Source organism: Mugil cephalus, chromosome 20 (assembly GCF_022458985.1).
Source record: "Mugil cephalus isolate CIBA_MC_2020 chromosome 20, CIBA_Mcephalus_1.1, whole genome shotgun sequence".
In the NCBI taxonomy this organism is placed as follows: domain Eukaryota; kingdom Metazoa; phylum Chordata; class Actinopteri; order Mugiliformes; family Mugilidae; genus Mugil; species Mugil cephalus.
Genome location: NC_061789.1, coordinates 14820259 through 15026347, shown reverse-complemented (window position 1 = coordinate 15026347; position 206089 = coordinate 14820259). Strand labels below are relative to the sequence as shown.

Genomic DNA, 206089 nt, shown 5'->3' with positions numbered 1-206089 from the left:
GAGTCCGGGTGCATGAGGATGCAGCAGCCTCAGATGACATTTAAATCAGAGGGTAAATCTGCAGCACTCTCGGGGCAAGGATGTGACGAGACGCCTCCCTTTAATTTTAAGAACTTAATCTGCGCAAGTTGGAAGACGCTTGATGAACTGTTTACAGAGCTACAGCTCTGCTGTCTATGTGCTGCCTCAAAGTGACAACTGCTCTCTCGAATGGAAGAAGACAGGTTAATAAATCAGGTCTCCGTTTGCTACTTTCCTGTGAATTTGCTTACTATTAACTCAACAGATGTTCTCCATAATAATAACTAGTTTTTGAACAATCACAGTGAGTGGCAAATAACAATCATCTGTCACCGTTTCCGAGGTTGGCTATGTCAAAGAAACTAAATTGTGGTTGTGTTCACTTGAAAAAAATAAATGCGAAAACTCTGAAGGAACTTCGGATTTATTATTTTTGACATGCCTCTATAGTCTGATTTAAAATTCCTTCTGATCAGGCCCATCTGTTCTGATTGAGGTGGTTACATTTACATTTTTCTTCTGATTAGCAGAGAATACTAGTGTCCATGTAAACCCATCCGTAGCAAATAATTTTTTTTTCTACTCAGAGCACCTTCACAGAGAGCCAAAGTTTCTTTTTCTTTCTCAAGAACTTCAGTTGTTCTGCTGTCACTTACTGCAACCGTAGAGGCAGCAGCTGTATGGCATCAAAGGCAGAGTAACTCGTCTCATTTGAATTCACTGCAGTCAGTGTGAATCTCACTGAAGCAGCTTTCCCCCACGTAATCGAATGAAATACTCGACTGACTGTCCATCCAGCTCTGCGTAATCTCCTACTGCTTGAATTTGACCACGGATAATCTTCTCAGATATCACAGTTTCCAACTTTGTATTGGCAAAAACTGCTTACTGTTCTTTTAGATTGTTTGTATTAGATTCCATTACCTCCAGATAATAACCTCATGATGAACCGATGTTCCTCCGTTTGAACGAGCATAAAGATGCAGCACATGCTCGGCTCTTTCAACCGAACCACTCTGTTTGTTGAGGCTCTGCATCATCAGCCGACGGATGTTCCCAAATTGCTGCTCTGACTTCATTATTCATCAGGTGCAGATCTACACTCCTCTTCATTGTCTTGAGTCACAGCGACTGGGATGTAAATGAGCTTCTGATGGCGTTTCTCACAGGCTTTCACTGCCATGCATACTGATGCTAGTACAAGTGCAAGAGCAATCTCACCATAAGGATCAAACTAATATTTAATTTGTCAGCCAACTGGAGACTTTGCCAGTCAATAAAGTAAATTCATACCAAAATTATCTTTTTTTTTTTTAACTGAGACACATCTGTGCTCATAAATTAAAACGGGTGAAGAAGAAGAGAGTGGGGAACTCACTGTCATGTTAATAAAAGTGCTTTGCTTTGTGGCATGGAGCATTATCCTGCTGAAAGCAGCCATTAGAAGATGGCCATAAGGACTGTGGCATTCACACCTTGATCAATTGGTACTGAGAAAAAAGTCTTGATGAAAACATTCCCCACATCGTCAGAGCAGCAGAACGTTGCCATCTGATACCTCAGCAGACGCATAGATAGAGATTCATCAGACCATGCTACCGTTTTTTTCATCTTCAGCTGTCCTGGGTTGGTGAGCCAGGTGTTGTATGTTTAATGTAGCCTTAGATTTTTTGTTCTGGGCTGATTGCAGTGGAACTTGTAGTGGTCGTCTGCTGTTCAACTCACCTCAAGTTCGGTGTTGTGAGTCTGAGCCTCCGTGGCCTTTCTAGGTGATGTCGTATCCAGTGCAATCACATGATTGTCTGGAGCACTTACAAGTGCTTCTTAAAAATGTGCTGATTGAGCGCAGAGATAGCTTATAACATCAAAACGACTGACACAAGACATCCGAGGTGGTAATGATACTTCTGATCAGGAACAATAACCCACACATCCTAAGCCTCTGGTGCCCCTGCAGACAGCACGAGCATGGCAAAACGCTGCGTTAATTCAGCAGACCCGAAAGTGATTAAATGTTGAGCAGGACCCTGATTTAAACTGCTTCACATGGGTTTTATTTATTATTCACAAAGTTTTAGGGCACACGTGTCCTAATGGAATTTGATTGTAATAATGAAAATTTGCAAAAAGATTTGTTTGATTAAACAGTGGAACACTGTAATAACAGCAAGCTTTATTAAACCTAACAATGCAATAAATGAGATGAATTTCATCTAATATTGGCTGGAAACAGCCAGAAATACTGAACAAGAAAGAACTAAATGTTTTTCATACATAGATTTTACAAAAGATCTATAACCATTTAATAATCTTATGTTTTCATAATTTATAAATTGGGCATTTTAGGTCATCATCTGTCATGGGATATGACTAAGAATGTCCAGTGAGAATATACTGACTAACACTCTTTACACACAACTTAGATGTAAATGCACATCCATGCATCACCATGGTAATGTGTCGATGTTTAGCCAGCTAATCACTGTTTAGCATTTTAAAACGGACAGTACAGGCAAGGCTGATGGGAATGAATGTCTGCACAAGATTTAGATTGTGTCAAAGAGTGAAGATGTTTCTTTCTGGGTCAGGCTGCTCCTCCATAAACAGCACCCCCTAGTGGCATAATTACAAAGGGAGCAAGGCAGGATGTCCGGTGGGGAGGTGCACAGTTTTTGAGAGGAGCTAACAGACGATGGATGGGTCAACAAAACATTGGAGTCGGTTTAGTTTTTTAACTTTCAACTTCAAGTTACAAAAAACTATTATATATTTATTATATTTAATATGTATAACACATGTGACCGCGTTGAATACTTGTGCGTTTTCCCGGATTGAGTGACGTTCAGGAGTCAGGGTAAAAACTCTAGACTCCGTAAAAGAAGAGGTTCTGACTGGATGAAACACGACTTAACTGCATCACTACTTTTTTCTTTACCTTAACTGGGTTGCCAAGGCAGCATATAACTTTTGGGAAGCAGAGCCTGACCGGGAGATTATTCCATTACGTTACGTTGTAAGTACTGAGATGTCTGCAGTCAGGTTCTGTCATGTTAGCATTTGTCTGTTAGCTCCGTAATTCACTATTTGTCTATTGGTAATGGTAAATATCTATTGGTGCTCAAAGCGCTATTACAGTCACAGACACATGTACCCATTCGCTCACACAAGCGCACATACACATTTGCACACCAGTGCCACTCAATGGGAGCAACAGGATGTTCAGTGTCTTACTCAAGGACACCTCGGCATGTGGCACATTCTGGGAATCGAACCGCTACTGCTCTACCTACTGAGCCACAGTCACCCCTGTTGTGACCCACAAGCACCAAATCATCATCACAGTCATGTTCTGTCCCTTAAAGTCAGCCTAAATCCCCCCTATTAAGTGCACTTAATGCAAAACATCAATCAATACCGCATATACATCCATAATTATTATGATGGGTAATTAAAGAATATTTATTTTTACACGTGCATATCCTAAATTAGAAGTGTGACTAAAAAAAAAATAATAATAAAAAACCTATTTTGAATTTTATTAAATGCTGGATGGTTTGTACACCCCTAATAGATAGATACTTTATTTATTTATTCATTTATTTATTTATCATACCTTTAATTTACATGTACTTTATGCAAACAGCTGATTTTACAAACATTTCCTCCGTTTGTAGTGTAGAGATTTGTTGAGAGCTGGTGTTGTTTCAGTGGCAGATCTGCAACACTGTTCTCTAATTTGAAACACTTTCAATTGTGCAGTTTTCTCAGCTCCCAAACGGTCTCTCTCTTTTGTTATTTTCCAATAACAGTGCAGCCGTTCAGACCACCACACTCTCTCTCTCTCAATCTTTTATTTTCTTCCTCTTCCTAACTCATGCAAACAAACCGAGGCAAGGGAAAGCTGAAATGAGGCAGCCAAAGTAATCCCTCCTCCATCTCCCTGTCATGGCTTCTAATCCAAGTCCCAGATGCCTCAAGCTCCTCAGCCAACTGTGCATGCGTGCGTATGTGCGTGGGTGTGTGTGCGTGGGCGAGGTCGCTGCAGCCCAACACACTCGACAGAGGGATCTTGTTTGGAAACAAAGCAGGAAACAGCTGGAATCGGGGAGCATCGTGTTAATTTGCTCGGAGTTTCCGCCGACTTTTGGATGAGAGTCCCCAGCAGCAGAAGGTGTTGCAGCACATCACACCAGCTAATGGCTCACTTTCATGTTAAACTGGTAAACGAGTTGGCTCGCTGTCGGGTGAAATGAATCACGGAGTCATGGACGAAAGAAAACAGACAAACCGCGGTGTAATTGATGTTTTGGTGCAGTATGTGGCTCAGTTCATCCGGAGAGCTGCTGGGAAAAAAAGCTGAGACTTCTTCTAATTTACTTTCAGCGGAGAGACCGCAGAGAATTGCAGAATAAATACATCGAGTTCAATAAAATACTCATGATCTGCTGTCAGTCACCAGAGCTTTTGTTCGTGTAACTCACACGATTCAGGCTGTGATGCAAAATCTGACGGAACAATGTTCATCCCCAAGGGTCACCATACAAGGCTGTAAATAAAATAAGGCCAGCGATGACCACTTGAGGCTGGCTCCATAGAGTTCCATATTAAAATGTATGACAATTGTTCAAGGCAAATATAACGCGGGTGTCCTCAGGGGTTGTTGTCATTCTCTCAGTCTTTTTGAATTAACTGAGAGTTAGGGGGCATCAAGCATTGCCAAGATGAAGACAAAAACCACACTGAGCAGAAGTGCTTTCCAGGAAAGTGGTGGACTAGTATCTATCTACTGGTGGACTAGAGTGCTTATAGTGTTGCAAGATGAAGGTCATTTGCAAATTCTGACATTGTTTTAAGGCATATTAAAGCCTCTCTAGGATCTTCACATGTGAGTCTCCACATGTGTAACTTGTAGTCCTAATGTTCTAAAAGCATTTGTGGTTGATCGTTAGGCTATTGAGTGGTATAAGGTGTATAACACTTCTTTTCTTTTGATTTGCACTAAATGACTCGAACTGCAGGTGTGAAAGAGGCCTGTGGCAAAGAGGGACTCACCTGCGTAAAACCTAAGAGAAGGTTCCCCCAGATGTCTACGTTTTGGCATATTTTGCAAATATAAACCTTTTAATCTAAGCCTGTACACAGTAGGCCCCGCCCCTATCGCTGCTGAGCCAATCACGAGGCTGCATATTCCACGCTGACTCTGTCAGGTTCCCTGCAATTGGCCGAGAGCCTCTTCAGTCACCAGGTGAAATCGCAGAAGCGATGCAATATTAGCAGCAGAGAAGCGAACAGTGCATGATATACATATGTATATATATATATATATATATATATATATAGGTATGGCAGTTGCGTGGCCACCCTACTGTAAATGTTTATGTATTTGTATTTCAATATCTTAATATTGAATGCAAAATGGTAATAATGTATTTTAATAAATAGTACTAGGCCGAGTTTCATGTAGAACACATATAGTAGGTAGAGGGCCTCTACTTAATCTCTCCATCAGTTTGGGCTATTTGGTCTGAAAAACATTGAGGACCCCTGATCTACCCTATGATAGATTTCTCTAGTTTGGACTTGTGGGATAGCACACATACTGCACATCAATGTTTGCCTAGGTCTAAACTGGGATCTCCTCAAATGACAAGAAGAAATACACAAAACTCTTGAGTGTACAGGGAAAAACTTCAAGAACGTAGAGGCCCCCCTCCTCTCTTTGAACTGTATCTGCAGCAGGACAAACTCAGGGTTAAAGTCTGACCTTTGATTTACAGAATGAATGGATGCTTGACGGTTTCACACTCTCTCACACACAGAACGTGCTCATGTCGAATAATAAATCTGCTTCTTGAGAAGGGTTAAAGGATCCCCCGTGCTCTCGTTGTCCCCCGAAGCATTTCTTGAAACGACAGGCCCGGTTTTTAAATGCTGAGAACACATGACACCTTCCACAGGACACTCCGGAGAAATGTCAGACGACAGAGGTGAAAGCCAAAAGCACACAGCAGGCTCTTTTCATCAACAGACACCCGCAAATGTTAGCCAAAGAGAAAAAAAAAGAAAGAAAAGAAAAGGCGTATGTAATGCGTTTCCCATCGGGATATTTGGCCCTTGACGGCTCCGCTGACATTTACAGGAGCCCCGACGACAGCAGGTCGCTGGCTGTCTCTCAGCAGGACGTCGTATCGGTTGCAGGAAATCTGGAAGGCGGCGGCGTGCGGGATGTAAGGGGGCTCTCTTCGGAAGCCAAATTGGCCGCGCAGACACATTGTTTAGCGTGGTTAGGATTCTCAGACGATGGCAGCTCCATTTTTCCTCGCAGAGGCAGTTTGATTACAGACACTTTGATAAACAAGTAGGTGACACGTGGAGCGGAAAATTTGCCTTGTCAGTTTTATTCTCTCATCTCCGTTTCCCGCACACACACACACACACACACACACAAACACTTACGCGCGCACACACACGCGCTTGTCATCGCTATCTAATAATGCCTTAACTGGGGTCGTGATGGAAACCGTTCTGCCGTGACTGCACCATAATAACCTCATCCACCTTTACCTGCCTGCCACAGACCATCTGTGGTGTAGCTGAAGGTAGCTCAGTGAAACCATTTTTGGTTGATTCGTTATATTTAAAAGCGCAAAACCAACAAACACAAGGCATCATTGCACACAGGAGGGAACATACGACCAAAACCATGATCCATGATCCATCCTTTCCAGTATTTGTCGAGAATCTTTGACACTCTTTTGACTCCATCGCCGGGTCACATTGAGATCTGCAAAACTCAAACGTGTAAACTAGAGAATAAACACTGACCTCATAACAGCTAGGAAACAGAATATGGGAGGGGTCCTGTAAAATCCTGTGAGTCGATTTCACAGTCTGCTGATTAAATAAGGCAGTAAGGAGTCTGACTATGCTGCTCAGTGATTTTTGACCGGACCCTTGTTCAGCAGGCGGCTTCCGTTGTGCAAAGAAATCGAGTGAAACCGGCAAGCAAAGGAAAATTCAACGCTGACTGCTGTCGTCAGTTCTGCTCTAAAAATTGGTTCTGTTTTTGTAACATAACCTGTTGCAGTAAAAAGTAGAAAGAAAATGAACATTGCTCACGCCGAGGAGAAATCAATAGCACACTGGAAAAATTGTGTGTGTTTAATACCACCGCATTGTCTTACTTCAGTTTAGAGCCTTCATTTGACAACATATGACCAGCTTCTAAAAAGTTAATACACATGATGCAACCGACTGCAAATAACTTTCTGTAGCCGACTCATTTTGGTTCATTCTCTTCATCTTTCTCTTTGTTTTTGCACATGTAAAACTGGTGTCTTCTTTTTAGTAACACACTATTAAAGTACAAAGCCGCCTCTAGGACCATCTTTAATTCCATAGGATTTAATTCATAAATAAATACGAATTCACTCCTGAAGGTTAGAAGGATTTTTTAGCTTTACGCATTACTACAACAGTGATAATACTCAAATATCACATAAAAGACATTACAAGACATTTAATTTATTTTATTCAGTGGTGTTACTAACGTTTTCTTCTTCATCGTAATGTATTAGCGAAGCTGCACTGAGTCTGTGATGTCAACTGTCAGCGCAGACGTTGCATTGTGATTTACTCTGTGTTTAAATTTGAGCACACAAGGACAGACAGTAATTGACCTGCCAGGGATTCACTGTCTTTGATTTAAGGCAGGGCCGACACGCGGCACGTATTCCTCTGCTGGGATACAGAGGTGAAAGTAAATAACGCTGCTGCTGGTGGAGGAAAGAAAACCCAGCATTATAAATATATTAAACAGCTCAATAACATGTTTTTTTGTTGTTGATGTTTTTTCATTTTTTTTGGAAGGCTGCAGATAATGAATTTGCTGTTTCATGCTTGTTGGCCCGACTTCTTCAAAGGAGTGTATAGTTAGTTTGGCCAACAGACATTAATGGGAATAAACTGAAGTCGCCCTTTAAGACTGATTAACGGTTTTAGAGTTTTTAATTTCTTGTCCATAAGCTCTGAAATCTGAAAAATTAACGTCATTGATGGATGAAATAAGCAAGACTATCGAACAGTTTTGACTCATGTGTCGACGACTTCTCAAAGCACCGACTTTAATTGTGCAGAAGTCATTATCCCCATTCACAATTCATGCGGCACCGGAGAGCTACAAATCTGTGGGCGCGTTTTAAGAGAGCAGGATCACAGATGTCTCAGTCTGTGATCTCGTCAGATTTGTTTGGAGCCTCTCCGCAAGGCCCGATTTATCCCCGTCCAGTCAGTCCTCTGTCAAATTGGGTGCACTGGGAGCGACACAAATCCCAGTCTGAGATCAATAAAACTCGTTTCAGTCAACCACAGACAGACATTTGATTAAACATACGCGGCGGCGTACTTCTTTTTGCAGTTTTCCCACCAAATAATAATAATAAAAAAATCTAATTGGATGAAAGTCTTCAGCACGTCTTTGAAATAATGGTTTAATATCGATTTTGGTTTCCGCTGCATGGCTGAATGTGCTTATTTGAACCATTACAGAATTTTATTTTATTTATCGTTTTTTTTCATAATTGACATGAGGTATAGAATCATGAATCCTGATATTCTTCTTACTGAATAAAGCTGATTCTGGTCACTGGCAGCAGTTCAAGACAAATTATATAGCCAAGAGTTGATGGAGGCTGTAAAAGTCTTTAGTCGGCCTAGAAGCAGACGCCACTTTTGTAATAAAACTGCCATAACTTTGAATTTCATGTGTCTGTGATTATTGATTAATGTGCTGATTGATTTGAGTTACAGCAACCATGCAGAACATCATGACCGAATATTGTGTAGGTCTGCCTTGTGCCTCCAAAACAGTTGTGACTCATCAGAGAATGGACATGATCCTTCTGAGGGCGTCCTGTGGTGTCTGCTAACACAATGTTGTTAGTTAATACCAGCTCAATGTTATTTACTTCTAATGTCAGGGGTTTTAATGTTGTGGCTGATCGGTGTACTTCGAATATGGTGAGAAAAGACTGGACAATGAATGCTGTAATGAAAAGGTAAGGACAAAAAAACTAAATACACTTACTGTGGAACAAATAGAGAGGATAATAATTAACGCGGATGTAAAAACCGTGGTTATGCAAAGCTTGAGAAAAATTGGGTCCCCGCTGGCTCCGTGAGGAAATGTGTCAAAACGTGGAACACACACTGCTGAGGATGCTGTTGTGAGTGATGGACAGGTGTGATCTTCCAGACAAAACCCAACAGGTGTTTTAATAAAGGACCTCCACAGGGCGAGGGCTTTGATGAGATCACTCACACACACACACACACACACACACACGGGCACAAACACAGTGTCATTCATTTCATCTATAAAAGGATACTTAAAGAGTGCCAGGTGGTCGGTGTCACACTCCACCACCTGTGTCATCGTCGAGACCAGATGCTTCCCGCCGCAAGTGGGACTCTAAGTATGTGTGTGTGTGTGTGCGCAAATATGTGTTTGGGCGAGACAGCAGGAACTCTGGAAATCATCTCCTTTTATTACAGACCCTTGAGTCTGGGCGTTGGTGTGTGCGGCGTGTCTCCTCTCCAGACAGTAGGAGGTGTTTCATTACAGAAGATCGACCGACGCACCACGCAGAGTCCGAGGAGCATGGCGACGGCAACCTGGCGATCCCCGGCTTTACACCTAAGAGTGGAAAAGTCGAGAGGTTTATGTATTCTGTTCTCCCTGCAGCAGCTGTCGGTTTTCCCCCAAACAGCTCAAGGACGTGCAGGTCACATGACCCACGGACTAAGTTTGACAGACAAAGACAGAAACCGTCCAGGAACTCCCGGCTGGTTTGTAAAATCAAAAATGTTTATCAGCAAGAGGCTCTCAAACAAAGTGTGACAAACCAGTGCAGCATTAGCCGAATTAGCAGATTAACGTAAATCTGTACACATGTACACAACTTGTACAGCAATCTTTAAATATGAAATTCATATTTTTGTCTCCAGGGGGAGAATAAGATTCAGTCCTCACAGCTTAATACCTCTGCCTATGAATATTAGAAAAACAAAAAAAAGGGATTATAAGAGAAATGTGGGGTTTCATTTGGAGGATATTATGAAATCTGGATCTTTTGTTGAAGGAGAGACCTGCTTCAGATGTACACTCACATGCCAATTTATTAGGTACACCTGTTCAATTTCTTGTTAACACAAATAGCTAATCAGCCAATCACATGGCTGCAATTCAATGTATTTAGGCATGTAGAGGTGATCAAGACAACTTGTTGATGTTCAAACTGAGCATCAGAATGAGAAAAAAAGGGGATTTAAGTGACTTTGGACGTGGTATGGTTGTTGGTGCCAGACGGGCTGGTCTGAGTATTTCAGAAACTGCTGATCTACTAGGATTTTGCATGGATCCATCCTGCTTTGTATCAACGGTTCAGGCTGGTGGTAGTGTAATGGTGTGGGTCATATATTCTTGGCACACTTTGGGCCCCTTAGTACAAACTGAGCATGGTTAAAATGTCACAGCCTACCTGAGTATACCTGTGGTGGAACGGGAGATTCTCATCACAGATGTGCAGCCGACAAATCTGCAGCAACTGCGAGATGCTATCATGTCAATATGGACCAAAACCTCTGAGGAATGTTCCCAGTACCTCGTTGAAAGTATGCCACAAAGAATTAAGGCAGTTCTAATGGCAGCAAGGTGTACCTAATAAAGTGGCAGGTGAGTGTATGTGATCATGACAGAGCTGCCAGTCTGCTACAAACAACACACGAATGCAACTTCTATGTGCCCTGATGCGTTAAAAAAAATATGCACATCGGTTACACTCAGTGACAGAAGATGCTCCATGTTGGATCTGCAGAATAAATATCTAAATGATCAAGATCAGGATGTGTTTCTTATCTCGCTCTCTGCTGCATCATAAGCCTCAACCTCAGCTGTGTGTTGGCATACTTTTTACGTACGAGGTGTACTTTTTCTTCCTCTTGTCACCAGAAAAAAATAACTTTAGAAAAAAAAGGAAACAGAAAAACAACAACAGTCAGCAGCCGTTGCACAGTGCAAATATAAAAATATGATCTATCTATAGGCTGCAACAGCATATTTCACTACAGCTTGATGTAAACACAATCACCTGTAAGATCGAGAGTAATCAGACGTGACAGTACCAGCGTGAATGGTAACCTTATGGAAATCAGACCCCCATCAGCTGGTTTCTGCGATGAAGGCGTCTCCATGCAAATGAGCTGTGCCGTGGTGAGGGAATCCCTCGTTGACGTCAGGGAGGCTGTGATTCGCGTCACTCATGCACTCTTCCGTGGAGGGTCTCGACCTTTCCCTGCCGCGGGCCCCAGCTGGGCCCCGGCACCCCGCTGTCCCGCCCCTTCTGAAGTCAGACATCTCACCTCCTGCCGCTGTGCTCCCCGCAGACTGTGTCATTATTCGGTGACTGTAATGTGAACAAGAATCATGTCAGGGCGCCTTATTATACACTTCAGCGACAGTGAACATCAACCAGACGCTTAAAACAAAGAAACTGCGGCACTACTGAACAGACTGTCGCAAACATTTAGTGTGAATAAGCAGGAGACACAGTAGATCCTAGTGATGTTTGTGATCTCTGAAATACAAAATTTGAAGGCCAGATGAGTAGGATCACATTCCTGCTCTGCAGTTGTGGGGAGACAAGTCAACACACACAAACAAACGATCAGCGCCTCAGATCACTCACTCTGTCCTCAGTGATTTTCCTTCTTCACGCTAATTACTCTCCATAAATCAAGGCTGTCCTATTTTTTTTATTTTGCCTCTTCTCTGAATTCGGATTTCTTTTCCTGGTTGTAAAACCAAGTAATTTATTTATCATATTCTGGGACATTTTGCGGATGAATGATTGTGTATTTAATAGTAAGGGAGGTATTATTACGACTGCTTCTGGACATGCGGGAGTGGGCAGATTAAAACAGATTTGTGTTCGCTTTTCATGTTCATGTTTAAAGCGGCTATGCATTAAATGATAACAAACCCAATATGAGAGTGTGAAAGAGGCCGGTCGCCGTGATAAATCTGCTTTCTAGGGAGACCCCGTCCACGGTAAGTCGGGTAACTTGGCACAACTTTCCTTCTCAACTAGGAAAGGGAAGAAGATTTATACTTGCTGGTGGCTCGTTGGGTTTACGGCTGTTTTTGTGGCTGAGCCATAACTCCAAGATGCTGGAGCGCCTGCTGCAAACAGCTTTTTTAAATGTAGTTAGATTAATGTAGGCGCAGTCTCAGTTTCAGGCCACTGCTTAGCTTTCGGGCTACAAATTAAGCTGGTTACAGAGGAGAAGCTGCAGCAGACAGACGCAGCTAGAGACAAGCTGATGGAGGCAGTGAAGCATTTAGAGCACGGGTCTTCAACAGGGGGTCCGTGACCCCTAGGGGGTGCGCGGAGTTGCTGCAGGGTGGTCGCAAAATCTTTGGTTGATTAGACATTTTGTATACATATTTTTTAAATCTTCCCTCACAAACACCCTACTGATGCATGTTTCAAATAAAAAAAAAGAATATTTGAACCTGTGTTTTATTGGAACAGGTTAATATTGAATGCAAAATGATAATGTATATTTATAAATAGCATTAACCCGAGTTTAATATGGAACACATATAGAAGGTGGGGGTCCCTTTTTAATCTCTCCATCAGTTTGACGTCCTTGACCTGAAAAACATTGAAAAAAAAAAGAAGATATGTCCGTCGAAGGGGAACACAAACAGGTCCGATACTTGTGCTTGCTGACAGCACCAGACATCCCACTGTTTGGAGTAAATAAAACTGAAAGATAACGAGCAGCAGGCAAATCTGACATCTCGTGAAAAACAGCCTGTTGCTTTTCCCTTCAGTCCAGCTTCAGGTGGTTGGGCTAATGATCAGAGTGCAGTGTGATTTAATTTAGAAGGAGAGGGAAGAGGAGGTGTGCATGCGTGTGTGTGTGTGTGTATGTGTGTGTGTGCACTGCATGCGAGCAGTAAGCATATTTGTGTGTGTGACGATAAAGTGGAGGTCACTGGTCCGTCGGACATCTCAGCAGTAATTTAATTAATTTTGCCCCCGTGGCTTCTCAGAGTCTAATCCAAATGAGGTGAAATGGGAGGTTTAAGGACACACGCTCAGGATCTTGAAGGACACCTAACGTCAAGTACGGGAGTATGGAAGTGTGTTTTTGTGCTTACATTCTCCAAGGTTAACAAAGCCTGTTTATTTGTCACAGTAAAAAAAAGGACAAGGGTGGGGTGTGGGGGATGAATCAGTCTGAGAGTACAATGGAGAAATCATTCTTCAGATTCGCAGCACCTTCAAATCTGAGACTTTCTAATATTCTAAAAGTTCACAAATGTTTTTACTTTAACCCATAAGTCTTCAATGTTTTTCAGGCCAAGGACTCCCAAACTGATGTAGAGATTTAGTAGGGACTCCCTGCCTACTATATACTGCTAATATTGCAGCGTGCTTCAGGGATTTCACCTGACAACTTGCAGGGATCATGATTGGCTGAGCAGCGATAGGGGCGGGGCCTACTGTGTGCTTGACTGTGTGATTGTCAGGTCTCTGCTAGTGTGACACTGTGTGAAACGGTGTGCTGTTAAGACAGCTCCTGTATCACTATGAATTAAAAAATACATAACAAATGCTTAATCAACCAGATGGCCCCCCCTGCAGTACCTCCCCGGATCCCCTAGGAGTCGCGGACCCCTGTTGAAGACCTATGCTTTAACCTATAAAATGTATGTTAAGAATCCAGAAGACAGGGGATGTACAGTGTAACTGCTACAGATGTGTGTTGCAGGCTGCGATGCTCATTTGCATCACTTTCCTAGGTTTCAAATTTGGCCTGAACATTTGAAAAAGCACAACATGTAACACAGCACACTAGGACAAGGCTTTCAGTGAGTTCATATAATTTCTCTGGTTCATTTCCTCAGGTCTGCAGCACTGTGAGGATCCCTCAAACACATCTATGCGCTCCATCTCTGTCTGTGTTCAAAAAAAGTCAATCTCTCCCCAGCCGGCTCTGTAATCAATAGGCAGCCAGATATTACTGTGGGCTGGTGTTGAGTTATTCCTCCGAGCTGAAGCTGGAGGCTGATGGAGGAGAGTCCCGGGCAGCGGGAGGATGAGTCTGAGCAGTGGACCGTTGGCTCTGAGCTGGATCTGAGGGGAGATTGGCTCAAAGATATCACAGGGGAAAGAAACACACGTTGGTGAACACGCAAGTCGATCTGTTTTTCAGTGAATGTACAGCACTGCGTTAAAGCTTCGTCCACATTGTTATCAGTCACTTTATGCTGCCAATGGGTGCAAACGATTCCTGTCACAAATTCATTCAGGAATGGGACAACGGCAACGAGTAATGAAGAGGAAGGAGGAACAAGCAGTTCGGCAACTAGTCTGAACCCCACAGCTCTTGTTCTCATGGAGTCAGTCTGGATTTAAATGTGGAGTTTAAATAATCTCAAAACCGTGCACAAATCCAGCACAGAAAAAGATCCAAGGCTGGCAGGAAAAAATCTAAAACCAAACCAGTGTAAACTTACGTCCAAATAAATATCAAAACCACCACAATGTTACTAGCATCCTTGAGCTGCCTAGTAGTATTCCTAGGCCACTTACTATTAAATATAATTAGATTTTATTTCTGGAAGAACTGTCTAGCCTCAGTGTCATCAGACCTAAATTGCCTTTCACAAAGCTTAATTTAATTTAATAATGACCATTAATTCAGACACATTTAAAGCTTCAGTTATATAGTGACAGATCTGCATTGCTTTTGTTTAAGAATACTTAATTCTGAACAGAACAAATAATGGATGATTTGCAACAATAAAATTTGATTCTGTCGTGAGGTGCGGTGAGGAGGTAGGACTCGAATGCAGAAGGCAAGAGCAGGAAACAAAGGAACTTTAATGAAAACTTGCTAATGAGGATCAAAAAGCGCTGCAGGGCAGGCAGGGTAATCCAAAAAACACACAAAAAAAAAACAAAAAACAAAATCACAACAAAAACTCAGGAAAACAGGGAGGCACAGGGAGCTGAACCGAAACAAGAGGACAAGTAAACAGACTTCAACAGACTTAACTCAAAAGGGGTTAAATCCACAGACGACTTGACAAGGGACAAAGGAAAAGGCAGAAACCAGCAAGGCAGAAACTTTCAGAGCAGAAACAGGACACGCAAAGAAGATTAAACAGGATCACAGGAGAACTGAGGCAACACAACATCATGACAGATTCTTGGTCTTGGGAATAAGTAAGTGAATAATCTTTAAAAGAACAATGAGGAGAACTATTAAAACTTTTACATACTGCATGGTGGTATTTTGTGTTGTTCTGGAGAGCAAAGACAAACTCAGCGAGTTCCACAGAAAGCTCCAGATGTTGCATCATCCACCTCGCTCAGAGTGACTAGCATGCACGAAACTTTTAAAACCGTTGTTGCCTTACCTCCACACCTCTCCTCTCTCTGCTGCCCATCTCATCAAGATGAGATAAGATGTCCCTCTGTCTTCCTCTCAGAGTGCAGACGCTGCTCCGGTGGAGGCATGAGCTCCTAAGTCACAGGAGCTTTTTGTCAGACACAAACGATCTTGTTCTCTTCATAAGGAAGCAGCTGGCAGCGGAGGGGGAGGACAGATACGCTGTAAAGCAGACACCAGATTAAGCTCAGGATTAGCTATTGATCCTTCATGCAAACACACATTCGTCTTTGGTCACATTTGATCCGAGCTGGTTCTGCCACTGCTGCCGGCCTGTTTTACACCGAAAAAGGAAAAATCTGAGAGAAAGGCGGCTAGTAAGTGAGGACTGTTACCCTTCGGTAAATGAAGCTGTCTGATCAGCAGCAAAGATCTGGCCCTCTGAAGCCTGATAAGGTGGGAAGGCCATAATTGAAATTGACCAATTGGATATCTCTTCAGATTAGACAGAGCCATTATGTAGCAGAGCCGAGGCTTCCCTGGCTATTGAAGGAGATGGATATTTACAATAGCCCATGAAGAGGAAAAAGTCTGTGTGTCTGTTATTTCTGCATTGAGATGGTTTTAAGACATCAAGTTTATTTCAACACATACCTGGGTGGAGTTAAACGTCGAGACAAACACACCAAAACCCATTTCGTTAGCCTGATAGTTTTCTAAGTCATATTTGAACTTTTTCAGAAAACAAGAAAAAACACAATTTTCACGCACATTGATATTTTTTTTAATGATACTGTAGCAGTGAGTCAGAAATGACTCAGGCAATTATGCTATTAGGCTAACAATTTGACATCATTGTGTCTTCACGGAAAGACCAATATCGTTCCACTGTGCAGTTGAATCCATGTGATCGTCCGAAGCCTTAGCTGCTAATTGAAGCTGCAGATTTCATCATCTGTTTGCTCGGCAGTGACATCCTGAAGCTACGTCTGCTGTTGGTGACGCACTTAGAGAAATGTAAAGCTGCATGCTGAAATGTTTCTTGCTGAAAAGCACCTTGGGAGCGATGCCGGACTGCAAGGCCGCATCCGCTCTTTATTAGTTATAGATTTAGTAATTAAAGTGCAACGTCAAACATGATTGCGTCATGTTGACGGACACCTGTGTGAACATTTCAGTTTTAGCCAGTTTGTTCCTCGAGAGGAAAAGAGCTGCATAAAGAAAGAAAGAAAGAAAGAAAGAAAGAAAGAAAGAAAGCAAATCAGCAAATCTTTACATTTTGAAAGACTGGTATAATAGATAATATAATATATATAATTGGTGCTTAAAAGATGAATATTGCTAGTTAACATTCTGCTCATCATCCGATTCACTAAACAACTACAGCTCGAGCATGCACTTTGTTTTCTGGGGAATAAGTGAAACTGAGACTTACAATGGGGGTCGACAACAAAACTTTGCCCCGAGGCCCTTCGAGAAGTTTATACGGCCATGCTTCGAGTTGTTAACTTCTGAGCTTATGGCTTATTGGTCTGCGTGCTTGAACTTTTTCATCAACGAGTGAGATTTTCATCCTGAGCTTTTTACTCAAGTTTCAAGAGTGCCATATCCATCACTAGAGTCCTTTATGCAGAAAACAATTCAACTTTTACTTCTGGAATAAGAGTGGCGTGATGGAATGAGCAGAGATTTCAGATGAAGGCAGAAAAATGGACTGTCTGTCATCCTTTACCTGCCAGCTGAAGGCCCGTCAAACCCCAGAGAGGCGAACACAAGCCGAGTGAACAGACGCCGTGAATAAAACATCGGCTCACCAAGCAGCCGGACCAGCACAGACATGTATACACTCCGCCCCGTGCTCTAAAGGTGAGGATTTATGGTGCATTTCCTCCTTTTCACATCCTGCTGACACTTTCATTACAAAGTAAAATATCACGGAAATTGAACATTTCACTCTCTGGAGATCGGGCAGTCGGGCGTAGGAGAGAGTGAGGCGAGCTTTTCAATAACAAGGTCCACCTGAACGCCTGACTAATCCTGACGTGTGACAGACGGGCCCTCAGAAAAGAAGGATGGCCTCGGTTCATCCTGGGGTCCCTTGCTGGTGGGGGGATTCTGAATTGGACGAGGTAATGGTCCCTGGGAATCAAGGCTCAAGGGATTAGGAATGAGCTGAAACTTCTCCACTGAGGTTTCTCGCGAACGCTACAGAGACTCACAGCAACATCTGATGCTCTGCTTTCAACATTTCTTCTTCTGCCTTATTTTGCACAAACCACCTTACAGTCTCTGCCACTATTTGGCAATTTTATGGAGATTTAGCTATAGAAAATACACTTGATATATTTTAAGAATAATGTTTTAATATTACACGTTATAACATCTGTAGAATGTTCAGTTATGTATTTCAGATAAGAAATATATCCTACAACCATATGATAGTAAATTTTATCTTCACAAAGTATTTTTATTCATGCTTTCAGTCTTTTTCTTGAACCTCTTTGCTCCTTTTTTGCATAACATCAGAAGAATTCTAAAACTGATCGTCCCCAGTGTGCAATGCGGTGCATTAATCCCAATATTTATCATGTTTTCTTGTTACTTTTCTAGTTTGAAAGTACACTTTATTTTTAAAATGCCTAGTGTTGCCTCAGCACCGAACACAAAACTTGGTCTGAGGCTCTGAAGTAAAATGAGAACGTTCATCATTGACTTTCATTCAAAGTTTCACGTAAATGTTCTCAGGGTTTGATATTTTTTAAATCTGTCCCAGTGTGATATGGATAGATATGGTGCAAATCTGAACGAGCTGAGCTGTTCATTCATTCTCAAATTATATGTTTCTTCCAAAATACGTTTATTTATGCATCACAGCCTAAGACTAAATCAACTCTTTACATAGGGATTACCTGAGGAGTTTAAAATCACAGGTGTGTGCAAGAATAATGCCGCAGCACAGTTAGGGAGAGATGTGGAAGCAAAGAAGCCCATTAAAGCTCAAGGACATGTTGATTTTAGGTAGTTTTAAAGGAAAAAAAAAAAAAAAAACTCCACAGGCTGTTTGAATGTCTACGTCAGCAACATCCAGAAATACTTCTGAGAGGAGCCGGCACCTATCCATTAGCATGTTCAGATCACTGATGTGGTTGCAGTGTTAAAGGTGAAGAAATGCGCTGCAGAGACCGAAATGACACCTTATCCGTCTTCCGTTGTCTGTCCCCCATCTGTCACTTTTCCCCTGTCCCTCTCTCCAGAGCTGCAGCAATACATCACACCGGCCTCTACTGTAAAGGCTGACTGTCTGTGAGCACCAAGAGGAGACGGCAGATTTACAACTTTAGCCTTGTCTTGTTTGAGCTTCACACTCTCTCACTCTCTCTCTCTTTATCTCACACACACTCATAAGTTGTGCCAGGCGGTGGCATTGAAATAAAGAAAAAAAAAAACAAAAAAAAAAAAACAAAGATAGAAAAACGTGCAAAGTAAAAAGCTTCTTTAAATCTCCATTCATTTGGTGGAAGGCCGGTGCATTGTGAAAACATTGTGGCCTCGCTGTGGCAATGAATAATAATAATAAATAAATAAATAAATAAATAAATAAAAACGTCACTGGCTTCTGTTCAAAGTTCTGTTCTGGATTAGGAATGTTTGGACTGTAGTCAAATACAGCTGGGAAGGATGTAGCACCAGCACTGGGAGAGGATGCATTTGATGTGCTAACAGCCAGCTAGCTTCTGCAGCACAATTACAGAGACTACCTGGAGAACAGAACATAGTGTAACATTCAGCATTTAAAGACCAGATATCTTCCTCAGGAGTTCCCGGAGAACAAATACAGACCTGAAAGCATTAAATTCATCCAGCGACTCCATGACAGCTAAAAATTAAAAAAGATTTTATACACAGCCTGACCAAAAAAAAAAAAGTTCGGGATTTCACCAAGCAAATAGGGACGTGGCTCCTGTTTGGTAATTACTGTATGGGTGATTATCTTTCTGCTGGTAACAAGTTATTTAACCCCAACTGATGTAATGAGTAGCTTCTCATTTCTTAAACAATCATGGTGAAATTGACTTAGTAAGTCTGTTTGTGAACGGTCAAATGAAGTCAGATGAAGTGATGCACCCATCACTCTGTAGTGTCTATGTATAAGCTTGTGGGGCCAGTGTTATGATCTGGGGCTGCTGCAGTTGCTCAGGTCTACCTGAATATACCGAATGACCAATGAATATTTTCTTCTCTGATGGGAGGGGAATATCCCAAGATGACAACGCCAGGATTCATCAGAGTCAGACTGTGGAAAAGTGGTTCAGTGGTTCAGGGAGCATGAGACATCATTTTCACACATGGATTGGCCAACACAGAGTCCAGATACTATTCGGGATGTGCTGGAGAAGACTTTGGGGAGCGGTCAGACTCTCCCATCATCAATAACAAGATCTTGGTGAAATGCAACACTGGATGACAGACAGACAAGTGTAAAAAATATATATTTTTTTTCTCCTTACGCTTGCTTTCTTCAGTTGTTGCAAGATCCCAACTGGTGGTAAAACATGGGTCCCAGTTTTCCTCTTGAGAAGATAAATGCAAAGATTTGGAGTGAGTTGAGAAAACACGGCATGTGCCGACACTGATCGGGTTCCCATTCCACCTGAGAGACAGCTCGTCTGCAGCCCGTGAAAGTGGCAGCAGGTGTGAAATTAAATCACGAATTCGATGAAGTACAAGCACGGGCCTGTTGTGCTGCTCCGCTCTGTGAAAGTAGTCAACGGGGCCGACGTGACTGCTGGTGTTACACTGACACCGCGGCACTGGTGTTTCTGTACAAGCGGGTTAAGCTGTCGATGTCTGTACAAAGAGCCCTGAGGCGGGAATGACTTAACATTTTTAACTCCTTTACTGATAAAACAAAAACCGTAGTGCAGTGCAGATAATGGACAGGTCTAACACAGAGACAAACAACCATTCGTGCACACCTAAGGTCAATTAGCCTGAGAAACTGGAGAAAACCCACGCAGACACAGGGAGAACATGCCAACTGGGAAGCATCAGCGCTAACCACCCGCTCTTTCAACATCATGTTATTAATTGGCAGTAAAAAAAACAATTTTTGCCATGTGGGAAAACAGACACACGTGTGTGTTTAAATTTTATGTTCAATAGATGGGAACACACAATGTTACGCCACCATTTGTTGCCAGTACGTTATGTAAATTTCGCCCCAGCAGAGAGAGAAAAATAAATCAGTCGATCTTTCGCTCTCTTTTGATACGTGATGATATGGATCATTTTTAAATCAGAGGTTTTAGCGACGGTGTGAATCAATGGGGGCTGGGAGTGGGTGGAGCTTATCTGCGCATATGGATTTCTGCACATTCTGGGAGACTGACTCTGCCTCAAATTATTCAAAAGCCTGTTATTTTTGTGTGTTTTTTTTTTTTTTTTTCGCGAGTGACTCACATAAGCTTGAGACAGCAAAAAGAATCGAGTTTCCCATCACTGCTGTGTATCTAAAATAATGGTGACTGGAACTGATGCTGAAGATGATGAATGCTGAACAACAGTTGCGTTTACTGGAATTACCGCAACAGAGAAAAGTCATCTGAGTGGATAGTGCGGTGGAGGCGGGAGGAGAGTAGGTTTTCACGCAGGAACGTGTACGGCGCTGGGGAGGTGAATACCTGGCCACACAGGTACGATCCATCCAGAGGCAGGAATCTGTCTGTGGTTAAAGTGCTTAAAGTTCATCTGACTTCAACCACACCCACCGCTAATCCCGTGACGTACAGACACAGAAGTTCAACCCCCGGAAACGAGATGTTTAGGTGCAATTCAAAGCTGAACGTAAACACTGTTCTTCTTTATCAGGAGAATTCATTTCTAGTAGGTCCCTGTTCTTCTCACATTGAGTTTGAGCACACTGATTGCCAGAGTTACTGAACTTTTCCCCAACCTGCCAGCATCAAAAAACAGATTAGCCTTTGCTTCACACAAGGTCAGTTATTGTTATATTTTTATTATTTTTATTTGTACAGAAACATTTTAAAGTATGAAAATTATTTATTTTCGAAGAAACTTTGTGTTAGTGTATAATTTCCGTGGCGCGTGCATGTGGGTGAGTGCATCTGAGCTGCGGTGGCTGCCGCTGCCTCCATTATGCACAAAAGCAGCCTTGAAAATTATTTCAGTCGTGGCCTTTCAGTAGACTGCTCCCCTAGAAGGTAATTGGGAATGAATTTACTGCTGTTGGCAAGTTCATCTATGTCATAATAAACACAGACGCTAAGACCCTGAATTATGCCCCAGCAACTACATACTATTAAAAGTGCATTTAAAGCATTTCCAACATGTGTGTAACTTCTTATAACTTTTATAACTGGACCGATTGAAAGCTTCCTCACCGTCAGCTTTCTCTCAACATGTGTTCGATATAGTTTGTTCATGCCACACTGTGCAATTTCACTTCCTCTCCACCCCAGTTACTCCCAAGTCACACTGATAAATGGGTTTATTTTTAAACTTATTATAGTTTTTAATTCCAATTCTGTGTGTTATCCCACTTCGGCAACAATAAAAGTTCTCACATTCGACATATTTGTAATTCGGCGGGACTTCTCGCGTAAAATCAGCTGAAGATAGTGGCTTAAGATAATAACAATGCTGGCAGTGGCCTTCAGGAAGTCATTTTGGTAGAACCCTGATATGGATGGCTGCCAGAGACTGATAGACACACCGAAAGTCCCATTAGATTAGGAAGGAGAGAGGCACGAAGAGGAGGTTCAGCCGAGGGTATAATGAGCTGCAGGTCAGCACGCAGCCACAGCTCTTTACCGAAGGGAAATCAGGAAGAAGTGGGGATGAGCCGGGGTGTTGACTGCAAACACATTCGGACAGACAGATGGACTGATATTCATTCATACACACAGCTCGTCGGTGACTTAAAGAAGCCAGTGACTGGTCACAGAGAGGAGTAACCTGGATGTTAATGCTCTGTGTCTTTATTTAGATCTTATTCTCTTACAAAGCATTCAGATTTCCCATCTCCTCTGACAGCAAACCTTTTAACCACAACCCTTACTAACCTTAAAGCTAAATTCTTTAAGATTTAAGCCACTAGAGGGCAGAAAAAAATCCACAAACAGCTGACGTTTATATTTTTTAGAATTTAGATAAATTTTTTTATCATGGAACCTCTGGAGCTGAAAAGCAAAGACGATGTAAGATAAAATTGCAGTTCCTTGGATGTCCACTGGAGGCTCCAAAGGCAAGTTAGCCCCTATAAACCTCCATGTTGAAATGTCCAATTTTACAGCAGAAATAAACATGTTTATAGTCCAATACATCTAAACACTCACATAACTAGGGTCTGTTAAACACCAATCAGAGGAAAATTGCTTCATTTAGACCTTTGGGCCTTCCTTTCCTGGGGCGTTTCGTCTCAGAAACAGAAGACGCTTTCTCGAATGTTTTGGACTGAAAGACCCTTCACTTCTTAAAATAACGATGAGCTGTTGTTTCTCGTCTTACCATAATATGGATTACGGCAGTAATAAATGGGGCTGTTTGTTGTGTGCCAGCGCCACATCAACAGAGCACAACTGATGGTCCCGTTAAGGAGGGAGACATTCCATCATTTCACCTCGGATCAGGCTTACGTGTTGACTGGTAACCACTCGAATTGATGACCTCGTTAAGCTACTTAAGAGACAATGTGCAGAGCTGTCATAAAGACAAACAGACGACACGCCGAGGATTCAGAAACGGATTGTTGCCCATCAAGCTGCAGATGCAACGAGATGTTCATTGCTGTGTTGACGTTTCACCTGTTTAAGAATCTGATCTTTTGCAATTCGTAGATAAAGGAAAGTATAGTACAAGCTCCGGGTTAAAGGTCACTAGTGCCGGGAAAACAGCTCCAGTGTCATGCGGGATTCAGGCGGCAGCTGCTGTGTCACATAATCCTGCTGATGATTGTTAATATATCTCCTCAATCCACCGTGAGGGAATTTGCATAAATGTAATTTACCAGCCAAAATAAACTCCCTCGCCCTCCCGCACTCCCGTGCTCCCATCCAGACATTATAATTGGAAAAACACAACCAGCCGAAATCTGCTGAGCGTGGAGTAGATCTGTAGGTTTTCCCTGCAAACTGCTGCCCTAGTTTTTGAGAAGCCAACAAGGTTAGTGACTGAAACAAATATTAAATGCGGGCGCGAAAAAGGAGCTGCTCCTTCATTATTTCCTGTCGTTATGTGTAAGGCCTGATCAGTCGGTTCTCCAGTAGTTCATTTTCTTGCTATTCAGACGTATTCAGGAGGGATCCCTGATTGCTCCTGATTTGTGTGTTTATAAATGTCATAATTTCAACTCTAGCTGAAATGGTCCTGACTACGTATAAAGGCACATATCAGCATTTTGTGAATTACAGGATGTCACCGTCAGGTCTGTTGATAATAGAAAATGTTCTCAGATGATGAAACGCTACGGTCACGTCTTAATGTTTTTCTGTTATTAACTTTAAATTTGATCAGTCACAACACTGCAGCAAATGCACTCAATTCAAATTAAATAACTGAAGTCGCGATTTTAGTCAATAATAAGCATCGTATTCTCAACAGTGAGTAACATCTGCACTCAAAAATTAAATTAATGAAGTTTTCCAATTTTAACATTTTAGTTTGGATATTAGCACAGGTCAGCATAAGAATGGAAAGATTTACATATTTTTTTTACATTAATAATATTTTAAATTTTAAAGTCAATTCTGTTAATCTAATTTAGCCTATACATTTCCCTAGAATTAAAAAGGTGTAAGATGCCAAAAGCCCTTAACATGAAGTGTTTTTTTTTTAATATTCTGAGTGTCAATATAGGCATGTAAACATTTCCTGTAACTGTTTAAGCATCATGCCGACTAGTTACTGATGACTGGCTACAATTAAACACTTAATTAAGTGCAAAAATATTTACGTAGCTCATGAACTTTACTCAGGTAAAGAATACAGATTTAATTTTTGCAAAGCATTTCTTTCTACTGGGATTTTATCAGTGATGCCATCAGCGATTAGTCAGCGTTGACTTGGTTATCATCACATAACAGCTGATTTCTTCTGAAGTCGTCCAACCCCTAGTCTACATTAAAGGAAAATAAGAGGAAAACTACTTTTCATCCAAAAGGCGGGATGGGACGGAACTGGGATCAGTGTACAAACATTTTCCGAGCTCAAATATCTCAACTTTGCGTGTTTAGTTCAGACAGCGACCATCTTTATTTATGAACCTGGAGAAAGTTTTTTGGAGTCTGGAGGCTGTCAGGTGATAAAAAGAATCTCTCTCTTCTGCTTTAGTGACTTTGTGGCATTTGGAATTTATCAAGAATATGGCTGATTTTTTTGTTTCGGACTAAAAACCCTGAGATTTGAAGAAGGGTTCTCCGAGGATAAAAGTTGTAAACTCTAAAATGGGGAGGGAGATGTTTGCTCCACAACGAAGAAAAGAAAGGAAGCACAGATGATCCATCAGACATTTTGGCTTGTTGCTCACGTGCAGCGCACTCTGAAATTCACAACTAATGACGTTTGTTTGATTTGAGACAGAGTCACTGAACTGATCCATTCATTTGCTCAACATCCTCTTTAGATCAGAGTCGGCAGTCAGTTCCATCCAAAGGTGTTTTCACGCGTCGTTCTACTCACAGTGAAAGGTGGAAATGCGACACCTGAGGAGAAACAGTGAGGGTGTTTCCTCGCCTCTGACACCTCCAGCTGGGAGTCCAGATGTTTACCCCTTCCTGGTGGAGGTGTTAATCTCAGCTAAGGACAACTATTTGATGACATACACACTTCCTCTGAGCCCATGCACCTTGCCTTTTCCTCACACCAAATGCAGTAACCAGACTTTCACACTCAGAACGGTAAAGTGAAATGTTTTAAACTGGAGTCTTTTTCTCGTCTCGTGAGTCTATATCAATACACGCTGAGGAACAGGTGCAGGGATTTCTCTCTATAGCTCCTCTTAGACTTGGATAACGGCTGAGTTTGTCAAACAAAGATGCGTCATTCAGACACAAAGCTTATGTTAACGTTCCTTAGATGATTTGATTCAGATACGCCAAAACTGTTAAAAGCACTACTGTACAGACACAGAATGTTTGACATCTGCACTCACAGACTAGACGGTACAGAACTTTACAAATAACCTATGAGGCTGTTTTGTTCCTGTTACATTGTTATTATTACTCTATTGTATATGTTGTACATGATTCTCTGACCACGCTTATGATACCCCATGTAGTCATTTTATGCCCCTGTGCTCTTTTTTATTCTTATGAACAACTTTATGAGCATGATCACCACCTAAGATTTTTCTACTGGACACTTGTTGACTTTGTCCGTACATTAATTCACCATGAATCCCCCATGTAACATGCATCACCCAGTCTACGTGTTCATGTTTGTATGACGCATTTTTGCTTCATCCGGGTGCATGTATGAATTTATTTACTTGCTTCTGCTGCTCTTTAGTGCTTGGTCTAACCCAGGGGCATCAGACACATTTTTGTTCAGGGGCTACATACAGCCCAATTTGACTTACTTCTACAAAACATTTTTACTAACAACCCGATATTTCTCAAGCAAATCCATTTAACTGAATCAATGTGAAATATTTCTAGCTATCCTTGCGTTTAAAAAAACAAACAAAAGCAATTCTTTCTTGCATGTCTGGGACTGACCACGATTTTAAGCACCTAACCTTTCTCGATTCTAACGTGAATCCTAAAACCAAATCTGACCCTTCAGATTGTCCTTTGAATGGCCGAGCAAAATGTCCCAAATTTCCCTAAATTAAATCTTAAACTCAAATTGAGAACGTAAGTAAAACAGGAGCCAGCATTGACCTACACATTGACCTACTCAGCAAGCATAATCCGTTCCTTGCTAGTGCAAAATGATCCCATGTGTATGCAGTTTTGGGAAACTGCAAGTAAAAAACAAAAAAGCAAAAGACGACAATTTGGTCACTTAATTGCAGGAAACAAAAATCCATGAGATACGCGACACAACAGAAAATTCCTCGAGTCCGCAAACTGAAAAAATGGACTATCGGAGAGCAGGTTTTAGTGGAACTGTTCTGTAAATGTTACACGGGAGCTGCTGCGAAGGCCACGTTTGTGCTCATGGTGCAGCTGGGATGATTTCGTCAGGTTGAAAACAGCACAGGTGGTCCGGAGGAACAGGGACAAAAAACAGTTTGGAGTTCCTGGTATTTAACCTCCCGAGTAGGCACACGGAGATAAGTTCGGAGTAGTGTGTGTGTGTTTGTGTGTAGTAGTGATGTGTTGTTGCCGGTGTTGTTGTTGTTGTTGCCGCCTGGGGTGTATCGCGTTTCCCCGCTGCTGCAGTGAGCTGTGTTAACTCGGGTGTCGTGATCTACTGGCTGGTGCTGGATTTAATTCAAACGGCAAACAAAAGTGGAGTGAACCCACAGATGGTCCCATATATCCAGTGGGAAATCTTGTCGGGGGCATCCATCCAACAACACTGCAAAATACATGTGCGTGTGTGTGTGTGTGTGTGTGAGAGAGAGAGAGAGGGAGAGAGGGGGGTGCAGGTGTGCATTTTCAAGCCAAGAGGGGGATTCAGTCGTCACACGTATAATGATTCACAGCTCTATTTTGGGAGCTTAACACAAACCAAATGATATGTAAAAACAAAACCAAAAGCAAATATCCTTCTCACTGTAATGGAGGCATTAAATGTTTTACACACATTTAGCTGAGAGCTGATGCTGTGATGCAGTTTCCTTCACTATGAGTGTGAAGACAGGTCAAAATACAGGTTATGACCCGTAAGGTGAAGCGTTGCATTATGAGCAGAAGGAGATGGATGCTGGCTCATTGCCACCAGAATAAGAACTGAGCAGCATTCGCAATTCACAGTGGGAAAATAAAATCAACATATGCCTGAGTAAGTGTGCAGCAGAAGTATTTGTCACGTCCCAGATTTAACTCCAGGACCGGAGTGTGAAACTAAATTGAAATTAGTTTACAAAGAGTTTTGTGTAGAGTTAGAGGAGCCAAGCAAAGAAAGATATTTCCATCTCATCAGGCATGGTCAGAAAACACGAACAAACACATCACAAACGGTCAGTTTCTATGTGCAGCTGACGCCCTCTTTGGACAAGACTGGTTCGAACTGATTTTGCTTCTAATTAATATTTTACAGTTTTAATCATTCCACCCATAATTTATTGATTTGTTCAGATTTCAATTTAGAATTAAAAAAGTTAATATAGTTCTTTCTGAGTGTGTGGTCTGTCTCTGTGATTTGTACAATTTAAGAGTCTTATTATGTGAGGAGGTTTGATATATAAAATGTCTTTGGATGTTTTCTATATCTTCTTCATTCCGTAGAAATAAGATCCAGTATAGCAGAACTTACCTTTACATTTAAACTAACCTTGCTATAACATTTAGCAGCAGAATACATACACAGCAAAAGTTTTCTGTGTGTGTCAGTACCCACCAGTAAACACCACGCTCCTAAAGTTCGATTTGTGTCTGAAATACGCCATGAAACCAGGATTATTTCTTTCAACTCATGTAACTAGCTGACGTTTTCATGCGTTTGAACTGGCGTTGCTCAGCCAAAACAAAGAGATCGTCTCGAGTGGGTGTTAATATTTTAAGTGTTCGGAGTCCGACTGCAGATAAATCAACGCGCTTATCACACATTTATCAACGCACCGTTTTCTGCTCTGTTTATCGACTCTCCCGAGGTGCTTTGTCAGTCTGAATCAAGCCGAGCTTCCATACATCACATATACAGCGTACACTCTCTCACACACATACGCACACAGTCACTCACATGCAGGCTGTATTGATTGGGAGGTGGGAGCCATAAATTGACCGGTGATGGATCGGTGCGGGGGGTGGAGGGGCGGCGCGGCCTTGTCGCTGGTGATTTTCATGCCTGGATATGTGAGCTCTGTGGGCTGGCTGATCGATAGAGGGCCGGTCATTTTCTACATATTCATCGAGCTCTTCACACCTGCAAAAACAAATAACAGTGGTGCGTTCCTTGAACATCGATCAGGCATAACATTATGACCACCTACCTGATACTGTGTGGGTCTCCCTTGTGGCTCCAAAAAAAGTTGCAACTCATTAGAAAATGGACCTTCCGAGGGTGTCCTGTGGTGCCTGGAAACAGGATGTTGTTGGGTCCCCATTGGGAGGGTAGAGGCCAGCACAAATATATGTACAATATATATATAAAATTGCAGAACACTGAATGGTCACAAGACGATCAATGTTGTTTACTCCAATGGATACACACCTGTTGTGGCTTTACACTTCAGATTTTGACTTTGATTGATTGATTTTGACTCTTTTTCTCTGTCTGATATGACATCTTAAACAAGCAAAAAATAACATTTAAAAATCCTGTGTTATCATCAATATCATTATTATGATTAATCAATAGAGATGAAATGTTTAGAAACAACAAAACAATATCTTCCATGACCGCTCTCATAAAAAAAAAAGTAGGTCGTCTGTGCAAGCAGCTCACAAACCATATTGATGTGACAACATACGAAAGTAGAACGAGGTAGTCAAGTGGCACATGGTGAGGATGGATGGGTTGATAAAAAATTGGGCACAGAATCTATACGTGCTGATAACTGGGATGTTTGTTATTTTCAAGAGGCAGTCTGAGTGGAACAAGAATGTCTGAACTAAATATTGTAACAACCCAAGGGAAATTATGGGTTTTTAAGTCCATTAGTCCTGCTAATTAATGCTGGTAGTGGAGCTTTCCATTGTATTTGTTATATTATATATCTTATCTTAGCTCTAAAATAAAGTGGATATTTGGGGGTTTGAATAATATATATGAAAATGTCAATAAAAATCGGTTATCAAGAACGTGTAGGCATGGTGGAGGTGTGAGCCTTCTGGGTGTCCTTTTATACAGAAGAGTCCTGTCACGCTGATGACGCACGAGAGAGAGTGAGAGAGAGATAGAGAGAGAGAGGAGGAGGAGGAGGAAGATGCTGCGCTCTCGGCATCACGTCTCCACATTGAGCGTCCTGCTCTCAGACGCTGGGACAGTCCTGTGTTTTCACGGCGAAGCTGGAAAGTGTCAGATGTGATGGTGGAGTAGATGGAACAAGATATTTATGATTTAAGGCTTTCTGACCTCTCTTGGAGATTCTGGACCACCTGTCACTTCCCCTCGAAGGACAAGCTGGCAGAAAGAGGAGAAAAGAGGCAGAGGAGACGCGCGTAAATCCTCCGTGCGTCTTCACCGCGCCATGCCTCCACTCTTCGTCCTCTGACCGCCTCTCTCTTTCCCTTTCTTGGATGAACTTTCTCGACGCCTTTGGGGACGCGGCCGCTCGCTTCGAGATCATGAAGACGACGCGGAAATGTCGCGCACTCATGTCCGTGGGTCTGAACCTGGTGGCCCTGTTCTTCTCCACCACCGCCTTCATCACCACGTACTGGTGCGAGGGCACCCAGCGCGTCCCCAAGCCCAACTGCAGCAAGCAGCGGCACCACAACTGCATCGATTACGGCGTGAACGAGACCGATCAGAGCAAAGTGCACTACAGCTGGGAGACAGGAGACGACCGCTTCCTCTTCCGCCGTTTCCACACGGGCATCTGGTACTCATGCGAGGAGAACATCCACGGGGCAGGTGGGTAAATCGACCCAGGAGACAGTTTAACGAGACTTAGGCTCGATCCTTTTTCCAGCAGGAAAAATAAGACAAAAAAATCACATAAAGTTGTTCCAAAAGGGTGAATGTTTGGCACCAAAAATACTATAATGTCTAACGTAAAATTCATCACATTGTACGTAGAAGTTTAGCCTTCTTTAGCTGGAAAGCAATAACAGTTACTGCTTTCGTTTTTACGCACGAACCACAGGAAAAATACGTGTGCGTAAAGCGTGCAGGCCTATCGTTTCAATTTGTATTTGATTTCTTATTTGTCTTAACATTAATATTTTTGAAATAAGCTGACTGCAAACGCAAGCTCTCAGGTGCTTGTCTTTACGGGGGTAAAGGACATTCGGGCAAATTTGGAAACATTTTTTCTTTTTCTTCCAGCTGTCAAAACTAGGATTTTGATGTGTTTCCTTGCTCTACACTAATCTGGATATTGATAATATTTGTTAATTCCAGTCACTTCTTGTCCCTCTTACCCAGTTGTCAAAGAATATGACTGTTTTTTAATAACCAACAAAAATATCCAAACCAACAGTGTCTCCGTTATATGACTGTCACACTCTATATTTCTCAGCTGATCAACTCCTGCTCAGGACAGAGTTTGATTTTGGAAATTGGGGATATTCTTTTTTCTGTATGTTTCTCTGGGACCATTTACATCAGCGGATTCTTTTTGGTGCCGTAAAGTCTCTGGTGATCTCTTAAGTGTTTCTTTTATTTTACACATCTGAGGGGATGAGTTTGAGCATTTATCTGCTAGCGGCAAGTAAACAAACAAACAAACAAACCAGATCTGCTGCTTCTGTTCTGCACGGAGAGACAGACAAAGTAGTGCTTCCCAAACTGTGTGTGTTCAGATGCATTTTGGCACTGCCCGTGGGAGAGTAAATGAACGGCTTAGGGAGGCAGAAAGAGGCTGAGAGAAAAGTGCGTGCGTTTAACCGATGTCAGAATCAGTAATAAATGAATCCTGATATTCAACTCTTGTGCTTTGGGTCCCACATTTATGCTACAAATGGAATCAGTGAAAAGGCAGCGCTGGGCGGTGAAGGGATAGTCATGGCTAAAGCTGCAGGATCGCGTGATGAACAAGAAGTTTTCCAATATGCAAAAATTGGAAGAAAAAAAAAAGTCATAATTTGGATGAGAATTTTATTACTCTTGATCTTTGGGGTTAGAGAGCTTATGTTCGGTTTGAGCAGAGAAACTGAAGCATCTGTCTGCAGGAAGGCCGATTTAAATGTGTGTGAGTTAACATGTCACACAAGATTCATTAAAATCACAGTGTCTCCAGCTTTGAAGGCTAAAAGTGCTAACAGGCTATAGCTCCTAGGGGCACCAAAGGTCTGAGGGTAGGCTGTTTGAGATCCTGTATCTATGTGTTAAAAAATCAGTCATTATAACACACGTCATCTTTTGGTTCTCAGCAAAACTATTAGGTTACTCGGTAGGCACAGCTGTTTGACCCATCAACCTTTCCGACACAGCTCTCAATCAGTTTCGTCAGGTCAGTTAGCACGCAAGCTTAACCCGACTTACCCTCATTTCCCTTCAGGATTACTAAAAAAAATAAATGAAACAACATCTCAGATGATGTGGAGGCCACGTCAGTACCTTAACTTTGGATTTGTTGAAATGTTTTTGTGACAGTTTTGGATCAGATTTAAAAATAAATACCATCGATAGAACCAAAATGGCGGCTACAAGGAGAAAGGAGACACAAACAGGCTTCTGACAGGAACTATTTAGATTAGAGGAAGAACTGAACCAGGGAGATCTCATCCTGAACAGTTTGGGCCGATAAGGCCTTTTAAGCCTTTTAAGTGTGTCGAGATCATCTTATCCTGCTGCTTGTTCCTCAAATGGGATGTGTACACGGAGATAAATACCCAGACGCGAGCTTTTTGTGGCGCGCCACAGTTTAGTTTTTTTGAAGAAAAAGTGCCATTGAAAATGAAATAAAATTACAAACGTCAGAAACTTTCAGGGCAGAGTGCGAAAACTGGATCAACAGCTTAGGATTCTTTTTAAGAAGTTTCCACCGCCTGTCATTCCCGCTGCCGCTGGTAGGTGAGCTCAGCTTGAATCAAACAGCATAAACAACCCCGGAAAAATAAAGAGATATTATGTATGGATGAAAAGTGTCTCTGAGAGCACTTATGAAAACATCTCCACCGCCTGCCGTTTGATCATCAGCTGATAAAGATTCAACGTCACACCTTCCCCCTCACGTACCCTCTGCACTGCTCTAACAAGCTAAAGAGATCGCAGCCACCGTTCCCCCTAATTCCCACAATTCAGTCTCCAGTTTGAGTGAACTCTGCAGGAAAACCCAGCAAAGAGAATTTATGCCAGATTTCCTTCCTGAATCCATGTTTTATTCAGTTTGTTAGTTTGGAAATATTTGATGTACGTCTGTCTGGACTGTGATAAAAGACGTATACATAGTTTATTTGTTTACTTTTTGAATGGCACATCACTGCCAGATTATGAATGTCTGAGTACAGACTGGATGCGGAGGCTCATGATAACAGGGCAATATCTATCATATATTAAAATGGGGTTTTCATATTCTATCTTATGTTTTGGGTTAGGGTGCAATAACCAGGAAGTAGACGGATTATTTACATCCTGAGGCGCCGATTGGTTTCTTTTGACAGAAGAAGTCGGTTTGCCACAACTTGGATTCTCGTGAGATCACGACATCACGCAGGAATGTCTGTCCTCCAGGTTTCAAGATACGTACTTGTAGCAGAACAACAGAGGTCGAAGAACTGTAAGCGGGGTTTGGTTTAGACCGTTCAAATGCAACTTTTACGCTCAGATTTCAGATTCATTCTTCTTGTGAGCTTTCCTGCCTCTCGATATGGTCCATTGAGCTCAACGGTTGATGGGCAGATGGTTCGTCTAATCACGTAGCAAGTTTTGAAAGTGCCTGCCCTTTACCAAACAGGGAATAACATCCCAGGTGGTGTGCAACAGGGGGGAAAGAATGAGAATGACCTGCTCACACGATATACTTCATAACCCACAAATATGTCTTCCTCACAGTGCAAAATAATAATAGAAGCTAAAAGTACAAGTAGGCACGCAGGCAATAATCAGAGCACAGAGAGGAGACTAAACCACTGCAAAGATGTGACACTCAACTCAAAGACAAACTATGAGAGGGTGAACCGGGGCTATAAATGGTGGAGCAGCTGATTGGAGAGGTGGACGCAGGTGAGTGGAGAGAGGCAGGGGGTGGAAAGACATCCCACCGCAAGTTATATTTCGCATAGCGATCAGTTTTCCCTTGAACACAATTGAACGTGCTCTGAGCGATACAAGCAGTACAGCTCGCGCCTGGCCCTTCAGGACAGGAGAGAGCTCTGACATCACTGAGAGGAGAGCTGCGATCATTAGCATTTCACAGAGAGACTCCTCACGCTCTCTGGTTCTTCTCTGCCTTCCTACTTCTGCTCTGTGGGTGAAAAAAAATAAAATAAAGATTTTACTATAAATGCATCACCTCTAGGCTCACTGAGAAGTGGGGGGGGGGGATTTTAATGAAGAAAAGAATATTATTACTTTTACAGTAATTATTAGGTATTTTTGGCCTCCCAGAAAATATTTAAGCCTTGGTGAACTTTATTATTTGACTATAAATAAAAGCAGTGGTGCTGTTTGACAATAAAATAGATATTTTTTTTGTTTTTTCACAGCGGAAAGTTCAGATGACATAACTTGTAGCATAAATCCTATAACTAAATCTAAATGTTGTTGGATTATTGTTCATATACTGACAAAATGTAAAGGTACTTTTAAATTGACAATCAAATAAACTCTTCTTTATTTTTCATGAAACCAAACTTGAAATAACGAAAAGCACACGGAGCAGAGACGTCCCAATTCATGTGATGAATATGGGGAGACAGGGCTTTTGTTGTGACCTTTGCTGTAACCGGCCGGCGAGGGGTGATGGAGATATTTTGGCTTCGCGTCTGGGTATCTGTCACGTCGTCCATCTTTATAGACATTCTGCCGCGAAGCTCTCAGTGTGAAGTGAAGTAGCTGGTGTGGCAGCTTTGTTTACAACCTGCCATTCATCAGGTTCAATCTCTTTTGCCAGAACTTGTTACTCTACAGAGACGCGACAGAAAACAACAGATGTTGTACATTTTACTGAGTGCAGACGATGAGCCAGAGCTTGAAAGTAAACATACGATGTAGTTTTCTTTTATAGGGTGTCTGCTGAGGCTTCAGTCAGACTATATAAGATGGAGGATCTTTTTAGGTCTGTGAACTCAAATCCTGGGACAAAAAATTATACTTCAAGAACATTTTCAGGATTATACTTTCAATTAAGTAACATTTACAGCTGAAATCTTTCATTTGGATTCATTCGCCACTATTTCTTTGTGGTCTTGGATCACTTTCTGCAATTAATGAACACTTGCAAACACATATTTTGCTTTTAGAGACCATTTTTTTTAGTTTTGGCTTCCAATAAACATCATCATCCAAAGAATAGATGGCTGGTGTTCCAGATATTTCTGATTTTATACATGGAAAGTTCTTTTGCTTGCCTGAAAAATGTGAACGCTGCACAGTAATTATTCATTAGCCGGCTCTCTTGGCAAGGTCGATTTTGGAGAGGTGCACTCAGGTTTTGTGAAAAACAAAAAAATCACATGTTTTCTCCACAGATTACTTAAGAAAGCCTCACCTTAAACCACGAAACGTTATAAAGCTGCCGGCCAAAATATATTTCAACGAATGGTTCTTCTTCTAAAAAACTATCAGCGACTTTTCTTGGTGTCCCAACGTTATTGAAGCCTGATTGGGATGATCAGTGTATAACTTTCCTGCTTCTATTAATCAGTGTCTCCTCATCATGCCTTGTTCTCCTGTTCTGTGAGCACTATAATGTGAAAATGATTATATATTTGTCTTTCTTGAAGAATTTATAACATTAACTCATGTCAGACCTCATGCGGAGAGGTCTGTGTTTGCCCATGTCCTTTTTCACCTTCGACCTAGTTTGATATCTGTACACTGCTGTCACTGCTGTAACCCGGCGGGCACGAGACCACCTGGGCAATTAAAGGTTAAATGAAAAAAAAAACTTCAGTGAGGCTTACTCACTTTATTACATCACTACAATCTGGCACGACCGGCAAAGGGACTCGTAAGGAGCTCAACTCGATACTGTTTTAATGGCAGTAATGAGAACAGAGTGTGTTTCTCCAAGACGACGGTTTAATTTGTTCACTTTTACACTGAAATGACCTTTCTGTAAACTGCTCCTCAAACTCATCCTTCATCGGGTTCATTTCGTGAGTTTTTAAAGGTTGTAATTGAATTAATTATTTTATTCTTTCCTTCATTAAACTTTGTGGTAAATGTTTTGTGAAGATTCTCAGCCACCCAGGTCACGGTATAACCCAAAAACATTTAAGAAAGGCAACTGGACTTGTCAAGATTTTCAAGAAGACGTTTCGCCACTCATCCGAGCAGCTTCAGAGTTCTAAGCAGCGTTGATCATTTTACTTTTTGTTGAAATGTCATTTTACTACAAGTAATTAGTTATAGTTACTCGTTACTTCTCCAAAGTAACTGAATTACTCCACTATAAAGTAATTATTAAGTAATTATTGCAGTTAACTTTAAAAATGTGGTTCCACAGGGTTCAATTTTAGGGCCTCTGTTTTTCCCCTGTATCTGCTCCCTCTGGGTTCTGTCTTGGGGGGAACTTGATATCTCCTTCCATTGCTATGCTGATGACAGGTATAAATGCCGTTGAATAAGACGGATGCCTTCTCAGTTAAGCAACTCCTGTCATGTCTTGAGGATGTTAAAACCTGGGTGGTCCTGAACTTTTTATATTTTAATGAAAAGTAAAACAGAGGTGGCCTCTTGGCATTTTGTGCAAAGCCGGTAGTCTCGAACCTGGGCTTTAAGATGGACAGTGATTTTAAATTGGATTGTCAAATTGGTACAGTGGATAAGTCCAGCTTTTTTCACCTAAGGCGACTGGCAAAGGTGAAGCCTTTTCTTGCGCATCAGCACTTTGAGACAGTTATCCATTTTTAGACAAAAAGTATATGGTTTTTAGGAGGTGGGGGACAGAGAAGAGTATGTTGCAACTTATATGTCACTATTTTAAGTAACTTCAGAAGCCAATGGCCAACAAAGTTTAGTGCTACCAGCAACCATGTACCAGCATCGTGTACATGTAATTTGCCACATTAAAAGTTGGAAAACATTTCTGTCTCTCTGTGTGAAGTTCTAGTTTAAATATTGGCCTGCTGTCAGATTTTATCTGAAGTTGTGCTGTAGGTGGAGGTAGTATTGTAAAATAGATTTTTATTAAATCCTCTAATCTCGCGTTATTTCATTTGGTGGCTTGATGAAAACGATGCTATGTTTTGATTGGAGAGAGGCCAATGAGTTGCTGGCTTCCCTTGACACAGTCCTGGCCAGTCACAGGTGAGCAGTGTCATGACATTAGCCTCACCTGACTGGTTCATCATTCTTCTTGGTTTCACGAAGGGACGCCACTCTGGGCCTAAAAAACTAAAATAAAAAATAAACATGTAAGTTATGTGGTGAATATGTACCAAGAGTTTAGGTTTCTTTAACATTTCTGCATTAACATTGATCCTTTTTGGTACTTACTACTTTTATTTATTTCAAGAAAGTAAGCTGTAAGTTAGTTGAATGTGACTGAATAATTCAGACATGGCTGTAGGGGTAATGGCACGTTAGCTGTTGTTTCACGATACTATTAATATTCATTACAGCTGCAATTAACCCCAGAATGACTTCGGATCACTGATTAAACAGACTGCAGGGCTGCAGGGAGGGAGGATAATGAAAGACTGGTGCGGGAGTCAAAGAGTGTCGGGACTGCAAACTAAAAATACAAGAAGCGACATTTGAAAGGACCTGAAGCCTCTTTAAAATGAACCAGTTCCATTTCATCCTGATAGAGTGGAAGCTTGATCATTTTTTTTTTTTTTTTTGGATAATGGGCAATTTAGAGGAACGCAGTCTTCTTGTTCAGCTCCCAGCAGGAAAGTGCGGGAATACTGATTGTGCTGTTAGCTCTGTCGGCATGTCACAGACAAGCCTGCTCACTATTTAATTACATTTTAGATTCACGTCCTAATCAGACGCGGTGCTCGTCACCTTTCAGCTGTGCCACATTTTCGCTGCAGCTCAACCGAGTCGTGGACACATTCATTGGTTTCTTTCTGCTCTTTTTTAACCTTGGAGATAAGGAAGTGTAGCAATCCTGGATGAGCTTCTCTTCATTTTCATTCTGTGTTTGTAAAAGGAACGACGCAGATCAACCCCTTCAAAACTCTGATTCAAGTATCGACACCCGAGACTTGACTTCTCTTCTTGAGACAAACAGAGTGCGTCTTCATCTGCAGTGTGAGGTGGTGGGTTGGGGCTCCAGTGAGTACAGCGGTGTGAGGGCGTCGGTGCTCAGGCAGGTTATGGATGGGCCCGCCTGCAGCCCGTGACACCACAGAGGCTGAGTTATGGCTCGTGTTGTGGCTGCTGATCTGTGACCTGCGGGGTCCCACTGAGCTCTGATGAACTCCGTGCAGTCGGACTTTGCAGCAGCGGAATGCGATGAAGCCAAGAGGATAAGGCTCTGTGATTTACGACTGATCTGCTGAATGACAGCTTTGATCAGAAAATTTAGCATCCGTTCTGCTTTCGAAAAAAAAAAAAAAAAAACATGCATGAATCAGAAGAAAATAACTGAGTAAGAAAAATATATGGCAGATAAAAAAGCTTTCTGTCTACAGTTCAAATCAGGATGTGATTAGCTTAGCTTAGCATAAACAGTTGAAACACCTAACCTAGTTCTTATTTTTAGAGCTGTTGCAATGTGTATCCTTTTTGCTTTTCTCTTTCCTTATCATACAAGCGCGCTACATAATTAATACAGATTAATTGTCAAGAAGAAAGGACTTAAACATTACTAATTCTGCTGAACACAAGCTCCATTATCATGTAACGCCAGCGAGTGTGACACTGATGAACTCCCTGTTGGCAGGAAAGCATTATCTCCAAAGGAAGTAATGAAATAACAGCTGAGTGACATTCAGGAGTTGCAGTGTCATTGTTTGCAGGCCTGACACATTATTAGCTCGTATCAGCTGGATGTCCCGACGCTCACTTTATCTTTTTTTTCTCTCCACCTTGTGCATTAAATTTCATCCCTGCATCCTTCTCACTAATGGCTTCATCTGTACCCTTTTTTTTTTTTTTTACCCCCACCCCTCATCCTCTTGTCTCATTCCCCGTCTCTCCTTCATTCCCAGCTCGTTTCACCTTCCTTTCACTGCCTCCCCCATCCCTTTCCCTCCGTACATCCCTCTCTTCCCCACCTCCCCCCACCCCCTCCTTCATTTCCCTCCTCTCCACACTCTCTCCTCTCAGGTGAAAAGTGTCGGAGCTTCATTGATCTGGCCCCAGCGTCGGAAAGAGGTGAGTAATGATGGTCGTTAGGAATCTGCGCCACTCCCTGCCGCTTCCCACCTGTTCATCAGGCCAAGGGAAAACCACGGGGAAAAAGAAAAAAAAAAGCCCCGAATATAAATGCATATATACACACACACACACACATCTCTTTTCTGGTTTGTGTTTTTTTTTTAGCAGTTTGCAGACACATGGTGTTTGTCTTGGCTGTTGACCTGGCCTCCAAAAATCACTAGAACCCAAACTGATCCACAGGACCCAAAGGTCCACCACTAACAACATTCAGCTACATCACATGACGCCCTCAGAAGGCCCATGTCCATTCTCTGATGAGTCACGACTGTGTGGATCCCTTAAAACATCACTCACGGTCGAGATTTATTGACAAAGTGGTTTTGCTCACTGTGGAACATTGAATCTGCAGCAAACATAATCAACTTTATGGACAAAAACGAATTCATTCAATAGAAGAAGATGACCGAGGTGGAGCCATGTTTTCGCCGTTGCTGTCGTCATGGATTCCTGTTGGCTGTTCCGCCACCTCCATATTTCTGTCCCTCTAAGATACTCGTTGCACATTTAACCCCACTTGAGTCAAACAAGTCAAAGGAATGGATTTATTCCAGCCAGAGAGAAATGACTTCATGTGAGAGCTGTCCATTTTAAAACACAGCACTTATATCAGATGTTGAGGACACACTGAAACTGAAACAGATATGTGAAGAAGGGGAAACCCAGATTGAAAAAGTTCAAACCCTGCCTCTTCAAACTTCTCCAGACACTGAGCCTGAAACAAACCTCATATTCTCCAGGCATCGGGAAGGTCTCGGATGCTCTCAGACGATCCTTAAAGGTGCTTCATTTGAAGCATCCTGAGGCCGTCATTGTTATTATATTGACAAAGGAGGGAGTAGAGGGAAAGTGACACATATTAATTGATATGAAACAAGCTCAGCTTTTCTTCCAGTGCTTTGTCAGTTTTGATTTATGGAAGTTATTGGAGCCTGTAGCCTAACAAAGATGAGGATGAGGCCTCATGCTCACATGAAAGTTTAAGCAGGTTGTTAAGCAAATTTTCCAATGTTGGCCCAAAAAACTCACTGTATGTTTCCATCAATAACATACCAAGCAGAACAGAAAAAAATGATGACACTCCTAAATAACATTAAAAAAAAAAAAAAATACAGATTTTTTTTATGAGTATAAGGATGCAGAATAAGAAGCACCTTCTCAGTTTTCCTCCTAAGAATATTTGGTGCATGTGGGCGTCACCTCTAGTTCACAGTTTCTTGCAGAGCAGGCTGTTAATAATGGAAGTTCTCTGATGGTTTCATCCTCTAATGCCATCTGGAAGAAGAGCAGGAGTGATGCACGGAGCAATTGATGATACGATGTATTGAGCATGGCGGGTGACCTTGCCACTCGCACAAATATCCGATCTGTTAATCTGCCTGCCATTGGGCCCAACATGGTCGCTGCTGTGTTTTATGACATGCACTTACTCTTCGGTCAGATCCGAGCAAGATCCTAATGAAAACTGTAAAAAAAAAAAAAAAAAGAAGAAGAAAAAGAAAGAAACTATTAATTTGATTATGTAGATGGATCACTGTGAAAAAATGCAGACTGCTGTCATCAGTACAAGGGTAGAATTAGACCCACTTGAGAAATGCTTGCATCTAACAATCAAACTGTCCTCCAAACGATTTTCATTATCTAAAAGTTGACCTACATCAGCAAGGCCATGGTGTTGAATATTGTGTTGTGGAGGTTTCTAATGCGGTTAGAAAAATGTATTTCTGTTATATGATTCGTCTAAAACATTCACATTAACATGACCAAGATTACTCTTTAAAAACTCAACAAGCTGTAGAAAGTAAACTCCTCATTATCTTGAAAAACATGTGCATGACTTAATCCACAAGACATTCTTCTCCTTTAGTGTTTCTTCTAGCAAAACTTCATTTTCAGAATTAAAACTACCACAAACAAGACAGAACATAAATACTGTCCAAATTCAAGGATAACATGTGATCAGTTTGTTACAAAAGCTTTCCTATATTTTACTTGTAATTAGTTTCTCCACTTTAAAACTAACGTTATGCCCTAATTGAAGTAAAAAATAACCTCAGAAAGTTTTGATTGACGTTTTTTTAATTTCATTTAAAGTCAGCGACTGCAGCTTTAACATTTTCATTTCTAATTTTTGAAAGTAAGTAATTTGAGGAGTTTTAGCTGGAGCGTTTAAAAGTTTTTTCCTTTATTTTTTTTAAGAATTTTTCCTAGAAATAATTTAAGTGTATTTGTCATGACTCATTAGTTTCAGTCCCGATAATTCATTTGGACTGATTACCTCAGTCTGTGAAAACGACTCCTCTGATTCAATTTTAAGTCTAAATCCAGTCGTAAATTAATAAAAGAATAATTTCTTAATGAGCTTCCCCGTGGGGTTAAATCTCATTAAATATGCATTCTGGAAATGTTTTGAGAAAACACGAAAATTTGGTGTCAAAGGTGTAACGCACGCCGAATTTAACGACAGTTCGTTGAATCGCACGCGCGCACGCACAGGCACAGTAATTACAGATGTAATTACTTCTATTTGTGATTAGAGTGTTCCTTCCTGTCGGCACTTAGTCCCTCACAACACGTTTTTCAGTCTGCCGTCGGTTTAATGAAGTCTGCTCAGTCTACTGATACATATTCAATAAGACAGAAACAGGGGAGAAAAATGTTTTTGGTCAATATCAGTGCTGTAATTTCCCTTACAGTCATTTCGCAGCCCGCGGTTCGTTTCTATCGACAGGCTTGAAATTAGAGGCACAGCTAATGAGAAACCAGAGAGAGTTTGGAGTTAAAGACGTCATGCATATGAGCTGCAGGATCTCGGTTTCTAACCTGGAACAGTATCTTTGTTGAATGTCATCTTTTCTATTTTTAATCAAACTAAAGTTGAAATTAGCTTAACTGGCACTGAAAATAAATGGTTTTATCCACAGCGTCATCACAGCTATAGGAAAGGGAATGAAACGGCCCATACATTTTCCAGCTTCCTGTTTATTTCTGTCTCCCCTCAACCTAGTTGCCAATCCAGCCACTGTAAACTGTAAACAGTTTGTCGATCGACTGTAGCATGGCTGCTGCTGAACTCTGTCAAAACGGACGCAGGGATGAACAAATCTGTTTCAAATCTGGACTTTGTTTTTAGATCAGCAGTGTTCTTTTAAGCTCCCGTGTTGGCTGCTCAAGCGACTGAATTCACGTCAGAGTCGTCTTGTTCCTTGTTGAAATGAACCTTGGGAGCTGTAAATGACTTCCCAAAACATGTCATGCTGGCAAAGCCGTTGCTTTAACCTTTTCATAAAGCCGCTCCTGTGACTGATGTTTAACTGGGGGAGCTTCGCGGCGATCTTTTGTCACATGCGTTGCGGAGCTTTTGACAAAAGAATAGTTTTTCATTGGTGGAAGAGGAACCCAGAGAAGGGAGGGAGGTGGTGAGGGCGGCACATGTCACATGTCTGGATGCTCCTTGGATCCCCTGGTTCCTGTAACGAAAGGTGGAAGATGAAGAAAAGAAAAGAGAGGGAGTGTAGAACTGAGACAAACAGAGGGGGAGAGGGATAAGTCATAATAGGTAAGGTCGGGAAATAGAATAACATGGAGGTCTTGTTCCAGAAATTAAGTTAAAATAACTTTAGTTTTGTTAGGTGCTCAAAGTCGATCTGCTGGCTTCTGCAGAAAATAACCTTTCAAAACAGTGCTACAAGAGCTCTATTTCCTCATGTGCATGCATGAGTGGAAAAGGTGCAACTTTCCGACATTCTATCTTGGCATTACTATTACTTTAATAGAAGACTCTAAAAAATACAACAATTTTATTTCATCCCATTCATACTGTATGTGCCTTAATCCACAGTAAGTCAACCGGCTCAGTCTGAAAAGCTTGCTTATCTTCATCTACAAAGGCATTGGTTAGCAAAGGATCTCATTAATGTGTTCGTATTCAAATCATCTGTAGGGGTTGTTGTTGCTGTTCCCTGCCTTTAAGAGAGAGACAGACAGAGACAGAGAGAGAGCGCCTCGTCCTGTCGCTCCATAAAGCTTCACGGAGGAGTGTGTATTGAAATTAATGACTTAGCACACACAGCACACAGAGGGAAGTCATTGAAGTTTGTCTGCAAGAAACAAGTCAACGAGTCTGGAGCCGGAGGGGGAACAGTCCCCAGTAGGACACAACAAGACAGACATTAATGACGGCTGTGTGCTGATAGGTGGTGGGATTTTTCGATTGTTATCCAGAGGAGGACGGGGATTCTGACATATTTTTTGTAACTCTGCAGCAAACTTCCAGAGGATCTGAAATCTGCCTCAAGTACTACGGTTTGCTTTTAATTAATTTCTTTGGCTCTGCTTTTTTTTTTTTTTTTTCTGCCTTTTTGAAATCTGACATTGTATTCCATTGCTTCCCCCTAAAGCCTAATGTAAAACAGGTTGCCTCTCCTTGCCTAGAGACAGTGATCCTGTGGCTCCCCCGAACTCACCGAGGTTCAAATTGAAAACTGAGCCCGGAGGTCGCTCTTCGACCTCATCTGCAAGCCCGACAAAGCGGAACAGATAATCCTGTTTAATTCTTTGTCGTGAGGCTCAAGGATTCAAGAGGATCTTCTGCCTTTGAGACATAATAAATGTGGAGAGCAGTCCTGCTGGAGAGAGTGGATGCCAAAGGCAGCCTCAGCTATAACGCGTCAACTCCTTTCTGCTTTCGAAAGGGTCCAAGGCCGGAAGAAATACAGTAGCGTTGTAATACTTGTTCATCATCCTGTGTGATGTCTCCCTCAGCTCCGGTGAGAATCTTTTTTATTTTTTTTTTTGTGTACGACTCTGTACCACCAGAAGGTTGGGATATCCAGCACGTCCTCCTCCTAATCCTGTGGGAGGGTCACAAACACATATCTCACCTTGATTTGAGCTCTAAGTGTCATGTCCCGTCTGCAGAGGAGACGCGGTGTCATTCTCCGAAGATTCATCAGAGTTTCGTGAGCAGTTTGTGCGTTATTGGACACCAGATGAAGGAAGGAAGGAACAAAGGAAGGAAGGAAGGCAGCAGAATAAACTGAAGGACGAGCAAATGTTCCTGCCCTCTGCTCACGCCCAGAAGACTCAAACATGAGAAGTCTAATATTCACATATCTGAGTCTAATGAGTGGCGTGAGGAGGCATTTTATCACCATCACTCCAACATAAGAGAGGGCACATAACCCCCAGTTCTGGCCTTTCTCCACTTTAGGGTCCATTTTAAGGTTCTTTTATTTGCTTTTAAATCTTTGAATGGTCTCACCCCGCCTTACCTCTCTGAGCTTCTCCATGTCTCCAGGTCCAAGCGGAAGCTCAGAGGAGGCAGAGCTTTTTCTGTTGCTTCTCCTGAACTGTGGAACCATCTGCACATCAGACAAGTCCATTTTTTCTCACTGTCCATTTTTAAAACCCATTTTTATTCCTTGGCGTTCAATCCAGCATGAGAGTCTGCCCTTGTTTGGTGCTTTTAGTGCTCTCTATTATTATTATTTTCGATAGTTTTTATTGTTTTATTGCTTTTAACTGTTTTATGTCTTACGTTCTTATTTTACCCATGTACAGCACTTTGTCTCGGCTGTAGCCTAAAGTGCTATATAAATAATAAAGTTGAGTCAAAAAACATTTACAAAAGAAAACTATCCATCTTAATCTGCTAACAATATTTTTTTTTACAACAAATTTAATATGAGCTCAGGTATGTGGTAACAGGTGTTTAGTTCTACTTCACATAATTGAACTGTTTGGTTAAATCAAAGGCTTCAGTCCAAAATCCAGATTGAACCTCACGTTCCTCACGTACAAGGTTCAGGTGTTCAACAAGTCAAAATCTTGAATCCAGGAACTCTTTCAGCACAGCTGTGTGCCTCTTTTTCGTGAACTCCCACATCAGTGTGCATGTCTGAGAAAGCAGACTTTCAGGGAGAATAAGATTACTGCTATCCCCCCGGTCGAGGCCACGTTCGACTTTCTTATCTGGCATCGGCCCTAGACGTTACGTGTCGTCTGAAAGACAATCGACTGAGAACTTTTAAAACGGGATGATGGTGATTTAAACCGCGTCTGTACTGTCTGTTTCCATGTTTTCTGAAAATACGGGGTCCAGGGAGAAAGACAAGCTGAGCAAAACATCTAAAATGAAAGAAAAAAGAGGAAATTGCCAACGTGTCATTGATCTTATTTATGCTTTAAAACAGAGGTCTTCAACAGAGGGTCTGCCACCCCTAGGGGCCCTCGATGGCACTGCAGGGGGGGAGGGTTGTAAAATCTTTGGTTGATCAGACATTTGTTATACATTTTTTAATTTTCCCCAACAAATTACAATTTCTTTAAATACATATTAACACAAATCCAGCATATTTTAGTAAAGGGATAAGGGATAGCTTAATACTGAATGCAAAATGATAATAATAAAGACCTAAAGACATTGAAAATCTAAGATAAGCTTGCAACGCTTTGTGTTCCTACAATAAAAATGGTACAGGTCATGTTAGTAAGTGGTAAAGCACATTTAGAATTAAATACTTTCTGAGAAAACAACTTTAAAAACTGAGGAAACAATCGTGCAGTCTATCTTTGCAGCTTTGTGTCTTTATTTATTTGTGTTTCTGTGTTTGTAGGCGTGCTGTGGTTGTCGGTGGTGTCCGAGGTGCTCTACATTCTCCTGCTGGTGGTCGGCTTCAGCCTCATGTGTCTGGAGCTCTTCCACTCAAGCAACGTCATCGACGGGCTCAAACTCAACGCCTTTGCCGCCGTCTTCACCGTGCTGTCCGGTAAGTCGGAGGCCTGACATCTGGCCCCAGAAACTCCTTCTTTCTTTCTCCATTCTCTCCACGTCCATATGTTTTTCTAATCCGTGCAATCAGAAATGGTAATGATCAATAATCAGAGCAGCAGTGTCAATCTGGAGCCACCTTTCAAGCCGCTTCATAATCCTGTGAGGCACTTTCACATTCTGAAATGCTCTGGGAATTACTGATGCAGATTTGTGAGAGGTCACCCAGGTTCAGAGGTTATCCCATGGAAGCCTTCGCTGTGTCTGTGCCAAGGATTTTTCTCCCAACTCATGGTAAACCTCTTACACAAGACGTTGGCCCGGCGTCCGTCGACACATAGCTCGTCTCAATCTCAAGCTGACCTGAGGACAACGGGACAGTGATTCCATACCATGCAGGCTGTAATCTGCTAACATCGGAAGCTGGGAGCACAGTTCCTGCTCTTTGTCCTTAAGAAGAGAAAGATCAGATCTTAACCGCTTTTAGACATCTGAATAGTCCTCGCAAGGAAAATGTGATGTGCTTTACGGTGGGATCCAAACATGTAGGAAACATCTGCTCATGAGGACACGGAAGGGTGGATTAATGTGGAGTCATCAGACCAAACTACAGATTTAATGCCCATTCCTTATGTTTCTTGGCTCAACCAGTTCTTCTTCTTCTTCTTCTTCTTCTTCTTCTTCTTCTTCTTCTTCTTCTTCTTCTTCTTCTTCTCTGTGAGGCATCAAAAATCTGATGAGATACATGTGACAGATTGGTGATTATTTCCTCCAAATATTGTCAATTTCCCAACTACCTTTTTGAGGCCTTGGCCTATACAGTAAATATGTTATAAATAATATTAATTATAATATGAATAATAAGGATCCTTTTACGTTATCATGAGTTTATTTGTGCTATGGCAACAACAAATGTATCTAACAGTCGCAGCCAACAAGGCACTACAGTGCGTTTCTTATATTTTCAGAAGCTGAGAATTTATTAAATGGCATTCGATCAACATTACAGGTTATTTTCTTATCTTGAGAAACCAAAGTTTATTTTCTTAATGTGTAATTAATTGGGGGGTTGTTTGAGACTACAAAGTGAATTTATTTGGGGAGGTGGCTTCATTTATCTTGAGGAAACAAAGGCCGATTTATCGTGATATCGATATCATTTATCCCAAGATTATTTATCACAAAGTCTGTTATCTGGAGAAAACAAAAGCTAAGAAAACAAGCTCCTGAGACAATGAAATAATTCACCCTTTATCTCCACAAAAGCAAGTTTGAGATTGAGGCAAAGTTGTCAAAGTTGTTTTTAAAATATTAGAAATGAGATAGGTTGATTCGGATGCATAATCTTAGGCCTATAACTCTGCCGAGATGGTTACAGTGGAGAAGACATCACTGTGCTATTACCGACGTTTGACCTGTAGTCAAAGGAAAGTCTGTGTGGTCATGGAGTCAATAAAGAGGAGAGATGTTGCTCTCCTCGGTCCCAGTTGAGTTGCAGCTCATGTTCTTTACAGTGAGGAACACACTCCCCACACATGTCCTCAGTGACGTTACCGACACACACTAACTAGCACCGCTGTCTGCTGTTGATTACGTGGTTGTGATGTATAATAGCACATTAATAGCACACTGAATCATTTACACTGTGGCTTTTTTTTTGATTTATTGTACATGTATGAGTGATTGCGTCCCTGTATCTAACTGACTTCATGTCCCAAAACCGGCCCACTAAATCAATTGATACGATACAATAACTAATTATGGTAATTACACGTGTTCTGATTTATTGTGTGCGGAGCTGTGGCTCACAAATGATTTACCGATGTTTCGTTTATGGTAATTATCGTGGCATATCACCTTGTGCTGAGCGTTAGTGTCGTTATGTAAGAACGGGACGAGACATTATTGGTTTGACTGTACTTGGTGTTGAGTTGCATTGAGAGGAAACGAAACGTCATGGAATCATTAAGGGGTTCAGTGCAGTCATGCGATTCAATAAAAGTACATTTTATTTTGCTCTATCTTGCTTACACAGCGTGGTTTAAATAAAAATAAATTATTTAAGTTAAATCTTCCCACAGGAAGTTTTTACAGTATAATTTAGTCCCACGAGTGTTTTTCTGTGAAACTTTACTACGTAAGATATTTTATGCAAATAGAATCAGTTGAAGGACCAGGTGTTACAACTTTCTGGTACGTTTTTTTTCTGTTGTTGTTGTTTTAATACTGTTTTTCTCAGGCATGTGCTGTAACAGATGTTTGTCTGTGCTGCAGGTCTTCTGGGAATGGTGGCCCACATGATGTACACTCAGGTGTTCCAGATCACAGTCAGTCTGGGTCCCGAAGACTGGAGGCCTCACAGCTGGGACTACGGCTGGTCCTTCTGGTTAGTTGGGTTCACCCAGTCAATTTTTTACTATGAATGTTGCTGGAGGTGTGCCGCAGTCTGGCAGCACTCAGCGGGTGGAGGCTTGTTGTTTCTTGGATAATTATCCAGGTGAGACCTTCTCCGCTCTCTGCTCAAAGCTGCCGTATGAGTTCAAACTAATCATTTGTAGTTCAAAGGCAGAGAAGAAGTGTGCCTGTGTTCTAATAAAAACAGACTCCATACATCATTTTAGGAAGCAATATTACGTCCCAGAATTACATTTTATTGTTAGGCAAACTCTAGCTGAAGATAATACCTGTTTTGGAGCTTATGTTCATTTGATCTTCCTCGGCAGATATCATGCAGCACTTGCCTTATCAGAAAAGAAACGATAGTTATTTGGTGAAGTTTAATGATGTAATATGTGAGCAATTTTATTTTACTTATATGAAATTTTCTAACTATTGTTTTATTTAACTAAACTTTCTAAACTATTTTTCGTGCTTCCTCTGTGAGACAATCATGGAAGAATTATGAATATTGAAATAAAAGTGAGCGAATAAGTGACATTAAACTGCGTATTATCAAATCATACCACCGAATTAATTCTGCTATGGAGACTGATGGATCAGTCATTTCTTCAGGCGTTTTTTGGTGTTTCTCTTTATAGTTTTCTTACTCAGCATATTTAGAGACCTTAGCTTGGTGTTTTCTTGGCGTCCAGCGTTTAGCTCTGCACATTGAATCTGTCTGCGTCCCTATTAACTACCTAATGTCAGATTTATTCCTCCACAGCCTCCAATCTCTCTCAATTAGCAGCCCATCAGTAATGAGTCCGCTAACATTAACTGGAGCGCAGGTTGAGGTTGAGGAGCCCGACGTATTTGCCCGATCGCCGCAGATGTTCCTCTGAGTGCTTCAAGTCCCAGAGGAAACTCTAATTTCTCCATCTGCCCAATCACATCTTGCTATCGGAGTACCTCCCAGTTTATGCCAGAACAAGGACGGTGATCTTTCTATCATCTGTCAGTTGATACCTTTGGGTTAATTCGGTAGCTTGGAAGTCAGCGTTGATATTTGCAATGCCTTATCATTTTCAGTTAACGTCAAAACTACGGAAGCAATTGCTCGCAGTAATGAACTTGTTTTCATGCCAGCCAAAGAATTATGAACCCAAAAACTGCCGCTCTGCACAGGATCGATGGATATGAGCACAGATCATTCAAGAGTCAAGAATCGTTTATTGTCATTATGTGAAGACATAACGAAATTTTGGGCGGTAGCTCCTGGCTAAGTAGTGCAAATGAAAAAAAAAATAGAATAAGCACTATAAAAATAACAATAAAGCAAATAAAAATGGAGACACCATTAAAGAGCGGAGCATATAAAAGTTACATGATGTTTTAAAGCTCATATGCAACTTAGTATCACCACTAGTGTGTGTGAAGGGTCTCTAAATGGAGCTTTTTTGAGCTATTGTCACCACCATTGTGCTTTAACACTGCTATATGCAGACATCACAGTTCACTGTGTCTCCTTATTTTCTGTTTCTCTCTAACCAGCATGGCGTGGGGTTCCTTCACCTGCTGCATGGCTGCCTCCGTCACCACCCTCAACTCCTACACCAAGACGGTGATTGAGTTCAGACATAAGCGTAAGCTGTTCGAGCAGGGCCTGCGCGAGGAGCAGAACTTCCTGGACCAAGAAGCTTTCCACTATTTCCGGGACCAGTCCCTCCAGTCCATCTCCAGCACTGTGGATGTCTACCCTGGCCACAGTGGAGCTAGAGCTGGGCTCGTCGTTGGGGGGCCAGGTCCCGGACCTGGACCTGGTCCGGGTCCTGGTCCAGGACGTGGGAAGATGAGAGCTGCGTCAGCCTCCATAGACCTGGGGGAGAACACAGACTCGCTGGGGGAGGAGCAGTGCTGAGTCACCCATGGGAATGAGGAGGGTTATGTGTGGTGGTGGTGGTGGTGGTGGTGTGGCCACATGAGGAGGGATGTCTGCACCTGGCCGCTAGCTTTGGTCATCCAAAAATGAAAGCACAGCTGCCATTATTTTGTCTTTGGAGAGGATAATTGACAGGCTTCAGGAAACATATAAGATCTGATGGATGTGTTCTCTGTATATGAATTGAAAATCTATATAGGATGTGCAAAACAGATGAAAAGTAGATGTTCCAGCATATTGTTGAGGCGCTATGTGTGGTATTTTAAAATCAACGCATCATCAAAGAAAGTGGCAGAGAAGCAATATCTAATGTTAGCTAACATGATCCAGCTACTTATACAGACAGCTAAGGATGCTGGTCAGACAGCTATAGTAGCAGCAAAACCTGAGTTTGACCAGGTCCCAATTTTGTGCAGTCTTGGGTCAATAAATGAGTGGATCTGAATGATCAAAGCATCTCCTTTAATTTAAAGTGTCTCACATTTCTTGTGCAGACGGTGGAAATAAGACTTTTTTTTTAGTTTTTACTTGTTTACATTCACTTTACATTCAGCTCTTTTGTCAAATTCATTAATGGGGCATCATGCTGCTGCCAGTGCTCTCTGTTCTCTCTCTCTCTGCTTGGGTCTGCTAGAGTCGACAGCATTATGGATTATGGATCAGATCTAATTACCCTCTGCTCTGTTGGGGTTTGGTTTGTCTGCGCTCAGTTCCCCTTGAATCGGGTCTGTTATTTTTTCTTTGTAAATTTATGTACGCATACCAAGGCAGACCATGGAGTTGCTCAGACCTCAAATTTGAAAAAGTTTTCTTCATAAATAGTGTCTCACAGGCTGGTTTCAGCTGGGAGAACAAGGACAGTCTGCCCCAGGAGCAGGAAGCAAAAGAGATGCTTGTCATAAAATACTGCACATAGCGCTTAAAGATGATGAATGTGAAATCTAGTGTTAAAACTACATGTCTGTTCATGTTTAAGCTGTGTTGATGCCGTTGGTGAAACTGGAATATAGTGACAAAACATCTGATCGCGGACTGTGTGTCTTCAGCAGCTTTGTGGTGGTTTTCACATTTTACTTTTGACTTTGGAGCAAGTTTGGTACAAGAGCAAAACAGCAAAATACTGAAATGATGTAGCACAGAGGTCTTCAACAGGGGGCCCGCGACCCCCAGGGGGTCAGCATAGGTGCTGCAGAGGGGTCGCAAAGTCTTTGGTTGAATAGACATTTTCTTTATACATTTTTTAAATTTTCCCCCTCAAATTTAAATTTCTTTAAATACACATTAACATGAATCCAACATATTTTAGTAAAGGGATAAGGGACAACTTAATATTGAATGCAGAATGATAAATATTATGTATATTTATAAATAGCACTGGGCTGGATTTAATATTAGAACACATACAATAAGTACGAGGGGGTCTCTACCTAATCTCTCCATCACTTTGGAGCCTGAAAAATGTCGAAGACCCCTGATCTAGCATGAAGTCCAGGTCAACCACTCTCTCTGTTTATTTAAATAAGAGGAGGAGGTGTCCATACTGACACCATGAAAATGTAAAATAAATTATTAGATGAAAGGCTTTCACTCTTGTACCAAACTTGAAAGCAACAAACCTATTCATTGCAGATATTTCTTGGAAGGTGTCTCTGCTCTGCGGGCCACGAATGTGTGGAAGGACATGACGGACAGCCCTCATCGCCCAGTGGTCACAGGGTCAGTCCTCTCAGAAAGTGAATGTGCTCTGCGTCTCTGTGTCCCCGGAGTCGCTGAACCTCTGGCTGCTGTAGGGGACCATTCACTTTTGACCTCTCTGGAAATTAGCTGCATAAATGTACCATATGTGAGTCTCACGGGGGACATACGAGGGTAATAAATCCCAGGAATAACTAACCGCTCGGGGTTTCAAAAAGAAAAGGAAGACGCGGAGGGCGGTGAATCATCGGCCTGACGTGGAGCGGATTGTGTGCACTGATTGATTTGGCGATTCAAGAAATACTGCATCCATTAGTATCAGTATGTAGTGGGATGCTTTTTATGCATTTTACTTATGGATTGGAAAGGGTTGACTGGATGTCAGGCCCACTTAATGCATGCTCATCTGATATCTTTCTTTTGACCTTAAATTGACCAAATCTGGGAAATCCAGGTTCAGTTAAAACTGTATTTTTTTAACCACATTAACAGATGAGCTATGAACACAACGACATGACATTAAGGAGAGCAGCAGCAAAATTCAACGTCAAAATTAGAAGCTGAAACCCACTAAAAAGCTCTTTGAACGAACTGCTGCTGAGGACTGTACAGTGTCTCCAGGATGCTAACAGTGTGGCTCCGCCTGAGGACACTCTATGTGTTATGTAAGGCGCGGCGGATTGTAAACCACAGGGATTAAATTGTCTGGGAGTCGTAGAAGTAAAGGGGAGGTTTTGGGGTCAAAGTAATCCAGACACAAGTTGTAAAGCCTCGTGCTGGTCATGGAATCACTGTGCACTGACGTTGAAATGCCGGTGACAGCTGAGATAAAAGGATTGTGCTTGAATGTATTTACATATATTTATCTATGTATAACACTTCCTGTTTCCTGTCTTCTTTCCTGGATTTAATTCAGCTCGTTGAGCACATTGTCCTATAAAACCACACACATGTGAATTTGTACACTTATAGTATAAATGAGAGATTTTATGTTGTGTTATTGCTACTTTATAGTATGGCTTAGTCTGATCTAAGTTTCACAAGCAGCTAAGCAATGTATGCCCAAGTCACACACTGAACATGTTTAATATGTGGACTGACATATGCAGATATCTGGATTTTGCTGTTAGACCCAAGAGTGTTTTACTTCCCTTTAAACAGATTTTGTGGAATAACAGTCTCAGTAATTTGTCAAATTATTAATTGAAGGGAACAAATTAAATAACGTGAGGATTACAAATCTAATTGTAACTTCTAAGCATGAATTATAAAAATCAATTACTCCTCCGAGATCTTATTTGATTCGCAGAGACCCTGCGAGATTAATATAATTCCGTGCTGACCTGCAGTTATGGATTCCTTTCCCTCTCATACCTTACAGAAGTGTCAACTAGACTCACTTTGATCCATAATATCTGCACAGATAGACGTGATGGATGGACCCAGTGGGCCGTAATGGCCGGCAGATATGCAGAGGGGGGAGATTAGAGGAGCAGTTAAAGCTCCTGTTTCAATGCATCGCTGGATGCTGTAAATGGAGGAGGACAATTTATAACACATGTACGTGCGTGCAGACACGTGGTGATCCTCAAGGAAGCGCGTGAGGAAACTCGCTCCGGAGGACGCATTTGTTAAACGTGACATTCACGGTGGTTTGTAATTTGTACAATCAAAAATACTCACGTACAAAAATAGTACCAAAATAGCATTAAGAGTTACTCTAAAACAGCAAATGAATCCCTTATTTTCTAAAATTTATTCTTTGCAGGAGCCAACCAGACATTTTTAAATCGGTTTTGAAGAGTAAATTCATTTTTGGTTCAGTCTACCGCATCACAGTTAAAGAGACAGTTAGAGTAAAAGGCGAAATGCCAGTTCGTGTATGAACACACTCATTGATTTTTACATCTGGTAGTGGCCCACTTTGTAAAGTTCATCTTTTCAGATTTTTAAATTAAGTGATGAACTGTAGCACTGGCATTTGGGAACTCTGTTACAGTGAATGATAAATGTGGGACATTCAAATCTCCGTGAACTGCCATGTTTTATCATTGGTGGTTCGACAGAGAGCCGGTGCTGTCAGTGACAAGAGACATGGGTTCAAACTTTGATCCTGATGCCTTTGATCACTTTATTATTAGTTATTGTGATATTAAATATTAAATAAAATCAGAGCACCAGTACGGTAATGAGCTGCCAACAACAATACTACCATGTTGATTTGTAGCAGGTTTAACACTAATCATATTCATCGCGTAGTGCTACCCCACATTTAAGCCTTAATTAAAGTTTTATCCTTTTGAGAGCTGGCTCAGATTTGGAGCAGGCTTTTATTGGTCATTAGAAGAATCACTTTTTTCTGCAATTCCATACTGGCTTCACTTTACAGCACTGAGATTTGCTCCTTGATAAAAAGCTGTACATTTCCATATCCAATAGATACCATCATTTGTCAACTGTACGTCCGCCAGATGAACCTTTTCTCGTAGCTCTGATTTGGTCTCCACCCGTTTTTGACATAAAGTAATTAACTAGCACTGCTTCAGCTTTCAAAAATCCCAAATGTTTGCATGTTTTAGGAGTTGTGGGTCACTCCACAGCACCTCCGCATGGCATAAATCTCTTGTTTGGCACTAAATGAGGTCCCACAAAGTCTCAGTCCTTGGAGAAGACATTACATGCATATTTCCTTGCTGCCCCTGGACCTAATGGGGCTTGATGATAGTAATGCGTCATCTCAAGGTGGACCTTCATTTTTCAGGCAGTACAAACAAGCTGGCTGCGTGACCTTCGCTTTTAATGACTACACAATATTAAACAAGAGCTTTTATATACTTCGCCGAGGCTATATACATCAGTGGCGATTGTTTACGGTGTGCTTGGCATAAACAGTGCAAATAAATTGACCCCACAAGGTGTAAATGGAGGAAGGAAGTTACATTTACATCAGAAACAATGTGACACAATAAATGTCCGATGAGACATGCCCCACTGATCAATGCTCTTTATTGTCATGAACTTAACTACTCATCCTTAGCCTGGGGTCACCTTTTCTCTGGGATTTCCAGAGAGTGATCAATGCATGGTTGATATTTAATTTATAGGGGCTATTAAAGTGCGTGCAAGGTCAGTGGATCTGTGTGTTTCAACCTGAAGCTGTTGGATTCAGGTTCCTCCTTTATAGCAAGGCATGAAACTCATGATCTTATTGGATTTTGAAACTCACCTAACCCTCTCTTCAAGTGTGCGAAAGGGAGTCAACGACTGACTGACAGGGGTAACTCATCGCCCGTGTGTCACAAAGGTCCTCAGGGAAATAAAATGTCTGATTTATTTAATTAATTAGTTAAGGTTTTCTTCTCATCCGAATGAAGCACTGGTATAAAATAACAAAACACATGTGCACATAAATAAAGGGTGATGTTGTTGCTGTGTTATCCGAAATTAAAAATTCATTTTGGGGGACAATTTATGTGTATTCTACAATCTAGAAATAAAAATCAACCCAGGCACAAACACAAAGACAGTGCAGATAATACAAACAAACATAAACCATTGATTCAGCGCTTTTGCCGAAAATACAATTCCACCCAAACACTTTGCTTTGACAAGATAATGAGGAAATATAAAACAATATGCAAAGAAGTTTGTAGAAGCAACTTTACTCGCAGGGCTGCTGTAGCTGTCCCCAATACTTAACACACCATTACAGAGGCATTACATTGCTTGTGTTTCCTCTACTGCTCCCCTTTGTGTTATAACAAAAAATACAAAAGAAGGACAATAGTCTCCTACAGCAACTAAAACATGGTTAATACTTATACTTTCAGCAGAAACAGAGAATTCTGAATTGTGATCGTTTCCTTTGCTTTGTCCCAAAATCCTCTTTTTTGTAGCTCAGTTTTTGGTCTCCACCAGGTTCTGAATGGAAACACGAGGCTCTCTAGGTTCTGAATTCTCCAGTGTTCAGCTCCTCTCTATATTTGCTGCAAAAGACTTTAACAAAGCACTCAGCGGTGGGCATTATTCTTTAGTTTCAACTACTTGGCTTTCAAATTATGCAATGTATTAAATCTAGCAGCGGCTGAGATAAATAGTCTGTGAGGAAATTATTTTAGCAGTGGAAATGATTTGTTCGGGCTGAAGTGCTTGTTGCCAAAGCCACTTCTGGTGGCTCTCAAGCCAAGAAACTAAAGGAAGAAAAACATCATTAAAGATGTGTGTTTATCAGCAGTAAAACGTTTTACTGCCTGCCGTAGCCCTGCGTGGGAACAGTCGGGCTGCTCAGACGTCCCAGAGGGAGAAGAGCGGCGAAGCAGTTTAACACAGCTTTGAGACGGTTCTGGTGAATCCCAAAAGACGTCTGAAAGTCAGAGAGCAGCCGGGGAGCTTGTTCATTAAAAGTGGGAGTTTTTATAAGACTGCTCCTGGTACTTATCAGCTGTAAAACATCCCGCTGGGTGCGTAACTTTTATTGGAGGGGAGACAGTTGTATATCACCACTTTAAACTCAAACTCAGGGACGTGCCTTTGGAAAGCGTAGGTGTCGCTGTGATTTGTGTACCTCTGCCGAGGTCCTTTGTTCTCGTGCTACACGACAGGTTGTCACAGACACTGGAGACACATCCATAAATATCATCAGTGCTCTTCTTCTCCTGGGCAAATGAAGCACTTCAGTGGATTGGCGTATGGGGTTGTGTGTTCATATTATGTTGCAAAACAGCTTGTTACAACTGTGTAGATATTCTGAGCATGGATCTATAACATATACAGTACATTTACATTGAAAACACTTCAGGAAAACTTTTATTGCATGACCCCATCTGCTCATCAAGCCACCCCAGGTTGCCTGTGGATTATTACTGAGGGCTTGCATCAGGTAGTGACCCTTTGATGCTCTGAGAGTTTTAATTTTTAACAAGAGACAAGCATAAAATGTCACAGCAAATAACGGGGAACTGAAGCTACTTATGTTCATAATTAATGTTCATAAAGATTAAAATATTTTCCACAAAACAACAGATACCTTTATCAGAGCTAGTGAACCACAATTAGATTGTAATGTGCCACGAAACCAAAGCCAAGAGCTAAAAGAAACCAAATCCCTGTCTGCAGTGTTTGTGATTATTCTGTAGAAATCAGTGCGAGGCCACAAATATGTATTTGGATGCGTTTAACATCTACTCTTAATCTGTGAGTGGAATGGAGAGAAAAGGCAGTTTCTTAATCTCCTCTGTCTGGGATATTAAACTAATAACACGCCACACCGAGGCAGATTAATCCATCCAACTCACGCCAAGGGAGACTGATTGTTAGTGTGTGTCTTCTTGTCTTTTCACCAAGCACAGCTGTTTTCGCTGAGCTGCTCAGATGGCCGTCTGAACGCTGGCGACTGTATGCCAGAGTCTTCGTAATGAAAAACAAGTGACTGTGTTTTATGTGAGCATCAGCTGGAAGGGCAGCTGCCTCACTGTGATATTAAGAGCGATGCCCGTCAGACCAGTGCACGCACGCGCTCCCACGCACACCAGCCACAATCCACATCCACAATTACAGCTCCGCCCTGAATTCTAGCTTGATTACGAATCACTCAATACACGCAAACTCAAAAATATGTTTTTGTGTACTCATCTATCGAGGTTCAAACTTGTTGCATCATAAGCTGAGCAGTTTTCTCTGTAAGAATCCAACACACCATATATCATCAAACCTTTCGTTTTTTTTCCTAACTACACACTTAGGGAGAGTGTAATGTTTAAGAGTACATATATAAATACAAGTTTAAAAGAAACCTAAAGCGGAAGTGCATTGCAAGAAAGAAATTGACTTATTTTAGTTCAATTTAAGTTAGGCTTCAAATCCCCAGACTAACTTATAGCTAAGACTTCTGTTTCCATGGTAACTCTCAGTGACACAGGCCGATAAAAGTGTCTAACTAAGATGACTCATAATTTGTTGTATGCTGATATATTTTGAAGCAGTGCGAAGGGAAAGAATTTTGGTTTATTTGTTTTCAATACTAAATGTCTCCAATAAAATATTCAGTAAGGGAGCGACAGAAACATGGTGGTAATAAACTAACTAGTTGTTCAAACAAGTGTCAGATGAACAAAAATGGGATCGATGTGGACAGGAACATTGCATTTTTTTTTTCAAAAGAAGAAAGAAAGAAGTTCGAAAAATCTTCATCTTCTGTTATATTCCCAGCAGATTCAATGCTCCACACTAGGCAAAATCACTTGCTTGTTAGCTGTTTAAAATAAAAAAATTATAATGCAATAATATTTATTAAAAATCAAGTTAGAACATTGGTCCTACATCATACCAGCATTAAATCTCAACCTCTCAAATGTGAAGAAAACATTATTCAGCCATAAAAAAAGACAAATCATATTCAAAGAAATATATTTGGAATTTGAAATAATTATATGAACAATCACGTATCTTTTAAAGCACATGTCCATTTCAATCTGACAGAAGAAGTTGTACTTTCAGAGACATGTTGCCAGCATTGTGCCGTTGGACGTTCAGTTCATCAGCTCACTGTCTGAGGATCTCCCGAGGCTCTGCATGAAATGTCAGTTAAATATCTGGGATATCAATTCTCAGTGATCATAATACTCCCTCTGAGTTCTGTCTCTCATATGAGCAGTGATGAAGTGCAGCAAACTTAGCGAGCAACAGCTGGCAGACAGATATTACAGCGATCTGTTTCCACCCCTGAGATGAGAGACTGCTGGGCTGAGATATGAGACAGAAACACCGCGGACAGCTTCTGGATTTTATGCTGAAATATTTGACTGTGGTAGAAAATAATCAAGTACATGCATACACACACATATGGCTATCTCAGTGAGGACATTTATTTACATAATACATTCCTTAACCCGGAGGTCTTCTTTTTCAGGCCAACTCCCAAACTGATGGAAAGATTAAGTAAAGACTTACTATATTTGTTCTATATTAAACTCCTAGTGCTAGTGCTATAGTGCTATATATATATATATATTATTATTATCATTTTGCATTCAATATTAAGCTGTTCAAATAATACACTGGTTCAAATAGTCATTTAAAAAAAAAAATCAAACATGTGCAGCAGTAGGGTGGCCAAATGCTGTAAACATAAACATACCTGATATAAACAGCGTACATCTGGGGTTTCACCTGGGGACTGAATTGGCTCTCAGCCAATTGTGGGGAACCTGACAGAGTCAACGTGTAATATGTGGCCTTGTGATTGGCTCAGCAGTGATGAGCAGTGAGGACGGGTCCTACTGTGTACAAGAGACTCAGATTGACAGGCCTAGTGTGGCACTATGTGTGAAACTGCGGTGTTGAGACAGCTGCCTCAATGAAAGATAACATCTTCTGCCTCCATTGATCCCTTTACTGAAATAAGTTGGATCTGCGTTAATGTGTTTTTACAGAAATTTTAATTTGTAGGGGAAAATAAAGAAAGAAAATATATTTTAAAAAAACGTATAACCAACCAAAAAATTTGCAACCCCCCTGCAGTATCTCCGTAGACCCTCAGTTGAAGGCCCATGCCCTAACCCTACCCTAACCCTAACCATCTTAATTAAGTGCCTAACCCTAACTCTTACTATAACCATAACCTTTACATTAAAACCAAGTCTTAAAAAAGTGAGGACTGGCCAAACTGTCCTCACTTGGCACAAATGTCCTCATTTTGACAAAATGTCCTCACTCTGAGTACACAAGAGTACACACACATGCATATGTTTTCATCGTTGTGAGGACATGCATTGGCATAATGAATCACATAACACACTAACACACTAACCATCTCAGTTAAGTGACTAACCCTAACCCTAATCCTGACCCTAATCCTAACCATAACCTAATTCTAGCCTTTACCCTAAAACCCCCCTTCATGTAAAGAAGTGAGGACCGGCCAAAATGTCCTCACTTTGCACAAATGTCCTCACTTAACCGTTGTACAACAGCACGTACACACAGACACACACTTGAAGTGTGTCTCAAGTCAAATGAACTTTTACTGACCTCTTATGGAGAAGTGTCATCATTACCACAACCTGTAATTTAATCGGCGTTTTATTCACTGCAAACGTGTCAGCGTTTCAATGTATTAGAAATATTTAAGATATCAAAGCAGAAAAAATGGAGTGTGAGTCTCTGGAGACTCTGCTGCACTTTCACTGACGTCAATGCAAGTTAACTTTGCTACTTTTGCTAAAAATTTCAAACTGTCTGTTATGTTTAGTTAATTGTTATTCTTATAATAAATATTTTAATGGTGATGAGGATGAGAAAACCATGAATCAGACGGACCCAGAGGAATTGTTGTTTGAATACTTCATTAAAGACAGCACGGAAGACACAGCACACAGTCGTCCACCTGTGTCTCTTTCTTCTTCTCCTGGTGGACAGTCTAACTCAATGTCTGCCACAGACCACTCGTGGTCTGGTTCTACTCTGGTTCTACTACTCCTACTACACCGTATATTAGCTTCAGATTTGACAAAAATGTCCGTTCTTTTCTCTACCATCAAACATTTGTTGCTATCCAGTATTTCTTTAAATCACAGTGTAATTTCTAAGTACTATCTGATGGAGATAGAACTGAAAGGCCTTTTTGGACCTTTACTGAGATGGAGATAAGATGGGAAAAGGTGTCTGCTGCTCCCCGGTTGTTCACTGAAAACTTTTTTTGGTCCACATCCCACTACCTTCGTCGTGCACCTCCAGCTTCTGTCTCTGCTGTTTGGCCAAGAGTTGACACCAACGCTCAGCTGGTGCAAAATGGCCATGGATGGTCTCCAGGCAGCTTTGAGCACCAGCCACATTGGATGTCTGCTCCAGCTGGCTTTACACCTTCCGGCTCTGGTGTACCTTCATTGGTGTCAAAGTGAGTTAGTTTAAATGAAGTCTCTTTAATGAGCAACACAGCGCAGACAGAAAGGATGAACCTATCTATCTATTTTTCTCTCTAATTTTGTCAATATTTTGTAGGAGGAGAAAGCAATGAATGAGATATATTTTTGAAGCACCTCAGAGGGAGAGGCTGCTTTCATTTTTGTGTATAAAATATAAAATGGATATATTTGTTGACTATAGTTTCGTGTAGTCAACTCTGTTTTGTTGTACTCTCAGTTTGTCATGCCATTAACTTGTATTTCGAATTATTTGCCAAATGGTACATGGCATCAAAACATTAAAGAAGCACTTTGAAAATACATCAGCTCTCAGTGTGAAGAAAAAAAATCATACTGGTTATCTTAGCTGATATGGACTGGGCAATGTGTTAGGAAGGCAAGGACGCCAGATTGTTTGATGGAAATAAAAGTTATCAACATACAGAGGGCTGATTTCAGAGGCAGCCAAAAATCAAAGTGAAAAAATGATGCAGCAGGCTAGTACATTTTGCTGAAATTCCACTGCATATAAAGAACATCATTATTAATTATTTCCTCACATTATCAGAACAGAATAGGTATAAAATTGTGAGTTAATTAACAATCTTAATTTACATTAAGCTCAAAGTGGCAGTAATTGTGTCTTCCTTAAAACCAGAGAGGGCCATGTGAAGAACTGCAGCAGCACCGTTTCCTGTATGAAGCTCACTTTGTGACTTTATTGAACGAAACCTGAAGAATACAAGAAGTGAACACAAATACAATGCAAGCATTTGACCAGCTGGTGTCACTGTTGAGACTGTCACAACACTGAAGACGTGAAGTACAAACATCCTCTGACATCTACTCTTAAAATTCACATATTTAAAAAGAGCAGCAACATGAAAAAAGGCAAAAAAAAAACTAAAAAAACTAAAAAACAAATGTCGTTTCTGAATTTTGGACCATTTGCTCATCCAGATTTTTTTATAAAAGCACAAATGTTGATTATGTTCGTCATTTAATTTCTCCCCTGTTAATTTAAAACGATCATGGTGCTGTGAAGTTGGTTAAATCCGATCCAGAGAAATGGTCCCCCAAACATCTTGTTTAATTAAAACGTGTTAAAGGGCTGAGCTGGGATTCACGGCTGTATTCCATGCCAAACATTTATTTATTTATTTTTAAAATCTCTTCTTAATCCATCATGCTGTCATCTTGACACAACACTGTGAATGTATGGCCACTTAGCTGAGTTAAAGTAACAAATCGAGCATTTGTGAGCAGCACTATGGCTTCATGCCGAGAAAAACAACTACAGATTCAATATTTGCCTCAAGAATGCTGATGGAGAAGTACAGAGAAGGGCAGAAGAAGAGCTGCATTGTGTCTTTTAGATCTAGAGAATGCATGACAGGATACTAAGAGAGGAGCTGTGGTATTGTTTGAGGAAGTCTGCTAGAGTGGTGCAGGCCACTATAACATAAAACATGCCACATGTGAAACTAGCCTTATCACAGATAGCACTGAAGGACACTGTTGATACTCTAAGTATATTTGGGGTGGAGGCTCACTTTAAAGCCACTTAAAGGTGAATTACACACATAATGAGGGTTTGAGAGGTTAAAGAAACGTTATGGACAACAGGCTTCTGTTTGCTCTGCCTGCTTTGAAAACTTTAACCAAATTAGCTAAAGTCAACAGTCAGCAGGGCCCTTCTTATCCTATTATGGTTGGATCTTCTCCACTGGACATTTGGAATTTGAATATCCATGCAGGCTTCACTTCAAGTTATGTAATGCTATGATACCGTGGCTCCAGATGGCACCAGCAACAGATCATCTTTTTTTTTTGTTTGTTTTTTTTGTTTTGTACATAAAAGCTCTTAATGTGACAACATTAAACATGAAGGTTGAAATTCGTGATTTAAATTTAAAACCTGTGGTTGACTTACAACAGACCTAATATAGTTGTATGACTGCTTTGCTTTTACATGTAGGTTTAATAAAAGCAGCCATTGTGTTGGTGTCTCTTTGGGCTATGTGATGGCGTCTTGCACCAGTAGTCAATCAGAAATAGACCTAATTCTCTTTAATCCACCTCAGCCATCAGTCTAATGATATAAAAAAGGGGACAGCGGATGTTTTTCTGCATTTTGCATGTATTTTTAATGCTAATATTTTGAATGTAGAACTTTCAATCGTAGTGTTTGACAGTGAGTATGAGACCCTTGGTTTAGCAAAATAAACAGAAGTTTTACTGTGAAAATGTGTGAAAATAACCCAACACATAAAAAACAGTCTTTTCAGCCCTTAACTTTTATTTGAATTACTAGTCAGTTAAAGCGTGTGTAGAGTTTAGTATTTTCATCACTCTATCTTAGTCTCCATGTTAATAGTAAACAGGCCAATAAAGTATTAACAGTCATGCTGGTTTATTTTGATCCTACTGCAGCTCTTTAACCAGCTCTTTGTCCATCTCTAATTCTGAAGCTTCTTCTCGTTTCAACATTTTGCCTCCGTCGACCTCCACCTTCGGTTTAAAGGCCACAGAAAGCAGCTCCTTCTGGATCCTCTGCTCCCTCTGCCTCCTCAGCAGAGCCAGGATCTCCTTCCTCTGGTCGGCCATGGTCACATACCGCTGCCTCTCCTCCTGCCTCTGTCGGAGAGAGGGTACACTCGGAGGCTCCGGGGCGAAGGGTTTGCTGCCGGGAACAGCGGCGGTGCTGCTGCGCTGAGGCCGGGACACGGGCAGCCTCTGGTGGATATCCGCCGAGACCAGGCGGGACTCCAGCGGCGGCAGCAGAGACAGGGAGCTCCACAGACGCCTGGCATGAGACACGTCCTCCGGAGAAGAGCCGTCAAATACGGTGAAGAACTCCTCAAACTCCTCCCGCTCCACAGGCTCTTCTCGGACGGACATGTAACTTGACAAAATACTGGAAAACACTGGAAAATATTACCAAGTTAGGCGAAACGAGACTCGTAAGGTGTTGTTTGTGGTGGTTACCATGGAAACTACGGCAAGCCAGAGAGAGACAGGGTGGCGTATTCGCGCAAACTTATCAACTTTAAGTTTAGGCTAGCTAGGCTAATGGGGTAAATGGGATGAATATGGAAGGTGTAAACTCGGAATAAGACTTAGTATTTACTCAAACTATAAGGAAGTGCAGTTGTAAGTGTAATAAAACAAACAAACAAAAACAGTGTAACTGTACCAAAGTTTCAGATAGAAAGTCCTTGTATTAGCAGGCTTATTATGAGGTAAACTAACTTAAATCGTGTAGCCTAGCAAATTAGCCTAGGCTTTGCCGGCTTTGAGGTTACCTGGAGATTTTAAAATTAACATAACAAGTTTTGTCACTACTTTAATGACATTTAGTTTCTATCATCAGCTCTATATTTAAAATAGATTTTAATTCTAATCTGCCCACATAGCAGTCTGGTAATTAAATAAGTAATATAATTATTATAATGTAATCAGAGCATAGAAGCTAAATCATCAGCAAACTGTACTTTAAATTAAAGCTCTTTTGTTATATTGTGTGGAAAAAATAATAATATGGAGGAACATCAAATTTTAACATATTTAAAATAGTAATTTCCTTTTCAGGATCTACTTCATACAACTCAAATAAATAAAGAGCGGTGAACATTTGGCATTTTTCAAAATGTGTAAAATAAAACTATTTCAAGAAAATTGCATATATATATATATCAGATATTCATATACAATGTAACTACATTTGTTCGGTTAATGGAGTGAAAAGTATATCTCCAAGTATAATTTTCCACCATGACAACGCAAGCCTCTTGATTTGACGTCCGACTGGCTAAAGTTCATTGGACTTGATAGATGGAGATCTGCAGGAAACTTTGGAGAGAGGCGGGTTTGCTCCACCCCCAGGTGCAGCAGGCTGGTTTAAATAGTGTGGAGAGGAGGAAGGACAGCATCATCATCATCACAACCACTTCATTTACCTGGCATGATAGTCACACTTTCCTGGAGTTCAACCTGCACCCTGCACTGAGGACCGAAGCTCTGAGCTGTGAGTATGAACACTTTCATTTGCCTCTTACAGTTACAATGAACTGCGGTTGCTTTAATTCAGGAGGCAGGGAGCTATTACTGTTTCCAGGCAGGAGACTCTGTCCTAATTGCAGAGTCAGGTAATGTCATCTATACATGCACATGTTAAAGAAAAACTAAAAAAAGTTGTTTGTTAAAATCTTTGGTTCATATGGAGCCAACTTGTTCTCATCGAGATGAATAAAGTTGAAGGAATAGCTTTTTCAAAAACAGTAGTCAAGAACTGATGTCATACTTTGTCAATCTTTGCTATTGTTGACTGACTTACATTTCAAAGATTGCATATCTGCCGTAAACCTTTCGTTAGAAAAGCTGAATATTGATTTGTGCCCGCACACACCTGCTCTGTTTTGCCTGTGTGCGGGTGCCACACATGGATGCGCCCTGTGACATGTCACCATTTTGGTGTAAACGGTAAGCTTGGCTGGACACATGAGCTGCACCTTATAAGGTAGTCTGCCTGCTAAGTCCCTAGCATCCCTCTTTGGGCTACCAAGCTACCAGGAGCAAAGGGTTAGCCAAACATGGGCATTCCAGCATGGCAGCACACTTGTTTGATTACATGGGTTATCTGTGTGCTGCTTTTCATGTTTTATTGTCTGCTGCTCAAATGGAGGTCAAAGCAGCCTTGTGACCTGCACAAAGAGGAACAGAGGATAAGTGAGTAAGTAGCTCGATGCAAAGCCAGGGAAATGTCCCGGAGCCGTTATCAGCAATAATCTGGAGGTCGGTTCTCGAAATGATCTGAGTGGAGGCGAGAGGGAAAAGAACCTGAGCTAATGTGATTGTTATATCGATGCTCATTTGTTTGCATCACTTTTCAGTGTTCTTTGTGAAAAGGTTTGAATGGAAAGCCGTAATATCTACACTGGAGAAGGTTTTAAAATGTTATTATGCCATCCTCATCCCATATTGTTTATTATTATTATTATTATTATTATTATTATTATTATTATTATTATTATTATTATTTTAATCACTATTTTAAATCTTTCAGGGACTCTAAAAGTTTTGCTCATTCAAGCATTTGCCATCAGGAGGAGTTAGGGGTTCAGTGTCTTGCAAACTACCAACTCAGGACACTGAGATTTCCCACATGTGTGAAATCAGCTCTTTTAATTAGCATTTTGATTCCAGATGAGACACGATGTGTTACTTCACGTACACAAATTTGGATATTCTTTTCATCACGTCTTATTTTGAGAGCTTTCTAAATGGACATAGCGATGTCCCCAGGCTTACCTCAGCTTGGGCACAGATTACTGAAAGTCTGCATTACAAATTAAAAGTGTGCGCAAGGCGAGGGAAGTTTACTGAAAGCTGGATTTCGAATTCATGGAAGTGCAACAAGGAATCGCTGGAAAGCCCCTTTAAAATCATGAGGCTGCGTTAATTCACCGTTTGACGTTAGTAGGTCGCTTATACAGAGTGTCGGTACGAACTAGGTTGTTCCTTATTCTGTTATTCAGAATAATAGGGCATGTTCCGCAGTTTAAGACAAATGAGCATTCACTGCACTTGCTGTAAAAAAAATAAATAAATCTAAAGTAACTTTTTTAGCAAATGAGAAGGGTTTAACTGCAGGTTCCACTAACAAAAACTCCTGTAGCAAAAGTCAAGAAAATTTTCCTCTAAAGTAATTTCTTTAGTCGTGATGTTTTACCTGCATATGTCCCATGCTTATGGGAAATAGAGCTCATTTAAAGTGAGCTACAGCACCAGGTGTTGAGAAAGACTGTAAGTTTAGTTTTTGGAATAGTTTAAAATGTCCGTGGGATTTTGATGTCTGCTTTCTTCAGTGCTGACACTGAAAGTGAGGGGAGAAAGTTGTATACGCTCACAAATATATGAATCGTTTTGTGCAATGTCAACAGGCCGCAGGCGAAACCGAGGTCAGAGGTCAACTCAACTCCTGTCACCGCACCAGAGTCTGAACCGGCCACCAACGACGAATCAGACGTCACCTTTGAACCTCCAGTGTTAGACTCCTCTGCTGCTCCTGACCCCTGCGTCCCACGGGCTGATCCAACTTCCAACATGGCCGACCCGGCAGCTGATGACAGCAAGTACCTCTTCCTGGAAAATGACTTCCATAACAGCGGGGTGGTGGCCCAAGCCGACTGGGCGGCAAAAAAGATGGTGTGGATTCCGTCAGAGAGGGAGGGCTTCGAAGCGGCGAGCATCAAGGAGGAGAAGGGTGATCAGGTACTGAAGATGTCCCCGGGAGCAAATGTCACTTTATTCGTGTAAATGTGTGCAGAAACACATTTACACCATTATAGATTATTATTTATCCAGGTATAATAAGGAGGAGGTCAGGGAACGACTGAATTAATTTCTTCAAAACATTTTTAATTACCTTTTTAATCCACGTGTAAATTATTCAGAAGGTGGTTGATCTTTAGACCCCAGCACAGACCCACAGGCAGTTAAACCCCTGCTGCTGTGTTGCAGGTGCTCGTGGAGCTTTCCAACGGTCAGAAGATGACGGTGAACAAAGACGACATCCAGAAGATGAACCCGCCCAAGTTCAGCAAGGTGGAGGACATGGCCGCCCTCACCTTCCTCAACGAAGCCTCTGTCCTGCAGAACCTGCGCGAGAGATACTTCTCCAGCCTCATCTACGTGAGACGCCCCGTCTTTATATTTACTTAGCCCTATGCAATGTATTTTCCAGACGCTCAACATTTATTTTTAGTGCGTCTTTCCAAAAAAGTGCCGAGTTATCAATGTGAGTGTGAACGTAGCTTGTAGATTTCTGATTTTGTACTCTCCCAATTCTCTTCTCTGTGAGGAGAATGTAAAATAATAAATAAAATTCTCATGCACACTGGTCGATAAAACAGAAATTAAAGGAACACTGAGCTTAACTCTGAAGCTTTTATCTTGGAGAAATAAATGAACTAAATCTGCACACACTGCAAGGCTTAGTATAAAGGTCCTCTTATAATGATGTTTGAGTTTAATGACACTGTGCTCCGGATTCAGGATGGACAGCTCATGTTTTTATTTTCACAGAGTCTAATAAGGTACGGGATGTAAAAATAAATTAAAACCCAAGCGCATGCATTAAATATAGACTGCCTTGAAGATCAGTGGAAGTTAAGAAGTCGAGTCCCTCCAGCCCTTATATGAACACACAGAGCCAAAAACATCTCCTAAAGACGAGCTGTGACCTGGAGGACCATGCAGAGTTCAGTAATTGACCATAAATCTACGTTTTAAATAGCTTCAGGGCTAACCTTCCGCAATAATGAGATGCTTTATGTTACGGTTTGAAGAGATGTCCGTAAAAGCTAATGTTGAAGTCTGAAATGTACATTTCTGATATAAGTGAAGAGAGGCTAAAGTTTCGTCTGGTCTCTTCATATAACAGAAACATGTACCACATTAACCACTTCATTATTGATTCGATTAATTACTATGAATATGTTGACAACTAATTTCATCTGCTGATCAGTTTATTCATCATTTAGTTTTTTTTTTCTTAAAAAAGAAAGAAGAAAAGTCACCAAACAGATCAAAACTAAACGGATTAACCTTAATGTTCAATGACAACCAAGAAGAGGAAAATCAAATAGCAATTAGGAAGAAGTCTCAATAAAAGTCTAAATAAAATGACTTAAATTATCAACCAAAGAAAATGTATTTATTGTTGATCCCAGTGTTCTAAACTTCTGCTTTTGTCATCTACTAAAAAGACACTTGTTTCTTTACAACATATTGGAAAATGGTAAATGTGTTCATTTCAAAACCTGTGGACTAGCAAAGCTAGACTCAGAGAATGTGAATGTGATGCGCTCGCGCACGCTGACGGCGGTGCCTCCCTCTCCACAGACGTACTCGGGCCTGTTCTGTGTGGTGGTGAACCCCTACAAGATGCTGCCCATCTACTCCGAAAAGATCATCGAGATGTACAAGGGCAAGAAGCGCCACGAGGTGCCGCCGCACATCTACTCCATCACAGACAACGCCTACAGGAACATGTTGCAGGGTAACAGCTTGTGTCAACGTGTTGCTAATACGTTTGTTGTTTTTTGTTGAAACAAGAAGTCGTTGCATATTCTTCTGTGTTATTTAGCTCAATAAACCAGTACCAACAGCAAGACACTAGAAGTCACTAAAAAGTATTAAATCTGTATTTTTTATAATATACATATAAATGTAATAGCAGCTAAAGGCAAACAGGAATGAATTCAGTGAAATGACACCAGCAGATCATCGATTATGATCCTAATATTGTGTGGATCTCCAAAACACTCATCAGAAAATGGACAAGGGCCATGATGGATAATGAATAGATTTAAATTAAAGAGATAAACAAATTAGTTGATTATGTTACAGACATCAGAACTAAAGTAAGAGCGCACAGCAGTGGTAGATTTTTTTCTAAAACTCTGCCAGACTATTAGGAAAAAGCAAACACACGCATCACTAAATGAAAGCCATCAAATGAGAGGCGAGCCCCCGCGTGCCGTCTGGCCCCCGGACTCCGTGCAACCCCGTTCTTTCCATTCGGCTCCAGAATGGCCATACATGGAGCAGCGAGACGAGATTACAGCGACGGATCCCTGCATCCACCTGCTATTTTTAGACGATATGAGTGATGGAGGCTAATCTCCCTCTGAACGAGATCTCAGAGCCGTCCGCTCCCGTGTCCGAGGGAAGCGGCGCTGCCTCAGAGTTCATGTTTGGCCCGTCCGTTCAGCTTGGCCTCGGCCAACGCGCTCAGCTCAGTCAACATCTCATGTCTCTCTCTCTGTCTGTCTCTCCACAGACCGTGAGGATCAGTCCATTCTCTGCACGTGAGTCAAAACATACAACACTTGACCTTTTTCCATCACGCTCTACTACGTATTTGAGCACACACACAAAGATCACTTAAGGGAGACTTTCCCTGGAGACTATCCCAGACCTAACCTTGTGAAGCAACTTGTCCTACTTCTTATTCCCTTGATTACTGATGCTCTGGTCCAAAAATTTTATACTGTTTTTTTTTTTGTTTTTTTTTCCCCACAGAGGCGAGTCCGGGGCAGGGAAGACAGAAAACACCAAGAAGGTGATTCAGTACCTGGCCGTCGTCGCCTCCTCGCACAAGGGCAAGAGGGACGTGAACCCTGTGAGTAGAAATTGCTAGAGCTTTTCAGAAATTTCATCGACATGTTTGAACAGACTTGAAGTAGACGTTGGTCATGAAAACTGCACCCCCACAGCGGCCGAACGATGAGCTTAAAACAAAGAAGCAGATTCGTAGTTGAAATGGACAATGTACAAATGACAATGACATTTAATTGCATCTGCCTCAAAATAATAAAGCGCCAAATCTGTTGTACATGACAGGATTCAGTTGCTGCAGCCGTGGCCAAGGTGAGGACAGATGATTGTTGCCTGTGCTTCTGCTGGTGCTGCTTCTGACTGTTTCATTGAACTGGGTGAAAATTGAGAGAGATGGTTAATTACAGGGATTAGATTCCTCAAGTCTTCCTTCAGTTTTTCGCGCCACTATTTCCAAGTTGCATTTATTCCAGTGACCAGCTGGATACGTGGCTTATTTAGTCGTTTTGATTGACGCTTGACCCCTGTTGCTCTGCTGCTTGAAGCCGTCATGTTCGTAGCAAAGGGACGCTGGGGGAAATCAGTAGCCTCGTACTATTTCTAATCAGTTTGCTCTCCCGACTCTTCCTGCAGCAGCAGCAGGGAGGATCTCTGGCCTACGTGAGTACAACAGCTAATCCAAATTTGACAGAAAAGCTTTGCTACATCTGTACATTTGGTGAATAGCTAAACACAAGCAGTATTACTGTGCAGAGGTTGATGTGTGACCTGTTTTTTTTGGGGGGGCTGCAGGGGGAGCTGGAAAAGCAGCTGCTGCAGGCTAATCCCATCCTGGAGGCCTTCGGCAACGCCAAAACCATCAAGAACGACAACTCCTCGCGTTTCGTAAGAATTTTAATCAGCGTGCAACTCAAAGAACATGTAAAAACAAACTACGTGTCACATAGCTGCTGTCTTCCTTTCTGTCTCCAGGGCAAATTCATCAAACTCAACTTTGATGTGACCGGCTTTATCGTCGGGGCGAATATTGACACCTGTATCCTTTTTTTTTTTCTGTTTTAAAGTATGTTGGGTGTGTTAAATGGCGAATGCACAGTGAAAGACATTAAGTTAAACAGCTGGTTGTCTTCTTAACCAGTTTCCTGCTCTGATCAGACCTGCTGGAGAAGTCCCGTTGCATTCGCCAGGCCAACACAGAGAGAGCCTTTCACATCTTCTACTACATGGTGGCAGGTGCCAAAGGCAAGATGAGGGGTGAGCAGCTCATACATCATTTCTGACATCATCCACTTTTAGTGGAGACTAGGAGAAACTTGGAGAATTGACTTCTATTTTGTGGACTGAAAGCCAGATAAGAAATGAATGACAATGACTCTATTTGTGTGTGTGTAGAGGAGCTGCTGTTGGAGGACTTCAGCAGCTATCGCTTCCTGGTGGCGGGTCACGTGGAGATCCCCGGCCAGGAGGACCACGAGTTGTTTGAGGAGACCCTGGAGGCCATGGAGATCATGGGCTTCAATGAGGATGAGAGATTCGGTACTGAGAGCCCAGAAAGTTCTTATAGCCACTCTTATTTTCGACACCTTAGAGCTTCTGAGTTTTAGTCCAGATTCTGCAGAAAGTTGAGGTACAGAGAAAAAAAAATACTTTTTTTTAATATATTGCCCTTCAATAATATATTGAAGGGCAGGAAATGATTGGGCATGAAATGATCATATATAAAATCCAGAACCGTAAAAAGTTTCATCATTTTCAGAAGGATTTTACGTGATTTGCATGCGGAAAAGGCAACCATTTGTCAAAAACCAGGGAGCATAAATGTGAAGTAGTTGTAGAGTTATATGTGCAGGAATATGTCCCCCGTCTAGAGGGAAAGAAAAGAGAAAATAAGTATCTCAAATTTGTATTTAAATGTAAATGATCAGGAGTCTCTATTAGGAGGTGTTGGTGAAAAAAGACTGATCTTCAGGTCTTCCGTGTCCTTCCTCGTCCTCTCTGCAGGCATGTTGAAGGTGGTGTCCACTGTGCTCCAGCTGGGAAACATCACGTTTGAGAAGGAGAGGAACAGCGAGCAGGCGACCATGCCTGACAACACCGGTAACCATTTAAAGACGCAGCACCTCTTCCGTGCGTCTTAACTCCTCTGACCTCTTCTCTGTCTCACCTCACCCAGCTGCCCAGAAGGTGTGCCACCTGCAGGGCATCAACGTGACGGACTTCACCCGCGCCATCCTCACGCCCAGGATCAAAGTGGGCAGGGAGGTGGTGCAAAAGGCTCAGACGAAGCAGCAGGTACTCCACAAGGAAACCTCATTGAATAAACACAGAAACAAGGAGTCCGTTGGCTTTCTTCCTTTTTTAGTATTTAAAAGTAATGCAGAGCTGTGCCATCATCCCAAAATGAATCATTCCCATCACCTCCATCTTCCTCTTCCTCCTCTTCTTTCTTCAGGCTGACTTTGCGGTGGAGGCTCTTGCGAAGGCCATGTATGACCGTCTGTTCCGCTGGATCCTGGCCAGAGTCAACAAGACGCTGGACAAGAGTAAGAGACAGTCTTCGACCTTCCTGGGAATCCTTGACATCGCTGGCTTTGAGATTTTCGAGGTGAACTCTTCCGGAAAGCAGACTTTTAAATAAAAGAAAACGTTGGTTCGACTGCATTTCTAATCACCCGCCTCTCGACCCCAGGACAACTCGTTCGAGCAGCTCTGCATCAACTACACCAACGAGCGGCTGCAGCAGCTCTTCAACCACACCATGTTCATCCTGGAGCAGGAGGAGTACAAGAGGGAGGGCATCGAGTGGAACTTCATCGACTTCGGCCTCGACCTGCAGCCCTGCATAGAGCTCATCGAGAGGCCGGTCAGTCACACAGGCACCTCTGATGTTGACCTTAATGACAAGTTTAAAAAAGATCTTCAGTGAGAGTTAATAGTTAATTCTGCAGGTCAGTGAGTTAGATCACATGCTTTAAAATACTCTTACAGTTTATGTTTTATGCAAAAACAAATTGGAATTACAGACAATAAAGATGCATAGAAAGTGATCTGTAAGTAAGTGACAGATGTCTTTGATCCCCTTAAAGAAGTTCCAAGCAATCATATTCCCAAAGTATCCCAAAACACGTACGTCTCGGTGGACTTCTTGAACATTTTCACGATAAAACTTACTTACTCCCACTCCCCGCATCAAAACCTGAAGCGCTCCAGAAACAACTGCAGCATCAATCACGTGTAAAAAATATTCTCGTATCCTTCGCCGACCTGCAGAACAACCCTCCGGGCATCCTGGCCCTGCTGGACGAGGAGTGCTGGTTCCCCAAAGCCACGGATATGACGTTCGTGGACAAGCTGCTGAACACGCACACCGGCCATGTCAAATTCTCCAAACCTAAACAACACAAAGACAAGCTGATGTTCTCCGTGCTGCACTATGCTGGAAAGGTGAGTAAAGACAGAAAACGGTCACAGTCTCCCTGTTTGAATAACCACCTAATACAGTATTTGTTTGCTGCCATCGTGCGAAACATGGCGTCCGTTTTCGTTTTCCAGGTTGATTATAACGCAGCCAGTTGGTTGACAAAGAACATGGACCCTCTGAATGACAATGTAACCGCTCTGCTCAACAACTCCTCCAGCACTTTCATCCAGGACCTGTGGAAAGACGGTGGGTCCTCATCACATAAGACATGCAGACGTTGTTAAAACACCACGTGAAATGATTATTATTATTCTCCGCATCAGTGGATCGAGTCGTCGGTCTGGACACCATGACCAAGATGTCGGAGAGCTCGGTGCCCAGCAGCACCAAATCCAAGAAGGGCATGTTTCGCACCGTGGGTCAGCTGTACAAAGAGTCTCTGGGGAGGCTGATGACCACGCTGCACAACACACAGCCCAACTTCGTGCGCTGCATCATTCCCAACCACGAGAAGAGGGTAAGAGGTTTTTTTTATCGGTCTGCAGAGGTGATACGGAGCACCGTTAAAAAACATTCGCTGCTTCCACTGCAGGCCGGTAAGATGGACGCCGCCCTGGTGCTGGAGCAGCTGAGGTGTAACGGGGTGCTGGAGGGCATTCGGATCTGCAGGCAGGGATTTCCAAACCGCATCGTGTTCCAGGAGTTCAGGCAGAGGTGGGAGAGCTGTTCTGTACACTCACCAGTTATAACTCTCATATTAACAGAGTCTGAATTGAATTCTTTCTTCTGTTTTAACATGTTTGCAGGTATGAGATCTTGGCTGCTAATGCCATACCTAAAGGCTTCATGGATGGGAAACAGGCCTGCAGTCTGATGGTGAACTTGGTTTTTATTTCATTTTAATGTGACCTATAACTTTAAAGAAATTGAATTCACTGTTTTCTAAAAACCGACGATTATAAAAGCAGACTCCTCTCCTCATCTGCAGGTAAAGCACCTGGACCTGGACCCTAACCTGTACCGGATAGGTCAGAGCAAGATGTTCTTCAGGACGGGTGTTTTGGCCCAGCTGGAGGAAGAGAGAGACCTCAAACTGACCGTCGTCATCATCGCCTTCCAGGGACAAGCAAGAGGCTTCCTGGGCCGCAAGTAAGAGAAACAACTTTTATTTTTTATTGCAGCATCCTGTGACCTGTTGCTCTGATGGTTTTTCTTCTCTGTGTGCGTCCTCAGGGCTTTCAGTAAACGTCAGCAGCAACTGACTGCCATGAAGGTCATCCAGAGGAACTGCGCCTGTTACCTCAAACTTAAGAACTGGCAGTGGTGGAGGCTTTTTACTAAGGTTAACTTTTAGTTTAGCCACGTACCAACATTTTTCTCTTTACTTTTCAGATTTGTAGTGTGCAATAGTTACCTGTATGACCCGAGGAAATGTCATCTGTCCGTGTTTCAGGTGAAGCCCCTGCTGCAGGTGACCAGGCAAGAGGAGGAGATGGGTCAGAAGGATGAGGAGCTGAAGGCCGTCAAAGAGGTGGCGGCTAAGGCTGAGGCCGAACTGAAGGAAGTCAGCCAGAAACACGGCCAGGTGAAACGAACGCAGGTGTTTAGCTTCTTTCGTTGTCTTAAAAAGTTCAGCAGATGATTCAGGTGGTTGGTGGGTTGGTGGGCTTCTGTTCGTAGCTGATAGAGGAGCGGGCGCAGCTGGAGTTGAAGCTTCAGGCGGAGACGGAGTTGTACGCCGAGGCGGAGGAGATGAGGGTGCGGCTGGAGGCCAAGAAGCAGGAGCTGGAGGAGGTGCTGCACGAGATGGAGGCCCGGCTGGAGGAGGAGGAGGATCGAAGCAACTCCCTGCAGCAGGAGAAGAAGGAAATGGAGCAGCAGCTACAGGTTTTTACAAATCCACTATTGTGTCCTTTCATTCTGTGTTCAGTATGCAGTCTGGAAAGAAGATGATTGTCAACATTTTTAAAATTATTATTAAATGTAAAGTTGTGCCAGAAGGTGGTTTATTCCTGTGGCTGGTGAATTTATTGTGGCAGTAATAATTTGAAAAAGAAAAAGAACCGTAAAACAAGCTTGTAACTTTTTACATCACTCTTGATGCAGCTCATGGAGGCTCACATCTCAATGGAGGAAGACGCCAAGCAGAAGCTGCAGCTGGAGAAGGGAGCTGTGGAGGGCAAGGTGAAGAAACTGGAGGAGGACATTCTGCAGATGGAGGACCAAAACAACAAACTGCAGAAGGTGTGTAAAGAGGCAGCTCTGTGCGTGTAGCTCTTGCATCAGTAGTTCATACAAACTCCACTCATATGCTGCATGTGTCCGTTCGTAGGAGCGAAAGCTTCTGGAGGAGAGAATGGCCGACATGAGCTCCAATCTGGCCGAGGAGGAGGAGAAGTCCAAGAATCTGACCAAGCTCAAGAGCAAACACGAGTCCATGATCTCTGAGCTCGAGGGTAAGTCACATATTTGTTGTCATCCATTCAGATTTACTCACCTTTTTCAGGTACACACAAGGATGCAGGTACTAGTTTCTAAGTGTCAAAGTTAAATTTAAGGGTTTCATAAGGTATAGGAAAAGCTGACATCTTTATCTTCGTAAAATCTATTTTATTCCTGTTTCCACTTGATTTACTGTGTTGTAAATATGACTAGTGACATAAATTCGCAGGACTATGTAGGACCCTGGAATTCTAAATGCCAAAATGATGCTGAGTTTTTTTTTTTTTAACATTTTTTGTTTTCGTTTTTTTCGTCCGGTGTGTCCAGTGCGTTTTAAGAAGGAGGAGAAGGCTCGTCAGGACATGGAGAAGGCAAAGCGGAAGGTGGAGGCGGAGCTGGCTGACCTGCAGGAGCAGCGTGCCGACCTGCAGGCACAGCTAGCCGAGCTCAGAGCCCAGCTAGCCGCTAAGGAGGAGGAGCTCCAGGCCACGCAGGCTCGGTGAGAGGGGTGACCTTGCACTAGCCAATGAAAAGAGTTCTTTCACACTTTCACAGTAAATAGTCTATAACAGGGGTCTTCAAAGTTTTTCAGGCCAAGGACCCCCAAACTGATATAGAAATTAAGTAGGGACCCCCTACTTACTATATGTGTTCTATATTAATATAATGTTGAATGATGAATAACATAATTAACAATGGAAGAATTGCCACCTCATCAGTCTGAATAAGGTTTCCTTGCAAGTATCAGCACTTTTCTTGCTAATTTGGACGATGTCTGCGGAGATTTTACGCTCTGAGTCAAACTGATGAATTAATCTGACAGTACCATACTTGGTCCGCAGCTTGGAAGAAGAGAGCAGTCAGCGTGGCGCGGTGGTGAAGCGGGTTCGGGAGCTGGAGGCTCTCCTCTCAGACCTGCAGGAGGACCTGGAGGCAGAGAGGACGGCGAGGGGCAAGACAGAGGCAGCTCGGCGAGACCTCGGGGAAGAACTGAATGCTCTACGCAGTGAGCTGGAGGACAGTTTGGATACGACTGCCGCCCAGCAGGAGTTGAGGTAAGCATGATGAAACGGGGCCCATAAGCACATCCTTTGATGTGTAATGTTTCGATGATCATATTGGGCAGCCTAAATCTGGACTTTGGTCATGCTGTGGTGATGTGATGTGTTTGTGATTGGCAGGGCAAAGCGTGAGCAGGAGGTGGCCATGCTGAAGAGGACCATGGAGGAGGAGGGGCGTAGTCGCGAGGCTCAAATCCAGGACTTGAGACAGAAACACAGCCAGGCTGTGGAGGAGCTCAGCGAGCAGCTGGAGCAGGCCAAGCGGGTGAGCTCATCCAAATTATAAAAAAACTTCTGGAGAACTTCTCTAATTTTAAAAACATTCAACAGAGGTGGATTCTCACTCACTGAGCTTCACTCCTCTCTGTCCAGGTGAGGGCTGGTCTGGAGAAATCCAAGCAGGCTCTGGAGAAAGAAACGGCAGACCTGAGCGCCGACCTGCGCTCCCTTGCCAGCGCCAAACAGGACGTGGAGCACAAGAAGAAGAAGGTGGAGGGTCAGCTGAACGAGCTGCACTCCCGCTTCAACGAAAGCGAGCGGCAGAGGAACGAGCTGGGAGAACGAGTCTCAAAGATGACTGTGAGTGAACAAGGAGACAAGGCCTGGAGTGATTGTTGGATCCGGATCCCCATTCCTTCAGTCTTTGAACAGTTTCTTTTTCTTCTTCTCTGCCAGTTGGAGCTGGATAGTATGACAGGTCTGCTGAACGAAACCGAGGGAAAGAATATCAAGCTGAGTAAAGATGTCTCCAGTCTGTCCTCTCAGCTCCATGACGCACAGGTACGCCTCCATACTCACACTTATAGTCATATTCTTAAACTTCCCAAACTCTGTCTGGACCTCCGTTTTCTTCCTACTCCAACAGGAGCTGCTGTCTGAGGAGACTCGTCAGAAGCTGAATGTGTCTGGACGTCTCCGCCAGATGGAGGAGGACAGGAACAGCCTGATGGAGCAGCTGGAGGAGGAGACTGAGAGCAAGCGTGCAGTGGAGAGGCAGGTGTCCAGCCTCAACACGCAGGTCAGTAACTCAGCCAGGAGAGGAAATCTGATCAGCTGGAGGGAGATGTTAAAAATAATAAAATAAAAAGTGATTTGCAAACAATCTTTTGCCTCCTGTCAGCTGTCTGACACCAAGAAGAAGCTGGACGAGATGTCCGGGACGGTGGAGCTGCTGGAGGAGGGGAAGAAGCGTCTGCAGCGTGAACTGGAGGCGGTGAACGGCGAGTATGAGGAGAAGGCTTCAGCCTACGACAAGCTGGAGAAGAGCCGCGGCCGACTGCAGCAGGAGCTGGAGGACGTCCTCGTGGAACTGGACGGCCAGCGGCAGCTGGTCTCCAACCTGGAGAAGAAGCAGAAGAAGTTTGATCAGGTCTGGCTGTTAATGTAGAGTCCTGTTCTCTTCCATGACATATGTGTAAAACTGCTCTCTCCGTGCGTGTTGTTGCCCCTTCACTTCTGATCAAGTGTCCTCGTGTCCATTAGATGTTGGCAGAGGAGCGAGCCGTGTCCTCTAAGTTTGCAGAGGAGCGGGACCGCGCAGAGGCAGAGGCGAGGGAGAAGGACACGAAGGTGCTAGCTTTGACCCGGGCGCTGGATGAGAACCAGCAAGCTCTGGAGGAGACGGAGAGGACCATGAAGGCGCTTCGAGCTGAGATGGAGGACCTCATCAGTTCCAAGGATGACGTGGGAAAGAGCGTAAGAGGCATCGGCATGTAAAAGTCAATAAAAGAGATTCTCTGAGTTCATTAGAGAAGGGTAGACCTTGTTTTTGCTGTTTCGTCAGGTCCACGATTTGGACAAGGCAAAGCGTGGCCTGGAGGCCATCGTGGAGGAGATGAGGATACAGATGGAGGAGCTGGAGGACGAGCTGCAGGTGGCTGAGGACGCCAAGCTGCGTCTGGAGGTCAACGGTCAGGCTCTCAAAGCTCAGCATGAGAGGGAGCTGCTGGCCCGTGATGAGATGGGCGAGGAGAAGAGGAAGCAGCTCCTCAAACAGGTGGAGATCAGTCTACTGTAGCTGTTCTTTCAATTGAAGCCTACTCAGGCTAAAAGAGCACAGTTTGATCTCCTCCGCTCTGCATCAGGTGCGTGAGCTGGAGTCTGAGCTGGAGGAGGAGAGGAAGCAGCGAGGTCAGGCGTCGGCCGGGAAGAAGAAACTTGAGGGCGAGCTGAAGGACATGGAGGACCAGCTGGATGCCACCAGCAGGGGGCGTGATGAGGCTCTCAAGCAGCTCCGCAAATTCCAGGTCAGAACATACATTTTTATTATATATGTTTTTTTTAAACTGATAAAAATCAGTAGTCTAAAGCAACTATCTATCTACATCTTTATGGTGGTTACAGGGCCAAGTGAAGGATCTCCAGAGGGAGCTGGAGGACTCTCGTGTAACCCAGAAGGAGGTCCTCTCCTCAGCCAGAGAGTCTGAGCGCAGATCCAAGGCCATGGAGGCCGACATCATGCAGCTGCAAGAGGTGAGTTTGGTGTAACCATCACTACCAGGGGCACTATTTCATAAAACATGACAGTAAATGATGTGTTTAGTTAGAACAACTTCATACAATGAGATTCTGTCCGTCCAGATGTTAACAGCAGCTGAGAGAGCTCGGAAGCAGGCAGAGACGGAGAGAGACGAGCTGTCGGAGGAAATGGCCAACAACTCTTCTTCAAAGTAGGTTTCGTGCTATGATTACAACGAGAAAACTTTTGAAAACTGAACTTCCTGACTCCTCCGTGCTCCTCCTGCTCAGGTTACTGATGTCTGATGACAAGCGTCGTCTGGAGACAAAGATTGGCCAACTGGAGGAGGAGCTGGAGGAGGAGCAGGCCAATGCGGAGAGCCTCAATGAACGTCTGAGGAAGAGCCAGCAGCTGGTAGATGCAGGGTTTATCATTATTATCAGCCTTTTGTACTATTTTGACTCAACAGAGCTTAAAAACTGCAAAGAAGACACAAAACAATGGAGATCACCAACAATCAATACAGAGTCTCATGAATAAGAAAAAATCAGGCATTGCTCAGAGAGGCCTAACCTGAGCTGAAATGACTCCTTTTATCTCTTCCACTTACCTTCATCTTCGTGTAGGTGGAGCAGCTGGGAGCGGAGCTGGCATCAGAGAAGTTTTCCTCTCAGAGCAGGGAAGGATCCAGGCAGCAGCTGGAGAGACAGAACCGAGAGCTGAAGGCCAAACTGCAGGAGATGGAGGGCCAGGGCCGATCCAAGCTCAAGTCCTCCATTGCTCTTCTGGAAGTCAAGCTGAGAGAGGCTGAGGAGCAGCTTGAGGTTGAGAGCAGGTAAACGCACCATCACCTGCTGGGAAACAAGAGTTAAAATCCACAAGCGAACTCATTAACTGAGTGACAAGAAACTCCACTGATGTTGTGCTATCATGTTAGAGAGCGACAGGCCAACGCCAAGAACCTGCGTCAGAAAGAGAGGAGACTGAAGGATTTAAGCATCCATGTGGAGGACGAGAGGAAGCAGGCGCAACAGTTCAAAGACCAGGTAATTCTCGACGGCGATGTTAGAAGTGGAAGGCAGCAATTCACTGTGATTCATCTCACTCTCCGTCATTTATGGTGTCTCTCTTCAGGCTGAGAAGGGCAACATGCGGGTGAAGCAGCTGAAGCATCAGCTTGAGGAGATGGAGGAGGAGGCGCAGCGCATCGCGGCGGCTCGCAGGAAACTGCAGAGGGAGCTGGACGAGGCGACTGAGGCCAACGACACTCTGAACAGGGAGGTGTCCTCACTCAGGAGCAAACTCAGGTAACTGAGTGGACGTCTGTAAGTTTTTGTAAAATCTCATCTTTCCCTAAAAACAAACTATACAAATTAAATTCTGCTTCTCGCCTGCTGTGAGGTTTTATTAAGAATGATTCCTTAGCTTTGTGTGTACATTTCACCTCTAGCCCAAACCTTTCATGAGGACCACGTCTGTTTCTACGCAGACGACTCCCACGTCTACTTTTCTTTTCATTTCATTGACACAACGCATACTCTGAGTAGGTTGGATGTCTTACAGATGTCAAAGACAGGCATCCCCAAAATGTTCTTAAGTTTTGAAGTTATAATTAGATTTTGGCTCTGTGTGTTTGTGTAAAAACGTGTCTTATCATCCTCAAATTGTAACAGTGAATGGTCTTTAAACCACTTCATCAGTTATTGACTGGTCATCGTATAAACAAGTTACCCTGAAAGGTACCACACAGAGCTTAGATAGTTTTAGATTTCACTTTATCATCCTGTTGAATCTATCCATATATTCGAAATTTAAATTAGATCTCTGAAATGTCCTCTAAAAGAAAAAAAAAAGGCCGGTTGGGATGATGAAAGTCAAAAGTAATTTAAGTGAAATAATTCGTCCTGCTGACAAACATCAATAGTAATCTGTGTTAATTTGGAGTGAAATAAAGTATTGGACCATCGCACTGAGCCAATCACATACATGGTGTACATTGTTAATCTCTGTAATGAGTGATCACTTGTGATTTTAAATTTCATTTTCCTCCTTTCACGTCTGGCTGCTCCTGTTTTCTTCAGACACTACTGATCTGCAAAATCTCCTTAAAGCTTCCTGGGAAATTCTCCTCTTCCTTCATTTTATTTCTTCATCTTTGTCCTCGCTCCTCTGGTTCACTGCTTCAAGATTTCAGGGGCTTTAACTTTTTGAAAAAAAGCTTTGCAAAAAGTCTCTTTTTTTCTCTCTTCTGTCCCTTCATCTCCTTCTGACCCTGCTCTTCCTCCTCTTCTCCCTTCCTTCTGATGTGTCGGGTGTTCCCAGACGTGGCGGCGGTGAGGCGGCGTTTGGCAGCTCCACTCCTCGGAGCAGCGTCGGCGGAGGCGGCAGCGTCAGGAGCTTTGGGCTGGGGGGGAACATCAACCGGAGGAGCACCATCAAAGAGAACTCGGTGGAGCTGCAGGAGGAAGAGCCTCCTTCCCCCCCTGCCTGCACCCCCCCTCTGGATCCCCGCAGGGACTTCTACACCCCCTCCCCGGACGAGTAGACATTTTGTTATGATTGGAATACCACAGACGTGAAAGCATCAAAGCAGAGATATTTTTAGGCTTTTAATTTGAAAGTTTCACCCGTTTTATGATAACCTGAATGTTCATGAATCACAGAGAGACAGTGAGTGCTAGAGATTTCAACAATATTGTGGATAAATATGAAAACTATTTTTGGTTTGTAAGTAGTTACAAACTATTTGGAAAGTTTGAAATTACTACTCCCAACACACAGTACACAAGATAACATTAGCATAATGGTTTGCTATAAATAAAACTACAATAACAATCATACAAATTTCTAACATATCATTAATTGTACATTTTATTTTATATTTATTCAACATTCTTGGAAAACCAATTTTGGAAAGCATTCTTAATAAGTCTGCAAAATGCCAAACCACTAGTTTTTATCACTTAATCAAGAAAGTAATTCTGCAGCCATGAAATACATATTTATTTCCTTTGTCTGTGCCTCCTGAAACATTGGGTCGTTAAATTAAATGTGCACTTTCCTCTTCGATGATTAGTTTAGTTCAAAATGCTTCAAATGTTCACCAAGGTTTCTTTGTTCTGTCTGAGACGTCTTGTGCTTATGTTGAAAACAGAAATAGCAGTAAAACATCTGAATGTATTAAGAAAAAAATCTGGTTTAACTTAAGTCATCTTAACTATTTAATAAAGTAATAATTATGCAGTGATAGATTTGGATTTTTTTTTTCATTCTAAAAAAATATATATTTTCAACATTTGGCAATTACTATAATTTATGTGAACCCACTATATCTAGATTCAAAAGACTTTACTAAGTCCAATATACACAGTCACTGAATAGTTTGATTTGCTTCTCAGGCGTCATCATTACATTAAGATCAATCAGTCTGAACCAACCCTCTAGACATTTTGGGACCAATTCATACAACAAAGATTTATTTAACACTTAATTATTGACAAATCACTGATGACTGTTAGAGCTGCATTGGTATGTTGCAGGCTTAAGGTAACTGTAGGTGTCAGCACTGTAGGTGCTGACATCCACACAGCAGGGGGAGCTACAGAGTAAAGTTGGCACAGTACAGCTGCAACTAGTGAACAACTATGCAGCAGAATCATTTCTCATCATTGACATTCTCAACATCTTTGACCTGAACGTAATGATCACGCCTTAAATGCTCTACTTTAATTTATCTTTATCTTTTATTTCTGTTTGACTGTGAAAGTATATTTGAACCCTAACTGAGATTTTGTGATTTTAAACCTCACAAATACACAGGATATGATTACACTCAAAGCGACGTGTGCAACAGCTCCTGTGATGCAGGACGTTCTGCTTCATGAACCGAAGATGTTCTATTAAACCGATACCAAACTCTCACAACTGTTCTCCACTTCCTGTGAAATACAGAATCAGTCTTTTATTTTTTTCCATTTCAAGTTTTATTACTTTTTCAGAAGCATCATTCGCAGCACAGAAGGTAAAAACAACAAAAGGGCAGTACATGTTTTTATACTCACTTTACAGCCACATAAGGCAACAGAAAACTCCACTACACCTCTGGCCTCACAGGAAACACTCGCCCTGACTGGACCACAGCCTACGTTAGTGAGCCTACAGTAGATAACACTACAACCTATTACATACTCTTTTTTATTTTTTTTAACATAAAACACAAGTAGCCTTCACTGAAGTATTCGTATCTCCTGGTTAACAGAAGACGTTTGCCATTTCACTCCTGGAGAGACAGAAGTCGAGGTCTGCAGAGGTTTGTTTGAAACTCTGATGGCGCAATCGTGAAACAAGTCTCCACCCGTCGTGTTCTTTTACCGACATAGCATCTAAATATGGGACGGAACAAACAACATGCATCCTAATCTAGTATTAAACTGATGTTTCTGGTTACAAACGGAAAACTTTGGTCTGCGAGAAAGTGAGAAGGTCTGTGCAGGACTGGTATGTTACAATGCATTTGTTCTCACTGGTGTACCTAATGAACGGGCAGCTGTTCACACAGTGAGCGTACAGTGAATTGCTATTTGTTTACATGGACAATAGTATTCCATTAGTATCCAGAATATAAATATTTCTACCAAAACAGACTGGTCTGATGTTAAGGAATTTCTAAAAACTTTGATAACCTAAAAAAAAAAAACGTTTCTCTTCTTTAAGCGCATATTTGCCCCACCCAGGGTAACATGAGGTTTCCAAGAGGGGACAGAAGGCGAAAAGAATCAGAATCAGTGTTGTCAATTAAGCTGGAGAGAAAGTTTCTCGTTCTGTTGCTGTTTTACTGCCAGATTGGATGGTTGAAGGAATACTGTCCATGTAAACGTAGCCGTCATTGAGCCGTACGTCCAACACTAAAGCTAAAAAGCTACATAAAGCTGCAGAGATGGTGTCGAGTCTCTTCCTTATTAGAAGCAAAACTTCGCACTTGACTTGTTATTATAAAAGGTAATTATTAAGGCAGCTTTAAGATGCACAAACCCTGATGGCCACTAGGTGTCACTCATGGTAACATGTGAAATAGTGATAAAAATCTTTTATTTTTTTAAGGCTCACTGAGACTCTTCTCAGGTCAGCTCCACCCGCACCATCGCTTATTAGAGCGCAGTAGTGTCACAACTAGCAGAAGAAAAAAACTAATTCAACACAAAAACAACTCAGCCCTTCAGTCATGTACAGATGAACACATATATTCCCTGTTTATCTATGAAAAACATTTGCTGGGCTACACAATCTATTATTATTTTAATTCTTTAAAATTAGAGGCACTTTGTTGTTGCTGTAGTTTTATTATCAATTTTGAATTAGACCTAAGCTGACAGAGCGTCAGATGACAGGACAAGACTGACTGTAAGAAGACGTTTCCACTCATGTGGATAAAAGTGCTCATCCAGTGTTCAGCCCCCGGGCGCCCTTCAGTTGTGTTCTGAAAATTTCACCTTCCTTGCGCAGGTAAAAATGTAACAGATGTTTACTTTGTGTAGAAAGCTGTGGATATATATTCTTTTAGCATATGCTTGCTTTTAATTTCTGGACCTGCAACTGCCAAGATTTTGTTGTCCTGTAAAGTTTTCTTTGTTTCGAGCTTGAACACACTTTTAGAGAGACTGAGAAAGAAAAACAATCCAAACAAAACGAGGTGACGTTGTGACATGCGACACGAGTCCAGTACATTAGTTCAAACCAAGTGCGAGTGCTGACGATAAGTCCTATTAACAAACAAACAAAAACCCTTGACTGTGTAGCTCTGAGCTGGAACAGACTTCCCCGAGTATCCACGGCGACGCATCCGCAGCTTCTTGTGAGCGGTCCGCGTCCTGAAGCGCCCGTACGATGAGTGACTCACCATAACCGGCACACGTGGGACACCCAGGCTGGACGGAAGGAGGAAAGGCCAAGCAGCTCAAGATTAAAGGTGTTTTTTTTCGGGTCACAGCAGCAGCTTGGATCCGGCTCCAAAGTCTAACCTCTTGACCAGCCTGTGAAACACAAAGAAAAAGAGCAATGATAGGAGGAAATGGCATCCATGCACAAAAATATACACGATGACCGGCAAACATCCACACATATTTTCTACTAGGACAGAGGAGCTCACCCCTTGTTGTAGAGGCCGTTGGTCGGGTGGTTTTCTGAGGAGCTGCTCTGGCCCGCTGCCACCCCCTGTCCACCAGCGTGGACGGGGGGTCTGCGACTAGACGTCTGTTCGTGCACGTACTCCCGACATGAAGCAAGCTTTGACTCCAGGTTCTACAAACAGCGAAGAAAAAAAAAACCCATAATGTTCAAAATGGTTGGTTAATCTGCTACAACAACAACAAAAAAAAAAAGGAAAACAGACCAGCAGACCAAGAGCCACACTAGAAGATCTGCCTTTGACAGTTAAACAGTTAAATGCATCAGAAATGTGTTATGTACATTTTGAACTGAGCTTTTAGAAAAACCCCACAAAGACAGTGAATCTGATATATTCTATCATAAACTGTCACAAATGTGAACCTCATGATAGCCGTAGAAGAACAAGTGATTCGGCTCCACCCTTGGGGAGCGTGAATGAATGCAAAGTATTCATGGTAATCCATCCAGCAGCTGCTGAGATGAATGTGTCTGATCCATGACACATGGCAGTTAAGAGAATAACAAGCTTCAATCAGTAAGCGTTGAACTAAAGAGCGAACCTCTGAGACCTTAAACGGCGATGTAAAAGCGTTTCCGTGCTTGAAAAACGTCACAGTCTGAGCCCAACCCTATCAGGTTAGCACACTATCAGGCCTACACAGCTCAAGCCTTACCCCGACTTTCCTCAGCAGCTCTCCAACGATGTTCAGAGCGGAGATTCTGGCTGAGGTGGTGAGCGGCGTCCCCGTCAGGCTTTCACCTGGGAAACAAAGCAGATGGTGACGACATGCAAAACCTCAGAGCAGCGACTGATGCGTGCGACGGTTCATTTCGACGGACATGAACTGACCTCTGCCGACAGAGGGCGGAGGGGCTGTTGAGGACTCGGCCGAGGCTGGAGGTCTGGACGGCGTGGTGGCGGAAGGAAGAGGGTGGTTAGGGGGCGAAGATGTGCTTTTTTCGTCCGTTCTCTTGTCTGGCGGCGTGAGCGGCGGGGTGGGAAAGCCGGCCGAGGGGGCCGTCGAAGGCTCCTTTACTGAACCGCTGAGAGACGGCTTCCTGTCCTGAACCTGCTGCTTCTGCTGCACCGCAAGCTCCTGCCTCAGGTCTGAGAACAGCACATGACAGAGATTTGTTTCAACTATTTGGGCAAGTTGCAAAATGGGAAATCAATAAAGATGGGAAATTTATACAGCCAATGGCCATCAACGGCCACAGACAGAGCTGGCCTGTCCTGAATCATGCTGGTCAGCTGGTCTACAGCTGATTCGTTCTAAGGTCGCTCTACCTCTGGCCTCGTCCTTCAGCCTCTGAACAGACTCCAAGAGATTCTCCTTCTCGTCCAGCTCGCTCTCAAGGAAGGCGTTCCTCTCTATAACCTGGTTCATCCTCTGCTCAAAGTCCTCCAGAGACATGATGGTCGCCCTGGAGACACAGGGAACAAGAACAAACACAGGGTGAAGCGACTGCCACGACGCCAGCGTGTTTTATTCGTCCCCTCTTCTTTTTTTTTTGTTTGTCTGCTGACCTCTTGGCCCTCTCCAGGTCGTCGTTGGCCTGCTCCAGCTCTCTGATGTATTTGTGAAGCTGGTCCCTGACGGCCGTGGTCTCGGCCAGGTCTCCCTCCAGGCTGGAGATCTGCCGGCAGGCCTCAGAGTGCTGCGACTCATACTTATCCTGGCAGGGGGCGAGAGAATAAAGAAACAAGGAGAAAGTCACCAACTCAACCAAAAAACGTCCAAAACACCGACGCTGCGCGCGAGAAGGGCCTGAGTAGACTGGAACCTTCTCAGGAAGCTCAGGTCTTTCAAAGTGTGTGAGTCTTTCTACCAGTCTGTTGTAGCGAGCGTCCTGTGCTTTGCTGTGGTTTGTTGGGGGAGTAGTACCAGCAAAAAAGACATCGGTAGGATCAACAAATTGATCCGAAAGGACATGTGATTGTTTGATTCAGTGAGGGACATGGGGACACCGGATAAACTGCTCTCCATTATGGACAATCCATCCCATCCACTACACCAAACATTACGGGGGCAGAGGAGCTCATTCTCCAGCAGAATGATTCACAGTGACCGCTACAGAACTTCTCTTATTCTTTACTCTATCCAGCTGTATAACAGCTCATCTTTTTATAACAATTAAGCCACTATGACCAAGCAACTCCCCTTGATTATTCAAGTCTGTCCAAGTCTAAGACGTCCTAAACCGCAGGAATTTAAAAGGAAATATGTGTTCCACGAACTTTCTGTCAGATAAAGCCTTTGCAATGCTTTGACCACATCTCTCCCTCCCATGACTTCTAAATTCAAGCAGAAACTACCATTAACACAACATCAATAGGAGCTTGTTTCACCTGCGCCTCTGTCTGCCTCGCTCTCCGATTCAACACGAAACATATTCCTTTGGTCTGCGTGTAGGACAACTGTTTACTCTAGCTGGCTGAGGCTAAAGTGAAGAAAGAGCTTCTTTGCATTAAGCAACGGCTGTAACATTTAGGTTTGTTTAAACTTTGATAACACAACCCGCAGAGGTCATGTGAACTAATAAAATCTTCATTTACTTGCAGCATTCTCTCCTGAAATTAAAGCGTGTAAAAGGTCACAAAAACTGGAAGGGGTGCAAAAAAGACAAGCCGTGAGAACAGTGTGGTAAAAACATGTGCAGAGCAGTGACGTCACTGTCACTCTGCACAGCCTGGAACTGGTGACAAAGCACAAAACACCGACAAGAATGCGCGTACGAAATGCGTTGTAAATACTTCTTCTAACAAACGTTGTGTTCACATTTTTGTCTTTACACTCTGTTAAGGTTGAAAGCAAAACTTATTCTGAAGACATTCAGCAGCTGTCCTTGAAATGCTCACTACAGATCCCAGCGATGTTCTCAGCCGAAGGATTAAGCGATGGCATTTTTTTTTTTTTTTTTTTTTAAAGGGAAGAAATTGATGGTGAGTAAACTGTGACGGGAATGGATCTTATGGGAAGTACTGCCATCCCCTCCAGACACTGGGAGTCATCAGCTGCCTTTCTCTGTCCTGAATCAATCCTCTGTGAAACTGTGTGTGCGCTCAGACCAGTGGAATCTGTCCGCAGCAGGCAAACTCGGGCTATAAAACAAGACTTCTTATCAGCTGATAAATACGGAAATACCCAGTCAAATCCACTTTAACGGTCGGTTGAATGCAAATAAATAATAAAAATAAAAAAAAAAACGAGTGTAATTTTAATAACCGGACGTTCAACATGCTTCAGTTTTATGACCCGGTGCAGGTCGTAAAACAATGTTGGGACAATCAATGCTAAACTGTCTTCGACGTGACACTTCTATCCATATCTAATGAATGTTATGTCATGTACCTTGTAGTTTTCCAATTCCATGCGCAGGCGGTTATTGGAAGCAAGAAGCTCGCGGTTTCGCGCCTCACACTGCTTCAGCTCCGTCTCCAGCTCCACCTCATAGTCCCGACTCATCTGCTGAAACTCCTGCAGCTCCTCCTGGGCTTCCTCCGCACTAAACACACACGCACACAGCATAAACCATATGTTTGTTACCTTTGGACACAGCCTCATCAAGTCAGCTTGGCTCATTTATTTGGATTCAACCTGGAAAATAATCACACTCTGGTTTGGAGAAAAACAATCCGATCAGATGACCGGGTTGAAAGTTTAAACATAGCAGAAATTGATGCTCAGAAATGAAGTACTAACATTTATATAACTAGAGCGGAGTGAAAACTTTAGTTTTTGTGCCTGGAAGGTAAAAAAAAACAAGATACTTAAAATGTGCAGATTTATGTTAAGAATGAGTTAAGAAAAAGCTGACAACTGGAAGAAAAAGCACAATTAAATGATGATATGGAAGAAGTTGATTATGTGCACACAGTTTATGTTTAGGACGTCTTTTCAGAAGATGGACTGTGCAGACTTTGGTTAATTAAAATGAGATAAAGTGGGGGGCGGGGACACACCTCTGTTGGTGCTTGGCAGCCTGTTCCTTCCAGTACTCCACCGCTTCCTCCAGGGACCCAAACTCTGGAGGCTCCGGATCCCCCATCTCCAGCCCAGTACGCAGCCGGCCCTTGCAACCAACACTAACCTGTGGTCAATTAAAACAAAGCATTTAGGCAAGTTCCGACTTCCGTTTCGAAATCGGTCAATTTATGTTCAACAACACCTGCACGTGAAAAAACTCCGACCTTACCACAAAAAGTTAATGAAAGCGATCCAACAGACGTTTGACGTTAATTCGGCCACTTAATGAAAAAACAAATATCGTGTGTCTGATCGACAGTTTAACTTTATTGGTCGCTACATCGATCCGCCACCTGTGCGTGAAATTACCAATAACGGGAAAATACGGCTCACCCTAAACACTGAATACATGCCGAATCGGACAATATAATCACCCGATTCCAATGACGTTTTAAAGTTAGACGAACTCAACAACTGTACCTCAGGCTACCTCAAAAACTAATTTGTCATTAAATTTAAACGGAGTCTTGTCGTAACAAGCTGGGATGGTAAAAACGGGAAGTTGAAGCCGACGATACCCAAGATAACGGAAACCTTAACCAATAAGTTGTTGGGTTAAAATCACATTTTTATAAAAACCGTGAATGGTTAGCATTAACACCACAACACTTGAGCACGACAAAGTTAGATTCATACATAAAAGTTAACGCTAGCTAGTTGGGCTAACGGGGTTTAACCATTTAAATCCCAGCCGAGATAAACATATCACTGCCACAATTTACGATCAACAGTTGGCTTCGTTTGACGCAAACTTGACTCGTTTCGCTATCGTCTAACTCTTCTCCGTGTCTTTCTGACACTAACGCCAGACTTCGTCGGTTAAATCTGACGCCGGGTGGTGAAAATAAAACTATTTAAGGACTCGCCTTGACTTGTTGGAATCCACGAAGTCGCCACCGCTTTGGGAGTCCGTCGAACAATACTTGTTGCCATTCATATTGTGGGGACCGGTTCACCAATCACAGGTTAGACGGCGGAATCGTTGAGCTTTCCTATTGGTTGATTTGACTTGTCAATCAAATATAAGTGGGCGGGATTACGATGGTTTTCCTATTAGAGTACTGATACCAGTGTTAGAGGAGGATCTGCATAATTTCACAGTCTAGACATTTTGATGGATTACCAGAGGGTGGTGCTGCCTTCAGGAACTGTTGTAAATGCAATTTTATTTATTTATTTATAGTTTATTTGGCCACTTGACCACCACTAACTGACTTTAGTAAAATACTGGAATAAGGCACTACAGATATAGATCTACTCACATAATTGTGCCTTTCTCTGCAGATTTGTTCGGTGACAAAGACAACTTTTCTCATTTTTAAAAGCAGCACAAAGCATACATTGCTCGTTTATAATGTGTGTAAAATTCTAGGAATAAAGGTTACTTTAAATCCAGTGATCAAAGTAATAAACGTGTTTTCTTTTCTACTGACAAATAAAATCCAATAAGGTTTGATAAAACATTCATAATAAATGCCTAGCTTTAGTGAGTTCATTGTCTTTCAGACCATTTCTGCTCCTAGACTCTGATTGGGGAATTTCACTTCCTGTTGGTAGGGGTCAGAGGTCAAACCGGGTCAACTCTGTCCTTTTCGGAAGGATTAAGCGGGCCTATCTGATCCTGGTTAATCCATGCGCACCATCACTGGAGCATAAAGCTGCAGCGCACGCACACACATGCATACACATGCATAGGTACTCCAATACACTTCGTCCTTGCCTCATATCTGGGCTGCACGTTTTCAGTCTATCTTGTGTAAGCTGACAGCAGATTACAAACGTGAATCTGTGTCCTTTGCTGACATTACAGGGAATTTAGTTAAAAGGGATAGTTTTGCATTAAGAGAAGAAATATGCTCTTTTGATTCATTCAGAGCTGCAATATACAGAAACATAAGGAAATCTTGATTTAGTAAAAAAGAAGTGTTTACTGCAAGGACTATTTTTCCAAGTCCACTGTATTATATATGGCTGCTGAGCACCATTTCTGCCTATAATTCTCTCTAAAGTAGACTAGTTGATACACAACCTTTTACACATTTAGGTTTACACATTTGATTGAAATGTTTAACTGCTGAATGGATGTAACTAGACATTAATCTTCCACTCGGGATGAACGGTGAAACTTTCTCTCCATCCAGTGCTCAATAACACCTCCAAAACTGACAACATTCCCATCACTTCCCAACAGTAGTTTATGTCTGCTAATCTGCTAATTATCACATAACAATCTTAAAGTGCCGCAGTTTCGTTGATCTGGGATTAACTCAAGCGCAATTTCCCCCATCAAATCTCTTTCAAATCTGCGGTCGTGACACGATCCAATCCACTCAACAGAATAGAGCCGTTTGACCAGTTTATTGGTATCAAGTTTACTGTCACACAACAAAGAAGCGTCCTACTTCAGAAAATATCAAAGTACAAGTACGGCAGAATAGCTGAGGTTCTCACAGTTGGCTGTAAACCAGCGATCATAATGCCATAAAAAGGATTTTCATTCTATGAAGTTTAACGTTTGTTTTACACATTCAAAAACACACTGTTATACAATTTACATTTTTCTATTTATAGGATTTATATCAAGTCGTGTACGGTGCAGCCTAGGTTTTCAGTAAGTCAGAATCTACATCATTACATCTCAAGTGTTTGAGCTCTGCTAAATCTAAAGGAGTGATTTAAGAGTCTGGCTCGGGTGAGTGACATGTTACATGATAAGGTACCTGGGCTGATGGCATCCTAGTAGTTGGTTCAAGTAAGACGACAGGATTAAGATACTGAATATTTCAAACTAGGAGAATGGGGGACAGTTAATAATCCATAATTGTTCTCTGGCTTAAAGGAAGGATTTTTCTTTTAAATAGAGAGTTAAATAAAATTTGTTCTCTAATATTAAACCACAGTCCGTGGGCTGGTGACTTAGGCTAGAAGAATAACCAAATCTGCTACCAGTTCTTTCGCCTGCTGGCTTCAGCTTCACATTTTGTGCTCACTTAACTTGAAGAAAACTTAACCTCTTCCTCTGACATCCTTATGTCCAACTCAGACTTGCATAACATACCCGAAACTGCTGAAAACCTTCACCCACCCCAGAGGGCGTTTCCAAATTTGATTATTGATTATTACTATTGACTGCCACCAGTCAGCCAAACTTCGTGAGCTCACAGACCTGCAGTCAGGGACAGTCTTGTCACCAGGAAAAGGCACGACTGGTGTAAAGCAGAAATATTAAGCTCTGTGCGCTCAGGTCAAACCAGTGTCTCCAGCACAACAACCAACCAACTTCATTGCAACTGAACTGCCCTTTAACCTCAATCCTCCACAGACCCAGTCTCAACATCATCCTATGCACATCAGTAAAGATGTAAACGCTGTGTCATGCTTCATCACTTGGACCATTTTAGAGTTATGTTGCTTTGGTTCAGAGCAAAATATCTCAACCTTTACTTGTTAGATTATAAAACCCTGGTTGTGTGCTCCTGCTCCCTGAGGATGAATCTGGTGACATCTAGCAGCTTCACTAGGGCCAAACAATCATTATTAGTCAAGAAAAATCCACATCTAATGAGTTAATTGACCTTCAAGCTCCCCTGAGCACGAACCTATTCAGTTTTAACAACCACCATGCCTTTTCTGCTACACCACACTCAAGACAAAGTAGACCCAGCTTCTTTGTGGCTTCAGACTGTCTTATTATCACGCACTATGATGTCTTCTTTGGTCTATTTAGCTGCCTGACATCAAGTGTTTTTGAAACCATTTACTGGATCTTTCATCAGACTACCTGCCAGGTAAATGCCCACATTTGCCAAAGCTCGTGTTACCATAATTACACCGGCCTTCAGTCTCTGTAACAGTCAAACTCTTGTGTGCGTATGTGACAGGTAATGAGATGACTCATCGAGACGACATTCGCTTTCCAGCTGTTCAGCTCTCCGTGCTGCTTTTAGTTTTCCCTCTGGGTCCTTTGCTTCTTCCGGGCCAGGCGAGCCTGACGCATGTCTTCCAGGGTTTTACGGGGGTCCATGACGAACGCCAAAGCCACGCCGGCGGTGCCGTCACCGCTCTGCCGCGAGAAGCACAGGAACGTGGCCCAGAGGAAGGCGCAGCAGCCCATGAAGGCCGTTCTCATGTACAGCGGCATAAGGACGAAGTTGAGAAACTGCGAAGAGGCACCAAAACCAGGCTCAGACGAAATCACATGATGACACTGACCAATATGTTTTGTTTCAGTGTAGTACACATACATACATTTTAATTTCAAAATTCTTATTAGAGTCATGTAAAATTTACAATTATATTGTTTATATAAATTATATTGTGACCTCCAACATGAAAGGAAACCTCCCAGTTTGCTCTGTTTTATTGTAGTGACACTGTTTAATATTTGAAAATAACCACTGTTGTTTTTAGGTTTGTTTTCTTCTTATCATAAAAACTTGGCACCATTTAATCAGTATGGAATCTTCCTGTCTCTTATCTAAATGAATTTCTGTTTCCGTCTTAGACAATTATACAAACTCCAAACAGTAAACAGAGTCCAGGTTTACCTGCATGAATGGCCAGTACATGAGTCCAGTCTGAAAATGAGAACAAGACACATTAAGTGTTATCTTAGAGGACAATCCCCTTCCAATAAAATATCATTGCCTTGACTGATCATTTGTAGAATTGGACAATATATTGTGTGCTCTACTTGCTTGATGTTGAACTTCCAGGAGCCCAGCTGTCACCCAACTGAACTTAGAAATATTAATTTAATAGCAGAAAAAAAGAAAATGGAAATTGGATGTAGGTATACTGACATTTTTATTTTATCTGTAATTACAGATAAAAAAATAAACAGAATTTTACAAGCAAATCCTTAATTCAGAAACAGGGTGCTTTTGTGCCATGGCCAGTTAACGGGATCGTTGCACTTGCAACAGCATGAAACTCGTTGACTTTTTTATCTCCCGGCTGTGGTCACGACTGAATTACCTCGCTTGCTCCCGGGCGTCGAGCCCACTGCGCAAAAGCAGCAGTGACTCAATCTAGGTTAATCTGGTCGTGAGCTGGCAGCGGCAGTGTGTGAAGAGAAGGTGACTTTCCTCAGCTTGATGCCGCGGGGGCCTTTCTTACCTTCCAGGTGTTGAAGAACTTCTCCCTCCAGTCTTCAAAGATGTCCTCCTTAGCCTCCAAAAAGCTCACCCCTGCAAGCCAGTTAACACGTTTAGACCGTGTTTGGAACGACACGGATTTGTGCGCAATTACGCACAATGTATAACCGTGCGTAATGACTCCTCACCTTGGCCAATCTGATGTTTGATTTACAGACAACCTTTATAAGATGCCACTTCCCACAGCTTTCAGTGCATACATTCCCATTACCAAAGCACGCGTCTCATTGTTTTTGCCTCCTGGAGATTTGTGTGGGACTGAGGCGTGTAACAAATGTGTCCTGGAGTTATGTTGTGTTGCAGAATGCATTTTACATATTTTAACTAAATACCTTAACAAAGATATTTTGGTTCAGCTGACCTTTTAGAGTGTCAAATAAGTTTTGACCAACAAGTTCTTACCTGTGTAGAAGACACTGGTCGCCAATGGTGACGCGAAGCTTTGGTCCAGCAGAAGTTTCCGGAAAACCATCCCGGCGGACTTCCCGGGGAAACGGCTCTCCAGGGCTCGTAGCCAAAAGTAATTAAAGTTTCCATGGAAACTGATTGCCACGATGGCAACATTGCGAGTGTGTTTCCAGTCCATGCGCTCCTTCTGGGCGATGAGCTGGTGGACTAGGTCACCGCCGGCGAATAAGCACCCGTACAAAGTGACATTGGCCAGCCAGGGAAATCGCTTGGCGGCTTCTTTGAGTACAGCTCTCCTCATTTTGGCACGGACGATAGAGTGGAGAAGACGTCCTGCCCCAAATTGCTTGTGTTCAGCGATCAAGACGCGAGCATAGCGGTAAAATTCGGTCGATAAGGCCCCGATGTTACCCGGACGGCCGACAGGACACAATCCATCTGTGCGCGGTAATCAGGGAGGGATTATAGGTTTCCACCGACAGCAGGAATATCACACATTATCAGATCTCAGATGACTAATGAGAAATGCACACTCCGCCAAAAATGCCTCCCAAAGAATCGAACAGACATCTGCGTAAAACCCGCCATGGCTCCACTTTGGTCACTTAGACAAGCCTTCTCCATGCGTAAAATAAACTACATGCGACTATGAGTCCAATCACGACATAGCAGACGCACTTGTGACAACGTTCCTCCGGAATATGAATGGAAATCTAGATCATTCTGTCTGCTCTTACTCGGCGTGTCACTACCGGTGAATTGGATACCTTTCCAACAACAAATCCTGCAGGTCAAGTGCTAATCTGAGGGATTGTTCTCGTCTGCTCAGACGTGAATTCCCGCATAGCTGCATCTCTGACACCAACGGCAACGGTTTGCTGCGCACAGCTCGATCCGAGATGCATTCAGGCTGCCCGTGCACCAAATCAGCGGTGCGCAAATCAGCGACCGGACGCGTGTGTTCTTCATTCAAACCATTTCATGAAGTTAAAATGTGCTCACTGAGCGCAGAGAAAGCTTAATAATTGAAGAAGGAAAAACTGCAGCGTTTGTCTGGGCTTTCATACCACAGAAACATAAAAACTATTGATCTCAGCATTTTCTTGCAGACAGTTAAATATACGGTATTTTGAAGGAGATAATTGCAAGTGTATTTCACAAAGTGAGTCGTGCCAGTACAGTGTAATAAAGATTAATCACATTAATCTGAGTGAAGGAGGCAGTGCAGACTACCTGTGAAATAAAAGGCTATGTGCACCGCAAACCACTAGATGGCAACCTCACATTAATATCTCAACTGCGAAAGGATGAGCAAAATTATTTAATTCATTGCACTATGCAATGTAAATATGTGCTTGTTTTATTTTCATTTTTGTATTTTTTAGCTTATGTATATAATATAATAATATATAATAATTGCATTATCATTTTTTGACACTGCGCTTTGTAGTGTTTAGATTTTGTTTGTGTGTGGTTTGGCAGAAGCAGTATTGCATAACATATTTTCTTTTCTGTAGGGTTAGGGTGGTTTGAGTTACACCATACACTATTGTGTTCATGTAAAAGGTCTTTGTTTGGATTTTTGTTTTAACCACTGGGAAATAATCCTGGTTAAAGAACACCAGTGCTCACTGGTTTGCTGTGTGGGGCACTTGGCAAAAATGTCTTTTGCTTTAACTTGAACTTCAAGGAATAATTCTTAGATTTTTTTTAATCTACTTTCTGCCTTTTTATTTGCAGCAAAACGCTTCATTGGTTTGCACGGAGGACCAGTTATTTAAATAATTATAGTGGAGAATTGATCTCAAAATAACTTCATCAGATCCACTTTGATTTGCGGATAGTCTAATTAGGTTGGGACAAAGGGCATACCCTCATGCCATTGGCTAACACTCCCGTCCATCAAAATCATCTCGTCTATGATTGGCTCTAGTCCTTAAAGTCTAGGAAATGTCATTTTTTTTGGACTTGAGCAAAACTTGAGCGATCATCGAGCGGCGGTGGCTTCGACCTGATTCACAACTTTCCGAAGTAAATGGCCACCAGAAAGCAGTAAAACAGGTACGCCCGAGGACTTTTCTCCGCGCACGAAAGGAGACTTTTGATTTTTATCGATTACGTGTTGCTTTCCGTGGTAGTGAATGGGTGTGTTGTTTTTGCTTCTCCAAGCATGTTGCGAGTCTCATTGTCTTTTGACCACAACACGCTAGCCCCAACTTTCCCTCCGCCTTGTAATGCAAGTTTGAGAGGTTGTCGCAAAAGTCCACTGACAGGAGGCAATGTTATCATGCCAGCTAGCCAACAGTGCATTTCTGCAATCTCCTCTTCCTCTGCAATCTCCTCTTCTTTACCTAATACAGTCTCATTTGCATCCACAACTTTTCGCTAGTTCGTCTGGTCTTCTCATCATCTCCCTCCACCAGAAATACACAGCAATAACCACAATTTTACCTCGCTATTTCGTGGATAAAGTCTAGTGAATATCTTAGATGCCGAATTGTTTTGAACATATTTCTCATTTGAAAAAACGCTAATATCTTTTCTTGTGTGGCGTCCGAATCGGCTGACAGCAGCGCGAATTTAAAAACGTCAGATTTTATAATGGAGTTCGGGTGGGGTTCTCCCCGCACAGCATATAAATTGAGATGATCGGGGGCAGCGTACCTGACTATTAACGACATACGAGCTTGCAAAATGTAATTATACCTTTTAACACATCGTTTAAGAAGATCGTGGCAGCCGCTACAGCTGGTGTGCGTAAAGATACTGGAAAGAAAATTACGGAAGCTGTCGTGAGCGTGTTTAGACATGTCCGATGTCTCCTGTTGTCTCCTTCAGTCAGTGGTTTGCTCTAATAATAATAATGTGGGTTTGAACTTGAGTGCCTGTCATAACTTTGCTGTTAGTCAGAGCATGTGCAGCGTGCTGGGCCCACATTCGTTTCACTTATTTCTGTTTATATTCACTGAAAGATGAATTAATGTCAAAAAACCCACTGTGAAGTTAAGTGCAGTCTGTGTTATTATAATTGTTAAGAGGACGTGGTTTGTTTCCACTGGTGCCGCATGCTCACATCGTGGGGATTTCCTTTGAAGACGTGCAGGTTGTGTGTCTGCATTTTAAGACGACACATTTTTTTTCTGAGAGTGTAAACAGCCTGTCAGACCTGAGAAAGCAGGACAGTAGGCCATCAGGTTGACCTAAATACTGTAAATACTCTGCCGACTGCACGTTTACGCCGAGATCGTGGCTAGAATAAAGGCAGGAACGAGAGGGAGACTTTTCTGCTCATTTGTTTCTCTCTGCAGCCGGGTGTCATATAAACAGACAGGAGATTTTTCACCGTCAGGCCGACGTTTGCTTGGCGGAGAGCCCAGCGTTCAGTCTTGAGCTGGTTTTGGAGAGAAAGAGGAGGGGATTATGTACCACGGGATTACAGAGATGGAGCACAGCACTGTTTTTTTCTGTTTTTTTTTTTAATGGATGTAAAGCACAGTGTGGGCAGCTGTTGGGAGGCTGCAGTTCTGGAGGAATTTCGTCGGGAGAAAGAAAATAAGTGTGAGAGCCCCGAGGACCATTGTCAGCAGTGGGTGTTGTTTATGTCAAAGTGAGCGAGCAAGTGCATGCCTGCATAATTGTGCAGCTCGAACATTTGCATTCACGTGTGCATAAACCCAAACACTGGAGTTTATTTGTTGTGTGTGATCCGGTCAGAACGCTTTGGGTCAATTAAAGTACTATTTTAATAATTCATTTATTGTTTTAAGTAATTGAAAAGCCAAAGAATATTTTTTTGAAGATGTTTTCTCCAAGTAGATTCTCTAAAGGACTCGTGAGGGGTTTTTATGAGGAACATCTGTTGGCGTTGTACATTGAAAACTTACATGACTATGTTCTGTTATCCCCGCAATACTTGTTGAATTTCATGGTGGTGTCTTGTGTGTTTTTTTTCTCCCTCTCCAATGAATGGTACTCTAATGACCTATTAATGTTCAGAAACTCCAGATTCAAGCTTGAGCGGGGATGAAACCTTTTGGGAGGAGACGTTAAGACCGGGTTGTGAGCTCATGGTGGCTTCTTTGACTCCTCTTTCAAACCACGTGTCCTCTTAAATGATCAGTTATCCATTAATGGAAAGTGTTTCTGTTGCTATAGGGAAATAGGAAAAAACTGCTAAAAATAGATCACAGTGGCTCCTGGTTAATTGATCTACCAGAAGAATAAATGGTGGAAGGAGACATTCGGTTTTGGCAGCAGTTAGCTGTTAGGCTCTGCCTCCAGTGTTTGTGTTGTGACACACGGAGATGAAACAGATATTCTTACCAGACGAGGGCTGAAACAATTCAAAACAAGTTCATTGGATGGCCGAGAGAAAACCATTCAAGTCGGCTCTGTTTGTTGTGGCATCAGACATATTACTCAGCGGCATCAAGGACAGGACGCCGAAACTACTGATGTTTTTTCACAGGTCGTCAACTAGTTTGGCTTTTAAAAGCTGATAATAACTGTTCAGATTATAAAAGGGTTACGTCCTTTAATTACTTGGCATTACCATAGTACAATGTAAGATGCCGCTCTGGGCCGCGTGTGATACTGTATGTGGGAGAAACATTAGACCTGTCAGCGACTACTTCCTCTTCAGATGCTCTAAAGGAAGCGTGGCCGACCACAGCCAGGTAGTGTAAATGGTTTCATCTGTTAAGGAAGACGAAGCTGAGCGAAAGAGACTCATTTGATACGACGCCTACACAAACCTGTATCCCATAGTGCTGACTTTTCATCAAACCTTTTTTAGTAAAAGCTACCTGGATTAGGTTTCATTAATTCCTGACCACATAAGATGAATCTGCTACGTACTAGAAGAATACATCCAATCCAGTCCAATCCACTTTATTTACATAGCACGATTTGAACAAACACAAGGTTTCCAAAGTGCTGTACAATAAGATAAAAAACACAATAAATAGCTCAACAGAAAACAGTGAATCTTTTGTAAACCAAGTAAGTGTTCGATATTATATGTACCAAAACCTCGGAAGTGATGATTTAGATTCTGGCCTGAGAAAGGCGTATTATTATGTCACCTTAACCTTCTGGTAAATATGCAGATAAAATAAATTGACTGTGAAAATCTCCAGTTGAAGCTAAAGGCCTGCTTGATTTTTTTTTTTTTTTTTTTTTTTTTTACAGGAAGACATCCAGGTTAGCTTCAAAGGAAACTGATCTCATTTTAGTTTCACTTTGCTTATAGAGAGTTCCTTCAGCTCGTTATCATCCGTTTTGAATTTTAAACCTTTTTCAGGACGTGTAAGCGGTCAAAAGCAACTACTCCGGTTTTCAAATATGCTCTCAGAAAGCTGCTCTTAAACGTTGAGCAGCAGTCTAATGCAGTTGTATGTGTGGCTGCAGTGACTTGAGGTCAGAGCAGATAGAGCTGCTGTTTTTAAAACTAGATGAACTCTTTGTTCCACGCTATCAGCTCTCCCATACAGTCAGTCCACACTTTGACATTAACACGCGGCCAAAGTAACCAAATCCAGCCAACTCAGCAGCAGCATTATTATTTCACTGATTTGTTTAATTAAGAAACGCTAAGGTCACAGGAAGAAGCTGATTAAACAGTAATAAATGTTAAGTGTCGGTGTGTTGTGGGGTCAGTGCAGCATGTCATGTACATTGTACATAAAGGTCATCTTCCATCAGAAATAAGAAGTTGTGCATAAACTGGTGGGTGGTTGGCAGCCTGATATAAGTAGGAAGTGGTTTTCTTGTTGCCACATATCCTCTATCAGTCAGAATGCTCTGCATGTGGTGTGTGTTGCTTTTCTAGTAGAGGACGCAGGTTGTACAGCTGTGAGCCTCCATTTTTTGATTTTCTCAAGGTTTCTTTCTTTCACTCCTCACCGCAGCAGTGTCTGCCGAGACCTGAATGATACCATGAATCTGAAATAATTTTATTTTCAGTTAGTCTGGTGATTGTTTTCTTTCAATCAATCAGTGTCTCGTTAATTGTTTTTTGTTTTTTTTTGTTTTTTTAAGAACAGTGACTCGAAAAAAGTTCCAGATTTTTATATTTGTCAGAAAACTAAATCAGCACATCCCAAAGATTCTCAGTGGGGTTCCATGTGTGAAAATGATGTCTCGTGTTCCCCGAGCCACTCTCTTTCTCATCAGGCTCAATTTGAGCCTGAACAGGGTAAATCTGGACTCCTCCGACCACGTCACCTTCTTCCATTGCTCCAGAGTCCAATCTGTATGCTCCCTTGCTCTCTTCATTGAAGCCATTTTTTCCTGGTTAGCCTCACTGATTAGTGGTTTTCTTAAGACTACACAGCTGTTCAGTCCACGTCCCCTCACACTGTACGTGTGGAAATGATCTTACTTTCACTTTTAAACATAGCCCTAAGTTCTACTGTTGTTTTTTTTTTTTTTGAGGGGGGGGGGGTTGACTGAACGTTTAAATTAATTTTAATAATGCGTTGGACAGTTCTTAACCCAGTTTTAGTAGTTTATGCTTCAGTGTCCTTGGATGTTTTTTCTGCTTGACAATGATCTGACCCTTAACACATTTTCCACGACCATGAGATGTGTCTTTCCACATGGTTGTTTAAGAAATGAGAAGCTGCTCATTGCATCAGTTGGGGTTAAATAACCTGTTCCCAGCTGAGTCACCCATGCACTAATTATCCAATAGGAGGCTCATACCAATTTGCTTAGTTAAATCTTTTTTTTTTTTTTGGCTGGGCAGGGTATTTGGGATTTTCAGATTTCTGTCTCACAGAGGTCTGTCATAGATTTCGAATAAATTTTAGATGGTGTTATGATGTGTTGTGACACTTGGTCTGAGTCTCGGTCTGAGTTGTGTAAATACTCCTCTCTCGTGTGTCAGGAGGCGGGAGGATGTCTGTGGAGGTGGACGTGTTGCTGCAGGAGGCGAAAGAAAGCATCGAGGCGGCCCAGAACTACCGCAGTGAACTCCAGCAGCGCCTGCATGGCCTCAACCAAGCTCGCAAACAGGTACCGCAGCCCGTTCCCATTGTCGCTTCCTTAAAATCCACTAAACAGCTGTTTGTAAAGCACTCGGGCTCACGTTGCTCCTGCCTGCGTTGGCCTCTTCTTGACAGACGATGCATTTAATCCCCCCGAGTGCAGTCTTTGTCTGCTACACCTCTCTCAATTGAACCAGGCCAAGGGATTGTGAACTGTGTCAGCCGCCGACCCGACAGAATCCCAGGACACTCTCTTCTCCCCCTCTCGCTGCTATCTCTTCCTTCCCCCTGCTGTCTAGATTTCCCCCGTCCAGCCGCTCACAGTAAACAATGCTGCTATTTCCTGTTGCTACGAGCGACATTAAGCCTCAGACAAGGGGAGATTTTTGTTCAAGAGCAGTCATCTCTTTCACCTTTTAACATGTTGGCCTTACTGTACGAGGTTCAGTGTGTCAGCGCATTGATCTGAGAGAGAAACATTTTGACATGTTGACTGGACTCGCCATTGAAGAAATACAGTTTCACAAAGTCCAGCTGGAGGGCCACACATGATTTACCCTCCCCTCGGCTGAGTTTGGCCCATACAGCTGTAGTTACAACTGCAGCATAGACTACAGCGAACAGCAAGCTAGCACATAGAGTATGCTCAAAATATCTGTCTGTACCAGCACCAGCAGGTGGCAGTAGTCTGTATTTGTACAGTGAACCCTCGCTGAGCAGTAGACCTTTAAAAAAATGTGTTTTTTGCGTGTTTTTTTTTTTTCGGGCCGTCCCATTCATTTTCAATGGAAAAATCAATGGGACTTGTGTCACGAAAAATTCGTATTTCGGAAAGAAAAGTAATAGCATACCAATCCCGATCTAACCCCACGTTTTGATATATAACTCGTCAGTGACGGGACGAAAAAAGGGAGGAAGATGAAAAATAAAAATAATAAGAAGAAACACGTGGGATAACAATAGAAAAAAAAAATAAAGCTGACTACTTCACAGATTTCGCCTATCGCGGGTTCTTTTTGGAACGTAACCCCCGCGATAAACGAGGGTTCACTGTACTTTGATTTTGGAGTGTGGATATGAGCTGGCCTCATATTGACTATCTATCATATTGAGCTCAGGATCTTCGTGTTTTTGTGGTGGTCATGGTCTGAACTTCAAATCAGAGACTCCATCATTATTCGACACGGTCACTTAGTCGAAAAGCCGCTGAAAGGGCTCTGATTATGTGGACGGCGCAAGATACACAGCAAAAACTCTGTCACAGACAGCCTGACACCGGCTGACGTCGACCAACCATGACTTCGATGTGTCACGACCCTTGTGACCAGTGATGAAGGTAGTAGCTACATGTGATGCGTCTGGTCTGAGATATCCTAAAACGACATCTGGGGTTCAGGATAAACTGAAATCTGCTTATTTTGATCTGCTCTGGTTATACACAGCGAACACATAAAACACAACTGACATCATCCAAAGGGAAAACGCCGTCATCCTCTCTCACTCCCAGACGCATTCACTGCCGAGTCAAGATCAGCTGAATCACACTCCTGCTCGCAGAATGTGAACCTTAGCTTTCAACATATTAATTGTCGGACGACTCTGAGTTCACTCTTCTGTTCTCCTGCCGTGAGTTATTATGGAAACTTTTCTTATAAAGACCCACAAATCTACAGCTCTACAGCTATCGAGCCACGATAAATACTATGTAAATCAGTAAAACGTGTGTGACAGATACTGACAATCTCACGCCGACAATGAAGTCTGTGTGTGCATTTACACCTCGTATTAAAATACCTACTCGTTATCTTAAATATTCCCTCAGTTTGAACCAAATTTGTCAGATGAGGTTGGCCCACATACAGTATTTTTGCGGGGATGTCGTTTTATTGGTTGTGTGTTGCTTCCCTAGCTAATTTAACATTACTATCGCTACCTGCGGCTTCAGTCATGTGACCCTTTAACTCACTGAACCCGCTAAACCACCTCCATATGTGGTCAAACTGAGCCAGCTACATTCCAATCTCAATGAATTTACACACGCGGATCACATATTAATGCGTAAATGAGATATCGTGTTTGTTTAGCTGAGACTGCCTCCACCCAATCCCAGCTGTTCCCTCGTACATTATCTTGGATCGAGTGTGCGATGAGTTTTTTTTTTCTTTTTTCGTGTTTTTTCCCATGACCCCCATCTTTCCCACAGATGAGATGGCTCACCACCAGATATCAGGAATCCAGGAAACGCACACACACACACAACCGCAGTGACAATAAGAAAGGAGACAATACTATCGCTGCAGCATCTTAAAAGGAGGAGCCCAAACATTCGCTGAAACTTTATTTCTGCTCTTCCTGATGTCAAATCATCCAAATGTGTTTCACAACGCCCGCTTGTATTTTTAGTCCCTGCTGTTATTGTGCAAACTCCAAAATATTGATCGTCCGTCGTCTGTGTCACAATGATAACACCAGGAAGTGATGCGTCCCGTGGAAGAACTCAGCATGTATTTTGGCAAAAGCCTGTTGTGTTTCCACTCTATAGTCACGGTGCCGCTGCTTTATCAGCGCTGCAGTTGTCAATCAGTCTTCCGTTTCCTGCCGTCTCTCTGTATAATTATTGTGAAATCTTTGGGTCTAAGTGTGTGTTGCAAAGAGGAACTGAAACATGATCTCTGCTGCAGCAAGCTTCCTGACAGGCTATGTGCTACTGTGAATGTGTCCTCGTATTCGTTGTGGTGGTACAGTAATGGCAATATATTGTATAATATATATTATACAGGCAAATATATATTGCCTGTGTAAAGGCAGCTTTCTGGTAAATAAAGAGCCAGCATGGACATGTTCCGTCCTCTGAGGAGCATAAATTTGCTAGAGGAATGTGGGTGGCACTTGGGGAATTTAGATATGGGCCACGACAACCGAGGAGGTTGAGAGTCACAGTAGAAGAAAAAGTATTTGAAAATGCTGTACACACACACACAGTAGAAGCAATGTAACTAAACTGCAGTTTAATTGCATAGATCTTCAACAGGGGGTCTGCGACCCCTAGGGGGTTGACAGAGGTACTGCAGGGGGGGTCGCAAAATCTTTGGTTGATTAGGCATTTTCTATATATTTTTTACAATGTTCCCCTGCAAATTTACATTTCTTTAAATACACGTTAACATGAATCCAACATATTTTAGTAAAGGGATAAATGGAGGCAGAAGATGTTATCTTTCCATCAGCACTTCACTCATTCAGCAATGCAAAGTTGTGCTAACGGTGCATCATTTCACACAGAAGGACACACTAGCCAAGACCTGTCAATCAAAGCCTCCTGTACACAGTAGGCCCCGCCCCTAACGCTGCTGAGCCAATCACACGGCCGCATATTACACACTGACTCTGTCACGGACCCCTGCAATTGGCCGAGAGCCTTTTCAGTCCCCAGGTGCACTCTGCAGGATTAGCACAAGAGAAGCTAACAGTGCATGTTTGAAATAAAATAATAATAATAATAATAATAATAATTGAATAGCTTAATATTGAATGCAAAATGATAATAATAATGTATATTTATCACTAGAACACATATAATAGGTAGGGGGTCCCTACTTAATCTCTCCATCAGTTTGGGGTCCTTGGGCTGAAAAACGTTTAAGATCCCTGGTTTTAGCAGAATTGCAAAAAAACGAACAATTGTAATATTTACCAAAAGATGTACTCAAAAATACACAAGTGGTGTCTATTAATAATCCTAGTGTATATAGTCAAGGTTGCCTACACGTGGAAAGAGTAGAGGATACCCAAAATCAGTTCACACCGTATACATTAGTTATAACTAGTGTTGGGGGTAACGAGTTACAAAGTAACGAATTACTGTAACGATATTGGAGACAGTGGATGTGGAACGCACTTTCCTGCGTTACCCAAGCTGCGTTTGCCTGTGTGTAGAGTTCTGATTCGTTTAAGTGGTGCAAACGTGTGCGTGCTGCCTGCCTGCGGGCTACTTGCGTGAGCACGTTGCCATAGAGATCGTTTTGAGTCGAGTGATGTTGCTGCTGGTGCGAACAGGAGAGAGGGAAATGGAGACGGGGGTTTTGGCCAGTGGCGATATTGTCATTACTTTCAGTTTATAGCTCAAAAGGACCAAAATATTCGAACGAAATGCACTCTCTGCCCAGGCAACACGTTTCTTTCAAGTGCTGCGAAGTCAATGAGCAACCTGTCCAAGCATTTGTCAGCCAACGCCGCCTAAACAGGCAAAGCTTTATTTCAAGTGTTGGGGCACAGAAGCAGGTAACACAGAAAGACATTAACCGGCTGGTTGCTGGGTTCATTGTAGAGGACGTGCTTCCCCTGTCGACTACCGAATCACCCAGGTTTCAAAAAATACTAGATAAAGTACCGCGTCCATGGGAAATGGGAAAGTAATGGGAAAGTAAAGTAGTAAGTAGTGAAGTTACTTTTCAAACGCAGTAACTAGTAAAGCAATCCCATCACAATTTACAGAACTTACTAATAATAAGTAACTAGTTACGTTTTCTGAGTAACATCCCCAACACTGGTCAGAACCTATTGTAGCAGGAGTAGTTGGAGTTACAAAGGTGGTGTTGTAGAAGAAGTAGATCTAATATGTGTCACGTTTGCTCTGTGTGTAGCACAGCGGACGAGGAGAAACGGCATTTCACACCTTTAAGGTTTTTCATTTACGTATTGTGTAAGTGAGAATAGACATTTTGTTGTAGTTACCAAGAGCTGCCATTTGATAATCGTTGTGTGCTGTGCAGGAAGTTGTGGAAATGAAGCGTGAGTGTGTCACATTTCTGCCTCAGCGCGTCATGCATGTCAACAGGAGCCCGGTCTAAAGCAACATAGCAGACAAGACGCTCATGGGTTGTGGTCAAAATCTCTATAATTAATATTTTTGATCTAAGCTTTTTGTTCCAAGGCAACAACTGTTGCACTAATATTAAGAAAATCAGAATGTTAAACACAGTCATGATGCATGTCATTCAGTGAAGAAACCTGTCACCTTGTTTGGGCATCTGAAACTAACAGTCCTCTGTAGGCGCACATCCTCACCTAGTTCTTCCTCTTTCTTCGCCTCCTCAGGTTCGAGGCAGCTCGAGTCAGGCCCGCGATGCCCTCCGGAGGCACTTCGGGGAGCTGCAGGCGGCGGCGAGCCGGCTGCTGACGGAGCGACTCACCGTCCTGCTGGCCGAGGTGGACGCCATCGAGGCCGACAGCATCAAGCCGCTGGACGACTGTCAGAGCCTCATCGAGCACGGGGTGGGCCAGGCCGATGAGCTGCTGAGAGAGGGTGAGTTCAGTGGATTAAAAAAGGGAGGACGGGAATGTTTCAGCTTTTACGGATGCTGCTCCGACATCTTTTTGAGCTAAACAGTTATTAATACCAAGTACTCATTGTGCTGCGGTGTTCCTACCTTTTGTTTAGATGAAATAAAGTGGTTTAATCCGTGTGCACAGGAGAAGCAGCGCTGCGTTGTGGTCTCGGAGAGAAGGAGGACAAGCTGGGCAGCTTTACAAAGAAGGCCATGCACATCCAACTGGACAGGTAGGAGCGTTTCCATTCACTGGGCGAAAACAAACCAACTTCTGTGTGTGACAGTTTTCCATGACTGTGTAGTTATTTCTGTCTAAATCCGTCCTGTTTCGTTGCGCGTTTTTCCAGCCTACCAGAGGTACCGGCGCTGGTGGACGTTCCGTGCGTTTCAGCCCAGGTGGACGACTCCCTGCTGGGTCTGCTGAGGGACCGGGTGTCCCGCCACGGAGCCGTCTCCTCCCACCCACCTGTCCAGATAGACGAGCTGCAGGAGAGACCGGGCAGCATCCTGGTCCGCTGGTGTAAGGTCAGCAATGGAAAAGGGAAACAAAACATGTCATGTGTGTTTTGGTTGTTGCAAACACTAAGCAAACTTGTCTGGTAACAAATCAGTAGTAGTCTCAAAGCCACTAAATGTCCATGTAAAAATAAACTGAAGTCTGGACATCGTTGTCAGCCTAGAACCTAATTTATAAGCTGGTAGAAATGTTTTTGATTGAGAATAGAATTAAAGGTTCTCATTCCTCAAAGAAAGTCCTACCTGTGGATGTGCACCTAAATTGAAATGAATTTGGAAAAGTGTGTGAACGTGATCATTTGTGCGTCAGGTGGACGAGGACTTCGCAGCAGCAGACTACCGGCTGCAGTACCGGCGGTCTGGCAGCGGGGGGAACCAGTACGAGGACGCCTACATCGGTCGGGAATGCGAGTTCCTGATTCTCCACCTGGACCCTCACACCGATTACCTGTTCAGGGTGTGCGCCCGCGGGGAGGGCCGCACCGAGTGGAGCCCCTGGAGCATCCCCCAGACGGGATACACCACGCTGGCACCGCACGGTACCTAACACTCATGCAGATATTGTCCATAGTTTACTCACAGCGCCATCGAATCAAAGACCCAGGGCTAACTTTCTTAACAAACCGTGTGTTTATTTCCTCACCGTGCAGAGTGGCGTTCAGGGACCGATGGCTACATCCTAAGCAGCAGGAAAAACATCGCGATGCGCAATGACTCCTGCCAGTCTCGCTGCCCGGTCCTCTACTCCAACGCGCCCACGTACTTCTGCGGCCAGACACTGACCTTCAAGTACGCTCGGCAACAGACGCACACGCCCTCGTCGTTTTTTGTGCTTACCTCCTCATCGAAATGTTTTGGAAATTCGCAGTCACATACTTATTGTTATTCGTGTTTGATGTGCCTGTATAGGATCACTGCGGCGGGACAGATGGATCGGAGGGACAGTCTGGGCGTGTGCATTGACAGCGAGAGGGGGGAGGAGTCTCTTCAGAGAGACCAGGCTGTCTGCATTTCCACCAATGGTAAGATGACACTAACAGGTTCATTCTCATTGGTTCCTACTGAAGATGGTTGGTTATTTCATCCACACAGGATGGAGTCATTTACACAAAGATTAAATCCTTAAATAATTCAATTATACCTCAGTATTAGTGAATCCTTTTGATCTCTTTGTGATTTTAAGCCTCTCTGGATCAGATCCAGATTCTAAAATGAGGAGCCCATGAGTGTCGGTAACGGTTGTGTCTCAACGCTTCCCGTCTCAGGTGCCGTATTCGTCAACGGCAAGGAGATGACCAACAAGCTGCCCGACATCACGGTCGGCTCTGCCGTGACCTTCGACATGGAGGTGGTGAACCTGTTCCCCATCAGCAACAACAACCTGAGCGAGGGCTGCAACTTCAAGCTGAGGGTGACGATCGGCTCGGGGAACCGGGAGGTGGTGTTCGACTGGCTGGTGGACCAGGCGGTGGACTGCCTCTTCTTCGGCTGCTCCTTCGTCCACTCCGGCTGGAAAGTGCTGGCGTTTTAAGCGCCCCCTGGATCCTCCGGTCGGCTGGGAGCTCAGACCTCCGTCACCTTGAGTTCAAACATTTCTCCTCGACTCCTTTTCCCCTCTCTTTCGTGAGACTCTTCGCGGGGAGGCTGCAAAAAAGTCTGGAAAAAATCTGCCATTTCTCTCCGGGGTTGAGTCACCGCGACAGCCGACTGAGTGACGTCCTTCCTGTCAGCGGCGGCACACAACGTTTGTCAGTGTTTGCAGCTTCAACAACCTGTCACTGGACTTTCCAGACACGGAAAATTCCTGCGACACCGGGACGTTATTGATCTGGAAAACTGTCAGCTGACGTTGAGCAGGTTAACGGTTGTGATTGCGCTTGTTTGTTCGTTTGGTTCAAGCGGCGCAGATTCAGTGTGTTTACATGCACTCGAGTTAGTGAGTTTGCCATCTGTCGTCAGAGTATGGCTGCGTCTTGTCCTCTGGAGAAAATGTGATTGATCCGATTGAGTCTAGACTCTCTGTCCTGCTCCTCCTCGGTCTTTAGGGAGCTGTGTTGTCGGAGGAGTGATGTTTGTATTCATGACAGCTTGTTGCCTCTTAGTTTGTGACGTTTTAGGCCTTTTTACAAGGTTGATTTTTGTTTACAGCTTTGTTTTTTTTTGTTTTTTTATTTAGCCAAGAGTTTTGATCGACTTTTTATCTATGCATCGTCTTAATTTAACTAGCCACAGTAGCAGGAGAAGACACACACTGCAAAGGCACGTTACAATCTGCTGTCGAACCGTTTTCATTTTTGATCTTAAGACGAACCATCACTGTGAAAGTCGCACTCGCCCTTTCTTGACTTTTCAGCGCAGTAGTTTTTAAGGCACAGCTCATCAAAGACACACGTGTCCTCTGTCTGTCTGTCTGTCTGTCTGTCTGTCTGTCTGTCTGTCTGTCTGTCTGCAGTTCTGGAGTGAATCCACTGAAGACCTTCTGTAAACTAAACTGAAAAGTAACATGTCTGCAGATGCGGTGTCAAAACCCCACAGGCTGCTCAGCTTTTTATTTATAGTTCCTTTGACTTCCCGCCTTTTTGACTTTCACCGTTCCCCTTTTGTCGTTATTTCTACATAAAAAAAGTGTTTCGGCGTGATGATTATTTATTTTAATTCAGGTATAACGTCATAATCATCATCGCGCGTCGTCTGTGCGTCCGCTGGAGCTCCGTGCTGGAGAAATGAGCTTTGTTTTTGGTCAGACTGTAGCTTTAACTCAATTAAGCTGTTTTGTTTTTTTTTGTTTTTTTTAAGCTTCCTGCAGTGACAATCTTAACAGTATTCACAACGACTGTAGTATTAGTAGGAGGAGGAGAGGTTGAACTTTAATAGCAAACATATGAGAAATGATTATCGATAAATGTAATAGGAGACATTTACTGTGGCAGCCTCTAAACCTTGGTCAGGATGATAGAATGATCGATTAAGAAGAGAATTAAAGTTACAGCAGTTAATCCCAGCTCGTCCTTTGGCCCATTTGTGTTTTTTAACGTCTGGATGAGCAATAGGTCCATAATTTCTATTTAATTATTATTTTTTTCCTTTTTTCATGTTGCTGTTCTTTTTAAATATGTGAATCTTAAGAATAGATGTCAGTGGATGTTTGTACGTCACATACACAGTTGACTTTAGACTTTTAGGGGATTCATCACTATCACCCACTCACTCGTTTTGTTTTCTTTATTGAAACACGTCTGGGCCCATTTCACCCGCCCAGCATCCTCTCCTATCAGTTCATCGTTCTGAGTCAGCATTTTCCTGTTTCTTGTTTTTCTGCCGAACTGAAGTCAGTGTGTGGTCCCCGTTCAGGACGGCGGGACCCCGGATTTGGGTCGAGCTGACGGTACAAATGTCCTGAAAGCAGCGAACGCAACCTCAACATACCTGCTCCTCCAGTGAGAGAGGGAGACTGGCGACTGAAGCCGCAGCACGTGTTTCAGCTTCTCGACGGTCTCAACGGTGACACCCGCTGGTCAAATAAATGTTTGCATTGTATTCGTGTTCACTGCTGGCATCCTTCATGTTTCGTTCAATAAAGTCACAAAGTGAGCCTCGTGGAGGAAATGGTGCTGCTGCAGTTCTTCACATGACCCTCTCTGGTTTTAAGGAAGACACATTTAAAGACACTTTGAGCTTAATGTAAATTTAGATATTTAGATTCTTAATTAAGTCAGTATTGGAATCCAACATTTCCAATGGCATTTCAGAAAATAATGAATTAATAATGCTTATATATAATATCAAAACAAGACACAGCTTCTTAAAGTACTGTCTTGAAAATGTGGTACTCGTGGTGCACAATTTGCACATTCCATACCTGGTGGAATGTGCAATTTGTCCGTTTCACATGACCTACAGTAACACTCACTTACCATCAACATCAGGTAGAATCATCCTCCTCTGTCTCTTCCTGTTCTTCCCCTTTACCAAAACTAGCAAAGTTAACTTACACTGACACCAGTAAAGGTGGGGCAGAGTCTTCGGTCAGGCCTGAGTGCATGGCATCGAGGAGGAGGACACCGGAGGCCGACAGCCCACCAGGGGGAGAAGGAAGAGATGCAGCTGGAAGATAATCTCCTGCGTCTTCGATGACGGGCCAGAGAGGGATCAACCACTCTTCTACGTTTTCCTTCATGGTGTCCACAACTGCGTTACTGAACATATTTATTGTCACGACAGTGAAGTTGGTAGAGAATTAACACGACAGTTTAACATTTTACCAACACTAGCGAGATGAACTTGTGAAGGTGCTGCAGAGTCTGGAGGTGACTGTGTGGAGCTGCTCTGTTTTTAACACGTTGCTCAGCAAAAGTGACGAGGGGAGAAAAAGGTGGTGATGCAGGTGGAGGGTAGTTGAATACGTCCCCCAACAAATCTTCAGTCCTCGATTTGATAAAGCCACACCACTCTTTCATCTTTCTGAAATTTCGCTGATGTTATTGACAATTACAAAGACTGAATCAGTAATATCAATATAACTAAACACACACACACACACACACACACACACTTGAAACGTTTTGTCTCTATCATTGAGGGGAGTGTTCAAATCAGAATGTGACTTGAAGGAAGTCTGAGATTTTATCAAGTTCTTTCATTTTCTGTCAGTGAAGCCAGAAAGTGGCAGAACATGAAATGTTTAGTTAAGAATCTTCAGTAAATTTTGGAGGAAAATGCTTTGGATTTGGTAGATCTTGTTGATGAGCTGGTTGTATACTATAGTCATATCTATACTAGAAATCCCAGCAAAACTAAACACACTCCTACACACATTTGCAACATTCATTTATTTTTTTATTATTAGTCATACTACCTCTGCAATAACATGTAAATATACAATCCCTGTAATTCCCGATTACATTTGCACTGTAGTAACTTTATTCATAGTCGCGTTTTACACCCATCCACCCGACGGTTCGAGAAGTTTAAGCAAATACGGCATCGTTAATTTGCATATATTTTGTTTTGTTCTATATTTAGTCTTTTGTTCCTTGTTCCTGATTTAACGTAGGTACTTGTATTTAAACGAGGAAATTCAGTACTTACGTATTTTACTGACTGCTTAAATAGAAATGCAAACTAGCTATGCTAGCTATATTGCAGACGCTAAATGTAAAGTATTGTCGCACACAAGTGACGTACAATTTTCATTAATTAAAAAGATTTACAAATGGAGGGCTTCCCCAACACAAAGTTGTTTTTTTCAACTTTAGATTTTTATTTTATTTTATTTTTTAAATATATTAAACTAAAATATACATATAAACTTTATAATTTTCACGTTATATCTCCCACCCATATGTCTTACTTTTTTTTTTAAAATCCATTTAAATTTCCTATTTTTGTTTTATGAAGATAACCAGGCTGGAGTTCATAAAAGTTCATAAAAGAGGTTTTGTCCACTGGGGACTATTAATGTGTACATAAAATATAAGGAAATCCATAGTTTAAATTATATTTCAGTTTAGACCTGTTGCGTTGAGTATTAGCAAAATCAACGGACATGGCAGCATACTTCATAACTCATAACTCAAATTTCAAGTTCTTGTAGAAATACTGTGACCACCGTCTCAAAGACTTTCAGAATATGTAAAGAAATTTTAATCTTCCTGTAAAGAATCAAAAAAATAATGCAGGTTATAGATAATGCAAATGTGTGTGACTTCTGATGTTGGATTGTGATCTGGTTCAAATGTGCTCCAACTGTGTTTTGCACATGTTAACAGATGAATTCACATCCACGGAAACACACCATGACATCGGCAGTATTACAAAATTGTTCTTTTTAATAGAAAACCATTGTGACTCGCTTCCAGCGTTCATATTGTCAAGCTGGTTTTTACATTATTGTTGAAGAAAAGTCCTGTTTTCTTGACATGGCTCCTCCCATCTTGTGCAAAATGCTGCTGGTCTTGTGACTGAATAAAAACAACAACAACAACAACAACAACAACCCTTAATATCTTCAGTGGGCTCTACTGAAACCAAAAAAGTGCTCTGACTGAACACAAAATGGCTCTGAAATCCTGCAGTCGAGCACATTCCTGCAGGCTGGATGCGTCGCCGTCAAGGCTTCTGTAAAGCTTTTTAAAAAAGAGCGATGTCTCCGTCGGTGCCGGTCCCAACAGCTGGGCCGCGCCCGGAGGCTCATCCTGCGTACAGTCTGGAGCGGTGAAAGCTAAACCGTAAGGCGGCATCAGCCTTTCTTTACAGCAGACACTAAAACGAGTGTGAATGAATCCCCTTTGGTCTGTAAACTAAGAAACTAACAAACCCTCTTGGGTGGCGTTCAGGTTTCCAGAGATAATGTTTTTACAGCGGGCGCCGTCACTCCCCGCGGGCTTATGTACATAACAGGGTGAGTTGGCACTGCAACGACACCGGGAAACAGAAACCAAAAAACATAAAACAAGAGGGCAGCACCTTGTTTGGAGACACTTTTCGAGCTACTCTATCGGTCTTCTTTTGTTGTCCTAAGGGTCAGCGGAGTGGATAAGAAAAAAGCACCGTAGGAAAGGTCTCGTGTTCGCGTGTTGTGGCAGTGAATAGGTATAAAAAGTGACCGCTGAGTGTTTGTGAGGAATAAAAACGTCCAGCACCAGGAGTAGGAACACTGTTCAGAAGAGTGTGCGCGGCACAGTCACGTTCTCAGGTCGCGATACTCGAGAAAAAAAACAAAAAAAAAGTTGCAGCAGAGCTCAGGTGGAAAGAAAAACTGTTGAGGTAAAGAGCAGGAAACGTTTGTGTGAACAAAAGAAAGACCTGGAAGCTTGATTGGACAGAAAGAAAGATAAAAAAAGAAAGAAAGGCAGAAAGCTTTGGTGGAGCCAAATAATCCTAGAGCTTCACACTGAGGAAGTTTGTTGAGTGAACTATGGTGTAAATGAACTACATGGAGACACGTTGGTAGTTTGGGACTTTTCTTGGTATCAACAAGAAAAAAAAAGTTTAAATCCACAGAATCCGCCCCCACGCGTCCAGACTGAAGATGGGATTTGGTGGCAGAAACAATGGAGCCTGAAGCAGCTACAGACTCAGAGCGCACGTCGTGGAGGAATTCAAAAGTGTCCAACTTTAACGCTTTATGACATTCTAAAAGTTATACGAGTAAAAGTCCGCCTTTCTTCTGGTGTAATCTGCCTTAGAAAACTTTATCCCTGCAGTAACCTCGGTATGTGTGTGTATGTGTGTGTGTGTGTGTGTGTGTGTGTGTGTGTGTGTGTGTGTTTAAAACCTGTTTGTGACTTATTATTTTTTTTTTCCTTATACAGTTTTTCCATTTCAAGCCATGTTGTGGGTTCTTCGTGGATCTCTGACCGAGCTGTCGTCTTCAAACCAAGCCACATCCGGATAGTTTCTGCTTGGTGTGCAGCTGTTCCGTCACAGCCCCTCCTGCTGGTTCGCGTTCTCCGAGCAGCCGTTGATATTCTCGTCGCTGCAGGCCTTGTACTCGGAGGGGTCGGGGTCCGGGTCCGGGTCCGGCTCCGGCTGGGACTCCACGGCCGTCTCCCAGTCCTCCTCCTCCTCCTCCTCTTCCTCCTCCTCCTCCTCCCTGTCCGTGTCCCTCTGCGCGGCCTGCCTCTGGAGGAGGCGCAGTCCGGCCATGGCCTGGTCGATGGTCAGCGTGCTGATCAGGTTGTAGTCGTGCATGCTGATCAGGTGCAGCAGGAAGTTGCGGCACAGGTTGTGTTTGACGATGAAGGCGCCGTGCTGCTCGGCGAAGACCAGGCAGGCGTCGTTCATCTGGTTGTCCGCTATGAAGCTGGAGGGAGGACAGGAGGATCAACATGACAACTTCCGCATACCAGAGAGGGGGGGGGGTCAACATTTCATTAATACTCACCCGTGCTTCATGACGTGCAGGTTCCACAGCTTCATGATCTCCTTTTCCCCCTCGTTGACGTCGGTGAAGTCGTCGATTTGCTGCAGCGAGAGCAGACGAGTCAGTTTAGACGGGATCTGGGTTTAGTTTGTCTGAAAACAGTGGGGATCCCGTGTTCGCTGAGCTACAGGTCACCTTAGTAGTCTTCTCTTTGAGCCAGTCGGGGTCTCGCTCATCCTCGCTGTCCACCTCCATCTCCTGGGGCCTCAGCGGCACGCAGCAGTCGCTGTGGAAGTAAAGGCGGTTGTGTCCGCTGATTTGCGTCCTCTGCTGCTCCCGATCGCCGTCCTCCGACTCCAGAAACTCGGACAGGCTCGGTTTCGTCCTCTTTGGCCTGGAAAAGGGGACGTTCGGTTCACCTCCGCCAATTTTGTGGTACAATTCTTGGGCATGAACAACTAGGGAGGGAAAAGTCGGGGGTACCTGCAGACGAGGAGGTGGGTGACGGCGGTTCTCTTGACGGGGCCGTTCCTGCTGAAGGCGAAGCCCGGCTGGTTATGGATGTCCTGAGGGTTTCCCGCGTACGAGCCATCGTAACACTCGTTGATGGAGACCTCGATTTTCGCTCCTTTAGGGTGGGGCTGTACATAAAGACATAGCGTTAGACAAAAACTACACTTTGAGAGAACTTAGTATGGCATCTTGGTACGTGAGCACGTCGGTCTCACCACGTAGTTGAAGATGAAGCGGGAGTGGGACAGCTTGAGGTGTTTGACCAGACTGTACAGCTTCCTGCAGTTGAGAGTGCACCAGGGACAGTGGAGGTCGTCCCTGGCCTCGGTCTGCTGCCGTGTGTTGTTGTTGTACTGGAACTGGACACAGAGACGGCGAACGTGAGAGCTGAAAACGTTTTCCTTCAACGCAACGTGTCGTCAACCGGTTCGGTTTGAGCGCGATCAGAGCTTTAAACTGAGAAAGGATCACGGTGGATCCGGGAAAGCTCTCGCGCTGGCACGACGTGACGACGGCATCCGAGATGTTAAGACGCCAGAATGTTCTGACCTCTGTTTTGACTGGACGATTTGATTGATAAGCCTGTGATAGAGTCACAGAGGCATGCAGAGCAGATAACAGACGAGACTGACCTGGTAGAAGATTCGAAGTTTCTGCCGCGGCTCTGCTAAGATTAGTTCTCTTCTGGTTTGCGCGTCCGAATTCAGTGATTCTTTAACGGCTGCAAAAAAAAAAAGAAAAAAAAAAAAAAGAAAAGTGTCACTGATGTTTAATAAAGCTGGTCGTTTTGTGTACTTTAAAAACGTGCAGTTTGCTGCTCACCCAGTGTGTGTGAGGCTCTCAGGGTGCTGGGTCTGGGGTCCTGGTTGGTCTCAGAGTTGCGGGTGGCCAGGGGTTTAGCCACCGGTGCAGTGGAGTGGTCGGAGGAGTCGCTGGTCCAGTGCAGGGTGAACTGCAGGGTTGGACCCTGAGAGAAACTCTCAAATGGAGGCAAACGCTGCAGAACAACACGTTTGAAATTATCTTCACAGTTGGATCAAGCATAAACACTGTGAGTTTGATTATTATTTTAGTCCTTAACAAAGATACTAAGATTTTGATGCATGAATGGAAAGACTACTCTTTATGGCCGTTACATTTATTTGACTGTTGAGATTCCACTCATCGAATGCTCACACTTCATCTCAACATTTCCCTCAGTTGCATCATGCACGGTTTGTCCTTCATGCTAATTTACACGCACTGTAGATACATATAATTTATAACTCTACACTAGCTTAGTTCTCAGTCCCAAACACACACCTTTCCATCCAGGATGGTCTCCCAGGTCGCCCGCTTCTTATTAACGGGACACTCCTCCATCTCTTGCATGGACACCTCATACTCTCCATCTAACAGCTGCAGGCGTCTGCGTACACACGCGTGACAACAACGTTCTCACTTCTGCTGCGCCAAGACTTCAAAAAAAAAAAAAAGAGCTTCTCGCATTCGTAATTGACACTTGCTGCATGTGAGTGTGTTTCACCTGTTTTTATCAAAGACCGTCATCTGAGCCACATATGTGGTTTCTCCCTCCTCCCTGAGAGAGGAGCTCCTCCTCTTCCTGCTCACGACTTCCTCTGAGAAATCTGAAACGGGCAAAGCAACGTCAACTACTTCTTCTTCAAAATCTCGTCAGCGCTTCCCTGGTCGGGAAAGAGTCATCGACATTGTGGGAAACATTCAGAGCAAGAAAGAAAGGACAATCAGAGGAAGTGTCATAGGAAGGTTACAACACTATGATTCAAGACAGAATTTAGGATCAGAACTATGAATATGAAATAACTCCTTAATCTTTAAACAACATGTTTTGCGTTTCCGGCGTTCTGCTTTTTCTCACCTCTGCTGTGGTGATTCTCTCCATTGGTCAGGCCGTTGATCTGCGTTCGAGGACACCCGGCCCTCGTCACTCTGAAGAGCAGAGAGTAAGACTTGACCATGTGAGAGTTGCTGGGTTCAAATTCGCTGCTGGGAACCAGCAGGCAGGGGAAGGAGCCCGTCTTTGCCTGGACTCCGGGGCTTGTGTCCGGGTTCAAAGGAACCTGCTTCTTCCCCGTTGGGACCTGCTTCACCGGACAGCTGACATCCTAGACACAAGCATTTTTCATTTACACGCGAACATACAGAACACACAGAGTGTCGTCTAAAACGTCGGCGCTGCACACACCTTCCTCTTCTTGTGGCAGACTTTGACCAGCAGCACCTCCAGAGAGACGGAGTTCTGCTCGTTCTCGCTGTCCTGAGAGGGTTTTCCTGAACAATCGGTGAAGAGTCAGTGGAGAGACTAAACCATATCTGACAAAGGCCAAAGAAAGGCTGCAATGAAGGGCGAACCTACCAGCTTTATGAAAGAAGCCAGTGAACGTAAGCTGCAGATTAGAAGACAGGCTGTGGAAGACAAAACAAAAACAGAAGAGTTCTGAAATATTTCCTTCTGCAGGCACGTTTGATCAAACGCGCACGCACTGTAAAGACACGGGCAGCAGCTACAAACGGCGGGGTCGATTTTGAACTCGACTGCAGACTCGCGCGCTGAATGCTGACCTGTGCGTCTCCTGCTCGCCCCTCATCTTTTCCACTTTGAACAGCAGATTGTCGACCTTGGAGCTTTTCCTGCACGCACACAGACAAACAGCGACAGTTAGCAATAAGGCTAACTGAATAGGTTTCACAGCTTAATCACACCCGCTTTAAAAATAATTCATGGGCACCATTTCCTAAAACGAGCAGCGTAGGTCCTGTTACCTTTGCCCGAGGTGCTTTGAATACGACACACCAGACAGTAAAGTTTGAAACCAATGGCAAAAACCATTAGTGATAAGTGAGTAAATAATTACTCTGTTTGTTTGGTTGATTTCAGCTCAACCGGTTTAACAGCTTTTTTTTAGTATTTCTCTTTTCCTCGTGAACATTTTCTACATAAAACTGCTTGAAACAAAGCGTCAGCGGCTCAGAAAGCTTGGTAAAACGCGGCGCCTGCTCCACAGGACTCCTCAGGTGTGATGTTTAAATAACATGAGTCAGATGGATCACGTAATAGAGATGGAGCACGGTTCCCATTTGCGTTACACGTGTGCCGTTTGCGCGCTGAGCCGAAATCTAAATGAAATTCTCGGCCGCCTGGCTCGAATCTCGGCGCGTTCGTCGGATTTCGGAGCGCGCACACACACCGGCGCGCGGAGCCTGGTGACCTCATATAAATCTCTCCAGCTCCAACCTGAGCAGGACTCTAATGAGCCGAAGTAACTGAAAACACCTGTGAGGCTCCGAGGACAGCTTTTGCTTTTTTTTTTAGGCTGTATTCAGACGGACATTTTTGAAATCTTCTCCAGAGGAAAACAATTGATTCTGCATGTGCTGCTGACTGGAACCCTTTTTTTTCGACGTTAATTTGCTTACAGGCACAGACATTCAAATCAAAAACACGAGCGCCTCTGCAATCATTCTGAAAATAGGACTTTGTAAGAGGTAACACTGGAGAGAAGCTGCTCAGACATTTTGATTGCAGAACACATTTAGGTCACAGAGACTGAAAAAATTGGCTGGACACACACTCCATAACCAGCTCTCAACAGAAAGCCCTGCAGGAACAGTAGTTGAGAGCAGCAGCAGCAGCATTTGAACACATCTATCAAATCCAATTCTTTTCAGTTTCTATAATTTATGCTTACGCTTTGTGCATAGTTAATAACTTGGGAGGCCCTGTGCCCATCATCTCGAATCACAAGCAGCCTTTCATGTGACTGAAGCGCGCACGGGTGCAACACAAACTGAAACGAGCCGTGCAGCCGAGGACACGTCACCTGGCTCGCAAACCTCCACTTCACTGCACATGATTTAACGGCCGCCATTTTTAGTCCCCAGCTCAGTCCAGAGCAGTGAGCGAGAATTACTGTACATCAGAGATGAAGAGTAATAAAGGTCTGCTAAAAATAGCACCAGGGAGAAAAAAAAAAAACTACTTGACACATTTTAATAGGGACTGTAACAATGATACTTTCACTTTAACTATTCTTTGAAGTTTAAAAATTGACATGAAAATTTCTGCTGTAATGAAACCTGCAGTTCAATAAACTTCTCTTTTTTCTTTTCCAGGTAAATACATTCATAGTTTGGTGCCATTTATGAACTTTCAAATCAAGACAATAGCTATCAATGCACGCTCTAAAAGCATTTTCTTTTTTTTCCTGCCAAACAGTGACTTGGTTGGCCACCATGTTTAAACACGAATGCTTGTTTTAACACAGAATTAAGTGCAGAGGCTGCTACATTTGATCCATGCGTTTCACCTCCTGTATTTTAACACACCCCTTTCGGTTCACACTGAACCGCAGGCGGCCCCACGTGTATCTGTAGGATCTTTTTCTTCTTCTTCTTCTTCTTTTTTTTTTTTCCCCTTTTGTCGCAGCGCCTGTATGCAAAGCAGCTTAACTGAAAGTGCGTCTCCTCTATCAGCTTCAACTGATCTAGCTGCTCCACACCTACAGCAGCCGGCATGTCGGTTAACTTTCACTCAGACAACAGTTGACCTGCTTTCCAAGAGAAAGACAGACCTAAACGTAAAGGCACACTTTCCTTTTATCCTTAAGAGTATTGTAAAGGCTGTATTTTTTTTTTTTTTTTTTTTTAAATTCACAAAACTTGCGACAATAGAGCATGATAAAGTGTTTTACCTCTTGATGTTATTCCTTGAGTTTCTGTGGGACATGTAGGTGAGCGTCCTGTGCAAGAATATGGGCTGAAAAAATAATAAGCGACACTGTTACAGTTTGACCCCCGACAGGCACGGATATGTTTGCTCTCATCTCAAGTGGGAGAATGAATCTTTTGAAAGTAAGGCAAGACTCACAGCAATCAAGTTTCTTGTGCGGAGGAACCTGTAGATTTGGGTCGGTTCTGCAAATCACATCATCAGGACATCATTAGCATTATTATTCGTGTCTATTTGTCTGCGTTGTTTACTCTCCGACTGCTACCAAATGTTTTAAACTACCGTTTTGTGGATGGACAACTTTAAAATCTAAAGCTGCATGTCTGCAGTGTTAGAGAAACTTTCAAACACATGGCTGAACAAGCATTTGACCTTAACCTTGACTGAAACCACCACTACAGTAACTTATATGATCAATATAACATATGAGGGCCCTGCAAAAACGTGTAGTTTAAGTAAATGGACAACAAACGTGGCCTAAATCAAAGTATACGGAGCTGACATGACATGACGTTAATGTTGTGTGGTTCATCTTCTGTAAAATGACCTGTTCCTCTTCTCATCTTTCACGTTGCTACTTACGGCTTCCTGCGGCCTTAAATTAAACTGTGATATATTTTAAATGTGCCACTCGATGACAGCAGGAACTCACTCTCGAAGGCCTGCAGGAACAACTCGTGGTCGGCTTGTATAAGTTGCATGTTGGGCTTCTTGGCTGCAGCCATCGCAGCGGAGGAGGAGGACTGGTAGGACCCGTTGGTTTTTCCTCCAGAACCAAACCCCACCGGGTGGCTCCCTCCTGATGAGCTATGCTTATGCGGAGCCATTGACAAAACTTAAATCAAAAAGGGGGAAGTGAACTTGTCCCACCAGAAAATGTGGAGGTGGTGTAAAAAAAAAAAAAAAAAAAAAAAAAGAAAGAAAAAAAAGAAAGAAAGAAATTCAGGTCCTCTTCCTTTGTCAAAACAAAAGAGCGGCGCCGGCAGAAACCCGCTTAGGAGAAACACTAAAGAGTCCTCATTTTTAAAACCGGATCGTGGAAGTTTCGCTCTTCCGTCTTAAACATTGGCAAAACGGTGATCCAACCTCGCCATTTGGGGATCGGTTTAGCAGTTACTGGGGTCGGTGAACAGGCTTGAAATGCGCGAAACAAGAGAACAGCCTCCGGCAAGCTGACGCGAATAGCTAGCTAACTTCCTTAGCCAGCTAGCTGCAACTCCGGGCTAACCGGCTAGCATTGTCCGCAGTTTGACTTCACCAATAAAGAATTCGAAAGCTATTCCCAAACGACAACCGATCACACACTGAAATTACGAGCTTTTGGTAACTTAGCTGCCATCTCCTCGCCGAGACATTATTATTACTCGCCTAGCGCCTGTTCATAAGTTAGGTTACTGGTGCTGGAAAGCGTCACAAAATAAAACGGACCATATCCGGTCGGTATTTTCTATATATACACACATCACGAGTAACATTTTACATGGTTAAAACGAGCGCTTGCTTTTGTGTTTATGTGATACGTATACCAATACTTAAAATAAAAATACGCTACAATAGAATTACGGTTTATTAAACAAATTCCTTCTAAAATAAATTAAAATGTTGTGTTGAGTACCTTTATTTTGAAGGAAAAGTTCTAAATTAGTTCTTCCTTTTTTGACCTAACTTCGAGGACTTGACAAAATGTACGTTGCGGCTCCCACTATGATTTGTGTTGAAAGATCCCGCCTTCTGACTCCTCTACCCAATCACCGAGCTTGTTGGTGAAACTCTGCGCTCTTATTGGTTAGAATATTGTCTGGTCTCTTTCTATGAATTGGAAGTAGGAGGACGCACATTTGCCGCCTGCCGTCTGGCCAGATAAAACCCCGCAATATACATTATGAAATGCGATACATACATGTGTACTGTTACTAAACATTTAAATTGAAATTCATTATCATTCGATTGAAATATATTACATTAAATGCATATTCGTGTATAATAATATAGAATTTGTTTTGGTTATTTGTCATTATGACATAAATAACCGTGGCGCACATTTTCTTTCATAAATTACGGGATGAATTCATTTATTGCCCCCATTCTCACAAATGAAACTTTAGAATTTTTTATAGTATACAGATTCCTAAAAATATTGCTGACGATAATATGTGGAGTCCCGGTAGGGTTAAGTGAGGTGTAACCTGGCAATCGTGTGCAGTACTGCTGGGAGATGACTAAACTACTGACCCAAAAACATAATGAGGACCAAAATAGCTCCTGAGCACACAGCACTTTGATATTATCTGTTTTACTATCTGCAACAGTCAACAGAGTTAAGTGAAGAAGATGCATGAGGTTTGATGTGGAATCTGATACAAACTTGATTTATGTGGCAAAACCTGTGTCTAAATTAACTGACCTTATCTTCTAATATATATATAGACCTTATATAGTGTCTTCTACTTGTATGTATTTGTATTCAAATTTTCTGTCTCCATTTTAAGACTTTGTACAGAACACTCTCAATTCTTGCAATTTTATCCTAAAAAAAATCATACAAAGTAACATACAAAATATGTAGACTTTAAAAGCCTCATTAATCATGTCGCTGAATTACAAAAGAAAAAAAGGAAAGTTTGAACTGGAATTAGGGTTATTATCCAAACATATTCCCTTTAATAGTAGCCATAGTTTGCAGAGTTAAAACATACAGTAGTGTGTACAGTACACAGGTAGTGAGACCCAGAGTGATGAGGTACAGTAGTGGAAAATCAACTCTAAACACATGATACAGACTGGAAATGTATTAATGAAAATGTAAACTTGGACAAAGCACACACACACTCTGACTTTTTGTGAAATGCAAAAGAAAATCATAAATAATTCTCTGCTTTGATTCTAATCTTAACCTATATAGTGCAAAAAGGGATGGCCAGAAGTAAAGTCTGAGATGTGATGAATGCCAGTGTGACCACAGCTGTACATCCCATTAAACAACACGAGGCTGTAAACCAGTGTCCAATTTTAACCAGAGGAACAACATTGCTTTGGGCAAAAAGACAATTTAGAGACTGCCGGATAAAGTCTGAGATGGAAATTCAGACTTAACGGCAAAACGTAATCATTATAGTCTGTTATGAAGAAGAAGAATGGAAACACATAGAGCACATAAATTTAGTGAAATCAAATCACAAAGATTTAACGATGTTTGTAATTAAGTCATGAAGATGGTGATATGAGATGCTTTGACAAGAGAAATAAATCATTTTGTCAGTTAATGGTCTTGATCAATACGTTCTAGGACAGACATATAGCATGATGAAATTATAATTTTGAGGTAATATGTTATGATCTGTTAAAAAAAAAATCGGCTGCTTGAACAAATCAAATGTTTTCAAATCTAAATTATTCACTGAAAACAAAACAAAAAGCTGTAACTAACAGTCACCAACAGTAATTAAACCTTTAAGTCCGTAATCACACATTGATAGGACGTTTAAATAAACGGCATCATTTCGGGGTTGACTCGCGAAGCTTTAGTGATTTAAATGCAGAAATCTGTACGTTTCCCTTCCCTCACCTCATCTGGGACATCTTGATTGTTCCTCTGATTGTTCATCAGAGTGGAAGCTACCGCGAAGACATCCCACGACAGAACAACATCCCGTGCTTGGTCTTGACTGGAGAAGCAAGCAAGGTTTCAGTGTTTTCTCCATAGTATGTACAGAATGAGCAAGATGAGGCCCGCCGACAGGGCTACAATCACAAACTCGTGGATGAAGAGGACCTTCTCCAGTGTATGGATCCTCTCCTCCATGGCACTGGTGTGGAAGTAGTCGTAGACGCCTGCTCCGATGCTCCACAGAGCCCACACAGCGTCCACCACCAGCGGCATGGTGAAGCAGGCAGGGAGGCTCAGACAGGCCTTGTCAAAGACTGGACATAAGGACATAAGACACAGCGAAACTGCAAATTAACACTAGCACTGCTAAATAAAGACAGACGTGCTGAATGTTTAGATGTGAGCTCATTTATCCTGATCTTAAGAATCAAGCCCTGAAAAAAATAGCCATATGAAAACTGAAACAGAAAAGGTATTTAGTTTTTTTGTATTATGGTGGAGTCAGATTTCTTGCCAGCTCACAAATTCACTGGTGTTTCTCTCTGTGAAAGGACTTTCCATCGACATAATGTTGTCCCTAGACCCTTACCCTTATGTGATATCTATATATATACAAAATCATTGTGTAATGACTAGTTTTAGCAAAAACAAGTTTGACAACATAAGGTAAATGTGATTTTTTTTTAGAAACCATTGCTGCCAGATAAGCTATATAAAATTCATAATAACATTTTAATATGCGTATAATACATAAGTGACAATAAACGTTTTTTTTTTTTTTTTTTTTTATGAAATACAGCCAGACATATTCTATTGGTACATACGCCATAGTAATCTCTGCCTTATGCTCAGGATCTATTATGGACTTCTAAAATGATTTAAAACAGTGTTTAAAACGGACTATGCAGTAAATGGATAAATCTTGCCCATGACATCTTCTGCTAGCAAGCTAACTCCTTAGCTACAGGCTAGCACCCAATAGCGACCTCAGGTTTTTCAGGGAACTGTCTTTACTTACAGCATTAGCTGCCTCTGAAATACACATTGACCGGAAAATATCTCCACGTCAGTCCAAGACAGATACAATCACACCATCTCGTGACATCTGCTTTATATCAGGAAGAGATTGACATCCCATCTGCTGTGAGCCGCACCATCTTTTTTCCGGGTGTGCTCCCTGCTTAGATTTCCCCCCTCTCGCCTCTGACAAGATACTCCAAACTTGATTCTAATAGGCGATTGATTTGAGATGCATTCAAAACATGTATGTAATAAAACATTACCTCGGATATATCTCACTAATTAGTGCCATCTGCAAAGACAATCAGCGGAACACACGGATTGTGTCTTTTAAAGTTTTTGAAGCTGATCCCATAAGATTATGTAGGCATATAGATAAATGGATTCCATTCATAGAAAATACAACAGACGTTTTTAAACGGTGAACTTTTAGATTTACTTTAGTTACTCAATTAATAGTGCAGTGGGCTGAAATTCAGAATGATTTGGAAACTGTGTAAACCTGCATTATTCCGTTTGCGTCGGGTTAAGTTAAATTGGTGTTTTTTTGAATGCAGTCTGGAATCATGCCTACTTATTAATTATTCTAAGCATTGCCAAGTGAAATCGCGCATTCGTATACGTAGTAAAGATGCGTATTTCAAGAAACGTCAAAACGGACGAGTCACATTACCAGGCGCGGTGGCCAAGTGGTAAGGCGTCGGTCTCGTAAACCGAAGATCGCGGGTTCGAACCCCGTCCGTGCCTGCGAATTGGGAAAATGTGAGCAATTTTTACACACTTTTCAAGGTGACACACTTATCAAAGTGGAGATACCCTCACCCATATTTTAAATGTGTTTTATCACGGTTATTTTTGAAGATTAAAGTCGCAAAAACCAGAAAAACATACCAAGGTCAACAAGTTAGACCTCCACAAGAGGGAGCTAAAACAACACAGTAATATTTTGATGGGACTCTTCAGCTTTTCACAGCTGGCCCTGCACATAGTGTGTGCTGTTTTTCATCTGAATTTCATTCATATGAAGCATTTTGTATGAGATCTGAAAGGAATTCCATTAAACTATTCAAAAACATGGATACAAGTAGATGACGAAAAGTGATATTTTGGGATCATATGGTGTTTGGTAATGAATTCTATGTTGTTCCATTTGTATATGTATTCTGTATATTATTATACGGTATTTCATCATTAAAAAGTCCTGCTGTAGAAAATGCTTTTTTTCCAGATATTTCAGGGTTGTGAAGGCATGTTATGGAAAACACAATGCAATATGGTTAAAAAGCAGTTAATGTCACCTCCTTGATTGATGTCCGCTTTTATTGAACAAGAAAAAACACAGTGTAACTTATTGTTATTTCCTGTGAATGTGCAATAACGCTACAGCTCCTGACTGACAACTTCTACATCCCCGTTAATTTTAAGCTCTGTGGTCTCCCAATCAAAAACATTCCCCCTTTCTACTCTCTTCCCAGAGGCCAGGTCTTCAATGGACCTGTCTGTCAGAACGAAGTCCCACATGTTTACGTCGTAGATCTCGCCGACAAAACTCTGTTTGGCGTCAAAATCACCCAGGAAAGAGTCGGGGTCTTGTCCCAGGATGACCTTGCCCCCCGCACGGACAGCGAAACCCTTCCTGTAGATTTTGGTCAAGCTCCTCTTCCCGTCCATGAAGACGGCGGCTGCACCTGATTTGGAATCCCAGGTGAAGCACAGGTGAGTCTCCAGGGCGCCAAGCTCAGGGACTTTGAAAAAAACACCGTCTCCGCTCAAGTAGAAGGACAATCTAAACACACATTTGAGAATGATGCATTAAAATGTGCCATGGTAGCAGTTGTAGATGGATAGATAGATAGATAGATAGATAGATAGATAGATAGATAGATAGATAGATAGATAGATAGATAGATAGATAGATAGATAGATAGATAGATAGATGTGATTGTATATACAGTATCCACATTGTTAGGAGCCGTCATTGATGTACCTTCCGTCCAGCTCACGCCACACATTCAGCTCATCAAAGTCTTGGGTGCGGTAGGCGAAGAGAATGACCTCTCGCTCGCCGCTGAGCTCCGTGGCCACACGCATGCACAGAGTGAATGATGTCAGAGTCAATGGCTTCAAAGGAACCATCTCAACGTAGCTGGTGCTCGTCTCGCTGGGGAATACCAGCGACTTCATGGTAAAGCTCCCTGAGAGACAATGAATGACAGAAGACTTTCAAAGGGTATTCAGCAGTTTCCAAATCTCTGACAACCTTAACGTACATGTAAGGAGCCCATGGTGACCCATGCATACACTGACATGTACATGTGTCACATGTTTTTTTTTGTTGTTGTTTTTTTTACATATATATCTTTTAATTTTAAAAACTGACTTTAATTATTTTTTGTTAAAATTGAAAGTAACCAAAAGTTCTGTACACTGTAACAGGTGACAAAGAAACAAGAAATATTTTTAATGAATACAAAATTCCCGTTCAACAATTCACCAGTCATTTGACTAATCACAACCTTTTATTCGGCTACAAATATGGACACAACAGCCAATCACGCACAAATAGACAGAATGGAAAAGTAGCACAATTACCGGCCATCGCCGTGAATGAGAGGAGGAGGAGAATGGCTGAAAGGTGCATGTTTTCTGAATGAACCTGCAGAAAATTAGACTTTTTAGCCAGACAGTACATTTTTTTGTGCAATTTTAATTTATGCAACATGAATAGTTTTTAAATGGTTGTATAATGATATATAGCATACATACCGTGCAGGAAGGTCCTGCTGAAAACTATCAACGGGGGCTTTATAGCCTGACATGAGTGCCTAGCCCCATTACAACATACATATGTACAGCTCGTCCTTGTTTAGACAAGACAAGTCAGAGTTCAGAGGGCAGACAAATAGTACTGGACTTTAATGTCAACAATGACTCGCGAATTCCCGAAACCTGCTCGAGATTAAAGCTCATAGGCAGCCAAGGGTTGTCCAACAAATTAACTCCTGTGGCTCAAATTGGTTAAAAAAAAAAAAAGAAAAAAAAAAGGTGTTACTGATAAATAAAGCATCTGAGCACACATGCAGACCAGTCAGGGTGTCCACAGTGGCACCTGACCACTGCTGTTCCAATACTCAAAACAGGGCCAGTGGAAAAAGGTGGTGATATTTTATCTTACATCACCTGGGTGGCGGGATGGGTCCAGGTGGACGTTGGAACATTGGAAGTTGCATAGTTCACACCGTGCCCACTCTCTCGGGTGCTGGACATCTTCTCTTTAGTAATACTTTCAAATGTGTGTACGCAGTCCTCATTTGTGTGCTTACTGTATATTTAGGAACTTTTGTTTTATATTATATCTCCAAACACAAAGTAGGAGTCATCAGAACCCTCCAGCACCGAGCACAGACTGTCCCCACTAGACAGGAGGGCAAGGACAAGGAGGGAACACACATTAAGCAAACCCTCAAGACATGTGGATATCCCAACTGGGCCTTCGTCAAAGGCTCAAAAAGATATTCCAGGAAGGACAGGGAAGAGGAGCACAACAAAAGGAAGAACATCACCATCCCCTACATAGCTGGTGTATCAGAGAAACTGAGGAGAATTTTTGGTAAACACCGCATCCCAGTTTATTTCAAACCTGGAAACACACTAAGACAGAAACTGGTCCACCCCAAAGACAAAACACCTAGACATAAACAGAGCAATGTAGTGTACGCGGTTCAGTGTAGCGAGGAATGTACAGACTTGTACATTTGGGAAACAAAACAACCTATCCACAAGCGCATGGCCCAACACTGGAGCGCCAGCTCATCAGGAAACGACTCAGCAGTCCACCTCCACCTGAAGGACAAAGGACACTCCTTTGAGGATAACAACGTTAAAGTCCTGGCCAGAGAGGACAGATGGTTTGAGAGAGGAGTTAAGGAAGCCATCTATGTCAAAGTAGAGAAACCTGTAAACAGAGGAGGTGGACTGAGATTTAATTTACCAACTATTTATAATTGAGTTTTGACTTCTGTCCCCAAGAAGTTTCAACAACATTCACACATTGAGCCTCCAGGCTCCCATGGACAATAGCCTCGTTAGAGCTCTAGTCATAGGATAAGTTAGCCTAGGCTCACAGTTCCCCCCATTCAAGGACAGGTAAGTACCAGCCATTATGGTAATTAGTGACCCCAGTTTCTGGTCAAGCAAGTTCCTGGTGGGTGTTACCCACAGAGTTTATTCCTATTTAAACCTCAATTTCCCACTAGTTTATCAGAACTGAAGAAGCTACTCGGATGAGTGGCGAAACGTCTTCAAGAAATCCTACAAGTCCAGCTGACCTTATTCAACGCTTTTATGGCTTACCATGACCTGGATGACTGAGAACCTTCACAGACATATCTCCAAATGTGCAGACTAATGATAAGAGTCACGCACAAATAGACAGAATAGAAAAGTTGCACAATTATCGGCCATCGCCGTGAATGAGAGGAGGAGGAGAATGACTGAAAGGTGCATGTTTTCTGAATGAACCTGCAGAAAATTAGACTTTTTAACCAGACAGTACATTTTTTTGTGCAATTTTAATTTATGCAACATGAATAGTTTTTAAATGGTTATATAATGATATATAGCATACATACTGTGCAGGAAGGTCCTGCTGAAAACTATCAACGGGGGGTTTTATAGCCTGACAAGAGTGCCTAGCCCCGTTACAACATACTGATATGTACAGCTCCTCCTTCATGCTCATCCATATGATCCATATGATGGTCATGGGTTACATCATGTTAGCTGTTTAGACAAGACAAGTCAGAGTTCAGAGGGCAGACAAATAGTACTGGACTTTAATGTCAATAATGACTCGCGAATTCCCGAAACCTGCTCGAGATTAAAGCTCACGGGCAGCCGAGGGTTGTCCAACAAATTAACTCCTGTGGCTCAAATTGGTTAAAAAAAAGAAAAAAAAAAAGGTGTTACTGATAAATAAAGCATCTGAGCAAATATGCAGACCAGTCAGGGTGTCCACAGTGGCACCTGACCACTGCTGTTCCAATACTCAAAACAGGGCCAGTGGAAAAAGGTGGTGATATTTTATCTTACATCACCTGGGTGGCGGGATGGTTCCAGGTGGACGTTGGAACATTGGAAGTTGCATAGTTCACACCGTGCCCACTCTCTCGGGTGCTGGACATCTTCTCTTTAGTAATACTTTCAAATCTGTGTACGCAGTCCTCATTTGTGTGCTTACTGTATGTTTAGGAACTTTTGTCTTTGTTTATGTCACATTTTAAATTATATCTCCAAATGTGCAGACTAACGATAAGAGTATTGTTGTGCAGACTTGGGCATTTTTTGTTGTTAAATCATGCTGATATAAATTCTACATTTCTATATGTATTGAGTCGTGTGACTTTCATTTTCAAAGTTGGAAAAGAACACAATCCATTACCTCGACGTCCCTCGATGTTCTTTAGCGCCCTCTGTCCAGAAAAAGACCATGTAAAACACACAAAGGTCAACAAGTTAGACCTCCACAAGAGGGAGCTAAAACAACACAGTAATATTTTGATGGGACTCTTCAGCTTTTCACAGCTGGCCCTGCACATAGTGTGTGCTGTTTTTCATCTGAATTTCATTCATATGAAGCATTTTGTATGCGATCTGAAAGGAATTCCATTAAACTATTCAAAAACATGGATACAAGTAGATGACGAAAAGTGATATTTTGGGATCATATGGTGTTTGGTAATGAATTCTATGTTGTTCCATATATGTATTCTGTATATTATTATTATTATTATTATTATTATTATTATTATTATTATTATTATTATTATTATTATTATTATTATTATGCTCACGCCACACATTCAGCTCATCAAAGTCTTGGGTCCGGTAGGCGAAGAGAATGACCTCTCGCTCGCCGCTGAGCTCCGTGGCCACACGCATGCACAGAGTGAATGATGTCAGAGTCAATGGCTTCAAAGGAACCATCTCAACGTAGCTGCTGCTCGTCTCACTGGGGAATACCAGTGTCCTCATGGTAAAGCTCCCTTAGAGACAATGAATGACAGGAGACTTTCAAAGAGTATTCAGCAGTTTCCAAATCTCTGACAACCTTAACGTACATGTAAGGAGCCCATGGTGACCCATGCATACACTGACATGTACAAGTGTCACATGTTTTGTTGTTTTTTTACATATATATCTTTTAATTTTAAAAACTGACTTTAATTATTTTTTGTTAAAATTGAAAGTAACCAAAAGTTCTGTACACTGTAACAGGTGACAAAGAAACAAGAAATATTTGTAATGAATACAAAATTCCCGTTCAACAATTCACCAGTCATTTGACTAATCACAACCTTTTATTCGGCTACAAATATGGACACAACAGCCAATCACACACAAATAGACAGAATGGAAAAGTTGCACAATTACCGGCCATCGCCGTGAATGAGAGGAGGAGGAGAATGGCTGAAAGATGCATGTTTTCTGAATGAACCTGCAGAAAATTAGACTTTTTAACCAGACAGTACATTTTTTTTTGTGCAATTTTAATTTATGTAACATGAATAGTTTTTAAATGGTTATATAATGATATATAGCATACATACCGTGCAGGAAGGTCCTGCTGAAAACTATCAACGGGGGGTTTTATAGCCTGACAAGAGTGCCTAGCCCCGTTACAACATACTGATATGTACAGCTCCTCCTTCATGCTCATCCATATGATCCATGTGATGGTCATGGGTTACATCATGTTAGCTGTTTAGACAAGTCAGAGTTCAGAGGGCAGACAAGTAGTACTGGACTTTAATGTCAATAATGACTCGCGAATTCCCGAAAAGTGCTCGAGATTAAAGCTCACAGGCAGCCAAGGGTTGTCCAACAAATTAACTGCTGTGGCTCAAATTGGTAAAAAAACAAAAAACAAAAAAAGTGGTACTGATAAATAAAAGCATCTGAGCACACATGCAGACCAGTCAGGGTGTCCACAGTGGCACCTGACCACTGCTGTTCCAATACTCAAAACAGGGCCAGTGGAAAAAGGTGGTGATATTTTATCTTACATCACCTGGGTGGCGGGATGGGTCCAGGTGGACATTGGAACATTGGAAGTTGCATAGTTCACACCGTGCCCTCGCTCTCGGGTGCTGGACATCTTCTCTTTAGTAATACTCTCAAATCTGTGTAAGCAGTCCTTATTTGTGTGCTTACTGTATGTTTATGAACTTTTGTCTGTGTTTATGTCACATTTTATATTATATCTCCAAATGTGCAGACTAATGATAGGAGTATTGTTGTACAGACTTGAGCATTTTTTGTTGTTAAATCATGCTGATATGAATTCTACCTTTCTATATGTATTGAGTCGTGTGACTTTCATTTTCAAAGTTGGAAAAGAACACAATCCATTACCTCGATGTTCTTTAGCGCCCTCTGTCGGTCATGTTTTACTGTCACCGACATAACGTACACTAGGACCCAGAGGAGCAGGGCAGCGGGTGGACCGGCTAAACATGGCGGACCAAAACAAGTCAGGCAGCGTAGGGAACTTCTACAGCGAAATATTAAGGTGAGTGTTTCCATCGTCGCAGAAATCAGCATGTTTATTAACGGGGTATCAATATCGTCTCTGCCCTTTTCTCCCTCAGTGGATGTTTAGTCATACTTTTACTGCTGCCAGAACTGCAAGTTTGTTGCCTTGTGCACATGGGTTCATTTAGAGCTAACTGCGCCCTAACGTTTGGAGCTGTGATGCAGGGAGAAGGGAAATATTGCCATTAAAGATATCGGAGGCTGCTCTATAGTCTTAGTGTTGGTTATTCTCAGGAGCGCGACGTGTACAGAAATATTACACGTAGATTTTTTTATGGGAAGTTGTCAATTTGCATTTGATTCTCTGTCGCCCCCTGTTGAGTGTTTTGATTAACAACAGCATTAGAAGAGAAGTAGAACCAATAGTATGAGTTAGCTCGAATAAATTAAGTATGAAATCAATCTACCGTCTTCTTAGTTAGAAGTTTAGTTGGAATTGTTTGTGCCAGTGCTTTCAGCTTTAGTGCACTGTAATTGCGACTTTGCAAGTCGATCAATCACCCGTCTGCAACTGTCTCAGATCCCAGTCAAGTCCAATCTTGAGTTTTCAGTCTCTGTGCGCCATGTATCGGGAACAAACCTCTTGAAAATCTTCTCCTGGCTTTCTTCGTTCGTTTCAACACAGTCCAATCACATACCTTTATAAATTATACAAACCTCAAAAGTTGTACGTTGTTTTTTTTTCTGTGTGTTTAGTGGCAGACTTACAGCTCTGATCACACGGCCTCAGCTCTAAGCAGCTTCCTGGAAAACAAGTGATGACTTTGTGTCTTTCGTAAGCAAGCGTCTCTCTTTATCACCGCAGTCCGTCCGAGCTGTTCGCAGCCCGGTCGAGGAGCCACAAGATCCCAGTCAGGGGTCAGAAGGACTTCTTCCCCGACGACTCAGACGAGCAACGGCAGCGACTTGAGCAGAGTCTGAATGAACACTGGAGCCTCGTATCAGAGGAGAGAGTGGAGAGGCTGTGAGTATTTAGCAGTGTCTGTGAGTATTTTTTGCTTTGGGGCCTGGTTGATGATCTAGATATTGTGTGTTCTTCTTCCTGCAGAGGAAACCTGGTGAAGGCCACATGGGTTCCAGGCGATCGTGTTGTGGAGCTTCAGTCTCCGGCTGTGAGTCCCGTCACCGCACACTCTGCCTCTTCTATTGCTTCTGCATGTTTGCCACGTTTTTTTCTCTTCGTCACAGGGAAAGTTCTGGCACACGATGGGCTATTCTGCAAACGGAAAGCAGTATCTCCTCCCCGAAGAGGCTCTGTACCTGATGGAGTGTGTGAGTGGCAGATAAAACCCGTTGGTTCGCCAGTTTGATTTAGCCCCGTTGCGTGATCTGAACCTGTGACTTCTCTTTATGCGTGAACAGGGAAGCGTGCAGGTGTTTTATGAGGACCTGCCGCTGTCCATCCAGGACGGCTATGAGAAATTTTTGTCCCCGGACGCAGTGAGCCTCCAGCAGTATCAGGTGCAAACATTAATTACTGCCAGTGTGTGTTCAGAGCGCGCTGTCGTACTGGTCTGACGAGTCTTTTTCATCGCAAAGGTGTTCGGGCACTTGAAGAGGCTCGGCTATGTGGTGCACAGATTTGATTCCAGGTAACAGAGCTTTAGTGGCAGGACTGGAAAGACAGCTGAGTGGAAATGGAAGTGAATGTAGACGACGTGGCTTCTGAAAGATCTGTTAAGCCTTTGTGCCAGTTTGCGGTTTTGTGTTGGTGCTCTTACAGTTCCGAGCCGTCGTCCTACGTGAGGCAGCTGAACCTCCCTCAGCCACGTGACAAAGCGGCGAGACAGCTGAAGAGGAAACGCAGCGGCAGCCCAACATGCAGGCGAGCAGAGGCCGTGCACCGCACTGTTTCACTATGATGCATCAGGGTGTTTTATTCTCCGGTCGTTGATCTGTAAAGACAGAACATTGTTTATTTTTCATCATATAGCACGAACAAATAGACAGTATTGGCATGAACAGATGACTGAGGCGAGGCTTTTTGCCATCGGTCAGTGCAGACGACCTGTAAACACCGTTTGTTATTCCCGCAGTCACCCTGAAGCCCGAGAACAATCCACCGCTGAGAAAGTGGAGGAGGATAAATGCAGCCGTCAAGGTGAAGATGAAAAACCTCCTGAGTCACACCTGGCGGCCTCTGCGGAGACTCCAGAGGTCCAGACCGCCACCGCGACTCCAGGGACCAAAAGCGAGGGCAGGACCTGGTGGGTGACGGACGCTCCTGTGGGTTCGGACACGCCATCGGGTCGCCGCTCCACCTCCGGCTCCTCGCGCTGGGACTTCGGCAGCATCTCGTTCCCCGACCTCGGCTCCAGCGACCGCCTCCCCAGCCGCCTGGCCCCTCCAGACCCCTCTCTGCTGCCCGCGGACGTAACCGCGGGCGCGTGCGACTTTGCCCCCTGGAGGCGGAAAATCAACCTGCGGAAGGTGAAGATGTCGGCAAAGGAAGAGAAGAGGGAGGAGGAGAAACGCCGGCGGAAGCGGGATGTCAACAGAGACAGAGAGGTTTGTAGCAGCGGAAAGACCTATTTTCGGGGCACGATACAGCGTGGGGCACATCACATTCTGTGTTCCCTCAAGGTTCGACGGTGCAGGAACTGGGCGGAGTATCAGGAGCTCCTGGAGAGGCGGCAGGGGAGGCGCAGGGGCCGACCAGCTCACCTGTGGAACCGGGAAGTCACTCCTTTACACGACCCAATGCAAACAATCCCCACTGGTGAGATCAGGTCACTGTGAAGTCAGTTCAGAGTTTATGCTATGTTTTATAAAGGACTAGTATCTGATTTGGTACTAAATGAATGATATTTGTTTTTTATTCCAGCGGAGCTGCTGGATAAAATCAGCGTGATTAAACCGACACATTTGCTGGAGGGAGCGTCCAGGTATCACTCTTTCTTATTAAAACTAAGTCTCGCCTCAAACAAGTTCGCGGACGACTCCGATGTTATTGCTTCCATTTTCTGTGATTCACTGGCCATTACCTGCGCCTGACATGCCTCCAAATTGATGTTGTAAAGTCTGATAGGGTTTTATTTGCGCTGCCGTGGAGATTAACTGTAACTCGGTTATAAACGCAGAGTTTATGGACACCTTTAGACATCGCGGTGGAAGATAAATATTTTTCTACGGATGAGAATTTGACTGAAAGGGAAACTCAGAAACAACTCTCTGCGTTGACGCCACTGATCAAGCTCAGTGTGGCGTCTTTGGTCGTTGCCGACACTTAGGCAGACAACTAGCAACCTGTGAGCACACCCGTCTGCTACTCAGAGTAGTCGTACCCTTAGTTATGCATGATTTTATGCTTTGATATAAAAAAAAAAAAACACACGGGTTATATATAAATTATCTTCAGCACAGTGGTCATGAATGGAAAAATAAATAGTATATATATATATATATCATTTTAGTGTAGTCTATTTCAAACATGAAAGCAAACTATATAATCATACAGGAATGGACATAATGATTATAAATAACAAGTAAATATAAACTAAATTTTCACATGTCCGAAAAGGAGTAGGAGGACGTATAGACTTATTTTATCCCACCCCTTCTTAATAGATCAGTAATATATGTAGTTATGGAGACTAATACTGCTTTTGTACCAGGCTCTAAATGTGCATTTAAACAAATCTTAATTTTTTTGGGGGGGGGGGATAAAAAAAATACAAGAAAAATGACTAATCACCCAAAGGTTTTGCGGTACCCCGGCCGACCCCCTGTTGAAGACCTATGTAGTAGAGTATGATTTGGGTTTGTCTTTGTCGTTTTCCCTTTTATAGTTAACAGACTTAAGGTGGAGGTGTTTTTTTGTTGTTTGTTTTTTATCAGTGGAAAAAAACATAGTCATGCAGCTTCGCCTGATTCGATGACTCAGTCCCCTGTAAAGGCAATTCAATCAGAATTTGGACTCCGTGTGACCCGAGCCCATCTCTGGGCTGTCACAGGTTATGATCTTTAATTTACAAACCACAAAGACTCCGAGACAAAGGGCCGGCGTGCTGAGGCGCTGCCATTTGTCACTGACCGGGCCAGGCTGAAGCGCTGTCCTCTGATGGACAGCCTCCCATTCAGGAGGTATTGACGACCCTGTGCTTTCCCCGCTCAGGTTAAAAGGTTCGGATGAGTGGAGGATTTGTTTCAATGTTTACCAGCCTGACACGGTGGCCGACTTCAAGAAGAGCAGCCCGGGGAAACCGTACTCCCGCATGTGTGTGTGCAGGTAAAGCAATCACGCAAACGCACTGCACACAGCGGCGCGTTTACTCAAGGTTGACTTACAGGAAGACGGACACCCGCTGAATCGACGCTTTGTCTCGTCTGCCTTTGTGTCACTGCGACGGGGCCGAGATTAAATAATTATTAAAGGCTCGTCGCAGCGAGCGCGTCGTCAGCTCGTGGTGAACTTTCAGCCCTGTGCTCTGATTTCAGCTTCGACGGCCCCGTGCCTGACCTGCGAGCCATGAAGCAGCTGGCCTTCCAGAGCGGAGATGTCCCGGTGGTGTTTGCCGTGGTGGACTACGGAGACATATCCTTCTACACCTTCAAAGACTTCCAGCTGCCCACTGACGTTTACCCCTGAGGAACGCGCGTCCTGCACTTCTCGGATTTATTGCCAAAGTTGCGATTGTGATCTGTCTTAATTACGGTTTTGTCACAGGAATTGTTGGGAGGACGGACGATTGTTAATATTATTATCGTCAGTATCGTGATTTTCATATAAACGAGACGTGACAGCTGCTGCGGCAAACTGTTGACACATTCAGAGGCTTTGTATCAAAATGAATCACAGAATAAAAAATACTGCGAGAAAAAAAATGTTCTGCCTAATTATATTTTGTATTTAACAATGTATGCTCTCATTTTCATTTACAGCTCTCAGTATCATCACATTCTCTTCAATATATATATATATACATATATACATACACACACTAATCAGCCACAACATTAAAACCACTGACAGGAGAAGTAAATATCATTCACCTTCTTGTGACAATTCGAATGTTCTGCTGGGAAACCTTTGCACCTTGACTTTATGTGGATGCTACTTAGACATGTACCTCCCATCTAGACCAGACCGGGCACCCCTACCCCCATAGCAATGACACTCGTTGTTGACAGCAGCCCCGACACAGACACATACACACAAAGTGGTTTAGGAACAACTTGGAGGCACAGAGGAGACCTACATAATATCAGGAAGGTGGTTATAATGTTATGCCTGATTGGGGTTACGCGTTATCTTTAAGGTTATATGCACAATTACAGGAGAGGCTATAATCAAGGTTTTTTTATAGATTAAGCTCAGCTGCTCATTACAGCCTCAACTGATGCAGGGCCGGTTTTTGTTGAGCTTTTGTAACTGACTGAAAACCTTCCCCACTTGATGTCACACCGTGGTCTCCTCGCGTTGCCTGTTTGCTTTAGCTGCAGGGCGACAATAGAAGCGTACGGAGAGCCTGAATTATGTCACCTGCCGACTGAACCCGGGGACGAATAGACGGCCCCATTAAGTAGATGTATTGACAGCATTGTTCTTTTTGTGAAAGCAGCTTCTCCGTTTAAAAGGGCTGCCTCAGACTGAGCTGCAGGCAAACGGGCCATGGCAGCTCCGCGGATCCTGGCCTTTCTTGCTCTGATTGGTGAGTTTTAACCTTGATGATGTGATTTCAGATGGCGCGTTTCCCCGCTCAGTGCGGCCTAAACGTCTCCTTCCTGGCAGGAGTCGCCTGCGGTCAGACTTCCGACTGCTCCTACTACAGTCTGCTGAGCCACTTCAACCTGACGACAACCGATGCACTTCTACAAATCATGCGGCCGGTGAAAAACTGGAACACCACCACGCCCGTCTATTTGGACATGGTTATGTATGGGATTTTAGAAGTGGTAAGGTTCCCTGTTGTGTCAGGCAGCCGTGCACGTATTGACTTGTGCCGTGGTGTCGATCAGTGAGGTGGCCTTTTCTACATCCGCTCGAGTCTCCGAATTAAATATTCTACCTTGTATGGGACAACTGGTTGTCAATCGTGCCCCCGATTTAAACAGAAGACATGCTCAGCGGGGAGGAATTATGCTTAAGGAAGTCACCAAACCACTTAAAGAATAATAAAGTTATTTTAAAATGCCTGAAACATGGGAGACGCCAATGATGGAAAGGAAACAGTAAATTTACTTTAGCCAGTATTTTAATTGAATTGCCCTTTCTCTTTAACTGTTTATGGCTTCTACTACGGTATTTAAATGCTCCTCACAGACAGAGTGGTATGTTTGGTATGTACTCCTACTTAAGTAAATTTGGTATTACTTTATTTAATACTGGGAAAATATAGTAGATACTTACTTAAACGTTTTTTACATTTTAAATTGTAATACATCTGAGTGCCTTTTCCACCAGTGGAACAGCTGAAATCAGATCTGCCACTACCTGAATGACAAAATGTTTAAAATAAACATAATATTTAGTATGGATCACGTGTCTTAAATCAGAAAATAACACAGACAATAAAAACAGGTCAGTATCACATTAAAACATGATAACTTGTTATAATTACTTGCGATATCCTATTCTTTGGTGAAAGTCATACATTTCAGTATGACAACAAGTTATCATGTAATAATATAATGTGATAGTAGTTTATTACGTTTTGCCATGATAACTTTTAATATACAACTCGATAATCGCGTTATAATGTAAAACATATTAAGTTTTTATCTGAAACTCATCTTTTATTTTTTCTGGCGTGGCAGCAATGTGCTACAAGCAGGGCTCAATAATTTAACAATGAAAGGGCACGTTCTGTTGATACTATAATAACACTTGAAGTACACTTTGTTAAAAAATGTCTCTCATGAAAAGCTCAGTAACCAGGACGGCACTCGTGGAGCGACATGTTTCGTTCGCCTCTGTTAATTAAGGCAGCAAAACCTCAGAGATATCTCGTACCCCAAGCTGTCTGTCCTTGTTTGTCCCTTAATACTTACATGCTATTATGTTTGTCCGCAGAATGAGAAATCTCAAACAGTCACAAGTCACATCTGGGTGCACATGGTAAGACGTGATGTTCAGGTGGCACGTTCAGATTGCCCAGCCCGTACTTGTACTGTTAAAGCCCTGCTTCTCCCTTTCCCAGCAATGGACCAACGAGTTCCTGAATTGGAATTCTTCAGACTTTTGTGGGATAAACATGCTGACCATTCCCAAATCGAAGCTCTGGGTCCCTGACATTGTCATCCAGGAGGAGTATGTTTGTTAAAGGACTGCAGCTTGCCCGTCACTCGTGGCGGAGTCTGGTGGAATCTAGTGGAAGCAGGTCTTTGAAAAGTAGCCGAATGGTTACTGAAAGTAACAAAAAGATAAAAGTTCTGAAATCAAGACTTAAATGTGCACTTCGTACACCAGATGTCTGCTAGAAAATGATAACATGGAATTATTTAAATGGTAGAACAAACCTTGAAAAGGAGGAGAAAATAATGCACATTTGCATACAGTTCAGTGCTAAGTTATAATTCTGTTCTGTGTGAACTATACTGATAAACGTCTGTATATCTCTGTGACCAGTTTCTGACAAGACAACTCCACAAATCCCCTTTTCTCCACTCTCCTCTTGTCTCGTCAGTGTCTCTGATAGTGGCACCATTCGGACGGGTCCTCTCCTCACCTTGTTACCCAGTGGCCTGGTGATGCAAATGATACGGCAGAAACTGACCTACACCTGCCAGTTCATCCTCAACTTGTTCCCCTTCGATGAGCAAAGTTGCAACATCACATTTTCGTCCATGAGCACTGACTGTAAGTTATTTGCTGCAGTGTTTTTATTCATCAAGGCTATTATTCATCCATCGATCATTTGACAATTTTTTCTTATCATCTGCACAGCAACGGGTATAAAACTAGATCCCATCAGCAGTGACAGGGAGCTCACTTTTCTCTCTGAGCTCTTCATGATCACACAGGGAGAGTGGACACTCAAAAAAATTGAACTCAAAAACTCTCTTCATAATAGGAGTGCAGTCAGCACACTCATATACGAGGTAGGACGATATTTGCAATGAAATTCAGAGAAATCTCCAGGTCTGTGTGTCTCTAATGAGTCCGTTTTTACAGATCACCATCAAGAGGCGGTCAATGCTCTATGTGGTAAATTTAATCGTGCCCCTGTTCTACCTGCTGGTCCTGGATTTGGCGTCCTTCTTCATCAGCGAGGCCAGAGGAGAAAAGCTCAGCTTCAAAGTGACAATCCTCCTGTCCATCTCCGTCTTGCTGCTGATTCTGCAGGACATGCTGCCATCCACTGAAGACCACCTGCCAATGATCGGTGAGTGTCCAGCATCCCCTCGATTGGTTTCGGCGGCATCAAACTGACCCCGAGCGTCTCTGCGCTTTCGTTCTAGCCAAGTACTTCGTTGCAGTCTTCGCTATGGTGGGGCTAAGCGTCCTGGAGGCCATGATGGTGGGCTTCTTGATGGAACTTGATGATTTTTGCGCTCGCAAAGATCAAAGCTCTGAGAGTGACCAAGTGGACATTCAGCTGGATGATGTCACTCACAAAGGTACGGCTCCTTGTAGTGAGTACTTTATCGTTATGATGCACGTTCACAGCTCGTGCCAATAAAATTCCAAACCACATCACTCACATTTATTCATGGCACTAAACTAGAGTTTCCATCCATCCATCCATCCCTTTGTGTCATCTTATCCAGAGTCAGGACACAATGGTAGCTTTCTAAGCAAGGCATTGCAGACGTCCCTCTCCTTAACAGTACTTTCCATATCCGCGTGAAGTTTCCCGGGCTTCATGAGACATGTAATCCCTCTGGTTCTACCCCAGGATCTACCCCATGCCCAGTAAACTTAAAACTTTGCCCTGCAGTACGTGGTACGTGTCCATGTCTGGCTCTATTTCACCATCGCTCATGAACAACACCTTGAGATACTTGACCTCCTTCACTTTAAACAGACAGTAAGCCACAGTGCCACAGACCATCCCATGGTGGGCTGAGCGTCACGATCTCGTGAAGCCAACAGGACCACATCGTCTGCAAAAACCAGAGCCGTGATACAGATTCATGAACTGCACGCCCACGTCTACCTGTGCCTTGAAATTCTGTCCATGAATACATTTGTTTTTTGTTTTTTTTTTTTGGTCTAGCTTTTTTCACTGCCTGCTGCAGCTGGAAACAGATTTAGAAACATTGTCTATATACACTGATCAGGCATAACATTAGGACTACCTGCCTTATATTGTGCAGGTCTCCCCTTGTGCCTCCAAAACATTGTGACTCACCGTAGAATGGACATGGGTCTTCTGAGGGTGTCCTGCGGTGTCTAGAAACGCAGTGTCGTTAGTGTGGGCCTTTTGTTCCCTTGACCAGAGGGGAGGGGACTCTCTGGATCACCCACAGATAATTGATCAGTTTAGGATCTAGTGAATTTGGAGGCCAGGTCAACACCATGTGCTGTTCTTCATGTTTTTGTGAGTTGTTCCTAAAGCTTTTTTGTGTGTGTGTGTCTGTGTCAGATTGCATCCTGCTGGGTTAGGCTTAGGGTTAATGTCATTGCTGTGGGATGTAGGTGGGTGGTACATGTCTAAGTAACATCCACATGAATGCCATTTCCAACAGTTTCCTAGCAGAACATTCCATTATGACAATATCGTCAGTGTTCTATTCACTTCTCCTGTGATCAGTGTCTGTCTCCTTAGCTTCAAAATGCTCCCCTTTGTTCACCAGCTAGTCGAAAGTCCAGTTTCCACTATAGAAGTGGACAGGTGGGTCGCTGCAGCTCTGTCTGCTGGATTAACTCATCTGTTTCCCCCTTGCAGAGCCTGCTAGACCTGGAGAGGAAGTCCAGGTGAAACCAGAGAAGAGTTGCCTTCCTCCGCATTGGCCCAGTGAATATGACCTGCTGAGACTCACCCTGGACGAAGTGAAGGCGGCTCGACTGGAAGCTGCAAGACAGAACAAAGGCAACAAGAAGAGTGGAGGTTACAGGCGAGCGGCCACAGTCCTTGACACAGTGTTCTTTGTCTTTTATTGTTTGACTGTTGTCCTTTTTCTGATATACATGTACGTAGCGTGGCTTCAGAAGGTACACTAGATGTTGTGTGTGTGTGTGTATAGCGTGTCAGTGCATGACGCTGTTTTTAAGACGGAAGCATTAACATTTATGGATGTGTCTGCCGCAGCTTTGTCCTCTGAACAATTATACCGATGTAGCTTGTTAAAAATACTCTGCATAGGAAGTACATAAATCATGTATTTTAGTTAGTAGAGGAAAGTTGAGCAAAAATAAAACAAATTTTTGTATTTGCAACATCTTAAAATGCAGCTGACATTAAGGATAAATCCACAACTTGATGAAGAAAGGGACGCATGAATAAATACAAGACTGCATATTTATATCTATTATGTTATAAATAATATTAATATACTCATGTCAATGTTTATTTTTAACAAATCTTTGCTCATTTACTGATGTGTTCGTCAAACCTATTTCATTTGTTAGAATTTTTCTGTATTTGTTTGGTAGCTGTTATATTGTATTGTCAAAAATATCATCTCCCGCTCAGTTAATCCAATATACCAGATAAGTATGGGCTGGTAAATTCTGTGCACCTGACTAAATAAATGCCAATAACCTTGTGCTTCGATAAAACTAGTAAATGAATAGATGAAAGAGTTTTGTTACAGTATAATTTCTTTTTCTTCCTCTTACCAGATCTGCACTGAACACTTAAAATAGATTTTGCCTCCCACTGGAAAATCTAATAACGTTAAATTTGACTTTTAGTAAATGTGGGTGTATTTATTAGTAGTTTGTCTATATATCTGCGTGGAAACTGAGGATACTAATCCCATGCTGTTGTGCATATTATAGTGTTATATGCTTTTATAGAATGAAAAATTAAATAAAAGAGAAAAACCGGCCTGGCTGAAAATGTCAGTTGTTGTTCTGATTCTGCTTCATCTATACAAATCTATACAAAGACTAATGGTTTGTCATCTTAGAGCTTCCCAGAGTCTCTCTGTCTGAATCCTGCATTTATTACACGTACGACCATAAAACAAGAAAATGTTTTACATTATGTTATCAGCACCCACAGAAGAACAGGTGTGCAGTCATATGACATCTACACGTGTCATGTGACAGGGCGTCGTTTTCACAACTCCGCCAAATTCGGAACATGTTGAGAATTATGAAGATTTTCACCAATATGCAGTCATGTAATGCAGAATACACTTAAAGCCATGGTTAGTATTGTTAGATGAGTGTCAGTTTATTATTATTTAAACTGTACAGGGATTGCGGCGATAAACAAAACAGTCCTGTTATTTACTCCCTGCACTGGCGATCAGCTGGAGCATCAAGTTAACTATAACAATAACGAACACAGCGTTGTTTGCTTTTAAAAATAAAAGTGTTGTAACACATATCATATAGGAAGCTTTTATTTTTTGAGCGCCTACCGGAAGTAAAGGTTAGTCTAGAATATCGTGTTTGTTGGTGCGGGAGCAGGTTTCTTAGTTTACTGCTTAAGTTAGCTTAGTGTTAGAGCCCCGACAGCCCTGTTAGAACCCACAGGGATGTGTTTTAAGCCTTCATTTTACACCGACTTTCTTTCGACTATTTGGTATCTACAGCGTCCATGTAAGGCGCGGAGAGCGTGCGTTTATGGTCGTGGAGATCTGACCCAACTGACAGCTTGGAGCATCCTGCTAGCCTAGCAGCTAAATTAGCCAGACAGATTGGAGAAGACTGAAGGTGAGCACTGGTTACTTGTTCAGATAGCTTCAGAATAACCTCCTATCTACCAGCGCGAATTATGTAACGCGAAAACAACGCGTCATCTGTGTTTGTCAGCTGTGCTATTCCGACGGTATGTTACATCTAGCGTTGCTAGCAAAGAAATGCTTAGTTAATAAATGTTGACCCAAACACAACTTGGATACAACTCCAAAACACTGCCACGACTCAAGGGAAGGAAAGAGAATAAGAAAAACTAAATTGCATAGGTTGCATAGAGGTAACCGGAAGTCATTTAATCTTTTTTGTTGTTGTTGAAATATGCTGATTACTGATTCATTTTCATTTTCATTCTTTTTTAGTTGAAACTTCCATCTTTGTTTCCGTTTACCAACATTAAAATTCATATTAAATTGCACTATTTGTTAATGGGGTTCTGTTTACAAGCAATACAGTTAAATTCAAAACAAACAAACAACAAAAAAAACATTCTTCTCGCGATATTTTATCTATTATTTGTCTACTTTGAGAATGGTATTGATAATTTAATAGCCTTCCAAGTTTCAATGAGAATAATAGAACAGACTTTCAGATAACTGGTTGTTATTGTGTCCCTTCAGGTGAAGAACAGACTCACCAACCATGGCTGGAGGAATAACGGAGACGGGGGAACCCTACTCTCCATTTGTGAGTATTATAATAATAATGTAATGACACGTCAGGCACACATTTAACCTCCTCGTTCCTTCCTTCGAGAGCTCTGTAACTATTGGGATTGCTGAAACCGTGAAGACACAATCTGTGTATTGACCTGCTAATCCTTAAACTTTTATCAATTAAACTGATTGTAAATATTTTTTAAGGGTTGAATATCTTTTCAAGAACTTTAAGTTATCACATGTCTTCGTAAGCGATGACGAAGCATATGCATGTGAAAGAGGAAGCATAACTGCTTACACATCAGGCCTCGTTATAGTCTGGTCTCGCTTTTGACGACTCATTTACCAAGTCCCCAACTTACGTCAGCATTACTTTGTCTCCAAGCTTCAGTTCCACTGGTCAGGTGTTTTTTTTCAGGTTGCTAAAGCTTTGAATCATTAAATCACTCTGCTACCTGATAGGGTGCGTGTTTCCCAATTAGCCCTGGACAATGGTTGATCCTTCCAACGGGTAATTTGATCTTTATTAACCAGCGTGCGGAGGAGTACCTGATACTGCCGTGACTGACATTTGCACTTTCGAACATGATGATTGATCCACGTAGAGAATTCAGGACAGCACTGCAGCAAAATTAAAAAAGGGGAACAAAATGAGGTCAAAATATAATTAAAGATACTTTTTGGGAGAGTTGTGTTACAGCTGTTCATGTCTTAACCTTCAGTCGTTTTCCTCTCCAGGTGGGGCTGGTGTATATGTTTAATCTGATTGTGGGAACAGGAGCGCTGACGATGCCCAAAGCCTTCGCTACAGCCGGCTGGGCGGTCAGCTTAGCGCTCATCACCTTTTTAGGATTCATGAGGTGAGTGTGTGACAAAATTCACGTCTCCTCAACTTAACTTCCAACAGTCAGGTCGCTGAAAACGTGGACGTGTTTGTATTCACTCTCAGAATTAGAACAACGCAATACACTGATCAGCCACAACATTATAACCACTGACAGGAATGTTCTGCCGGGAAACTTTTGAACCTGACATTATTATGTGGATCTCCATCTCCAGCAGGACACAGGCGCACACACAAGAACGGTTTAGGAACAACTCATAAAAACACAGCACAAAGTGTTGACCTGGCCTCCAAATTCATTAGATCACAAAAGTGATCAAGTATCTGTGGGATGCACTGAAACACACCTGATCTACAGAGGCCCCTCCCCTCAACCTTTAGGACCCAAGGCCCCCCCTAACGACATTGTTTTGCCAGACACCACAGGACACCCTCAGAAGGCCCATGTCCATTCTACAATAAGTCACAGCTGTGTTGGAAGCACAAGGGAGATCTACACAATGTTAGGAGCATGGTCATAATATTATGCCTGATCGGTGTATCTCCGTTTAAACAAAACATTCACTCCTTGCAGTTATTCAGACTTTAATGGCGTACTCAGCATAATTTCACCCCAAAGTGGAAGAAATGGAAGCACAAAACATAACCATATAATTAATTCAAATAAAATACGTAAAAACTGAAGTTGGATAATTAATTCTTCTTTCACATTACAAGCGCAGAAATGTAAAATGAGGCCCTATAAAGAGGCGCTAAATACCGTATAAAGTGAACGTGGCAGATTTCCTCTTTTGATTTTCGCATAAACTGTAAGAAAAGCTGAGGGATTGCTCAAAATTGACCTGTTGATCGTCTCCAGCTACATGACCACCACCTTCGTGATCGAGGCGATGGCGGCGGCCAACGCTCAGCTGCGCTGGAAGAGGAGAGAGCAGGAGCAGGTGAGATGGCATCACACTATACGGAGATATCCTTTATGGGATGTTTGCTGACTTAATAACCATGTAAACTCTTGATATGATTGTTGTGGCAGATTCCACAGCAAAATAGTCTCACCAGCAGAAGGACATCATCAGAAGGATTAAGGGACACTTCCTGTTTTATTTGCTTCCTGTTAGAGCGAGACTAAAACGGCACAATAGACATAATCAATACAGAAAACACCCAAGCTTCTCTACTCTGAGACATAATAAACAATCACAAGACATTTGTCTTTAGAGAAATTGTAATTTTTCCACAGGTCGTTGACAAATTCTAACGTTTAATGTTGTTTAGAAATGTTTTTAGCTGCTGTTTCCCAGCAACTGTTTATTTCAAAAGCTGAAACTGCTGCATTATGATGCTGATGATTCATTTCTACGTCTAAATGAAATGGCTGGGAATCTTTTAGACATAAAGTACTGAACAGCGTCCGAACCTCTCGCTCCTCTCACATCAGCAAGGTCTTTGTTAATTTGGAGTTTATCACCACCTCCCCAACATTTGAGCGGTGGCCGTTTTTACTTTGGTCCCAGTAAAAATTGCTCGACTGTAGAATGCTTAAAGGCAGAGGAGATCATTTTGTCTTTTTATTTAGAGGGCTGTTGTTTTTTTATCGCCCAATCCTAGCACGAGTGAAATGTGCCTCTTGCCACCCGCCTGTAAGAAACCCAATTTGGATGAAGGCGTCAGTGTAGAACTATACAATTTACCAAGGGAAATGACCGGGCCTTAAATCATTTTTACTTTGACTAAGAAAAAGGCTTTACGCGCTCTGAGTGCCTCTGCCGTTGCGTTTTGTTTCTCCCTCGGTACAGAAGTCATCTTGCTTAATGCCCGCGGGTTTCCACTCGAGGAGTTATGAGTCTGAGGACGATAGCCTGGCTGTAACCGAGCCTCAGACGTGCGGCATTGATTCATCGTCGCTGTACTCCTCAGCATTTTCCTCCCACGTAATGGAAAACAAGAGAGGGATGAAACTGGAAGTGTTTCCTGTTCGGTGCCTTTATTTGTCTTCGCTCGACTGAAGCCTATTTACAATAATACGGGCTTTGAGGGGAGGTCAAAACTAAACACGGTTCACAGAGCGCCACTTGCTAATGTAACGGGTTTAATAGTTTATGTGGGCAATAAGGCTTCACACTGTCTAAAATGTCAATTAAGGACAACGGAGTGATGTTCTGATTAACTGATTGAGTGGAGCTGTATATTAGAACCATATATTGCTATATTATATATTGTCTCTAATACATGGCTTGAGGAGACGTGACTGCCCTCTGCTGGTCAAAACTCCTCATAAAACTCCAGCATGGGATTTCATCTGGGAAATCCATGAGAAACAGTTACAGAAATGCTGTGGCACTGTTATTTATATAAAATTTTAGTCAGTAGTTTAGATTTAATGCATTCTTTAGTCATTTATTGTCAGAAACGATGTCCTCCTTGTGTGGCATCGTTTGGTTGACCGTCTGCCTCCTGACTGTCATACATGTTAATCTGCTGGTTTGCTTCCGCTTGTTGTTTGTCACTGAGTCATTACTCCCTCATGTCCTCTCCCTGCCTCTGCTCAGCAGGCGTGTCGCTTATCAATTCATGACACAGAGCCGGCCGTCACTGTCAGTTAATTGACATTAATCTGCAGAGGATGTGTGAAATTATGAAAAGCAATGTGTGGGGCATGCGGTTGGCCGTGCCAATCGCGAGCTCCTCCGTCCTCCTCCCAGCTGTTGACCGTAATTTCCAGATGTCGTCTTCCCCTGCGTCACACGGAGAGCAACTAGAACAGTGTGTTAATGGCTTGTAAACTGACTGTTGGTATATGTTTATGCATGTTGTTTATGTCGCGTCCCCCTCCGCAGACCGACGACAGCGACTCCTCCGAATATTCAGACGATGACGTCCACGGCCGAGGCCGATCAGAGCCAGAGACGAGGCCCATCTTGTCTGTCCGTGAGTATCTCTCTCTCTCTCTCTCTCTCTGTCTCTCTCTGGACGGCTAAAAGATCAGCGTGCCGTCTTTTAGTGGCCAATTGCAATTAGGATGAAGATAAAGTCAGTCTGATTTTAATGGACTTCAGTGTCCTCCCCAGTTGCACAGATCAGAATCCAGATGAACGGGGAAGTCGTGGCGTGAATGTGCAGCAGAGAAAGCTGCAGAAATCGTGTGATGGATCAACATGGAGCAGGACAGTAGCTGTGAGCAGAGGGGAATCTGGCCCAGTGTTTGCGTGATAAAGTGCTCACTGAGCTATAGCGTGACCGGTGGAAGTAGGAATAAAAGAGGAACCTGTCCTAGGCTCAGAACACGAAAGCATGGGTCCATCGTGCCTTATGTGAATAATGGTGTGTGGGATATTTTCTGGACACACTTTGGGGCCCCGTCCGCCACGTCTTAAAAATCACCTCAGCCTCTAATAATTAAGGGAATTATGAAGACAGTGGGGTAGCTAGTGTAAGTGGTGGTTAAAAAGGTCGACCTTTTGTATTTTGTAACCACCAACACCGTTAATGTTGTTTACCACAGATGTCCTCTCTATGTGTTACAGAAAGATCCGGTCACGTCGATCACTTCGACATCGTGGAGCGGGTCGAGATGGGTCAAATGGCCTCCATGTTCTTCAACAAAGGTAATATTCTCCTAGCCTCCAGCTCCTCCTCCTCCTCCTCCCCTCGCTGCCCCTTATTCAATTAACTTCAGACACCACCGTCGTCGGGCACGTGCAACATTTATGGAGGATGAGTGAAGGTTGTGCGGGATAATTCGGGAAAGATTATTTTTTTATGTGCGGCCCTAGCGTTTGCAAAAGAAGGCTGCTGGCGGTTTAATTGGGCGTAATTATAAATGGATAAATTGCCTTCGGTTGTAATTACCTGTTGGAGACCACGTCATGGCCGTTAATCCCCGTGCGTGCGCGTAGGCGTGTGTGTGTGTCACCTGTACTGGTGGCAAACACCTGAGTGATTTGGGAGCTAATGAACCCTCACAGAATCACCTTGAACCAGAAAAAGAGAAGAAGCCTGCAGCTTTACATGCCTCATTCATATCGGTACATTGTCCGTCGCGCGTTGCCCGCAGCTCCTCCCCTCCTCTTGTCTGTTTGCGTTAAAGCCCACCGGCTCTTTTTAACCAGATGAGAGTGACTCAATGGTGTGCAGCGTCCCCGTTGTCGCAGGCGCAAAGGCACAGCCAAAGGTCGTGTGACGGCATCATGCACGCTGACATGTCCTGTCCTTCAGCGGCTCTACAGTAGGTGGAGCACTTGGCACGCACAGGACGGCGGCTCATGTTCACACCCACACGTGTGAATGCGCCCATGCGTGCCGTCCTGCAGCCCCTGCCTGTTAAAGCTGCAGTGCGCCCCCCGTCCATCCAGCCCCCTGTCACTCACGACCGCCGTCCCGCCCGTTAAAGCATCCCCAGTTGCGCCGGTGACCTTTCCCGCCGCGGGACACAGACAGGTGATGCACGTGGGGGTATCGATCCGCAATAAGGAAATGAGTTTTCCCTCCTCTTCTCATCTCCGCATGCGGCGGGAAAGCTGCCCGGTGACTCTAATCAGAAATGAATTAGACAGGCACGAGTCCCGGCACACGCTGGACGAGGGCGGAGGAGACGCGGCTCTTTTGTCTGTCGGCTCTCACCAGTGACAATGCAGGAGCTTCGCCGGTGATTATAAACCAAGCGAGGCCCAGTTTTTAATTTCTGATACGATGCTGTAGCTTGAGTACGACAACAAGCTGCCAAATGCTAAGAACACAAGCAGACACGGTGCCAACTTTGCCAGTTTTAAATACTAGAAAATAAATGAACAACTATTGCCAATCAAGCAGATCAGCGTGTTCATCATTTCACCAGCAATCTGCTTCCTGACTTTCATATGTGAGTACATATCATTGATTGAAACCCTTCGGATGTTACACATTTAACAGCATCACCTTGGACTGACCTGGGAATCTTATCTTTTTTAAACAGTTTAATTACGGTTTAATGATGCTATTTTCCTGTTGTTTATTTTGTTTGGCTCAATGTGAGCTTTAATTATTGCAAGTTAGGTCACCGGAGAGCACCGAGAGAAAAGATCTTTGACAAAAGACCACTTAACTTCACATGACCTCCACCTGCTCTAAAAGAGCCGGAGGCTCGTATAAGCTGCTCGCACACAATACAAAAATAGAAGTATAAATTACATACAGTCCTGTTATTAGGAGGCATTTCTTCCAGTCTTGTTTTGTGTGCAGAGCTTTTAGGGAATTACTGAGCTGTTAGTTTGAAGTGACAATCAGCAGTTCCCTTTTATTGGAAAGCAAACTAAAACCACTACACTATAAGCCGTGTTCTTTTGTGCGTGTGCTACCCGTGTGAGGTGAATGCACAACATGTGAGCTCCTCGTCTGCATTCCTGCGAGACAATAAAATTTTGGACTGATTGCGCACAAGCTTTCTGTCCTGCGCTATTGCAGGCAATTAAGAGGCATCTCCCCCTGCTGTTGAAGAGGCTCTTAGAGGGCATTTGACTTCCTCCTGAGCTGAAATTGACATGGCAGCAGCGGCAGCAGTAAGGCAGGCTTGGAATAAGGCCACGGATATCGTATCAGCCTGACCTGCAGCCGCTGACAGGAATGTTGATGGAGGCTGGTTTATCTGCACCACTGTGGAAAGGTGTTTCTGTAACCTTCACATTGATGATTTGAAAGTTGATTAGGAGACGACTTTGGTTAAAGTCACAAAAGAGACGGACTAACGGAGCGCTGTCCTTGCATCAGCATCTTGTCTCAGCTCTTTCTTACCTTTGTGATATGATGTGCGGGCGAACATGGCGACTGTGCAAACAGCAGGATTGTTGCTGTCCTTCCGCTGACATACGGAGGGCCGTGGCCATGAATACTAATTTGCTGGGCTGTAACGCACGCTTCAGTCTTTTAACGAGAGGCAAACATGGGCTCATTCATTTTAAATACTTGAGCAGCTTTTGCTTAAATGTCATACTTATGCATTGAGAGAACCTGGAAAATGAAAATCAAGAGTAGCGGAGCTACCGGGAAGATAAATGGTCATGTTTGCTTCAGCTTGCACCCTAATCATTTTCTGTGAGCAGCAGATTTAGTTTTTTTTCTACTAGTTTTCTGTTCTAGCTTTGTAAGAGACGCACTTCAATTTTCAGGAGTATTTTTTAAAAATGCTAACTCAATCCCAGAAGGGCAGTTTGCTCCATGAAGGATTAATTTATTTCATAAAATGAAACCAAGGCAAGGCCTGTCCTATTGAATATGCTCAATTCTGTCAAACCTGAGGCTGTCAAACTTACATGCTTTAGACAAGGGAGCATTGCCCTGTTTTTATCAATTCTTTTACTACTGCCTGCTTCTGTCTGTCAGACATGTACCTGTGTGAGTTTAATTGGACTTGAGCTGTCCGTAACCCATTACGCCACAGTTAAAAGTCAGAGGAAGTTACTTCATAGCAAAGCGTAAAACATTTTTGTGAGGATTAGCATTATTACTTTCCACCAGAGGGCGCTATCAGGTGCTTAGAATCTGAGTTGTATATATCAGAGAGTGTCAACTTACTTTAAATGTCTTAAATGAGCCTGTAAAATGCTTTGTAGCCCAATCGCCTCATCAGTCATGGAGCTGTGTTTACCTTCTCCTCACTCTCCGTGTTCATCCATCACAGAGAAACGTTTGAAAGATAAATTATAAATACTCAGAAATAGTGAAAATTGAAATGGTCTAACTGTTACTTAGTATTATCATCATAACATTAGCACACTAGCCATAATAACTTTATAACATAATAACAAAGTTACTTGTCAGTTAAATTTGTCTATCTACATGGACATAAATTACATAGGTTTCACAGTATATATAAGCTGCTGTTTTTCTAAACCTTTAGTCTAGATTACTAGCTAGCATACAGCTAGCATAAGTTTTGGTTAACTTCAAACCTTTTGAGATAAAGGTTCACTTTAATAATGGTATGACTTTATCTTTCCTATATAAAATCTTAACAAACGTCAAAGAGAGACATTGACATTTACCTCACATAATAGTGAGAAATCAGTTGTTATCCAGTTCTTCCTTTTAAGCTTATGCTCCCATAACTTTCTTTGTTTTTGTTCACTGGGGAAACAGTCGAGTTTCCCCCGTGTTTTCCTGATCCTGTGCTGGAGCCGTAGGCTGAGCACTGTGGCAAATGTTCACTTTTAATCCAATTTTATTCTCTGTTATTACCACTTCACTATGGGTGAATATTGGTTAGATGTATCTAACATGGCGCCCACGATGCATGTGACCAGCTTAGAACCAATCAGCATAGCGGGATAGCTCAGATGGGTCATTCCCTAGTTGGCCAGGCTGTCTCTAATATACCGCTCTGCTTAGAATGAGTCTTGGTCCTGGAATTAACATGAGTCTTGGGTGATTTGGTCACAAGCGGACAGATTCAAGTGCTTGTGTGAATGCAGCCACTACTCGTTGGGATCCATGCCCTCAGACCACTTCTGGGCCACATTATGTTAGCAAATTTGGCCAGGGCTCATTTAAGGACCGCCTACTCAGTCTCTGCTTCACTAGAAGTAGTTTTTCCTGGAACATGACAAGAAACGCATCTGGCCTGACTTGTTCCGATTTCTCGGCACCTGCTTGGGTTACCCATTTGGGCTTCCCGAATCAGAATGACGAATGTCTGGCGATGGTGACCAAACAATGATGATAAACGGTGTTGTACGCTGGCTTACACAAACCACACCTGAACCTTATCACAAAGGTTGACGTTAGCTAATTGCTTCTGTTCCAACTGAAAATGTCGAGACTTATTAGTCAGTATTGATTCAAGTACTGGTCAAAGAAAAACAGTCCAGGGAATGCTGTTAAACTGAATAAGGAGGTGAAGACCAAATGGGGGCTGACATTTTCTTCTGTTATTATCAGGCTAATTAAAACATGTTTATGTGACAAAGTGAGCATAGGTCGACTGTTCGATTTGTAATATCAATATCTGTGCCTACCTCAAAAATCAGTCGGTTGATCTTTCCCTCGTCTCCCGCGCTAACTCAGCCTAGATTTGTGAATGTGTGTAAGGAGTTTATGTATGAAGAGAACACCGAGGTCAGATAAAAAGTTAACATTCTTTTCACCTTGTAGCACATGTCAAGGTAGACTTGTTGAACAGAGGACTTGTCTTTTATTAATTGTATACTATTAAATCCCCGATGTTACCAGTCTGTCAGTGCAGTCTTTGGTCCTTGTCCGTAACTAAATTTGGCGTTTTTTCCGCAGCCCCTCTCAGGCAGGTTGTCATGTCTGCTGTCAGTCAGAGGCAGTGTGTTGATGAAAAGTGATGCTTTCCACAGCTACATGAAATACTTAGCTCCTACACGAAGACCCACTTTGCAGCATTTTCTGCCTGTGGCTCTGGGTAATTGTAAATATTAGTTACAGTGCTGGGAAGGCCTGCAACTGGGTAGTCATGCAGAGCAGTTGCCTTGATATCTTTTACTGACAGAGGTGCCAGAGCGCAGTACGTCCACTTCACATTATCTGCAACCGAGGCGGTGAGACTGAGAGACATTTAATTAACATCCGACCGTCCAGTAGTTCCTAAGTGAGGTTGTTTGTTTGGCTGCCACTTCCTGTTTTGGGCTTGCATCACAGCTTAATCTAACAGTTTGATCGGCACCTTCAGCCGTTAATTCGTAAAAGAATCAGCGCAGGCCGCGGAGCTGTAAATCTGTCAACTCTTGTTTCTGTTAAACGGACTCCGTGCTCTAATTTTTTGACAGTAATGAATTAGCCGAAAGGTCCGGTTGGACGCCTGGAACCCCTTCCGTGAATTCAAGAGGATGATGGATGTGTGATGTGTCGTGTTGACATGTCTGGATCTTGGCTTGGCTGAGGCTGGCGAGCGGGAGCGGGGCCGGGGCGTGGACGAAGAGAAGATTAGCAGCGCAGGCTGACGAGGAAGATCTCCTCCGCGGAGCAATTAGTCGTTTAATTAATGCTGTTGATATTTTTCATTAACCCAATAAGACGTTGCTCGGGCGTACGGATGGAGGGATGGGTTGAGCGGAGGTGTGAATGAAAGTGCATTTTAATAGAGACGGTGCCGTGGTGATGAGGCTTGACACACATGGTCCGACCCATATTTCATGATTAAATGTTTGGACAGCAGCTTGAAATGAAAAATGTGTTTGCTTGTCACCTATTGATCACATGTGGCTTACTGACATTTCTCTTTTTGCCTTTCAGTTGGCGTCAATATGTTCTACATCTGCATCATAGTCTATCTGTACGGAGACCTGGCCATCTACGCAGCGGCGGTGCCTATATCGCTAATGGAAGTTGCCTGGTGAGACAATACGATTCATCACGTGTATTTCTTAGCTTTACTGTGAAATAATATGTATGTGTTGATGGTTTTTAAAAGTGCTGCCCTTGAAGAGCATTTGCTGTTTTCAGAGTGGGCCAAGACGCAAGCACATCTGTCTTCTTCTCCCACTTTAGTTCCTGTTGTGACCCGGTGAACTCGAGATTAAGACAATAAAGCTGCGCTGACAGAGGCCTTTAGGCCAGCTCACCTCTTCCTCCTGCTCCTGGCATTTGTGTCATGTAGACTCGCTTCCAGACACGTTTTTATTGCAGCTCCGTGCTTCATCTAGCTCTGGACTCAGCCGTTCAGCGCTTTGATCACAGAAATAGTCGCACCCCCCCTTCAGTGTTCAGATGATTTCAGGACTGTGACAGTTAAAGTTTCTGACATTGATCGCTCTCATGTTTCGGGCAGTTTCAAAAATGTTTTTAAGAAAGTATAGCACTCGGTAGTTTCTGAAATCCACGTTCTTTGCTGTGTGGCCTCCTTGCCTCTTGCTTGAGTTTAATGAAACAGTTAATGAAACAATTTAATGAAAACTCCGTCACTGCGACACAACCTAGGGTTGGTCATAAATGCATTCACACGCCATTTACTCAGGCGTCTTTTCTCTTTTGTGTGTTGCAAGTATTTTGGTAAAAGTTACCCTCCCAACATCAGCGTCAACTCCCAACATGAGCTGCTCAGTTCTAGTCTCCATAATTTGAATTACACAAAGAAACTCATCACCACGCCGCCAAGAACCAAGAATTTCCTCCGTTTTGTTCCCCTGAGCCATAAATCACAGATAAACCTAAATACTCTCAATCACAGCTAATTTGGGACAATGTATGGAGGCTGTATGATGGTTACCTCTTGATTTGTTAAAAATCTGACTCATTTCTTAGTAACTACTAACAGGAAACCTTTCAGTCCTCTTCGAGTTTCTTCCTTTGTCTTCTTCCTACTTCGCAATAGTAAAAGTTTGAAAAAGTTGAAAATAGTGTAAACTCTTGTTCTCCTAATTGTTATTATGACAAAGCTCCCCCTGTCCTGAGGTGCAACACACAGATGCCGTCTTATCGTGTTAACTTCTCCTCCGCTGTGGTCCAAACCTCGCTAACCTTCCAGCAGCAATAAATCCGAAATGTAACTGAGACTTCAAAAGCGGTTTGCTTCGCCTGGAGACACGAACTGCAGACTTCTCAGTGGCATGGGCAGAACCGGATGATTTCCCCGTAGCTTGGTCTGTCACGCCGGCAATGAGAGAGTTGCTTTCAACAGATGCTTTTAAGATCTCGCAACCTCCGCCGCACAAAGAGCTTCTCCTGCAGCCGAGTTATGGCAATGTGTAAACACTGACATTTTACATGAGCTCTAATAAATGTTCGTACTGTGAGAGCCGGCGTGATGGCCTTTGTGTTTCTCCTGGCAACATCTGACAAGCTTACTACATCACGATGCTCCGTTTGTGTCTGTGCAGTGGAAATCACTCCTGCAGCGCTGGAAGTGTGAAGTACAACGACACGGACCCGTGCTGGGGCTCTGTCACGAGGAAAGACGCGTACAGGGTGTTTTTGGTAAGTGACAACTCGTCATCCCAACACACATGTTCCCCCGTTTACCCTCCTGTTATGACCTTTAATAGAGAAGCCAATTTTGGGAAGCCTTGGGAAGTGGGACTTAGCCTAACCGTGATAATTTAGGACAACATCACACAGGTTAGTTTAATCCCTGGTGTTAGAATTTTAACAGCAAACACAATTGTTACACAAGTGGTGGGCTTGTTGAAATCTAAACTGAACTGTGTACATTTTTACAAAGACGAGGTGGGATAGATGTGGACAGGTAAATACTGAGGTAGTCCACAATGATAAATGGGACTTCTTCCGTCTATTGCTATTTTTGCTTTTTGCCTATGGATTATTTTCTGAGTAGTCAATTATTCCTTTCTTTTTTAACCACAACTTGTAGCATTTAACGTGGAAACTTATTGACCTCAATGTTTTGTACTCATTGTCATTGGAAATGCAGCTGTATTGTTTATTTCTTACACTCCCTTGGGTGTAATGTTGTCCGTGCAAGTCATTATGCAAAGGAACAGCTTGTAAATGCACTGATAAAGCAATTCTGCCACGTTAGCTGTTAGCGCGGTCTTTGAGCTCTTGTCCGAAACGGATCAGGACGCAGTGACGACTCGCACACTGTGACCATCAATCAAGAATCACACTGAAAGCTTTTCTTGCCAGTTCCATTCTTTCACAATTTTGTTTTTTGTCTCGGCCTGTGGGTCAGCAAGAGTCCCCGTAATTGCGGCTGAATGTAAACATTGCGATATCAACCTTTTTATGTGATTAATGTCATCGATTACAAAGTCTCGGCGCAGCAGCAGCCCCAGTGAAATTCTCCTGCGTGAAGGTTTAACTTAGGCCCAGCTCCGTTAATCTGCTGTAAGAACAAATCTGACTCCATCTCTGTCAACAGCTTCTCTCCTCTGAGTTCCCTTTTCGCTCCCCACCCTCGACACTCCGCCTCACCAGGAAGTGTTTTTGTGTCCTTGAAGTCTTAAGCGAGCCAAACTTTGTGATTTCCACTCCAGCCTTAACTTTGCGCCAAGACAGTGATAGATGTCCCCACCCTTTACTGTATAATTTCTTAGCCTCCCTTTCGTGTCCTTTTTTTCCACGTTCTTCCTTACATTTTAAACAGAACGACTACAAATGATTTGCCAATTAAACAACTTCTCTCCACTTTATTTCCTGGGGGGGGACGAGCCTCTTACCGCTCAGAGCAAATTTAAATAATGCTGATCAGTAATCTCCGGTCAGTTTGTTTACAGTTTGCACTTTTGCGGACTTAATTTTCCAGTTTCATTGTGAGCTGTGAAGGAAGTAAATCTAATGTACATAGAATATTTATATATCACTGAAAGCAAATGTTGACGCGGTTTAATATAACAATGCGTTGTATAGAAATTCTAAAGCTGTCAATTAAAAAAAAAATATGTTAACTGATTATTTTAATTAAGTGCTTCTTCATTTGTGTCTCAGAAAATTAGAAAAACCAAGCTTTCATTCTGTAAAACGTGCCTCATTAATATTTCTTTAACACTGTATTGACGAGTTGGATTTGTGCCTTTTGATTTCAATAAGTGATCCTATATTCTTAATATTTTTACCTGTGATGTTTTTTTTCTTTTTGCTCTGGTTGACTTTTGCTTAAATAAATCAAAATTTGATGTGCAGTGATGGTGTACAATGGTCGGAGTGTCTCTTCTCTCCTCTCTGTGGGCTTTCAGAGGGTCAGAGGCCTTAAGACACTGCAGAGACTTGGAATGATGAGTCTAAATAATTGACTATATCTCATCAGCTGCTCTCTGCCCCCGTGGAGAGGGAGCCGTCGTAACCTGTCCTCCAGGTCCTCCTTTTGTATTCTCAGTGTTGCGTTTTGGAGTCTGAAGGTGCCCTTCCTCCGCTGAAAAGTCCAATTCTGTAACCGGCTATTTTCGCCCAGGTCCTCCACAGGTACAGAGTTTTTTGCGGGGGTTACTCAAGGAAGCCATGCTCAAAATTGCTAGCTGAGAGACTTTGTGATATGATCTATTTCCCTCTGGGGGAACATCTTCCAGCTGTTTGTTGAGAAAACCTCCTGCCAATCTACTCGCATCACTCGCTCGTATTTATGAATAATTATAAAGCAAATATTCAGTAAAATCGATGCACAGATACCAACACGTGACATAACTGACTGTATGCTGCAAGGACAACTTTGGCTCAAACTTTTAATGATGTGACTATAAATATAAAGTAGGATTTTTAATTGATAAAGTTAAACCATTCCTGCCTTCATAAAGAATGGATACACATTACAGATATATTAATATCATGCAAATTGCACAATGCGAATTACAATTTTGCGTATTCTACTGCTTTATAATGTAATTAACGATGATTAAACCACGCCGTGAGAAGGGAGTCGCGTGGCTGTGCTCGCGGGAATCACTGCGAGTGACGTTTGAGAGGCATTACTGCCGCCATAACATTTTTTAGAGTTTAGACGATGACCAGAGATTAAAGAGCCGCCTGATTATGGGGTTGCTCTAAAGAGCTTTAATCCCTGCGTGGGTTATTGGTGTTGGGAGAGGGGAAAAGAGGCGAAGAGACAGAGGGATTTGTTGTGTTGAAGGATGGAGGCTTTCTCTTATGAGAGCTGCACGTTAAATTATTGTCAGTTCGAGGGCTTTCCTGTGCTCCTCTCATGCTGCCGCACTAAATCTAACGTAACGACCAGTGCAAGTTTCTTTCTGTCTCATCAACAAAGATTTGAAGGATCACCACGTTCACAACAACCACTTAGAGATCCCAGTGCCTAAAGTAAAACACAATCCAGAGCCAAAATGTACTCACTTTAACAGGCAAAACATGATCCTTTTTTGCTTGATAATCAGTAAATGTAGTATTCTGATTAATTGTCATTTTACGAGACTGTTGATACTCATCTTGACTCCATTAATCCTTCAGTTTAGCCGAGCTTTAGCAGAGCGTGATGTCCTTATTCACTGGACTGGGCATGGCATTCTCAGATTTTATGTGTGGATCAGTTTTGGCAGGATTCCCCCAGACGGATGGTCCGCGGCACTTGCGGCTCTTTGTCCGCGGTGGACAACAGATTGTTGGTTATTTTTAGGTTTGAGAACAGCTGTCCCTGCACAGATGTCTACACCTGTGCAGGCAATGAGGAAAAGTGAGGCGAACATTAAGCTTGACACCTGGTTTGATTCGGTTTTGAGGTATTGACACGCATTTCTATCTTCTGCTGATAACAGGTCGTTATTGAACCTGTTGCTTCTAACACCTGTTAGCCGCAACATTAAAACCAGTCCCAGGAGAAGTAAATAATGCATTGACCATCTTGTGACAATGCAGTGTTCTGCTGGGAAACATTGGGACCTGGCTTTCATGTGAATGTTACTTGGACATGTACCACCTACCTAGACCAGACCTGACACCCCCACCCCAGCAATGACACTCTTTGATAGCAGCAGCCATCAACAGTCACACACACAAAAACACTCTACACTGCAAAAGCAGCATTGCTAGAAAGAAGCAAAATATTCTTACATTCAATCAAATCATCTTGTATTAGAAACTAAATCTGCCAATGGGTTAAGCTTTTTTTGCTTGACAAAAATTCTTCTTAAAATCTTGTCTCTGAACAAAATACACGTAGCATTTGTTTGATACAAGGATTTTTATTTAAAATGTCTGTTTTGCAGTGTAGGTAGACCCCCAAAAATCATGAAGAACATCACAAAGGTTAGGGTTAGGGTGAGGGTTAGTCCAAATTCCCTAGAACCCAAACTGATCAAGTATCTGTGATGCACTGGCATAAACCTGATCCACAGAGGCCCCTCCGTTCAGCTAATAACATTCTGTTAGCAGACACCACAGGACACCATCAGAATAACCCATGTCCATTCTCTGACGAGTCACAATGGTTTTGGAGGCGCAAGAGAGACCTACACAATATTAGGAAGTTGATCAGAATGCTATGTCCAATCAGTGTAAATTCGTGGACTGTGTGGTGCTTTCTTTATTGCCTTTATTGTCTCCATTGCTTCAGTTTCAGGCATTGGTCTCTTTTTAGCCCTTCGCCCTAGGCCCATTCTTTCATCATGTGTCAGTCACATAAACTGAGTGTCAGTCTTGACAATGACATTCAGCCTATAGGGAGATCGGGTTATATGTGTAGTATTCGCAAAGTTAAATTAGCTAAATTCTGCCTGGGATCTTCCCAGCAAAAATGTTGTCATATTTGGCTTTGGTTTGTTATCGACTAATTACGACATTATAATCAGGCCCGGAAGCAGTCCAGTTGATATTTCATTGGGTCAGATCTTTGACTAAATGAGTATTGAGTTCACACATAAGCACTATCCGCTATTGATGCCATTTTATTCATCTGCAGCTGTGAGAGCTCTTAAGAAGATGAATTGTCCGTAATTTGCTCTGCTGCTGATCGATTCTTGTGTTCGCCGCCCGAGCGGATGGTACTTCTTATATCTACAATATTTGTTGGACCCGGGGCTGTGAAAGGGAGATGATGGAGGCCATTGCATAACAGAGTATTCCGAGTTGATCCTGGCCCTTCACACAGCTTTGATTGAAAAGATTAAGCGGCCATGAAACAGTTGGGTCTTTCTGGGTTTTTGTTCAGCTCCAGCAGAGATTCCCGAGACCTCAATTAAACTTCTCTGTCCTTGGTTGTCCCCCTGCTAAGTTTTCTTTTTGAATTTCGCCGCAGGGGCTTTGTCACGGTGGCTGGCCAAGCAGTGGTTTGTGCGCACCACCCTGCTGGACAGCCAGTACAATTTAAATGGTTGATTTATTGTTCTCCCAGTATGTGGGAAGTGATGGAAAATCAATGCGGTATATGAGCTCAAAGGCACTTTATGCTTACGCTGCATTGTTCACTGTTTAAATTCATGCAGATATTTCAATTACGCCGCATGTCTATTAAACCGTGCTCAGTTTCATGTGTCGGAATAAAGTTTCAGCAAAGTTGTTGCCCGTCCCCTTAAAGTTTATAAATGACCCACACTGTCACTTTCCTCAACGGAGACCTGATTGATTAATTAAGTGACTAATAAAGATTTATTCCAAGAGGTATTTCAGTGACCTTGATGGCCGTTCCTTGTGGACACCTTTGCTGCAGCGTTATAGACTGTTACAGCATACATATGGAACGAATACACAAGTGGAACAGTTCTGCTGAATGTGGAAAATGAAAAACTACAGATTGCTTAACTTAAATGGCGCATCTTCTATTGTTCTATCTTCACCTGACTTGTAACTTCACCAAAATGAACAGAATTTGCGGACGTGATTTAATTTGTGGAGCCCTGACAGCTCCAGTGGCCTGAGCAGACCCCACCCACACATGTTGAGACGGTGCTGCCGGTTAATGAGAGTCGCAGAGAGAGCATTCTGTTGCACGCAAAATTGGCGTACGCCCTCAAGTGCAGGATGGGTCGTCAATATTTTAAATCCCCTTCTAGGAAATTCTGGGAGACTGTTAAGGCAGTATGAGGTCAGATGCTAGCGTACAGTGACAAATAGCAGAAAAAGTGAAACCAAAGTCAATATGGTTTGATATCCAGTTGAATGTAAACATTTGGCAAAATGTGTATTTACAATAATTCAAAACTTAAACACATTCGTGGTGATGGATGTAGGGCATCTTTTGGCTTTTTATTTATCCTCCAGATGAGTTTGTCCAAGTTGAAAATTTAAACCTAAACCACTGTCATTATTATGATCAGAATGAAACCAATGATTAGATCCAAGTTAAATTAAAGCTCAAATTTTATTTAAAACAAGAGTGAAACACTAAAACTAAACAATCCATAGGGTGTCCTTGAATTTCACAGAAAGCAAGTGCCCCTTTTTTCCTCCTTCTGCTAGTCCGACAGCTTACCGAGCTCTTGTCGTTTCAGCAGCAATATTGGAGTAGCTTTATTGATCTTAGCACAGTGCTTAAGAGCAGTTGTCGTCCTGCTGATCTGCCACACTTGACTGAAGCGGTCGTGTTTGATTTGTACAGTGGGGAGGTATGTACTGTAGTCAAATGGCACCAACTGCCCCAGAACTGTGGGGAGATGACAGTGCAGATGGTTTAATAGAGATTATCGCAGCGGGAAGAAGTGTTTGAGCTGCGATCCACAGGGGGGGAGTCCACTCCACACAACAGCAGGAAGCTGTATCAGAGCAGCGGATCAGGACGGAGAAGGGGACACGCGATGCTGTTGGCGCATGAATGACTCGTGGAGGCTAGAGATAACGGAACAGTTGTCAAGGAGATGCAGAGGTCGCGAAAGAATAACCGACGGGCTTCTGTATTTTCTTTTCCTTTTAAGATTTAGCTATTTACTTAGCAGATAAACTGCACTGACTCTTTATGGTCTTGTTTACACGTGCGTTGTACAGTCGTGCATCATGCTTTTATCATGTTAAAGGGAGCGCGTGTGTGGTCCCGAGGAGACCGAGGCTGGAGAAAAACGGCATCATTTGTACCCAAAAATAACTCGTCTACGTCCTGGAAAAAGTACCCGATAAAAACAAAAAGAACGTCAGAGGAATGATTACAGTCTAAAAAAGAAAGCAATCGACGCTGAGAGCAAACACAGATTACATTGCTTTTTCTCTTTGGAGGGCGCTTAAAGAAGAGAGGGATCTGAGGGACTGTGGGCATACGACATATGTAGTGTTTGTGTAATTACTCTCGGAAAGTTCTGCACTGTAGCTTTAACCGAGCGGTTGTTATCGTAACCTTAACCTAACCAACGCTCTTGTCGAACGTTAGCATTATCTTTCCTTAATATCATCACACAGTGTCTACCATTTGAAGTGTGCTAGTGTAATAGTTTTTTATGTGTGTGCATGTCTCCTTTAGAGAGATAAAGTAGATGTACTCCCTTTCTTTCCCCACTTCCTTTCTTTGAATAAGAAAGACGAAGCGAATCTACATGTGGAGTGCGCGGAGAGTAAAGCTGGTTATCTGCTACAAGGGCGTTTGAGAGCGCTGTAATGGCCACACTGGCAGCAGGTGAACGATTTTGATTTCCATGAAACATACAGGAGTTGGTGGACACGTTTAAAATGCAGACAGTTTAACAATTGCCGTCTCCGTTGAGCCCTGGTATAACCTTGAGCTCATTACTCGTCCTTCTGCTTGTTTGTGGGATTGCACGGTGTATTTGAGTGCACCTCAGGGTCTCTGAATTGATTGGGCAGTTAGGTCATGCAGCTCCGAAGTTACTCCTTAGGGACTCTTTGCTTAAGTGCTGTCCACTGACATATTGTGCCATTCTTTTAATAAAAGTCTTTTTCCATTATGGCTTGACATGTTGGTTGTTCACATGAGGCTTTCTTTGTTGTTTAATTTTGTTTTTGAGGTCTATCATTAGCTTCATTTCGGAGGAAAATGTTCTGTATCGCCTCTTCTTCCTCCGCCTCCTTCTCTGTCTCATTTTTACAATAGCTGGGATGATGGGTGGCGTGAAATAGCCAATGTCCTATTAAACCACAGGCAAATTATCGTTTCTCACCCCCCCCCAGATATGTCCCCAGCCTATCATAAATCTTCACTGTGTTCTGTTGCTTGTTATTTTTACCCAGGTAGGGGGTGTAATGGTTTCTTTTTTGTGGAGCAGGGTTTTAATTAGGCAAATGTGTCTGAAACGGCAGTTTCCTCAAAGCCATAACGTCTGATGTGAATGGGCACTCATCAGTCTTGACTTTGTCTAGCATCTTTTTCTAACCTTAAAAGTGAAAATGAACTATCTTGTGCTTTTATAGTTACTTCTATAGTTGCTTTTCATAAAATACAGCGTTAAACGTTAAAATTATCTTTTCTTAGGCCACGTTTACAGAAATCCTCCTTTTGGGTCTTGCACGTTTAGGCCGACCAGATTTTTCAGCGACTGAAAATGCACCTTTTTGAAGCCGGGTCCCAGGGCGAAAAAGACAAATACAAAGCCTATGCAGTTCCTTGTTTTCATTCGTGTGGACTACAGGCTTGTGACGGTGTTGCATCAGATATTGACGCTTGTTGGGTGGCTAGGGTAATATATACTGTTGCTTCACCACTGTGATGAGCCAAAAAGGATTACGGACTGAGTTCTGTAGCAGAAACAGCGACATCCATAGGCATGGGATATGTACTACATCCTTTCTACAACTGGATGCGGGTTTGTAATAGATTGGTCGTTACAGAGACATTCTCGAATCGACGCCAAGGAAGACCGTAGATAAAACGTTTTGGTATGCGTGAACGTGGCTTAAATCCTTTTGATGTAATGCTGTGTTCACACTACAACCGGCAAAAGCTACAACTGGGATCACGGCCGTCTACATCGTCGCCCTTGAATATTGCTCAAACGCAATTGGTTGACGTAGCCGACATTGCATCAGTGGTTTCCTGGCTGTTTTAATAAACAGCGTCTGCTCAGGGCTCCTTTGAACATGAAGAGGTATTTGAGTTCTATTTAAGAGACATTTCTCCTCTAAACTTCTTACCTTGTATCATTATTAATTATCTGTCATCGCCTCAGCCAGACTTTTCTGGGTCAGCCATTGAAAGGACATGATTAACTAGAGAACAACTGGCTAGAAACGTTTGGATCTCGGCCCCTATCATATTCCATAATAACCTTTTTAGTCCTAGGAATACTAGAGGTTTAGCTCTGTGGCTGCCACATTTTAGTTAGTGTCTTTCTCTGTGTGTTTCTTCTTTTCTGTATTTTACTTGTTTTCACAGGTATTTCACTATTTTATTACGGTAACCAGCGTTTTACTTCCTGAAGCTGCATATTTTTTATGTAAAAGTCCTACGCATGCAAATTGAACAGTTGCCATAAGCAACGTTAATAAGACGCGTAACTCTTTTCCCTTCTGAGTTAAACGGTTAAAAAGCGAGTAAAGAGTTAAATGTGACCTCATTAACGAAAGGCGGGAGCTCTCTTCTGAGAGACCTTTTGTTGTTATTAAAATCATGCAAGTGGAACATCCTAATCACCTTCTAAATCACGCTGACGATGACCAATGTGCGATCCGCGTTTGCACATGAGTTCTGCCACAAACAGTCCAGGCAACTCATTAACTACGCTCGCATATTGCAACAGTCCCCAGGTGACAGTGATGAGATTTGTGTGATTTAGTGTCACTGCAGTGAGATAAAAGTTGTCTCCGCTCTGTAGTTTCTCCGTCAGGTTGGCTCCATCACCTAGAGTTGAATGTCACGCAGTTAATCTTCAGACTATTGGCGGGTGATATTATCCGAAAGTCCGGTTCAGGATGCTTCACAGTTTCTGCACGGGTGTCCCTAGTCAGAACCAAACCCCCGACCCCGACAGCATTTGTTTTCTTCTTAACTTTATGTAGTGATGCATATGTATTGAGTTAAAGCATCAGTATTGCAGTGTGTGTTTCTGCGCCCACAACTTTATTTCTCCTCTACCCCTGCTTATTGTCTGGGTTGCCTTCCTTCCCCTCATTACACTCCTATCTTCAATCGCAGAGGCATAATAGTCTCCGGGGCCACATACCTAATTAGCAGTTTAGGCTGCGACTTTCTCCGGCTTTTGGAGTTTGTCAATGTTGCAGTAACTTTGGTAATGTAGATAGTAACGCTTTATTCTCACGTTGTGTCTGATGCTTCATCAATAGAAGCTGCGGTCAAAAATCCGTCTGATCAGGACGAGTGGAATACATGCAACGTATCACGTTTACACTCACAAACCCCAGTGATAATCAGCGATCTCATTTGTTCAGCTTCAAATGCTACGCTTGGCAGCAGATTGATCAGGATATCACCGCGTTTCAGCGGATGCAAAAATGCTCGACGGGTAATGTTACCAAACAAGTCGGTGAAGGATTCTGACTCCTGAGACGTCGCCTCGTCTGCACTTAAATGAGCGAATGTGTGACTCACCTTCGCCGGCGGCTTGCTTCCTTCCAAAACACTCACGTATGCTTGAGGCCAATATGCGCTGGCAACGCGTGATGAGCACCTAAACAGACGCTCCTGTTACTATCGAAGTTCAGACACCAGCGAGGAGTTGATCAGCATGGATAGATAAGGCGTTCTATAGCAGCGGTATATCACTGTTAGAGCCGCAGCACGGTAAACACAACATCAAAAAGACGTTTTCTGCGGAGGATAGATACTGCAGCAGAATATATTTGCTCCTCGAGTGTTGAGTTATGTAAAAGAGCCCAAAAAGTGGTTTTGAATTCAAGCAAATAATTTGCTCATGTATCCATTGAGTAAACGGTTGCATGCTTCTCTTATTTGGGAAATTATCTAAATAGGAACAAAACATTTTATGCTAATTGGACTAATTCACATTGGCCTGACAGGCCACCCACACTTCTTCACTGGAAAACAGAGAGGCAGTATTAGTTTATTTATTTATTTATTTATTTACAGACACATACTATGTGTGCGTGTGTTGGTGCACGATATTTATTGTGCGTATGTCTTCGTGGAAGTTGAATTTATGAATCTTAATGTTGACCCGGCGACCCAGAGGTGTGAGAGCAGCCTCCACAGCTGACAGAGATGCTCACATAAGAGATGGATGGAGAGGCGTCTGCTGCCAGCAGATAAGCGCTCGTTTATATTCAGTCAGCCCGTAAAACACACACGAAAAAATGAAAAAAATTAACATAACACTGACCCTCTCAGTCGTTATTAATATTTATAATTAGCTTTAGGAATCTTACACGTCCTGCAGATGTTGAACCGATATAAATCTTTTGTCCTGCTCTGAGTCAGCATATTGAGTACGACAGGCTGCCAGAAACACTTGTCGTTCATTTTGATGATCTGTCAGCGCTTTGAAATGGCACCCAGACAGGGGCTGCATGTAACTGCCACAGACATGGAAGAGAAACACACCGAACGCAATGTATTTCAAAAAAAAAAAAAAAAAAACACCATCAGTTTTACCAGTTTCTGTGTTGATGCGGGATATTGTCAGGTTTGATCAGTCAGTTGAGTTCACCTACCAATGGAATGAGAGGAACGCAGCTTTCCCTCTCCAAGCTCACATCACTGGCCAATCAGAAGTAGGGTCGGGGTGGGTCTTGACTGATGCTGAATGAGCTCTGAATTGTCAAACTCAGATTTATTTTTCTACGATCCAACTACATCGATCTGTGCTCGGCAAGTTGGCCTTCTGGGCAATATATATAAAGATATAGAGGAAATACTGAGTAGGTATTTATTTCAGTCACACTGGTTTAATTTTTGGCTAAAAAGTTACTGAATCGATTTCAAGTCACTGAATTGTTTTGGATCGTATCGTTCTAAATGAATTAAAATCATCCTTGAATCATATCGGCAACCACGAATCGTGAATCATATAGAATCGTTGTTAAAACGAATCCTTACACCCCTACTGCTGCACATATTTTAATATTCAACAAACAATATACCAAATGTATTTTTCCTCCTCCGAGGCATCTGCATTTTGACCAAATTTAAATTAGCAAAATTCCAAGTTGCAGGTTTGCAGGTACAGTTTCGTGCGGCTGTGGGTGGTAGGTAGGTAGGTAGGTAGGTAGGTAGGGCAGGGCAGGGCAGGTTGTCCATGAAGCAGCAGGTTAGTAGATCGAACCAGGGAAGACCCTGAACTAGGGATCAACCGATATGGATTTTTCAGGCCCGATACTGATTATTAATAACCAAGCAAAACCGATAGCCGATATGTAGAACCAATATTAATTTCCAGTAAACATGATTTTTTTTTTTTTTTTTTAATGCAATAACAAGTAGCAAGTGAAGAGAAGTAAGCAGCAGCAGCAGCAGCACCAGGAGTAGCAGCACAGATGCCTCAAGGTAGTCGGGGTATCGATCCCTCGCCCTCTAGTTGTCAGGAGGTACCAGTGTCCATCAAGATGACGATATGAGCTGAGTCCCGACCCATTTGCAGGCGTCCCCCTGATCCACTGGTCTCCGTCTAGCGGATTCCAGCAGAGGAAAGGGTAAACCCACAAACAGGCAGGAACAGGAAGTGTCCCCACATTTGAGTAAACCCCCTCCTCCACCGATCTCTTACGAGCAACTAGTGGAAGAGAAGGTGTCCCCAGGCGTAAGTAACCAACCCCTCCACTGCTCTCTGTCTCGCAGCAGTCAGCGGAGGGGAAGGTATCCTCACTAGTAGGTAGCCTCCTGCTTGAGCTCTCTGTTGGAATCGTCTAGGAAGATAATTTAAGAAAAGACTTTAGTTATCCCTGTGTGGCAGTCAGGGTGTTACAGCGACAGGGAACAACAGAGCAAAAAAATTAAAAGAAAAAAAACAGGAAAAAATATTTACCAGTGATGATGATGTTCTGATTTAAAACACTGGTACTGTGGGGCCGACTGTAGGGTTGAAAGTTCTCCCTATTGCTGCAATGACGCCACGTTCCTCTGATTGTCTCCTCAGGTGCTTTTTAAAAGCCATCGCCATGATGTCTTCCATTTGTGGGCCTCGATAGATCATGGGAACCCACATAGCTGATTCGGGACCGTGCAACCTTTTGCAGATGTCTTTGAATATTGCCTTGTCCACGTCTTTCAGCTTGTCCAGGTTAATGTTATAACCTTGTCTCTCGACTTCAGCCCAGAGTTTTTTGAATAGCCTCTGGTGCATGGTGTCAAGGGTTTCTGCAGCGCAGGTCCTCTTGGACTTTTTAAGGGCCCGGGAAATCAGGTTTTCTGCAAGACTGCTTACAAATGTTTCTTCCAACGTTGTGTCTAGAGGCACAAAAATGTCCACAGGGGTGGCCTCTGTAACGTCGGGCGTCTGTTCTGGTTCAGGAGGTGACGCTGTGTTGAAGAAGGTCTTAGTCCTTTTAATAGACTCTTCTTGGTCTCCTGATGTCTGATGTCTCGTGTCTTTATCCAGGCTGAGTTTCAGCTCCAGCGGTGGATGTTTGTACATCAGTTTCTTTTTCTCTGTGCACTTTTGTAGAATTTTAATGGTGCAAGCAACCATTTCATCCAGTGTTAGGATGGCCGTGGGTCTTAATGGAGTCACAGGGTTAATGCCACGGTAAATGGAGTTGACACACATTGCTCCTATTTCTCTGTACATGATGCTCCTTAAAGAGTTCGAGGTCTCCCGGCAAACCTCGTGTGGAACGTCCAGAGCTTGAGAAAGGGCTCGAGGTAGTGCGTCCTCCAAACTGGACAACAGGTCTTCCCAAGGGTTGACTCCTCTCCTTGAGACTTCTGCCAGCGTTGATTTCGTGAAGAGCGCCATGATGTCTGTGAGCAGCTCCGCCAGCATGAACCTGGTTTCGTCATCAGGGTTTCCTGAGAGCAAACGTGCCCGCTGCCTGGGTTCAATCCATCTAAAGAAGGAATCCATGACGGGGCGAATTGTGTCCACTGTAGTCGGGGTAGTGTCGTCTTCCCGTGGACTGCTTGTTTGGTCCATGGCGGTGGTTGTCTTCGTTGCCATATCACACAAACTAGGATTGCTTCTTGAAAATATCTTTTCAGAATAAGGTTTAGTTATCACCAACTGTCTTCTCATTGTATTGAATACGAACTGAAAGTAAGGAATCTGTGAGCTTTTGTTTACACTCCGGAATTCTGAGGTACCATAGGACTGTGACATCATCAGTAAGGGCCTCTAAAAGAATTTGACATCATCAGTGAGGGCCAGAAGAATTTCGCTCCATTCTATCCTGAGTTCTACCCATCTACACTGTCTATAAAATCAATAATTACATAAATAAAACGTCCTAAACGGATTTCCACAAAATAATGTGAATGAATTTAAAATATCCCATCAACATGAAATTTGAATCAGAAACGCTATATAAAATACTAAAAATACTGTTTACTAGTCACAACTTGTAAAATATGGCAGTCCCTTCATTTTAGCCCTAGGGTCAGTTTTCTTACTTCAAAGCTATTTTTTTTCATTACCTGATAATTCTACTTTACATACCTGCCTTAAGTCATATTAATTGTTGCTACAGTGTTTACAGCTCTATCTATGTTTGTTTTTAATATTCGAAAAAGAGAAGTGCACTGTACCATTACAAAAGTAGCGCTTTCCCTTTAAGGATGATGGTACTCTTGAGTTGCTGATTTTGTGCATGTTGCAGTAAAAATTTTGGCAATCTAGTAGTCGAACGCGATGTGCACAACATATTGGGCACCCAGAGGCTGTAGCCTGTCCAGCTACAGGGGTACACCATGGACGGGTCGGCAGTCTGTCATGGGGCAAACACAAAAAGACAGCAGTGAAAATCTTCACAAAAAGGCAACCAGACCACTACTTCTGCAAACCAGTAATAATAGCTGGATATGAACTTCCATTTCGACTTTGTTTCCGACAGTTAATGATCACCTTAACATCTCACTCGTAGTCATTATAGTAGTATGGCTACACTACAGTAGCACTATAGCACTAATTACAGCAGGTGTGGTCTATTCATGGGCTGCCTGGAAGCTGTAAATACATCATACTGACAACAAAAGTAGTGTTGTTAACACTCATTCCTCCATTGGTCATTACATTTGATGGATCACAGTCATTTGTATAAAATCTAAACAGAAAGCAATGCTGGGTCTTTTCTGAAAGGATAAATTTCCACGTCCTTGCTGAGACGTAGATGTCTGTCTGCCGTGGATAATGATACAAAAAAGAGCCACTTAGCTTACATTAGTGTAAATACATCCGTAAAACCACTACCTGTCATGATTACACTTGGCTTTATTGTAGAATTTTTAAAAATTTTAATTACTAAGCTGAAGAAGTGAAGGTGTTTTTGTTTTTTTACCAGTGACCAAAATTTTTCTTCCCTTTCAGCCTCAACTGTTATGCTAAGCTAGCCCATTTACGGTCTCCTCTTCTAAGTTTCATCAAAAACGCAAATAAGTGTTGTCATTGGCTTCGACGATGGGCTTACATGAACTGCTGAGCTTCTGCAGGGAGTGGTGTGTTTATTAGGCCAATACCAACAGTCTCTCTCAATTAGTGACGCCACCTTTAAATATTACTATACCACAGCCATTCACTGAACTAAATGCTAAAATGAAAAAAAGTTTCATTCATCTCGCCTCTGGCAGAGGCCATCTCCAAACCATCTGGGCTGCGCCGTGCTGCTGAGCGCTTCATCTGAGCTCCCACACCACGACTGATGGAAGTTATTCCACCAACTCAAGTAACAGATTCGCCCTTGTGGCTATACGAATTCCATGTTGTTGTCCCCTCTTAAATGCTTAATAGGCTGACATATTAATACTGAGCAGCGCGCTGGAAAAACAACATGTTTTCAGTCAAATTCATGATTTTCTGTGGTGCTCCGGGACTCAGTGAACTGTGACTCTAAGTACATGTAACACGTGCATGTGGCATCCTGTCTATCACACAGCATGTTAGTAAGTGATGCCAAATCCTTTAAATTAGGGATTGATATCCGATATGGATTTTTCAGGGCTGATACCGATACCAATACCGATTATTAATAACCGAGCAAAACCGATAGCCGCTATTCATTTCCAGTAAAAATTTAAATTTTTGTGTCAACATTTAAAGTAACACATCTGGGATTAGAATGAATACCGTATACTGTTTGTTTGTTTTGTGTACACTGAAAAACATGGCGAATATTTAACATTTAGGCTATTCTGTGTAGTTAAGTTGACCATAGTGTAGTGAGAGCATGAGCGCTGAGGGAGAGGTGACTGTAAACAAACAAGGACGCGTTATTGTGTGGTGTTAAACTTCTAAGCTATAATCACCTCGGGTGTTGTTTATTGATAAACCGGGAGCCCCCCCGCGGGCTGAGCCACGTTAGGAGATTAATTATTCACGCAAAGTAATGATAACCGTAAGGGTCTATATTATTACTGTGCGTCTGGCCCCAGCCCTGAAGCGGGTGCAGCAATTAGAATGTAGCTGTGGGCCATCATGAAATAGCCTACGCCGTGTTGAAGTCGTGAACAGTTTCATCTCCAGCGCCAAACAATAGGTTTTCCTCCCTTGTACTTGCTTCAGCCTGCCTATATCATTACTTTTTGTTTACTACCGGAGCATTCGTCCGCTTCTCCTCCTTGTCTGTGGCGCTGCATGTAGAGGCTTCAGTGCTGATTGGCTGTCACTGACTCACTTGTGCCAAGTAGCCAATCAGTGAGGGGTGTGGGCGGGACATTGTTACACAGCCAAGAGAGTGGTGACTCCAGGCAGAGAGACGATTGCATCAGAGCCAAAGGAGCGCCAAATATCGGCCGATATTATCGGCCAGGCCAATAATTGGTCGATCTCTACCCTGAACCCCAAAGGTAGATGTGTCTGTAAAGCACTTTGAGTTTCTATAGGTTCAAAAACACAAGAGGGATATAAGACCGTGCAGTATTAAATCTGGCTCTGTTCCTTTTGCCGATATGCACTCCCTTTGTTACTACTTCTTATAAATTATATTGTAACCTAAAAAAAAAAAAAATATGAAGCGTAAAAGCATGAAACTGCAGCATATATCATAATTGGTTTCACTGGCTGCCTCCCGAAATATGTAATTTTACTCGTTTGTGCTTTTATTAATAAATTGTTTAGATCTGCTTGATGGAGAGGTTTTCTGGTGATTAATGGCGCTGAAAGTCGACTCTCTTTCATCCTGACAAACACATAGTTTAACCGCAGAGTGTTTCCTCCCAGGCAGCGTCTCTTCTCCCCTCTGTATTATCTCCTCCTGCTCTCCACCACAATCATCCTGAGCGTCTCACTTCCCTTTTCCTCCCTGCTGCCCGCGTGCTCAGTGAATCAGTTGACTTGTTATTGCTATCTTAAGGGTTTGTGTGTATCTCAGGGGCTTTTGTGGCCTATTTTACAGCATTTCTATTCCATGTCACCACGATAAGGTCACCCACAAGCATTTCATCATACATGTCAAAAATCACGACAATGAACTGTCCTATTATATCCAATATTCCACTGTGTATTCCACTGATGATGACGCTGAAGTGTTGTTTTTCCTGCCATCACTGAGTCACGGATCATTTTGTTTTATTATGTATCATTAAGATGAAATATTGTCGGAAAGTAAAGATATTGCACTTTCTATAAGCTTTGGTTCCTGCCATGAACATATATATATATATTGTTAGGCTATGAGCTATTTAAACGCATGTTGAATCAGTCTGCTGATTACTTCTCGTCCACCTTAATGGAAAGAAAAGGAAAAAAAGCTAACTGGTTCATTTGCACTGGGAATGTGAGCAAATGTCTTAATTTCTGTCAAGTAAAAAGTCTTCACACATTCAAGAGCTCAACTCACGGTCTTAATTAAAGCTAAATGATGCATGCAGTCGTCGAGGTCCTAAATTATTGCTGTTTTTACAGCTGTTCTGCCTGTGGGGAGGCAGCTCAGACATATTTCAGCTGGTGTAGAATTGCCTGTATTGCCACTATGCAAATATGTTGTGAAATTGAAATGCATCTTGTCATTAAATAAACGGGCATTTAAGTAGGTTTTATATGTAGACGAAAACAGCTAATGTCATAGTAGCCTATGTCATGTAGGATGTTTTGATGTGACCGAGAACATTTTTATGCTTTCTTTATGTGCTAAAGATGAATTACAATAGGTTTTATGTGGGAAAATCGGGAGCCCCTTTCTGATTCATAAAGATTGAGGCAATCGTCATTTTTCCTTCACCTGCATGTGACTGTGATTTATCTTTCACATAGGATGATCATTTTGTACGGGTAAATCGTGGCCAACAGTGCCTGGACAAAAAGAAGACTTAGTTAAGGCTGGAAATGTTGGGAAATGAGAAGGAAATCGCTCAGTTAGTCACAGACAGGTGGGATGTTTAAAATGAAATTGCTCCATGTTGGAGTTATTTTGATAAATGGCCACAACCTGACATGACCAACCTTGGATACGCATCAGAATTTCACAGTTTTGCCCTAAAAAGTCAGAGGCTGCTACTACTCCTAATACTAAACCACAGATGGTATGAAGGTTCCTGTTTTTAGTCCATGGCTACAGTAACATGGCCAGTATTTATTTGTTCCGATTAAAACGACCATGGACTTCAAATTAAGTATTTATATGGACACTAAATAAAATAATCTGATAATAATAATTTCCAATGTTGTTTTATAATTTGATGGTAATTTTAATGGTGTTCGAGTTGGTTTTAATATGTTTCAGATGGTGCTACACAAATGTATAAATTAGGGCTGCAGCCAACAATTATTTTGGTTGTTAGTCTACTGATTTGCCAGTGAATCAAATCAGCGTTTGTTGTATGGAATGCCTTAAAGTTGCCTTGTCTCGTTGTTTGACCAAAATGTCCAGCTCCATCCATGTATCTCCTCTACATAGAAATACGAGAAACACGAGCAGCAGTCTTCTCAGTTACTAAAATTCTGCAATCCACTATAATAATGAAAGAAAAATCAGTGCTGACATATGGTGCCGGCATTTGCATTTTAAAATCTGTTTAGAATGAAGATTAACATCAGATACAAATGGCCAGGGAGCTAGGGACTGTGGGGATTGGGAATCATAATCCTGCTTTCTCTGTTTGATTATGGGGTGGATTATTAGTGTCCCGGCAGGACCACCACTTGGAGCCACCAGGGCACTTATGATTGTCATTGCTGGACATTGTGCCTAACGTGATCACTGCTCGTCCTCTGGGTACTTAACCACTGACCCTCTTTCCCATCTGATGAAACACCAGCCAAAATCATTTATCACACAATTTTCACAATTGCATGACAGTCATGTACAGAGTGTCCGTAAGTCTCTCTTGGGTATAAATTCAGTTACATCCCAGAGCTTTAGGACATCTGTGCCATGATTGCCAGGCTGACCTGACAGCACAGAACAGAAAAATACAGTATGTTGAGTAATTACTTAAATGGGGTGGATGGTCACGGCTTGACAGCCCGACTGTGATGGGCAACATAAACACATGGCTCTGGAGAAACACATATGTGGTTATAATAGAGACCAGTAGAAGGGCTTGTGAGTGCAGAGTGACACCAGCTAATGCCAATTAAATGCCTTTCCGTAGTCCCTGCAGTCTCTTAGCCTCGCAAATCCGAAACACTCATGTGCATGGACTTGGAAGTGATTGACAGCCATAGCCCAGGTTGCCAGTTGGTGGCGGGTTTTCACCATTATTGAGATCATTCACCATATCTAAGCCCCGTTAATCTCTTACTTCCAAATTATAACTTTGTCTCAGCCATAACGGAGAGCATATGAAAAACTTTTTTCTTAACTTTAGATTTGTCATATATAAAAGGACTAGACCACCTTGGAACCCCACCATTGTACATATTTTCCCATTTTGCTAATTGTTTAAAACCATTTTCGATTTGATCCGTTGTCCGTGCTGCACTGTGCGTCTAGAGCCTAAACCGGCTGCTTTCTGAAGGAGTGTTACAGTGAAATGGCCTTAAGAAGCAACGTCGGCTGCCTTGTGTAGAGGTTGGGAAACGGAGAAATTGGTTTTAGAGAGCAGGAGGCGGCAGTTTGTTGGACCCTCTGGCTTTGACATAATGAGAAAAAATATGGTGTCCACAGAACCTTGCCAAGATTTGGGCCATAGCCTGTAATGAGACTTTGGTATAGGAGTGTGGATTGGTGTTCTTTCTTGAATCAGTAAGCATTCCCTGGACTCAAACATCTCTGGACATCTTAATCATCCCATTTAATGTTGCATGGAAGTCCAAAATATAGAATGGACCAAGCATTGTGTCTGATGAGTCCTTCGGTGTTACAGTAGGGTTATAATGTATTGTTGAAGTGATTTATTGCTTTCTGGAAAGCTCTGAGTTGCTGTGACCTTACATGCAGGTTATTCTAGTATATTTTTCCCACAGCGTTTAGTCATACACCATCAGTCTGTACCCTCCAAAGATAGGTAATAGGATAGATCTCGGCGTTCTTATCCATCATGGCTTTGGTCACCTTTGCAGTTTCTCATCTCGGCCCACCCCATTTATTGCGTTTCACTGAGGTGCGTGATTGCAACGGGCCAGGTGGCTGTAGCTGAAAGTGTTGTCTTCTACTGAGCAAGAGAAATGGGAGATCTTTGTTGTCAAACTTGAAATGATCATAGCTGATAAGTGTGCTGCCTCGGACGAGCAAAACCCATCACGTCGCTGAAGAGGAGGAACGGGTGAGGAGACGGTGAGGTGGGGAGGGCGTCCGCACAGAATTGAATCGCGGCACTTTTCTCCTGACGGAGTTTGTTTTTGTTTATTGCGGCATTTATTAAACTGAGCATGAAACGTAAGCACTTTCTGTGGAGACAAAGCAAAAATGCAGACAAAATCGGTACGTTGGCATTACAAACAAGAGTGAGATGAAATTGCTAGAACAGGCAGAACTAAGTATTAAATGAATAAATGCATTGGAGGCAACTGTCACTCAATCTCCCAGTGTTATGAAATTCTAGTTATATTCATCCTGGAGTCTGGCAGTTTTATTTTTCTGGATGACACCGCTGCACTTTTCAGACTGAGGCAGGCCGTGTTTACTGAACATGGCGCTGTTCTGTGCAACACTGAGATAATTTCTGTTTAAAAGGAAGTCTTGTGCATAGAGATGACTGATTGGTGCCTCTCTGTTCAACCACTCTCCGCATCAGGAAAGTCTGAAGTGAAAAACACTTATATTGTAGCTCAGCAGCTCATGTGACAGCCATCAAGTAAAGATCTCAACAACAACATTATGTGGTACAGGCTGACAGACCCACAGAGCATGGGACAAACAAATAGTATACTGTAAGGAAATAGAAATCTGTATGAGTTAGTTGTTCTCACTGTTATATTGTATCAGTAGAGATTCTGTGGTGATCCAACTTCTACCTACCTAGGGTTGTAAACTATTATAGATACACTGATGCCATTTATATCTTTTTTTCCCCATCAGGGCCCCCCAAAAAAGTTCTTGATTTCTCTCTCTTCGCAAAGCGTCCTTTTAGGGATGCAACCCAGACAAAGACACATCACATATTGCCACCAACAGAAAATAAGACCATCTAGTTCCATGCATATATTCTTATGTGCCAACAATGGGCGTTAACCTAATATTTTCTTTCAGCTTCAAACTCTTTTACACTCTTTTTTTTGTGTGTTGTGTATTCTTTAAGAAAAGCCAATATTCGGAAGCAGCAGTCTCACATTTAAGGCCTACCACAAAAAACTGGAAAGACCAGAGAGGCTGCTATCTGTGGTGATATATTTCTGCTGTTAAGCTGACTGAAGATGAAACAAATTAAAGTTGTTAGATACGCACACCAGCATTACTCATCATTTTGACATATCTGCACAATCGCAGTTTATCTAAAACAGGCAACTGGACCCGTTTGGAGTTTCTTGAAAACATTTTTCTTTTAAAGTGACCCTATTGGTCCATTGTTTGATGGGGTCGTGACGACTCATCCTACAAAACATAGCATCTGATTCGTCTGCACTCACCCTTCCTCCTCTTATCTTTTCCATTCTTCCATTATTTGAATGAATACTTACATCTGTTAATACTTAGTTAATAGTCCATGTTATGCTTTATCCAGTTTTTACATGTGACATTAGTGCCAGACGTGTTTGGCAGTAAGGGCTGATCATTTCTAGTGGCTTTATATTTATGGTATCATAACATATTATTTATTCATCCCTGAGGATCTATTTGTTTTTCAAACTATAACTTTACCTGCATACTTACTAATCTATTGAGGTTGCTATAGCATTTGGTCATTCATTGACCAGAACACCTCCACATATCACCAAATATCAATACAAACACATTCCCTGGCCGCCTGTTTTAATGTCTAACCGCCGCAAATCTCTGTGAGGATGTGGTGCATTTATTTATTTTGAGAGTGCTGCTTGCTGAAATACAGGGGAGTGGAGTCCAGTTTCCTCAGGCCATTGGTTGGTGTGGGGTTTTATGGGTTAGCTGTTGGATGTGCAGCTTTGATTCATGAGTGACAGAGAAACCGGTGAAAGATTCATTGGGCGCAGTCCTGTATATGCCACAAACAGCTTTTGTGCTGTTAAGCATCAGGGATAATACCTGCTCCAGGATGGATTTTGACCTGATAATCATCTATGATATGTTTATACATTCTGACTGTTGAGCAGTCCATTTGGATTTGTTCAAACACTGATTGTACAGGCAGTACACAAACACATTATGCACAGGTTTAATATATGTGTTGCGATGCGGATTCATTGCTTCTACACGCCTCCTGTCTTCTCTCCTTAGTGCATCTCAGGGATTTCAAGTGCTTTCTAACACGAGTTCCAACTCCAACACCATCCCTTCAGTTCCAGTCACGAAGCTGGCTAGCACTTGGGTGGCGTAACTAGAAAGAGACACAAAAGCACTGCGAGCTAATATAAATTCTCACTGTTGTCTCTGCCACGGATATAAGTTACACTAAGTTAATATTCTTTTTCTTATATTTTATATGTTTATAAAGCAGATTAAGATTAAGAACTTTAATGTCATTACACACAAGTTGCAGTGAAATTTTGTTTGGCAGCTCTCCAGTAGCAGGTTGAATAGAAATGCATATATTAAAAAAGTAAATAGGTCATATAATCTCTGTCTGAAACGAGGAGAGTGAGTTGACGTTTCTTCAGCAGCCTTTTCACAGCCATGGGAAAAAGCTGTGCTTGAGTCTCTAGGTGCGAGCCCTCATGACTCTAGCGTCTACCAGAGGGGAGACTGCTGATCAGAGAGCGTCCTGGATGAGCGGGTCCCTTCGGATCTTTGTGGTTTGTCGGAGAAGACAGCTCAAGTAGATCTTGTCCAGATGTGGGAGTAGGGATGATGACACACTGCAGCTATTACATCTCTGCCGCAGGGCAACTGATGTACCGCACCGAAAGTCCGTAGGTTAGCGCACTCTCTGTGATACAACAGTAAAAAAAAATTCAGGGTAGGCGGAGGGAGTTTGTACTTCCTTAGCGTTATCGGAAAAAAACATACGCTTCTGGGCCTTTTTAATAATGTGGGTTGTGTCTGCCCAAGCAGAGATGTGCAGATCGAGGAACTTGAACTCTGTGACCCTTTCCACCACCTTTCAGTAGATGCTTAGACCTGTGTGCGGCATTACCCTCAAACCAATGATGATTTCTTTTGTCTTTCTGGAGGTTGAGGTGGTTTTCACTGCACCACTCCGCTAGTGTCTGGACCCCCTCCCTGTACCCTGTATGGAGCCTCATTGCCTCGGCTGATTAGTCCCACAGTGGTCGTGTCATCAGCAAACTTGATGACGGTGTTGGTGTCTCTGGTGGCGCCGTGGTCGTGGGTGTACATCGTTAAGAGGGCGGGACTCAGGAAACATGCCCGCGGCACTCCGGTGTTGAGAAGGATGGTGGAGGATGTCAAAGTCCTGGGAGAAACGTGCCATGTTTCCTTAGTCTGAAACTCTCAGCTCACATGCATTCTGTCTGTTTATACCACCCCGAGCAAAATGTGTATCAGATTACGTCTTTCAGTTTGTTTCCAATCGCATTTCCTTGCATTTTATTTGGATAGTCTACAGAGACCAAACATAAGTGTGTTTTGTGCTGCACATGAAAATGAAGTTGACTTTAAAGACTGAAAAAGAGGACAGGATGTGTTATGTTAAACTAAAATGTAGCATGTGTAGATGAACATCACCTTATGTCATTGTAAAAACTTTATTCCTTTTGAGTTGTCTCAGAATTCAGCTCAGGTATCTGTACAAGTAAAAACGTGTCACTTAAGAAATACCAAGTCCCTCATAGATCTTGTAAATCTCCCATCAAATGATGGCAACTATGGTATTCTTGATATGAACTTTTAAAACTTGTAGAAGTTGACCCAGGTTGATGCCATGCTGTAGTTTACAAAGTGATCTTTAGACAGAAAGGTGCTGGAAATGGACTGATTGTGCTGAAACACCGGGGGCTAAAATACTGCTGTCTGTCAGCCAGCTGCCATTAATTCCACTTTATTCTTCAGACGCATCTCTCTTCATAATGGTTCATTCATTACCTCCAATGGGTGGTGCAGATTTATGCGTTGGCTCGGCTTGAGCGTAGACTGCACTTTGCCAAAAGGACAGCTGGTAAAACTTTAATATATAGACATATCGGCATCATCATTATTCAGCTGAATTAAAGGCAATTGCGTTTTTTTCCCCCCTTCTCAAACCCACAGATAGTCCAGCTGTCCATTGGACTCTTGCTGTGCCCCGAATTGCTCCTTTGTTCTGGCATTCACAAGTTCTCTCAACTCTGAAGTGCCCTCTGAGAGCCTTCGTGTTTCTTTTAAGTCATCGCTGACTATTGCACAAACGAGTAATTAACAACATAAGTCATATGTTCACATTATCCGCCGTGGCCCTTCTTCCTTGGAACGTTATTAGATGTGGAACTCCTCAATGGTTTGTGTTAGCGATGCTCCAGACCTACAGTTAGTCAGTCACATTTGAAATGATAAGCGTTTTGCAGGTATCATCATGTCCGTCCATTAGTTAAACAAGTATGTGACACTAAACATGTGCATGCCATCATTTGATTGGTATTTGGTCATAAAGTCAAGTATCAAGGAGATTGGAAATATTAGTTTCAGAGATCACCAATGTTTCAGTTATGTAGAAAGGAGTATCTGCACTAAGTGTCAAAGCAATTATTCCAAAGTTTTACCTTTACTCTCCTGAGCGGTCTATTTGTTGAAAGTAGTTTTTCTGTCCCGTAAAATGTTTTCAACCACGGGGAAAGTGACCCTTGAAGCTCTAATCCTCTGCTGCCCCGTAAGGTTTTTGTCTTCATGTTCACTCTCTCCTTCATTTTGCACATCCAACACTGGGCCGAAATCTTACTGCGAGTTCTCACAGAAGCGCATGTACGTAAAAGTGTGTGTATCTCCCGCGTGTTTTAATGGGAGGCTGAGGTCCCTCTTTGAAGCCCGGCGGGCTGCTCTTCAGATGAATTGGAACACAAGTGACTGCCTGAGATCACACGCCACTCAAACTGCACAGTCAGACCCGGGAGTGTCAGGGAATGGCAGTAGAGGGAAGGAATGAATGAAGGGGAGCACGTTTGCGGGCGTGGAGGAGGACAAGTGAAGGGAACTGATGGGATTGGAGCTACAGAGGCTGAGCCACTGCCTCTGATTGCAGCCCTTGATAAAGAAAGCATCTGAAAGGCAATCAGAGTTGTGGCCTGGGAGGATTTGAAATTTTTGGTGCACTATGGATTGGCCCGTCTCTTCATCTCTTCACCTATCTTGCAGCGCGCTGATGGGATTTTGACAGCTCTTGGGGAATGATGCGTCTGCGCCAGCGTCTCAAAATTGCATGTCAGGGCCAAATCACAATAGCAAGTCTTAAAACAGACCTTTTGATTCTTGTCATTCCTTTCTGAGATAACTGAATTGCGTTCACATTGCTGTTATTTGTTTGTGCGCCTTACCTTAGCAATTAATCTTTTTTTCCACTTTATTCCTTTCTGCAGAGCGTGTTTACCGTTTGCTTGGGGCCTTTCACCTTCTTCAATGCCCAGAAGACCAAATATCTGCAGATTCTAACCTCACTCATGCGCTGGATCGGTAAGATTTTGACTCTCTTATTTCGTAATCCGTTGCTTTGGTGCCCACTCTCCTTCCACCCACGCAGATTTCCATTTTATCTGTGTCTCCTTCCCTTCCCTTCCTCCGTCCCTCCTGCCCTCGCCTGTGTGGCTGCCGCGCGCGGATCCGTCCATCATGGTTCGGACCTGCTCTGTGTCTTTGATTCCCATCTCCTCTCATTCCTCAGCCTGACAGGCTTGACAGGCCGTCCCAGGCTTGATTGGACCGTCACTCACAGGGCGACGGATGAAAATAAACCGCCCGTCCCGGGCCCGCTGTTAAAATCACAACACCACTGAATCATGGCTCTCCTGCCGCCCCCGCACGGCCGCGTGCTAGCTCGCATAAACAACACACAAATGCAGCGGCATCCACTCACTGTCCACTGCCCGGCTGGCTAAATAACACGGGGGGTTTTAGCTGCATCTTTCACTCTTCATCTTACCCTCCCCTGGCTCTCTGTAATTGATTAGTTGTGTCACTTCTGCAGGGCTCTTTACAGCACAGGCTAATGATTTAAAATGGCTCCAGCCGGGGCCGCGCACAGTAACAGAAAAATCCCCTCAGTGCTGTAGATCTGGCTTTCCTATTGTTGTAGTTCAGTGTAAATAGACAAGAAGACAAGAATAGTTTAGTAAACCAAGACACTTGGAGTTATTGATTTGAAGAGATGATGGAAAAATAGGCAGGTACCAAGTCAAGCTACTCACCAGTCAGCGCTAACAGTAATAAGAGCTAGCTCTGTTACTAGCTGTCAGATCAGATTCACTGCACTTGTTTTAGTTGTGTAGCTTTTTGTGGATTGTTACAAACGTTTCTTTCTCCAGTCACTGAAATGAAGGCAGGAATTTAATAACCCTTGATTGGTAAAACACCCAATTATCCTTCAAAGAAAAAAGGTAATAACCTTGGAATTAGAGTACTTAATTATCAATGCTAATCTGTCTCGGCCTTGCTCTAAAAATGCCATGGCCTACTTTGTCCGCTGGCCATTAATCTTGACCACTGGCCTTGTTCCTTTCATTCTCTCTCTGTAGCGGTGCATCTGTTTCTGTAGCGCAGAGAACACTTTCCGCTTTGAGTGATGGATTGTTTGTTGGAGTGTTTCTGGAAGAGCTGCTTCTCCAGGACAAGAGAACGTATTGTACTGTCGGACTCCTCTGAGAAATACTGTAGTTTGTGACTTTAAGTGGTGTGGTGCCTTCAGAAGAACGTGTTAACGCAGCAAGGAGGACTGTCGTCGCAAGTGTTAAACGTCCGCTGTGAAAAATGGTGATTGCATTTAACACTCAATAACTTGCATCATCTCTGCGGCCAGCATACTTGGTTTAAAGCGACCAACAAGTGGCCTAATGTGTTCAGTCGGAAAGCTTGCTTGGATGCTTGCTGCTCCCACTGTGACTCGGTAACACGACCATTCCAGACCATTCGCTTTATCCAAACCCACTGACTCCAAACACGCTGCAGACATGTGACCCTGCCTCAACTCCTGACCATTACTCACCTCTCCCTGGATGCACCTGCAGTCACCTGTGTCGCCCTGAGAGCGGACATGGGCTGTTGGATGTCGGGGGGTAGCAGCTGCCTGGGTAGCAGGGGCCCTGCCTCCTGCCCTCGGCTCCGGCCTTGTCACGGCCGATGCCGCTTAGCTGTAGTCACCTTCATGTCCAGCGAGCCCTGTTTTTTTTTTTGTTTTGTTTTTTTTTTTACACCAAACATGAGTGATGGTGTGACTGCCTGTAGCATATTGGGGTTTTAAAATAGAGCAGCCATTGGCCTGGATCTGCGTGACACATTTTGCAGACACATAATTGTTCCTAAATTAAAATAGAATGTGGTGCAAATGTTATACCTAAAAATATACACACTGGATTCATTTTATTTTCCACAATGTCATTATTCGAATGTTTGCCATCCTCCAACATTCACTCACAGACCGCGCATTCATTCTTTTTAAAATTTTTAACCTTCATGTCTATCTTCTGGGCACTGTATACGATTAATGCAAACGGACCTGCAATAGTGTAGGATTAATAGTAGTTTAGTGGCCATTTACTGCATGTTTCAACATAAACATATGGTACTCAGTCACTCCATAAACTGCAACTTCCCTACACATTTATATTGATAAATGTACGGGAAAGGTAAACATTGTTGCCTCTTCACTCCCTGCACACTGTAAGTGGAGAGGATCATTAGCGGCGCTCCAGAGGAACATCCTCCTAAACACTGACAGGAGTATAGAGCTTCTCTAATTTATATTGAGTGGTATGAAAGGAAGGGAATAAGTTAACAGCCTCCAGACTCAGTAAACGAGTATTAATCACTTCCTTGTGTCTCTCTTGGGATGCGTTGTGTGTAGCCGTAGGGAGCCTCAGAGGTGTTACTGTCTATATTAACTGTTGAGTTAGGAGCATACGGATCCCGTCTTCCCCGACAACAACTGTCACATTCATTTCACGGGAAAATCATTAAAGATCGGTGTCCTTGTTGAAGCGTCCGACCTGTCGTAGTTTTCTTTTTAACGTTTTGTATTAAAAGTTCATTTTTCTCTACAGTTAAGATAATCTGTTGCCAAGCGTGAGTTGTGAGTTTCGCGTCAAGGGATCGTTTCAGCGATCCGTCTAATCTCAGTTTACTCCAACACAGTATAAAGCGTGTGGAAATTGCCCGCGAGGATATTCACAACAGCACAGTGCCATTTCAAAAGGGTGAGGGAGGGAGATTTTTTTTTTTTTTTCTTTGAAGGTCAGATGGACTCTGGTGGCTTGTTCAGTGTAAAGCCCCGTTTGTCCAGAGCATGCAGCTCACAGGGGGACGCTGAAATATGAGCCGGTGTTAATGGACTGTACAATAGAACCGCACAGTTCAAAGGTCCTGAAAAATTACATTTAAGGAAAAGTAACTGGAAGTCATCCTTTCTTTTCTGTTTTTTTGTATGACACGCCTGTCAGCAGTTAAGGACTAAAGCATCACATATTTTGTGTCAGGGTTACTTACAGTTTTTTTAGTGCTGTTTCTGCTTAGTATTGATGTTCCTCTGCGTGATGAGAGGCTCCTGCTGAGATGAGTGTCAGCCTGATACGGTGGATATTTGGTGGATGTCTCGTTGGAGGATACGATCAATCGGACCTATACCCACTTTTAATTACAGTATTTGACTTCAGGTCTTCGTTTAGTTTGCTTCATTCCTTGGCAAGAAAGATTCAATTAAAGGATTCTTAATTCAATAAACAGTGTGACTTAAGAGCACTGTAAATTGTTTGTGTTCAAGTATTTGACCTTATTCGTTTAATTTACATTTAAATTTTTCTGGCAGATAATTCCAGTAAAGTGCTGTTAAATCTGATCTTTGCACCATGTTGCTGTTTTTACCTTTTTTTTTAATGAGTTCACTAAATCTGCGTTCCTTAGAACCTCCAAATGTCTCTAGTCCCTTGAGACATTTGGAGGTTCTAAGTTCCAAAGGTTGTTGAAGGTTCCAAACAGTTTAAATCTGATATTTTATTCAAGGAAACATGTATTTGTCCTTCCCACCTTTCATTGAACCACAACAAAGAGTGCATGATGGAATGTGACGCTTTTTTATAAATGGGAAATCTTTGGACCATTCCATGTCTTTGTAAGTTAATTCATTCATTTTCTGGAACCTCTTATTCTCTGGTGGGTTGTGGGGGAAGGAATCCCCCAGAAATTGTTTTCTTTTATTCACAACTTGTGTTGTTTGCTTAACCCTAGTAACACATAGCCAACACTTAATGGTAGGGATGTCCCGATCAAGTTCTTTTGCTTCCCGATACGATAACGGCCTTTTACTATTCGCTCCAGTCTCAAATGACCTAAACAAACTGGACAGTTCACAAACTGCTGTTTGTCCATCGCAGAGACACAGACAATCACTCTCACACCCTAATGAGCATGTCTTTGTACAGTGAGAGGAAGCCGGAGTACCTGGAGAGAACCCATGTAGACACGGAACATGCCGCCCCAGTAGGCCGGTGGGTTTGAGCCTTCTTGTTATGAAGCATCAGCGCTTACCACCACATCACCGTGCCGCCCGTGTTGACATCTTATCTGTATTTATTGTACAGACTTCAGAGCTCTGGCTGAGTGAGTGGACTAATTGATGTTTTCATGGGGCTGTTACGAGTCACAGAGGCTGGTTAGCTCATCCCTGTCAAGTGAGCCGCACCACAGGGTGCTAAACAGTGGGCCAACTGCTGTGTTGCTCTGTGCTCTGTTTACTGATAGCCCTATCTGAGATCGCAGAACTTGTTAGGAGGCAAAGCGGCCACTTATCATCCGGCTGCCCATGAAAGGCAGCGGCGGCGGCAGTCCGCTACCTCCAGTGATGGTGGATTTGGACAGAGACAGGTCGGCCGCAGAAAGAAATCATGAAACCCTGGCGAGAACTGGGCAAAGAGTCGGCAGCGCTAATTACCGCAGAGATTATCCAAGACTGCTCAAGGAGCGTCTCTCTTAATTAACGATGAGATGATTGCTGTGCTCTGAAACCACTAGAGGAGGGATGTTTAAATTGGCAAGTGTCATGAAAAAAACCGAGGAGCCGCATCAAACCAACCGTGTGTCTGTAGTGTTTGAAAAGCTGTCAGATCAGTGTTACTCTTCTAAATGTTAAAAATGTCCTTGACCTTGCTGCCATCATCAAAGAATTGCTCACGTTCTCAGTCATTCTTGGCATGAGGCAAGACCTCCCAACTTCGGCTTTCTCGTGCTCCGTCGAACAAGAGATTGATCACCTCTCACCTTCAACCATTTCCTACTCATTAATTGAGTCCGGCGTTCCGATCTCTTTTCAGAAAGAAGCCGAGAGTCTTTCTCCCTCGGCAGCCAACGACTCCTTGGAGCATTAACGGTGTCTACCAGCCTTAGCTTAACTGCAGTGGCTGTTTGCTACCATAGACAATACAGCTGTAAGAGCTTTCTCTGGAGGGTTGTTAATTTAAAGCATTCCTCGCAAGGTCATTGCCACCCACATCTCTGTGATATAAATCACAGGCTGCAAGCTCAACGGGCTCTTGTAATGTGGACGTGATATGTGGGTGGTTGACAACTTCTCAATTTACGCCCGTTGTCACGTGTTAAGTGTAGTAGAGTATTGGCAGGTCCAGGGGCCTGCTTGTAAATAAACGTACAGACTCTATATTCTGCTCATTCAAATCAGTCGAGGTGATCAGTGCTCACATGGTTTTATTTCATGGCTGCGAGATGATTCAGCGTTGACACGCATAGCTAAAGGTGCAACGGGGTGATAAAATTGTCAGGGGCAGATGTGATTTGCCCACCTCGTGTATCATCATGCAGCCGAGAGTCGGTGACGGATGAACACGCGTTGAAAAGCTTCTTTCTGGTTCCTGATTGGTTTTCTGCAAAAATGAAATTCTTGTCACTTTAGCGGGCTAAATGAGTGATCTGCCTCTAATTGCGGACAGGAAACAGGACATGATGTACTTTAGATTGTGTGATTTCTAAGGGAGCCTGGATGTTATTAACGCTCGTTAACGTTTAACTGGAAGCCTCCCAGTTCATCTGTTCTCATGGGCCTTCTTGCAGCATGTTAATCTTGGCCAGACTTAAAAAAAAAAGGGCACCGTAAAGGTAATAATGTAATCGGGCCCAGCAACCCTGAGGTGCTCTTAATTAAAAGCCTCATGCTAGTTTCCTTCCTGTGCAGCCTGAAGGTGTGAAAAACTTCTTTCCTCTCCTTTTGCTCTTCCCTCCCTTGTGTTCGGCAGACAGACGGGTGGATGTACTCATTGTTTCACACTTAGCTTCTTACCCACCGAAAAGATAAAGATAAAGGAGAATAAAAACAGAAGGAGCAAACAGATGGGTTGTAGTGACGACTTTTTCACACAGTGCAGATGTGAGGCAGAGAGTAATTAAGAGGCACACAAAAGGAGGCAGTTTTGTGACTTCATAATATAATAAAGTGGTATTTTTAAGTCTTGTGTGTCCTTGTCCATGAAAGCTGGTTTGTTGCATACCTTTTGATCCCTCCGCTGTAAGGTGAAGGTCGAAACAGGGCGCCACAGAGCTTTCTACAGAGCCAGAGATTACATTGGACGTAAGCCAGACATGCATCAAATATGGAACACTTCTGCAACAGGTTTTACAGATTGGCTCTTGACCTGTGTGTGGCTTAAATTTACTGAGAAGAGAAATGGAGATAGTGCAGGTCCTTATCCTTGATTTACACTTCCCTTGAACTGTGTGAAAGGAAATACATCTTCATATGAGCAGGTGGCAGTAGTCTGTATTTAACAAAGTGGGAAACCAGAAGAGCTACTATCATGCGGAGGCAAAGCCAAACAAGATTTTTATAATGCGGAGAAAGTAATCGTAAAGACCGTGACACACCAATCCCATGGTCGGGCTGTTGGGGATAGTTATAGCCCTAGCTTTGGTCACGTGTCCCCCACTGTTTCCACTAGTCAGACCTCTGAATGAGGCCTTTTAGAGGAATTGGCATGTTGTATTGTGGGAATGAGTTGGTCAGAGAAATCATTTTGTCTGACTGTTCAGCTTAGAGGACCAGAAACCCAAGTGACTGGAGAAAAAACACCAACATAATTATCTTGATTGAATAAACTGGGGTCCAACTGATCAGCCTGGTTCAGGAGATGCCAACTCTGTACAACGGTTTGTAGCTCTTTTTATTAATTGCTGCTTCCATGTGAAAATCTCCATCTCTGAGGTTGTTTTTGTCTTTGTAAAGATTTCCTTTCAATGAAACAGAAAAACGTCTTCAACTATACCACGTATTAATTCAACAAAACATTTCATTTCAAACATTTCAGCAGAAAATGCTAATGGTTCGCCATGGCTCCCATCGTTGCGTAGTCTCTGAAATATATTGTGTTAATTAAAATTCAAAAAACACCTCAATACATTTCTATTTGTACTAGTTGTTCTTTTTAATCAATATCATGTTAGTTTCTGTTTGTCAGTGATTGTTACTGATAATCGAATTTATTTTACCCTCCTGATGTTTATTGGTTCACTATCAAAGTTACGTTGTAGTTAGCATCCTGTTACTATCCTGTAGTTAGCATCCTCCAGTAAAGAGGCGCTGGACCTGCAGCTATATTTACCTTCCATCAAAGGTGTCAGGGATCTCGCACATCCAGAGATCCATTATGCCCAATCAGAGTGGATGCAGGTGTATGATACAGAATAATTTCCTTGCTATGTGTGGCAGATTATAGTTCCTAAATGTCACCCTGTGTTTAAAGGACAGCTGATGATGAAAGCAGAGGAGCTGGCTGCTGGCCATTGCGGGGCTATGACTAACTCCTGGTGTCACGGCCTGATTGAGTGCGTGCGGAGGGTAGATGGGTTGCTGGGCCACATGACTGCCAGCCCATAACAGGACGGCATGCTGCGCTCAGGAGTCTTCTTTAGACACATTCATGCTAGTTGCCAGAGAGGTAACTCCAGGAATCAATTGGAGATGCAATGTGAACAGCAGGAGATGTAGACACACGTGACGCTCCTCTCTCTTAACTTGATTTTACACTTGTCCATGAAATGTTAACCATTTAGTTTTTTTTATGCCTGATGCTACTGGGACAAACAGCTGGAAGGCAGTTCAGTGTGGGAAGAATAAACTTTACCCGCATGCTGCCTTTTCTTTTGAAAAACAGTTGTTGGTAGAAGCTGCTTTGTAGTGAAGAGCATAAAACAGTAATTTCAGGGTTTGCCCCCAATTGAGTCAGTGTTATTAAATCTCCAGTGGACAGTTTTTTAAGGCCACGTTTCTACTCTTTCTTGTTCTTCCATGTTTTTATATTGACTCTTGGAATCAGAGGGGAAAGGGTACCTGAGCTGGTTGCAGTCTGCACTCTCACCACAAGACGGCACCAAATCCAACCAACTGGTCCTTTAAAACAATTTTCCAAGTCTCTCACAGCTGCCAATGTGAATGACAGAAAGATGTCTGAACCCTCTAAATATAAAAAATACAGTTTTAAAGTAACAGCCAAATTTGAAACAGCATTACCGCCTTCTAGTGATCTTGAGAATGTGATCTTAACTTCCTGTTTTGTATTTTGCAGCGTTCACCATGATGATCATCTTGGCTCTAATCCGCATTGGGAAAGGCACCGGCGAGGGTCACCCGCCAGTTGCCTCCTTATCCGGGATCCCCAACCTGTTCGGGGTGTGCGTCTACTCCTTCATGTGCCAACATTCGCTGCCCTCGCTGGTGACGCCCATATCTGACAAGAAGCGCGTCGGGACTCTGGTGTTCGCCGACTACGTCCTGATCCTGGGCTTCTACGTCCTCCTCTCATTCACCGCCATCTTCTGCTTCCAGAGCTCGCTGCTGCACGACATGTACACCTTGAACTTCACAGACAACTGCCAAGTCTTAGATATTCCAGTACTGCGCTACTTCCTGGGCTTGTTCCCCGTTTTCACCATTAGCACCAACTTCCCCATCATCGCTGTCACGCTTCGCAACAACTGGAAGACCCTGTTCCACCGGGAAGGAGGCACCTACCCGTGGGTGGTGGACCGTGTCGTGTTTCCACTAATTACCCTAGTGCCTCCAATTGTGGTGGCCTTCTGCACCCACAACTTGGAGTCCCTAGTTGGCATAACTGGCTCCTATGCAGGGACAGGGATCCAGTACGTTATCCCAGCTTGCCTCGTGTTTTTTTCCAGGCGCCACCTGGAACCTGTGGTGGGCAGAGACGCCATCAACAAGCACAGGTCTCCCTTCCGCCACAGCTTCTGGGTGTGGTTTGTGTGGCTGTGGGCCGGGTCATGCCTTGTGTTTGTCACGGCCAACATCATCCTGACTGACACAAAGAAGTGAGAACGCACCTTATCAAAAGATCAGTTTCCGTACGGCCAGTTTCTTCGTTCTTGTACGTGAGGCCTTACTTGCTGCTGGTTGGACAGTGTGCCTTTTTATGGGACCTTTGTTGCACAGATTAAATGTAATTTATCAAATTTGTTAAACGGGGACCAAACGTCAAAGTTTCACGATGAAAGCTGGAATGCCGCATGACGGCAATGAAAGGGAATTTATTAGAAGGATCTTTTTTCAACATACACCTGACGGTCTTTTCACATCACCTCACAATTTTTTTAAAAATTCTATTCGAGTTTATCCTCAGCTTGGTCCGAAGGCCAAGATAATCTAGAAATGTGGATAATGTAGCCGTAGGGTTGGTTGTCTTTAGAGGAACGTTTATATTGGCTGCCTATCATTTCTCTAATCGTCTATTTGCACATGTTTTCATGTCAGATGTTGCCACCAAACACTCTTCCCAACCCATATTTTTGTATATGCAGTTTCTGTTTCAAAGTCCAGTGTATAGAAAAGATACAGTGTGAAGACGCTCAGATGCCGAAGCCAGTAAAGCAATTCCACGAGCAGAGTAGCGACAAGAAAAAACGCCCGTCACGTCCACACCTGTGTAATGAGATTGGAACAGAAACCAGCACAAGAAGCAAAACGAACAAATCGCCATGATCATTCTCTCACGGCTGACGTTTATCCATTCCTCAGCAGCGCCCGCCTCCGATCTCCTCGTCCCTCCCCGTGAGCGATGAAGCTCCACTGGTGACAGATCCACTGACAGATAGGCCTCCAGGAGGAGCTCCATCTGTGTTTATCATCAGACACTCTCCTGTAGTTCACACACAGGGTATGTCTCCCGTCTTCTGCCGCTCAGCACCCATTCATGACTCTGTCAGCCCGGCGCTGTATCTATCACGCAGCCCAACACCTGACAGGATAATGGTGATCTACGCCGCTTCACCCGTGGCTGCGGGGAAGACATCGGAGGCCAGGAGTAACGGGAGCCAGCGGCTTCACGCTGTAGTTCAGTTCATTTTGACTTCACTGACAGCTGGCAGCTTCTCCTACTTCATTATCGCAACTAACTCTTCCACCTGCTTCGTTCCTCTCAATGATATTTTTTAAAAGTCATTTATATGTCACTGAAATATTCTGAAAGGCTCCTATGACACAAAAATCTTAAAATATCAGTAGTGGAGTTCATCTTATTGTTTTGTGGGTGACCGGAATCTAGTTTGTGGCAGGAGTAACGGTGTTTGGTAAGAAATGCACTGTAAAAAGGAAAATCGTAAATTCAAATGAATAAGATATAAATGTGGTCTAATAAAATCACAGTTTAAGCTTAATTTTAACTGTTACAGACTGACGCTTGAATTAGTTTAATTCAACAATCTGAAAGAGATTTTTGACAATTTTGCCACACATCTTTAAACTTATATTACAGTTTGGCAACACTGCACCTGTAAGTGTTCACAAAGTAGTAGCTGGTGTAAGTTGGGCAACATGGAATTCATTACAGGGCGCGGGAATACAAATAATTCTGTACGCAACTGATATTTCTACAACCAGTCGGAGCCATTTCGTCGTAAACTAGTTCAAAGCCACAGTGCTCAGGTGACGTGTATGACATCACAGCATAAAGCCAGTTCAAACGACTTGATTGGTCCGGCAGATCGTTACTGGAGCATTAACGGAAATGCGAATCAGAACCGTAGCGAAACGCGTTGTTCCAACAAGGGTCTGACAACGTTCAAAATGCGGCTTCACACCACTTTGTTTAGTGTCCATGTAAACGCTTCCCTCTATACTTTGCAGTTTTCATGTTTCCCTTTGGTCATATGTCTTTAATATATTAGGGTTATATCTGTATGTCTCATAAATGTTTTCACTAGGATGAATGGAGCTTCGAAGTACAATCCAACATGAATAGTGTATAGTGTATATTCAAACGACATTACGGCTGAGGTCAGTTAAAATGAGTTCAGCGGAGCAGCTTTTTCATCTGCTGCTGTAATGCACTTTAAATTAGAAGCTAATGTCCTGTGACTCAAGTGTTTTTAAGGCAACGGGAAGGTTTGTGCAGGCGCCTGGTTGTGTTTTTTTGTTGTTGTTTTTGGTTTTTTGTAGCACGGTTATGAAGCTGATGTTGGCTTTGCAGTCAGCAGACCAGCTCCTCCTTCACCAAACCTCACCGAGGATTCATATTCTCACAATCCTGTCGATAATCGCGAGTTATTAAAAAGCACTGAAGTTCTGTCAGGTCAGGTTCCCGCAGAGGAGCTTCGGGAAAAAAAAACAAACAAACTTGAATCTTGGGTGGGTATTTCTTTTTGTTGATCCCGAGGCAAAGATCAGAAAGTGAGTGAATTGTGTTCAGTTTTCAGACTTGTGAAATGTGCCTTTTTTTTTCTTGCCCTAAACTTTCTTTGAAAAGGAAGCTTGTCAGAAACCTCATGCATCTAATCTCATTTCGTTTAACTGTGTCGCCAAAGCCAATCCTTTTACTTTTTTTTTCACGTGTTGTTTTTCTTTCCTTTAATTTATGTTCCTTTGAGTTTTCCTCGCCATGTTTTCTCCGTTTTATTCTCACTGTGTTTCTGGTGATTGTTTACAATAGTCTGGGCGGCCTGTGATTCATCAGTTGGATGTTTACGGCTTTAATGGAAGTTTCGTTTGATTTTTATGATTCTCAAAGATAATAAAGGCTTTATGTTCAAACGAACCTTGTGAACCTTGAAGGGAAATTTTCTTTTCGTATAACCTGGACCTTTTTTTTCTTGCAGTTTTTGCCATCATAATAATGATTTAGAAAGATTATTTACTAGACATATAAACTAAAGCTTCAGACACACATCAGCATAGTGACAGAACATACAGTAGCTCTCTACTAATCCACAAAGACCATTACTGATAGTGTTTGTCCAGATTTGTCAAACGCTCCCATGATTAAAACAGTAATTCACCACAATCCTACGTTGTTGTTGTTCTAAGTATTTGGATCAATGTCCGTTTTTATTTGAAAACGAGAAGGAGCACATTGATTTTATTAAAATAAATGATCGCATTTTCCATCAAAATTCAGAAAAGCAAATGGATTCATGAATAATGTAAAGTTAAATTGAACTCGATGCAGCTCTCCTGTGGACTGAATTCTCACTGATGTTTTTAGTGAAGCGTAAGAATCGGCTTTAGGTGAAGTGAACATGTGGCCTAAATAAATAAAAATGAAGAGTGGTTCATGTCTTTGAGAAGCTGAAGCTGAAATAAAATGATCGGATCAGATATGTGTGTTTACGTCCTCCAAAGTAGTTCTGTCCTTATGATAAATCTGCTGGAATTATCACAGACAAATTTCCTCTTGGAAACTTGAAAAATACACGGATGGCAGAACCCGAACCCGTCACCCGATACGCCACGTGGGCCAAACGTGCACAGGAAAGGTTATTAGGATCCGATTGTTACCTACTGATTGTAAACTCCTTCTGATCAGGCCAGTCTGTTGTGCCCGAGGTAGTTACCAACTAAAGTTTTAATTCTGATTATTGTGTACATAGGGCATGAAATATGACCCAAGTTGCCAAATCAATAAACCTAATTAAATGTAAAGTCCTGGCTGAATATGAGTGTAACCACAGCGACACGTTGTCTTTAAATCGTGCGTTTCCCGTTTCCAAACCGCTGGCCCTGACGAATAAATCCTCTTCCTTCCTGGCGCCGGGGAAACTGCACGAGTCTCTCCAGGGAACTGAGCACATGAATCACAGTTGCTGCTTCTTTAGTCATATCACACATTCTTGTCCTCCACACAATTTCACAGACTCATGGTTGGCAGTATTTGTATCTGCTCTGCAGGTAATTGGCATCTTTTTTTTTTTCTTTAACACCTCCGTTCACCTCAATCTGCCCCGAAGCACCTCGGAAGATTTATTTTTGTTATTGATACAGAAGATCGCCGCTTTTATTATCAAACCAAACCTCCTCCTCTTAATGTCCCAGCAGGCCTGCTCCGGCATCATTTCATTTAGTTCGTGTTTTTTCGTACGCGGGGAGTGTCTGTGTGTTTGGCGGCAGGCTTTTAATTGGAAGTGCAAACGCAGCTTAATTAATTCTCAGGGTGTTTAATTGCTGCGTGGTTTATGCGTGGGCGGCGCTGGAAGAGGCCGCTTCCTGTTTTCACATATTGGATCACCTGCGGTGAAAATTCGGGATATTATTTAATTGCAGAGTTCATCAGCATCTATCAGAACTAATCAAAAACCTGAGACCTGCTCTCCTCTTCACTGAAGCGGCAACTGAATTAGATTATGTGCGGAAGTGAATGTTGATGAGCTGCTTTTGATGTGTGTTCCAGGTAGCTTTATCCCGAGAAGACCTATTAAAATAAAGCTTCGGGGACGTGTTTAGCGTGAGTGAGCATCAAGTTCACACGTTTGTAGGTGTGTAGTGGGTAAAAAAATAAAATAGAAATGACCTTCAAGTTCTCCTGAAGAGGTGGACAGTTTAATTTTAGCTGGAAGCCTCCAGAGCCCTTTGGACAATCACAGAAATCTGCTCCATACTTCGTCCTTGGGAGGAGAGCGTAGCACACATCTGCAGCGGCGTCCATTCTGGTCCACAGCTTTATTACTAGATTTATTCAGTGTGGCCGCTTCAGGTGCTTCAGCCCCACAGGTGGAGGCGATTATGACTCTATCAGCTGACCTTATTAAGAGTCAGAGTCAGCAGCAGCAGCAGCAGCAGCAGCAGCAGGCAGGACACACAGTCGCACGCACGCTCGGTGTTCAGTTTCAGGCGTCGCATTAACAGGTTGCACGTTTCCTCTGTCCGCGGTCTTGCTGTACAACCATCATGGCTGAGAGGTTGTGTTCACCTTGCCCCGCTAATGAGAGTCATTTCAGACGGTCGCTACGAGATAAGACGTGAATGAATTACCGCAGCGCCGCGGCTTTGTTTCCCCGACTGCTGCTGAGAACCCGCTCACATTTGATAACTACCTGCCTGAGGTTCTGCAGCCCATTTGCCAGCCAGGTGAATCCTCGTCTTGTAATGACATATGGCTTCCCTTTAACTTCACGCAGATGTCCCCCCCCCCCTTCTTCTTCTTCTTCTTTTTTTTTTGATTTAATCACCTCTGTTTCCCCTTCCCTCCCATGCCTCTCCGCTGTGAGGGTCATTAGCGAAAAAACAGAGCTTACCAGAAGTCTTGGGGAGAGATTAGGATGGTGGTATTTTTAGGAATGGTCACCAGGCCCACGGCCTGATCTTCATGCAGCGCAGAGACGGCCAGCTGGCTGTCTGAGCGCGAGCACCGACGGAAACTAAACCTTCATGACGTTTCAGTGAGTGTCTGAGCCGCGACTTTAGAAGCAAAAATGAGTGGCACCAATTAGAAGACGCTCCCCACGGGGTCACGGCTGAGTGACACTGAGTGGCTGCGTACTGTGCGAAAGAAACTGTGCTAACTCATGAGAGTTCACTTCAGCTCATAGTGCATCTGATTCTGACGAACGAGCTTCATTTGCCGTGTATGTAAGTATATATACACAAATGCAAGGTGTTCGTTCTCTGCATTTAACCCATCCACGTAATTTTTGGTCATGGTCATAGAGGGCATCGAACTGTCTTAGAGCTGCTTCTCTGCAGTAAGAACAGAAATTGCGCTGTGGTGACAGCTCCTGTATCCCTAAATGAGTGAAGCGCTGACTGAAAGATAATGTCTACTGACTCCATTTACGAAAACATGTTAATGTGTATTTAAAGAAATTTCAATTTGTGGGGAAAATTGTTAAAAATGTCTAATCAACCAAAGATTTTGCGAACCCCCTGCAGTACGTCCATGGACCCCGTAGGAGTCGCGGACCCCCTGTTGAAGACCTATGTACTATGGCAAAAACAACATGAAAACTATTTTATTTTTGTGATTAAGCTTTTCTGGTAAGTGTCATTGTGGTGGAGTGTCCTGAATGCAGGTTACAGATACTGAAACTTCAAGACTCCAGATGGTGGTGATGGAGGACGAGGTAGGTGGGATAGTCTAAGATACGGTAAGATACGATGGAGTCTTCATCTGAGATGGAGGGGGAGGGCTGCACGACAGACGGACTAAAAGACTTTGAATTGAATTTGAAGATCGGGGACACGAGACTGACTGGTTTGATGGTTGGGTGAGAGTAGTGACGCAGAAAATGAGAACAAAGTGGTTTTGACAGAAGAAGTGATGAAGAGAACAGAGCCACAGAAATAGTCCAAAAATTACCATAGAGGCCAAGAAACAGAAAGTGCCCTCTCTGTAAAATGTGAAGCTGAATCTGACTCTTTTTGTACTTTACTCCTTAACTTCAGTGTTCAGACTGTTCCCATGTACAGTCTACCACAGAGTAAACGAGGTGAGGTTTAGACTTTTTACTCACGTCCTCCTCTCCTGTCCCTCTCTGACGTATTGACAGAAAAGCAAAAGCCTTCAGCTGTTTATTCCGCTGGCGTCGTGTCTCAGGGGAGTGTCAGTGCGTGATTTATAACTGTTACACACAGCATGCAGATGAACACTAACTGCTGCTTACATTCAGGAGGCGCAGGCGTCCGTCTTTGACCCAATCAGCTCAGCAGTCGTTCATCACTCAGCACTCTCTGCTCCGGCTCACAATACATTACATTTCACATTTCAGCTCTATTCCTTAAGGCAACGTCAATCCACACAAGCAAGGCTCACTTATGTATCCCGGCATTTTGGTGTTGCATGAACAATGAACATGAACAGTTTCTCTTTCTGAGAACCTGTGCAGGATCTCATGCTGCTCCCAATCGTTTACAGCTGTTGTGTCAACAGGCGTCTGTCCGCTGTCAGCTCACCGCTCCACCAAGAAACCTTTTTTACTAGAAGTGGACCCTCTGACACCTGCCTGGTTAACAGACTAAGTCCACAACACTTGGCCGTGCCTCTGTCATTCATAACCGCTCACTCTGGACTCCATCCTGTACAGTAGATGGGTTTCTGAGGGACGCTGCTGCATGTAGGTTCACTGTAAAAGCTTGCTGCAGCTTGCTCCAACGAAATATAAATGTGAGTGTGCTCCAGAGAGTCTGCAAGGCACTGATGAAATATAAAAACAGACAAAGCCTTGATGACGTGACTCGTAGGAGGAGCAGTTTTGAAGCTCTGTGTGTCGTCCATGGTCGTCACCATCTTGGCAGGGCCCCAGCTCATTCGAAAATTGGTCGAAAGAGGTGGAGATGACGCGAGCAGGTTAGACTGGACCTCTCACATCATCGAGGCATTTTGGTCCAGTGACGCTTGCTGGATATTTTCTCTTTTTCGGACCATTCTCTGTAAACCCTGGAGATGGTTGTGCGTGAAAATCCCAGTAGATCAGCAGTTTCTGAAAGACCATAACCGTACCACATTCAATGTCACTTAAATCACATTTCTTCCCCATTCTGATGCTCGGTTTGAACTTCAGCAAGTTGTCTGGATCACCTCTACATGACCTAAACCACATTGGATTGCAGCCATCTGATTGGCTGATTAGCTATTTGTGTTAACAGGCAACTGATCAGGTGTACCTAATAAAGTGGTAAGTAAGTGTGTTGTGTTTCAGTCCAGTCCAGTTTGTGATCCAGCTGTAGACCCATATACCTGTGAACCACAGGTACACAGGTGCAGGTGGGGCCTGAACCTCTGGAAATCTGCTACCATCTCTTTGGTTTTAGCTGTATTAATCAGGACGTGGTTCACCAACCAATAATCCAAGTTTGGACGCAACACTTCACTGAGGTAAAAACCTATGTGTGGAAGAGATGATCATTAGTGACTTGTTGTTTCGATGGCATCATCACATTTAAACAGGTTCGTTTTCTGTGGAGGACATTTCAGTGGTCACCTCGTGTACCTGTGATATGGGGAGTACATAACATCAGAATAATCAAATGGAAATGAACAAAAAGGCTACTACTTGACCTGGTAGTCTTTCTGTCTGCAGCCCAGCATCCGTCACCTCCTTACGGTGGACTGTTTGCAGAGCTGACTCCAGCTGTCTGTCTGCGTGTAATCACAGGAGCCTCGGTCGTTTGAAGATTGCGAAGAGCAAACACTCAAAGACGGAGTGGCCGCCATCGGACGTGACGCTGGTATTTTCTGGTATTTTCTCTCTCGGGGTGAATGCAAACAGCCAGCAGCCCCTTATGTCTGTTTTTTTTTTTCAAGGATCTCCTTCTTTCTTTCTTTTATATTCTTTTTTTTATATATTTAACATGCCTCCTGATTTCCATGAACACGTTGAAGAATAATTTAATTTATGTATCTCACACATATTAAATCTGCAGTGAAAAGACAACAGAAATGGAAACAAATGAGTAATTTAAAGCTGCAGCAAGCAGCATTGACTCTGGATACTTTGTAGATATATCAGTGTGTCGTGATAAGCGCTGCAGATAAGCAGTGAAGATTAGTTCCTAAATCCTTGGTGGAACTTTTCCAAATAGATTAATTACTTTTTGTCCTGCTGATGAATCACTTTGACAGATGAAGTTTTACTGCTATATTGACAATTTAATGATTTCTCTCCAGCATCAGCCCTCATGGCTGAAAAATAACCCTGCAGTTCCACTAATGTCCACTAGAGGCTTACTTTAATACTTACTTGTAAGTTGTGCCTGACATACATCCCCTTCTTATTAGTTTTCTGGAAGATCTGAAGATTTCCCTCGTTTTTCTTTTTTTTTCTCTCTCTCTCTCTCTTTAAATGATATTAAATTATCACATTAGTTTTCATTAACAACAAAATGAAGAAATAACATTGTTTTCCTTTCTGCACCAAATACCAAAATCACTTTCACAGTGTTAGAGTATGCTAGGTCAGTCCCCATATATTAAGAAGAATTTAGTGATTCAGAAAAGTCTTTGAGATTAGTTTAAAGCTCCAGCTTTATATTTATATGTATATTTACACCTTATTGGAATTATTCTAATCTGATTCCGACGTCCAAGTGATGTGCCTGCTTCTACAAAATATTTCTCCCTGTATTCCTACAAATCATCACTCAACCATCATGTAGGTAATACTCAGGGGCTGTGAATAATTACTGTTAAGGGAAGAGATCACATTTCTCTTAATAGCCCATAAAAATCACACCATCAAACCTGCTGCACGAGTCGAGTTCAGCACCGATGAGTCAAGTTTTGTTTCCGGCATCAGGTCCACCGTGAAGCAGCTTGTTAAAATTCTCAGGCCGTGGACCGAGGAGGTGAATTCACCGCCAGGGAAACCCACGCAAAGGTTAACTGAGTTAATTATTTAATATTTAAACGCCCTCCCGAGGGCAGCAGAGGCGACTGCTAATCATTATTCACGAAGTCTTCGCCGACACGCGTGAGCCGCGGCGGGCGTTGAGCTCGGACGGCAGAGAGAGAGAGAGGGCTGACTCACAGCACAGGGTCAAAAAAAAAAAGAGAAATTAATTGTTATTTAACATCTTCTTGGTTTATTTAAATGTCCCTTTCACACTTTTTTAATCCATCAGCAGTTTAACAAAAAGGCTATAAAGTCAATAATGCCTGCATTAATCAACGGTTCTGTAGCGCCTAAGAGTTTTTTGTAATTTATTGTGAATAATAATATATATTTAAGTGTGTTTCAACCTTCTCCCTCTCTGTCTGAGTTCTCAACCACCACCCTCCCCGTCCTTCTCTTTTCTTTGAGATGTGCCCCCACCCTCACCCTCCCTGAGTTCCTCTGCTATCACCCAGCTTACGCCTCCCACCCCTCCATCCATCTCCCTTATGTCTTGCCTACCTCTAAACCTCCTCTCATCAATTAAGGCGTGGTCTTTGTTAGTGAAAATCCAGCTGGAGTTCCTGCTCTAATCCCTGCTTACCCTTTAAGTAAAGTACACTCCCTTTATCATTGCACTCTGTAAACATTTCCTGTTTATATTCTGACTCCTTCCATACAAATGCCTTTTGCTCCACTGCATTGACTTCAGCTACTTAGAAATCATCATTTACACAAAACAGGCCGACACATAGTTTCATTTTGCTCCCGCTTAACTGGCGATAACAATAAACTGCTTTCTTCATCAGTAATTCTCATCCAATAATTATCAAGACTGTAATTAAGGATATTGATTTATGATTAGTTTTTTTTAGTGCTTACTTAGTGCTCACTCGTCTTTCCGCTGTAATTTTAAGGGCAGAGTTCTTTGTGCATTTTCAGTGAGTCGCCTTTTTTCCAGGAAGAGCCCCGTCCGCCGGGGATTCATTGACAAAGTTAGGACTGATGTGATCGGACAGCGGGGCGTTGGGGGTCGTGGAGTCACTTCCATAATTACGATTCTCCGCTGACAGCGGCTTAAAGGCTGAGGACTGATGGCGCTGAGGGACTGCGGACGGGCCGGACACGAGGCCGCTGTGGTCACTGCAAAAAAACACACACACACACACACCCAGGCACCGCTCTTTGACTCACAAAGGTGAACCACCAAGTTCGACATTCTGGGTAGAAGAGCAAATGCAAAAGATTGGATTATCAGAAGGGGCGTACAGTGAGACACTAAGTCCAGCTCGTCGGTTTGTCTGTCCAATAATTTCATCCAAACATGAACGACTACTGTCAGACATTTACTTTCTACATTACTTTAGATCATAGGTCTTCAGCAGGGGGTCTGCACCTGGGGGCGTTGCAAAATTTTTGGTTGATTAGACATTTTTCCTATATTTTTTTTAAAAAAAAATTCCCCATAAATTAAAATTTCTTTAAATACACATTAACACGAATCCAGCATATTCTAGTAAATGGAGCATAAGGCGTTATCCTTCACTAATTCAGTGATACAGGAGCTGTTTCAACAGCGCACAGAGCTCCACACTAGCCCAGACCTGTCAATCAAAGCCTCCTATACACAGTAGGACCCGTCCCTATTACTGCTGAGCCAATCACGAGGACGCATGTTAAACGCTGACTCTGTCATGTCCAGCTTTTATAAGTGAAATCCCCTATTGCAATATTAGAAGAAGAGAAACTAACAGTGCATGATTTATACAGGTATGTTAATGTTTACGGCAGTTGCGTGGCCGTACATACATATAGTAGGTAGGGGGTCTCTACTTAATCTCTCCATCAGTTCGGGCCTTTAAACCGTTGAAGATCCCAGCTTTATATTAAACCCTGATTTTAGGTTTAGTATCCCCCTTACGACTTAGGTCCAAGACCACTTCTCAGATTTCCACTTCCGAGTTTCTAGAGCAGCGGCAGTGGTTCAGGAGGAAGGACGCCAAGTTTCCACATAAACTGGGTTGGACGATTTGATTCCAACTCGTCCTGTCTAGGATGCTGGAGTGTGCTTGGGCAGCACACCAGATCTAATCTTACTCGACAGGTCAACATCTTGTGCCGTTGCTGACGTTTTGTATTCAAGTGCTATATATGTATTACATTTTAAATTGTGTCAGGAAGAAATGCCCATGTTTAATTGCCGGATTGCTTTTGAATTTATTAGAATATATGAAGACTGATTGATTGTTCAACTGGTCAAAAAAGAGAAGATGAATCGCTAGCCATATATTTGTTTAACAGGCTAAAACCTAGTTGCATTTTTTTTTTTAAATCCTTTCTTACAAAAATAATCTGAGTTTCAATGGTTCAGTTTGATGTACAACAGGTGATTCTTTTTACTTTATCAGAGCTTTCATGAACTCCTCTTTATATGCATACTGTGACTATATAGTATGTCATTCCAAATTTGCCAAGATGTATAAGAACAGGACATTCTGTTTGCTTATTTCAAATCATTCGCTGCGTAAACATCTTTGAAAAATCGGCCAAATTTGAACAAAAGCCACAGAACATCAAAGTCTGACATTTGCTGAGAAAATTCTTGATCTCAAGAGGATGAACCCTTTAGATCATGGCGACCACACGGACTTGTCTCGGGACCTCCGGACAAGCTACGCTGAGCTTTCATTGTTGGCTGTAATTACCCTCAGGGGGCGCTAGAGCAGCTTTAGATTTTCACAGCTGCCTTTTCACGCCTCGGTAACATTTAGTGCACATTCCCGTACCTAATTTTATATTCACACGTTGATCCATTCGTTCTGTTTTGAATGTTTTAACAGCCCCCGTTTCCCGAGGAGCATCGTTCACGTCTCCCTGCTGCTGTCGCGCTCAGACGTTTTGTTTGTGTGTTTTGTGCATTAAGATCTGGATTTATGCATGAGCGTGCCCACATGCTTGACTGAGCCGAGAAGATCCCTGAGATCATGCAGCTTATCCAAGTGTCTTGCAGCTCTCCGAGCAGATTAAAATGTGCCGTACTGTATCACTCATACAAGTTTTGACTTTCCAGCGGGGTCCCCGGTGACCGATCTCCTCCTCGCCTGCAAAGCCGTGGCCTCGGGTCGCGTCTGCCGTTGCTGACAGGGCACGGATCGATTCACAATCTCAATCACAGCTCCGACAAGGGCAGCAGAATGTGGCCAAGACTGCCTCTGTGTTTCTGGCAGTTACCTTTTCATTTAGTCAAACTTCAATCTGCTCCCATTGAGCTCTTAAGGACGCACACTTGAACTTTTTCCACAATGTTTTGATCAGCTCTCGCGGTAATAGATTCAGAAAAGGTGAGTTTGTCGTGAGTGAATTTGCCTTTGAAGCTGAGGCAGATTTGCATGTGTGCGCTCCCAATTAAGGCTCGATGTTCAGTCTGTGGCTGCATCTTTGAAATTTTACCGGAGCGTCACTAGGGATTCAGCCTGCAGTTCATATGAATTGATGGCATATTGTGCAGCCCCTTCACCCCCCACCCCCTGCTCCTTCGTCTGAAGCCATCTGTCCTCCACGTCTTCGTTGCTACCTGTTTTGTGGCCAGCAGTGCACATGTGCGCTCACACTGTTTGTATTTGCAAATTACAACATTTCTCCAAGGCTTAGCCCCTCATTCCGTGTTGCATGAGACTATAAGACGTTGGGAATTACGAAGAGGGAGGGGGGCATCGCTCAAGGTCATTATCCAGTCTTTGAGCAGTTGCAAGCTTCTGCTGCAACAATCTGTTTCCAAGTTAAATAATATATATATGTTTTTTAAATTGCACTGATTATTCTAAGCATTGTAAGTATTTTTCATGTGCATGCTCACTGCCATTTATATCCATGTTTTTACAAAATGCACCAAAAACAAGGTTAGACTAAACAGATGAAGAATAAAAGCAACGTGAAACACGGTTGGCATTCTTACTTTAAACCCGGCCGAGGCTGACGTCAGGACTGATTTTAGGCAGTTCTTCGATGCAGCCCTCTGCAGACTGTTTTAAATTGAGCTAATGAGCGACAGGCACACACAGGGAAGACAAGCGCATCTCGAATGTCGTCAGAGAGGGAGCTGCCCACGTCCTGCTCCCACGCTGATTTAATTTGGGTTACAAGGGCGCATTTGAAGCCTGATTTTTAAGCCACACAGATCCGATACTGATCCCTTGTTAATGCATTGAATTCAAGCGCCGGATCATAGGTGGAGATAAAGCTGGTGTCAGGAGTCTTGGGAAAGTTTGAGATTGCACAAATTGCTCAGACTTTTTCTTTTGAGGCGAACTCTCGGCACATCAGAGGCTATTAGTTGGCCAATCAGAGAGACCTGTATGTGGATATAATACATTTGAAATGAAACCACTGAAAGCCCCGATAAGAAAATTCGGTGGTGAATTCTAAAAGGAAGGTCACAGCAGTGTGCTACATGCATTTTGAAAGAAGACGAAACGATCCACACAAACCCTGTTAGCTCCTATAAATGTTATAACCACACTGTTTGACCAGTGTACTCACACGTTATATTATAAAAACCTGCATTGGATTTTTGATGAGATTATTTCCCAAGAATTGTTCAAAACATCAGGTGTTAATCCAAAGATTTCTTGTGACTGAGCTGAAGGTTAATAATTATTCATTGGGTTTGTGCATAAGCAGCTTGAACTACTGGGATGTATTTTTTGTACAAATAGCAGAAATTCACTCTTTCTGGTTTCTGGTTATTAATGGGTCGTTAGAATAACATCCCCTGGCTTAGGTCCACAGATGTTCCAGATGAATACCTCAACTCCACTTATAGCCGGAGAAGCCACTTGGATGAGTGGTGAGTTGGGGAAACTCAGGCATGTCCAGTTGCTTTAATCTTAAAGCCCATGATGCACCGAACAGATGGTTAGCCATTAGGCAGTGTCAGGCTCCCTGTGAGCATTTGAACCAGGGTCTGTATCCTTATTCCCCAACTCTCTCCCCTATCCGACCCAGGGTCTGTGTCCTCATCCCACCCCTTCCCTTTCCCAGGGAAAAAGGGCTAAGCTAATTTCTTGGTGGTTGATGGAACTCACTGTTGGTTGCTACCAGCTAGCAACCAACGACAAGACGCCAGCTACAAGCTAGCAATCAACAAAAAGACACCAACTAGGTGTCTTCTTTTTGGTTGCCAGCTGGTAGCTCACTGCTTTTTTCAGTTGGACTGGGCCTCTAAATGTGTTTTGTTGGAATTTTGGTACGAGTGATTGCAACATCTTATCCTGTGTAAGAATAAATGACATATCGCGCATTGTTGGCACTGGTCAGACTCCTTCAAGACCAACTGATCACCAAGATCCATGAGAGGCCAGATCTGTACA

General features: G+C 42.8%; 11 protein-coding genes and 1 non-coding gene across 15 annotated transcripts; 7 read left to right on the top strand and 5 right to left on the bottom strand.

Moving 5' to 3' along the window:
• The first annotated feature begins 29394 nt into the window (after nt 1-29394).
• gsg1l (gsg1-like) lies at nt 29395-52438 on the top strand. Of its 2 annotated transcripts, XM_047570793.1 has the most exons (5): nt 29397-30189; nt 38665-38712; nt 45393-45545; nt 47822-47933; nt 49478-52438. In XM_047570793.1, exons 1-5 carry the CDS (start codon nt 29853-29855, stop codon nt 49842-49844), a joined length of 1017 nt encoding a protein of 338 aa, XP_047426749.1. In that variant the 5' UTR covers nt 29397-29852; the 3' UTR covers nt 49845-52438. The 2 variants fall into 2 exon arrangements, with proteins under 2 accessions (XP_047426750.1, XP_047426749.1); XM_047570794.1 differs by lacking the exon at nt 38665-38712 and having other exon boundaries at nt 29395-30189.
• Nucleotides 52439-62798: 10360 nt separating this feature from the next.
• Nucleotides 62799-63444, bottom strand: hoatz (HOATZ cilia and flagella associated protein). The gene has a single exon (XM_047571621.1). It carries the CDS (start codon nt 63359-63361, stop codon nt 62885-62887), a length of 477 nt encoding a protein of 158 aa, XP_047427577.1. The 5' UTR covers nt 63362-63444; the 3' UTR covers nt 62799-62884.
• Nucleotides 63445-64354: 910 nt separating this feature from the next.
• LOC124997695 (myosin-11-like) lies at nt 64355-82032 on the top strand. The gene is made up of 43 exons (XM_047571623.1): nt 64355-64487; nt 66403-66733; nt 66983-67153; nt 68366-68522; nt 69306-69333; nt 69548-69647; nt 70223-70243; nt 70376-70468; nt 70556-70619; nt 70739-70837; nt 70976-71119; nt 71585-71680; nt 71757-71875; nt 72036-72188; nt 72273-72446; nt 72854-73027; nt 73136-73250; nt 73328-73521; nt 73597-73718; nt 73811-73880; nt 73993-74153; nt 74238-74346; nt 74458-74589; nt 74685-74891; nt 75111-75248; nt 75337-75460; nt 75774-75945; nt 76289-76501; nt 76628-76772; nt 76880-77086; nt 77183-77287; nt 77373-77525; nt 77628-77876; nt 77990-78202; nt 78291-78503; nt 78592-78753; nt 78851-78979; nt 79088-79176; nt 79256-79379; nt 79592-79800; nt 79903-80011; nt 80100-80272; nt 81288-82032. Exons 2-43 carry the CDS (start codon nt 66566-66568, stop codon nt 81508-81510), a joined length of 6021 nt encoding a protein of 2006 aa, XP_047427579.1. The 5' UTR covers nt 64355-64487; nt 66403-66565; the 3' UTR covers nt 81511-82032.
• An 897-nt stretch (nt 82033-82929) lies between these two features.
• Nucleotides 82930-90148, bottom strand: LOC124997693 (nuclear distribution protein nudE homolog 1-B-like). Its single transcript, XM_047571620.1, has 9 exons — nt 90025-90148; nt 89095-89222; nt 88484-88637; nt 86659-86807; nt 86419-86555; nt 85981-86238; nt 85805-85890; nt 85111-85262; nt 82930-84994 (listed from the first exon to the last, which is right to left on the bottom strand). Exons 2-9 carry the CDS (start codon nt 89178-89180, stop codon nt 84946-84948), a joined length of 1071 nt encoding a protein of 356 aa, XP_047427576.1. The 5' UTR covers nt 89181-89222; nt 90025-90148; the 3' UTR covers nt 82930-84945.
• Nucleotides 90149-91507: 1359 nt separating this feature from the next.
• Nucleotides 91508-95595, bottom strand: LOC124997972 (mpv17-like protein). The gene is made up of 4 exons (XM_047572068.1): nt 94717-95595; nt 94277-94347; nt 93706-93735; nt 91508-93317 (listed from the first exon to the last, which is right to left on the bottom strand). Exons 1-4 carry the CDS (start codon nt 95021-95023, stop codon nt 93102-93104), a joined length of 624 nt encoding a protein of 207 aa, XP_047428024.1. The 5' UTR covers nt 95024-95595; the 3' UTR covers nt 91508-93101.
• Nucleotides 95596-96650: 1055 nt separating this feature from the next.
• On the top strand, nt 96651-111158 carry crlf3 (cytokine receptor-like factor 3). Its single transcript, XM_047572567.1, has 9 exons — nt 96651-96783; nt 101612-101739; nt 106809-107016; nt 107184-107271; nt 107389-107566; nt 107868-108096; nt 108208-108346; nt 108467-108579; nt 108823-111158. Exons 2-9 carry the CDS (start codon nt 101623-101625, stop codon nt 109086-109088), a joined length of 1338 nt encoding a protein of 445 aa, XP_047428523.1. The 5' UTR covers nt 96651-96783; nt 101612-101622; the 3' UTR covers nt 109089-111158.
• A 2205-nt stretch (nt 111159-113363) lies between these two features.
• LOC124997428 (polycomb protein suz12-like) lies at nt 113364-122189 on the bottom strand. The gene is made up of 16 exons (XM_047571110.1): nt 121337-122189; nt 120823-120869; nt 120647-120711; nt 118518-118586; nt 118312-118361; nt 118141-118226; nt 117814-118060; nt 117460-117562; nt 117237-117342; nt 116757-116931; nt 116567-116655; nt 116150-116293; nt 115905-116062; nt 115617-115815; nt 115443-115522; nt 113364-115361 (listed from the first exon to the last, which is right to left on the bottom strand). The coding sequence occupies exons 1-16, from the start codon at nt 121509-121511 to the stop codon at nt 114980-114982; spliced, it is 2175 nt and encodes a 724-aa protein (XP_047427066.1). The 5' UTR covers nt 121512-122189; the 3' UTR covers nt 113364-114979.
• Nucleotides 122190-125986: 3797 nt separating this feature from the next.
• On the top strand, nt 125987-126058 carry trnat-cgu. The gene has a single exon. It is a non-coding gene; the product is annotated as a tRNA-Thr (tRNA).
• A 554-nt stretch (nt 126059-126612) lies between these two features.
• On the bottom strand, nt 126613-131818 carry LOC124997430 (pentraxin fusion protein-like). 2 transcript variants are annotated; one of them, XM_047571114.1, is made up of 4 exons: nt 128078-128156; nt 127904-127967; nt 127299-127506; nt 126613-127097 (listed from the first exon to the last, which is right to left on the bottom strand). In XM_047571114.1, the coding sequence occupies exons 2-4, from the start codon at nt 127950-127952 to the stop codon at nt 126692-126694; spliced, it is 663 nt and encodes a 220-aa protein (XP_047427070.1). In that variant the 5' UTR covers nt 127953-127967; nt 128078-128156; the 3' UTR covers nt 126613-126691. The 2 variants fall into 2 exon arrangements, with proteins under 2 accessions (XP_047427070.1, XP_047427069.1); XM_047571113.1 differs by lacking the exons at nt 127904-127967; nt 128078-128156 and adding an exon at nt 131744-131818.
• A 415-nt stretch (nt 131819-132233) lies between these two features.
• Nucleotides 132234-137728, top strand: tsen54 (TSEN54 tRNA splicing endonuclease subunit). Its single transcript, XM_047571112.1, has 12 exons — nt 132234-132881; nt 133710-133868; nt 133953-134016; nt 134093-134176; nt 134267-134365; nt 134444-134496; nt 134628-134729; nt 134941-135412; nt 135488-135623; nt 135729-135789; nt 137019-137132; nt 137342-137728. Exons 1-12 carry the CDS (start codon nt 132826-132828, stop codon nt 137490-137492), a joined length of 1551 nt encoding a protein of 516 aa, XP_047427068.1. The 5' UTR covers nt 132234-132825; the 3' UTR covers nt 137493-137728.
• Nucleotides 137729-138399: 671 nt separating this feature from the next.
• On the top strand, nt 138400-143838 carry LOC124998052 (5-hydroxytryptamine receptor 3A-like). The gene is made up of 9 exons (XM_047572179.1): nt 138400-138555; nt 138636-138799; nt 139917-139961; nt 140044-140153; nt 140530-140702; nt 140790-140944; nt 141018-141228; nt 141305-141463; nt 142735-143838. Exons 1-9 carry the CDS (start codon nt 138516-138518, stop codon nt 143007-143009), a joined length of 1332 nt encoding a protein of 443 aa, XP_047428135.1. The 5' UTR covers nt 138400-138515; the 3' UTR covers nt 143010-143838.
• Nucleotides 143839-144396: 558 nt separating this feature from the next.
• On the top strand, nt 144397-194176 carry tmem104 (transmembrane protein 104). 2 transcript variants are annotated; one of them, XM_047572505.1, is made up of 10 exons: nt 144397-144674; nt 145277-145343; nt 146054-146175; nt 147019-147100; nt 148997-149087; nt 149684-149764; nt 155385-155484; nt 156968-157064; nt 182507-182600; nt 190700-194176. In XM_047572505.1, exons 2-10 carry the CDS (start codon nt 145299-145301, stop codon nt 191461-191463), a joined length of 1476 nt encoding a protein of 491 aa, XP_047428461.1. In that variant the 5' UTR covers nt 144397-144674; nt 145277-145298; the 3' UTR covers nt 191464-194176. The 2 variants fall into 2 exon arrangements, with proteins under 2 accessions (XP_047428461.1, XP_047428462.1); XM_047572506.1 differs by lacking the exon at nt 144397-144674 and adding an exon at nt 144774-144936.
• The last annotated feature ends 11913 nt before the right edge of the window (nt 194177-206089 follow it).

Coding starts and splice junctions, on each gene's coding strand:
- gsg1l (XM_047570793.1), top strand. CDS start 29,853: ATGAACTTTCTCGACGCCTTTGGGGACGCGGCCGCTCGCTTCGAGATC. Junction 30,190..38,664: donor GGAGAACATCCACGGGGCAG/GTGGGTAAATCG, acceptor CTCTCCTCTCAG/GTGAAAAGTGTCGGAGCTTC. Junction 38,713..45,392: donor GGCCCCAGCGTCGGAAAGAG/GTGAGTAATGAT, acceptor CTGTGTTTGTAG/GCGTGCTGTGGTTGTCGGTG.
- hoatz (XM_047571621.1), bottom strand. CDS start 63,361: ATGTCCGTCCGAGAAGAGCCTGTGGAGCGGGAGGAGTTTGAGGAGTTC.
- LOC124997695 (XM_047571623.1), top strand. CDS start 66,566: ATGGCCGACCCGGCAGCTGATGACAGCAAGTACCTCTTCCTGGAAAAT. Junction 73,522..73,596: donor TTCCCAACCACGAGAAGAGG/GTAAGAGGTTTT, acceptor CTTCCACTGCAG/GCCGGTAAGATGGACGCCGC. Junction 77,288..77,372: donor CTCAGCTCCATGACGCACAG/GTACGCCTCCAT, acceptor CTACTCCAACAG/GAGCTGCTGTCTGAGGAGAC.
- LOC124997693 (XM_047571620.1), bottom strand. CDS start 89,180: ATGGGGGATCCGGAGCCTCCAGAGTTTGGGTCCCTGGAGGAAGCGGTG. Junction 88,638..89,094: donor GCTGCCAAGCACCAACAGAG/GTGTGTCCCCGC, acceptor GTGTGTGTTTAG/TGCGGAGGAAGCCCAGGAGG. Junction 85,263..85,804: donor AGCTGCTGAGGAAAGTCGGG/GTAAGGCTTGAG, acceptor CGCTGTTTGTAG/AACCTGGAGTCAAAGCTTGC.
- LOC124997972 (XM_047572068.1), bottom strand. CDS start 95,023: ATGAGGAGAGCTGTACTCAAAGAAGCCGCCAAGCGATTTCCCTGGCTG. Junction 94,348..94,716: donor GACCAGTGTCTTCTACACAG/GTAAGAACTTGT, acceptor ACTGGCTTGCAG/GGGTGAGCTTTTTGGAGGCT. Junction 93,318..93,705: donor TGTACTGGCCATTCATGCAG/GTAAACCTGGAC, acceptor GCCTCTTCGCAG/TTTCTCAACTTCGTCCTTAT.
- crlf3 (XM_047572567.1), top strand. CDS start 101,623: ATGTCTGTGGAGGTGGACGTGTTGCTGCAGGAGGCGAAAGAAAGCATC. Junction 107,272..107,388: donor ATGCACATCCAACTGGACAG/GTAGGAGCGTTT, acceptor GCGTTTTTCCAG/CCTACCAGAGGTACCGGCGC. Junction 107,567..107,867: donor TCCTGGTCCGCTGGTGTAAG/GTCAGCAATGGA, acceptor TTTGTGCGTCAG/GTGGACGAGGACTTCGCAGC.
- LOC124997428 (XM_047571110.1), bottom strand. CDS start 121,511: ATGGCTCCGCATAAGCATAGCTCATCAGGAGGGAGCCACCCGGTGGGG. Junction 120,870..121,336: donor GTTCCTGCAGGCCTTCGAGA/GTGAGTTCCTGC, acceptor TGTGATTTGCAG/AACCGACCCAAATCTACAGG. Junction 118,362..118,517: donor GGCGAGCAGGAGACGCACAG/GTCAGCATTCAG, acceptor TGTCTTCCACAG/CCTGTCTTCTAATCTGCAGC.
- LOC124997430 (XM_047571113.1), bottom strand. CDS start 131,792: ATGCATCTTTCAGCCATTCTCCTCCTCCTCTCATTCACGGCGATGGCC. Junction 127,507..131,743: donor CTCATTCACGGCGATGGCCG/GTAATTGTGCAA, acceptor ATTGTCTCTCAG/GGAGCTTTACCATGAAGTCG. Junction 127,098..127,298: donor TGGCGTGAGCTGGACGGAAG/GTACATCAATGA, acceptor ATGTGTGTTTAG/ATTGTCCTTCTACTTGAGCG.
- tsen54 (XM_047571112.1), top strand. CDS start 132,826: ATGGCGGACCAAAACAAGTCAGGCAGCGTAGGGAACTTCTACAGCGAA. Junction 135,413..135,487: donor ATGTCAACAGAGACAGAGAG/GTTTGTAGCAGC, acceptor TGTTCCCTCAAG/GTTCGACGGTGCAGGAACTG. Junction 135,790..137,018: donor TTGCTGGAGGGAGCGTCCAG/GTATCACTCTTT, acceptor TTCCCCGCTCAG/GTTAAAAGGTTCGGATGAGT.
- LOC124998052 (XM_047572179.1), top strand. CDS start 138,516: ATGGCAGCTCCGCGGATCCTGGCCTTTCTTGCTCTGATTG. Junction 138,556..138,635: donor GGCCTTTCTTGCTCTGATTG/GTGAGTTTTAAC, acceptor CCTTCCTGGCAG/GAGTCGCCTGCGGTCAGACT. Junction 140,703..140,789: donor TTCGTCCATGAGCACTGACT/GTAAGTTATTTG, acceptor TCATCTGCACAG/CAACGGGTATAAAACTAGAT.
- tmem104 (XM_047572505.1), top strand. CDS start 145,299: ATGGCTGGAGGAATAACGGAGACGGGGGAACCCTACTCTCCATTT. Junction 149,765..155,384: donor CTCCATGTTCTTCAACAAAG/GTAATATTCTCC, acceptor TTTGCCTTTCAG/TTGGCGTCAATATGTTCTAC. Junction 155,485..156,967: donor TCGCTAATGGAAGTTGCCTG/GTGAGACAATAC, acceptor GTGTCTGTGCAG/TGGAAATCACTCCTGCAGCG.